The following is a 288,358-nucleotide window of genomic DNA, read 5'->3' as shown; positions in this document are numbered from 1 at the left end:
TGATGTTCAAGCACCAAGGTACATGTTTATTGGAGGATCGAATGGCAGAGTCCCATGTATGACGCATGTTCTAGGAGCTAAGGTTTTGTCACTATAATATTTGTCTGTCAATGGTTAAATTATTGAAGAAGCCCTGGTACGGTACAGTAACATGTGCCCATCAAAGTTATGTGGGATTAAATAATCAAAAATCATTCTTCTTATTTTAAATAATTTATTTAAAAAACCAATACAGAAACTCCGAATTCCTTCTTGGGTCCAAATATGGGCTATCTTTAAGATGAAGGAAAATAACGTAAAAAGTAGGTTGAAGTACAGGTTTATTTGCAGTAATCACGAGTATAAACTCCATTGTCTAGTGTTGCACATTCAATATGCGCCCACATGTGGCACCGGGTACACTGAATCCAAATTTCTCCGTTGGTGTCCGCTGAAATGGGCTGTCGCACAATATGCACAACACATCTGCCCCAGAAGGTGTGCGATCTTCAGAAAGCTCGAAATCACTTTCCTCGTCGTCTAGGATGGGCTCACACTCATTAGATAATTCGTCAGACGAAGATAGGTCTACTTTCTTTTTCTTTCGTAGATTTTTGTTTCTTTTTCTAGCCTTCTATATTTGATTTTTGAGCCGCGAGGTGTAGCCGCGCGGTCCTGGGCGCCTTGCCACGGTTCGCGCGGCTCCCTCTTCGGAGGTTCGAGTCCTCCCTCGGGTATGGGTGTGTGTGTTGTCTTTAGTGTAAGTTAGTTTAATTTAAATTAAGTAGTGTATAAGCCTAGGGACCGATGACCTCAGCAGTTTGGTCCCATAGGAATTTACCACAAATTTCCGATTTGATTTTTGAATCTGCTTCAAGTTTTGGTCAGGAAAAGTTGCCTATTCCTCTACAGTGACTTGTCCAAGCAAGTTATGAGTTCTTTCTTGTACAGTGATTCTGTAATCAAGCAAGCTTTTGCAAATTTCGGACCTCTATTGCTTGCTTTCTTTGGAATCGTAGGTGATGGGAAAATATCAAAACGGCTAACAGGAGTCGAAGTTTCTAGTTGTGCATGTGGTGAGGAAGGAATGAGCAGAGGAACGGCTAACAGGAGTCCAAGTTTCTGGTTGTGCAAGTGGCGAGGAAGGAATGAGTAGAGGAAATTTAGAAAATGCTCCTGCCTGAGGAGAGGATAACCTGAATTTGTTGGTAAGTTTACCGTTGGAGGTTCTGTGTTATCCGTTCGCGACGATCCTGGCTGAGGGTCGATCGATAGGCGAGATGAATAACGATTCAGGAAAAGATCTGCCCAGCTTTTACCAGCTGCGTTAGTGGTGAAAGGTATGTTAATGCCATTCCTCTCCGCTAAAACAAACGCCATTTGTTTCAAATCAGATAAAGTATAACCAAAACACCTTTGTTCCATAGTGGACAAGTAAGAAATAAGTCAAGCTCTTCTTCCAGACGTGGTCCTAAAACAGAAGGCCTACCTAGCTTAGTACTGGTAGCAGCAGTTGGGAGTAAAATCCGTTTTCTTACTTAAAGGCTGCAGGGTAGAGCGATATACATCATATACTTCTGCAGCCTGTAGCGCTACAATTTTCTTCGCCCTCACAGCAGTGATGGCTTCAACAATCTTCAAAGGGTCCGACGTCTTCATTATGGCCTTTGATTCGTATTTAGACTTGTTACGAGGCATTCTGAAAAACAAATCTTGAGTAGATTTCAACTAAAATTATAGGAATATAAACTGGTCCAAAAATGGGCTAACCCATAATTAAACCCTTCAGGTAGCGCATATTTTGACCACACTATGGTTCCTATAAAATGGCCCTAACGGTCATTACGAAATACAGACGGAACAATAAAAACTGGGAAACAGATACTTTCAAATGGCTCTGAGCACTATGGGACTCAACTTCTGAGGTCATTAGTCCCCTAGAACTTAGAACTAGTTAAACCTAACTAACCTAAGGACATCACAAACATCCATGCCCGAGGCAGGATTCGAACCTGCGACCGTAGCGGTCTTGCGGTTCCAGACTACAGCGCCTTTAACCGCACGGCCACTTCGGCCGGCGCAGATACTTTAACGTATCAATAATACAATTCTTCGAACAAACTACATGCAGAGGTGAGTCAAACTTTAAAGAAAATGGTTAAGGGCATACCTGTCGATAGAGTGTAGTCCACAGAACCAAGCTTTTTCACGCGCAAAATCTCACTGCAGCCAAACAATGCCACGTGGCAGCACTTTATGCATCCTAGGCCTCCAAGTCAATATTTAGACCATTGGCCATATTTGGACCTTCTCTTCTATGTTTGGTAAACACTGATTGTTCCGAAGCTGTATAAATGTGATATAAAGTCATGCGGGAGGCAGGCGACCATTATTATAGTAATCAGTAACTCTGCATTCAAGCTGACTGGGTCGCAATGCTAGAAGTCAAGCATCAGGCAAGGAATGACTTTATTGTTCATATGATGCGTTTCGGAATTTTTCTATCTCTAGGTATCCAGTAGCGACTGCCACACTTAGATATAGAGTCTCCAGTTGCATGCGAAACAAACATTGCAGACTAAAGCAATAAAGTCGTTCCTTGCGTGGTGCTTGACTTACACCATTGCGATCCAGTTAGCCTTAATGCAGAACTACTAATCATTTCTGAAGTTGGTCTGCACCAACTTCTTATCGTGTTTACGTATCATGATTTTAAAGCTGATTTGTGTTTTAGTTAATTCGATTCCTCAGGAAATAACTGACTGTTGTAACAACGTTTCTTCTGCTATAGTATCTATATCAAACATTTGATCGTTAAACTCAGTATAGTTTGAAATTGCTTGAACTAATTGCTCTATTTGTGCTTGTGATTATTTTATTATTGTACTAAATTCATTTAAATTTTATTGGTTTTGAGTTTTTATTGATATTTGATTGCTGTGCTAAATTACGAATTAAATTGTTACGTTGTCAAAAAATGTTCTACTGATAACGCACACTCGTTCAATATGTTCCACCCTTTTATTGTAAGGGCACTAGCAGCAGGCAGTGTTACGTGGTCGACGTTGCTGTGTCACAAGTCACAATGGAGCAACATCTGTCAGTCAAATGTTGAAGACATTCTCCAGAATGTTTTCAAGAAGAGAAAAGTGTGTGCAAAGCTTGTCCCACACGCCTCGACTCCCGAAGAAAAACAACGTATATGGAGACCTGCCGCTACTTGATTGAAAATCGAAAAGCGAACAGTTATTTTCTGAGAAAAATCCTCTCGGGTGGCGAGTCTTGGTATTATCAATGTAGACCTACCGCAAAATGATGAAGTGCCGAAATTCACATAAAGGGTCAACGCTTTGACGATATACCTGACGCGCGATTTGAATAACACAAAGGACTTTTACGAAAGTTTCACATGGTATTATGAACGTTCCGTGGATTGCACTCAAGTGGGGAGACTACGTAGAACACGTGAAGCATAAAAGCCGCCATCTTAACTTTCCTCTATCTTCCATTAATCCCGTCTCGTAACTTTTTGGACTGACCGCCCGAATAGTTGAGACTGAAATTATGATGTTTAAAGACAAGCTATGTACATAAGGTATGTAAATGCAGGCGTAAGCTAATGTAGTACTCAAAGAGATCTTCTTATGATAAAAAGTAGAAAAATGTGCTTCCTTCCCTAGATCGTAATCCTTTCACTGAAGAGTTCGGTCATATATCAGTTGTGTAAACTGAGAGATAACAAACTGTGGTTGATGAAAGCAACAGACTAGCTGCAGTGAACTTCTTTCTGTTTTATAAACTGCGTGTCCTAATGTCTGTAATTCGTTTGTGACTTTCTTTCTGACAAGGGAATCTCCCCATCACAGAAGCATGAAAACATGAAGAAGGTGTACTTAACTGTGAAAAGAGAAGCAAAATAGGAACAGTGAACGGTCCAATCTCAGGATATGCATCATCGAGCGAATTTCGAGAATCACGGGGTCGTGGTTGTATTGGACTGCAAAGCGAGAGGTATGTGTTCAAATCTCTCTCGTGCCCCATCTTATTATTATTTTTTCACAAAATTACGAACTTTCCGTCCGGTCATTGATTTGTATGTTCTCCTTATGTAGTCTTCGCAGTTGTCATACTATACATTGGTTATAGCAGATGAGTCATGTGATAAGTATATATTATCGTGGCAAGTGAATGTGATGAATAGTGAGAGCATACGAGATGCCTCATAAGCGTTTCACAGAAATAAAGCAACAAATAAACGGTGTAAACTATGTTACAACGAATTCAAGAGTCAAAACTTCCAAAACGGAACATAAGAGTCGTAACATGCGGTACGTGGGTAAGAACAAATAGGAGGAATGTACATCTTACACCTCGCTGTTCCTAAAGGACATTACACCACGACACACACAAATTTTGATACAGCGAACAGAAACGTCAGTTACCTGACAGACAGTTGATAGTATAGTGAGGAAAAAAAAAAAAGAAAACAATTGACACAAGGAAGATTAGAACATGGAACTCCGGCATGGTAGTCCAATCCAGTCACCACATAACCACAGGCCGGCCGGAGTGGCCGTGCGGTTCTAGGCGCTACAGTCCGGAGCCGAGCGACCGCTACGGTCGCAGGTTCGAATCCTGCCTTGGGCATGGATGTGTGTGATGTCCTTAGGTTAGTTAGGTTTAATTAGTTCTAAGTTCTAGGCGACTGATGACCTCAGAAGTTAAGTCGCGTAGTGCTCAGAGCCATTTGAACCAACATAAACACAACGCCTCGGGTATTTTTGGTCGCTCAACGTTGCACATCTTGAAATTGGACCTTCACGGTTTCGATTTTGCTTCTTTTTTCACATTTCAGTACACCTTTTTTCCTTTTTCATTCTCGATCTATGTTAAATTTTTGACGAGCTATCCACTGCGCCGTCTTACCACCAGATGTGAGAGGGGTGCGATGGGGAGTTTGCCTTGTGAGAGTCACCTGACTCAAAGTTTCGTACTCAGGCAAGAAATCTCATGTGCTTGTAATATTTATGGCGTGTTTGTTTCAGTTATTACATTTTAGCACAGAGCACTTTATATTCTAAGAAGCGGGCACTGGACAGCGACAGATTTAAGAGGACACCTCCGTGGGGGACTGTAACAACATTCATCGCATAGCATTGTAATGTGGGTGCTAAAGACCTTAATATGTATGTCCATTCAAAAACTGATTATTACGTTCTTCATTCAGTCTGGTAACGCATCTTCTTGCATTGCTTGTTTACTACTGTACATCATCAGAATACGTAGAGTATAGGAAATTTTTAACTATTCAGTATGCAAACAGTGATGTTGATGAACTGCAACGTATTGCATAGGATGGTATGCGGAACAGATTTAGGGTGTCATTGACATCACCAAAGACATGTAAATAAAACCCTTTTAGAAGACTACAAACTTGGCATAATTTGTTAGAGTAAACTAGTGGACTGAGATGGATAATTCGTGTAGTATGCTAAGCAGCGCTTTAGACACTTACGCGACAACACTTTCATGCCTTCTGGACTTTTAACTGCAGAACAACAGGATCTCTGAAGTGCACATGTTATGAGGAAAAGCGGCAGAAGTGATATAGGAATAACGCAGCCATCAAGCCATGGGTTGGTTTGAGCACCACAGCGCTTTACTAGGCATTGTCCTATTGGAGGTGGTAACCCCTATCTTCCGTCGACCTTTGAACTAACTTACTTGGTTTGTTTATAGGGGATCTACAGTTTAATGTGGACTCCTGACTACAGTGCGACTCACGTACACTAATTATGCCAATGATGACAGAAGCGATAATCCTTGGACAGAGTAAGGATCAAACCCCAGAATTATGGATTTAAGGTCTGACACTTACCCACGACCCAACGAGCCACATGAAAAGGGGAGAAATGATCATGCTGCTTTTCACATTTTTGATCCTGTGTTTATGATTAGGTGTCCGCTACACTATTCATCAGTCTCTGGTTAAAACTGTCAGTTTCAGAGCCTGTTACAATGATGTCAAATTTCTCTCACTCTGTATACACAGCAAAATTTGAAGCGGATGTTTTAGAGGGAATTATTTCTACAGCCTTACACAATAGCTCACACAGTGGCATCACTCTGTAAAGCGAATATTTGATATTGTGATGAGCAGTGTATGAACAGGACAAGCAACCATTCGATTTCCAAAATAAAGACGAGAGTATCCTCCTATACGAGGAGTTTTGGCAGTGGTTTACACACTGTTATCCCAAACAGAAATATCCTCCCCCTCCCCTGCATCTTGCACCTCGCTGAGGTAGGGTGGCTTGCATGCCTCAACACTACAGATAGCCATACCGTAGATGTAACTAAAACAGACAGATATCATATTTTAATATGACGAATAGTCAGCCTGTTCAATAGTTCCAGAGACAACAGTATGGATGATTGACTGCGACAGACGTAGAAGTATCTTTGGGTGTGCCCCATGGAAGTGTGTTGGCACTCTTGCTGTTCATGTTATATATCATTGACATTGCAGACAATAGAAATAATGAGCTCCGAATTTTCGCGTATGATGCACTTATCTATAATGAAACGCTGTCTGAGGCTGCACAAATATTCAGCCAGGTATTGACAAGGTTTCAAAGTGATGCAAAGATCGCGAACTTGCTTTAAAAGTTCGGAAATATAAAAATTTGCACTCCACAGAAAGAAAAAATATACACAAATGCCTGGGTGTAATAGTTTGCAGGTATATGAAATTCAACAATTACGTAGGCTGAGTCGTAGGATATCCTAATGACAGACTTCGATTCGTTCACGAAGCAGACTGCTTACAAATCACTCTCAAGTTTGCGAGACACATGCTAAGTACGACTAACAGGGGATATTGAACGTACACAGAGAAGAGCAGCATGGACGGTTACAGGTTTGTTTGAAATGTGGGAGATTATGACAGAGATGCTGGAGAATGTGAACTGGCAGACGCCTGAAGTTAGATGGGAACTGCCCCGAAAAAGCCTACCTGTGGAGTTCCAAGACCCACCTTTAAACAGTGAATCTGGAAATATGAGGTGCGACAATAAAGTAATGAGTCTGATTTTCTTTGCAAGATGTGGCAACCCTGCAGGCTTGCATAGGTACAATATCTTTGACTTTGGTCTATAAGCTGATTCTTGTCCAAGGGGCACATCGATGTAACTGCTCAGTCGTGAGCTGTGCTGTAATAAATTAACATGTGTTTGTGTCTCACGGAAATGGAACTGCATAATATTGTGCAACGGTATGCCATTTCTTTTTGCATTAAATTGGGTGTAAACGCGACGACAACTTATGGTAAGCTTCAGAAGGCTTTTGGAGATGAGGTTATGTCAAGCGTTCAAGTTTTTCGTTGGCATAAAATGTTTAGTGAAGGCAGAACGAATGTTGAAGAAGAAGACCGCAGTGGACGACCATCAACCTCATGGACGGATATGAAGTTGGCCAGGGTGTGTGAACTCGTACGATCTGATCGAAGACTATCCATAAAAATGATTTCAGAAGAACTGAAATTTTAGAAAGACTTCGTAAAACAGTACTTCGTGTCCGTGCCAACAATGCTAATAATTGGATTCTGCATCACGATAATGCGCCATCCCATACTGCTCTATCAGTACAGCAATTTTTAACCTCAAAACAAATTTCTGTACTACCACAGCCACCTTATTCACCAGATATCGCTCCGTGCGACTTTTTTCTATTTTCAAGAGTCAAAACGGCGGTCAAGGGACACCATTTTCAAACAACACAAGATATCCAAAGAGCTGTGACGAGGGTCTTGGAGGATATTACAGAAGATGAGTTCCAGAAATGTTGCCATTAATGGAAGAAGCGCTGGAAAAAGTTTGTGCAATAAGAAGGGAACTACTTTGAAGGAGACAACATTAAACTTGACTAAAACGGTAAGCAACATTTTTTTTCACATCAGTCTCATTACTTTACTGTCGCACCTCGTATACTACAACGCCCTACGTATAGTTCCTCTACGGATTGTGAGGACAAGATTTGGTTAATTAAAGCACGCAGAGAAGCATTTAAACAGTCATTTGTCCTGCGCTCTGCACGTTAATGGAATGGGAAAAAGTTCCAATAACTAGTACAGTGGGAAATACCCTCTGCAATGCACTTCACAATGGTTTGAAGAGTGCGGATGTAGATGTAGACCTGCTCTTGTAACATAGGTAATACAGCCTTGCTGTGTTAGTACTGCGAACAGCTGAAGTCCAGGGGAAACTACTTCCGTTATTTTTCCCGAAGGCGTGCAGCACTACTGTATAGCTTAATGATGATGAGATCCTATCTGGCAAAAAGTTTCGGAGATAATATAATGCCACATCTGGATCTCAGATTGGAGATTACTCAGGAGGATGTTTTCATCGCGAAAAACAAAACTAGCGTTCTACAGATCGGAGCATGCTAAGTTAGATCCCGCAATTGGGGAGGTAGGTTAGAGAATTTTAAAAGAGAAATGGATAGGTTGAAGTCGGATATAGTGTGAATCACTGAAGCGTGGTGGCAGAAAGAACAGGTCATTTGAGTACAGGGTTACAAATATGAAATCAAATAAGGGTATTTCAGGAGTATTTCTAATCTGTATCCATACTAATATTATAAATGCGAAAGTAACTCTGTGTGTCAGATTTTCACAGCTAAACTGCTGAACTGAGTTAAATGAAATTTAGTATGGAGATAGCTTGAACGCTAAGGAAGAACATAGGCTAGTGTATAAAGTGTGTAATACAAGGTATTTATTGATCTGAAGACTATAACGCAAAACGTGAAAGAATTATTAACTTACTCTTTGAAAAAGATTTTTACCCGTTACCATTGAAACTTTATGCTATTTGTGAAAATGCATTTATCGCTTTTTGTGTTCCACATAACACGATTCAACGTAATGAATATAATCCTTATAGAATCACCACGTTCTACCATACCAGTACGTCATAAGACCGTCGAATTTTAGTCACTGAGCTTTACGTCTCTCTGTAGCTTCTAAGACGTATGAAGACTCGCAACGACGACGTCATTACATTAGTGTTCGACAGACAGAGATACAGGGTGTTTCAAAAATGACCGGTATATTTGAAACGGCAATAAAAACTAAACGAGCAGCGATAGAAATACACCGTTTGTTGCAATATGCTTGGGACAACAGTACATTTTCAGGCGGACAAACTTTCGAAATTACAGTAGTTACAATTTTCAACAACAGATGGCGCTGCAAGTGATGTGAAAGATATAGAAGACAACGCAGTCTGTGGGTGCGCCATTCTGTGCGTCGTCTTTCTGCTGTAAGCGTGTGCTGTTCACAACGTGCAAGTGTGCTGTAGACAACATGGTTTATTCCTTAGAACAGAGGATTTTTCTGGTGTTGGAATTCCACCGCCTAGAACACAGTGTTGTTGCAACAAGATGAAGTTTTCAACAGGGGTTTAATGTAACCAATGGACCGAAAAGCGATACAATAAAGGATCTGTTTGAAAAATTTCAACGGACTGGGAACGTGATGGATGAACGTGCTGGAAAGGTAGGGCGACCGCGTATGGCAACCACAGAGGGCAACGCACAGCTAGTGCAGCAGGTGATCCAACAGCGGCCTCGGGTTTCCGTTCGCCGTGTTGCAGCTGCGGTCCAAATGACTCCAATGTCCACGTATCATCTCATGCGCCAGAGTTTACACCTCTATCCATACAAAATTCAAACGCGGCAACCCCTCAGCGCCGCTACCATTGCTGCACGAGAGACATTCGCTAACGATATAGTGCACAGGATTGATGACGGCGATATGCATGTGGGCAGCATTTGGTTTACTGACGAAGCTTATTTTTACCTGGACGGCTTCGTCAATAAACAGAATTGGCGCACATGGGGAACCGAAAAGCCCCATGTTGCAGTCCCATCGTCCCTGCATCCTCAAAAAGTACTGGTCTGGGCCGCCATTTCTTCCAGAGGAATCATTGGCCCATTTTTCAGACCCGAAATGATTACTGCATCACGCTATCTGGACATTCTTCGTGAATTTGTGGCGGTACATACTGCCTTAGACGACACTGCGAACACCTCGTGGTTTATGCAAGATGGTGCTCGGCCACATCGCACGGCCGACGTCTTTAATTTCCTGAATGAATATTTCGATGATCGTGTGATTGCTTTGGGCTATCCGAAACATACAGGAGGCGGCGTGGATTGGCCTCCCTATTCGCCAGACATGAACCCCTGTGACTTCTTTCTGTGGGGACACTTGAAAGGCCAGGTGTACCGCCAGAATCCAGAAACAATTGAACAGCTGAAGCAGTACATCTCATCTGCATGTGAAGCCATTCCGCCAGACACGTTGTCAAAGGTTTCGGGTAATTTCATTCAGAGACTACGCCATATTATTGCTACGCATGGTGGATATGTGGAAAATATCGTACTATAGAGTTTCCCAGACCGCAGCGCCATCTGTTGTTGAAAATTGTAACTACTGTAATTTCGAAAGTTTGTCCGCCTGAAAATGTACTGTTGTCCCAAGCATATTGCAACAAACGGTGTATTTCTATCGCTGCTCGTTTAGTTTTTATTGCCGGTTCAAATATACCGGTCATTTTTGAAACACCCTGTATATCGTGCCTTATCATGTAGAATGTGGTAGGCTTTTAGTGAGGCTGCATTTGGTTATGATACGCAAGTAGTGCAACGGGTAATAGGCAGACCTAGGAGGACATATGACGTTTTTGTACATACAAATATTATAAAATCTACGCTACACCGAACTAAAAATTATTTATTTTCTTTCTTCCTCAATTTAATGCTGCTTAATAAATTTAAAAAGTCCACATTTTATTTTATTACTGTCAGCGTCACTCATCATAATAAAATTATTGATATAGGTTAACAGCTTGTGGTCTTGTGGTTAGCATTGCTGACCTTGGATCACAGGGTCCCGGGTTCCTTTCCTGAGCGGGTTGTCTTTTCTCCAGTCTGGTATGGGTGCGTGTGTTACTCTCATTATCATTTTATCATCAGCAACATGCAAGTCGCTGAAGTGCCATCAAATAAAAAGACCTGCACGAAGCGGCCAAACGTCCTGACCGGGGTCTCCCATCCAATAAAGCAATATATGCATTACATGTCATTTTACTGATATACGACGCAGCCACGGGTAACAAACAGCCAGAAAACAAGTCTTGATGTGCTTAATCCACGATAACATTATTAAATGCGAAAGTAGATCAGTCGGTTACATTTTCACGATTAAACTACTACACCAATGTCGATCCCCTGTCCGCAGCTCGTGGTCTAAAGTCTAGCGTTGCTGCCTCTGGATCACAGGGTCTCGGGTCCGATTCCCGGCTGGGTTGGGGATTTTCTCTGCGCGGGGATTGGGTGTTTGTGTTGTTCTCATCACTTCATCATATCATCATTCGTGACAATTTCTAGATTGGGTGGTAAAAAAAATGGACTGTGTTGGTGTCTCGACCAGAAACTGTCCGCTTTCGCGTCTGCCCCAGCACTGTCTCTCCTCCCGTCTCTGCCCGCGTTTCCCGCCGAATATCGTCGTTCAACTGTCTAGGGCAGTTTCCTTTCCTGAAGCCGTCCATCTGATTGGCTACAGCTTATTCTATATTATTTTACATTTCAACATATTTAAATAATCAAAGCTTGACCACTTTCACGTTCTAAATAAAGTAACAATAATATCCATTACATCATAAACGTTAAATTCTTTTACATAAAACCAATACAGTTTCCTTCGTCACTTTGAATGTCACGGCCTTGCAACAATGTGCTTTTTGATAAATAAATAAAGAACAAAAGTAACTATTGCACTAAACTTTACAACAAATATTCTATTACGTAATGATTCAATAAGGTGACATGCTATCGTTCAATGTGTTTTGTGTGGAGGAAATGATTATCTGATGCTTAACTGAAAAAGCTAACAATTTAAATTTACTATATCTTTTAAACACATGAAGTTACAGTGTTGATATTTACAACGTTTGCCATTTTAATAACACTCTTCTATATGTAATATCGATCGTTAAGATCGACCAAAGTGTACAGACTTAGTATTCAGGGCTTTGTTACAAAACTTGTTAATTTCACTTTTAACAGTAAATCCTAAACTATTATAGATACGATCAATATTCAAGTTTTGTTGGGATCACCTTGGAAATTTATGGACGATGGCAGATTAAAATTACTGTGGCTTGATTCCCTGCAGTACTACAGAATTAAATGGTTTTTATAAATGTTTCCCTTTATGGCCGATCTTAGATCCCCCATATTTAACACTGCTACGTCTCCTCGGCCACAAAAGCCTTCTACTGGGTTTCCCTATGACGTAGGTTCTCGTCTGTCTCACTCGCACACTACAGCGCTTAGGCCTCAACAGACAACAGACGCCTGTGAATTTCCCCATCTCGTGGTAAATCTGCGCACTTTGTGGCACGCGGTCCTGGATGACAGGGTTCGTTTCACAATTTCTGTAGGCTGACTCTTTCGGCCATGTATTTAAATGAGAGCGCAATGCTCGTTAACTTCCACTATCGGTAGTTCCAGGTGGTCGTCTAGAGTCCGGTCTTCTTGCGACCGCACATTCCTGTGACCACCGCTGCCACCAACCATGTACAGTGGTTACATTCCTGCCAAATATTTCTGCGATACCGCTGAAGGAAAATCAAGTTTCTCGTAACCCTATTACGCGACCTCGTTCAAACTCAGTGAGGTACTGATAATGGCTTCTTCGTCGCCTTAGAGGCATTCTTGACTAACATCAACTCACCACGCTAATATCAAAGGCAACTAACGATAAAAACCGTTACAGTTTGTACTTGAAGGAAACCTGATTTGCTACCAGCGCCACTGTGATGCGACTGGTGCGAAATTTGAACAGACATTAACTTTCAGATGTAGAAATACGGCTACCAACTTTCCTTATATTGATGTTGTGTGTATTGATTAACGTCATTTCTTAATATCAGTAATTCTCTTTTTTTTAAAAGAAAACTTTGAATGTCTAGCGTGCAAAACTAGGATCGTAAACAACCTGTACGATGAAACTTCCTGGCAGATTAAAACTGTGTGCCCGACCGAGACTCGAACTCGGGAGCTTTGCCATTCGCGGGCAAGTGCTCTACCATCTGAGCTACCGAAGCACGACTCACGACCGGTCCTCACAGCTTTACTTCTGCCAGTATCTCGTCTCCTACCTTCCAAACTTTGCAGAAGCTCTCCTGCGAAACTTGCAGAACTAGCACTCCTGAAAGAAAGGATACTGCGGAGACATGGCTTAGCCACAGCCTGGGGGATGTTTCCAGAATGATATTTTCACTCTGCAGCGGAGTGTGCGCTGATATGAAACTTCCTGGCAGATTAAAACTGTGTGCCCGACCGAGACTCGAACTCGGGACCTTTGCCATTCGCGGGCAAGTGCTCTACCATCTGAGCTACCGAAGCACGACTCACGACCGGTCCTCACAGCTTTACTTCTGCCAGTATCTCGTCTCCTACCTTCCAAACTTTACAGAAGCTCTCCTGCGAACCTTCCAGAACTAGCACTCCTGAAAGAAAGGATACTGCGGAGACATGGCTTAGCCACAGCCTGGGGAATGTTTCCAGAATTAGATTTTCACTCTGCAGCGGAGTGTGCGCTGATATGAAACTTCCTGGCAGATTAAAACTGTGTGCCCGACCGAGACTCGAACTCGGGACCTTTGCCTTTTGCGAGCAAGTGCTCTACCATCTGAGCTACCGAAGCACGAATCACGCTCGGTCCTCACAGCTTTACTTCTGCCAGTATCTCGTCTCCTACCTTCCAAACTTTACAGAAGCTCTCCTGCGAACCTTCCAGAACTAGCACTCCTGAAAGAAAGGATACTGCAGAGACATGGCTTAGCCACAGCCTGGGGGATGTTTCCAGAATGATATTTTCACTCTGCAGCGGAGTGTGCGCTGATATGAAACTTCCTGGCAGATTAAAACTGTGTGCCCGACTGAGACTCGAACTCCGGACCTTTGCCTTTCGCGGGCAAGTGCTCTACCATCTGAGCTACCGAAGCACGACTCACATGGTAGAGCACTTGCCCGCGAAAGGCAAAGGTCCCGAGTTCGAGTCCCGATCGGGCACACAGTTTTAATCTGCCAGGAAGTTTCATATCAGCGCACACTCCGCTGCAGAGTGAAAATCTCATTCTGGAAACCTGTACGATGTCTTCAACGAGTTAGCATGAGTACAGAAAGGATGATGACGATGATGATTTGCGGTTTAGGGCGCTAAATAGCGACGTCAGCAACTCAGTCAGATACACACAAGTGTTCAGCTTCGTGTCAGAGCATAAATTAATGTAGCGCAGATAATATGGTAGAGTTTACGACCGAATGAAAGAGCTGTCTGTTGGGCAACTCCTTTCATTCCTCCGGCCGGAGTGGCCGAGCGGTTCTAGGCGCTACAGCCTGGAACCGCGCGACCGCTACGGTCGACGGTTCGAATCCTGCCTCGGGCATGGATGTGTGTGATGTTCTTATGTTAGTTAGGTTTAAGTGGTTCTAAGTCCTTGGGGACTGATGACCTCAGAAGTTAAGTCCCATACTGCTCAGAGCCATTTGAACCATTTGAACCTTTCATTCTACTAACGTTGGACAGCATACCGTAAAAGCGGCGAGAAAGTGTGTTGACTGTAAGACATTGTGGAGAGTTAGAACAGTATACCCAAGGTATTAGGAGTCCATTTCCATGTTTACCTTCCTCACACTGGCCACAGTCACTACTCTTGTTCTTATACCACCGCAGACACCAGACGGCATGCACAAGATGGCTGATGCAGGAGACAGTTGTAACGGCTATGACTAACATTAGCATTACAGTCAGTGGAGTAAGTACAGAACAAACAAAACCATTGAGAAACGAGTAGTCAACTTCAGTAGGAAGACGGCCGTCAGTTCTCAGAATGGCACATTCTCAACAGGAGGCAAATGGTTCATAAAAAAAAAAAGAAATCTATGAGTCCCTGCAAAGATAAACATCTTAATGAAAGTATGGAGTCCCTCCCGTGCCTTTTCAATAGAGAACTAAGTGTCATAGTGAAATGTTTTCACAATGCTCCTAATCCACATACAAACCGAGCGAGGTAGTGAAGTGCTTAGCACACTGGACTCTCATTCGGGAGACGACGGTTCAGATCAGGGTCCTGATTTATGTTGTCCGTGATTTCCCCAAATCCCTTCAGGCAAATGCCGGGATGGTTTCTTTGAAAGGCCACGGCCGACTTCCTTCACCATCCTTCCCTAGTCCAATGAAGACCTCCACACACAACTTGAGTTCACACTTACAATAATCGTTCGCAGCGTTATCTAACGCGCTCACACATTTTTGTGTAGCATTATTTTGTCGCAAAAGAGGCTGAGTAGCATCGTGGTGTAGTGGTTATGATACTAAACTGTTGCCTGGATACCGGCACGGTAGCTCAGCGTGCTCGGTCAGAGGGTTAGCTACTCTCTGTAATAAAAAACTGAGTGAACGGATCAACGAACAACCTGAAGGGGTGTCATCGGACGCCCGCCCCGAACAAATTCAACGAACAATGTAGAACAAAATGAGATAAAAAAATAGAATGTTGAGAGTTCAAAACTCACTGGAAGTGTACAATTTTAATTTCTATATTCGGTTCGAGTACATTCTAGATGTATCCACAAATGTCAAGCATCATTGTACCGGAATGTCCTGCAGCTGTATATATACTGTATGTGTTCTGGCCGTTCGCTCCGCGCTCTTGTATGTGCAAGTGTTGAATAAACATTCGTTAGGTGAAGTGTGTTCGTCATTCATCTAATTACATCTTCTTCTACGTGACAATATCGTTTAATGTTTGTATCTATAAACTACACATTGTGATGTTTTCATGAAAAACTCTCTTTTACGAAAAAGTACTATGGAGTACTCAACACTGCACAGCAAAAACATCTACTGATTTTGTGTATACAAGCGGAGACACAAAAGGACTCTTTGAAGATAAATCAGGTTCTCCCAAATTTAATAGCTGTCCACTTTTAATCTCGCCTTCTCCATACGAACTAAATTGGCAAAAAAAAAAAAAAAAAAAAAAAATGCACTACTTATCGAGTGCCCTTCATGTAAATACCGGGTGATCAAAAAGTCAGTATAAATTTGAAAACGTAATAAACCACGGAATAATGTAAATAGAAAGGTAAAAATTGACATACATGCTTGGAATGACATGGGATTTTATTAGAACAAAAAAACCAAAGTTCACAAAATGGCCGACAGAGGGTGCTGGACAGCATAACGTCAGTGACTGCTCATGAGAATCGTGTATAAAAGGAGCTGTAATGAGAGAGAATCAGATGTGCCAGCAGTCGCAACATGTTGACGTTACCTGAAAAGGCACTTTTAGTGAAGCTGTATTATCAGAATGGGGAATGTGCTAGGTCAGCGTTACGATCCTATCCGCATAGGAAGGGGATTCGAACGCGTTAAGGTCCGTTGACAAATGAAGCTGTTGCGAGAATGATTTCAAAGTTCGAAGCCACGGGTTGTTTAGACGATAGACCCCGTAGTGGCCGACCGAGCACAAGGCGTAATTCTGCTGAGACAGTTCAGGAAGAAATGGAGACTGTAGCGGGTTCGTCTATGCACGGGGAAGTCAGCGCTCGTGCAGTCGCACGGCACACCGGCATTCCATACACTATTGTTTGAATGGCACTCAGGCGTACCCTCCGATGCTATCCGTACAAAATCCATCGGCATCATGAACTGTTACCTGGCGATTTATTGTAGCGGAGGGCATTTGCGGTGTGGGCGTTTCTAAAGATGGCGGAAGATGACGATTGGTTGAGTAACGTGTTGTGGACCGACGAAGCTCATTTCACACTCCGAGGGTCTGTCAACCCCCACAACTGCAGAAATTGGGCTACCGAAAATCCTAGAACTGTCGTGGAAACTCCGTTGCACGACGAGAAAGTCACGGTATGGGTTGGATTTACCGTTAACGGGCCTTTTTTCTTCGAGGAAATGCGTGATTCTGGTTTTGTAACTGCTACCGTGACGAGTGAGAGGTACGCAGATATGTTACAGAATCGCATCATCCCCAGCCTGGCTGATAAACAGTAGCTGGAACGTGCGATGTTTATGCAGGATGGCGCTCCACCCCATATTGCTAGACGCGTGAAAGATCTCTTGCGCGCGTCGTTTGGTGATGATCGTGTGCTCAGCCGCCACTTTCGTCATGCTTGGCCTCCCAGGTCCCCAGACCTCAGTCCGTGCGATTATTGGCTTTGGGGTTACCTGAAGTCGCACGTGTATCGTGATCGACCGACATCTCTAGGGATGCTGAAAGACAGCATCCGACGCCAATGCCTCACCATAACTCCGGACATGCTTTACAGTGCTGTTCACAACATTATTCCTCGACTACAGCTATTGTTGAGGAATGATGGTGGACATATTGAACATTTCCTGTAAAGAACATCGTCTTTGCTTTGTCTTATTTTGTTATGCTAATTATTGCTATTCTGATCAGATGATATTTTTTGAACGTTTGTATTTTTTTTTTTTTTTGGTTCTAATAAAACCCCATGTCATTCCATGCATGTGTGGCAATTTGTACCTCTCTATCTACATTAGTCCGTGATTTATTCAGTTTTCAAATTTATACTGACTTTTTGATCACCCGGTATTTACCTTCGATAAATCATTTCCCGGTCTTTTTAACAATACAAACTATTAAATAGCTAATACGAGTAGTACTTTACTAATAAGACATTCTCTATAGCAAAATGATCACCAATTCAATATGCAGAACTTATTCGAGCACGTTTTTCCACTCAAGCGATAAAATCATTTGCCACCCTTCTTCGTATACTTCTACCCGTATCTGTTCTCACTTCTAAGTGTGATACATCCTGTATAAAAATTTTGCGCTTGGTCGTCTGTGACACCCCTATCAGCTCATCACCCGGAGTGACCGCTTGTGTCCCTTGGGCCTTAAACCGGCTCTGTCAGAAGATAACTTGCCTGAAACATTAGTGACCCTTACAAGCACCTTGTGTTATGATATCCCACTTTGCGATCAAACAAATGAAGCGACTTTACCAATCGTACTGAGTCTCATCATATTCATGGAACCTTAATTGAATGGTAGCCTTCATCGTCTACATTACGAAAGTCGACACTTTCAAATGAATTGCTGCAGTGCAACAACGCCGCGAATTTCCTGTCAGGTACACGTTCCTTTGTAATGTGGAACCCCTTATTTATGGATGTTTGTTTGTGAACAGTCCTTAAAAACACATTTTACGGAGCGTAATCTTCTGCTCGCACTCCTGACTGTATTATTAAAAGTAAAAGACTTGCAGCGTTACGTTTATATTCTAATAGCAGCTGCGGGGCCGGAGGTCGTTAAAGTCGTTATGAAATAACGGATGGATTTAACATGCAAATGGAGCGGCCATAATTTCATGGATATGAAAATGGCGTCCCCTGCAGCCGACACCATCTTGCAAGAACAGATGAGAATCAAGTGGTCTGGAGCGCGGCGGCGCTGCAGGCGTCGGAGGGCGGCCGAGGGGAGGGGGTGCTCGACGCCCGAGCGGCGGAGGGGTGTGGGAGAGGGGGGGGGGGAGGGAAAGGGAGCAGCCAGTCCTCGTTCCCTCTGTAACTGCTGCGCGTATAAAATACTAATGAACGCCAAATTTATTCTCTCTCCCAACTAATACGCATCAGGCGTCTCCTGCTCCCCTGTATCGAAGTAGTCGTTTTATATCCGAGGAGGAACTTTCTTCAGAAACCCTTAGCAGACACAACAGCTCTGTATTCTTATCTAATACTACCAGTGTACGACGGAAATGGAAATTTTGTGTTTAGTATCTTCCAGAAACGAACTGTAGGCCGTTCGTCAGTTTGTTTCTTAAAACAAAAATCACTATTGAACTTTGCATCCTTATGAATCGATTGCTAGCGCAGGAAAAGAACTTTCCTTTCCTGTCTGACTACCACGATGTATCTTATGCTCATTTTATGCTGTGGTTATGAAGGTATATACAAACTGATTCTTGTGACGTTGATGGAACTATAGAGATACTCGAGTTCTTTAACCCGTACATTACTATGTGGTAAATCATATAAATGCCCACCGCGTCACTTTTAGCATTCATAATTCTTGTAACACTTTTTTTCAAGTTTTCAAAGACATGAAGCGGTCAGTGTAATGTGTTGCATGGAAGATGGAGTAAAATGTATTTTACACAACTGTTAAACATTTTTTATTTGAAGTGTACAACTGCGCTGGTTAACTGAATGTAATGAAGATCATGCGAACTCTGCACAAGCACCGACGACTGTTTGTTTATGTGTTAACGAGTGTGGCGGGCGCCGTGGTGTAGCGGTTCTAGGCGCTCAGCCCGGAGCCGCGCGACTGCTACGGTCGCAGGTTCGAATCCTGCCTCGGGCATGGATGTGTGTGATGTCCTTAGGTTAGTTAGGTTTAAGTAGTTCTAAGTTCTAGGGGACTGATGACCATAGATGTTAAGTCCCATAGTGCTCAGAGCCATTTTGTTAACGAGTGTAAACTTAGCCGGGGGAACATAGATGTTGAGGAGTGCTCCAGCATACGGGGTGTCAAGCCTGATTCCAAAATTAAATACATCTAAAGCTAAGATCGATAGACGAGTGCAACTAAAGGTATGTTTATTGTGAAAATTGTAAGGATTTTATACCAAAGTTATAATGAAATTTCGAAATAGTTCGAAAAGCTGCTAGTAGATGGCCCTCTACGTTGTGCATCACGTACAGTATCAGCGTCCATAATTAAACTTGGTCTCTGCAAGCAATTTTTCCAGTCACATCACAGCCTATTTGATACTGAAGTGGCGCAAAAGAATGATGTAATTTGCTATCGCATCTTGTAGAGTCTTAACGGAAGTGGATTCAGATCTCAGACACATAGCCGATTCAAACTCGTTCAGCGTGGTGCTGTGGTCGGGTAGACAGTATCTTTCAGTGTGCCCCATATAAAGTTGTCACAAGGAGTCAGATCGAGCGAATATAGAGGCCAACCCATCTCTTCGCCATTAAATTTACAATAATCCAACACAGTGCTTCTATTCCCGAAGTATTCTTCAAGAAACACGCATCACCTGTTCGGTGCGATGTTTGGCCGCATCGTGCATGAACCACTTCGTGATTGGTCGGTCCCCAGCGCTAGCTGTGTGGCGACAAATTGTACCAAAATTGCAACGTAACTTTGACTAGTGATCATTTGTCCCACAAAGTTGGACCAGTACTGTCTCTGCTGCACATTGCAGCCCAAATAGTACCTCTGGGAGAATACAGTGGTTTAGCTTTACAGAAACGAGGATTTCTGGAACCCGCACAAGCACCAGTTTTGTTCATCAGCGTTTTCATTCAAGTGGAAGTGTGCTTCATCTGTAAAACAGTTGCACCCAACATCAGATCCTTCATTATCAGTCTTTGTGAGAATCTGGTTTGCAAAGTCACCTCTCTTTCCCACAGTTAGACAGGTGGCTTTGGACTTTGAATGGAAACGTGCGTAGGCTCTGTCTCAGCATTTTCAGTGTACTGGAACTAATACTTCAAATCTGTCTCTGCTACCATTCTTCGGACTGATTTCCTTGGACTTTGCTGAATAATTCCAGAAACGGTGGCGATATTTGTCAGGAGTAGCTACCTTCCGAACTAGATCATCAGCCGTGCTGCCTGTCCGTTGGAATTTGGTGAAGACCTTCAGAATCGTTTTCTCATCAGGTCCTTCAGGAATATAAAGTCATGCTTGGAAACTGCATCTTGTAGCTGTAGAGCTGTGTTCTAACCTGTAGTATTGTATGTGGTGTTCAATGGAAAACCTGATTTAAACTTCTTCCTTCAGTACGTTAACCTCCATCGACATTTCAAAAGTGGGGCTAATCGCTCTGAGCCGTGGTGTACTATTTATAGGCCCTACGTACTGCGATTACAGCGCTATCTTGTAGCAGCTTTTCGTACTATTACAAAACCTTTGCATAACTTTTGTATAAAATTCTTACAGCTTTCATAACACACATACCGTTCGTTGCACTTATCTATCGGTCTTGTGTGTGTTGTGTATTGAACCGGGGACCCAGAAACGACGGAGAGGCTTCAACTCGTCATAGCCCTCAGTGGTCCACAACCCCACAACAGGCCACAGCAGTCCAACCGCGCCACCGCCACATCACACCGAATCCAGGGTTACTGTGCGGTTCGGCCCCCAATGGATTCAATGATTTTGAGAGAAGGTTTCCACTAAATCTTTATTTTAGACAATCGAGTGAGGTAAACTCAGGCAGTGTGTGTTGAATTTCACCTTTTACAGGGTCATAATGGAATAGTTGTCGTCACATCGTTGGAGCTGCGGGGATTTACCCTAAACACGTGCGGGTATTTGCCCCATTTCACCATTTTCTGAAAAATCCTCTATTTTGATTTTGGGGATCATCTGAAACAATTACTTTCACGCGAAAGTGAAGCTTAAACGCAGTAGAGTCAGTAAGTAATTTATTGATTCTTCATTTCAATCACCATATTACTTAATGTTCAAGTAAAACATCAGAAAAGTTACTTGTAAGCAGAAAAAAACCTTACCTTGTTTCCTCACCTCTGTACCGACCTGCCGGAACGGAATTACATGAAACAGTAACTCCTGAATGGACTACAGTCAATTCAAAAACTGGGGAACATGTTTTTATCCCATACGTGGAGTTCACTCTACCTACCCTAATATTGTCCTAGTTAGTGTTAACGCAGCTATTTTAAATGTGCACTTAGCCATTCAGTCCTCTTCATTGGACTTACATTTCGCCTACGGTCCACTGTTGGAGAATGCTACACTGGCGCATTTTTCTGCTTATGGAAGACATTTAACGCGCCAATATAATCTAAGATGGATAGGTCAAGCGGAGCCGATGCCTTGGCCCCTAAGATCATCTGACTTCAATCCATTCGACGTTTCTGTCTGGTGTTATATCTAAAGTGAAGGGTAAAGCACCTGCGTTGATAAGGTTGAAGAAACTGCAACGGCGATGTGTACAGCTTTGCTAATATTTACGAGATGATCCGTGTGCGTTTGAAAAACTCCTAACTCACTGCTGAGACGAGTGCATGTGGTATTATACCTTGCCCGCCCATCGCTTCGTCTAACGCGATCCTTTTTTGCAGGCGTGAATCAGTCACTTTCAAAATGGAGCAATCGCAGCTAATCATGGGGATGTAGGTGAACAGTGCATTCATAACAACGGGAAGAGTCCAAATTCGAATCCATAATTGAATGGGAATATCGAAAAACCCCACATGCCCATTTTTTGACAAAACTGAGCTACCTGTTATTTTGCACATTTAACATACAGGCTGATCATGATATAGAGGAACACCATATGTTCTGGCAATTTCTTTGTTGTTATGCAGCCATTGTATCTCTTAAATCGTAGAGAAACCCCTACGTGTGCAAAAGATACGGATTCTAAAAGTTTTATGTTGTCAGCACTGTTTTAAACAGAGAGAACATTCGATATGTGCCTGCAGACGAAAAAAAAGAGAGTTCTACGATTTCTACAAAAAAAAAAAGAAGTTATCCTGAACTTCTGCAGTGACATTTGTAGTTGGTCAACATACGTCGAAGAGTGAACCATGTATGGAGTGATATCAAAGAGAATGGAAAATAGGCATGATTTGTTTGATTTTTGTCCATATTAGCAATCAAGTAGACTAATGATTTATACTTATTTATTACAAAATATTGAGAAAGTCCACATGTTCACTAAATAAATAAATAAATTTTAACTTAATAAATTTTAACTTAACGTCAAGAAAACTTATAATGATTACCTACAGTCACCGGAATTCTTCCTTCTAAAATCATTGTAACAAAAATGAGAAGATAACTGGAATTTTGGCATGATTTTAAGATTTGGAATGTTTCTTACCTCCTGAAAAGTTTAGTGTTTCGGACCTGTGGGGTTCCTCAGTATTCCCATTCTAGTGAGATAGCCTGTACACAGCATTTCAGATTTTTAAGGTAACATTTTAATAATATTAGTCACAGGAACAGGGAGGAATGAGTGTTCAGTATCAAGTATTCGATAACAAGCTCACGTGCTATCGAGCATCAGTTAGAATCAAAGTTCACAACTGCAATCATTGAAACTCCTAGACTAGTGGGAGACAAGAATGCTAGCAGTGAGCAGCGAGGGTGACGCATGATGGCGTCTTACCTAGCCTGTAGACTTCATCATCTCACCGTGTTGTGGCGACGGCAGCGGGCTTTCGTCTACAGCGTCATCCATGATCAACACGCACGCAACGTATTGACTGCTCCAGGACACCGACCACTGTGAGTCCGAGTGAACCAGATGGGTTCTATTTAAAAACCCGGTGTCAGGAAAAAGGTAGGCACTATTTTCTATTGCCACCTAAATGGCCGTTCGAACAAAAGTCTGTGTGTCTTTTCAGCGAGTTCTGAGGGAAATTATCAGATCTGTTATGTTGCCTTTAAATTTAAAGAAAGCATTACGCAGTATGCTTGCCTTTTGTCTAAAGCACTCGAACCTTTAGAAAGTCTCTAAACTGCCTTTATGAGTTATTCTTGGTGCGTTCAAAAATTATTGGCACTAAAATTTTGTTTGTTCACCGGAACCAGTCACTGAACAAACGAATACAGATTATGTTATAGCCTCTGTGCTCTTTTGCCATCGTTCTGGCAGCTTCCGTATATACTCGTACGTAAGAAAACCTTCTTTGCGGGTATCGGCCCTATTCTGGAGTATTGCTGTGTGATGTGGGATCCGCATCAGATGGGCTGACGGATGACATCGAAAAGGTACAAAGAAGGGGAGCTCGTTTTGTATTATCGCGAAGTAGGGGATATAGTGCCACAGACATGGGACGTGAATTAGAGTGACAATCATTAAAACAAAGGCGGTTTTCGTTGCGACGGGATCTTCTCATGAAATTTCAATCACCAGTTTTCTCCTCCGATTGCGAAAACATTCTGTTGGCACCCACCTAGATAGGGAGAAAAGTTAATCACGATAAAATCTGGGCTCGCACAGAAAAATTTAAGTGCTCGATTTTCCCGCGCGCCGTTCGAGGGTGGAACGGTAGAGAGACAGCTTTAGGTGGTTCATTGAACCCTCTGCCAGGCACTTTATTGTGAATAGTAAAGTAATCACGTAGATTTAGATGTAGATGTATCCCGGCGCCACTGGTGGACAGCTACATGAATTCGTCATTTGTGGCGAACATCTTACCCCTTTGGCGCAGTGGTTAGCACACTGGACTCGCATTCGGGAGGACGACGGTTCAATCCCGCGTCCGGCCATCCTGATTTAGGTCTTCCGCGATTTCCCTAAATCGTTCCAGGCTAATGCCGGGATGGTTCCTTTGAAAGGGCACGACCGACTTCCTTCCCCGTCCTTCCCTCATTAGATGAGACCGTTGACCTTACTGTTTGGTCTCCTCCCCCAACACCAACCCAACTCTTTGAGTCGTAAAGGCATAGCCGCTAGGTGCCAGATCCGAGGATATGGACGATGTGGCAGCATAACAGAACATAGCTCACGCGCCGTGGCAATGGTCTGGCGACTGGCATATGGCCCCTCATTGTGCTGTTGGAGCGGAACACCTCGGCTCAATTTTCTGTGGAGACATATATAAACCTGGCAGTGACTTCTTGAGACGAGGGCTCCCAGTACCTTTCCATTCCACTGACTGGCATTTCTTTTCTGGAGTATCGTGGAAGAACCATGATTCGTCGACAGTGACCAGACTCTCAGTAAACTCCGCTGGATCTTCACTGTACTGTTGCACCAACTGTTGGTATATCTCCACGTGCTTCTGATTCTACGCAGTGGTGAAGGAATGGAGCACCCATTGTGTACACACCTTCTTCATTTCAAATCCACGTGGATGATGGTGTGGAGGGTTCCCCGTGATAGACATATTGCTTTCTCTAGTTCATCAAACGTGATTTGTCAGTGCCCCATTATCAACTCATTGACACGCTGGGCATCTTTTGGGCGGCATGCAGTTGCTGGACGCCAAGTGGTTCTGCGTTTTTCAGTGTCCACCGTCTATGAACTCTGACAGGCAACGAAGTATGGATCTGCGGCTTCCCATCGTGTGTTTCCCACACATGGCTACTAACCTCTTGTGGACGTCTGACGCAGTTACTCCTTCCCTCCAGTGAAACCACAATGTCCACCGTTGTCTATGCTTGTCTGCTTCCTATAATGCGCCACCTATGGGAAACAGCGACACCAAATGGTTCAAATAGCTCTAAGCACTATAGGACTTAACATCTAAGGTCATCAGTCCCCTAGACTTAGAAACTTCTTAAACCTAACTAACCTAAGGACATCACAAACATCTATGCCCGAGGCAGGATTCGAACCTGCGACCGTAGCAGCAGCGCGTTTCCGGACTGAAGTGCTCAGAACCGCTCGGCCACAGCGGCCGGCTGCAACGACACCATCTGGTGGTGGTATACGCTACTATAGTCTGTCTTCACGCATGCATCGACAAATATTTGAAACTGATACTTTGCAGGAATTATAGAGGGAGTGCCAATCAGTACTGAACGAACCAAAGAGTTTAGTTTCAAAAGGTCTTCTTCTGACGTAACATGTCGGTTTGCACAAGGCAATAGGAGTCTGTGGAACCTTAATCTTGTAAGGACATGTTTAAGAATTTCTATTACTAGAGACAGAATTAGTGATGTAGAACTGCTGCCTAGAGAGAGGTACCTATTTGAAATCTTGTCAGATGTAATAACTGACGAATTGGCGGATAAGAAAGCAAGAGTGATCAAGTTTTAAATTTGTGGTTGCATAAGTACTACAGTCACAGATTTTCGCACTGTTTGTTTTTGAATGCAACTTTAAAGATATGAGAGTACATCGTATTTCATACAGTACTGAAACGTATTAAAATGTTACACCCACACACAATGAAAAGAACACTCCCGAACAGCGTATTTCATTATTTCTACCTGATCGTCGTTGGAAGCGACAGCATATCTTGTGTGGTACACAGGCGACTGATGTCCAGAACCGACAATGGTGGGCACCAATAGAAACAAGTTCCTGATGCTAGTTGTTAAGGTTGCGAACAGTTAAACAGAGGCAGAACGTTCTGTGAAAGTTTGTGATTTAATCCACATACTGCAAAATTACCTTACCGTACCACATGCATCGTTTTCCGTTGCAAAGTGAAGCTGTAAATTAAAGTACACTGTTTAATTTTCGTGTCCCGATGTTCATTTGTACCGTTTAATACTTCACATAATAATATCATGTTTTGTGGTTGTGACTGGTCCCTGACGACACATTTTAATTTTCAGCGATACGCCGAGGTCACTGTGGCTCAGGAATCCTCTGTGGCCTATACCTAGAACGCAAAATTTTTTGTTGCCTAGCTATTTTGTGTGTTAATTGTTTATTTTTACTTGGCATTTAGACCGTTCTCCACTGTTAATCTTAATAAGTATCGTACACTTTTACACGTTCTGTTACATATTCGTTTTTAATGCAGTCCACATGATGACGTTTATATGTAAGTTCCTCTCCAGGCAGTGCTTGTTCATATTCGATAGACGAGAAGCATTTCGTGAGCATATAACATCGTCCATGGGTGGAACGTCTGTCTGCTGGCACTGGGTCGTTACTCCGAATAGATAGGAGATATGAGAGGGCAAACGCACTGGTACACACAAACATTGATTGGGAAAGAATTCATGGAGGTAAACACAGTTAAATTAACAATTTATTCGAGCTGGAAGTGAGACACTCCAGATAGCTCAGAATGGTAATTAGCTTAGAGAAATGCTGTCAGAGAACCAAGTGACTCAAATCCGAAGCCATTATTGTCAACGATATGAGCAGCATAAGGTCACAGAAAATCAGCCAAACGATACCAAGTTTTGGTATGGAACGTTCAAAGTACTCTGCCCGGAACAAAAAAATGATTCAAATGGCTCTGAGCACTATGGGACTTAACATCCGTGGTCATCCGTCCCCTAGAACTTAGAACTACTTAAACCTAACTAACCTAAGGACATCACACACATCCATGCCCGAGGCAGGATTCGAACCTGCGACCGTAGCGGTGACGCGGTTCCAGACTGAAGCGCCTAGAACCGCACGGCCACAAGGGCCGGCCTGCCCGGAACATGTTACACATCTTTTAATGTATTTCATTTCTTTTCGGAATGGTAGGGTGCGATGTCTGTAATTCGATCCATAAGACGAATCTCAATGAGCTGGGTATGGTGCGGAGAAGTCGCCAGCTAGAATTATTTAGGAGGGTATTACCAGTTCCGAGAGAAACCTTCGGAAAGCATGGTCGAAACCTGGTGGTGCTGGAGATATTTCTAATTTTTGTTATCAGAGTTTTTCCCGCATAATAAGTACTTTAAAAGTTCTCGTGACCAGAGTCGGATGGTACAGTGGATTTCACCGAAGCAGCTGCTCGTATCACCTTGCTATGGGGGGTACGATAAAATTTATAAATCTGAAGCCCTATGGCTTGTTGTGCGTCCTGTCTGAAAAAATGCAAGTAGCGCTGTCCACCAACTCCCAGGAATTGGTGTCAGACGCGACGACATACGCAGATGAAGCGTAAGTAGACCTCCGGGGTCACTATCTAATTATTGTTGTGTATAACGAATTCTCGCTCTTACAAGTACCTTTGAATTTATTGTTTCTCTTGGCGGCCACAGAGACTACGTAAGGGGTAAATCTGGTGAATGTTGGTGTAACCTGCTGGTCCCAAAATCTTAATCCGAAGGCTACTTTTTTTTCAACCTCAGATCAGTCATAAAATGGAAACCACAGTGAAAATAAAAACAAAAATGTTTTACTTGCAACATTTAACTATTATATTGTATGTATTGTATGTTAATGGGGGCCTAGAAACAATGGAGAGGCTCCGTCCCCGCCGCGGCCGCTGTGGTCCATAACCACACGACGACTATCGCAGTCCGCTTCACCCCTCCGTCGCTCCACACCGAACCACTCTTTCAGGGTTATTGTGTGGTCCGGCCCCCGGTGGATCCACCCCCCTCCCCCCCGCCCCCCACGGAACGTCTCACACCAGGTGAGTGTAACTCCTATGTTTGCGTGGTAGAGTAATGGTGGTGTACGCATACGTGGAGAACTTGCTTGCGCAACAATCTCTGACATAGTGTAGTTGAGTCAGAATAAGGGGAACCAGCCCGCATTCGCCGAGGCAGATGGAAAACCGCCTAAAAATCATGCACAGAGTGGTCGGCTCGCCAGACATCGACACAAGTGTGCCGGGCGGATTCATACCAGGGACCAGGCGCTCCTTCCCAATCCGGAAAGCCGCGCGTTAGACTGCACGACTAACCGGGCGGGTAACCTTTAACTATACTTTCCAGCTAATTCTCTGCGTAGTCCATGCTCCAGTTGAGACATCTGTTTTATATTGCTACTAACTTTCCAATATCCTCGGCGAAGAAGTCAGCCACCTATCTCTTCCGCCAATTCCCTATGCTCGTCTGCAACTCCCTGTCTGTGCCAAAATACTCTCCTGATAGCCAGCGGTTCATGTGAGCGAAGAGATGAAAATCAGAGGGAGTCAAGTTCGGACTCCATGGTGGGTGATCAGACACTTCGCGTCGAAAACGCTGCAGGGGCGTCTTCATTGCCCCTGCAAAGTGCGATCGAGCATCGTCACGAAGAAGGAAGGTCATGGCAGTTACGTTGTGTGGGCTGCATGAAATCAGGCGAAACTCCTCAGGTGACACTTCACACATTTTGGGAGACTATCGTTCTAGGCATCTTTACATCGTCACTGTGTGCTCAGAACTAAAAAATGCGATACGGCGCAATCGATGGGTATACCAGAGACATTGCGCAAAAAGTCTGCACAAAGCTTAGTCGTATTTTCACTGTCGTTTTAATTTCGCGACCAATTGGAGGTTAAAAAAATTGCCCTTACAAAAATATATGTGTGTGTGTGTATTCGTAAGGGACTAAACTGCTTAGGTCATCGGTCCCTAGACTTAAACACTACTTAAACTAACTTATGCTAAGAACAAAACACGCACCCATACCCGAGGGAGGACTCGAACCTCCGGCGGGAGGGGCCGTTATAAAAATACTTCTCTACTTTTCTTCTTAGGAAATTTATCCAACTCATGTACGCTTCGGACCACTTCCTGCCAGCAAATGTACAAGGCGCACTGTCTAACATAATCCCTATGTAATAAATGGTTGACAAATTGTCAGGCGTTGACTGTTGTGGAAACTACATGATTGTTTCAACGAGGCCGCTACCTCTTTGAAAAACTGTGTAGTTCCCAAGACAGCATCTAACACTACACCTGAGAACTAATGAAGCTATTTTTTAAATTTACTTCTGGAACAATATAAAGGCCTAGTCTGTATTATGTACAGGATCTGATCCAGAGTATTCAGACGCTTACTAGTTGGCATTAATGTGGAGCGTGTCCACCTTTCGCCTTTATGACAGCTTGAAACCCGCTGGGGTCACTTTCAACGAGATGTCTCAATGTCTGTGGAGAAATGGCAGCCACTTCTTCCCCAAGAGCCGAAACCAGATAAAGTTGTGATGTTGTAAGCTGGGGTTTGCTGGAGCGAAGTAGACTTTCTAACTCATCCCAAAGATGTTCCATTGGATTCGGGTGGGGGACGAATGTTATGGCTCACACACAATTTCCATAAAAATGCTACTTTACAGAGTGCATTGTGATGCTGATACATACAGTCGTCATCTCCGAACTGTTCCTCTACTGGACGCGCTACACACACTGACTGTGAAAAACACTCCAACACCGTAGCACCATCTGCTCCATACTAAACTGTTGCCACTACTCATGATGGCAAGTAACGCTCTTCAAGCATTCGCCAAGCCCAAACTCTTCCATCGCACTGCCACAGGGTTTAGCGTGATTCATCACTCGTCACCAGTTATTCGCAGTCCTCTGACGCCGATCTTTACACCACCTCAAGCATCGCTTAGCACTGACTACAGAAATATGTGGCTTATGAAGACATGTTCGACCGTTGTACTCCATTCTTTTTAAGTTTCTAAGAACAGTGACTGCAGTAGTTGGACTACAGTTAGCAGTTTGGAATTCGCGGGTGATTTCTCCCACTGATGTGAGATTTTTTACAATCATACTCCACAGTGTTCGACAGTCCCTGTTCGTCAGTAGATGCGGACTGCTTGGTCTGGGCTTAGCTGGGGTAATTCTTTCGCGTTCCCGGTTCACCAACAGTGGCCCAGGCCGCTTTAGAAGGACTAAAATATCTCTAAGGGCTTCGTTACTCGGGCTACACCCAATGGCTAGTCTATTTTCGAAGTCATAGCTCTCCTGGCCAACCCATTCCACTGTTACTGCTTCTCTGCTGACAACACAATACTCCCCACCTTCTTTTGTACTGACTGGCCAGCCTCTCGTGACATCTAGTGGTCAATTCCGCATCACATAGGGGTGTCCGGATAATTTTAATCAGACAATATATGCGTATCTGGGCAATAAACAGTCTTACACGAAGGGTACTGCTATGAGTGCGTGGTCTAGAGGTTGACTGTGGAATTCTCTGTTTTTCTGAAGAGGTACGGCTGCATGTTTCAGGGTAAGTGAATTCACAAATGTCGTGCGCTGTTAGTGCAACACGAAGTAGTCGACCAATCTTTTCCCGTCAAACCGTAACTTTTGACACGTTTTCGAATGTTATATTGTCTTTCTTTCTGAATCAGTATAGTTCGGTAGGAGTCCGTCGACTTTGGTATCCAACACTGACAACTTCAGAAACTTACGTTGTTGCCATTGCGAAGTACGAGGACTGTTCAGAAAGTTTCGGTTGCGAAATGAAAACCACAGTGAAAATCAAAAATCTTTTGTTCGCAACAGTTAAATGGTTCACATAGCTCTAAGCACTATGGCACTAAACATCTGAGGATATCAGCCCCTAGACTTAGAACTACTTAAATCTAACTAACCTAAGGACATCACACACATCCATGCCCGAGGCAGGATTCGAACCTGTGACTGGAGCAGCAGCGCAGTTCCGGACTGAAGCGCCTAGAATCGCTCGGTCACATCGCTCGGCCGCAACAGTTAGCCACACCTTCCAGCTACCTCTCTAAATAGTCGCTGCTCCAACTTAGACATTTGCCGTAGCGTTGCACAAACTTTCCAATACCCTCGTCACAGAATGCAGCCGCCTGTGCTTTCCATTAATTCTCTACGCTGGTCTCCCTTTCGTTGTTTGTGCCAAAATGTTGTCTTCGCAGCCAGAGGTTCATGTGAGCAGAGATGAACAATGGAGGGAGCCAGTTAAGGGCTATATTGTGGGTGATCAAACACTTCCTATCGAAAACGCTGCAGGGGCGTTTTCATTGCCCCTGCAGACTGCGGCTGAAAATTCTCTTGAAGAAAGAAACGCATGACTTTTATGTTATGTGGGCTGCATAGCTTCAGGCGAAATCTCTCACCAGATCCACACTTACTTGGCGGGAGACACTGTTGTTTTAGGCATTTCTACGTGATCATTTTGCGCACTGAACTGAAAAGAGCGACGTGAAACGATCGACATTAAAGACACTGTCCAACACATCTATGCAAAGTTCCATCGGATTTTCACAGTGGTTTCCATTTCGCGCCTAATCGGACATTACTTGCAGAATATGCCTCGTAATTGGCGCGCTTTGTTCATTTTATTGTCAGACTGAAAGTTCTAGTACCATTTTTTATTTTATTTTATTTTTTTTAGATGTCAGATTTTTTGTGAGAACTGGTATGGAATTAAGAGCAAGAAGTAGCACCACCCAGAGCCACTCGGAACATAAATATTTACCAGTGAGTGTGAGCAAGTAATGCTAGTATTGTGTGACGTAAGCGCGGCTTATTCTCCCCTCACCGCTCCGGATTCGTCGACAGTCAATGTGATGAGAGTCGTTGAGCGGAGCTTGCTACCTCTGCCCATCGAACCTCCGTCAGAATTCATCTTATTGAACAAACTATACGTGATACACCCTATAAACGGGGAGGACAAACATATGAAAACTCCAGAAACATAACACAACACCCCACCTAACATGGTGTGCGGAAACTGTTGGCTTTCAAAACAGCTATCAGTCATGTCCAGTATGGTTTTCAAGTTAATCTAATACCACTCTTCCCGCTAAGTCGCGGTAAGTTCAGGTAACGATGCTGGAGGTCTATAACGACCAGGCACCTGCCTGTCCAAATGAGAACATAAGGGCTCAAAACATTTATATCTGGTGACTGTAGTGGCCAGGGGGGACGCGAGACTTCGTCCTCGCGCTCACAAAATCAGTCCTGGACGATGCGAACTTTGTGTACAGGGGGGTTCTGTAGTTCAAAAATGGTTCAAATGGCTCTGAGCACTATGGGACTTAACATCTATGGTCATCAGTCCCCTAGAACTTAGAACTACTTAAACCTAACTAACCTAAGGACAGCACACAACACCCAGCCATCACGAGGCAGAGAAAATCCCTGACCCCGCCGGGAATCGAACCCGGGACCCCGGGCGTGGGAAGCGAGAACGCTACCGCACGACCACGAGATGCGGGCGGTTCTGTAGTGTTGGAACACAGCATCACCATTGCAGAACAAATGTACCATGAGATGGACCTGATCAGCGAAAATGGTCACATAATCCTTGGCAATAAGACGACCTTGTGGAATAACCATGTGGTCAATGGAATACCACGATATGGCTATCCAAATCATCGCTGAAACCTCATCATATGTAACTCTTGGCAGAAAGCAGTCTGAATCGTAGGCTTGAGACAGCGTACACCACACGTAAACTCGGCCAGAAGTGGGCAACAGTGTGAAAAAAGACGCATACGACGAAAGGACTTTCTTCCATTCCTCCGTAGTCCTGATTTTATGTCTTCGGCCGCGCGGTCTGTGGCCGCTTGTCACTGTTCGTGAGGTTGCCCCCGACGGAGGTTCGAGTCCTCCCTCGGTCATAGGTGTGTGTGTTGTCCATAGCATAAGTTAATTTAAGTTAGATTAAGTAGTGTGTAGGCTTAGCGGCCGATGACCTCAGCTGTTTGGTTCCGTAAGACCTTACCACAAATTTCCAAATTTTTATGTCTTCGGCACCGTGTTTTCCTGTTACCGGCATTTGCGTCACTGGTATGGGTTTTTAGGAATTCACATTCGCCCTGCAATTCCCATATTACAGAACTCCCTTCACGTTGTTTTTGGATGTGACAGGAGTCCAGTGTGTGACGTTCAGTTCTGCAGCGACTTTCGCAGCTGTCGTCCTCTTACTTTTCGTCACACTCCACTTAAATGACCATCTGTCACGATCACTCAACACACACATTCCGCCCGCGTTGTGAGTTAGTGAATGATGTTTTCCCACCTTTCCCGTGTGTAGCATAAGTCTTCAATTCAATGGCTCTTGAAACACCAAACACTTCGGTTACCTTGATTACGGAGACACCTCCATAGGAGCACTGTCAATTTGCTCATATTCTAATTCACTTAGCTCCGACGAAATCGGTTCTAACCATGACTGGCACTTGTCACGTTTTGAGGACACTGCACAGGTGTCGTTCGTGCTCAAATACAAGAGCGCCACCTGCAGGCTTGATTAACATTTGCATTACGTTCAAGCATGCATTTCTTGCCGTATTTCCATATTTTTGTCCAACGCCTGTAACTGATACATCGATACATCGATACATCGATACATCGTATTCGTATGCATACAAAAATCATATTCCGGTTTAACAATCCTCTATCAAGCGGAATCGTTTGATGTACTCCACGATAACATTGTGTCTGAATTTCATTTTGGCATTTTTCTAGTGACTTTTATTTTTGTGTGTTTTTAGCCCTTCCACCCTGCTTCAGTCAAGACATTATAAACACAGTTTGTAAGTGAGTAGACTCAAAAATTTGTGAGAGACTCCCAATGTTATTTGGATGCACTGAATTACCTACATAGTTGTCCACAAACATAGCTTAAAATTAAATGACACTTAATTTCATTCATAAGAGACATAAATTATTCTGACCTAGGGCTAATCTGACACCATTGGAATGATGTCGCAAGCGTCTAAGAATATAAGCATGCAACTTAGTAGCAATTGAGTGAACAGTCTTCGCACCTTGTGGTGAGTGTACCAGGCAGAAGCTTTGACAGACAGAGATGTGTTTTTGTTTTCAAGATTGCGCTGTATTACTTTTGCTTAGCACGAACGTAGGAACTCTGATGCTGGGAGATAGCTGAGTGCATCTCACTAGTGTTGTTGTTTCTGCTTCTTAGACAAGTAAAGAAACATTATCAGAAGTTTTTCTTCATTATTTATAAAGTTAAAAAACCGTCAATCTGCATATGAAGCCGCGGACCTGCAACACTGGACAACAAACGACTACAAGATAAGGATAACGACGAGAGTTGTGGGTTTGGGATACTGCATTATCGGTGTGGGCTACCATTAATGCCATTCCTAATAAACTATTAACGTGTAGAGTGGGCTAGCTAACTGATCTAAATGCCAAATTTGGAAAGTAGCTTGTTTTACTTCAATAGTTATCTCTCACCGACGCCTATATAGAACTACACTGCGCAACGGAATTAAAGGATCACTTGTTCCAAACCCTGTAATCGCTCCACACCTTCCTGTATAATGGTGCAAAAGCGTGGCGATCTGCAACCACTCCCCTGGCTCCACTAAGCTTCAAACACCAAGATTTCTGTACATGCGAGAAAAGGTCTAAGCTCCGAATTAACGTGGCGTGTAAAGTGGGTCGGTGATGTCACATTGACACCAAATTTTACCACGATTTTGCCCAACGCCACCACACTGTGGTAAGGTCGTCACAGCCCCACTTACCGACATTTCATCCCTTATTTTGACACCCCTGCAATGGAGGACAGAACAGCGACCCCAAGTGTTGAAATCTTGCGGTTTTCTTATGACTGCCCGAGAAAAGCATTCCAGACACAGTGTCACTCATAATTTGTAAGAAAAGGCCCGAGGGTTGGCACAAAGAAGGTTGCCAATGAAACCACTCTCTCCCTAGGACGCTGATTCTCACACATTTCGCTGTCGACAACGACAGTTCGTAGTGCGACGGGCAATGGGGAAGACGTCCTTGACATCCTTTGGCATTGCTGACACACTCGGACGTTTCAGTTCTTCTCTAAGGAGACTGTGGGGTTGCATCCCCATTAAAACTGATCGTAGCCCTTTGGAGTGCAGCGCGACCATAATTTTTGCTCTCAAGTAAGGGTTGGGGCACCACTAGGTACCATTCAAAATCATTCGACGAAATTTCAGCGTGATGCTTATGACTTTCCAACCCTCCTGATCCGCTTCCATCTGTGACGTGATTACGGAAGTGTGCAAGTGTGCAGCATTGACACATGCGTGACTAAAAGTCAAAACGATCCCTCTAACACCCCTCTCCCCTCCCAATCAGTTCAGCAAAACCCTCGGTGACAGGCGCCCACGATTACTGAGAAGCTTAAAAATGAATGTGTGCGGAGATAGCCTGTTAACTAGTCCGAGGTGATTGCAGGCAGGGAACTGGAGTAGCAGAGATGTCAAGGGGTTGCCTACATGCAGGCGCATCGGACTATTTTACAGATTGTTCTACACTTTCATTGTTAAAATTCTCAATAAAGGAGGGCGGCTACCATCGGAGATTTTGACAAAACTGGGGTGTCTTAAACAAAGACCCTCTGCCATTTCATTCACGCATTTGTCAATATCGCATCTTTCTGTGATCACGCCACAGCAGGACACGAAATAGGATGACTGAAAAAGAATAAACTCCTTTTGCTTTTTCAGATCACGTTCAAATTTCGTCGAATGGTTTTGAACGATCCCTAGTGATTCCAGACTGTGCACAAGAGTAAAAATTGGAGCCGTGCTGCACTCCAAAGGGGTGTGACCAAATTCAAAGGGGATGCAGCTCCACAAAGTCCTTAGAGAAGAGTTGAAAGTGCGAGTGTTTCAGCAGTGTCAAAGGATGCCAAGAACGACTTCCCTGTTGTCCATCGCACTGAGAACTGTCATTTTCGAGCATGAAATGTGTATGAATCAAAGCCCCAGGAAACAGGTGGTTTAACAGAAACCCTTTATGTCAATCCCCGCAGCCTTTTCGACCCCATTCCGAGCGGCAGTAGGTTTGGAATGCTTTCTTCTGCCACTCATAAAGAAATCGCGTGATTTCAACGCTGAGCGTCGCTGTTCTGTACCCCAACGCGGAGGTGCCAAAAGAAGGAGATAAATGTGGATTGCAGGGGCTGTGATGTCCTTCCCATCGTGTGACACGCTCACGGTGGCGTTGGGCAGAATTGTGGTGAAATTTGGTGCCAGTGTGTCATCACTAATCCACCTTACACGTGACATGAACTTCTCAGCTGTGACTTTTTTTTCGCTTGTGTCGACACTTTGGTGTTTGAAGCGTCATCGAGCGTCGGATGACTTCGCAGACCTCTACGCTTTTGCACCGTTGCAGAAGAAGGTTGTACGCACCGTTGAGCCCAATTTCAAACTTTTGCTTTGCAATGCGGGGCAATTACGGGGTTTCGAAAAAGTGAGTCTGTAATTCTGTTGAACAGCGTGTATGATTCAAGTGGGAAGTCGTATCCTTTGGAGACAACACATGTTGTCACCGCTAAGTTCCGCAGTAACTGCAGAGTGAACAGATCTGCCAGGGAAGGGTGCTCAACTGCTGTCACACACATCTTGAATCTATTTAGTGAACTGAACAGCCAATATCGAAATATGAGTACCATACAAATTACAACTGCTACGAACAAGAAACATAGGAGCTACTATCGGCTAGATATACACTAGGAGTACATATAAAGACAGGGATCCTCGTGCATATTAGTGTAAATGTGGCTGAATATTGTAGATGGACGAGAACTGCATTCAGTGACGTTTAAATAGTGGAAATAAACTACATTACGCACCCATGGTAGTTCAGGTACAGTAGACAGGAAGGTAGATAAGTAATCTGTGATCAAGAAATAAACATCGTTCAAAGTGGGCGCATCGAATGAGGCCAAGCTGAACCGCAGTCATCTTTGAAACATCATTCTTCTAAACTACACTCGAAACAGTATTCAGAAGTTGTCTGGAATGGTTCTGGATGTTCATCGGTGTAACCACATTCGAAGAAAGGAAATCGCATGATTTGTTTGCATCTATTTGTCGAAAATTGGAAGTGCACGAGTACTTAATGCGAAGAAATTGTTCTCTTTGCCACGCTTTAACTGTGGATGATACAGCCACTGTACATGCGATGAACCGTACCATACTTCTGAATGGACAGAAAAAGCAAGCGTCTGCTGGTGTGCACCAATCCAGCATATATTTGCAGGGATCAGCTTTATGTGAAATTCAACGTCTGCAGCAACTGTTTCGTTGTACAGACTACCATCTTTATTTGCTGTCCAAGAATCAACCAGAAGAATTCGATCTCTGCTGTGCAAATCCGGCCGTAACATCTGTTCGCCATGTTTGGTGATTTGCTGGTATATCCTCTCACATTGGGCGATTCAAGTGCGATGCTTGCTGGAAATTTCGCTGGGTTCCGAGATATGAACATAGGTGTCTGGAACAAAGATGCCATCCATTACAATAACATGCGTTATCATGTATGAACGTGTGGTTATTGCAGCGGAATCCACGGCACAGTAAATCGTCTTTGCTCCCCTACCGGCAAGAATTCTCTCAGACCGTAACTCTTCAGTAAATCTTGAATTACCTGCATTAATTATCTGCTCTGGTGGAAAATTATACTTTTCGGTAAAACGCCTTACTCTGCTAACAAACTGATCACTTTTCGTTTCTATATCAGCGGCATCACTATCAAACCTGCTCTGCCAACTTAATGCGTGATAATAGGAGAAACAATCTTGTTTTTTCTTTTGATGCGCTACGGTCATGTTTTGGAACCTTCGAATGTTAAGGTGTTGTTTGGATAAATTTTTGGTTTAATAGCCATCGCTCAGATTCATACGTTCTGTCGTGTATATTTCCACGTTATTTTCGCATTGGGATGAAATGATCACGTACATTGTTATTTTTCATTCTTGTAACACTTTCCTGTTGCTAGCATGTCTTCTCAGCGACTTTTCGAAGTTTTTCAAAACTGTTTTCTTTTTATTTAGGTAGGTAGCGAACTTGACTCTAGGTGAAATGTCTAGTACTACTCCAAGAGGGCACCATTGTGGAGGATCATTTCGTCTTAGCTGCTTCGCCTAGATTTTGTATTCATCAGTCAAGTAACCTGGAGGAAATTTTGTTCTTTTCTTTTTTTGGAGGTGATGGATAATATGAAGAACCACAGCTCTCGCCATTGTCACGTCACAATGGACCACCTGCTGATGTCGGTTCATTTTCTAGCTGTGCCGCTGGGTCATCGCCATAATGACTTTCGATATACTACTTGGCCTTTCCTCCGAAATATCGAAGAAATCCACTAACAACTTACCGACCAGATTTGTTTCGCTGTGTAACAGCGTATGCATACACCACGTCGCATTCACCTTTTTAATACGTAACTAGCAGATCGATTCTTCTCCTTTCTTTGCGCTCGAAACTCCCTTCCTACCGCTTCTAGCTGTCCATAGCACATCAGATTGAACCAGATGCCTTTCTTGTGTTCTGAAACTTAAATAAACTGGCCGCGTTCAAACGTCAGCGGCTACGTTTCCTTGTGAGTTGCGCGGCATTTTCGTCAGCTTGTGTATGCTGATCAAGGAACCACTGCTACGCCATCAAGATCTGATTAGGTACCAGATACGGCAGAACAAAAATCTTTCGATTCTGACTACACTTCAAGAAAATACACAGACACTCGAAGGGTAACGGTAAGGCTTCGTGGCTGCTGATCACAAAAGAGTAGCCAGGAGTCGTTCATTACAACAAAAGCTACAGTAACCTCCTTCAGTAGGACGAAAAGTTTATGCTCAAACTCACTATATATCACGAGAGAGCAGCATAACTCTGGTACTTACCTTCTGTAGCACCCTAGAGTGAAACAAAGTAAAACGACAGTCCTGCTACACTCTAATTTCTAAAAAAAAAAAACTTGGCGTTCAGTTGAAACTGTCTGTTCGCTTTAGGCATGAACTGTAATACTTTTCTTAAGCATATGTGTTTCAAGTTCGATCTACTACTTTTGTTAAGTCTTTATGTTTCAGTAATGATATTTACCTTCTATCAACGGATTTGGGCACCAGATTTTTGCAAGGCATCTAGAAACTGGGTCCTCCACTGACGCGTCTTTAAGAAAATGGTGGCCTCCCACAACTCCCATGAAGAATATGTTAAGTATAAGTTAAAGTTCATGGCAACCCGTTGCAAACTTCATCATTTTAAAATTCGTGAAATGCACAGTATTATTAAGAACAGCAACTTTTTGTTTAGTGGTGTGGTCGGTAACACTCATAAAGGATCTAAAACCTTCAGCGTCCATTTTACAGACTGGAATGCTGAGACCATGGAACCCGTGAGGGTATGGGGCGCATTCCTTCAAGAGCTTCCAGCTTTTATGAACAAACGGGCGTCAACATAGCCAGTGAGCATTTCTACAGCAATGAAAATTTGAGCTTTGGGCTCCTATTAAAGTGAAAATCAGAGAAATCGATGAGACAGCTTTCCTCAAATGTTCGTATATACAGCATAGGGGTATAACGCTGATAAGGCTGTTTCACCGTAAGATCAACAGATATCAGGAGCATGCATACAGCCTACTGTCTCAAAATCGACGAAGATGTGCTTTGGGCCCTTACGGTTCTCAGCGCCTGAATTAGTGTTTCTCCACTGTACCTGTCCCAGAGGGACCAGTTGAGTTAGGTGTAGCGCTCGAGGCCTTGACTTTCAACATTTCTCACCATTGACTCGATTCTTCCCTGGAGCCGGACAAGGATGTAATAGTCATGCATCTCGTCGAATGAATTAAATTCATTGAAATTAATTGTATGGAAGCAACTGGATTGAAATTAATAAAAGACTACGACCACAAACGATATCCGCGAAATTTTTTCCGAAATAATGAACCTACATTGTAAGGAATACGTCATGAGGAATGAAAATCCATGCCAAAGGGAAACATCAGTGACATTAAAGAGTCCTAAATAGCTACTGTGACTACACACGGTATCCATGCGATGCAGGCTCGTATGAGACCCAGCGTGTGTTTTTGTGTGTCACAACATACCACTACCCATAAAAGGCATATGATTATAGGGGTAATGTATAAGGTGTTAGGGGTATAGATGCAGATATTGTGATTAATAGCATATATCCACTTCAGTGTGTTAGTTGTTTTTCTCTCTGCGTCTAACAGTCTTCAAGCAAGAACATAATAAATTTTACTAAAAAAAAAGGTTCATATGGCTCTGAGCACTATGGGACTTAACATCTGAGGTCATCAGTCCCATAGACTTAGACCTACTTAAAACTAACTAACCTAAGGACAGCACACACATCCATGACCGAGGCAGGATTCGAACCTGCGACCGTAGCAGCAGCGCGGTTCCCGACTGAAGCGCCTAGAACCGCTCGGTCACAAAGGTCACAAAGGCCGGCATAAATTTTACTACCTGATGTTTTCTGCACAGTCGTAATTGCGGCAGGAAGTGGACTAAATCTGTCAGTATACACTATCCGTTTTTTATTAATGCGTCCACACATCAGTATCTGCCCAGAGAAAGTAAATATCAATGGCTGGCTTGTGCCACTAGTACTTGGAGGTACTGACCAACTTAAAAACATATTAATTGTCTTAGCTACAATTGTTACTCTGCAAATGGAGTAAATACTGATGAAATGTTGTTCAGTATACTGTCCTCAGTCATCAATAGGAGAATCTGCTCTTACACCCCTGACACACTGTATATCCACAATCATGCCACACAGGCAAAGATTAATTTAAAACGGCGACTTGACGAATATGTGACGTAAGGAAACTGGTAACACACTTTCATATATTAAGACGCATTGGAATATTGGTTTTGGAAATGTTATTTAGTAAACTGAAGCCCCTCCATGCCATTTATTTCTGTGTTTTTTTTTCTCTTTGATTGTTCTTCCAATTGCTGTCGTAACACAAAATCTCATCAACAGGTTCTATGAATTCATTATTAATTTGTGTTGTTTTCTTTAACGCATGTTCACTGTGACGCTTTTACCCTTATTGGAATTTAATTTTAGGCCTACTGTCCTTTGTTTAGCTGTTCTGTTAGTTGCTGAAGTTTATGTGAACTTGAAAGAGACAGTACAATATCATGAGGAGAACGACGGTGGCATCGACATGTTACATTGACACATACCATACACAGGGTGATTTTTTCCACCGAGTACAAACTCTAGGGATTGATTGATGAGAGGCCACGGAACAGAAAAGGTCTAATGAACTTATGTCCATAAATGCACAGTTTCCATGATAGATACCATTTATTCAGTGATACGTTGTTACAGAGACTGCGGTCTAATACGCGTTGTAACATGCACCCACAGTTACATTATGTGCTGAAAATGGTTCCCATGTGCCTCAACGCAGGCGTGTACGCGCCGTAGCATCTTCTGTCTCACACGTTCACATCGGCCAGGCTGCATCCGAACGGTGTCAAAGGCAGTGTGAACACGCTGCTCAAGTGTCTCCACTCCGCATACACGATACTTCTGAGATGGCCCCATAACCAGAAATCTTACGGGTTGTGATCCGGTAAATGAGCAGGTCATGCAACTGGTCCCCCCCGTCCGTCCGTCGACCAGGGAAGATGCGCCAGACATTGACGGTGTAGTGGGCTGGAGCACCATCATGTAGCAGCCACATAACCCTTCGAATCATGAATAGCATTTCTTTCAGCAGGGGAGGCAAAGTCACCGCAAGAAACGCCTATAGTTCCGGCATATTAGGTGTCGTGGGAGTACGACTGTTTCAAAATACGGTCGTCAATTATCCCGGCGCACACATTCCACCTGCACCGATGCTGATCATTCGCTATAGCTGGGCGGTCTGCATACTGTCCCACAGATGACTGTTACGAAAGTTGAAGATACCACTCCGCACAAATGTGTCCTCATCTGTGCGTAGGATGGTTGCCTGGTGAAGAAACCAGTGACTAAACTACTCCCGATGTGGAAAGTATGTCTCTAGTAAGGCCTGCACGTGCTGTAGCTGATAAGGCTAGTAAGGAGGAGGAGGAGGAGATTAGTGTTTAACGTCCCGTCGACAACGAGGTCATTAGAGACGGAGCGCAAGCTCGGGTGAGGGAAGGATGGGGAAGGAAATCGGCCGTGCCCTTTCAAAGGAACGATCCCGGCATTTGCCTGAAGCGATTTAGGGAAATCACGGAAAACCTAAATCAGGATGGCCGGAGACGGGATTGAACCGTCGTCCTCCCGAATGCGAGTCCAGTGTGCCAACCACTGCGCCACCTCGCTCGGTAAAGGCTAGTAACAGTTGTCTTGGAGAACGTGCCCACGGTCATCTGGCTTACCCTGTACTGGCGGGCCAACTATCTGGTACTAACATGGCAGTCGCCTTCTACAGTGTTAATCACATTTTCCACCAAGTCTTGGAAATTTGTGGTAAGTTGTTGTGGGACCAAACTGCTGAGGTCATCGGTCCCTAGGCTTACACGCTACTTAATCTAACTTAAACTAACTTACGCTAAGGACAACACGTACACCGGTGCCCGATGGAGAACTCGAACCTCCGACGGAGGGAGCCGGGGAAGGCAAGGCGCCTTAAACAGCGAGGGGTTACCGAAATTCTCCCATCGCCTCAAAATATGGTGTTTTCTCTTTTTTCCGCGTGGTTTTCTGGACCGCAAATGGCGCCTACGAGTGGACAGTGAGTTTCAGCATTAACATTTCTTTATACGCTGAAGAGCCAGAGAAACTGATACAACTGCCTAATAACGCGTAGGGCCCCCGCGAACAAGCGGAAGTGTTGCGCCGGCCGGTGTGGCCGAGCCGTTCTAGGCGCTAAAGTCTGGAACCGCGGGACCACTACGGTCGCAGGTTGGAATCCTGCCTCGGGCATGGATGTGTGTGGTGTCCTTAGGTTAGTTACGTTTAAGTAGTTCTAAGTTCTAGGGGACTGATGACCTTAGAAGTTAAGTTCCGTAGTGCCCAGAGCCATTTGAACCATTTTTAGAAGTGCCGCAACATGATGTGGCATAGATTCGACTAATGTCTGAAGTACTTCTGGAAAGAACTGACGCTATGAATCCTGCAGGGCTATCCATAAATCCGTAAGAGTACGAGCGGATGGAGATCTCTTCTGAACAGCACGTTGCAAGGTATCTCAGATTTGCTCAATAATGTTCATGCCTGGGGAGTTTGGTGGCCGACGGAAGTGTTTAAACTCAAAAGAGTGTTTCTGGAGCCACTCTGTAGCAATTCTGGACGTGGCGGGTGTCGCATTGTCCTGCTGGAATTGCTCAACTCCGTCGTAATGCACAATGGACATAAATGGATGCAGGTGATCAGACATGATACTTACGTACGTGTTACCTGTCAGATTCGTAACTAGACGTATCAGGGGTCCCATATCACTCCAGCTGCACACATCCCACACCATTAGAGAGCCTCCACCAGCTTGAACAGTTCCCTGCTGACATGCAAGGTCCATGGACTCATGAGGTTGTCTGCCTGCCCGTAGATGTCCATCCGCTCGATACAATTTTGAACGAGATTCACCCGACCAGGCAACATATTTCCAGTCATCCACAGTCCAATGTCGGTGTTGACGGGCCCAGGCAAGGCGTAAAGCTTTGTGTCGTGTAGTATGAAGGGTATGAGAGTGTTCCTTCGGCACCGAAAATTCGTATCGATGACGTTTCGTTGAATGGTTCGCCCGCTGACACTTGTTGATGGCTCAGCATTGAAATCCGCGGAAGGGTTGCAGTTCTGTCACGTTGAACGATTCTCTTCAGTCGTCGTTGGTCCCTTTCTTGTTGGATCTTTTTCCTGTGGCAGCGATGTGTATGAGTGAATTTCTAAGGGACCAAACTGCTGATGTCATCGGTCCCTAGACTTACACACTACTTAGACTAACTTACGCTAAGAACAACACACATCCATGCCCGAGGGAGGACCCGAACCTCCGACGGGAGTGGCCGCACAGTCAGTGACATGGCGCCTCTAACCGCTCGGCCACTCTGCGCGGCCGCAGCGAAGTCGGAGACTTGATGTTCTACCTGTTCCTGACATTCACGATACACTCGTGAAATGGTCGTACGGGAAAATCCCCACTTCATTGCTTACCTCGGAGATGCTGTGTCCCATTGCTCGTGCGCCGTCTATAACACCACGTTCAAATTCACTTAAATCTTGAGAACCTGCCGGTGTAGCAGCAGTATCCGATCTAACAACTGCGCCAGGCACTTGTTACCTGATGTAGGCGTTGCCGACCGCAGCGCCCCATTGTGCCTGTTTAAAAATGTCTGTATTCGAATACGCATGCATGTACCAATTTCTTTGGCGCTTCAGTGTAAACAGCTGTTTAACCGGGGGCAATGTGTGCAGAAATCACGAGCTTTATATAACACATTCCAGTCTCAATATCAGCTGCTATGCCACCCGTGAATACCTTTGGCTGAAATATAAAGCAAAGAGAGATAGTAATCGCGGGAAAAAATTTAAATTACGGTAATGGGTGGATAGAGGGAGGAAACAATGATGTAACAGTAAGGATACTACAAATCGGTGTGGACTATAATTTATTTTTGCGTAAATATACAACACAAGATTAGATTACACTCTGTAACGACAGTACATCAGCGGCTTTGACAGTGTTTTGCAAGACGATCTTCAGCGTATGTATCGCCGAATAGTCGGACCAGTGTCCACGGCCACTACTCGAGGAAGCCTGGATGGCATGCGTAACATTAATACGAGCGCAGGCTTACCTTCATAGTTTATATCCAGTTGTACTGGACTTGAAAGCCGGAATAAGGTCGAACTGTAACACAGCAGCTTCTATTATTGCACTTGGTTGTCAGAAGAAGATGACAATGGCGTCATTTTCTTGTATTCATCAATAGACAACTGTTGATAGAAGCATTTGTGTGCTTGTAGTATAATATGTGGGACGGACATTTTAGGGTTTGGTAAAATGTGTCTCTTGGCTACTACGTTTAATAGGTCATTGATACGGTACTCTACTCATAGGTAGTTTCGATGCTGCAGTTTTAAAGCACGGAGATACTGGGACGTATACTGAAATACAGCATCTGGCAGAATTAAAACTCTGAGCCAAAAGTTCCTGGAAATGATTGTATTTGAAAGGTTTAAGCTCCGGATACTCAGTTTCATCGCGATGTGGCCTCCCAATTGTGTTACTGAAGCACATATCGCATGTCGACTAAAAAGAACAGCTTACGATAACTCTCTGTTTATTCCTTCCAAACTCAACTTAGCTTCTCCCACGAGGCTGTGGGGCTAACATACAAGTATATTGTAAAGAGTAGGATAGTCCCATTTGAGTAACATTTTTGGAAATGATTATCTGTAAGACAGAGCGAGCCGCTCTTCATTTAATGCATTGGATACGTCCTTTTGATTCAGTGACTGTTGCGAGTACTTAAAATCAGTTGAATAAATGAGACATTCCAGAGTTTCTATTATAAATTAGGAGTGTCGGTACATAATGAGAAATCTGACCCGTACATCACATATGTTAGTACCTATAACAAAAATATGCTTATCACCGAAAATATAAACAGCGTTAAATGATTTATTAACCTACCGGAAGGATCAGGTACAAAAATCAGTAGTATTGGTTCACAGAATTACAAAGAAAGAGTCAATTATCCAATAAATAGTATGAAACAGTCTTTCATTTACTCCTATTTTTGGAAAAAAATGGATTTACAGACAACCGAATTTAATCTAAAACACGGAAATTAGTGATTTGTTTCTTTAAAGAGGCAACCGCCTTTCAACATCCGGGAACACGTGGCCACTTTGTCGCAGAAGATATTTTCAGTACTTTTTCAGGCACACCATTGATTCTGCGAGTCTTAAGAACTTGATCCGTATCGCATCTCCCGGTAAAAAAGTCACTGGTATCGAAGGGGTAATGTCAACCTGAAGCGAAGCACTTGTTTTCAACATTCTATCTGATTGTCCCACTAACGATATTGTGTTAGGAAGCCAGTCTGAAAATAGCACTCGCACAGTAACAACTGTTAAATTTCTTCTGTGGCGCTGAATGACGTCAGCAATGGAGTCTTGCGAATGTGGGAAGTGTGGGTCGCGCTCGAGGCCTGCGTGTAAACAAAAGAGAACCATCTACAGTCAACAAATTTGCGTTTGCTCCTGTACGCAGCAACAGTTGCTCCAAAAGGAAAAGTGAACATGAGGAGGATTTCTGGCCTTGTTTCCCTCACGACTCGCTATCTCACTAACAGAACAGTTTCACGTGGATCACGTAGCTTACATATACTGAAAGCTGACCAAGTGTCTATAGCAAGGTGAAACATAGCTTTCAGATCATTTATATATTGTTTCCTCTGGCTTATGTACGTGTCCCTTGGTGATGTGAATGGTTGACACCAGCCTGAACCAGGTCGGGCGAGTGACGTCTATTTTTTTCTGTATTCCACTGCGAGACCTGTACAGTTCTCGGGTGAACGTGTGCTCGTCTGCAGTCTCGTCAACAGCGCTAATACGTCGATTTCAGGAAAATTGAGATACTAACAGCGTTTTTATTGAGGGCGAGGTGTGTCCGATAGCGCCTCTAGGGCGTTTTGGTGCGCGTGCTGTCTGTGGCGGGCTAAGTTGACGCTCGCTCTTGTCACGTGACGTTGATTTCCTCGTCGTCATCGTCGTCTTCCGGGGGCGTGAGTTCCTCGTCCGGGAGCGGCCTGCTGGCCCCCGGCTGCTGCTGTTGCTGCTGCTGCTGCTGCGGGGGCGGCGGGGGCGGCGACAGGTCGAGGCGGGGGCGGTCGGCCTCGGCGTCACTGAGGTCGGGGTGCGGGTTGTTCTTGTTGGGCAGCGTCTGCTCGCGGGAGCCTCCGCTCGCCAGCAGCTCGCGCTCCTTGGAGTTGCGCCACTTCATGCGCCTGTTCTGGAACCAGATCTTCACCTGCAACACAGCACGGCGCGCGCCCCGCCTCAGTTCTCGTTCCTACGTCTCGAGCGTGGCTCGACTTGAAGGGGGGAGGGGGGGTGTTTAAAAAGGGCAGCTGCCAGCATCCATCAAGCATGACACAAAACAAATTTATTATTACACGTCGGTTCTTAAAACGAGTAAAACGTGGTAAACAGTCACTATTAACCATTCTATTTATTATAGCCAAACAAAGCTGCTACCGGTTTTTAACTCCCTGGTTCTTCATCTCATAGTTCTTCTCTTTTACAATTTAATTTTGCTTACGTTGAATGCAATATAAAATTTATAGGTCATACAGCCATGATCGTTTTATTGTTATTCGAAACATCTTACATGTTTTAGCTGAAAGCTGATGTCACACAAAACAACTGATGGGTATTTCCGACCAAGGATAGTTGCCACTTGTAGGTTTGGACGCAGCATTACAGTTCGGTGACCTCCTCCTTTAAGCCAATGAGGAAACAGTGGACCATACTATCCCCTGATTGGCTTATAGAGTACGGCTTGTGCGACAAAACATGTAACTTCAATTAAATTTATTAATAATCCTTTTCCCAGAGACTTAGCCCACATATGCATTTTGACACTTACATTGCATACACCTCCTACTCCCATCACACTTGGTCCATCTCCTCATCCCCCTTCCCCTCTGGCCATCTCCTTTTGCCCTCTGTATGCAAAATTCCTCCTTCTCCCTATGTCTCTCCATTTGCTCCTCTCACTATCTCCTCTTCCCATCTCCTCTGGCCCTCTTCTCATCCCATCTTCTACTCCCTTGTCGCTGTCCCTCTCTTCTTCCCCACTCTCTGCCTATCTCCTTCTAACCCAATGTCTGTCAATCTCCTCCTCTCCCCTGTCTGACCATCTGTTTATTTGTTCATTTCTTCCTACCTTTCTCTGTCCATCTACTTCTACCCCCTCTCAGTATACATCTCCTTCTGCCCCCCTCTCCACGTCCATCACCTTCTCCTCTCCTTCTTCCTGACCATTTCCCTGATTGGTTACTGGAGCATTAGCTCCTGTGCAAAAGGTTTATGGAGCAGGTCAATACTATCTCCACAACATGACTGTTGTGCAGGGTAGCCTATACATCAGGGAACTGAAAACTGTTTTTTAATCTTGACTTGTAGCCTGCCCTGCAAAGCCAGTCAATAAGTCATGCCAATACATCTGTTGTGCAGGACTGTATACATCTCTGGCCTGGGAGACCGTTTGTTGCCGGTCGCTGTGGCACTTCAGTCTGGAACCACGCAATTGCTACGGTTGCAGGTCCGAATCCTGCCTTGGGAATGGATGTGTGTGATGTCCTTAGGTTAGTTAGGTTTAAGTAGTTCTACGTTCTAGGGGACGGATGACCTAAGATGTTAAGTCCCATAGTGCTCAGAGCCATTTGAGCCAAACTGTTTGTTGTGCACTGACATGTAGGCTGCCCTTCAGAGCAGGTCGATACACAGGACGATACTACTATCCCAGAAACACATCTGTCATGCAGGACAACTCATATGGCAGGGGCAGAACAACATGTTTTCCCACATCTCCTTTCTTATTGAAGCGACCAGGGCCCCAAAATGCTGATTCTCATGAGGTTTACTGTTTGTATGCCTGATTTTGTTGTGACCAATCCAGTGGTTTTAGGGGAGATCTCGACATACATACATATACACATACATGCATACAGTCTGCGATATCAAATAAGAATGTGGAAAAGAGTAAAAAGTCTTTCTTAAATGAACTCATTGGAGTGTACTTATTAAAAAAATCTACGTATAACTTTTGTAAAATAAGAAAAGATATGAACAGCCTAAATCACTTCGTGCATTGGTTGTCGCAAACAATGCCCCAGGAAGTGGTACACCATGGCAGTAAGTCCAATTAGTCATGGGGTGAGCACCTTATCAGATGCAATGTAGTTGCATGTTAGCATGAGTTTGCAAGCAATGCAGATTAATTACTCAGTAGCAAAGTGATTTATTTTCTCATTGTGGATGAATTGTTTGCAGCGAAGTCCGGACATGCAGCCTCTTCTGATAATGTGGCCCTGTTGTTGCGTAATGATCTTAGCGTAGGTGACATATATAACTTACATTCTGACGTTCCTTCGTAATTCAGTCACCAAACAAGTATGTTACAACACTGGTTCGACGCATTCTTCATTATTGGTCGTCAGTGTAGGATTCTCAACATACAAATAGAAAAAAAAAGAGCTGCGGATTTCGTCACAGCTTCGCTTAGTATGCGCGAGAGCGTAGCAAACACGCTCGTCAAACTGAGAGGCAGGCGAGAGGCGTTGTAAGTCGGGGAGAGGTTTAAGGACAAAATGTCGAGACTGTACGTTCAAGAAGAAGGCAATGTGCTACTTCCTCCCACCTATATCTCAGGAAATGAAAACGACGAGAAATTTCATAAATTACAACACATACAGAGGGATGCCGGTAGTCGACCTTGCCAAGCACCATTAGGGAATGGAGCAGGAAGAGGGATTTGAGGATGATAGTGGTAGCGGAAATACACTGCGCCACACACCATAAGGTGCTTCCGGAGTACAGATGTCGATATTTCATGGTCAGTTAAAATTTAGTGGTAAGTTCCTATGGGACCAAACTGCTGAGGTCATCGGTCCCTAGGCTTACACACTACTTAATCTAACTTGTACTACGTTACGCTAAGGAGAAAACACACAACCATGCCCGAGGGAAGACTCGAACTTCCATCAGGGAGAACCGCGCAAACCGTGGCAAGGCGCCTCTGACGGCGCGGTGCCGGATTGGGGCTCGAATCTGGAACCTTGTATTTTACGTGCAGTGCTCTTATCGAATGAGATATCGAGGCAAGACACACGGTCCTTCCCCAGCTCCAGAGTCCTACCGAGGGCTTGACGAATTCACGTCACGCGTCATCACCAGCGTACTGCGCTCCAAAAATGAACCATCAAGATCTTAAAACAGGCCGCCATAATGTTTTGAGTCATCAGAGCACGTCAGCTCTCTGTGGGATCTTGCGGCTAGGAGGCCGCTGCCCGCAGAGCACTTGCCAGTGCGACAGTCAGGTACGAAACGGCACGCCGCAGAAGGTGTCGACCCCGCCTTGATTGATGGGGCCGTGTCGGGAGGGAAGTTGGTGGGTTCCGTCGCCCCCACCTTCTGCCTACTTCGCTGCGAGCGCAGGCCGCTATTGACGTGCGTAGAGGCGCTGCCACACCTGCGCCGTAATACCCCTCCACCTCAACTCAGCTCACCTCACCTCACCTTCAGTCACAACGTATGGTTTCGCAACCCCCAACGCCTCCCCTTCCCCTTTCCAACACCCGTCCGCTCCCCGTAACTCTCGCTCTCACTAGACGTATTCCGCACTACTTGCCACAGCAGCTACGATGCCACCGAGTACTCTAAACCGGGAGTTTCTTTCCTTTTTAAGTAAAACGTCTTTTCACACTGAGGTGAAAAAAGTCATGGGATGGCAATATACACATATACATATGGCGGTTGTGTCGCATACACGAGGTATAAAAGAGCAGTGCATTGGTAGAGCTGAATTTGTACTCAGATGATTCATGTGAAACGGTTTCCGACATGATTATGCTGCACGACAGGAATTAACAGACTTTGAACGCGGAATCGTAGTTGGAGCTAGACGCTGGGACATTTCATTTCGGCATCGTTAGGGAATTCAATATTCCGAAATCCACAGTGTCAAAGAGTATGCCGAGAATATTTCGGTATTACGTCTCATCACGGACAACGGCCGGCTGCGGTGGTCTCGCGGTTCTAGGCGCTCAGTCCGGAACCGCGCGAGTGCTACGGTCGCAGGTTCGAATCCTGCCTCAGGCATGGATGTGTGTGATGTCCTTAGGTTAGTTAGGTTTAAGTAGTTCTAAGTTCTAGGGGACTGATGACCACAGATGTTAAGTCCCATAGTGCTCAGAGCCATTTGAACCATTTTTGAACGGACAACGCCGTGGCTGACGGCCTTCACTCAACAACCGATAGCAGTGGTCTTTGAGTAGAGTTGTGAATGCTTGCAGACTGCTTGAAATAACCGCAGAAATCAATGTGGGACGTACGACGAATGTATCCGTTAGGACAGTGTGGAGAAATTTGGTGATAATGAACTATGCCAGCAGACGACCGACGCGAGTGCCTTTGCTAAAAGCACGGCAACGCCTGCAGCGCCTATCCTGAACTCGTCACCAAATCGGTTGGACCCTAGACGACTGCAAAACCGTGGCCTGGCCACATGAGTCCCGATTTCAGTTGGCAAGAGTCGATGGTGGGGTTCGAGTGTGGTGCGCACCCCACGAAGTCATGTACCCAAGTTGTCAACAAGGCAACTTGCAAACTGGTGGTGGTTCCGTAATGGTGTGAGCTATGTTTACATGGAATGGAAACTGTTATGTTCCGCTACTTGGAGACCATTTGCAGCCACTCATGGACTTCATGTTCGCAAGCAAAGATGGAATTTTTATGGATGACCATGTGCCATGTCACCAGGCCACAATTGGCTTGTCTGAAGAACACTCTGGACAATTCGATGAATTCTTATCGTTAGATGTCCGTAAACAGGGTAAACCTGATATCCACCGACAAAATTTCAGGCGTTGTTCAGGGATATTTTCAGAGTACTTTGGTGTATAGTGGTAGCCGTTGTTGGCTCATAGGTTTCACTGAACCCACTGGAAGAGCTGCCCAATGACGATATGTTCGGCTGTTACGGTAACGACGGCAATCAAATCACAGTAATTTTGCATATGTATATAGGCTATGTTTTTTATTGTTGTATATTATAGGGTTTTCGTTGTTATGAAGGTATTTTCGCAGTAACAAAGGTAACTGGGGTAACATACCGCGTAAATCGTAATTATAATTACCTTATTACTCAGTAATGACCGACTGGAGACTACTGGTGCGTTGTACGAAAATAGTCAGCAAATACCCTTAACACTACGAAATTTTGTCGTCGGAATGTGGGTCCACCCTGAAAATATCGTAATTAATCGAAATTCGCATACGTGATCCAAACGAAAATGGCATTCAAGGATTCCTGTTATGCTGTAATCTTTAAGGTTACGAGTAATATGTCCGCCCCCGGTAGCTGAGTGGTCAGCGCGACAGACTGTCAATCCTAAGGGCCCGCGTTCGAATCCCGGCTGGGTCGGAGATTTTCTCCGCTCAGGGAATGGGTGTTGTGTTGTCCTAATCATCATCATTTCATCCCCATCGACGCGCAAGCCGCCGAAGTGGCGTCAATTCGGAAGACTTGCACCAGGCGAACGGTCTACCCGACGGGAGGCCCTCGTCACACGACATTTCATTACCAGTAATATGTATGTTGTTACGAATTATGTACTGGTCTCTAATGGCTCCGTTTACTGCCTGAATGAGACATTTTTGTTACTCATTTGGGAAGTAATTAACTACACCACGCAATAGAATTAGAGGGTCACTTTTCGAAAGCGTGCAATTATCTTTCGTTGCGATGCATAAGTTTGAAATTTGGCTCAAAGTTACGTATAACCTGCATGTGTAATGGTGCTCAAGTGTGATGCTCTGCGACGGCACCATCGGGCTCGACGACGCTTGAAGCAGGAAGGTGTCGAGACATGTGAAAAAAGGCCAGATCTCAGAGGCTCACGTGTCGTGAAAGAGGGTTAATGATGCCCAATTGGCACCTAATTTCGCCATCACTACTCTGCCCAATGCCGCTATGGGCGTATTACACGATGGGAAGGACGTCATATCCAGTTTTAGATACATTTCACCCCTTTTTTTGGAGCCTCTGCAGTGGAGATCAGAACCACGAGTTGGAGTCTCAGTCCAGCACGCAGTTTTAATCCGTTCCATATCAGCGCTCACTCTGCTGCATAGTGAAAATTTCATTCAGGAAGGCATGTGTTTCCTTAGTTCAGTTTTTATCTGATGGACAAAATTGAGGACACAATATGTTTCGAACAGTTTCCACGTTGCAGCAATTTGACTGAATTGTAGCTCAGATGGTAGAGCACGTGCCCGCGAAAGGGAAAGGACCTGAGCTCGAGTATCGGTCCGGCACACAGTTTTAATCTGCCAGGAAGTTTTTCATGACTACCTACTTGGTTGTTGCCGGCTGTAGGGCTGTCGTCACGTACGATGGCCAGCCATTCACCTGTTCAGTTTGTGGCCGGAAAGGTCATGTCCGCTCTGAATGCCTCCGGCGTAGAATGGTTCAGACACCGATCGGAGACGTCGCTTTTCCTGTGGCACCCACTGTGCTACCTCTGTCTTACACGTCTGCGCCGGTGCTGCCTGCTGCGCCCCCTCTGAATCAGTTGGTACCGGCGTCGACTCCTCTCGACGACGTGATGGACGTTTTTCCTGTCTCTCTTACACCCCTATCGGAGGCAATAAAAATGAACGATGACCGTCATCAGGCACAAACTATCTGTCGGACCACATGGTTGTTGATCATGGAGCTATACCGACCTCCGCTTTTCTGCCACCTGGCCACATGTTGGACGATAGCCGCCCGCCATCCGACACGGAACAGCATGTTAGAAAGCAACGGACGCGCGTGTACACAGGATGACGACCCTGCTATGGTGGTGCTCTGTCCTCTGACGCCCTGACACCTGAAGACGCGGTGACCTTTCCCGGCTACATCTCCAGTCAGTGTCCACCTCCGCCCGCGTCTGATGCGGTTGCCTCCGCTTCCGTGTCTGATGTTACCTGTGGGCGCACCTCTGATAGTGTTCCACTGAAACGGCCTGGTGAGACGTCTGTCTCCTGGGCGGATGACGTCGATGCTATGGGTGGACATTCTGGAGATGTGGAGGGAGATGTACCCTCCTTGGTGGTGTTGGCTCCCTCCCCGTCACAGTGATGTGCCCTTCGACGGGAGCCTAACAGGGAGTTCTCTGTGCTTGCCCCATGTTAAAATCGCCCATCCTCCTGGCGGTTACAGCTTTCCATATCTATCGCATAGCCACGGTCAATGTCAATACCATTCGTGTATGACACAAGCTGTCTTGATTGCATGACATGCTGTATGCTTTGGACGTTGACTTTTCTCTCTCCAGCAGGTGCACTCCCCATGGTTTTATGGCACATGTCTCTCATACTTCCCCTACTGGTAGTGGGGTGGCGATCCTCTTGCATGACAGTATCCTAACTAATGCAGTTGCCTGATGCCAGAGGTATGGCTCTCACGTTTAGTTGCGTCAGGATCGTCAATGTCTGTATGCCATCTGTTTCGGTTCAGCGCCGTGAATATTCTACCTTCTTCTCAGAGACATTTATGCCTCTTTTCATGGGTCGGCAGGATGCATTGACCATGGGAGTCGATTTCATCAGCACCTAAGCACCCAGAGGCCAAATACCATGTCACTCTCTGTGTCCGGCGGTAGCGACAATTCTCCAGCCCATCAAACTTATGGATTCTTGGGAGCATGTTCATGGCTATAATCTGGGGTTTACGCATTTCACTAGCCAGTCTTCCATCCGCCTCGACCGAGTTTACATCTCCCGGAATATTGTCACTGGGGTGTCGGCTGCTGAAGTCTGGCCCACTGTGTTCTCTGCCCAAGACGTATATATCCGCGCCGTCTATCTCTGTCACCAAAGGATGTGGCGTAGCTGTGGACAATGGAAACTGAACACGATCCACCTTACTTCACCCGACCGCTGGCAGCTCATCGAGACCACGTGGACAGCTTGCCGACGGCTCCGTGGTGCCTATCAGTCTGCGCTGTCTTGGTGGGTGCTCTGTGCAAAGCCTGCCCTCCGCAAGGCTATGATTGGTTACGGAAGGGAGGTTTCGGCGTGGCGGCGAAGGACTCAGGAATTCTATTTAACCATTCTCGATGAATCTACCATGATGCTGCATTTACCAGAGCGCCAGGCGACGGTGAATCGTGCCAAGGCACAGCTCACATCCCTCTCTCGCCGCCACCTTAAAGAAGCTATGGCCAGGGCACACACACTCAACAGATTAGAGCAGGAGCGCCCATCTTTGTATCATGTCATGGCGGAATGATGCCACCGTTGGAAGTCTTTGACTAAAGTTCTTACAACCGATGATGGTCGGAATTTTTATACCCAACGGGAGATCGCGTGCCCTCCATACACACTATGTTATGCTGTACTCTGATAAACGTCACCACCCTGCCAAAATTATGGCCATATCCAGACTTTCCTCTGGCTCAGGTCCCTTGGATGCGACCATAGATCTGCTAGCTAACGTCACAGAGGATGGGTTCCACGAACAGGTCGCCTGGCCTTGATGGTCTCCCACTGGAGTTTTATCCGACATTTCGTCACCTTCTGGCGCCAGTGTGGACAGAAATTTGTCAGGACCTTATATCACCTTTCGTATCGATTCCAGACGGTTTCCTCGATGGCTTCCTCATTCGCATCCACAAGCCTCGGGGTAAATCACGGATTTGCGAGTACCGCCCCTTGACGTTACTCAAGAGTGGCACAAAGATCTTTAGCCGGCTGTTGGCTACACAGTTTAAACAGACGGCTTGGTACGTGGTTTCAGACTTCTTTGGGAGGTGCCAGTAATATCCACACTCCCTTCTGTCGCTATCGAACATAATCGCTCTTGCTCACGCTCGTCGTACGCCTGACGTTTGGCAGCTCTTGATTTCAGCCGAACATTCGATCGGGTCGATCATGACTACCTGAAAGAAGTGCTCTGCAATATAGAAAGCCCTGATACTACGGTTGACATCGTGATCCGCCTCCTTCGTAGAGGTACGTCCCTTATACACTACAATGTCCATCTCACTTCTCCCATCTCGATCCGTCGATCAGTGCGTCAACGCTGCCCGCTCTTGCAGTGTTGTGTGCTTTCGCTATGGAACCGTTGCTCTGCGCCTCCATCAGCGCCTCTCTGGGATTTCTGTCGGTGATCACGTATTCAGCTGCACTGCTTATGCAGACGATCTCGTCATCGTTCTTCCCAGCGGTGCTGAGTTCACTGGCATGGGTTACCACCTACGGCGAAGCTTCTGGTAGCTGCCTTAACGTCTGCCATGGCTATAGGTGCGGGTCTTCCTGCGGAAAGCGCTGCTCCTTTGCATATAGCTGATACTATCCAATGCTTATAACTTGATTTTGCAAGTGATCTGCGGCACGATTGCCTTCAACTGCCGGCGCCTACTTTCCCAACTACGAGCTGGGCTCTTAGATCACCGTTTACGAGCACTCGATCTTCTGCAGCGGACGCAATATGTAAATATATATTTCGCGTCACATATCCCCCACTAAGCACAGACGCTTCTTGTTCCATCGGCCATGGTCCGCCGCATGCTAGCGGCATTGAGTTCATTTGTTTTCCACGGCTTGCTGTTCAAGACAAAGTACAAGGCCCTCACCCTCCGGCGGTGCAGGGGCGGATTAGGTTTGTATCATGTTCCTGACAGACCGCTAACTCTTTTCGTCGGCTCTCACATGGAGTTGTGGCGCCCTTATCCAACGTGCCTTAAAAGCCTACTGCTGGAGGCCCTTGCACCACACTCTGCCTCAGCACCTATCCCGCTTTCGGACCTCCAGCCGCCTTTCTTTTCCTTCCGCCACTCTTCCCTCGACCAGAGCTACGTCCATACTGCGATAATGCCAGCGCACTTGACACCCACGAAAGCGATCTATGTTGTTGTTGTTTTTATTTATGTATAGCAGCGCAGGGCGCAGGTCACCGAATGTGGTGAAGGGGAAGCACCCCAACGTCGACTGGTGCGCCGTTTGGCGATCGGTGTACGCTCCTTATCTTAACACTGACGTCGAGTCTGCATGGTACCTTACTGTCAACGGGAAGCAAGTATGCCGGTCACGCCTTCACGGGATTCATCTCGCAGACACCCCGCTGTGTGTCGCCTGTGATGTCGTGGACACGGACGAGCATCCCCTGGTATGCAGACCAGCAAGAGGTGTTTGGTTATTGGTGCGACAGATGTTGTCCCTAATTACCCATACGACTCCTCATCAGATACCTACTCAACTGCTCCTCTTTCCGGACTTGGAATACTTCCTGCAAAGCGAACTCTGTGAAGTGGATTTGTGGACTCACAGCTCACTACTTATTTGCTGGTGGCGAGAAAACTGTCGTTGATTTTTGGCAATTCCTTAATGAACGCCATTGTGCAGTTGTCCGCAATCCAAAGTACAGACAATTTTTATCCAATTACCTTTGCAGTGTCTTCCATAACACACCCCATAGCGGGGATGCTTGTGTCATGAAGAGTTGATGCCCGCCCCTTTCATACTTAGAATCGATATATTCTGTGGTCGTCGGAATGTTCTTTTCGGAAAAACTAAACGTTGATGAGTCTGACGTCTTGCTGCGCCCTCCTCCTCGCGACGCCAATTTCCTGTTTTCTCGGTGGTATTGACATGAGGGAGGTTTGAACACGGGTCACCCGCTTGGCAGTCAAACACCGTAAGAGATATATTGGTTACGGTGTTGGATTGCCGTGTTCAAACCTTCCTCATGTCAATTTTTTTTTCTCCGCTGTTCGCTGTATTCAAATTTGTGTCTGAGTCGTGGTGTAACGTCCGTTTGTAACAATGAGGTGTAAGGTAGGGACCTATAATGATTGCAGACTCCACACAGCTACTCTGTTGCCAGCCGAAGCATAGTGGCTTTCGAATGGGAACCGCAAACGTTTGATGACAGGGTGACAAGTCAACAGAATACTCCTTCCGAAAACACGTCTGGTGTCTCATACACGGCGTTCGTGACAGTACGTGTGTCATATGATAGGAATCTCTTATCAAAATACCTAATTTTTACGCCTAATAAGTGAGTGAGATATGCCTCCTTGCCCGATTTCGGTGTTCGTATGAATGTGAATGTGATCATTCGCAAGGAAATGATGAAAATGTAGCAGTTTGTCAGATAAGCTGCAACAAACGAACGCAACGGTTTCACAATCACACAGTTCCCCTGTGCTCTGCCAAAAATAAATGAATAAATAACGTTTTTGAAGTTACGCACCGTTTTAGTAATTCTGACTCTTGAATTCTTTTGTTGCAACATAGTTCACACTCGTTTCTTTGTTGTTTTCATTTCTGTGAGATGTCTTTGTGGTATATCACCTACTCTCACTATTCGTCACATTCACTTGCTACAACAACATGTTCTTACCACACGACTCATGTTCTATAACCAATGTGTAGTATAACAACTGCCAAGACTACAGAAACAGAACAAACATTTCAATGGCCGCACGGACAGTTCATGATGTCGTGGAAATAAATAAATAAATAAATTGCACGACAGAGTGTTGAACACGGCTCGTCCGGTTCACAGTCCAACACCGAGATTACTTAATCACGTCACCGCTGCTCTTAAATACCTCTCGATGTCGTACTTTTTAAGCCTGGACCGTTCACTGTTTCTATCTCGCTTCCTTTTTCACAGCTCAGCACACTTTTTTCCTATTTTCATGCTTGATCTGTATTCAGTTTTTGACGGGATATCTGCTGGGCCATTTAAACACTAAATCTATTTTGGATGCGATTGGGAGTTTGATAGAGGCTTATTGACCCAAGAACGCCGGAAACGGAATATAATAGACCACGACCTAACACAGAAATCTGTGAATATGTAGAGAACATAGTACACACAATCCACAAAACAAAAATGTGGCTCTTCGCAAAGTGACCTCGAAGAAGCAAACATCAACATACTAGCGACACATAACAGGAATTTGTCTAATAACAAAATTCACAAAGTGATCATCAGGGACGGACAAGAAGGAAAAAGAAAGCCCTATAATATCGAACATCTCTGGAGCAGAGTTCAGAACTTACCCAACGACTGTCGACGAGGAGCGAAAATACATGCAGCCAAGTGACCTCGAAGAAGCAAACATCAACATACTAGCGACACATAACAGGAATTTGTCTAATGACAAAATTCACAAAGTGATCATCAGGGACGGACAAGAAGGAAAAAGAAAGCCCTATAATATCGAACATCTCTGGAGCAGAGTTCAGAACTTACCTAACGACTGTCGACGAGGAGCGAAAATACATGCAGCAGGAACTGAAATATTGATTTAACGTGCTCCGTATAAGCGCTGTTCGAATAAATAAGAAAATAAATAAATAACGTAATACAATAAATTACTGTTTTATTCAAAACTTTACATCTCCAAGTACGTGGTTTTTCGTGAAACGGTTCAATGATGAGATGTGGCGTCAAATTAAAAGAAAAGTAGAAAGAAAAGAAAGAGAACGAAATCAGAGGGAAGCTACTCCCTTGCCACAACTTCTCCCTTCGTGCCTCCCGCAGACATGGAAGTAATTTTCATCGTCGTTTCGCCAGCGTGACATCTCAATGGCAAATATTTCCGCATCTCCCAGCAGGGATATTTCATTCCCTGCGAACTGCCGCCAGGGAGGAGTTGCAGGGTATAGGGGAATCAATTTTATGGTAACGACTTTTCTATTGAAAAAAATGAAAAAATTAAATATATATTCCACGAGATTGAGTGGGTGGTGAGAGAATGAGGGGCGAGAGGAGAGGGGTACGGGTGGGGGAGCTCATGTTTAATGCATGCGTCTCGATTCAGCCCCCCATCCGCGGATAATACGATTGTCTATTCATGGTGGACTAATACTGGAGCGCCATCTTGACGCGAAAAAGAATCAAATAAAGAAAAGGGGAGCCCAGCAGGAGGAAGTCGTGGGCGGGCGCGAATCAAAATGAGGAAACTTACACAGTCGGCTCCTCCGCGTATAATTAAATTTTATTCGGCGCTGGGTGCAGTCGACAGCCGAGATAGGCGGCGGCGGCGGCGGCTCTGGGGAGACGGAGACTCGGGTGGGGCCTGGCGCCGGGCTATCGATGAAAGCTGCCGCCTTGCGGAAGGCCGGGCTGCCAGCCATATTGAAAGCCGCGAGCAGGGAGGAAGGCCGGGCGGCTAGCTGCTCCTGCCCTGCTCCTTGCCTGCCACTCGAAGTACAAACTACTCCCCTCCAATGGGCACCTTCTTTTGCACCGTTGGGACTGCGCAGTTGCCTCTTCCGCCTTCAGAATATATACAAGATCCTTTTTCCCATTTCTTCGCTCAGATGTGTATTCGATACATAATTAAACACGCCTCCTTCTCCTCATCTCCGAAAAGACAAACCTCCTTCGAATCTTCATACTACAAAATAATGTTCTTGTTGTTGAGGTCTTCAGTCCTGAGACTGATTTGATGCAGCTCTCCATGCTACTCTATCCTGCGCAAGCTTCTTCATTTCCCAGTACCTACTGCAGACTACATCCTTCTGAATCTGCTTAGTGTATTCATCTCTTGGTCTCCCTCTACGATTTTTACCCTCCACGCTGCCCTCCAATACTAAATGGGTGATCCCTCGATGTCTCAGAACGTGTCCTACCAACCGATCCCTTCTTCTAGTCAAGTTGTGCCACAAGCTCCTCTTCTCCCCAATTCTATTCAATAATTCCTCATTAGTTATGTGATCTACCCATCTAATCTTCAGCATTCTTCTGTAGCACCACATTTAGAAAGCTTCTATTCTCTTCTTGTCTAAACTATTTATCGTCCACGTTTCACTTCCATACATGGCCACACTCCATACAAATACTTTCAGAAACGACACTTAAATCTACACTCGATGTTAACAAATTTCTCTTGTTCAGAAACGCTTTCCTTGACATTGCCAGTCTACATTTTATATCCTCTCTACTTCGACCATCATCAGTTATTTTGCTCCCCAAATAGCAAAACTCCTTTACTACTTTAGGTGTCTCATTTCCTAATCTAATTCCCTCAGCATCACCCAACTTCATTCGACTACATTCCATTATCCTCGTTTTGCTTTTGTTGATGTTCATCTTATACCCGCCTTTCAAGACACTGTCCATTCCGTTCAACTGCTCTTCCAAGTCCCTTGCTGTCTCTGACAGAATTACAATGTCATCAGCGAACCTCAAAGTTTTAATTTCTTCTCCATGGATTTTAATACCTACTCCGAACTTTTCTTTTGTTTCCTTTATTGCTTGCTCAATATACAGATTGAATAACATCGGGGATAGGCTACAACCCTGTCTCACTCCCTTCCCAACCAGTGCTTCCCTTTCATACCCCTCGACTCTTATAACTGCCATCTGGTTTCTGTACAAATTGTAAATAGCCTTTCGCTCTCTGTATTTTACCCCTGCCACCTTCAGAATTTGAAAGAGAGTATTCCATTCAAAACAATAATAATAACAATAATAATCAGAGCAGTGACAGGAACTAATAGTAGACATTCATGCAAACCACTATTCGAAAGCCTGGACTTCATGACAATCCCTTCCATCTTCATACATGAAATACTTCTCTTTGAACAGAAGAACTCGCATCTGTTTGAAGGAAATACATTCACAAATGCCTATGAAACTAGACATAAATTGAAATACATGCTACCTTGTCACAGACTCACACTATATGAGAATACTCCATATTACATGGCTCTGAAGATCAGAAATAAGATAAGGCCAATATTTGGGGAATCCACATTGGAGACCATTGGCATATTCCTAAAACGCGAATGTTATTATAGTCTAGAAGAATTTCTAAATGAATAAAAAGCAAATTTTATAGTTTAGAAGAATTTAAAAATAGGAATAGGGAGTACGGATAGAAGTACAAATGGTATCCTCTCGAAGCCATATAGATACAAAGTATACACGTGCACTGTATATTCATGTTTATATATAGAATCATAGTTTGAATGGCGGTTTGTATTCCGTTCAGTACATCCATACTTCATGTAGGTGTATGAAGCCTATGGTAATGATTCGATGAGTTACGAAAAGATTTAAAATATAATGTTGTATTTTTATTAAAATAAGCAATGTATGTATTGCGTATTTCCTGTAGTATATAAAATACTATAACAACTCAGGTTAAAGACTGACAAGTCACCAATGTTCTCAATCGAATGATTGTATAAAAACATGTTATGTGACAATGCAGTATCTTATCTTATCTTATCACATTGTCCTTCCTCTATCTGTCCACCTCATCCTTCCATCTCTATGCGTCTATTTTCTTCTCCCCACTCTCTCTGTCTCTTCGTCTCCTCCTCCCCTTTTCTTCATCCATTTCATCCTCCCATTTTCTCTATATATTCCTCTTCCCTCCCTCTGACCATATCCTCAACCCCCTCCCCCTCTTTTCCATCTCCACTTCCCCTCTTCCTTTTCCATCTGCCACTACCCCTGTTCATATTCAGCCTCCCTCTCTCAGTCCATTTCCTCCTCCCCCTCACTCTATCCATCCCTTGCTCTGTCCATCTCAACATTTACTCAGGCATGCACATCAGGATGTGTAGCTTCTACAATACAGTTCAATAAAACAGATCAATACTACACCCACAACACACCTCTCACGAAGGGTAAGCTAGACTTCAGGGGCATAGAAATAATTTATTTGCCCCTGAAGTACAGGTTTCCATTCCAAGCAGAACGATTAAGTAGCTGATACTGCTCCAACACAACACATCTGTCATACAGGCCAGTCTTTGTTTCAGGGCCTGGAAAACTGTTTCTTGTCCATGACATGTAGACCACCCCGCAAAGCATTTTACTTGGCAGGCTGATACTGTTCCCACACAACATGCCTGCTCTGCAGGTAGCCTATACGCCAAGGGCTGAAAAAATATGTCTTTGCCCGTATCTCCACTACTACTGGAGATAGGAGGTTATAGATCTATGTGCTGATAATCGTGAAGCCTGCTGTTTCTGTGTCAAATTTGGTTAAAACCAATTCAGGGGTTTGGGAGGAGATCCAGAACATACACATATACTGGGTAGTCCATTGATCGTGATGGGGACTAATATCTCACGAAATAAGCGTCAAACGAAAAAACTACAAAGAACGAAACTTGTTTAGTTTGAAGGGGGAAACCAGATGGAGCTATGGTTGGCCCACTATATGGCGCTGCCATAGGTCAAACGTATATCAACTGCGTTTTTTTAAATAGTAACCCCTATTTTTTATTACATGTCCATGTAGTACATAAAGAAATATGAATGTTGTAGTTGGACCACTTGAACAGTTGGTAACAGGTAGGTTTTTTAAATTAAAATACAGAACGTAGGTACGTTTGAACATTTTATTTCGGTTGTCCCATTGTGATACACGTAACTCTGTGAACTTATCATTTCCGAGAACGCTTGCTGTTACAGCATGATTACCTGTAAATACCACATTAATGCAATAAATGCTCAAAATGATGTCCGTCAACCTCAATGTATTTGGCAGTACGTGTAACGACATTACTCTCAACAGCATGTAGTTCGCCTTGCGTAATGTTCGCACATGCATTGACAATGCGCTGACGCATGTTGTCAGGCGTTGTCGGTGGATCTCGATAGCAAATATCTTTCAATTTTCCCCACAGAAACAAATCCAAGGATGTCGGATCCGGTGAACGCGCAGATCATGGTATGGTGCTTCGACGACCAAACCACCTGTCATGAAATATGCTATTCAATACCGCTTCAATCGCACGCGAACTATGTGCCAGACATCCATCATGTTGGAAGTGCATCGCCATTCTGTCATGCAGTGAAACATCTTGTAGTAACATCGGTAGAACATTACGTAAGAAATCAGCATACATTGCACCATTTAGATTACCATCGATAAAATTGGGGTCAATTATCCTTCCCCCCATAATGTCGCACAATACATTAAACTGCAAAGGTCGCTGATGTTCCACTTGTCGCAGCTATCGTGGATTTTCCGTTGTCCAACAGTGCATATTATGCCGGTTTACGTTACCGCTGTTGGTGAATGACGCTTCGTCGCTAAATAGCACACGTGCAAAAAATCTGTCATCGTCCCGTAATTTTTCTTGTGCCCAGTGGCAGAACTGTACACGACGTCCAAAGTCGTCGCCATGCAATTCCTGGTGCATAGAAATATCGTACGGGTGCAATAGATGTTGATGTAGCATTCTCAACACCAAAGTTTTTGAGATTCCCGATTCTCGCGCAGTTTGTCTGCTACTGGCGTGCGGAGTAGCCGCGACAGCAGCTAAAACACCTACTTGGGCATCATCATTTGTTGCAAGTCGTGGTTGACATTTCACACGTGGCTGAATACTTCCTGTTTTCTTAAGTAACGTAACTATCCGGCGAACGGTGCGGACACTTGAATGAACTCGTCCAGGATACGGAGCAGCATACACAGCACACGCCCGTTGGGCATTTTGATCACAATATCCATACATCAACACGATATCGACCTTTTTCGCTGGGGGAATGTTACGTGATACCACGTACTTATACCGTTGTGGTTATTACAGCGCCATCTATCAAAAAAGTGGTCCAACTAAAACATTCATATTTCTTTACGTACTACACCAATATGTAATTAAAAATGGGGTTTACTATTTAAAAAACAACGCCGTTGATATCCCTTTGACCTATGGCAGCGCCATCTAGCGGGCCAACCATAGCGCAATCTGGTTTTCCCCTTCAAGCTAGACGAGTTTCGTTCCTTGTAGTTTTTTCGTTTGACGTTTATTTCGTGAGACATTTGGCCCTATCAGTATCAGTTGACGACCCTGTATATTCTGCTTTGGTGGGATCAAATGCAATGGGATTTTTTTTTTAATTTTGTGAGCTTTATACATCCGATTTTCAATTCTTTTTATCCTGCTGGTACACATGTTCCTGATGCATGTTTCTATTTTTAGCTATTTTGAATATTTAGTTTATTGTTGACAGTCGAAAAGATTATACATACTTTTATTTTCGAGTGATCAGCAAATTTTTATTTTCGAAAAAGATGGATCAAAGAATTTGCATCAAATTTTGCTTGAAAAACTGAATAAAGTGCAGCACTGCATTCTAAATCTTGACTGAGGCTTTTGGCGAATTTAGTAACAGTAAGACAAGATTTTAGACTGTAAGAAACATATTAAAGGGGGTGGATAAGACGTTGAAAACGGCGACTGCTCTGGTAGCCCTAGCACATCAAGTACTGATGACAATGTGGAAGAAGTAAGAAAATGGTTCTGTAAAATCGCCGAATCACCATCTCGACATATCTTTTGGCTCATACCAAACAACTTTTTTATGTTTTGGGTATGAAACGTGTAGCAGCAAAGTTTTTTCCGAAGTTGCTGAATTTCGACCAAGAACAAAGTCGCGTACAAACTGCTGAATGACAACAATAAAAAACTTCTAAACAAGGTTATATCAGGTGACGAAACATGGGTGTAAGGGTGTGACGCCGAAACCAAGGCCCAGTCGCCCCAATGGAAACTACCGGGAGAACCAAGACCGAAAAAGTTCTACAAGTTTGATCACATGTGAAGGTCCTTCCCACTGTTTTCTTTGATTACAATGGCATAGTGCATCATGAGTTCCTGACTTTTCTTCGTGCAGTTAGTATGGATTACACCTGGAAGTTATGCGCCGGCGATCCAGAAGAACAAAGATAACCACAGCAGTTACGAAAAGACTAAGTAACATCAGTATGACCTTATTGTAATGTTGTTTTTGTAATGCCATTTAGCCTGAAGATGTGGTATAACCCTCGATACATGTCGCAAAATAAATAAGTAATACAATAGTTGACAAAGTTTGTGACTGGTAGCGGCAATTTTTTTAAAAAAAAACCTTTACATATTTCTTGAGACAGTCACGGTCGAAAAATAGTCAAAATGGCTTCAAATTCTATGGTACCAATTGATGCTGCCTTATGAGAGATTATAGCTGAGGACGCAAATATGTCTTACGTACCATTGACCTTCAAGAATCAATAGCAGAGGTGATCTGAGGTCATACGCAATGGCTTCTTATATCATAAGATTAGGAGTAACAGCGCATGCTGCCTGTAACTTGACAGGATATGTCCCCTCCCCCGCGAGCGACCACTCCCACATGGACGGTCGGGCAGAACCGAGACTCATCACTGAAAATTCTGTGGCACTACTCGTCAGCCGCCTACGCGTCCCAGATAAGACACCGTTGTAAACGCAACCGTCTGTACCATGATGTTAACGACAAGCCACACAAGGAACGGCGATTCAGTAACACGCCTGCTGTTAGTCTCCAACTGGTGCGGGACGAAACGTACTGTTGTACAGAGTCCATCACTAATGCGCAGATGGTAGTTGGAGATATGAAGCAGCTGTGACGTGTTCAGTGTACAATAGAATTAACCTTCCTTGGTGTTCATTTAAGAAAGAAATTGGCGAAACAGCCGTGCAGGTCGAGAAGTTCTTTTATTTTCTTTTTGCTATCAGTTTCGGCAATCCATTATGCCATCTTCAGGTGCCTTCATAATGAAAAGAATATTCATATAGTGCATATCAAGGTGTACCAGGGAAAGCTTTACAGAAAGTGAAGGGTAGTAATGAAAGTACTTAAAAGCTATGAAATGCAAGCAGCATGGTCAAGACAAATCACTGTGTACATAGAGCACTACAGAGTAGAGTGTGTGTGTCGATTTGTTAGAGCTGAAACTATTTTAACATCACAAATGTGTAAGAGAACATGCCAAAAATAAAAAAAGACCAAACATAGGCAATATACAGTCAGAAGCTCCGCCGAACAAAGCTTGCCAATTTTTTTCCTTTTTTAAATATAAAAATCTAAATAATTCTTTAAGATGAAAAAAACCCTAGTCATAATCGGACCTAACCCCATAGAAAATAAAACGTCACACTATAATCTATGAAGAACACAATAATGCCCTTATCTACGGCCTAAGAATTATGATTACTGATGAAATATCATAATTATTCTCAATTTTCACCGCTGTTTGGCCAATTTCTTTGTTCTATATTTGACCGGCCGCTGTTCCACATCCACAATGGATCAACAGAGACTTTGTGGTCAGAATTGGCTTACTGGTACCTTAACGATGCAAGTGACTCCTCTCACTTTCGCATTCACTGAATATTGCGCGATTCGACCAGTTGTTTACTGCAGATCACCGATGTGGACATTTTCAAAGTCTAATCAAGTGATGGCATCGTTCTCTCAAACAGGCAATTACTTAACTGTAATCACTAAGCATTTGACATTGCTTACATGCCTTATATGAGATCTCAGACATGATAACACGATCGTGTACACTATACCCAGGTATTTAGAGATCGAGACTGTTTACTTGCTGCCACAATCAGCAGAACCACATATGCACAGCATGTAGCGAGCACACCGCAATCGGCTGGACATGCGCCATCCTTCACCACGTCACTTCCCATGGCACGGGGCCAGTGAGTTATATGAACAATGTGGCGTGCGTCGTAGCACGTGGTTCTACAGGTCTTAGGACTTATAGCGACGGTTTCACACCACTTTGATACCGGATGGTTATAATTAAACTGAGTGCCGCAGTGGGGACTGTATACACCGGAGGATGCTGAAACTTTGCAGATATGTTCATTAATCGATGCGCTCACAGAGTATCCTGAAAAAAATAATAGTTCCACTTCCCTCCACCAGGTGAAAATATGGCGCTGTTAGCACTCATAATGTGAAATGTTTCCTGTTTTGATGTCCGTATGCTGTTCGTTACCAGCTGACACGTGTTGATTTATTTTGTGAAGTGAATATAGGTGTAAAATGCTAACAAGGTTGAAGATATCCATACGAAACGCAATGGCTATTGAAAAGAGAGACCATGCACTGCTGGTAAAAGTGTTTGATCACAACAGCGGTAATAGCAGAGCTTACTTGCAGGAACATCGCCAACAGAAATAGCTGGGAGAGGACCAATGTCAATAAATGTGATAAGGAATAGGATCAATAAACTTGAAGACACACGAATTAGGTGTTGCAGCAGGGAGAAGGAGGCGGCCGATTCCCATGGCAGTTCCTGATGAGGTTACTGTAACTATAGCCGACCGTGCAGCACATGCTTCATATTTTGCAACCAGTGCTTAGTAGGTGTCACGGGAATTGTCCCACGGCCCTGGTCAATTGTATAGAAGATTTTGTGGCGCATTTTTCACTGGTATCCCTACAACATTCAAAATGTGCACCAAATGAAGCCCCAAGACAGGCTACAACACCGTGACCTGACCATTCCTTTTACGGCATGCATGGATCTGGATGACATGTGGCCGTGGAATATCCCTTGGACAGATGAACCATATTTTACTCTGCACAGTGCCGTGTATGCACAAAACCGTCACATATGGGGTTCTACTCCGCCGTGTTTTGTGCAAAAACATCCACTGCAGTCAGGTTATGTGACTGTGTGGTTTGGTTCCACAAGTTTCCTCATTCTCGGTCCATTTTTCTTCTAGGAGATGACACCTCGCGAGCCCGCTAGGTGTACAGTGACATCTGCACGTTGTAAGGGCCTCCTTGTGGAACACTTGATTCCAGATTTACAAGAATACAAACCGAGCGAGGTGGCGCAGAGGTTAGCACACTGGACTCGTATTCGTGAGGACGACGGTTCAAACCCGCGTCCGCTCATCCTGGTTAAGGTTTTCCGTGATTTCCGTAAATAGCTTCAGCAAAATGCCGGGATGGTTTCTTTAAAAGGGCACGGCCGACTTTCTTCCCTAATCCGACGGGACCAATGACCTCGCAGTTTGGTCCCTTCCTCAAAAACGACCAACCAGCAAAGAATACAACTGTGTTCACTTCACTATTTTCGTGCAAGATGGGACGACACCAGATGTCACTTGGCAGGTGAAAGATTTGCTTCAACAAGCCTTTGGCAATGACCTCATCATCTGCAGTCAACTTCAAGATGTTTGGCCTTCCAGAGCATCTGACCTGAATCCATGTGCCTTCTGGTTGTGAGGATACCGAAAGGGATAATAGAACATATGATCTGAAGGATAGCTTACTTCGGATATTCTGTGAGCATCTGGCAACCATGTAGCATGCTCTTAAGTCGGGAGACCATATTGAACATACGTTGTAACTTGTGACCATATCCTAATGAATGTGCATCACCCACCGTCATCGTGTGGTTGATCGTTCCTCCACTTTTCCTGCACCTAATTCTGATTACTTAAAAAAAATGGTTCAAATGGCTCTGAGCACTATGGGACTTAACATCTATGGTCATCAGTCCCCTAGAACTTAGAACTACTTAAACCTAACTAACCTAAGGACATCACACAACACCCAGCCATCACGAGGCAGAGAAAATCCCTGACCCCGCCGGGAATCGAACCCGGGAACCCGGGTGTGGGAAGCGATAACGCTACCGCACGACCACGAGATGCGGGCTGATTACTTACAGTGCCGTATTTTCACCTGTTGGGCAGAAAGTGGAAGATTTATTTTTTTGATCATACTCAGCAAGAGCACCGATTAATGAACGTAGCTAAGATGCTTCAGGGTCAAAAAAATGGTTCAAATGGCTCTGAGCACTACGGGACTTAATATCTGTGGTCATCAGTCCCCTAGAACTTAGAACTACTTAAACCTAACTACCCTAATGACATCACACACATCCATGCCCGAGGCAGGATTCGAACCTGCGACCGTAGCGGTCACGCGGTTCCAGACTAAAGCGCCTAGAACCGCACGGCCACACAGGCCGGCGATGTCTCAGGGTCCTGCGATATATACAGCCCACACTGCAGCACTCGCAACACCGTCGCTTCTGACTTTCCACCTGGCCCCGGATGTAGACGAGCGTTCACAACGTATGTATGCAAAGACAATTAGTTTCACGTCAGAAGTACGTTGCGCTGCCCGTAATTCTCGTGGGCCTCGACATGGCATGATCCGCGGACAGCAGGAATACAGGCCCCACAGCGAATTTGTGACGTCACACTAGCTGCCTTCCCTGACATACATCGCTAGTGCTCAGCTGCATCCGAGCCCACTGGAAGTGACATGTCAGTGAAAAGGTGCCCGTTTTGTCATCTGTTATTGAGGGTTTGGATGTATTTAAATGTGCATTTACGAATGATTTATGTCGTCTGAAGTAACAACTCGCTTCCCGCTGGAGATGGGCACAGTAACTTGTAAGACATGTAGAGTGACGTGCTGTGACGTGTGCAACAGGGCCCGAACATCTCGTTGGCCACAGCGTAACCCCGTGTTCTCCGGACCGAGCTAAAGCTGGCCACACTGTGACATGAGCCAGACTCGTATTTAGTCTACATGCCTACAACATATGCAGCTGTTGTCACCTTTTTGAGGAGCTATGCAGAAAACCTTGGACGATATCTGATGATCGACTCTGTGCGGCTGGTCCCGGCGAAGGTTCGAGTCCTCCCTCGGGCATGGGTGTGTGTGTTTCTCCTTAGGATAATGTAGGTTAAGTAGTGTGTAAGCTTAGGGACTGATGACCTTAGCAGTTAAGTACCATAAGATTTCACACACATTTTTGAACATTTTTTGTAAATACCAGGATTGGAAAAACACATCTTTGAGCTGGGTGCTACACTATACGGCAACCAACTCAAGCTGGCGGTAATGAGGTATGTCAGCGTTCTAGAGGGAGAACGGCCTGACGAATAAATCACAATCAGTTTTCAGTCGTGCCATGTATTAGAATGTCTTTGAGAACTCTTGATGAAATATTTCAATTGCTCCAACACAGTCAATCATTTCTGGTGTACAAATGACTGCCTTGACTTCCGGGAAATGTTTCGCTTTCAAACAAAACACACTCCATATCAGTATCCTCACTACAACTCGTACGCCAGCTACGTCAAATGCGGGAGGTTTTATTGCTGGACCCAGTAAAAAAACTTTACATACAGGCACTGAACATTAAGTTGTAATGTTTATATACTGATATTTCAATTTTAGAATAAGTAATATATATGGAACTGTGGTTCGTGATACAGTCAAGCGCATGGACTTACGCATATTACAATCTGTTAAATCCAGCCGTTCGCGGGACTTTGTCAGTTTCATAGCACAATAAAAATGTTCGCATCCATGTTTTGAACCTAACATTGAAATAGTTCTAGCGGCTTCTTTGTGCAGTTGAGGATGCTGATTTTGGGGTGACATTTTACAAAATTCTTGTAAATACCAGGGCCACGCGGGGTTAGCCGAGCGGTCTGGGGGCTGCAGTCATGGACAGTGCGGCTGGTCCCGGCGGAGGTTCGAGTCCTCCCTCGGGCATGGGTGTGTGTGTTTGCCCTTAGGACAATTTAGGTTAAGTAGTGTGTAAGCTTAGGGACCGATGACCTTAGCAGTTAAGTCCCATAAGATTTCACACACATTTGAACATTTTTTATGATTGACTGTGGCTGAATTTTTGAAATAAACACAGTGGAGTCTCAGTTTTTGACAGTGTTTATTTGTTCCGTAACTGCAGCGAATCACGAGTCTGAGTTGTGCACCGAACTTTCAACCTGGACCGAACTCGTAGCTAGTGATTTTATTGAAATAAAGGGAACAGAAGCTCCGCTTCAACAGCGTGGTGACTGTAATAATGCACTCTAATGGTCGTTGTAGTCGCCACAGTTCACTGTGCTGACGGTATGTTCGTATAGGAGATTATGTCGACAGCGGACCGTTTCTTTCAGGAAGTGAATTTTTATTGGCAGTCAGTGTTCGTGAAGATGGTTGGAACCTTAAGTTTTGAGCCTTTCTGCCTATGCCAGGTTTGACGACACTATCAACGTATTTGCCCAGTTCCTGAACCTCTGTCCCACCTCGCCTGGTATGGTTTTGAGTGACAATGGCAGAGAATACCGTCCTTTAATTTAGCAGCTTCACGCTGGATTAAACAACAAAGAATAACTAGTTACTAATCAGTATTGCAACCGGTATACTTTTTTTAATAAAGCCATCACCGGGAATAACAGGGATACCGCTACGCCTGGACTCACATGAAAATAGAGCAGGGACCGAGGGAGGCAAACAGGGAGGGAGAGGAGGGTGGGTGGGGGGGGGGGGGGGGGGAAGACTATGTTTAGTCAATTGAAGATAACGAGCGCCGGCGGTTGTGTTGTTTGTGGCCCTGAAATCACATGAGGCTAATCTTGGTGCTGCCACCCCCACCCCGCCCCTTTTTTTTATTTTATTATGCCGGAGCGGCGCTGTTTTATTATCGTACTTGACAGAGGCGTTCTCTCTCGCTCACGCTGTCGGCTGAGCGAGTGCAAATGAAACCCAAAAAAGAAGCTGATATATATTTTTTGGCGGACTAAGCTTTGATACGGCTGCCCGGCGGAGCGAGGCTAACGCGCGCGCGCACGCCCAGAGCCGGGCGCTTTTTCTCTTCCGCGACGTGTCATTTCCATACGGCGGCCCGCGCTGCCTTCCGCAAGCCCTCCTCCCTCCCTCCCACCCCCTCTCACTATTAAAAGGAAGCCCGGACCGCGCCCTCGCCGCGCCTCGCAGCTTGTTTTTTGGAAAAAATTATTTTATCATTCCTCTCGCTTTTTTAAAAAAGGGCTCAAATTGTGTCCGTTCCGCTAGACGTATTACACTGCAAAGACCTGAAACGAGCCCGGTATTTTTCCGCATGGCGTACTCACCGACGTAATTCCGAGATGGGCTTTTCAACAGTGGCGGCAGCGTGCGAGCAGAAGCGAGCGGGCAGAAATAAAAGCGTAGAGAGAGAGAGAGAGAGAGGAAAAAAATAGAGAGAGAGAGAGAGAGGAGCCGGGCATGCACCAAAAAGAGCAGAAGCTATGATATATAAATGCATTTCACTTTAATAAAGTTAACTACACGTGTCATTTTATCCTCTGATAAAATTAATTATCTTTATTTGTTGCGTATCCGTTATCCTTTATTTTGCAGCGATGTCATGCCGTTTCGCGTTGAGGTCGTGCAAAAGAGGAGGGACCAGAAGAGGTGTTCTGTCATTAAAAAAAAATTCTGTCGGCCACGTACGCTTTTATTTAATGAGATAAGTTTGACTCGTATTTTATGACCCGACTTTCGCATTAGGGAGGAGGCGGCGTCATGCGAGACTTCTGCAGAGAAGGGAACATTAATTTTATTCAGATTTATGTTCCTTCACCACCCAACCGTCCCCGAGAGATAACCGCACTAATTATGCTCCATTTTCATTTGTTTTGTTTACTCGGACCGTTGTTCTTGCTTTCAGTTTGTAGTACCCTCAAAATAACACCCTATGTCTCGATTGCTGCACAACATTGTTCTTCCGCTTTGCTATTAGCAGGTTGCCCCAAATTTTTGGGCCACGTTGACGATAGTTCTTTAAAATGTGAACTTCCAAGTCACTCATTCTTACTCGTGTTCTAAGTAGCAAAGCTGTTGCAAAGGCATTCTGTACCCGGATTATCGACTCCTAAACGTACTAGCCTGGTACAATCAATCATTCCTTGACACTCCGTACATGAGCTCGTCTTGATGAGTAGTGCTCACACAAAACTTGTTCATACACAGCTCACTCACACAGTGCGTCTTATAATTGGTGCCATCTGACCTACACCTACTTTCTGGCTACCCATATTGAGACATGTTCCACCTCCATCTCGGCAGCGAGAAAGTGTATTTGTACGGGTGTAGAAAAAACTACAGAAAAACCCTAACCTTCCTCTTCACGAAGACATTTCAAGCATCAGTACAGGTAGGCTTCGAACTCGTTACACACCGCCGGAAATCGGCAGAACGTTACCTGGAAGGAGTTTTAATATTGATAACTGCTGGAAACAGACGCGGCAGATTAATGCTACGACGGAACAACTTTAGATGCCATGCATGTTGACCGCCCCACCTGACTTTGAATTGCCACGCAAGATCTGGTCGGTTCTCAACCAAATGAGAAGCAACACGGGAAGGTATGCCGACTCTCTGTACAAGCCGAAGAAAATAACTTCTCGTAGCTGTCTGTGACTGTAGCGCTGACAAGCAGGCTGTTCGCTACGTAATTCAAGAATGTCCTCTGAAAGCCTTCCCTGGCGATCCAATAGTGTTCCTGGTGATGACGGAGTGAGGACTGGAAAGTATTCGTGGCCTGGATATTAGTTTGTAGTTAGATACAATGGTAATATTATTGTGAGACCCTAACTTTTTCCGGCGAATTGAATGTTCAAATAATTTACGGGTTTGCTGCCGGTTGATGTCCTCGATCACCGCCGATATTTCGACAGGAGCACACCCTGCCATTCAAATGGCTCTGAGCACTATGGGACTTAACGTCTATGGTCATCAGTCCCCTAGAACTTAGAACTACTTAAACCTAACTAACCTAAGGACATCACACAACACTCAGTCATCACGAGGCAGAGAAAATCCCTGACCCCGCCGGGAATCGAATCCGGGAACCCGGGCATGGGAAGCGAGAACGCTACCGCATGACCACGAGCTGTGCTCCTATCGAAATATCGGCGGTGCTCGACGACGTCACCCGGCAGCAAATCCGTAAGTTATTTGAACAGTAAAATTATTATTTGTGATGTAGCCATAGGCTAAATAAAAAATAAATAAAATCTTAGCATGTATACTATGACACATCCTTTCTTCTACACACGTTCTGCCATAAAGCTCTTTCATCACCAAGTCGATGCAATACCTCATCATTACTTATTCCATCCACCCACATAATCTTTAGAAATTCTTCTGTAGCACAACATTTCAAAAGTTTCTACTCTCTTTTTATCTGAACTGTGTGTCTTCCACGTTTAAGTTCTGTACAATATTATGCTCCAGAAAATTTCTTTCAAAAAAACACTTTGTAACAAATAAATTTATGTACCGTATTAACAATTTCTCGTTTTAAGAAATGCTTTTCACTAAATCGACTGTATTTTACATCCTCATTACTTCCCCGGTCGTCAGTTATTTTGCTGCCCAAGTAGAATTAGTAGACTACTTTTATGGTCTCATTTGCTAATGTAGTAAGTCCTCAGCATCATCTCATTTAATTCGATCGTGCTCCATTACCGGTAATTTGCTTTTACTGATGTTCGCCTGACAACAGCTTTTCAAAACACTATCCGTTCCATTCAACTGATCTTCCAAGTCCTTTGCCGCCTGTTACAAATGTTCAAAGACATCCTCCAACATTAAAATTTAATTTCTACTCGGCCAACTTTAATTCCCTTTTAAATTGCTCCTTGGCTTCCCTCACAGCTTCCACAACGTACTACTTGAATAACGTCTGGGATAGAGTACGCCCCCGTCACACCCCCTTCTCGATTACTGTGTTCCTTTCACGTCCACTGAGCCTCATAATGCTTGGCTGGCTGTGATGACACACACTCATCGGACAGAAAACCCTTGTTATCACATCAAAATTAGATTAGTTAGGGATTAACAAGCCTTCGAAGTTAGCCATTATATTAATTCATTTTGACTAAGATTTGATTTGTGATTTTGTGTTGCGAGCTAGAATGACAGCTCCAAACAGAAAGTGATGATGCTTTGGTTAAGAGTATTACCCATTATTTGTGTTGGTCGTCATAAGCAATTAATTCAAAAGATAGCAGTTTTTGGCAATATCTCATTTCTCGTTGTAAGAGAACGCTATGTGCCAAGTTTGAGCGGTCCTTCGCATATGAATACACTAGGGAGGGACCAGACAAGCGTTTCTGGCCGTTAGAAGAAGTCAGTGTCTGCAAAGTTAACGCAACTGATCAGTCTGCCCAAAAATGTGCAAGCCAACCTGACTGTGAGAATACTTAGGTTGGCTATGAAAGAGTAATGTTCCCTGCGGGCGTTGACATTTTCTTCGAAACGCGAGGTTTTAAGTAAGCCTCACAGTAAAGGTTCTGCTTCACTATGACCCGAGTTGGTCTGCCCTCAAGGCCCGTTTCCGTGGCTGGTACAGTCAGTATCCAGACCACATGGTACGTTTTAGGAATCACACAGAGCCATTTCAACTGACTGCTGCAGACACCAAATGGTCCATAAAAGATTGCCGTCAATCAGAGAAAAGTTAATGATCTTGTTCATCACTAGTTGCGACAGTCACCGGTGCCCGCATACCACCGCTAAGGCAATCTGCCACGTTCTACCACCATGTGCAGTCATTATACTGTGTCACTCTCGCTCACCCTCAATTAGGTATTTTATTTCTTGATTTTGCACGTGTCCTCAGATTTCTGAGGTGTGTGATTTTTCTCGATTGACTGAGCGTTGTCTGCCAATCTATTAATAGCTCTTCTGAATTCAGACATCTTTGCCCTTTATTTTAGTGTCTTTTTATCTTCTTCAGTCGTGTGAGCTTCAATATACGAGGGGGTACTAATTAGTAATTCTTAAAACTTTTTAAATAAAGCAAACGTTATTAACATTCTACATCTTTATTCTTCATGCCAACACATTTATTTCTCAACATAGTCACCCTGGCGGCGAAAGCATTTCTCCCAGCGAGAGACCAGTTTGTTGATACTATCTATCACTGTAGAATGTTTGACTTTGTTGACGAAGCCACAACCTCATTTCTGCTTGCACAGCTTTATCATTATGAAAGTGAAGTTCTCGAAGATGTTCTTTAGGTTTTGGGAACAGGTGAAAATCGGATGGGGCCAAGTCCGGACTGCATGGAGCATGACCAATGACAGTGAACCCAAGGCGTCGGATGGTTTCAGATGTAGCAGCGCCCTTGTGTGGTCTGCCATGATCGTGCTGAAGGGGAGGATACCCCGTTTGTGGACGTTTTCTGCGGTTATAAGCTCGATTACAGCACCCTGTTTCTGACACACCGACATAATTACGTTACATACCGCCTTGTTACACGCAGAAATTCGGAGCCATCTAGCGGCAGGGGGTGGCAACTCGCATCGGCGAAGCAGAAAAGTCGACCGACTAATTTGCACAACATGTAATACCTCAACTGATATTGAGAACAGAACAAAAAATTCAGAGGCATTATTCTTCAGTGCGCCAACATATCTGTAGGTCTTTATCAACAAAGTTGTGCTATCCCCTACACTCTTTGTGGTGAAACAAGAGCTGTATCATTTGAGAGATTGGGGGACGAGCGAGTGTGCCGGGACTCGCCCCGGTTCACTGCCACTAGCGCCACGTCATCATAATGCGGCTGTGCGTAACATACAAGTATTGCGCCGTAATTTAAGAATGAAATTAAAAAGTAAAATAACTTTCGCAATTTTTTTCAACATATCCTTTAGTATATAAATTTAAATTATATATTAATTGTATATTGATGTTTAAATTGTCATTGTCAGAGTGATCAGATGAATATCGTTCCCTAAATACATGGTTTTAAATAAAAATCAAGTGGCACTAAATAATAAAGCAGAAAGCCAAAAAGTGGTCAGAATGTGCAAATGTATGTCAAAATCAACTGTTACAAGTTTCAACTTGATCGGAACAAAATTTTCGTCAGAATCCACGCTTTTTATGAAAAATAAGTGGCGTTAAATAATAAATCTAGAAAGCCAAAAATGTGTGTGAAGCCTCAGTTTGATATAAAAGCAATAATTATGTGACCCCATTAAGCTACCTCTAATAGTATTCGAGTAATTTACTAAAAACTAGATTTGGAACAAAAACGTCGTTATTTGTAATAGATTAAATATCAGTAATATTAATGATAGAAAGTTTTGATTTCAGCACCTGATGAAATGCATTGAATAATAGAGCTATAAAAAGTTTCAAGACTTTGATGCACATACCAAACAATACAATGTCTCACAAAGACGTAGTTCAGAGGTCATGTTCTACTGTCAGTTCAGTTCTAAAAATTCTAGACGGCAAAGTTTAAATGCACGCGAGCTAAATCTTTTTCTGTGATTATAGCCAACTTAATTACATTCATACAAAAAGTACGAAGCTTCTAAATTAAAATGCAACATTGTTATAAAATATTATGTGACCTAGAAAATAGCCATTTAGATGCTGCTACTTTGGGATAGAGCGGATGACGGCAGATGTTCCCTTGGCCGTCCGCTGCTCACGTACATAAATACGCATGGAGAGGCAGTGAAAGAAATTCACTTCGGATCCAACTACCGTACGGTCTGAATCAGTCAAACGCCGGTGTACGCGCTGCCTCGGGTGACGTCACAGCCACGCTTCAGCTAAAGGCATGATTATGGTACAAATAGGAAGTGAACTTGCGAGGATTGAACACCGTCCTGGATCGCTTAGATTTCGTGGAAGTAACTTTTTCTGTGCCGTCCCCCGTAATGATAACAAAACCGCGTGGCAAGTGGTGACTGTATTTTGCACTTCTGTGGCGAGCAATTAACTTTAATTATCAGAACTCATGCCGAAAGACCATTTAATGGGATCTTACCGTAGAGGTTGCCTCTGAACTATTCATAGTGCTGATTACGATAGAGATATCATTTTATTATTATTACTGTCATTATTATTATCAGGAATATTACTATGTTGTGTGTGTGAAGGTTTATCAAATATATCTATCAATTAGAATTCAAAATCTTCATTTATAATCATAGCTCCTGGTCCCGCTGAGTAGAGAATAGAAATATTTCTTTCAGTGGGCTAGACAAGAATGTGAACTTTCAGACTGGAAACTATGGTCAGTATGTTCTCCATCCCTGTCTGGCTGACCACAGAAATAGTTTTCATGCTCTCGTAAAGGACGGCGCATTGTGATGAGATTGTCAAATCACGCCTGTAGCAGGAGATCGGTTCGATGCTTCTTGCACGGTCACGGCGGGGAGTGGCATAGTGTGTGCTCGTTTCCTTTTCCACAACTGGAAACGCAGTTCCGACTTTTAATACAGTTTCTGTAGAGATCGTACTTTCTTCCATTTGATGTTGGATTAAGATCGCTTTATGTGGAAGGTACGAGGTATGGTGTTATGGCTTTCTGTATCTATACTGCTGTCTGCATCTCTCTCTTTTTTTTAAGGCATGATAACTTCAGAACGTAAAAGAGTCAACACTCTCATCTCAGCTTTTCTTAAAATCTACCAATGTTATAAATGTGAGTTGGCTTACGTTTCTTCTAAGCTTCGTCATAACGTGTGAATTGCTCCGCGTGTTCCTACCTTACTTCAGAACGTTGTCTGATCTTCACCCATGTCAGTTTGTACCATTCTTTCCACTCTTCTGCCTGCAATTGGTATTAGTGTTTTAGGAACGTGACTTATAAAACTGAAGGTCAGGGTCTACCTATCCTTGGTACTGGGTATGTTACATTCCTCTAGAAGTATTCGAGCATTTCGCCTGTCTTATTTATCCCGCATGACTAATCGAGGTGTTTTGACGTGGTTGGTTGTTTGAAGAATTTTGATAATTCTGTTCATGCATGAAACCTAAGGAATAGGAGAGGGCCCCAAAGAGATATCATAGAAGCTCAACCCTAAAGGCATTCTTCCATTTGATTCTGGATTAAGATCGCTTTCTGTGGAACGTACGAGGTATGGTGTTACTGTTGTCTGCATCTACGCTGCTCGAACCAACTTGCGTTTTGGTGGAGGGTGTCTCCTGTACTACTGTCACTTACGCTCTTGCCTATTCCAGGCTCGAATGCGACAGCTATTGGGAAGCCTGAATTTGAGTTGAAATTTCTCCAATTTTACCATAACGGTCTTTTCGTGAGATGTATGTAGCAGGAAGCAAAATAGAGGTTGGCGAGGAACGTACGCAATCGGAATGTTAGCCGCACACACATCGTCATGCGCAACGTCTGTTGGTTGGTTGGTTGTTTTGGGGAAGGAGACCAGACAGCGAGGTCATCGGTCTCATCGGATTAGGGAAGGACGAGGAAGGAAGTCGGCCGTGCCCTTTGAAAGGAACCATCCCGGCATTTGCCTGGAGCGATTTAGGGAAATCACGGAAAACCTAAATCAGGATGGCCGGACGCGGGATTGAACCCTCGTCCTCCCGAATGCGAGTCCAGTGTCTAACCACTGCGCCACCTCGCTCGGTGCAACGTCTGTCTTGGAGCGTTTGCCACTGGAATTGGAGTCTTTATTTAGCACAGACATGGGTTACCACCTATATCGAAGCTTCTGGTAGCTGCCTTAACGTTCGCAAATCTAGCGCTATGGCTATAGATGTGGGGCTTCCTGTGGACAGCGCTGATCCATTGCGTGTATCTGCTACTATCCGATGCTTAGGGCACTATTTCGCAAGTGATCTGCGGCGTACGATTGCCCTCAACTGCCTGGTGCACGCTGTCCCAACAAGGAGCTGATCTGCTGTGATCACCGGCCGGTGTGGCCGAGCGGTTCTAGGCGCTACAGTCTGGAACCGCGCGACCGCTACGGTTGCAGGTTCGAATCCTGCCTCGGAGATGGCTGTGCGTGATGTCCTTAGGTTAGTTAGGTTTAAGTAGTTCTAAGTTCTAGGGGACTGATGACCTCAGTAGTTAAGTCCCATAGTGCTCAGAGCCATTTGAACCATCTTCTGTGATCACCATTTATGAGCAGTCGATCTTCTGCAATGGACTTAATATGTAAATGTATATTTGACGTCACGAATCCCCCACATGGCACAGATATTTCTTATTACGCCGTCCCGCCACATTCTAGCAGCATTGGGTTCATACAGTGATCAGCCAGAACATTATGACCACCGACCTACTAGCGATATAAACCTGTCCAGGCGATAGCAGCGTCACCTGTCGAGGAATGACAGCTAATCCGAGTGCCCCGTTCATCAAAAAACAAAATTTTTGGATACGTTTATTAGTTTCAGAAATATAGACTTGCCAATTCGGATGATTCTTTTTGATACACCCTGTAGTATCAGTTAGATTGCTGCCCATGTGTAAAATGGGGAAGGCACGCAATCTATCTGAGTTTGACCAAGAGCAGATTGTGAAGGTCCAGAGGATCGACACGAGCATTTCGGAAACTTCACAACTTGTTGGGTGTTCGAGGAGTGCTGTGGTGAGTGTCTTCAACACCTGACGAAACCAAGGCGAAACCACATCTAGAAGTTGTGGGGTTGGGCGGCAACCCGTCATCGCAGATGTCGGACGTTGTAGGCAGGGCAGAATGGTAAAACAGGACAATCGGTGAACTGTGGTGGAACTATAATGCTGGGTAGAATATATGTTTGTGAACACACAGTTCACTAAACACTGCTAACAATGAGTCCCCGCAGTCAACGACCCATGAATGTGCAAATGCAACTATGACTGAAATGGGCACGTGATCATTGGAACTGGATGTTGGCGCAGTGGCAGAGGGCTACATGGTCTGATGACTCCAGATATCATCATGCCAATGGGAGAGCGCGAATCTGTGTCTTCCAGGGCTACCCTTCTTGACACCTGTTCTGCAGGATGTAGACAAGTTGGCGGCTGCTCCCTTATGCTCTGGGGAACATTCTCGTGGACATCCATGGGTCCAGCGGAGCTTGTGCAAGACACTATGATGGCCGAGAAGAATCTTACAGTGGTTTCAGACCACGTACAGCCCTTCATGACGATAATGTTTCCCAGTGACAGTGGCACTTTTCAACAAGATAATGCGCCATGCCACAAGGCTAGAAGTGTGATGGAGCAGTTCGATGAACACAGTGGAGAGTTCCACTTGATGTGCTGGTCTTCCAAGTCGCGAGATCTGAACCCGATCGAACAATTTGGGACGTGAGTGAACGCGGTATCAGATCTCATTATCCCCTTTCTCGGAATTTACGGGAATTAGGTGACTTGTGCGTTCAGATGTGGTACCATCTCCTTCCAGCTACCTAGCAGAGCCTCATTGCTTCCTTGGCGCAATGGGTCGCCGCTGTTAATCGTGCAAAAGGTGGATATACCGGCTGTTAGGTGGGTATGTATATATGCATTGAACCGAGGACCTAGAAACGACAGAGAGGCTTCGTCCCGCCGTAGCCCTCAGTGGTTCACAGCCCCACAACAGGTCACAGTAGTCCACCTATCCCACCGCCACCCCACATCGAACCCAGCGTTATTGTGCGGTTCGGCTCCCAGTGGACCCACCAGGGCCATACTAGACGAGTGAAACCGCAAATGTTTGCATGGTAGAGTAATTATGGTGTACGCATACGTGGAAAATGTGTTTGCGCAGCAATCGCCGACACAGTGTAACTGAGGCGGAGTAATGGGAACCAGCTTGCATTCGACGAGGTAGATGGAAAACCGCCTTAAAAACCATTCACAGGCTGACCGGCAGATAGGACCTCGGCGCAAACCCGCAGGGAGGATTCGTGCCAGTGAGCAGCACGCCTTCCCGCTCGGAAAGCAGCGCGTAGACCGCGCGGTTAGGTGGGCGGGCTGTTAGGTGGGTGGTCATAATGTTCTGGCTGATCAGTGTATGTTTGCCACGGCTTGTCGTTCAAGATAAGGTACGAGACCCTCATCCTCCCACGGTACAGTGGCGGTTTAGATATCTATCACGTCCCTGATAGAGTGATATCCCTTTTCAAAAATTGGTTCAAATGGTTCTGAGCACTATGGGACTTAACACCTGTGGTCATCAGTCCCCTATAACTTAGAACTACTTAAACCTAACTAACCTAAGGACATCACACACATCCATGCCAGAGGCAGGATTCGGACCTGCGACCGTAGCAGTCGCGCGGTTCCGGACTGAGCACCTAGAACCTTTCGGCCACCGTGGCCGGCTATCCCTTTTCATCAGCTCTCAAATGGTGCAGTGGTGCCATTGTCCTACGGCCCTTACCAGCTTGTTACTGGAGGCGCTTGATCTCTCTTAGCTCCTACACAGCTTTCGGACATCCCGGTGCCCTTCTTATACTTCCGCCATTTTTTCCTCGAACAGAGCTACGCCCGTACTCCGATATTGCCAACGCTCTTGCATCCGCAAAGGCGATCTACAGCTGTCTTCAGCAGCACAGGTCAGCAAATGTAGTTGAGGGGAAGTATCCTCACGGCGACTGGCGTGCCGTCTGGTGATCGTTAATTATCTTGCCACTGACTTCAAGTCTGCACGGTAACTTCCAGTCAATGCGAAGCATGTATATCGGTCACACTTTCTCGGGATTCGCCTCGCAGACACCCCGTTATGTATCGCCTCTCATGTTCTGGACACAGACGAGCATCGCCTGGTGTGCGGATCAGTGATAAGTATCTCATTCTTGGTGCGACAGATGCTAGTCTCAATTACCCGTACAACACCTCATCAGGTACCTCCTCAACTGCTCCTGTTTTTGGACTCGGGATACTTCCCTCAAGCGAAGAGGAGCTCCGTGAATTGGACTTGTGATCACAAAGTTCCCTACTTGTTTGCTGACAGTGAGAAAACTGTCCTTAATTTTTGGAACTTCCTTAATGAACGCTTTTCTGCAGTTGTCCATAATCCCAAATACAGACTCATTTTCTCCAGTTTCCTTCGTAGTGTCTTTCTTAACATAAACGAACCAGTATATTCTCTGGTCATCGGAATGTTGTTCTCTGAAAAACTATGGATCGACAGCTTCAATGAGTCTGGTGACTCGCCGCCAACTCTTCCTCGCGATATCAGTTACCTGCTATTCTTGGTGGCATTAATAATAATTAAAAAGGAAATAAATAAACTATTGAAGTTCTTTGTACCTCTTATTCCACATTCCCTACCGCTTTCCTTGGTTCTTAGGGGGTGGGAACGGGTCATGGTGGGCAGGCCTCTGGTTGAACCCCTGCTCACTTTGCCCCAGCTCCTCTCTTTCGGCGCTGGAAGGTTTTTATGAGGAAAGAAAAAAAAGTTGTCAGAGGAACTGCGTAGGAGAGCACGGTTCGAATCGTGGTCTGGCACAAATTTCCAATTGCTTCCATTGACTGACATCGAGGCCAACTTGCAGCCAATGTCTGTAATTCATTAGTATCTTATCTCTGGAGAACAAACACTCTCTGCACTTACTCAGTTACAGAGCCAACAAATTGGATCATTGCTAGTAGTTTTTGGGAGACTGATCGAAGCACAACATTCTCAGCAAAGAAAGACGAGTGAAGCGCAGAATGCCAGTGGCAGATGCCGCCTTGTCCACCCTCCCGCTCTTTTGATGCAAAGCAAGAGGAATGGACAGAACACCGCCTGCAGCGAGAGCAACACTTCGCTGCGTACAACTTGTCAGGTGGATCACTACGCGCTTTCTTTCTTTCGTGGGTAGAAGCGTACATTTTCCGATTGCGTGGGAGTGTATGTTTTCCAATTGTGTCTCAAGCTGTTTCCTCCGTTAGAGCCCCATACCCCGCCTTATGAAGACATTATCTGAGCATTAAATGACTTGTTAGAAGCGCACATTGATTTAACTGCAGGTGGTTTAAAACTTTATCGTACCTGTCGTCATAATAACCAATCTTACAAGGCACTAATTGTTGAACTCAAGGGCCGGCCGCGGTGGCCGAGCGGTTCTAGACGCTACAGTCTGGAACCGCGCGACCGCTACGGTTGCAGGTTCGAATCCTGCCTCGGGCATGGATGTGTGTGATGTCCTTAGGTTAGTTAGGTTTAAGTAGTTCTATGTCTAGGGGACTGATGACCCCAGAAGTTAAGTCCCATAGTGCTCAGAGCCATTTGAACCAGTTTTTTAAACTCAAGGCATGACTAGGAGCTGTAAATTTCACAGCTCTTATGGAGCCTTATTTTCAGAGGAAATGCTTGACGATGCTGTTACTCAGAACGTTGTTGATAACAGGATACGGGCTGAGATTCTGTACCAGGCCTGACCAAGCAGCGGTCGTCGAGCGCGGACGTTCCGGCCGCGCTCCTGCATAGCGCTCTGAGCGCAGCGGCGAGCGGGACTGAAGGGCGGAGAGGAACTGGAGCAGGCTGCAGATGGAGCGAGGCAACCGGCGTCGCACAGTCCGCCAACATACCAAGTGTGTTAAATTAGATTTACGTCCTGGAACAGGAGTATCATTTGGTCGATGCACTTATCCAAAAAAAGAAAAAGTGGAGAACACACATCATACAATGGTGAACTGGATTTCTTTACTTTGCATATAGTTTGAATGGCATGCAAAGTGCTTGATAAACTATTGCACAACTATGAGCTGTAAAAACATTCACTGGAACATCATTAGGAAACCAGCCACGAAGACGATATGATGCACTTGTCTTCTGACAAACGAGAGTGTATGCTGGCTGAACTTGTGGCGGTCATTAGGTAAAAAAAAGTTATGGGCAAATAGAGCAGTCAGATAATCTTTTATAGCGTACGTCACCTATTGTTTGATTACATTAAGTCTTGTAACGCAAGGGGAGAATCATCAGATATGATGGTAAAGATTCATGTTATCAAATACAAATTACTTCTACGGAAACATCACCATCAGCTTCATGACCTGAAGAATTTACCGGAATTTAACGCAGTCATTTGTATACCAGACATGACTGAATATGTTACAATAGCTGAAACATTTTATCGCGAGTTTTCAGAGAGGTTCCAAGACTTTGCACGCTGAAGACTGATTTCGATTTATTTGTCAAATACTGGTTCAAATGGTTGAAATGGCTCTGAGCACTATGGGACTTAACTTCTGAGGTCGTCAGTCCCCTAGAACTTAGAACTACTGAAACCTAACTGACCTAAGGACATCACACACATCCATGCCCGAGGCAGGATTCGAACCTGCGACCGTAGCGGTTCCGTGGTTCCACATTGAAGCGCCTAGAACCACTCGGCCACTCCGGCCGGCTCACGATAGTTCAGTCACGTTCTAGTCTCAATATTTTGGCATGGATACTTTTCATTTATTTAGTTTAGATATTCAGGAAAGTGAATATGCGGATGTTGCACAGTTTTTCCATGCCGGTATTCAGCAGCTGACTGAAAAATATGGGCATTTGTTCAATAGCATACTGGGACAGGCGAAGAATTTTCCTACCCTTAGCACGAGCAAAGACAATGAAAAACTAAGTTTTACCGTGCCCGTCCGGTGTCCAATGCCATTCGCGATGAAGCTGCATCCGAACTCAACAGATTATACCAAATCGGTTTTGAAACCCATTCCTATAGGTCAGTGGGCTTCTCCAACTGCCATCACAAGAAAAGCGAACAGGAAGATGAGACTTCGTGCCGACTTTCAAGCTACGGTTGCCACTCAAACAGTGATTGGTTTCCACTTCTACGTATTGACGAGCTAATGGATCGCCTAGCAACTGGATCATTCTTTGTAGAAGTTGATTAATCCGATGCTTATGTTCAACTCCCTTGCATGAGGACAGAAATACATTTATGGTGTTTAACACGCACACCCGGCGTGTATCAACATCAGCGCCTAGGCGACAGCGCTTCTGGCTCGGAGCTGTCCTTGAAGTAATCGATTTGTACCAGTTCGTTGTGTCACTGTTGTGCTACCTGCAGCTCAAATTGCAGATACATACGCCAGACTGATACGCCCGACACGATGGCCTCCCTTTCCAGTAGTACCACATGGCCCTCCAGAACTCGGTCTTCTTTCGACTGTACATTCACGTGACCACCGCTTCTAGCAATCATTCCCGCCAAGTCTTTCTGCAATATCGCAGAACGAACATCCAGCTTCTGATAGCCCTATTACACTATCTCGTTCAAACTCAGTGAGGTGATGATAATGGCGTCTTTGTGGCCTTATAGGCATTCTTGATTAACATCGACTAACTGCGTCCAGTTTGAAAGGTAATTAACGCTCAAAATTGTTACAGTGCGTATTTAAAGCAAACCTTATTTCCATCCTTGTAGTGGCCGTGCTTTTGCGAATGGTGCGAAATTTTACTAGACATCATTTCTCAGATGTAGAAACATGCCTACCTATTTTCGCTTATGTTATACAACTCCTTTTTATCTGTCAGTTCATATCCTCACTCAGTTTCTAGACAGTTCATCGCTTCCGCTTTCTAGGGGAATCTAATAAGAGGCTGATCGCTTACGTAAGCAAAACGATCGAGATCAGGTAACGCCCGGAAGGTATGCAACACACCTAACGTTCACGTAATACGGGTACGGCCTTAACTGACCAAATCTACTAGGAAACGTTTCGTAGTGTATGCTTACTTACGATTGTCTACGGTAGCCTACGGTAGTTTTACAAAGCTAATCCCACCACAAAGCTGATCTGATATTCATTAGGTCGTACTGTCCTCATTAGGTGACAGTGCAGACTGCACAGAACGCCTTTCTGAAGTAAGGGAGCGCGGTAGCTACCTGGGTGCCAGTATATTCCGCTCTTACACTGGGGAGGTGATAGAAAGCCTACGCGCTGGCGCGGCGTCGCAGACTCGCAAACAACACGCTGTCTGCCGGATATTAATTACAAACACTCGACGCCGCCGCTGGGGTGCGACGACGGTTGAGGGTGTAGGAGGCCGGGCTAGCCCCATAAATTGGGCCCAAACGCCGCCGGCGGGAGCTGACGGCCGTCCCGAGACAAATGAAAAGCGGGAAGGCTTCGCGCCGCTCCGCACCGCAGAATGCCGGCATATGCTTTGGCCCTCCCCTCCCTCCCGTGATAATTGCGTTATGAGCGTAAGCGCCGGGGCAGCCCCCTCGTTCCCCCGCCCTCCCTTGATAGCTGCGTCCCCCGCGCGGACCCGGCCGGCTGGGTGAGGAGGAATTAGTCGAGCCTGGCCGCACTCTCGGCGGGCTCTAAAAACAAATCGCCGTCCCCTTCTCAGTGGCACAAAGCCGGCGCGGGGGGCCCGGCTAATTCAGGCGCGCCTTCCCACAGATAACACTCATTAGCCCCCGGTGGGCGCCGCCCGAATGGGGACACGCTATCGTCCAACTTGTGGACGTCTGACCTATTGTGACGCACAAATACGAGTTCCAATCGTGGTCAGTAAACGTCTGAACAAACTGGTGGGAATTTAACGCGGCCATCATTACAACACTATTCAAGATTCTGTATTGGCTGAGGTTGTGATATTCAGAGAGTAAGCTGTGATGATGATTCGTACTTTCTGGTGAAGGTATCAATATGAGAACGATGAAAGTTGGCTATGTTGCGTGAATTTACTGTAATAAACATTCATCGCCCTAACTTTCATCAACTATAAGTAGACGAAATCTTTGTTGAAGCGAAGAGACTCTCGTAGGATCGATATTTTTGAAGTAGGAAACTCTTTGGGCCCAAGTTGGTCAGAGAATGTAACGGAAGTTCGCGATTGCGCTGAAGTCTATACAGATGATAAAAATGGATGTACATACGTATGTATTTTCCACGTCTCTTCCTGAACCACTGGACCGATTTCAATCTAGCTTGGTACCTCTTATCATTTACTGTCTGGAGAGGGTCACTGTGGGAGTAAGACCCACCTTCCTATCAAAGAGGTGGAGGTGAAAACGCAGCGTAGCCCACGACACGACGATACCCGTACTTCAGTCATCCAGTACTTAAAAATGAGATCACTTAGAGACTTGCAACAAACTTTACACATAATTTCAAATTTTTAAAGCACTTTCTCTCACTGACGACCTCCACAAAATGATCAAAGGAAAAAAATTATCGTTTACTGCATTTTCGCTACTCATGCAGTAAAGCTGTCACATGAAGCATGACATTTTAATTTATTATTCCTTTGCTACTAGCTCTGTTCACAACAAATTTCGTAGACAATAGAAACATAAGCCACTGGATGTACCTGCAAAAGTGTATCATTATACAGTATGAGGTTCAGGAGACATGACGTCATAAACATTGTGGTAGGTGAAAACGAAACTGCAGAGCGAAATTCGCTAGACATGTAGGTGAAATATGTGTACCAACCGGTGTGAAATATGTTAAATACGTGTGAAATGTATTTAAAATGTGTGTATATGAGCAAAACCACAGGTAAAAACCGCACCTAAACCCCAGAAAGATTACATTGAAATTTCGTACATGTATATAAAAAAATACTGTATTGGGGTGAATGTGAGGACGTGGAGAGAGATAGACAAATAGTGAGGGAAGGAGGAAACAGGCACAGGTAGAAGAACGAGAAGTAGATGGAGAGAGATAAGAGGGATAGGCAGAGAGAGAGGACAGGAGACGGACAGAGAAAGAAAAGAGCACATGGAGAGAGAAAGGGGGGGGGGGAAGAGATATGCAGAGTGATGGGAGAGGGGAAGATGAACAGACAGAGGGGGAGGAAGAAATACACAGAGAGGAGGGTGAGGAGGAAATAGACAGAGAGAAAAGTAGGAAGAGATGGTCAGAGAATGGGGGATGGAGGATGTGGACAGATAGAAGGGTGGTGGATACGGGCAGAGAGAGGGCGAAGGAAGAGCTGAACCAATAGAAGAATGGAGTGAATACATGCATGGAGAAGTCTGGGTACACAGCCAGTGCAAATATAACTTTCTGTGTGGCCTCGTACTTCCTTGGAGACGGAGTTACAAGAGTGGAGCTATCCCGAACGGGCTATGGTGCAACGAAACCTCTATTGTTCTTATTCATGTTTCTCGAAAGTCTTTTGATCATTTCTATAATTTGTGCAACCCATTGAAATCAAGGCCATATTCTGAACGTATTGTGGTCGTAAAATCTCGATTAGCTGGTTCGCGACAGTATGCTGACTGACAGCATTTTTATAGACAATGGTCAAATAGAAACAATTAGCGTGTACCCTGTTGCTATGGACTATCTGATCACGATGCACAATTAAGGGAATTCACAATATGGAACCTTACAGCCCTGAGGCAGATTCATAAAAAGAATTGAGGCTTATTAATGAGAACAGGATACAATGTTTTTAAGAGTAAGTTAAAAGATGTGGTGTGGCATGAGGTGTATGTAGAAAGAGATGCTAATGTCAAATTCAATCCATTCCATAGTAAATTTGTGTCTATATTTGAAAGCTGATTCCCTAAATCTTATCCAGAAGACCTACAAAAAAAAAAAAACGAAAATAAAGGAACTGAAATTTCATGTAAGAGGAAGAGGGAAATTTATACAAAGGCCAAAATAAGCCAAGAGCTGACATTATATCCATACTACCAAAAAATACTATAAAGTTTAAGGAAATTCATTGAAAAGTCCAGAAGTATGCACCTCCTGACAGAAATAAGTAATGGCAGATAATAAAGTTAAAACTTAATGCTATATTGTCAAATAGGAGACAGGAGAGCCAGTTAGTGCACAGCATACCATAACAATTAAACTAAATGATAATGTTATGACTGATAATTCACAAGATGTGAGTACTTTTAACAGTCACTTTCTAAATGTAGCAGCACAAAAGGATTCAATTGTTCAGTTTAAGAGGCAAAAGAATATGTTAAAAATGCCATTTGACAAAACTCTAATCAACTAGAAGTAGCACCATCATCCTTTACTGGTATTAAGAGAAGTATAAAAATTATAAGAAACAAAAGCTCATATAATGTTGATGAAATTTCGGACAGAATTCTGAAGAGTTGTCTCAACTTAAGTATTTTTCTTAGTGATGTATGCAATGCATCACTGACACAGGGAACTTTACCAGGAAGGTTAAAATACGCAATTGTTAATCCTCTTCATAAGGAAGGTGACAAGAGAGACTTAAACAATTGTTGCCCGGTTTCCTTAATGACATATTTTTTTTCCAAGATAATCGAAGAAGTTACGTACTCAAGAGTAAACTCACACTTAAGTAGAAACAGTTTGCTTAGCATATTAAGCTTAGATTCCAGAATGGTCATTCGATCGAGAATGCTGCGTATACTTTCACTCAACAAATAGTAAAAGCTTTAAATAATAAAATATCGTCAGTTCGTATTTTTTTTATCTTTCCACGGCGTTCGATTATGTAGATCATGGTACTCTCGTAGAAAAATTCAATCTTTATGGAACTGTCATTTTTACACTCAGCTGGTTTGAATCATACTTAACAAACAGAATGCAAAAGGGCGTGCAGGGTAATTCAAACCATTTCTAAAGCGTAAAAATTTTAATGACTGGGAAGTAACCATAAAGGGAGTCCCACAGGGTTCATTTTTGGGTCCACTCCTATTCCTTATATACGTAAATGGCCTGCCACTTAAGAATCAACAAGGAGAATTAGTACTTTTTGCGGATGATTCTAGTGTTATGATAAATCGCAACACAGAGAAAGCAACAGAAGAGCTTATAAATAATGTTTTCCAAAGAATTATTAAGTGGGTCTCAGCAAATTTTGAAAAAAACACACTACATTCCGTTCTGTACAACCAACAGAGTCATATCAACAACTGATGCAGCAAATAAGCAGGAATCAGAAAGAAGGGCAGAATCTCCAAATTTTTGGGTGGGCGTATTGATGAAAATTTGAAGTGGAAGAAGTGTATTACTGAGCTTCTCAAATAATCAAGTTCAGCTACTTTTGCTCTTTGTATAATTCCTAATCTTGGAAACAAACGAATTAAGCTCGTGACATTTTTGCATATTTCCACTCAATAATGTCATAAGGAATAATTTTCTGGGGCAACGCATCACTTAGAAAGAAGGTATTGATTGCACAAAAGCGAGCAGCGAGAGTAACATGTGGTGTTCATCCACTATAGCCACGTTTGTACCTCTTCAAGGAGCTACGCATTTTAAATGCACCGTCACAATACAAGTATTCGCTAAAGAAATTCGTTGTAAATAATCCGTCACAACTTGAGAAGAACAGTTATGTCCATAACCATAACACTAAAGGGAAAAATGACATTTATTACCCAACACTTAAGCTGTCAGTGGCTCATACAGGAGTTCAAAACGCGGCAACAAAAATTTTTAATTATTTCTCCAGTACCATAAAATGTCTGACACGTAGCAAAACAAGTTTTAAATATAACTCAAAATCATTTTTCCTGGACAACTCCTTCTAGACCACTGATCAGATTCTGTTTTTATGTAAAAAGAGAACATTGGTTTTAGGTGTAGTTGCATGAAAAAAAATTATGTTCACTGATGTTAACACTAATCACACTTCCATATCCTGTAAACTGTCTAGTTCCACATCATTTCGGTATAAGAAACGTTCAAATTATCTATGGTGCATACTCGTACAACTAATTCTTAACGAGCATACCGATCAACCGGTAATTCGACACGTATTCTGGCCCACATGGGTGTTCTTGCTTTCCATATTCTTTATTTGTATTCTCTTATGTCCATTCTCAGTGTCTTTTTACAACCATAATTATTATAAGAGTTCGTAAGGTTTGCACTTTCGTTAACAAGCGGTCACACATTATATGCTTTCAGTATTTGTCCTGTGTATGCTTACACTGTGATGGAACCCGCATTGTTTTCGTTGTTTTGTATAACAACCACACCAGTATATTCATTGCTTAATGAAATATGTTGCAAGCAATATATCTCTGTTTCCAAGCATTAGCTCAATACATAGTATCAATACTACCAATAAGAACAATACACATAAAGACCTAAAATCACTTGACTTAGTCCAAAAAGGGGTCCAATATTCATGAACACACATTTTCAATAAACTGCCAGCAACCATTAGAAATTTGGTTTCAGATAATGTACGGTTTAAACAGAGTTTGGAAGACTTTTCGATAGGCAAATCCTTCTACTCTATAGATGAATATCTTAACAGAGACTGTTAGCCAGCTTAAGTAAAAATGTCTCTTACATTTCAATTTCGACAGCACTTTGTCATAACAATCAAGATAGGTGTTTTGTGTATGATAAATTTATTAATAGTGCATAACAAATGTTTCATTCTGACAGCGTATTAATTCCGTAAATATTAGCTGTTCCAGTTTACTGTATTGTATTCACCTATTTTGACAATCTTCTTACAAATGATCAGGGTAGTAAGTATTATATTCAAATGTTTTATGTTTTTTTATGTTATACTTGCTGACGTGCTACACACCCACGAGAATCATCTAATTTTATGTGTCTATGGAACGAAAACTGAATCTAATCTAATCTAATCTCTGTTCGACTCAATAGAGATTTAAGCGAAACTGTTGTTACTGACTAAACACATCCTCTACCTAATCTTCCGTAATCCACGGCCTGCCTTTTCCATGGTCACAATTCCACATTTTATAGCAGACTGAGCAATGTACATTACACCCAGGAAGATGAATGTTCTCTTTCTGCTTATGTTTGATGTTGAGATGAGACCTGGACACTTTGAAAGAACCTGAGGTTGTCGAGAGTTTCTGAGGTAGCATTAGGCAACGATTGACAAGAACAGAGGAATAGAAGATGAAAAGGAAGATCAGAGAGATAAAGCAGTGAAGGCAGCAGAGAATCAAAAAGGTTAAAAGACAAGACCTAATAGAAATCCTTGGATAACATAGAAGGTATTGAATTTAACTGACAAAAGAAGAAAATATGAAAATGCAACGAATGAAGCAGGCGGAAGGGAATACAAAAGTCTATAGACGTGACCGACGGGAAGTGTAAAATGACTCAGCAGGAATGGCTAGGGGACAAATGAAAGGATTTAGAAGCATATATCACCAAGGGAAACATAGATACCGCCTACAGGAAAGTTAAAGAGGCCTTTGGTGAAAAGAGAAGCAGCTATGTGAGTATCAAGACCCTGACCAGTCCTAAGCAAAAAAGAGAAAGCTGAAAGTTGGAAGGAGGATATAGAAGCCCTATACAACGGAGATTTGCTTGAAGGTTATATTATAAAAATGGTAGAGAGCGTAGATGAACATGAGATGGAACGTAGGGTACTGAGAGAAGAATTTGACAGGACACTGAAGTCCTAACTCGAAATAAGCCTCCGCGAGTAGACGGCATTCCGTCAGAGCTACTAATAGCCACTGGAGGGCCAGTTACGACAAAACTCTTCCATCTGGTGAGCAAGATGTATGAGACAGGCGAAATACCCTCGTACATTGAAAAGAGTATAATAATTCCGATTCTAAAGATAGCAGGTGCTGACAGGGATGAAGATTACTCAACTATCAGTTTAATAAGTCATGGATGAAAAATGCTAACACGAATTTTATACAGAAGAATGGAAAGACTGATGGAAGCCGAATTCGGGGACCAGCAGTTCGGATTACGGAGAATTGTAGGAACACGCGGGGCAATACTGGCTCCACGATATCTCTTAAATGATGGGTTAAGAGAAGGCAAACCTACATTTACAGCATTTGTAGACTTAGGGAAAGCTTTTGAAAATGCTGACTGGAATACTCTCTAGCAGAGGAAAAAAAAAAAAAAAAAAAAAAAAAAAGCAGGGGACAAAGGCTATTTAGAACTTGTGCAGAAACCAGACGGAAGTTATAAGAGTCGAGCGGCATGAAACGGAAACAGTGGTCGAGAAGTGAGTAAGAGAGGGTTCTATCTTATATCCGATGTTATTCAGACTGTACACTTAGCAAGCAGTAAAGCATACCAAAGAAAAATATGGATTATAAATTAAAGTTCAGTTGAGATTTCAAATGTTCAAATGTATGTGAACTCCTAAGGGACCAAACTGCTTAGGTCATGGTCCCTAGACTTATACACTACTTAAACTAACCTATGCTAAGAACAACACACACACCCATGCCCGAGGGAGGACTCGAACCTACGGCGGGAGGGGCTGCGCAATCCGTGACATGGCGCCTCTATCCGCGCGGCCACTCCACGCGGCCCAGTTAAATGTTAGGAAGTCTTTTCTGAATCTGTTTGTCAGGAGAGTAGCCATGTATGGAAGGGATACATGGATGATAGCCGGCCGAAGTGGCCGTGCGGTTAAAGGCGCTGCAGTCTGGAACCGCAAGACCGCTACGGTCGCAGGTTCGAATCCTGCCTCGGGCATGGATGTCTGTGATGTCCTTAGGTTAGTTAGGTTTAACTAGTTCTAAGTTCTAGGGGACTAATGACCTCAGCAGTTGAGTCCCATAGTGCTCAGAGCCATTTGAACCATTTTGAACATGGATGATAAACAGTTTAGACAAGGAGAGAATAGAGGCTGTTGAAATTTGGTGCCACAGAAGAATATTGAAATTTGGATGAGTAGATCACGTGAGTAATGAGGAAATACTGAACAGAATTGGGCAGACAAGAAATTTCTGGCACAATCTGACTAGAAAAAGGGATCGGTTGATAGAACACATTCTGAGACATCAACGGATCACCAGTTTAGTATCAGAGGGCAGTATGGGGGAGGGAGAGGGGGTAAAAGTCGTTGAGAGAGACCAGGAGATGAATACACTAAGCTGATTCGGATGGATGTAGGTTGCTGTACTTATTAGGAGGTACAGAGGTTTATACGCGATAGAGTAGCATGGTGAGCTGCAGCAACCAGTCCACGAACTGAAGACCACAACAGTAACAACTAAAGACGGTCCAAACGATTCTTTAAAAGACCGCAGCAACAACAACAACAACAACAACAAAAGATGGTCCAAGCGATTTTCTAAAAGAATGTTTATAATTGTTATACACTGCTAAATACAAACAAAGCAGGAAACTCGAACGTAAAAAGTAGTGTTACTTCGCCATCCTCCACTTAAGCCACGCGACGAGAAACTAATAAACACGTAATTTTGAAAGAATCTGTGATTATAAATCAAAAGAATTTGATAAGTTGGTTTGTGAAATGGTTGCCATTCAACGCCTCTTGTTCAATCTCGTGGACGGACTCGGATTTCAACTCTTAATGCAATTTTTATGCCTGATCATCAGTTAACGGGACGCCTTTTCTTTTTCTTTTCAATGTGCGTATTTGCATTACATTTTGTAGTCATTACTTACGTAAGACGTTTGCGATAAATTAATTTTGTTATATACCTAAATAAACTGAATATCTGAATAGCTCTGTTGATATGCAGAAAGGATTATTACGTAAATGCTACGCTCGCCTCCGAATCCGACTCCGGCAGAACGACTCATGATCGGGAGGGTGGTGGTTCAGATCCCCGTCGGGAAATCCAGGCTTAAGTTTTCCGTGATTTCCCCAAAATCGCTTAAGACAAATTCCGGAAATATTTGTCTTCGGATGCCGAAGCCTCCACTAGAGGTTGTGTGTGAACTGTTAGCTGTTTGCACGTTCCAGTTAGGTGATGGAATCACAGAATTTTTCTGGAAGTGGTATAGCAGCAGTGACAATTTTTGGCCCGTCTCATAGGTCAACCACATTTAAAGTGTTTTTAAAAGTGTAGAAAATTAAAGCAGACCCGCTACAGCTGTTTCTGAGTAAATCTCCGAAATGTACGTCACGCTCAGGTGTTGGACAAAAATATGGAAAGACCGTGAGAAATTGCATGCTTGAACATACGGGGAGATGCTACGCCAGCCTGCAGATCGTGCTGTTGTATTTGACCACGAACGGCACTTGTGCAGTGCCCTCAATACGGTCTAAGTGTCGGTTGTGGTCAGAACAGTGCTCTGTGTAGTTTTGAGTTCATTACGTCGTAGCTAAGTGACAACATGGGAAAATTGTTGGCGGGCGTGCGGTGGGTGTTTAATGTAATCAAGGTAGTAGAGGCGTCTGGTGTTTAATGAGGCACCGTATCAAAGATTTATATCACATATAGGGGAAGCTAAGTCGCAACGCAGACCAAAGGGCTTGTTGAGTGATGTTCAAATGTGTGTGAATTACTAAGGGACCAAACTGCTGAGGTCATCGCTCCCTAGACTTACACACTACTTAAACTAACTTATGCTAAGAACAACACACACACCCATGCCCGAGGGAGGACTCGAACCTCCGGCGGGAGGGGCCGCGCAATCAGTGACATGGCGTCGTATTGAGTGATCGTGACACACGATCTTGGAAGAGGACAGTGACGAGCGATTACAGGACGACAGCTGCAAAAGTCAGTGCATAACTGAATGTCCCCCTCACTCGCCACTATTTTGCAGGAAGTATGGTACGAGACTCCTTATCAAATCACATAGGGCTTGTATTTATCCATTCCGCAACGACTGGAAGCCCTTTTGAATGCCAACCGCTTTCGTCCACCGTATTAAGCGTGGTACTATGTTGTGTTTGTGATGTTCACATACTTTTGTAAACTGCCTGTTTAAGGGATAGTTTTCTCACGTTAGAGCAAGTTAGGTTTGGTTTGCATTTGTATAACGATTTCTATAAAGAACACGCACCTAACAAAGGCCGCGCGGGGTAGCCGCCTGGTCAGGGACGCCTTGCCACTGTTCGCACGACTCCCCCGTCGGAGGCTCGAGTCCTCCCTCGGCCATGGGTGTGTGTGTTGTCCTGAGCGTAAGTTAGTTTACGTTAGATTAAGTGGTGTGTAAGCCTAGGGACCGATGACCTCAGCAGTTTGGTCCCACAAGCGCTTGTAAACAAAGTCCTCACAGAAAGTCACAGATACTTACGTCGGCCCAGTACATAGGATTTGGACACAACCCGTAGAATGATTAGGCAGGTCGCTCATCTCATAGTTTGATAAAAGCCCTGTACGCCAGATACCGGAAACCAATTCTGGCGACCAGAATAGCCAACAGGAGGAGCCTGAGGATACAGCCAGAAATGATATTTTATTCGGCGTACCTTGGAAACACAAAAAAGACTTACTGGAAGAACCCAGAAGAGATGGCTTGATGATATCCAGGGAACTGCTGGAACACGGCGATACCTGATGACAGAAGCCGGAGTTTAGTCGAAGAATAGTGATGAGCCGCTCACTCAGCAGTGTACGGACAGTGTCTAAAGGAGCAGGAGAGAACTATTGATGAAGCACAGAAAACGCTGTGTTAGTGCTCTCCCAAGGGTCAACATGCCCGGAATGACAGTAGGATGAGTGAGGGCCTGGCAAGCGGCGGAGCACGTGCTGCGAGGAGCCGGCGTGACAGCCGCCGGCGGTGTTTGCCCCCGAGGGCCGCCTGCGACCGCTCAGCTGCGGCCAGGCAGCTGCCCCCGGCCGGCCCTTGTGTACCTCCGCTAATTCGCCGCCCGCCTGACGCCGCAGCGGCAAACACTGCACGGGCCCCTATCCAATTTCCGCAAACGGTTAGAGACTGGCGGAGTCGTCCACTTCTTTCCACCGCTTACCGTGGCCGGGCACCGCGGGGAGGGGCAGGGAGTACCAAAAGAACTGTATTAACTACTCATTATTATGATTATAGTAAAACACTATCGAACCCGACAACGATTCGAAATTGTTAAATATATATGGAAATTGGATATTCATCCTAATCTCCTCCTCCCTCCTCTCTCTGAACTTGATGAAGATGAGGTCCCATACTCAGAGGACCGTAGGGAACGATGTGGGAGACCCACTCCGCCGACTAGGCAAGGTCGTAGCGGAGGTGGTTTGCCACTGCCTTCCTCCGACCGTAATGAATGATGACGATGAAGACAACACAAAAACACCCAGTCATCTCGAAGCGGGGAAAATCCCTGACACCGCCGGGAATAGAATCCGGGACCCCGTGCGCAGGAAACGAGAACGCTTCCGCAAGACCACGAGCTGCGGACTCTCTGAACTTGAGCCTCACTACTTATTTTTATTGCTTCGTATTCCATAGTACCATTCTGATCATAAGCCATGCACACAACCATTCCGGTTTTTTTTCTTTCTTTCTTTCTTTTTTTTTTTTTTTTTTTTTTTTTTGAGAAACCAACTATAAGTTAAGAAAATTGCACATGTTGTGTACACAATTTTTTAATATGTATGTATGTAATGAGAAAGAATATATGTGGGAGAAACAATCTGTAAGAAAGAAAACAAAACCTCACATTTTCACAACAGAACACAATACAGGATTTTCGTTCTCGGAGTCAGTTTCAACATAAAACGTGCACACTATTTTTCAGAAATATTTAGCCCACGTCCGTCCGAACGTCTATCAGAATACCGTGTAAAAGTTTAAAGCAAAGCGGTCAATAACTTTTCGAGAATTTTCGCAACAACGTTTCCTGCTTATCTACTACATATTCACGGCGAACATCAATAAAACCGACTAACTGCAGGGACCAACTCCTCACTGCAAATGGAGGAAGAAAGCTCCTATGAACACGTGTCTGCAGACGGATCGTTGCCAAGGTAGAGGGAGCTAACGAATGAAAGTTTCTCTGACCATCTGACGTGTGTTCCTTGTGCTTAAGGCTGTGTGATTGACGCAGCGTGCTGTAAGTAGGAGAATGGTCCGGTATTCGCATAGGGAACAAGCCGAGACGGTGTCAGAATGAGATTCTCACTCTGCAGTGAAGTGTGCGCTGACATGAAACTTCCTGGCAGATTAAAACTGCGTGGCGGGCCGAGACTCGAACTCGGAACCTCTACCTTTCTCGGGAAAGTGCTCTAACACCTGAGCTACCCAAACACGACTCACGTCCCTTCCTCACATCTAATTCTGGAAACATCCCCCAGACTGTGGCTAAGCCATGTCTCCGCAATATCCTTTCTTTCAGGAGTGCTAGTTCTGCAAGGTTCGCAGGAGAGCTTCTGTAAAGTTTGAAAGGTAGGAGACGAGGTACTGGCAGAAGTAAAGCTGTGAGGACGGGGTGTGAGTCGTGCTTGGGTAGCTCAGTTGGTAGAGCACTTGCTCGCGAAAGGCAAACGTCCCGAGTTCGAGTCTCAGTCCGACACACAGTTTTAATCTGCCAGGAAGTTTCATACGAGACGGTGTCCGTTTACGGCCAAGCAGATGGAAACGGTCGAGAGGCAGCACGGTTATACCAAAACAAGTCTGTCCACAGTCACCAACCGCATCACACAACATTTCAAGCCCTTTCCGAGCCTTTTTTAGGTCATGGGTCCTTGCAGACAGACGAACGTGCAGGCGCGCGGCAATACGACAGGTTATGTGCTGTCTGCATGATGGAGCACCACCCCAATTCTGCATTACAGTTTGCCGACACCTCGATGTCTTCCCCAGGACTCGCACGCTGGGTAGGACGCGGAAGCCTTGTAGCATGGGCTGTTACATCATCGGACTTAAACCCTTTGGATTTTTACCTCTGGGGGCATCTAAAAAGCACTGTGCATGCTGATGTGCAGACCCTTCAACACGATGCTTCTGACGCTATTCGGAAACCGGCAGAACATGCGAAAGAGTGCGGAAATCCATGATGCGAGTGTGAAAGGATGCATTACATCCCACAGGGGCCACTTTGAACATATGTTGTGACATGGATGAGCTGCACCTTTGTACTGTTTTCCGATGCGATTTGTTGTCGTTGCAAGCACACCATCCATTTCCGGACACATGTTCATAGGACTATTTTTCCTCCATTTCCAATCAGGAACCCGTCCCTGAGGTTTGTCGATTTTATTAATGTCCATCCTGTATATTCATATACCAAAAATATGTAGCCTACATCCATCCGATTGTAAATTACAGAATTGTGTAAAAATTTGATGTAAATCGGTCAGAACTTTTCAAGACTTTCGGCAACGAAGTTTCTCCTTTATATACTACATGTGCGTTTATGTATTAAATAAATGTAGACTATGTCTGACCAAATGTTCATTACATTATCCTGTTAAAAACTGAACTAAATTGGCCAAGGAGTTTTCAAGATTTTTGGCAACAACTTTTGCCCTTTGTATATTACGTATATATTAATATATTATATGTATTAAAAATATATGTTCTATGTCAGTATGAATATGTATTGGAGTTCCGTGTAAAAATATGAAGTACATCAGCCAAGTAGTTTTCGTGATTTTTGGTAATATATCTCCTTTATATATTGCATACACAGTTACATATTAAAAGATATATAGCCCATATCCGTCCGAACGTTCAGTAGAGTATCACTTACAAATTTGAAATAAAAAAGTCAAAAACTTTTCGAGATTTTTGAGAACTATATTCTCCCTTTATACATTACACGTAGATTTATATATTAGAAATACATAGCCTGTGTCTCTCTGTATGTTCATTAGAATATCGTGAAACAATATGAAGTAAATCGATCAAGAAATTTTCGAGGTTTTTGGCGATAGCTTTGCCCCTTTTTATACTGCATGTGCTTATATAACATATAAATTAAAAATTTTGTGGTATGTGTCTGTGTGATTGCTTTTTAAAGTAGAGCGCAAAAACTTGAATAAATTGGTGAAGAACTCTGGAGACTTTTTGTAACAATCTTTTCCATTTACGTATTATATATACACTGTATATATTTTAGAAAAGTGCAGCCTATGCCTGTCTGCACGTTTATAGAGAATCGTGTAAACATTTGAAGCAGATCGATCTAGAACATGTATTTAAAAAATGTAGCCTATGTCTGTGCGAAGGTTTATTAGAGGATCGTGTGAAAATTTGATTGAAATAAATCGATCAAGAACTTTCCGAGGTTTTTGTTGAAACCTCTGCCCTTATATGTATATAACCTATGATTGACGGAGCGTTCTGGAGACTTTTGGTAAAAACGTTAAACTAGACTTTCCTTTGCATAGTAGTTGTTGTTGTTTGTTGTGGTCTTCAGTCCTGAGACTGGTTTGATGCAGCTCTCCATGCTACTCTATCCTGTGCAAGCTTTTTCATCTCCCAGTACCTACTGCAACCTACATCCTTCTGAATCAACCTATCCATTTCCCTTTTTAAATTTTCTAACCTACCTGCCCGATTAAGGGATCTGACATTCCACGCTCCGATCCGTAGAACGCCAGTTTTCTTTCTCCTGATAACGACATCCTCTTGAGTAGTCCCCGCCCGGAGATCCGAATGGGGGACTATTTTACCTCCGGAATATTTTACCCAAGAGGACGCCATCATCATGTAATCATACAGTAAAGCTGCATGCCCTCGGGAAAAATTACGGCATAGTAGTATAGATTTTAAATATTTTATTTTTATTGTGTTTAAAATACTAGTCATTTACAGCATCCACTACGGTCGCAGGTTCGAATCCTGCCTCGGGCATGGATGTGTGTGATGTCCTTAGGTTAGTTAGGTTAAAGTAGTTCTAAGTTCTAGGGAACTGATGACCTCAGAAGTTAAGTCCCATAGTGATCAGAGCCATTTGAACCATTTACAGCATGTTGAAGGAGATGTAAGTTATACGTAAAAGACAGTGATCCTCCTCTGCCACAACCAAACTCTGGATCTGCGCCTGACCTTGCCCCACTGAGCATTGCAGACGTAAAAATCGTATGGTCGTTTCATTTCCTACTAGTGCCACGCTGAGACGAGTCATAAGGTTGACGGGACCCTTTAGCATATTGGCGAGGAAAACTTAAGAGTGAAAGTAAGTTTCATATCATCTGTCACTGCCAAGTAGCATAGATGGATGGAACTTGGAGCATACACAGAAAAACTGCTACAGTGTAGTGCAGAAGGTAACAGAAGGAATGACACCATAATACCTGGACCACGAAAATGATTATACTTGATAATTCTGGACGTATCGTCACATGACGACAGACGGGAACGCGTAATGCACATAAGAACAGTGTCGAACATAATCTAAAAACATGCAACAGTCTAGATCTCATAAAATGAGGCGGGAGCTGTCATCTTCAGGTCTTAAAAATGTTTTTGTTGTGAAACATGTTCATTGTACGTTGGACCTCACAACCAAGTTGTCATGTAGATAAAAATTAGGTCCAACGTAAAATGATCACGTTTCACAAAAAAAGGTTTTTAAGGCCTGAAGTCTGTTGAAACCGTTGTCTTAAATAAAGAAATATTTTATGCAATCTAGGCTGTAGTATTTTTTAGTAAGCAAAAGACGTCGCTCCTTCAGTATTCTGAAAAGGAGAAAATTCAATCGAACGTAAATGTTTTGGTCGTCCAGGTATGTGCATTGGGAGGCCTAACGTTGCAGGTGGCTACTTACCTCCAAATCTTTGAACACGGCAGAGCCTGCGGTCGATGTTATTGTGACACTGTACCTCTTCTTCGGGCTTCAAGTTTATGGAGGACAATGTGCGATCGTATAGGACAGTGCAGATTTTGAAGCTCTTGCAACGAGAGTATATTCGGATAATGAACCGGCCTGCCCGTTCCCCGATTTAAATCCCATCGAGCGTTGGTGGGATTCGTTGGGGAGACACATCGCACAACGTCCACATGTAGCAACGGCCAACCAGCACTTGCTAACTACGCTGGTAGAGGAACGGATCGCCCTACCACAAGAACTCCTTACCGACCTTGGGGCTAAGATGGAAGCACGTTGCAGAGTATGCAACGCCGTGCGGCGTGGCCACACATCCTATTAAGAACCTTTCCCGCCTCATTTAATGTCCAGGGCACCATCATAAATGGCGGTGACTTCAGCGTAATTTTTGTCTTTGAGTGAAAATGTCATTTATCTTCTCGTTGCGTATTTCTTCCGTTTACCTTCTACATGCTTCACAATTCTCTATAATTCCAATCATGCAGAGCGTGCGGAAGGAACGAACACCTGTATCTTTCCGTACGAGCTCTGATTTCCCTTATTTTATCGTGGTGATCGTTTCTTCCTATGTAGGTGATTGGAATTTTGTGGCACGATTCCTCTGAAACGAAAAACGCCTTTGTTTTAATGATGTCCTACCCAAATCCTGTATCACTTCAGTGACACTCTCTCCCCTGTATCGCGAAAATACAAAACGTGCTGCCCTTCATTGAACTTTTTCGATGTACTTCGTCAGTCCTATCTGGTAACGATCCCACACCGCGTAGCACTATTCTAAAAGAGGACAGACAAGCGTAGTGCAGGCAGTCTCTTCAGTAGGTCTGTTAAATTTTCGGAGTGTCGTGCCAATAAAACGCAGTCTTTGGGTAGCCTTTCCCACAACATTTTCTATGTGTTCCTTCCAATTTAAGTAGTTCGTAATTGTAATACCTACGTATTTAGTTGAATGTACGCCCTTTAGATTTGACTGATTTACCGTGTAACCGAAGTTTGACGGGTTTCTTTTAGCGCTCATGTGGATGACCTCACACTTTTCGTTATTTTGGGTCAACTGCCAATTTTCGCACCATACATATATTTTTTCTAAATCGTTTTGCAATTTGTTTTGATCTTCTGATGACTTTACTAGTCGATAAACGACAGCGTCATCTGCAAACAACCTAAGACAGCTGCTCAGATTGTCTCCCAAACCGTTTGTATAGATAAGATACAGCAAAGGCCGTATAACACTATCTTACGGAACTCCATAAATCGCTTCTGTTTTAGTCTATGAGTTTCCGTCAGTTACTACGAACTGTGACCTCTCTGATAGGAAATTACAAATCCAGTCACATAACTGGGACGATATTCCACAAGTACGCAATTTCGCTACAAGACTCTTGTTTGGTACAGTGTCAAAAGCCTTTCGGAGATCCAGGAATTTGGAATCAATTTGAGATGCCTTGTCAGTAGCATTCAACACTTCATGCGAGGACAGAGCTAGTTGTGTTTCACAAGAACGATGTTTTCTAAATTTGTGTTGACTGTGTATTAATAGACCGTTTTCTTCGAGATAATTCATAATGTTCGAACACAATATATATTCCAAAATCCTGCTGCGTATCGACGTTAATGATACGGGCCTGTAATTTAGTTGATTACTCTTACTACCTTTCTTGAATATTGGTGTGACCTGTGCCACTTTCCAGTCTTTGGGTATGCATCTTTCGTCGAGCGAACGGTTGAATATGATTGCTAAGTACGGAGTTAATGCATCAGCATACTCCGAAAGGTACCTAATTGGTACACAGTCTGGATCAGAAGACTTGCTTTTATTAAGTATTTAAGTTGCTTCACTACTCCGAGTATATCAACTTCTACGTTACTCATTTTGGCAGCTATTTTTTATTCGAATTCTGGTGTATTTACTGCGTCTTCTTTTGTGAAGACGTTTCGGAAGGCTGTGTTCAGTAACTCTGCTTTGGCAGCACTGTCTTTGACACTATCTCCATTGCTATCGCGCAGAGAAGGCATTGATTGTGTCTCACCGCTAGCATACTCCACATACGACCAGAATCTCTTTGTATTTTCTGTCAGGTTTCGAGACAAAGTTTCGTTGTGCAAACTATTATAAGCATCTCGCACCGAAGTCCGCGCTAAATTTCGAGCTTCTATAAAAGATCGCCAATCTTGGGAATTTTTCGTCCTTTTAAATTTGGTGTGTTTTCTTCGTTGTTTCTGCAACAGTCTTCTAACCCGTTTTGTGTACCAATTTATTTGGTATAAATCTCTCAATTGCTGCCGATATTAATTCTTGTCTGCTGTATTGTTGTAGTTTTTCTGCGTATGGTTCAAGTTTCAGCGAGTTATTGGTAGGGGCAACTTGTTCTGAAGGTACTTTAGTTCCTAAGTACTCCACGCCAGTGTACTACACAAGCAGAGGCTTCTTTTAACATGCAGGTTAGAACAGTGGTCGACAAAATCAGTGACCTTAACTAGACACTACTCTGATACCGAGTAACAAACCCTGTCACCTTGATAATGGCCTCACTAAGCAAAGGAAGAGCGCCCACACGTCTCTTCGCATATGCCGCTCAACGGTGATCAGATCCCGTAGATATACAAAAATGCGGAGATGTTGTTCACTACGATTCACCCGCTGTTCCACATACTCTCAGACATGTTCCAGGCCCTATGGGATAAAGGTCGGGTAATTTGAGCAATGAATAATACGTTGGTCCACGTGTGCATCTTATGTAAGCAGTTATTCGGCTTGGCATTGATTAATAGACTTGTTGGATGTCATCTTGAGGGATATCGTGTCAAGTTCTGTCCAGTTGGCACGTTACATCGTCAAAATCCCGAGCTGGTCGGAGGGCCCTGCGCATAATGTCCCAAACATTCTCAATTGTGGAGAGATGCGGCGGCCTTGCTGGCCAAGGTACGATTTGGCAAGCACGAATATAAGCAGTAAAAACTCTAGCCGTGTGCGGGAGGGTATTATCTTGCTGAAATACAAGCCCATGATGGCTTGCTATAAAGGTAACAAAAGGGAGCGTACAATATCGTTGACATACTGCTGTGCTGTAAGAGTGCTAAAAACTAAACTCCTCCCGAACGGGTCCATGAAGGCCCAAAGGTACCGACCGGCCGCCGTGTCATCCTCACCCATTGGCGTCACTGGATGCGGATATAGAACGGCATGTGGTCAGCACTCCGCTCTCCCGGCCGTATGTCAGTTCCCGGGACCGGAGCCGCTACTTCTCAATCAAGTAGCTCCTCAGTTTGCCTCACACGGGTTGAGTGCACCCCGCTTGTCAACAGCGCTCGGCAGACCGGATAGCCACCCATCCAAGTGGCTGTAAGAGTGCTGCAGATGACAAGCAAAGGGGTGCTGCTATGAAAGAAATGGCATCACAGCCCCTCACTCCTCGTTATCGAGTCGTATGGTGGGCAATAATCAGGTTGACACTCCACCGCTGTTTGGGGCGAGTCCAGATACGTCTTCGCTGCTCATCAGAGCTCAGTTCGAAGCGGGCCTCATCACTGAAGTTAATTCTACTGACTGTCACCGGCCATGCGGCCTGAAAACCAGCAGTTATGATTTCTGGTGCCATTTCATTTCGCGGCACCCTTCGGCACAGGGCTACGCCGACCATATTGTACGCCCCGTTTTGTTGCCCTTCATAGCAAGCCAACCTGGGCGTACCCGCACACGGTGAGAGTTTCTAACGCTTGTCTTCATGCTTCTCAAACGGTAACTTGACCCGCAAGCTCGCCGGAACTGTCCCCAACTGAGAACATCAAGAGCATTATGGCCAGGGCTCCGCAATTAGTTCAGAATCTTGACTATCCAACGCACCAATAGAACAGAATTTGGTACGATATTCCCTCTGGAGGACACTCAACAACTCTACAAATTAATATCATGCCGAATAACTGCTTTCAGAAAGGAGGTGAACACACAGATTATTGGTTTGCTCAGTTCGTGGCGCTCTTTCTCTTGAGCGAATCATCAAACTTTCTGCAGATTTTATCACTTGTTTGTCTGCTGTACATGTACATCACAAATACCGAGTTCCGACCCATTCTGATAATTTCTTCGTGGTGCGTGTTTTTTTTCTGATTGTATATTCAATTTAAAAGCACCTACCACACCACCCCAACAACTTAGACAGTTCCAGTTTGCAGCAGTTCCAAAATGCTACACCAGGCGGGTGTAAAATGAATGTGGGCAACGGAAAATATTGAACGCGAAAATCAAGATTTGGCCTTGTCTGACAACCCCCTGAAGCAGACCTTAGGATCTCTTAATTGTGATATTATTTCCTCCTTCTTCTCTTTAACATATAAATTACAACCTAAACATAAATGAATGATTAAGGGAACTAGTAACTACTAAATGATAAATGTTGTTTTTGCTTATACATTTATTGTAGATTAAAACTCCTCTATATATTACAAATTTTTATATTTGTAAATAATAGATTTCAGCTATCAGTCGTCCTTTTTAAATTTTATCTACATTTCGGCTAGAAACTAGCCACTCTCAATGCACTATCATTTTCGATCAATGCATGTAATGCTTGTTGGTCGGGGTTCGTCCACAGTTCATCGAATACTGTTATTTGCTAGCATTCAATGAACTGTGAACGAAGCCCGACCAACAGGCGTTACATGCATTGATCAAAAATTATAGTGCATTGAGAATGGCTAGTTTCTAGCTGAAATCTAGACCTGCCAATAAAATTTAAAAAGAACGACTAATAGTTGAAATCTATTACTTACAAGTCAGAAAACAGTCGCTGTATGCAACAGCCTTCTGAATGGAAGGTAACCTGACGAAAATTTTTATATATCGATGTCCAATGAGCATAAAGAGATACAAATGAATTTCCTAATTAATCTTACTGATCGATTGCCCAAATCTGCCCCTTTTTATGGCTACGTGATCTAATATAAATAACGCGAGATGACTGACATCATCTGCGTACCAAACATTACAAGACACTATTTTCAAAGATGATCTACAGTGGTGTGCAACTTCAGTGGAAATAAAAGTTACGTGATCGCAGCTGTTTACCTTTATAGCGCTATACGCAGAAGCAATTAGCAATATCACCTTATGAATTGCGTCCGGTGCGTTGGAGTGATGGTTCTCGTACACGCCTGCGACGACGAACGAACTCCAGCCACAAAATATAAAAACATCTCATTCAAACACTAGTACGGCAGAATGTGGTCCTCTGACTAGTGTAATCTAATGCTGTGTTCTCCTCTCTATGTTCTATAGACAAGAAACGCGAACTCTCAGCCACAAGGACGGAATTCAGATAACGTCTCAACGTGAGTATAGACAGAAGAAGTGCTCTCAATCACTGAACGCTGCACACTCAACGACGACTCCCTAGCCAGAGGCGAAGTCCAGATTCGTATAAGTTCGCAACAGTAGAATGCCTAACCGTTCTAACTATAAAATCACCTGAGAACAAAGACCGCAAGTCCGTCTGTCCAACAAAAGCTGATACTGAGCGACCGTCAAACTCGCGCCGCTCAAAACGGAAGACCACATCTTCTCCAACGCTGGCTTCCCAGCAAATCTCAGCTCCCCTCCCTAGTAACTGCAGACGGCGAATCATATTCACGAAATCACAAAATACTCTTCCTCTCCACAGATTCTTCCGACCAAGCATATTTTAGTCTTTCGTCGTCCAGCGCGGAAAGTTTGCGAGGAAATACCTATCCCCATTAATTAGGAATTCATACAATGGTACGCTTCTCAGAGTAAAAATCCTTGGAAATAACCCAGCCTGCGTGATTTCTGAGGTAACGCTTCCTTGTTGCTCTCTGCTGCGTCCAAGATTTTCAGAGTTTTCGATTATGCTTCCTGCCTAGCTACAATACCGGCCAGCCGCCACCCTATTGTGCTTCAGCGCTCAGGTGCCCCGACCGTCCGGCTAGGGCTACTTCCTGTGTTAAGCAGGACTAACACACCTGTGCGGGCCTTTCCATCCATGGCTTAAGTTACGCCTGCCGTTTCATTTCCACTGACTTTCCAACCTCTACTAGCATAAGCAATCATTCATTACGCCGCCGGACACTGAGGACGAACGGTTCTAGGCGCTTCAGTCCAGAACCGCGCTGCTGCTACGGTCACAGGTTCGAATCCTACGTCGGGCATCGATGTGTGTGATGTCCTTAGGTTAGTTAAGTTTAAGTAGTTCTAAGTCTAGGGGACTGATGACCTCAGATGTTAAGCCCCATAGTTCTCACAGCCATTTGAACCATTTGCACCATTCATTACGCCGTTTTGATGGTAAAGACAGTCCATCATCACTTTTCATGCAATCAGCGTTAACAAATATTTACAAGGTGTACGTGACAATGTCAGTCTTCTTTAAATATTCATATATGGGATATACAATCTATCAAATGGTAGCTAATTCCGGTTGTAAATCACGGCAAAGTGTGCAGATGAGTGCTTGTAAGTTGCGAAATTATAACCACCTTACACAGTATACAGTAAATGACACAATGAAAAGCCCCAGCTGCATCACAACTACAGTGATGCACAGAAGATATGCACTACTGGCCATTAAAAGTGTTACACCACGAAGATGATGTACTTCAGACGCGAAATTTAACCGATAGGAAGAAGATGCTGTGATAGGCAAATTATTAGCTTTTCAGAGCATTCACACAAAATTGGCGCCGGTGGCGACAGCTACAACGTGCTGACATGAGGAAAGTTTCCAACCGATTTCTCACACACACACACAGCAGTTCACCGGCGTTGCCTGGTGAAAAGTTGTTGTGATGCCTCGTGTAAGGAGGAGAAATACGTACCATCACGTTTCCGACTTTGATAAAGGTCGAAATGTAGCCTATCGCGATTGCGGTTTATCGTATCACGTTGGTCAAGCTCCAATGACTGTTAGCAGAATACGGAATCGGTGCGTTCAGGAAGATAATAGGGAACGCCGTGCTGGATCCCAACGGCCTCGTGTCAGTAGCAGTCGAGATGACAGACATCTTATCCGCATGGCTGTAATGGATCGTGCAGCCACGTCTCGATCTCTGAGTCAACATGTGGGGACGTTTTCAAGACAACAAGCATCGGCACGAACATTTCGACGGCGCTTGCAGCGGCATGGACTATCAGCTCGGAGACGATGGCTGCGGTTACCCTTGACGCTGCATAACAGACAGGAGCGCCTGCGATGGTGTACTCAACGACGAACCTGGGTGCACGAATGGCAAAACGTCATTTTTTCGGTTGAATCCAGGTTCTGTTTACAGCATCATGATGGTCGCATCCGTGTTTGGCGACATCGCGATGAACTCACATTGGAAGCGTGTATTCGTCATCGCCATATTGGCGTATCACTCGGCGTGATGGTATGGGGTGCCATTGGTTACACGTCTCGGTCACCTCTTGTTCGCATTGACGGCATTTTGAACAGTGGACGTTACATTTCAGATATGTTACGACCCGTGGCTCTACCCTTCATTCGATCCCTGTGAAACCTTACATTTCAGCAGGATAATGCACGACCGCATGTTGCAGGTCCTGTACGAGCCTTTCTGGATACAGAAAATGTTCGACTGCTGCCCTGGCCAGCACATTCTCCAGATCTCTCACCAACTGAAAACGTCTGGTCAATGGTGGCCGAGCAACTGGCTCGTCACAATGCTCCAGTCACTACTCTTGATGAACTGTGGTATCGTGTTGAAGCTGCATGGGCAGCTGTACCTGTACATGGCATCCAAGCTCTGTTTGACTCAATGCCCAAGCGTATCAAGGCCGTTATTACGGCCAGAGGTGGTTGTTCTGGGTACTGATTTCTCAGGATCTATGCACCCAAACTGCGTGAAGATGTAATCAAATGTCAGTTCTAGTATAATACATATGTCCAATGAATATCCGTTTATCATCTGCATTCTGCATTTCTTCTTGGTGTAGCAATTTTAATGGCCAGTAGTGTATCTGGATAACTCGTAGCACACGAGTAGGCGTGTGTTCGAAGACGGTGCGCACACATTCATGGGGGAAGGAAGTGGCTCGTCAAGTCGCGCGGCGGCTGATGCGGACGTCGGAGGGAGAGAGGAGGCGGCAGGAGCCCCAGACAGACGGCGGGGGAGGCCCTGCGCCCCCGGATTATCGGCCGCGGCAGCGGGCACGCGCCATCAATTGCAGAAATTGGCTTCCGGCCTGTGGCGGGACTTGCCGACCTATCAACAGCAGCAGGCGGCCGTCGCCCGGCCCGACTGAATAATAAAAGCGGGCCCCGCAGCGCGGCGTAGGCGCTACCCTCGCGTTTTACGATCCCAGGCGAGTGCTCCGTGGAACTGCGGGGACGCGGCGTGATGATCAGGCGCTGTAAGCCGCAAGAGCACGACGCTGAGGTTGGTGGTCAATATTAACTAACAGCTGACGTCCTTCTACTGCTTCGCAAAACGCACCGCCGACTATTCCTCTTTTGCTACTCGCATATCGGCAACACGCAATGCGAGTGGGCATCGATTTAATTCAATGGACGAAGTTGAAAATATGTGCCGTACTGGGATTCGAACCAGGTTCTCCTGCTTACTAGGCAGATGCGTTGACCACTACGCCATACAGACATACTGGTCACCACAACCGCAATGACCACCCTAGCACGCCTCCCGTTAGACCCAACTTCTCAACTTACACCCCTGCTCATTAGCCTCATTATTCGCGGCATTTCAATTCACATAAGAGATCGAACTTGGTGTTCATCTGCACTGAATGGATCATTGGCTGTCATCACCCTCATTTTATATATGGTGTCTGTTCTTTCGGACACGTCTTACGGACATAAAATGCTAGGACCAACGCCGGGCCGGCCGGTGTGACCGAGCGGTTCTAGGCGCTTCAGTCTGGAACCGCGTGACCGCTACGGTCGCAGGTTCGAATTCTGCCTCGGGCGTGGATGTCAGTGATGTCCTTAGGGTAGTTGGGTTTAAGTAGTTCTAAGTCTAGGTGACTGATGACCTCAGATGTTTAGTCCCATAGTGCTTAGGGACATTTGAACCATTTTTGCTAGGACCAAAACCGAAAACGGCAGCACCGTTACGTAAAATACTCTCCATGTCCTAATCCCATCAACTATGCATTAATGCTCAGTGTATCGTGGATTACCGTCGGGCTTCCACTGGCTGAGCACATCTGACCTCTGCGCTGTATTCCTCAGAATCCCTTTTGTCAGTATCATTTCCGCTTCTTCCCATCACCTTATCACACCGCAGGAAGTACGCGAGAAGGAAGTGACCGAATTCCTGTCATCTAAGTATCACGGCCACTAAGCGATATACACTATGTGATCAAAAGTTTGCGAACACCGTTATGTAATGTGAAATTGACCGCTAGATGTAATGAGAGGCAGACCCGTCAGTATAAATGAGGCGGGAACGTTACATTGTCAGTAGAGTAGCAGTAACGGCAGAATGGGTCGGTTAGGAGAGCTCGGTGCAGTAGTCACTGTACGTTACGTACGTAACAGATTCACCAGGAACATTTCAACCCTTCTAAAGCTGCCTAAGTCGATTGTTGTTGATGTGGTCGTGAAGTGGAAATGAGAAAAGCAACAACCAGACACACCTCATGTTATGATGGACAGGAACCGTCGAGTGTTGCAGAGGGTGGCTGTAAAAATTCGTAGGAAATCTGCGGAAGAAGTCACTCACGAGTTACAAAGCGCTACCAGTAGTTGGGCCAGCACAATGAGTGCGCATAGGGAGTTAAAAATAATGGGATACAATGGTGGAGGGGCTCTTCATAAGCGACAAATTTCTGCAGTCAGTGCTAAGCGACGCTTGAGCTGATCAACAGAACGACGCCTCTGCGCCATGGGTGATTGAAAACGAGTGATTTGGAGTGACGAACCTTGTAGTAATCCGACAGATGTGTGTGTGTTTGGCGAATGCCTGGAGAACGCTATCTGCCACCTTTTATAGAGCCAAAAGTGAAGAATGGAGGAGGTAGTGCCACAGTATGGGAGCGTTTTCCGTCGTTAGGGTGTGATCCCCTCAACGCAATTAATAAAATGCGGAAGAATATGAACAAATTTTTCAGTATTGTACACCGTGTGTAATGGAGGAATAGTTCGGAGATGTGGACAATTTATATTACCACGACAATGCACCCTGTCACAAAGCAGCATCTCTAAGGCAATGTTTTGTGGACGATAAAATTCCTGAAGTGGACTGGCCTGTCCAGAATCCCGATCTGAACCCAATGGAACACCTTTGGGATGTGTTACAACGTCGACTTGGCTCTACGCCGCAGCATCCAGCATCACTACCTTCTCTAGAGCGGCGCTTGACGAAGAAGGGGCTGGCATTGCTCCACAGACATTCAGACACTTCATACAAAGGACCCCTTTGCCGTCATGTAAGCCGAGGATGCATTAACAGAAGCAGGAGCTTATTTATAGCATTTCTAGTGCGTAAAAAAGCCGTTCCTACGGACGTAGAATGGTGTGACTGTACAATGGCTGATTGGGGTGTCTAACAGTAACGGGATCTTTCAACTGGAGATGGCAACACAGCGTGCCTAGATGACATGCACTTCCAGCTTATCGTCATCTTCCTGACTTCGAGGAACGTCGAAACAATGGCATGACGCACATGGGAGCAGCTTACCGGCAGATCACACAGTTCGTTGTAGTGCACTGGCTGTAGAATGAGTAGTGACGTGAAGAACTCAAGACTATAACGTGGGCAGAATAATACGAACGGGCCGTTGCAGAACGACTTCACCGCGAAAAGATCGTGGTGTTCTTCGACGACTAGATGGGCAACGACAGCTAAACATCTAGCAGAGGATACTGGAAAAACGTCTCCACCAACTGTCAGGAACACACACTATCTGTTCAAAGTATCTGGACACCTATTAGATGGAATTAATGACGGATGACCCCACTCTTCACCTTTGTGACGGCTTGGATTGTGCTGAGGATACTCTCCATGAGGTATCTGAGCGTCTGTGGATGAATTGCAGGCCATTCTTCCTCGGGAGTGCGAACCAGAGAACTTAATGATGTTGGAAGCTGGGGTTCGGAGCGATCTCCCAACAGTGAGACGATGTGTGAGGACATTCAAATCATTTTACAGTAGTTCGATTACCTCAAGCTTCATTCTAAAAATATGTATTTTAGCGCCAATAAACAGCCTGCTTTCAACTCCATCCACAAACGAGACGTATTCCCTTCTGTAGTACTATCTGTTTTCAGTTAACAAAACGACCATCACTGGGCACTTCCTGATTGAAATTAATTCACTTCTCGATTATTAGCATCCTCCACCACCTCCCACCCCCTGTCCCCACCCGCCTCCATCGACCGCTACGTCAGATATGACAAGGCTTCACTGTATTAATGTTTCCAATGTCTGTCATTTGTTTTGTCACACATTTTATCGAAATAAATCAAAGTAATCGTGACTTGTGTCTCATTTGCTAGTCTTAAGTTTCCTCAGTCATTATTTTGGAGGGCACCCCGATGTTACTGCGACAACTGTGAGACTTAACTTGCAGTTTTAAAAACGAAACTACTTAGCACTCACACCTGACTCCAGACGGACCGTACATCTGCCTTTCAGCCTTATACAGTTTGACAGGGTTACAACTGAACCAATAGGAGCATCATGGCGTATACAGTGGTTAGTGACCAGACGGTCGTTATAGTAAGACTGAATATCGTAACATCCAAATCAACCAAAAATAAAAGCAAAGCATATGTATTTAGAAAGCAGATAAAAAATTCGCTTCACGCCTTTCTAAGAGACAGCATCCACTTCCTCCAAACTATGTAACCATATGCTAGATGTGGCTTAAAATCAAAGAAATTGTTTCATCGGCAGTTGAGAGGTTTATAGCAAATAAATTAATAAAAGTCGGAACTGATCCCCCATGTTATACAAAACAGGTCAGAACATTATTGCAGATAAAAAAAAAACCACGCCAAATTGAAAAGAATGCAAGATCTCCAAGACTGACGATGTTTTATTGAAGCTCGAACTTTAGCGCGGACTTCAATGCGAGGTTATTTTAATAGTATCAATAACGAAACTCTGTCTCGATATATGGCAGATGATCCAAAGAGATTGTGATTGTCTGGAAAGTACAACAGTGGCAAGAAACACTACTATCTTCACTGTGCGATGGCAATGGTAATGTTACCGTTGACAGCACCACTAAAATGGAATTACTAAACAAGATTTTCCGAAATTAGTTCACCAAAGAAGACGAAGTAAATATTCCACAATTCGGATCAAGAAGAACTGCAAACTTGAAAAACTTAGAAGTCGATATCATCCGTGAAAAGAAGGACCTTAAATCATTTAATAAAGGCAAGTCTTTCAGTCCAGATTCTATTCCAGATAGGTTCCTTTCAGAGTGTACTGATAAAATAGCTTCACAGTTATCAATCATACAGAACTGAACGGATACAGAAAATATCGTTCTTGTGAAACACAACTGTCTCTTTATTCACATTAAGTAATGAGTGCTATCGACAAGGAATCTCGAACTTATTCCATATTTTTAGATTTCCATACGGCGAGCCGGCCGGGGTGGCCGTGCGGTTCTAGGCGCTACAGTCTGGACCCGCGCGACCGCTACTGTCGCAGTTTCAAACGCTGCCTCGGGCATGGATGTGTGTGATGTCCTTAGGTTAGTTAGGTTTAAGTAGTTCTAAGTTCTAGGGAACTGATGACCTCAGAAGTTAAGTACCATAGTGCTCAGAGCGATTTGAACCACTTCCATAAGGCGTTTGACACCATTCCTCACAAGCAGCTTCAAATCGAATTGTTTACCTTTGGAGAATCTTCGCAGCTGTGCGACTGTATTCGTAATTTCCAGTCAGAAAGATCACAGTTCGTAGCAACTGGCGGAGGACTTCGAAAGATTTCAAAGATGGGCAGCTCGTTTTCTATTAGCGCGAAAAAAGAGGGAGAGAGTCACTGAATGATAAGCGAGATGGTGTGCCAGTCATTGAAACAAGGGGTTTTTCGTTGTGGCGAGATCTTTTTACGAAATTTCAATCACTATCTTTATCCTTCCGGTGCGAAAATAATTCATTTCGCCCACTTACATAGAGAGAAATGATGATCGTAAGAAAGTTAGAAAAATCAGAGCTCATACGGAAGATTTAAATGTTCGTTTCGCCCACGCACTCTTCGGGAGTGGGATGGTAGAGAAATTAGTTCGACTAAACCCTCGGCCAGGTAGTTAAGCGTGAATTGCAAAATAGTCTTACAGACGTAGATGTAGACAACAAAACAGTCCAACGCTTCTGGCATTAAAAATCAGAATTGAATCGTCACGCTTGCTTCTTGTCTAGATGTTCTGCTGTGCGCACAGCTCGTGGCTGGCAGAAAGTGCGATGAAACTAGAATTGGCGGGTGAGGATCTGAACCTGGGTCCTTGAAAATACGGCTCAGACCAGTTACGGCGTGCCTCGTCTGTTGATGTTTACGCCTCTGCGGGTAACCCACAGACACCGCAGACGCGTGTGCTGCTTGCTCAACACCAGCAGACACCCCCTCCCCCTCTCCACTCTCCCCCCCCCCCCCCCCGCACTTATATAGCCTCACCCTGCCAGAGCACTGGAGCGCTAATCCACTGTAGGCACGCGAGTGGTTTCCTTAATTGCACACACGACCAGCGCAGGGCTGTTAACGGTGAGCTCAAGCTTATGGTCAGCATCCGCTGAAGTCTGTATCCGGTTCCTCAGTCTCACACTTCTCATGAACGCTACACTTGGCGGATACTACGACATATGTAACATATTTACATCTATCTCGAACGATATTTCTTCATCTTATAAGCCATCACAGACTCTGGTAATAAAATCTGCTGTCTGAATACAAAATGTGTTTCACTATTAGTTCGTCTATTATTCACGGTCCATTCACATTAACGTGACTACCGCATATATTCGACGCCTACATCTACATGTACATGGTTACTCTGCAATTCACACTTAAGTGCCTGGCAGAGGCTTCATCGAACCATTTTCATACCACTTCTCTACCATTCCACTCTCGAATGGCGCGTGGGAAAAAGGAACTCCTAAATCTTTCCGTTCGAGCTCTGATTTCTCTTGTTTTATTATGATGATCATTTCTCCCTACGTAGGTGGGTGTCAACAAAATATTTTCTCATTCTGAAGAGAAAGCTGGTGATTGAAATTTCGTGAACAGATCTCGTCGCAAAGAAAACCGCCTTTGTGTCAGTGACTGCCACCCCAACTCGCGTATCATATCAGTGACACTCTCACCCTTACTGCGCGATAACCCGAAACGAGCTGCCCTTCTTTGCACTTTTTCGGTGTCCTCAGTCAATCCTACCTGGTAAGGATTCCACACCGCGCAGCAATATTCCAGCAGAGAAGTGTAATGTAGGCTGTCTCTTTAGTGGGCTTGTCGCATCTTCTAAGTGTTCTGGCCACAAAGCGCAGTCCTTGTTTCGCCTTCCCCACAATATTATCTATGTGGCCTTTCCAGTTTAAGTTGCTCGTAATTGTAATTCCTAGGTATTTAGTCGAATTGACAACCCTTAGATTTGTGCAATTATCATATGCCCAAAATTTATCGGATTTCTTTTCGTACCCATGTGGATGACCTCGCACTTTTCTTTGTTTAGTGCCAATTGCTACGTTTCGCACCATACAGAAATTCTCTCTAGATCATTTTGTAACTGGAATTGATCGTCTGATGATTTTACTAGACGGTAAATTACAGCGTCATCTGCAAACAATCTAAGGGGATTGCTCAGATTATCACCTAGATCATTTATGTAAATCAGGAACAGCAGACGGCGTATGATACTACCTTGCAGAACCCCAGATATCACTTCTGTTCTACTCGATGATTTACCGTCTATCACTACGAACTGTGATCTCTCTGAGAGGAAATTACGAATCCAGTCACACAACTGAGACGATACTCCACATGCACGCAATTTGATTAATAGTCACTCGTGAGGAACGGTGTCAAAAGCCTTCTGGAAATCTAGGAATAAGGAATCGATCTGAGATCCCTTGTCGACAGCACTCATTGCTTCATGGGAATAAAGAGCTAACTGTGTTGCACAATAACGATATTTTCTGAATCGTTGTTGGTTATGTATCAATAAGTCATTTTCTTCAAGGTGATTCATAATGTTCGAGTACAGTATGTGCTCCAAAATCCTACTGCAGATTGAGGTCACTGATATGGGTCTGTAATTCAATGGGTTACTCCTATTTCCTTTCTTGAATATTGTTGTGACCTGTGCTACTTTCCAGTCTTTAGGAACAGACCTTTCGTCAAGTGAGCGGTTGTATATGATTGCTAAGAAAGTCGCTATTGTGTCTTCATACTCTGAAAGGAACCTGACTGGTATACCATCTGGACCGGAGGACTTGCTTTTCTTCAGTGATTTGAGTTGTTTCGCAACACCTAAGGTATCTGCTTTTATGTCACTCGTGATAACAGCTGTTCTGGTTTAGAATTCTGGAATATTTACTTTGTCTTCTTTCGTGAAGGAATTACGGAAAATTGTATTTAGTAACTCCGCTTTAGCGGCACCGTCATGGGTAACATTTCCATCGCTATCGCGCAGCGACGATATTGATTCTTTTTTGCCACTGGTATACTTTACATACGACCTGAATCTGTTTGGGTTTTCTACCATATAACCACTCACAGACGGCAGGTGGCAGCGTAGGCAATGAAGGTTATATAAAGCGTGTCAGGGGGGCTCGGATAACAGTGCAGTCGTTGTCCCAATGCCGAAATGGAGCTATTAATCTGACGTGCAAAAAGGATTGACCATTGACTTTCGGGCCAAGGACGGAAGCATTTTCGAAACAGCTAAGTTTGTAAAATGTTCGCGCGCCGCCGTGGTTAAAATATACCGTGCATTCTAAAATGGCGCTATCCAAAACTAGCGCTGAGGCAACTGTGGTGCACCACAGGCCATAGGCAACATGGATGAACAACGGCTGTGGAGATGTGTAAGGACGAATCGACGTGCAACTGTTGAGCAGTTGACCGCTCGTATCAACCAACGAGCGACTAACAGTATCTCCTCAACAACTGTTTAGCGAACGTTGCATAATATGGGCGTCCACAGCAGGCACCTGGTTCGTGCACCAATGCTGACTGCTGATCATCGGCGGCGAAGGCTGGAATGTACATGCCAGTACCCCAACTGCTAGACGTCCACTGAGCGGCGACAGGCGGCCGTTCCAGATGACTCATATTTTATGCTCGATTGGATCTTGTTTGGGCCTGTTACAAGCGTCGGAAGGATCCAGACCGGAGAAGTGGGCGTTATGGTCTAGGGAACGTTTTCGTGGCATTCCTGGGTGGTCGTCATTCTGGAAGGCGCAAAAACATCAACAAAAATGTGCATCTACCGTTGAGAATTATGTCCACCAATACAGGCAATTAGTTATTTCCTCGGCACAGTGACATCTGCTAGCAGAACAATGTAAGGTGTCACAGAGCTCGCAGTGTCTGTGCGCGGTTCGAAAAGCACCAGGATGAGTTCACCGTGCTCAACTGTCCGCCCCAATAGCTGAGTGGCCAGCGTGACGGATTGCCGTCCAACGGACCCGGCTTCGATTGCCGGCTGGGTCGGCGACTTACCCCGCTCAGGGACTGGGTGTTGTGTTGTCTTCATCATCATTTCATCCCCATCCGGCGCGCCGGTCGCCCAATGTGGCGTCGAATGTAATAATGTAATAAGACCTGCACCAAGGCGGCCGGACGTGCCCCGTAAGAGGCCCCCCGGCCAATGACGCCAAACGCTCATTTCCATTTACCATACCCAACTGGAGCTCCCCGGATTTAAATCCAATCGAGACTATGTGGAACCATCTCGATCGGACTGTTCACGCCATGGATCCTCATCCTAGAAATCTGGCGCAGCTGGCCACAGCACTGGAGTCAGCGTGGCCCCACGTCCCTATCAGTACCTTCCAGTACCTCGCCGATTCTCTTTGAAAACGTCCGCGCTCCTAAAAGTGGTTATTCAGGCTTTTGACAGTGGTCACATTAATGGACTGGGCAGTGTAGATGCAAATGAAAAAGCCGAGCAGAGTACAATGAAACTTGCAAAAAATCCTAATAAACATAGGTCCGGAAACCAACGACTTCCCCTATACTGCGTATCACAACACAGTTATGTTATGTTAACCGGGGACCCAGAAACGACGGAGTGGCTCCGACTCCGCCGCAGCCGCAGTGGTCCGCAGCCCCACGACGACTACCGCAGTCCACTTCACTCCTCCGCCGCCCCACACCCAACCCAGGGTTATTGTGCGGTTCGGCCCCCGGTGGACCGCCCAGGGAACGTCTCATACCAGACGAGTGTAACCCCTATGTTTGCGTGATAGAGTAATGGTGGTGTACGCGTACGTGAAGAACTTGTTTGCGCAGCAATCGCCGACATAGTGTAGCTGAGGCGGAATAAGGGGAACCAGCCAGCATTTGCCGAGGCAGATGGAAAACCGCCTAAAAACCGGGCGGGCCTATCACAACACAGTACATGATCATGTTGCAACAGATTCTCCAAGGACTCAGACTGAAGATATGCATTTGTGAACAAACACATTATAGGAAGTGTTCCATGTGACCACTGTTCATGTGAAAGCAGTCTTCAACCCGACTCTTCGTCGACGCCCTTGCACGTTCAACAATCCCAGGCGTGTTCCGAATGCATTGACAACCATCCTCAATGTGTTCCCGGAGTTCATCGGCGCCAGCAAGAGGGCTAGAATGCACCAAAGATTTCAAATACCACCTTACAAAGAAAAAAAACCAACAATTTAAAAAAGGGGTATCTGGGAGGCCATTGTATTGGCGAGCCACGTCCGATATATATACTTGTTGTCAAAATGCTGCTTGCCAGAACTTATGTATCCACAAACATAATAAAATCAAAAGACGGCAGTTTATCACTTGGTAATTTACGTCTCACTCGCGGCGTCTCGAAATAAACGTGGCCTTATACATTAACAGCATTGTAACATTGCACACTAATTGTTATCGGGGAAACCATTGTTTTCCGGACCTGTGATTATTAGGACTATTTACGTGTTTCACTATTCGCTTCTCACCCTTTACGTTGTACCACAACAGTGAGACATCCTCTACAGGGTGGTTCACGAAGGTATGGAAATCTAAAGAAAAAAATCATCGCAAAACTGTACGAGGTTAAAGTAAAGCACGATTTCCATTTATTTTGTTGTTATGGGTCTGGTGAATCTAATAAAACATGTCCCAGACGTGTATCTGAAGTAGTTTTCCAGAACATCCAGAGAAGCAAATATTATTATACAAGTAAATTTGTTTGCTTTCCATTAAGAACGTAGAAACGTTTATGTCATTGTTGGCATAGTTAGTGACTTGTTTCAGTCGTTTCCTAACCTTGAAACGATTTAGTTTTCTGTATTGTTCAGTGAGAGAACATAATAACAACAGCTTCTTTAAGTCAAACCACATAGTAACTGTTGTAGTGTGCAAATTATTTATGAAATAGGGAGCCTTTCAAATTTACGACAGAGGAATACGCCGATATGGTGTTTATTTATCCCAAATGTGATGGTGATGCTACGACTGCAGTTAACGAATATTGCGTACGTTATGAAACTCGGAGAGCCGGCCGGTGTGGCCAAGCGGTTAAAGGCGCTTCAGTCTGGAACCGCGAGACCGATACGGTCGCAGGTTCGAATCCTGCCTCGGGCATGGAAGTGTGTGATGTCCTTAGGTTAGTTAGGCTTAAGTAGTTCTAAGTTCTAGGGGACTGATGACCTCGGATGTTTTGTCCCATAGTGCTCAGAGCCATTTGAACCAACTCGGAGGATTCCGAATGCACGAACCATTAGCGGAGTATTTCTAATGTTAGGGGAGGGGAGGTTCTCTACCTAGCGTCCATAATCAGTACGAGCGCTCGATACGTGAAGACGATGATGAGGATATTATGGATACTGTTCAACGTAGCCCGAGTACCAGTACACGACGTATCTCTCAACGATTAGGCGTTCCACAGCCTAAGTTATGGCGTACACGGAAGTACAATAATCTGCAACCTTGCGACAAACAAAAAGTGGGTCATTTACATACGGGAGATCCTGCTCTTCGCTTAGAGTTGTGCAACTGGTTAAATACTAATCGTCAGTTACACAAATACATTTTAATTACTCATGAGGCACAGTTTATTCAAGATGGTATAAACAATTTACACAACGAGCACGTATGGTCTGAAGCAAACCCACATGCAACAGCGCAGCGCAATTTCCAGCAGCGATTTACCATAAATGTGTGGTGTGGTATAATCAACACACACTTTATTGGACCATTCATTTTCCCAGGACGTCTAACTGGCGAGACGTACTTACAATTCCTTCAAGAAGAAATGCCCCGCTTTCTTGAAGATGCGATTCCAAATGTACTTTCAACATGACGGCGCGCCTCCACATTTCACCAGCGCGATTACTACACATTTAAATGAACATTTCCCCCACAAATGGAATGGTCGTGGTGCTACACGTCTGTGGCCACCCCGATCGCCCGATTTAACACCAATGAATTTTTGTGTATGGGGATGGATGACAGACATAGTTTATGATGACAGAGTCAATGCACGTGAGGATTTACTTGAGTGCATTATGAACGCAATAGACGAAATTAAGATGATGATGATGACGATATTTGGTTTGTGAGGCGCTCAATAGTGCGGTTATCAGCGCCAGTACAAATGCGCAATCTTTGCTCAGTCCAATCTCGCCACTTTCACAAATGATGATGAAATTATGAGGACAACACAAACACCCAGTTCCCGGACAGAGAAAATCCCCAACCCGGCGGGGAATCGAACCCAGGACTCCGTGATCCAAAGGCAGCAACGCTATCCACTAGAAACGAGCTGCAGACATGAAATTAAGAACAACGCTGTAAAACTGAAACGAGCAACAAAATCTGTTCATACACTTACAGCTAAATGCATTGAACTAGGTGGAGATATTTTTGTACATTTATTGTGAAAGTATGGTGAAATTGTAACTACACTGTACAACTTCATTAACACTGAGCTTTGTATTTGTCGGTTTAACATGAATTCACCTGTGCTATGGTATTAATAAAGGCAGATTATCTGACACAGTTAACGTTATTACCATCATTTTTCCAAAATTAAATTCTCTACAACTTCTGTTGAAAACTTTGTGCAGTTGTCTGGAATTTACAAAATGAACTGGGTCAAGTAGTTAATAAATTAATAATTTTATGAAATTACATCTTTGCTTCTCTGGATCTTCTGGAAATACTGCAGATACGCGTCTGGGACATGTTTTATTAGATTCACCAGACCAACAACAACAAAGTAAATGGAAATCGTGCTTTACTTTAACCTCTCATAGTTTTGCGATGGCTTCATAATAGGGAAGTTGCTAAATTTCAGGCAAATCTTTTATTAGCCATAACCCCGTGACTTAACATATGCGGACCTATGTTTGTACGAACTTTTTTCTTTAGTTTTACTTGTAGGATAACATATTAAAATATTTGCCTATCTTCCTGAATTACCCTTGATATGCGTATACCTACGTTGGTCCCTACGCGCAACACCCTATGTACGTGGAGATGGTGCTGACTGAAAATACGGTTACGTAATCTGCATACAGCTTCTTCACAGTTTTTATTACAAGCCTCTAAGGATTGAAAAGACACATAGTAGTTAAAGTTTTGATAAAGGACTTATGTCCGAAAATGCAGCGTTTGGATGTAAAATTGCTTTGAACATGTGATCACTTCCAAATCTCCCACTTCCAGATAAGAAGTGATGACACTTAATCACACAATGATTGAATTCGTCCTCGCATATTTCCAGAACCGTAGCAAATGTGGCAGCGTGCCGTTTTCCTAATCACTGGACAGTACTCCAAAGGATAATGAATATGTACAGTGAAAGGCGGCACGAATGGTCGCAGCTTTGTTTGACCCGTAGAAAAGTGTCATGTGTCACGAAGATGCAGAAAAAACTGAACTGGCAAACGCTTGAAGATAGGCGCAAACTATACTGAGGAAGCCTGCTAACAAATTTCCAAGAAGTAGCTTGAAATGACAAATCCAGCAGTATATCACAACTCCCTACTTATCACTCCCGTACGTATCGCGAGGACAAGGTTACATCGTTTATAGCGCGCACAGAAGCGTTTAAGCGGCCATTCTTCCCGCGCTGCATACATGAATGGAACAAGAAAAAGTCCTAATAACAGGTACAATAGGAAGTAACCCTCTGTCTTGCACTTCATAGTGGTTTACAGAGAATTTATGTGCCTGTAAATGCTGTTGTAAGCGATTTCTCTCCTGGATTTGATTGTTTAAACGAGAGGACAATAAAGGAGGTATAAGATATCTATGTTACTATAAACATGTTAACAGTCTTCGTGTCATCAACAGTGATATAAAGATCAAGGTACATACCGATTGAGATCGTGTAAGGGTTATGGCGCTGGATTCAGGTTAAAAGCAGTAGGTTTATCTCTGTGCAGCCAACCAAATATAGGGTTACCATTGCTTCCCTAAATCATTGGATAATTCTACGGTAGTTTCACTTAGGTCATGATCGATTAAAGATATCGAAGGGAAGTTAATCTGTAACCTCCCTTTTCCGTACACTCCTTATACCTGTAATGTACCTATCACAATTGCTCACACTCTGCATGTATCATTTGCACATTACGTACAGCATTATACGCGCCGATGAGCTTCCAAAACGCGTGAGCCACAAGTAACATTTATTCTCGGCTATTTAATTACTCTCAGGGACGTTCATGTTGCCCATGCTACACCAGGGGGAACAGTGAGCATAATTTGTACAGTAATGTTTAGCATAAACTCGCGTTATAACAATGTGACAGTGTCTGTTCCAATTGAATAGTTTCATTTGTCCAACTAATACAACTTCCTGCATGGTGCCTCATAATATGCCGAGCCTCATCGTCCATTCGATGCTAGCAGGAGATCGCATTTCGATTGCAATAAAGTTTATTACTCTCAGGGATGTCTGAGGCTATACTGAAATGTCAGATTACCGTTTTATGCGGTAATTTTTTTTAGCTTCTGCGGATGAGGTCTGACCTTTATAACTGTGTGATGTATTCATTTGATCACTGCATCACTCACTGTTGAATGTGCTATCTATAATTTCACGGATGGAGTGACTGATTCGGTGGGAATCGATAACCGATAGTCATATCTCTTTCGCCACACCCGTCTCTCGCCGTACGTCCATTTAGAGCGGTGTAGCCCGTAAACATTTCTGTTGGGCCCACCGGCCGGGAAGCTGAGTGACGCATGGGATCAGTCTGTTAGGCCTTCAGTGGAACTTCATAACATATTTGAATCTTAATATGGTATCGAAAATTCATTCTAAACTGTAGAAGCGACATAATGTAACATGCGGAGCTAATGAAAAATTTATTTTTAATTGTAAAACCGGTTTCTGTCAGAGAACTTTTCCCAGTACCTGTTGTACAACGTTACGGATGAAGGGAAAGTTGATTTGCATCTCTATAACATCTCTAATGCATTATCTTGTCGACTAGCAATACTTGGCCTTTGAAGAGCTTATTTTCTACATGGTCAAGAGAAAGTTGAGTAATGTTCCTGTAAGGTTACAGTCCGTGGTTAAGTCTTTAACTGGCAAGTAAATGTATTAGGGGCATTATTTAGATAACACGATTATTTTGTTCAATGCAACACTTCATCGGAAATTCAAAGAACTTCACAAAAACATACAATATATCACTGAATATGAAAAAGAGGAGAGCATTAACTTTTAAATGTCATTATCTACAATGTAAATGGAACTCATATTACATCTAATGTTTTCCGAAAACCAATCACGTTTAATGGGATAATTCATAATACTTATAATACTTCATGTCCTCCTACGACACATAAAAAAAGCGTTTTTTTTCATTCCATGACAGATAGAATAACCCGCTCATCACTATCTAATAAGAACACTGATATTAAGTTAAATAAATTGAAACACATAGCCACAGAAAGAGGATACAACCCTGATTCAATTAATAAAATCTATAGCAATAAGAAAAATAAGCGCTATAAGACAGCTAAGAGATATATAGCCTTAATAAATGAGGAGAAAAAACAGAAACAAAAATATGCAGTTTTTACAAATATCGGACAAATACCTGACAAAATTCGCTATATATTTCGTATAACAGGAATAAAAAATTGTTTTCGGACTGGTAATACAATGCAATCCAATATAGGGCAAAATTTTACTCCATACCCCATTGCGACCCATCTGACATATATAAAATACAGTGTAACAACTACAATAAATTTTACATTGGGCGAACAGGTAGAATAACATGTACACAATATAAATAATGTTGTAACACTGATAAAAGCAATCCATTGACCTACTCACACAAATGGAGGAAAAGGATGTAGCAGAGGAAACTGAAACCAGTGTTACTATTCTACACAAAATAGAGACAGATAGGTATATAAATGTCATGGAAGAGATTGGAATTTTTTCGCATTATGCTAAAGATTCCAACTTTATTTTAAATGAACAACTTGAATTGAAAAACAAACAAAAATGTCCAAACTTAATTTTAAGCGAACAACTTGAATCGATAAACAAAAAAAGTATTGAAAAATTTCGTCATATTGTACTACGAACAATAATACTACTAAAAAAGTATCGCGGTCCGGCACACAGTTTTAATCTGCCAGGAAGTTTCATATCAGCGCACACTCCGCTGCAGAGTGAAAATCTCATTCCGGAATAATACTATTCATAATAGCAATTCGTTGTCATTTCATTTGATGTATTCTCTGGATGGTTGTGTAATGGACACACTATGCATCTACCACTCCATTACAAAATATTATTTGCAAATGCTACATTCTGACAACTGTTTTATGGGATATATGTAACACCTGTTATTAACAAAGACTGTATATATTCTGTGTATCTTAGTATAGTGTTCAAGTATCTTTTGAGTACGATGCATGTTCTACTTTTCAGTATGCCAGTATGTGGTCATCCATAAAGTGAAAATGTTCTTGTATATAGTTGCGGCGAATCCAATAATCAGCATACACCTCACAACTGAAAGCACAGAAGGCTGTACTTCAGCCTACTATCAGCAATGAAGTCACGAGAGAAGTAGTTTAGATGCAAAAGGATATGCGCTATGAAAGGAATCACCCAGGCAGTCGCCTGGAGTGATTACCGAAAATCTAAATCAGGATTACTCATCAGGAATTTGAAACTCGCTCCTCCTGTATACGAAACGAAGATTTTAATCGCGGCACTATTTCGGACATCTCCAGAACCAACTGTGACCAACTGGTAGGAATGCCTTTAGGCGAAGTAGACTTCAATACCAGGAAAATTCTCTAGATACTGTAAGCAGTTTTCCTCTCTACAAAGGTGATCCACCGATAACTATTTCGCTTGTCCATGTTATTTTTATCTTCACATAACCGTGCCAACTTCTGTTTCTAGACGTCGCACACATTAAGAATTCAGTGGCCATAGCCTAGTCCGCCCAGAGTATTTGAAGAGAATATTCAATAGGGCCACGTTTTACATTTTCCCTTGTTATGAGACTATACATGGTGTTCCAGTCTTTGGATCAAACGTGTAGGGGTGACACATCATGTCATGGGAAACAACTTTCGTTTGAGACAAAATGTTCGCTGGCGCTTTCCGGAGGCGCCAGGCGGGCTTTAGTATTCGCCGGTCCAGGAAGACGAGATTTCACCGAAGTAGGAGGGTGTACTGACCAGATGTGCAGGATATTACCTATCTCAGTAGATTGAAAGAGTGATTGTTTAGCAAGGAAACATAACAACAAGTGTCTGTAAGAGGAGAAAGATATTTTAAAAGCGAATCAGGAACGTTAATTTTGCTATGGCTAGCCTCTTTCATATGGAGCATCTGACTGTATTATAGGCAACGCACAATGCATACGCACGTCGCAGAGCGCCTACACCTTGTCGTCCCTCAGGGGCATAACCAATGCAAAAGAACGCCTAACGTCGTTGGTAAGCGTCATCGAACAGTTTGCCTCTAACAAAATTTGCCCCATTGTCAATGTCAATGATATTCACTGACAGCTGTGTAACTTAAAATGTTATTTTATTTTGAAGTCTACCAGTTTCAGCATTTCACTATGCCATTTTCAGGTTCCTACAAAATGAAAGAGAAAATATGTAGTGTATACCAGGGTGTACAAAGCAAGTTTACAAAAAGTGACGGGTAATCATAACAGCGCTTAAAGCTACAATTGAAAGTAGTGGCGTTAAACCAAATTTCTGTGTACATCCAGCACAATAGACTAAAACATGTGTACACATTTGTTAGTCATAAAGCTATTGAACACCACAGATTTACAAGAGAACATGCAGAAACATTAAAAAGATTAGAACTATCAGGAGCTTCGTTGAAACAAAGCTTGTCTTTTCATAAAATTTTTGTCGACGAGAAAACGCCTAGTATATTTGAGGACCTATCTTCATTTAAAGTAAAATGTCACACAGTAATCTATGAAGGACAACAGTATGCATATTTACGGGTTAGGTACTATCACAACTGGTGATATAATTAGTTATCACAGCATCAAAAAACAACTTGACGCAAAACCCAGCGGCAGTCGACATATTAAGAGAAAAATATGTACACATGTTTTATTCTACTGCGTTGGATGTACGCAGAGATTTGGTTTAACGCCACTACTTTCATTTTTAAGCTTTAAGCGCTGTTGTAATTACCTGTCACTTTCTCTAAGCTTTCTTTGTACATCCTGACATACATTACATGTATACTCTTTCATTATGCAGCGGTCTGAAGATAGCATAGTGTACTGAAACTGGTAGCCTTCAAAATAAAATAAAATAACATCTTAAGTTAGGTGGCTGTTGGTGAATTTCATTAATATGCCCAAAATGTTCAAATGTGTGTGAAATCTAAGGGGTCTTAACTGCTAAGCTCATCAGTCCCTAAGCTTACACACTACTTAACCTAAAGTATCCTAAGGACAAACACACACACCCATGTCCGAGGGAGGACTCGAACCTCCACCGGGATCAGCCGCACAGTCCATGACTGCAGCGCCTTAGAGAGTGTCATTAATATTGACAATCACTTATCCAGTCGATGTCCCCGTCTATGACGAACCAACAGAGATTTTCCCCATGTCGTGACCTCTCACCCCTAGGTATTTGATGCAAAGTTTTTGAATCACCCTGTATGTCTTTTTAGGCGCTGTTACATACTCTGACAGCCACAACTGTATAAACCATATATTTTAAGGAGTCCAGACAGTTAACATTTATGTCGTCTAGAACGAGAATTTACTGACTGTCAGAACACAGTACTGAGCTGTAGTTTGCAATGACACAAAACTCCTATACAGCTATATAAACTACAGATGTAAGGAACTTGATTCTTTGCGTTAGGTTTGCTGTGCGCTGGCTAGGGCAGGAGGTGCGGGGGCGTGCCTACAGGACAAAACTATCATGTATACACTCTGAATTCACTGGAACGTGCCCCAGGAGATCTGAATTTTGGCACCGACGGGCATAGGTCAGTGGCTGTGACACTTTGTGGTGGTCCCACCCGTGGCTAGGCGAGAGTGCGCGCCAGATCACAAAAACAGATTTAATGAACCATACACTAATTATTACCTACAAAGCTTATGAGAGAAAATACACGCATAAGATCGGGAGAAACTTGTCTGACATAAGAAAACAGAAATTTAATATAAGTAAATAGTAAAAGTAGGTTTAGTGTAAGAGATATGTGTTATTACTAGCAACGTATTAAACATGTTGAAGTTGATAATACAGTTCAAATGTTCGCTAAAAGCATTAGCAAGGTTTTATTAATAACAGCAAATGTAATTAATCACTTGTTGACGTTGGAGTGTTCACACGCCTGCGACCCGATAATGATATACAGGGTGTTTAACAATTCCTATTACAGGCTTCTAAGGATACTAGCGGGGATTTAGTAGGTAAAGTTTTGACAAGGAAACCATGTTCGGAAATGCAAATTTTGTATGTAAAACAATTTTGATGAAAGCATAACTCTTAGTTTCTTACAATGACGTCCTAGCGAAAGCGCTTAAGAGTTACCGGCTCCTACTAGCGCAAGTTGACCTCATAAGCATACTTCTCTGTGCAGCTGCCCAGATCAGAGAGTGTGCGCGAGTCGTCCACCCAGGCTTCAGGTCTGGAGATTTCAGTTCGCCCTATGTCTTCGTGTCGAAGTCAGAGAAATTCGAAAGTGAGGTCTATCGTTGTTTACATTATGTTACTCTGGTATGTTGATAGTAATGTCCTTTGTGTTTGAAGCAGTGTGGTCGTTTCCTAACATGGAAAGTCGTGAAAGGAACACTATGGAGATACTCGCTGAACTTTATAAATCGGAAACCACTTTGTTGTTGTTGTTGTGGTCTTCAGTCCTGAGACTGGTTTGATGCAGCTCTCCATGCTACTCTATCCTGTGCAAGCTTCTTCATCTCCCAGTACCTACTGCAACCTACATCCTTCTGAATCTGCTTACTGTATTCATCTCTTGGTCTCCCTCTACGATTTTTACCCTCCACGCTGCCCTCCAATGCTAAATTTGTGATCCCTTGATGCCTCAAAACATGTCCTACCAACCAATCCCTTCTTCTAGTCAAGTTGTGCCATAAACTTCTCTTCTCCCCAGTCCTATTCAATACCTCCTCATTAGTTACGTGATCTACCCAACTTATCTTCAGCATTCTTCTGTAGCACCACATTTCGAAAGCTTCTATTCTCTTCTTGTCCAAACTGGTTATCATTCATGTTTCACTTCCATACATGGCTACACTCCATACAAATACTTTCAGAAACGACTTCCTGACACTTAAATCGATACTCGATGTTAACAAATTTCTCTTCTTCAGAAATGATTTCCTTGCCATTGCCAGTCTACATTTTATATCCTCTCTACTTCAACCACCATCAGTTATTTTACTCCCTAAATAGCAAAACTCCTTTACTACTTTAAGTGTCTCATTTCCTAATCTAATCCCCTCAGCATCACCCGATTTAATTTGACTACATTCCATTATCCTCGTTTTGCTTTTGTTGATGTTCATCTTATATCCTCCTTTCAAGACACTGTCCATTCCGTTCAACTGCTCTTCCAAGTCCTTTGCTGTCTCTGACAGAATTACAATGTCATCGGCAAACCTCAAAGTTTTTACTTCTTCTCCATGAATTTTAATACCTACTCCGAATTTTTCTTTTGTTTCCTTTACTGCTTGCTCAATATACAGATTGAATAACATTGGGGAGAGGCTACAACCCTGTCTCACTCCTTTCCCAACCACTGCTTCCCTTTCATGCCCCTCGACTCTTATAACTGCCATCTGGTTTCTGTACAAATTGTAAATAGCCTTTCGCTCCCTGTATTTTACCCCTGCCACCTTCAGAATTTGAAAGAGAGTATTCCAGTTAACGTTGTCAAAAGCTTTCTCTAAGTCTACAAATGCTAGAAACATTCCTACTACGGCCAATGCTTTTCCTTCAGTCGAAACCATTGTCAAGAGAGGTTGAATACATCACAGATGTGTCGTAGCGCCTGTCGGCTACTACATCTTTGCAGGAAAGCTTGATCGAGTGTGAGGTCTTTGACGGCCTTATGATCAGGACTCGTCCTCATTGCAGATCGCCGTGCCCCCATGAACCCAGCCCCTCCATCCCGAACGGTTACCGGTTTCTCTTAGAACCTACTGGAGAAGCAGACCGGAGATATTCTTCATTTGATCTACTCACATGCTCGCTATTCTTCCTCTCTGTCTCCTGACCTAGATCTTTCCATCCATGATTACATCCTCTAGGTTTCCTCCACTTCTTCCCACAGTATCGCCAAAGAACTAAAGAATTTTTTGATTGACACTAGAGACGAATGTGGATACTGAGTTGCTCAATAATGAACACGTTCTTCTTTCACTTCATTTTATGAGCAGCATCCTGCTCCAGCGCCATAGCTCAAACGCATCAGTACACTGCTTGTCTCTGGCTTTAAAGAACTACGTTTCGCAACCAAAAAGAAGAGGGAAAACACGACTGTTTGAAGAAGCCAAGTCTTTATGCTGCTCGTTATCCCTCTGTTCCACCAGATCTTGGTGAGCTTCTTCGCAGCCATTCGCCGTAACGTGATGTGTCTTCTTATCTCACCTTTGTAGATTCCCGTGTCACAGACAGTTGACCCAAGACAGATGAAAGAATGCACGATTTCGAGTTCCTCTAATCGACCCGCGCTTTGTGCTCCCCTGAACATATCAAGATTCTGGACTTGCTGAGATTGTTGTCTAATCCATCTAAATAATGCGGTGAGGACAGTGGCAGGAACTTTCACATCCATACCAGTACCTTGACTGTCAGTACTCGCCAATATTGCTCTCCAAATCTAAGATGACAATAAGCAGCAACACGTGAATGGATGAAACTCGATAAATCCAGAAATTTATCAATTCGTGAAACATCAAGCAACTTACCACGGATCCAACGAAAATCAAGACACCCACCTTGGGTAAACAATGGCCAACTCTCTGCACAAAGCTGTAATCTAAAAGAGGGATGGAGGACTTCCTTGCATGCTCATAAGAAGTTAGGTAAAATAGATCCGTCCATCCAACACCCGAGAGCGAACCAATCAAGAAAAACATGGGGCTGCCTCAACCGCATCAGAAATCGGCTCGCCATGACCAAAGCAACGCTGCACAAGTGGGGAATTACCGATGATGACCAACTCGTCTGCGGAACATCCGGACAAACACTGAAATAAATTTTGCACGAATGTCCAATGGGAAAATTCATGGGTACCTGGAAAAAATTTGTAGACGGAACACTTGCAGCACTTGACTTTGAATATCCAACTGTGATGGGAAATGGGTATCTCAACCTCTTTCAGCTACTGCCTGTTCTCCAGCTTTCATTACTATCTGATATATGCGTAAGGAATATATACACAGCCCAACAGAATTAAGGAATAACTTTTTCACACTGCGACACAGAAGCTTTAAATTTGGATCAGAAATGCCTACAACCTTCCTCTGTAATGATTTAAAAGCGTGACGCCCTGCGATGTCATCTTCAGGCTCGACGACGCTTCAAACACCAAGGTGCGAAAAAAAGGCCGGAGCTCAGAAGTTTGTGTGACGTCTAAAGTGGGTTAACGATGTCACATCGGCACCAGATTTCACAAAAAAAATCTGCCAAATCCCACCGTGGACGTGTAACACGATGGGAAGGTCGTCACAGTCTCTCTTACCCGTATTTCACCCATTCTTTTTATGCCTCTGCGATGGAGGTCAGAACCATGACGCATGGCATTGAAATCACGCAGTATTCTTGAGAGTAACAGAGGAAAACATTCCAAAGACGCCGCCACTCAGAATCTACACGGAAGCCCTCAGGAGGGGGCATAAAGGGCGTCTGTGGAACCACCCCTTTCCTTGGGACGTTGATTCTCAAATATTTAGCGTTCGAAAACGACAGTTTGCAGGGCGGCGAACCATAGGAAAAAGTTCTTGACACTCTTTGACACTGTTGACATCTCCCTGATGCGTCAACGCTTTCCTAAGGACATCGTGGGTTAGCAACACTATTGAACGTGATACAACCTCTTTGGAGTGTAGTGCGACCTCAATTTTTGCTCTGGCGTACATGGCAGAACCACTAGAGACCGTTCAAAACCATTCAACGAAATGCGGACGTGATTCGAAGCAGCGAGAGGTACTATGCTTCTTCAGTGCGCATGTGCCATGCCCACCCTTGGTGTGATCATGGTTGACGTGGCCGGATGTAGATGGTAATGCCAGTTGCGCAGGAAAATGATAGGTTTCTATTGCCTTCTAGAGCAATTTCAGTGTAGTAATCCATTCCAATATCAGAAAGCTCGCGGGGTTGAGGGGAACCACCCCTGTAGAATTTCGATGGCGATATTGCGAGATATCGGCGTCGAGAGAAAATAGTCCGAATTGTTTTTAACACTTTAGGTTAAGAAAAATATTTTTTAAATGTAATCTAAAGCACATTCCGGCATTCGGTTTAGTCATATTGGTTATCAGATGGAAGAAATCTCAGAGTAATAAACTGCTCCATCGACCCTTATAACTTTCAAGGGTAGTCCTAAGCACCTGTAGGCAGGTACACTATCTGATCAAAAGTATCCGGACACCTCCAAAAACATACGTTTTTCATATTAGGTGCGTTGTGCTGCCACCTACTGCCGGGTACTCCATATTACCGACCTCAGTAGTCATTAGACATTGTGGATGGGGCGCTCCACGGAACTCACAGACTTCGAACGTGGTCAGGTGATTGGGTGTCACTTTTGTCATACGTCTGTACGCGAGATTTGCACACTCCTAAACATCTCTAGGTCCACTGTTTCCGATATGATAGTGGAGTGGAAGCGTGAAGTGACAAGTACAGCACAAAAGCGTACAGGGCGACCTCGTCTGTTGACTGACAGAGACCGCCGACAGTTGAAGAGGGTTGTAATGTGTAATAGGCAGACATCTATCCAGATCATCACACAGGAACTCAAACCTGCATCGGGATCCACTGCAAATACTATGACAGTTAGGCAAGAGATGAGAAAACTTGGATTTCATGGCCGAGCGTCTGCCCATAAGCCGCACATCACGCCGGTAAATCGCTTGGTGTAAGGAGCATAAACATTGGACGATTGAACAGTGGGAAAACGTTATGTGGAGTGACGAATCACGGTACACAATGTGGCGATCCGATGTCAGGGTGTGAGTATGGCCAATGCCCGGTGATCGTCATCTGCCAGTGTGTGTAGTGCCGCAGGCTGGAGTGGCCAGCGGTTCTAGGCGCTACAGTCTGGAACCGCGCGACCGCTACGGTCGCAGGTTCGAATCCTGCCAAGGGCATGGACGTGTGTGATGTCCTTAGGTTAGTTAGGTTTAAGTAGTTCTAAGTTCTAGGGGACTGATGACCTCAGGTGTTAAGTCCCATAGTGCTCAGAGCCATTTGAACCATTTTTTGTGTAGTGCCAACAGTAAAATTCGGAGGCGGTGGTGTTATGGTGTGGTCGTGTTTTTCATGGAGGAGGCTTGCACCTCTTGTTGTTTTGCGTGGCACTATCACAGCACAGGCCTACATTGATGTTTCAAGGTGTAGGTGCTCAGTCCGGGACCGCGCGACTGCTACGGTCGCAGGTTCGAATCCTGCCTCGAGCATGGATGTGTGTGATGTCCTTAGGTTAGTTAGGTTTAAGTAGTTCTAAGTTCTAGGGGACTGATAACCACAGACGTTAAGTCCCATAGTGCTCAGAGCCATTTGAACCATTTTTTTAATGTTTCAAGCACTTTCTTGCTTCCCACTGTTGAAGAGAAATTCGGGGATGGCGATTGCATGTTTCAACACGGTCGAGAACCTGTTCATAATTCACGGCCTGTGGCGGAGTGGTTACACGATAATAACATCCCTGTAATGGACAAGCCTGCACAGATTCATGACCTGAATCCTATAGAACGTCTTTGGCATGTTTTGGAACACCGACTCCATGCCTGGCCTCACCGACCGACATCGATACCTCTCCTCAGTGCAGCACTCCGTGAAGAATGGGCTGTCATTCCCCAAGAAACCTTCCAGCACCTGACTGAAAGTATGTCTGCGAGAGTGGAAGATGTCATTAAGGCTAAGGGTGCGCCAAAACTATATTGAATACCAGCATTACCGATGGAGGGCGCCACGAACTTGTAAGTCATTTTCAGCCAGGTGTTCGGATACTTTTGATCACATAGTGTATCTGGTATCGGGAATGTGTCAAATGGCTGCTTACCTGCAGGCACCTAGGGCTGCTTCACATGTTTTCTATGTGCAGGCACACTTTTAAAATTCTGAATAAATGTAGGCAGGTGCCATCGAGGGTTTTGCCAAACTGGGGATCTTAGAGGGAACCTCTGTCGTTTTTCTCACAGTTACCTGTGTCAATGTCGCATCTGTCTATGACCGCGCCACAGGACGACGAGGCACAGAGCAGTGAAAAAACGTAAACAGCCTTTGTCGCTTCGAATAACGTTTAAATGGTTTGGAAACGATCCATAATTGTTCTATGCTCTACGCCAGGGCCAAAATCGAGGTCGCACTGCAGTCCAAATGAGTGAGCTCCATTCAAGGAGAGTTGCTAGCCTATGATGTCCTTAGAGAAGCGTTGGCGCATCAGGAAGATGTCAGCAGTATCAAAGATCGTCAGGTAAGTCTGTTGTTCAGCGTTCTGCAAACTGTCGTTTTCGACCGCGAAATGTGTAGGAATCAGTGTCCCAAGGAAAGTGGTGGTTTCAATAACAATAGTCCATCTCACACACGATTAGAGTAGGAATGGAGAGAAATATTGGGTCTCACGCAGTTTTTTTTAAATAATAATCTTTACTACAAATTTATAATAATTATACAGTCTTAACTCACTTAAATGATTAGTGGGTCCTAATTTCATCCAACATTAATTGCATCTAGATACAGATTTTATTAATTAGTGAGCTACAGCTAACTAGATAACAACTAGTTAAACTAATTTATTTGTTACTATTAATATTAACTTTATATGACCTATGTTTGACCGAACTCTACTGCCTGCAGCGTCACAGTTGTGTCAGTAGTTTATAAACCTACTTTTTAGAGCCTTGCTCATCGAGCTAATACCGGTGAGCGTGCCCCTGACACTGGGGAGGCCAAGGATGTTATTCGCTGCAGGTTCCTAAAGAAATAATTTCCTAAATAACTAATTTCCTAGTCTAACTAGTTCTAATCTAAGTCAAGTCCGGTGCTTTGTCCTGTATTGGTGGTGTCGTACCCCACTTCCCCTAGTCCTGTACGCGGCTGATTCCAGACTGGGAGGAAAGTCGGCCTGTCCACGCACAGGCGGTATGGGAATAGGGCGCTAGATTCAGTGTTTGGTGTGTCTCAATTGTTAATTTAATTTATTCTTTTAACACTTTTCATGATACCTCATCCGCCAATTGGTCAAGAGTTTTCGTCTAAGTGAGTGGTATGTGTCATGGTCAGGTAATTGGTCACGTAATGTGGATGCTACATCATTGAAAAGGGGGCACTCGTTGACCACATGATCGGGCGTACCCTCTGGTATACCTCATTCACACGCGGGTGTGGCCCTTTTCCCGAACCGACATAAATATGTTGGGTATGGCCCATGACCAGTGAGAAAATGGATCAGTCCTCGGGTAGGTTCAAAGTATTTCATGCCCAGTCCTTCCCTGACGTTAGGAAGAAGTTCAAATGTTCTGTGACCTGTTTCTTCTGCTTCCCATAATTCTTGCCACAATTGCTCGCCTCTTCACCTTATCTCACCCTCATCCTCAACCCCAATGCCTAATATATCTTCTATCTTCGCGGTATTCCTTTTTTTAGCCCAAAACCACGCAGCCTGTTCTCGAACTTTAATGTCCAGGGGGCAGAGCCCCATTATTACTAATAGGGCTCCCCTGGGGATGTTCTGTAGGCCCCAACAGATCTCAGTATCATGTTTCTCTGAACCCTTCTCACTGCCATGGCGGGCACAACCCTCGTGAGCCTGTGTGCCCAGACTCCCGAGCCGTAACATGGCTACTTACAGTGCGCCAGGCCTATAAAACTTTGTCCACACCATACACACCTGCACACCATACCGTTGCTCAGCTTCCTCTGGCACGGCTATTTCATAACCGGCAACGTGCGATGCAGCCGTATGGGATTCGCGCACAGGATTGCCTCGCTGCGATGTCTATGGCTGGTCTTCGTATTTTACGTCGCGGTTGGAGCAGATTTCCACCTTGGCTCCTCCGGAGACCCAAACTTATTTTAGATTTGACTACTTTTAAGAAAGATAGCACACCAGATTTTAGATTCCAATCTCTGTTTTTTAACATTTTAGATGTGCATCACGGTTTCACCGTCGTTTACACTGATGTCTCCAAAGAGGAGAATTTCCTTGGCTGTTCTGTGGTGTTCCCTGATCATGTTACCCGGCTTCGCCTCCCTGATGAATATACCGCTTTCGCAGCGGAGCTCCACGCGATCCTGAAGGCTCTGGAGCAGATGAATCGTATTCGGGGCAACCGATTTCTTCTCTGCTCCGAATGTCTTAGTGCCTTACAATCACTGCAGAATGTGTGCCCAACTGAGGAGATGGTCCAGCTGATATATGACCAACTGTACTTGATCCAACGGCGGGGTAAGGAGGTATCCTTCTGCTGGGTGCCTGGTCATGTCGGAATATGGGGCGATGAACAGGCCGATCGGGCTGCCAAGGGGCCTGCAGAGAGCAGGATGTGGTCCAGTGTCCTATTCCCTTGCAGTCTCTCATCTCTGCACTCCACAGGAAGTGCATGGAGTTGTGGGAGGAAGATTTGCTGGCGGTGACGGCCAATAAACTGCGGTTGGTGAAGTCCACAACTCGGCCATGGCGTTCCTCCTGCCGGTTGCTCAGGCGGGAAGAAGTGGCCCTCACACGTCTTCGGATCGGGCACTGTCCTCTCACACATAGCTTTTTATTACGGCGGGAGGATCCTCTGTTTTGTGATGCTTGTGGTGTGCACATCTCTGTCCGGCACATTTTAACAGACTGCATTTTATACCGCGACGCAAGGGCAGAAGCACGAGTTGATGGAGATCTGCCTTGTGTTTTAGCTAACGATGAGACGTGTGTGTCTAGGGCTTTAAAGTTTTGTGATGTGTCTGGGCTCTGGCCTAATCTTTTAGGCTGGAGGTTTTAGTGTATTGCAGAGTGGCTGACTCCTCTCTTTTTTCCTTGCGGTCAACCAGCCACTTCCATCTGCTACATTGTTTTAGCTTCCTCAACCACTTTCTTTCTGTGTTGTCCATGTTTTACTGCTGACGCCCTGCTTCATCTCACGCTTCGGTGTGGGTAGGCACATATTTTTCACAGCTTGTTACCTTTGTTTTATGTTCTGTTTTATATTACTGTTCTGAGTTTTCTTCTTGACACCCGTCTCACTATGTTACTGAGCGGGCGCTGAAGACCTTGCTGTCGTGCGCCCAAGAAAAACCCTCTACTACTACTACTACTACTACGGTTGATGTTAGGATACCGTTGTGATCCAGTTTTATGAGGTGAGGGGGAAGATGAAATACTTTATGTCCGATGGAGATGAGATTGTTTAGTGTTTGGAGGGCTTTCTGGGTTAAGGTGTCAATGTGTTTCCCGAAGTTCCACCTTTTGTCAATGATGATTCCCAGGTAGCGTGTCTCACGTCGCCGAAGAACCGGTGAGCCCTCGATTCTTACAGTTGGGTTTCTAATTAACTGTCCTTTTAGTAATAGGTATGTTGACACGTGAGGCAATACTGACCCTACGACTTATCTTAGAAGAAAGATTAAGGAAAGGCAAACCTACGTTTCTAGCATTTGTAGATTTAGAGAAAGCTTTTGACAATGTTGATTGGAATACTCTCTTTCAAATTCTGAAGGTGGCAGGGGTAAAATACAGGGAGCGAAACCAGACGGCAGTTATAAGAGTGGAGGGGTATGAAAGGGAAGAAGTGGTTGGGAGGGGAGTGAGACAGGGTTGTAGCCTATCCCCGATGTTATTCAATCTGTATATTGAGCAAGCAATAAAGGGAACAAAAGAAAAGTTCGGAGCAGGTATTAAAATCCACGGAGAAGAAATAAAAACTTTTAGGTTCGCCGATGACATTGTAATTCTGTCAGAGACAGCAAAGGACTTGGAAGAGCAGCTGAACGGAATGGACAGTGTCTTGAAAGGAGGGTATAAGATGAACATCAACAAAAGCAAAACGAGGATAATGGAATGTAGTCGAATTAAGTCGGCTGATGCTGAGGGAATTAGATTAGGAAATGAGACACTTAAAGTCGTAAAGGAGTTTTGCTATTTGGGGAGCAAAATAACTGATGACGGTCGAAGTAGAGAGGATATGGCTGGCTCTGAGCACTATGCGACTTAACTTCTGAGGTCATCAGTCGCCTAGAACTTATAACTAATTAAACCTAATTAACCTAAGGACATCGCACACATCCATGCCCAAGGCAGGATTCGAACCTGCGACCGTAGCGGTCGCTCGGCTCCAGACTGCAACGCCTAGAACCGCACGGCCACTCCGGCCGGCTGAGAGGATATAAAATGTAGAATGGCAATGGCAAGGAAAGCGTTTCTGAAGAGGAAATATTTGTTAACATCGAGTATAGATTTAAATGTCAGGAAGTCGTTTCTGAAAGTTCAAATGGTTCAAATGGCTCTGAGCACTATGCGACTTAACAGCTATGGTCATCAGTCCCCTAGAACTTAGAACTACTTAAACCAAGTAACCTAAGGACATCACACAACACCCAGTCATCAGGAGGCAGAGAAAATCCCTGACCCCGCCGGGAATCGAACCCAGGAACCCGGGCGCGGGAAGCGAGAACGCTACCGCACGACCACGAGTTGCGGAAGTTTCTGAAAGTATTTGTATGGAGTGTAGCCATGTATTGAAGTGAAGCGTGGACGATAAATAGTTTAGACAAGAATAGAAGCTTTCGAAATGTGGTGCTACAGAAGAATGCTGAAGATTAGATGGGTAGATCACATAACTAATGAGGAGGTATTGAATATAATTAGGGAGAAGAGGAGCTTGTGGCACATCTTGACTAGAAGAAGGGATGAGTTGGTAGGACATGTTCCGAGACATCGAGGGATCTCCGATTTAGTATTGGAGGGCAGCGTGGAGGGTAAAAATCGTAGAGGGAGACCAAGAGATGAATACACTAAGCAGATTCAGAAGGATGTAGGCTACAGTAGGTACTAAGAGATGAAGAAGCTTGCACAGGATAAAGTAGCATGGACAGTTGCATCAAACTAGTCTCAGGACTAAAGACCACAACAACAACAACAACATGTTGACTTACTTGGTGATATTTCCATTTTGGCGTTTTGGCACCATAGTTGCAATTTATTCATGGCCCTTTCTATTTTTGGCTCTATGTCCTCGCGACTACGCCCGCCAACCAACAGGAGGAGGTCATCTGCGTAGGCTATCACCTCTAACACTTCTTCACTTTTTATCTGTCTACGACATCGGCGTTCGACACCGACGTCCTGTAATTGTTTGGCGCCGGCGTGGCGCGGAGGAGTCGCAGAGGGAGGGCGCGGCGACTTGCGGGCCAGGCTGTGTCCAGATGTGGCGTGCGGGTGACAGCGCCGGCGTATCGGCGCCGGGAGCGGCCGCCGCCGTGAATCAGCGCCAGGCCGCGCCGGGCCGGGCCTTTGTGCGACGCCCCGGAAGGAAGGGCTGCCGGCCCCGGCCAGCCGCGGCCTCCAAGGCAGCCGCGCCCCGGGGGCGGGCATGACGCTACAGCACAAGCACGGCGGTAGTTGTCGCACGTCAACAGCCGTAGTAGTCGCCCTCTATCCGCAAACCGTTTTTCTGATCCATCCGGGACGAGTCTCAGTCAAGGAAAAAGAGGTCACTCCGGTATTCTTTCTCGTTCTCCTAAAGATGGTATTACAGAGCACACCTATAGTATACAAGTCAGCATCAGGCCCCGGGGGTATAATTTTGGATTTGGCAACTTTTTCGTCAGCGCTATAGGTAAGTATACGATCTAAAATACACTACTGGCCATTAAAATTGCTACACCAAGAAGAAATGAAGGTGATAAACGGGTATTCATTGGACAAATATATTATACTAGAACTGACATGTGATTACATTTTCACGCAATTTGGGTGCATAGATCCTGAGAAATCAGTACCCAGAATAACCACCTCTGGCCGTAATAACGACCTTGATACGCCTGGGCATTGAGTCAAACAGAGCTTGGATGGCGTGTACAGGTACAGCTGCCCATGCAGCTTCAACACGATGCCACAGTTCATCAAGAGCAGTGACTCACGTATTGCGACGAGCCAGTTGCTCAGCCACCATTGACCAGACGTTTTCAATTGGTGAGAGCATGTGCTGGCCAGGGCAGCAGCCGAACATTTTCTGTACCCAGAAAAGCCCGTACAGGACCTGCAACATGCGGTCGTGCATTACCCTGCTGAATTGTAGGGTTTCGCAGGGATCGAATGAAGGGTAGAGCCACGGGTCGTAAAACTTCTGAAATGTAACGTCCACTGTTCAAACTGCCGTCAATGCGAACAAGAGGTGACCGAGACGAGTAACCAATGCACCACATACCATCACGCCGGGTTATACGCCAGTATGGCGATGACGAATGCTTGCTTCCAATGTGCGTTCACCGCGATGTAGGCAAATACAGACGCGACCATCATGATGCTGTACACATATTCTGGATTCATCCGAAAAAAAGGCGTTTTGCCATTCGTGCACCCAGGTTGGTCGTTGAGTACACCATCGCAGGCCCTCCTGTCTGTGATGCAGCGTCAAGGGTAACCGCAGCCACTGTCTCCGAGGTGATAGTCCATGCTGCTGCAAACGTCGTCGAACTGTTGGTGCAGATGGTTGTTGTCTCGCAAACGTCCCCATCTGTTGACTCAGGGATCGAGACGTAGCTGCACGGTCCATTGCAGCCATGGGATAAGATGCCTGTCATCTCGACTGCTAGTGATACGAGGCCGTTGGGATCCAGCACGGGGTTCCGTATTACCCTCCTGAACCCACCGATTCCATTTTCTGCTAACAGTCATTGGATATCGACCTCCGCGAACAGCATTGTCGCAATGCGATAGACCGCAATTGCGATAGGCTACAATCCGACCTTTATCAAAGTCGGAAACGTGATGGTACGCATTTCTCCTCCTTACACGAGGCATCACAACAGCGTTTCACCAGGCAACGCCAGTCAACTGCTGCTTTTGTATGAGAAATCGGTTGGAAACTTTCCTCATGTCAGCACGTTGTAGGTGTCGACACCGGCGCCAACCTTGTGTGAATGCTCTGAAAACCTAATCATTTGCATATCACAGCATCTTCTTCTTTTCGGTTAAATTTCGCTTCTGTAGCACGTCATCTTCGTGGTGTAGCAATTTTAATGGCCAGTAGTGTATTCGAAAACGCCACTTGCAGAAACAGGACTCTTGCGGGGCTCATACCTCGAGCTCTAACGGTGATGAAAATGTAGGCTCGAATGTTTTAGATAGCTCTTGCGTAAGGGACCATACGCGTACCCAACAGAAGTATCGTCTTACTTTAACTATCCCACAGTACAGGGTCAAAGTTTGAATATTACACACTTGCTCCAGCTTAAGCAAATGGAGGAAGTCGGTTTGTTCTTTCTGCATTAGATTTGGTCCATGGTACGTCTAAAAATGCTTATGGAAACTGATTTAGTTCATGGTTTTTGGCTACCAAAACCGATCCGCGGATTCCAAGACGGCTGGGCACAGAAAATGGCTGTAATTTCTACGATATATTCCTAAGATGCTGATCTCGAACAACCTTGAAAATTTTCTTGATATCTTTATCAGTCTCTGAAGTACACAGGTTCAAATTTACCCTACGTGCACATGTAAAATACGCACGTAAAATCCAGTTTTGTGGGGTTCAAATTGGCTCTAAGCACTATCGGACTCAACATCTGAGGTCATCAGGCCCCTAGAACTTAGAACTACTTAAACCTAACCAATCTAAGGACATCCCACACATCCATGCCCGAGGCAGGATTCGAACCTCTGACTGAAGCAGTCGCGCGGTTCCGGACTGAAGCGCCTAGAACCGCTCGGCCACCGCGGCCGGCTTTTGTGGGGAAAACGTAGTTTATGAAGTGACCTAGCACGGAGAGGTATGCTGTGAAGGGTCCCCGTCGTAATCAGAAGGATTCTCGAAACCCCATGTTGTAGAACACTGAAGCAGATGCAATAATTTTGTGCACATAAAATCCGATTTGAGCTGTAAAATTAGTTTTGCATTACTTCAGTTCACATAAGGAAACTATCAAAATTTCCCTGACCCATAAAATTTCTTATCATAATGAGCGATATACCCTGCTGTAGCAGGGGAAAGAAGGCAACCAGTGGCAAAATGTTCCTGTCGCAGCAGAAGAAGGACTAATACGCTCCTGTTATAAAAGATTGACTGAAAAGTGGGATACCAGCTGCCACATTCTACTTACCTCAGCACCTCTAAAAACTTCACTATAAATTTTGCAATGCGAATATATTCGTGCGGTTTTAATGTGAGAACGAAGGAGGCAGTTAATTGCTGCCAGTGTTTCCTCTACAAATTCTTTCCAAGTAACCATGAATTTTCACTTTCGGCTGGGGTGCAAAATGTAGACCAGTGTTTGTCCCGAAAGAGACGGAAAATTAATAAATACTAGGAGACAGTATACCGTGATCGTGTTATAAAAATATAGAACGAGACAATGGCAGTGTGAGAGAAAGAGAGGTGTACAGTGGCAGTGGAACATAATTGACTGTGAGAGAACAGTACTAGGAAAAGAGACAAGTGCCAGTGGAAGAGAGCCAGGAGGAAGTGCGAGTGGGTGACAACCAGTGATAATGAAAGACAATGTCTATGACAATGACAACGAGGAAGAGAGATATAGCAACAGTGTGAGAAGACATCAGCATTGGGAGGGAATGAATGAGGAAATAGTTGTAAGACAGATCAAAGAGAGACATGAGAGTGAGAGGAAACAGTACTAGTAGGAGAGAGCAAAGGAAATTGTGGCTGTAAGACAGGGTACAATAACAGAAAGGCGCAAAGAGACAGTGATAATAAGTTGGCTACCCCGCGCGGCAATTACTTTCTTCCATTGCTCCAAAGTCCAGGTTTTATGGCATCGGCATCACGTTCTCCAGTTAATGGCATTTGCATCACTGCTGGGTGTTTTTGGAATTCCAGCTCGCCCTGCAATTCCCTGCTTCTGGAGCTTCCTTGGTGCTGTTTTGTTGGTGACATGGTTAGCGAGTGCGACATTCAGTTCTGCGATGACTTTTCCAGCTGTCATCCTCATATTTTACGTCACAATCGTCTTCAATGACCGTCTGTCGTGATCACTGACCACAAACTTCGGTCACATTGTGACGTAGTGGATGATATTTTTCCACTTTCTCTGTGTGCAGTATAAATCTCTGATGCGGTGCCTCTTGAAACACACACACACACAAAAAGAAAAACCTTCGGTAACCTTGTTCATGGAAAGAGCCCCCCATACAAGTACCAACAATTTGTTCGCGTTCGAATTCACTTACCTGCGACACGATGCACTCGTAACTAGGCATACCGAGCGAGGTGGCGCAGTGGCTAGCACACTTGACTCGCATTCGGGAGGACGATGGTTCAATCCCGCGTCCGGCCATCCTGATTTAGGTTTTCCTTGATTTCCCTAAATCGCTCCAGGCAAATGCTGGGATGGTTCCTTTGAAACGGCACGGCCAACTTCCTTCCCTATCCTTGTCTAATCTGATGAGACTCATGACCTCGCTGTTTGGTCTCCTCCCCCAAACAACCCAACCCAACTCATAACTACGCAGACCACTGCTCTGATCGCATACATTTCCGCTCGGGCCCATGGTTTTCGAGTTATTCAAGAAAAATTTTAGAAATTGGCCTTCAAACACACCTCCACCCATCCATATCCTTCAGCAATCAGTATTTCCAGTATGTTCTTCGTTGTACTCCCTGACTGGTGGGGACCAGGCGTGGAAATGAGGGTATGTTCGAAGCTTCTTTTGTACGTTTTTCCTGAATAACTCGAAAACTACGATCTCTATCGAAAACGTATATCAGAAGAAAATTTAAGCGCATTCAGCGTAAATATGTGAAGAGCACCGGACCATCAGTCTAATTTCTCATGCAGCTAAAGTCTTGCTGAGAGTGTTGAATAGAAGGTTATATGGCAAGCTGGATAGAGGGATTGCAGAGGAGCAGTTCGGAAAAGGAACAAGAGATGCTATTGGCCTGCTAAGAACTATAGGGGAAAGATATATGGAAAAGGGTAGAGAAATCTTGGCTGTTTTTTATAGATTTAGAAAAGGCTTTTGACAGAGTTCAGTGGAACAAGCTGATGGATATTTTGAAGAGGAAAGGAGTAGATTGGAAAGAGAGACGACTGATACAGAATCTATATTTACCCCAGAAAGTAAGGATAAGGATTGGAAATGAAATGTCAGAAGGAAGCAGCATTGGACGAGGTGTTAGACAAGGTTGTTACTTTCCCAACTGTTGTTTAACGTATACCTTGAAGAGATTATTGCGAAAAGCTTAGATGGGAAAAGAGGAATATGTATTGGTGGAAAGAGCATAGAATGTATAAAATTTGCTGATGACATGGTATTAGTGGCAGAAAGTGAGCGGACAGTGAATAACATGGTCAAAGATCTGAATGAAGCTTGTGCGGAATATGGGATGCAAATAAACACAGCAAAAACAAAGAGTATGGTCATAAGTACAAGACGCAGGTTGTCCAATATTAAAATAGGACAATCTACCATTAGCCAAGTAAGTGAATTTAAATATCTCGGAAGCACAATAACTGAAGACTTGAGATGTCACCAGGAGGTGAAAACTCGAACTGCCATAGCGAAGGAGGCATTCAACAGAAAGAGGAGAGTCTTATGTGGCAAATTAGATAAAAGACTAAGGAAAAGGCTTGGAAAATGTTTTGTTTGGAGTGTGGCAGTATATGGAGCAGCAACATGGGCGCTGAGACGAGAGGATGAATAAAGGTAGAAGCGTTTGAGATGTGGATGTGGAGAAGAATGGAGAGAATAAGCTGGATGGAAAAAGTGGGTAATGAAAGAGTATTGGAAAAGGTTGGTGAGAGAAGATGTCTGCTGAAGGTTGTGAGAGAAAGGAAAAAGAACTGGTTGGGACATTCATTGAGAAGGGAGTGCTTGCTAGTAGATGCTTTGGAAGGATTGGTTTGTGGGAGAAGACTGAGAGGAAGAAGGAGATACAAGGTGATAGACGACATAAAGGGAAGAGGAAATTATGCAGACCTGAAGAGGTTGGTAGTAGACCAGACAGCCTGGAGAACTACCTTGTGAAAACCTGCCTTTAGGCAGAACACTCATGATGATGAGCGTATTGAGGACACTGCACAGAAGCTGTTCATCGCCACATACAACAGCGCAACCTGCAGGTTTGGCTAGCATCTTCATTTATGTTCAAGCAAGCATTATTCGCCTTTTTTCCATATTTTTGTCCAACGCCTGCAAGATAAGCTGCGTGGTCCGTTGCATACTTCCATGGTATCACATAAAACTACGTTGCATAGCACTAACGGATTATTCTAGTCACTCGTCTCTATTCTTTCGTATGTACGGATCCAAAGCTGCTATGAATTTCTTGATAGAATTCAGTTTCTATCGTAGGGTCGTATCATTATGAAATAACCAATTGATGTAATATTTTTTCAATTAGCTAATTTTTGTGATGCTACATCGTGGTAAAAACAGTAGCAAAAGTTATAGTAGCTTCAAGAAGAAAACTAAATAAAAACAAAAGACACACTTATCAAAAATTACAGGCCTTTGTTACCTACAACACAATAAAAAAACATAATACATAGTGTGAATCAGCTACCCCTACCGATGTTGTTTCATGCAACCGTCAGTTCTATATCCAATCTTCGAAAACCATGTGCGAGATTTTCATACTCTCTCGCTAGCTACGCGAAAACTGTTAGCCCTACAGAAAAAATAAACAGAACCGTTTTGTAGAAATTTAATGTAATTACATTTTGTACTCGCATACATTTCCAGTCGAGCCCATGCTTTTCGAGTTATTCAAGAAAAATGTTGGAAACTGGCCGTCAAACACACCTCCACCCATCCATATCCTTCAGCAGTCAGTATTTCTAGTACGTTCTTCGTTGCACTCCCTGACTGGTGGGGACCAGGCGTGGAAATGAGGGTATGTTCGAAGCATTTTTTATACGTTTTTCCTGAATAACTCGAAAGCTACGACCTCTATCGAAAACGTATCTCAGAAGAAAATTTAAATTTGCTGCAATAAGATCCTGTTCATTTTTCTCTGTGGGGCGAATAGCTTGTCCGTAGCCTCCGAGAGAATATGAAAATATCGCGTGTGGTTTCTGAAGGCTAGATGTAGAACTGAGGGTCGCTTAAAATGACAGCTGTAGGAGCAGCTAAATCACCCTCGACAGCATATGTACCGATAAGCCAAAACATTATGACCACTGCCTACGGCAACGCTGGATGCTACTTGGTGCCGTTGCGGGCCCGTGATGCGATATTAAAAGTATGTAAGCTGAGCAGACACGGACGGGGATCACCCTCGCGAAGATATGGGCTGAAAGTGGATAAATCCATTGAGATAACCGACTTTGACAAAGGACAGATTATTATTATGCGGAGCCTTTGAACGAGTATCTCGAAAACACCGAATCTAGTCGAAAGTCACGTGCCACTGTCGTCAGCGTCTACGGAAAGATGCAGAAGGACAGTGAAACTACCAATAGGCGCTAAATGGTTGGACGTCCACGACTCTCCACAGAACTTCGGGCTTGGAGGTTTGTTTGCTCTATAAAGTAGGACTGATGGTAATGTGTGGCATCTCTGCCGAAAGAGCACAATGCTCGTGTACGCACAAGTGTTACGGAGCGGAGCACACCGTTCATCATACATTGTTGAACATGGAGCTCCGCACAGACGTCCCCCTACGTGTTTCCACGTTGACCCACCGACGTCGTCAGTTACGACTGCAATAGGTACGGGACCAGCGGAATCAGACCGTCGAACAATGGGAAGGTGTTGCCTCTTCGGGCGAATCACATTTTTGCTGCTTTAGGTCGATGGTCGTCTCCGCAAACGTTGTCACCGAGGTGAGCGGCGGATCAAAACGTTAAGCGCGCCTCAGACGCAAGATGTTGGGAGCAGCATTATGCTATGGGAGACATTCTCCTGCGCTTGTATGGGACCTGTATGGTAGTAATCGAAGACACAGTGACAGCTGCGAACCCCCTGCATTCGTTCGTGCTAGATCTCTTCCCCGACGGCGATGTCATCTTTAAGCAATATAATCGGCCGTGTGTCTGAGCCAGAACCGTACTAAAGTGGTTTGAGCCACATTATAATGAACTCACGTTGATGTCTCGTCGACCAAATTCACCTGATGTAAATCGTATGTAACCCATCTGGATCGATATCGGGCGCCATCGCAGCATACGTAAATCAGCGACCCGTTATTTACGCGAATTACATGAGCTGTTCGTCGACATCTAATGCCACATACCTCTACAAATCTACCAAAAATCTGTCGGGTACTTGATATGCATAGTCAATGATGTATTTCGTTCCAAAGATGGACTTAAAAGCCATTAAGCTGGTGGTCATAATGTTTTGGCTCACCAATGTAAAACCTGACGACCTTAACATTAGTAATAATGAATGTTTCTAAAACGTTTTCATGCTTAGTGTCACACAGTCTTCGTACTTCAAGGTTGCTCGTTTTCCATCGTGCAACAAAACCCCGGCCTTTGTAAATAGTTTTTATGTTGCTGAGCAACAGTTATACAATAATTTTTAAATGTACACACCGCCATTTGACTGTTTTGTCGTTTATTTAATTATGACCCAGGTTTCGACATTTTATGCCATTTTAAAGTGACTGAGTTTATGTTATTAACATATATTGCAGGACGTCAAGCTCATAAATGGGCATAAATTAGGAAAATAGTCACTCTCCACGAAATGTCAAATGTAAAATCAACATCTTGTAAAAACATCAGTAAATAATAGTGTAACATGCAGTCAATATGCATTCGCAGTCAATAGGAATTCGACAACGTTGGTTTTCTACATAATGGCCCACTTAACAATTCTAAATACACTGAAGAGCCAAAGAAACTGGTACACCTGCCTAATATCGTATAGAACCCCGGAAGCAGGCACAAGTGCATCAACACGACGTGCCATGGACACGATTAATGTCTGAAGTAGTCCTGGAGGGAACTGACACCATGAATCCTGCAGGGTTGTCCATAAATCCGTAAGAGAACGATTGGGTGGAGATCTCTTCCGAACAGCACGTTGCAAGGCATCCCAGCTATGCTCAATAATGAACGTGTCTGGGGAGTTTGGTGGCCAGTGGAGGTGTTTAGCCTCAGAAGAGTGTTCCTGGAGCCACTCTATAGCAATTCTGGATGTGTGAGATGTCGCATTGTCCTGCTGGAACTGCCCACGTCCGTCAGAATGCACAGTGTACATGAATGGATGCAGGAGATCGGACAGGATGCTTACGTAAGTGTCACCTGTCAGAGTCGTATCTAGATGTATCAGGGGTCCCATATCATTCGAACTGCACACGCCCCACATCGTTACAAAGCCTCCACCAGCTTGAACAGCGCTTGCTGACAAGCAGGGTCCATGGATTCATGAGGTTCTCTTCATACCTGTACTCGTCCATGCGCTCCATACAACTTGAAACGAGACTTTTCCTACCAGGCAACATGTTCTCAGTCACCAACAGTCCATTGTCGGTGTTGATATGCCCACACGAGGCGTAAAACTTTGTGTCATGTAGTCATCAAGGGTACACGAGTGGGCTTTCAGCTCGGGAAGGCCATATAGATGATATTTCGTTGAATGGTTTGCACGCTGACACTTGTTGATGTCCCAGCATCAAAATCGGTATGAATTTGCGGAATTGTTGCACTTCTGTCACGTTGAACGATTGTTTTCAGTCGTCGTTGGTTCCGTTCTTGCACAATTTTTTTCCGGCCGCAGCGATATCGGAGATTTGATATTTTACTGGATTCCTGATAGTCACGGTACACTCGTGACATGGTCGTACAGAAAAATCGCCACTTCGTCGCTACCTCGGAGATGCTGTGTTTCTTTGGCAGTTCAGTGTATTTGCTGTGTAGAATATAGTACTGTTATCGGAACGATTTCCGATTAGTTCCGGTGCAATGTAGATGTCCTGCACATAACCATTTACAGTGAAAGTGGTTACTGTCTTGTGGTGTATGAAGAATTTATGGATTTATCTGAGTGCATGTAATGTGCCCAAGAGTTAATTTTGTTGTTGTAGCAGGGAGTAACGGGTAGTTAGAGTTGTTAGTGAGTTACTTTGCACTAGTTGCTTTGACCCAGTAGTAGTGGAGATACATATAAAAATGTGGTCTTTTAAGTCCCTGGTATATATTCTGCCCTGCAGAACATACATATTGTGTGGGAACAGTATTGGCCCACCAACTCAAAATGGTTTGCAGAGCTGTCTACATACCAGGTGTAAGAAACAGTTTTCTGGGTCCTGACATGTTGGCTACCCTGTATGACAGGTGTGTTGTATTGGAGTAGTTGTCAGCCTGTTTTATCAACCTGCTTTGAATGGAGAGGCAAATAAATTGCTTTCAAGCTCCTGACGTGCAGTGTGCCCTGCATAATATGCGTGTTGTGGGAGTAGTGCCAACATGCTTTACTGAACTGTATTGCAGGCACTTCACATATTGATGAGTATGTATGGTGGCAGGTTGAGATGGAAAGAGGAGAGGATAGACAGAGGGAGGGAGAGGAGAAAGTCGACAGAGAGACGGGAGGAGGTGGAGTTGCATCAGGCAGGTGGAAGGTGTTGAGGGGTATTGGACATGTGGAGAAGGAGGATTGGAAGGTGGATATGGAAAGAGAGAGTGAGGGGATGGTATAGTCAGAGGGGGCGTTTGAGGAAATGGAATAAAGAGAGGGAAGGAGGAGATGAAGAGAAAGAGAGAGTTGAGATGAGTGGATAGACAGATGGCGGTGGCAGGATGAGGTGTACAGACAAAGGGAGGAAGTGTTTATCACAGAGAAGGGGCAGAAGAGGTAGATTCAGTAAATTTATCGAATGCACATGTGGGTGAAGCCACAGGTAAAATGTTAGTAATAATAATAAAATGGATTAACTATTTGGAAAAGTTGATTATAGTCAGAATATAACAAGCTACCTTGCGATTACCAGGACTGGCAGTTGTGTAGACAACTCCGTTAACAGAGGCAAGAAATTTTTTGCAGTTAAATACGAGTGGAAATGTTGAAAATCGAGTTTTTCGGTTATTTTTGATAAGTGCATCTTCTGGTTGTAGGAAACTTATGCCCGGGATCTGACTACGAGTTCCAGAAATATGAAGAAAATAGAGGAGGACCAGTGCATAAGTTCGCCTTTTAGGTATCAACTTGAACTCCATGATCGCAGCAAGCTTAGTGAGTCTGTCGCGCATGCGAGCGCGTGCAGAGAAGCAGGAGCAGTGTGCGTGCGCGACTGACCTGCGAGTCCTTGAGGCCGAGCTTCTCGGCGAGCTTCTTGCGGTCGGGCTTGGAGATGTACTTCTGGATCTGGAAGCGCTTCTCGAGGCCCTTGCGCTGCAGGTCGGAGAAGACGGCGCGCCGCATCATGCCGCGGCGCGGCTTGCCCCTGGAGCTGTTGGCCCAGGGGAAGGAGCCGGGCAGCGGGAAGACCGCGGTGGGCGCGCCGCCGCCGCCGCCCGCGCCCGCCCCGCCGGCCGTCGACACTGCGGCACACACGGACACACGTGCACTGCTGCTGCGGCCGTCCACACACCAGTCAAACGGGGCACTGGGTAACGAGGGAGCTCTGGGGCTGCCCGACTGCGTCCACGTTTGGATTCTCTTTTTGTTACACAATTCTACTACTCTAAGAGAGTTAAAAATTACTTCTATATCAAATAAGGTAGCAGGGGTAAAATACAGGGAGCGAAAGGCTATTTGCAATTTGTACAGAAAGCAGATGGCAGTTATAAGAGTCGAGGGGCATGAAAGGGAAGCAGTGGTTTGGAAGGGAGTGAGACGGGGTTGTAGCCTGTCCCCGATGTTATTCAATCTGTATATTGAGCAAGCAATAAAGCAAACAAAAGAAAAGTTCGGAGTAGGTATTAAAATCCATGGAGAAGAAATAAAAACTTTGAGGTTCGCCGATGACATTGTAATTCTGTCAGAGACAGCAAAGGACTTGGAAGAGCAGTTGAACGGAATGGAATGTGTTTTGAAAGGAGGATATAAGATGAACATCAACAAAAGCAAAACGAGGATAATTGAATGTAGTCGAATTAAGTCGGGTGATTCTGAGGCAATTAGATTAGGAAATGAGACATTTAAAGTAGTAAAGGAGTTTTGCTATTTGGGGAGCAAAATAACTGATGATGGTCGAAGCAGAGAGGATATAAAATGTAGACTGGCAATGCCAAGGGAAGCGTTTCTGAAGAAGAGAAATTTGTTAACATCGAGTATAGATTTACGTGTCTGGAAGTCGTTTCTGAAAGTATTTGTACGGAGTGTAGCCGTGTATGGAAGTGAAACATGGACGATAAATAGTTCGGACAAGAAGAGAATAGAAGACCAAGAGATGAATACACTAAACAGATTCAGAAGGATGTAGGTTGCAGTAGGTACTGGGAGATGAAGAAGCTTGCACGGGATAGAGTAGCATGGAGAGCTGCATCAAACCAGTCTCAGGACTGAAGACCACAACAACAACAACAAAAACAACAACAACAACATATTTTTATTTATTTATCTTTTTATTTGATGTTGTTGTTTTTATGGTCTTCAGTCCTGAGACTGGTTTGATGCAGCTCTCCATGCTACTCTATCCTGTGCAAGCTTCTTCATCTCCCAGTACATACTGCAACCTACATCCTTCTGAATCTGCTTAGTGTATTCATCTCTTGGTCTCCCTCTACGATTCTTACCCTCCACGCTACCCTCCAATACTAAATTTGTGATCCCTTGATGCCTCAGAACATGTCCTACCAACTGGTCCCTTCTTCTTGTCAAGCAGTGCCACAAACTCCTCTTCTCCCCAATTCTATTCAATCCCTCCTCATTAGTTGTGTGATCTACCCATCTAATCTTCAGCATTCATCTGTAGCACCACATTTCGAAAGCTTCTATTCTCTTCTTGTCCAAACTATTTATCGTCCGTGTTTCACTTCCATACATGGCTACACTCTATACAAATACTTTCAGAAACGACTTCCTGACACTTGAATCTATACTCGATGTTAACAAATTTCTCTTCTTCAGAAACGCTTTCCTTGCCATTGCCAGTCTACATTTTATATCCTCTCTACTTCGACCATCATCAGTTATTTTGCTTCCCAAATAGCAAAACTCATTTACTACTTTAAGTGTCTCATTTCCTAATCTAATGCCCGCAGTATCGCCCGATTTAGTTCGACTACATTCCATTAACCTCGTTTTGCTTTTGCTGATGTTCATCTTATATCCTCATTTCAAGACACTGTCCGTTCCGTTCAACTGCTCTTCCAAGTCCTATGCTGTCTGACAGAATTACAATGTCATCGGCGAACCTCAAAGTTTTTATTTCTTCTCTATGGATTTTAATACCCACTCCGAATTTTTCTTTTGTTTCCTTTACTGCTTGCTCAATATACAGATTGAATAATATCGGGAAGAGGCTACAACCCTGTCTCACTCCCTTCCCAACCACTGCTTCCCTTTCATGCCCCTCGACTCTCATAACTGCCATCTGGTTTCTGTACAAATTGTAAATAGCCTTTCGTTCCCTGTATTTTACCCCTGCCACCTTTAGAATTTGAAAGAGAGTATTCCAGTCAACATTGTCAAAAGTTTTCTTTAAGTCTACAAATGATAGAAACGTAGGTTTGCCTTTCCTTAATCTTTGTATAGTAAACATTTTACACACCTGTAGTGGGTAAGTATGGTATGCCAGATTGGATGTGTGCTTTGCGCACTGTATTCACAAGGGGCATAAATTTGTCATCGCCGAAACAGGGGCAAAAGAAAACGGGAAGAGGGACGCCGAAGTAAGAGGGGGAAAAAGAGCTAGAAATAGACAAAGACAATTGTTTGCAAATGAAACTGTCGTTTACTGCCTCATAAAGTCAACACAAAATAAAATCGATTGACAGCATATTTGGGGGGGGGGGGTTACATTTTTCTTTACTGTCTGAATCGTCGTGTTTAACTGGCATTTCTACAACTGGTTCTCCTAACTCTTCTTGTAGGTATGATGGTTCAAACGAGAAGACAACTGTGTTCTTAGCATTGTGGAGCACCTGTACAGTTTTCACTAGAAGTGACAGGTTTCTGGAAGACTAGGCACTCAGGACCGTCGATAGGAACTAACGGACATGTGAACTGCCCTGCAAAATCACCCAAACTCAAGTCTCTTCAAATTTATCTCTGTGGGTTCATGAAGCATCAGGAAATCATTTACAGAGAGGAATAACTCTAAACTATTCTAGCCAAGATCAAGCAACTTTATCAACGCGTAGCGGTCCATGATTCGACGGTTTCAGGTCAGCAGTCAAGTCAACGACGTACACGACGACAATTTATTACAACTGAAAGTCAAGTGGAACCAATCTAATCACATATTAAATAGTTTATAATCGTTATACGCGTATTCCCCAAGCGGGAAGATTCCTTTCGACACCGACCTGCATCCTATGAGTCGAAGATTCCATAATCTTAATGTAATTTTAATTTGCCGGATATAGACTGGTAGACTCAAACGTTCATAACGGGTGGCAGGGACAAAGAATCCAGTGAAATTTTTTTAAGTGCTTTATCTGAAAACTAACTTGAGCAGTTAAACAGAGAACCGACTCGTGGCGATAACATATTAGACCTTCTGGTAACAAACAAACCCGAACTATTTGAAACAGTTAACGCAGAACAGGGAATCAGCGATCATAAAGCGGTTACGGCATCGATGATTTCAGCCGTAAATAGAAATATTAAAAAAGGTAGGATGATTTTTCTGTTTAGCAAAAGTGACAAAAAGCAGATTACAGAGTACCTGACGGCTCATCACAAAAGTTTTGTCTCGAGTACAGATAGTGTTGAGGATCAGTGGACAAAGTTCAAAACCATCGTACAATATGCGTTAGATGAGTATGTGCCAAGCAAGATCGTAAGAGATGGAAAAGAGCCACCGTGGTACAACAACCGAGTTAGAAAACTGCTGCGGAAGCAAAGGGAACTTCACAGCAAACGTAAACATAGCCAAAGTCTTGCAGACAAACAAAAATTACGCGAAGCGAAACGTAGTGTGAGGAGGGCTATGCGAGAGACGTTCAATGAATTCGAAAGTAAAGTTCTTTGTAATGACTTGGCAGACAATCCTAAGAAATTTTGGTATTATGTTAAAGCGGTAGGTGGATCAAAACAAAATGTCCAGACACTCTGTCACCAAAATGGTACTGAAACAGAGGATGACAGACTAAAGGCCAAAATACTAAATGTCGTTTTCCAAAGTTGTTTCACAGAGGAAGACTGCACTGTAGTTCCTTCTCTAGATTGTCGTACAGGTCACAAAATGGTAGATATCGAAATAGACGACAGAGGGATAGAGAAACAATTAAAATCGCTCAAAAGAGGAAAGGTCGCTGGACCTGATGGGATACCAGTTCGATTTTACACAGAGTACGCGAAGGAACTCGCCCCCCCTTCTTGCAGCGGTGTACCGTAGGTCTCTAGAAGAGCGTAGCGTTCCAAAGGATTGGAAAATGGTACAGGTCGTCCCCGTTTCAAGAAGGGACGTCGAACAGATGTGCAGAACTATAGACCTATATCTCTAACGTCGATCAGTTGTAGAATTTTGGAACACGTATTATGTTCGAGTATAATGACTTTTCTGGAGACTAGAAATCTACTCTGTAGGAATCAGCATGGGTTTCGAAAAAGACGGTCGTGTGAAACCCAGTTCGCGCTATTCGTCCACGAGACTCAGAGTGCCATAGACAAGGGTTCACAGGTAGATGCCGTGTTTCTTGACTTCCGCAAGGCGTTCGATACAGTTCCCCACAGTCGTTTAATGAACAAAGTAAGAGCATATGGACTATCAGACCAATTGTGTGATTGGATTGAAGAGTTCCTAGATAACAGAAGCAGCATGTCATTCTCAATGGAGAGAAGTCTTCCGAAGTAAGAGTGATTTCAGGTGTGCCGCAGGGGAGTGTCATAGGACCGTTGCTATTCACAATATACATAAATGACCTTGCGCATTACATCGGAAGTTCTCTGAGACTTTTTGCAGATGACGCTGTGGTGTATCGAGAGGTTGTAACAATGGAAAATTGTACTGAAATGCAAGAGGATCTGCAGCCAATTGACGCATGGTGCAGGGAATGGCAATTGAATCTCAATGTAGACAAGTGTAATGTGCTGCGAATACGTAGAAAGATAGATCCCTTATCATTTAGCTACAAAATAGCAGGTCAGCAATTGGAAGCAGTTAATTCCATAAATTATCTGGGAGTACGCATTAGGAGTGATTTAAAATGGAATGATCATATAAAGTTGATGGTCGGTAAAGCAGATGCCAGACTGAGATTCATTGGAAGAATCCTCAGGAAATGCAATCCGAAAACAAAGGAAGTAGGTTACAGTACGCTTGTTCGCCCACTGCTTGAATACTGCTCAGCAGTGTGGGATCTGTACCAGATAGTGTTGATAGAAGAGATAGAGTAGATCCAACGGAGAGTAGCGCGCTTCGTTACAGGATCATTTAGTAATCGCGAAAGCGTTACGGAGATGATAGATAAACTCCAGAGGAAGACTCTGCAGGAGAGACGCTCAGTAGCTCGGTACGGGTGTTTGTTGAAGTTTCGAGAACATAGCTTCACCGAAGAGTCAAGCAGTATATTGCTCCCTCCTACGTATATCTCGCGAAGAGACCATGAGGATAAAATCAGAGAGATTAGAGCCCACACAGAGGCATACCGACAATCCTTCTTTCCACGAACAATACGAGACTGGAATAGAAGGGAGAACCGATAGAGGTACTCAGGGTACCCTCCGCCACACACCGTCAGGTGGCTTGCGGAGTATGGATGTAGATGTAGATGTACATGTACTTTAAACTATCGTCTAAGCGTGATACATCCCCCATCCAAAATTTTGTACCTGATTCTGCAGTACACTGTATAGTTCTACCTTCTGGTCTGTGGCGTCAGCAGCCAATGCCCATCTTACCAGATTCTGGCTGATGCGTTGCGGCATGTAGGCGGTGTGGAAACGGCTCAGTTCGGCACAGGGTGTGGGGTGGCTTCTATATATCCTGCAACTAGCCGGTGGCTGTTGATCGTACGGCTTCTCATCAGTTGCTGCCTTCCAGCACTCAAATACCAGTGGCTTGCTGCAATGTGCCCCGTCTGTCCCCTGTTGCGACCATTGTCATCAACACGTTGTTTCCCACTCCGGTCGACTGTGGTGGTGGTTGTTTTACTCACATGGAAGTACCAATAATATATTCTTGCTAAGATGGGACGAGAAAGATTCAAATGTAGTTGTTAATGAATAACAGAAACATATTTTGTATAAGTTCCACGAAGTACTGAAGCGATGTTTGATATATTTTGTTTTGCCTTTTTTTGTTTTACTTTTTAATGGAGACATTGTGTTTTCTAGCATTCTGTGATAAATCTGTATTGTTTTATTCATATTTACCACAACATCCCTCTGTTTCACGTTGCAGATCAACAATTTTCGAATATAGCCTGAATTAAACATTGACTATTACAATTTTGCAATAAATCCTGCTTACTTTTAAGTAACACGCAGGAGGATAACTCTGTAGATCAAAAATGTTCTGTAGGATACTCTACCAGTTACACTGAGGCGAGAGAAGGCATGGGATGGCGGCAGTATCGTGAACACGAGGTATGAGAGGGCAGTGCATTGGCGTAGCTGTCATTTGTACTCCGGTGATTCCTGTGCATGGGTTACTGACGTCATTATGATCGCACGACGGGAATTAAAAGACTTTGAACGCGGAATGGTAGTTGGAAATGAACGTCTGGAACATTCCATTTCGGAAACCGTTAGAGGATTCAAAATACTGCTACATCCACAGTGTCAAGAGTGTGCTGAGAACACCAAATTTTAGGAATTACCTCTCACCACGGAGAACGCAGAGGTGACTGGAAAACCATAGCCTGATCAAATGAGCCCCGATTTCAGCTGGTAAGAGCTGATGGTAGGGTTCGAGTGTGGTGCATACCCCACAAAACTATGGACCAATATCATGATCAAGGGACTATACCAGCTGGTGGTAGCTCCATGATGGTGTGGACTGTTTTTATGTGGAATGGACTGGGTCCTCTGGTCCAAATGAACCGCTCGTTGACAGAAAATGGTTATTTTCAGCTACTTGGAGACCTATTGCAGCCATTCATGAACTTCATGTTCCCAAACAACGATGGGATTTTTATCAATGAAAATGCATCACATAACCGGATCGCAGCTATCTGTGATTATTTTGGAGAACATGCTAGACAATTCGAGTGCATGATTTGATCACCCTAATCGCCCGAAATGAATTCCATCGTAATAGGACTTAATCGAAAGGTCAGACCATACACAAATTCCTGCACCGGCCATACTTTCGCAATTATGGACGGCTATAGATGCAGCATGGCTCAATATTTCTGCTCTTGTCGAGTCCATACAACCGCCGAATTGCTTCACTACACGGAGCATAAGGTGTTCTGAGATGGTATTAGGAGGCATCCCACAACTTTTGTCACTTCAGTGCACATATCCTCTCTCAGTGTCTACACAGTCCACCGCTTCCGATTTTTACGGGTATCTAGTAAGACTCTTATCGCATATGTAAAGAAAGTGATCGTTATGAGGTAACGCCTGATAGGTATGCAGCACAACTAACAGACCAAAGCTTCTAGGTCAACTACGGTGGTCTACGCTTACTCGTGATAAGCCTGCGGCGGCTACAGTAGTTTTACAACTCTAGTATGGGGACACCTCAGTCACATAAGACATCAAATTATTCCATTCGTTGTGACGACTAGAGTGCTGTGTCTCAAATACTAATACTCTCACTGCACAAAATATTGGTCACCGCATTAAATAAGCACATTAGTAGCTGTAGAGCGCTGTGGATTGTGTAAAACTGTTACCAACACCTCATGTGACCCCCTACAGTTGAAGCAAGTCATTGAGATGAAATGGTGTAAGTTATACGTGCAAGTCGGTCTATGGAATCAGCGCACTAAGATGGATCGACGTACAGACCTGGCAGAATAGCAGAGGGGAAATATCCAGTATGGTTGTCCATGACCGCACCGTAAAGTTGCCTGATTTGTTGGTGTATGAATGTGTGTTTAAGGATTGGTGTACCATTATACACGGCGTAAGAACAGTGACGTAAAATGGTGTAGTAGTTTAGGATCGGAGACAAGCATTTCTTTCAAATCCGGTAGGAATCGCTCTGTCCCTGAATGCAGATCCATCTAGCACAGTTTATGAATGATCGTTCCGAAGTGAACTGCAGGCAGTGGACATTTGAGAGGGGTACTTCGCAGAAGAGGATCGTTCACAGCAGCACATCAAGTTGTACGTCTTCAGTGGGCCAAACTACACAGAAACTATGCAATAGCTGGCTGGAGACGTTTAGCGTGGCCCGAAGTGTCTCTTTTCAAACTATGCACGGCGTCGAATACACAGACAGTCCAATGAGGCGCTAAGTCAGCGGTATGTAGAAGATGTAGTCCAGACTGGAAGTGCTCCTGTAAAGTTTTGGGTTTTTCTTTTCCGTACCACAGCTTGGGTCCACACATTCAGGTTATCGTGTTCATTGTCACTCCTATATGTTCATATGCCGCGCGGAGTAGCCGTGCGCTCTAGGGCGCCAGTCGCGCGGGATTAGCCGAGCGGTCTAAGCGCTGCAGTCATGGACTGTGCGGCTGGTCCCGGCGGAGGTTCGAGTTCTCCCTCGGGCATGGGTGTGTGTGTTTGTCCTTAGGATAATTTAGGTTAAGTAGTGTGTAAGCTTAGGGACTGATGACCTTAGCAGTTAAGTCCCATAAGATTTCACACACATTTGAACATTTTTTTCTAGGGCGCCTTGCCACGGTTCGCGCAGTTACCCCCGTCGGAGGTTCGAGTCCTCCCTCGGGCATGTGTGTGTGTGTTGTCCTTAGCGTAAGTTAGTTCAAGTTCCATTAAGTAGTGTATAAGCCTAGGGACCGATGACCTTAGCAGTTTACTCCCACAGGAACTTACCACTATTTTCCAACTTTCTATATGTTCACGATAAGTATGCCGTGATCACACCTGTCTTAAAAAACGGCAACAGCTGTATTCACGGCGATGGACACGCATGTTCCTGGTTTAACGTATACTCAGACATCTTATCTAGCCATATGTGGCGCACTACTTCCCGTGATCTTAACTCCATAGAAAATGTGTGGCGTCGTTTAGAACAGCGGGTGAAACGTATCAGTCACCACTACCGCGCTTCGCTTCCTCTACTGGATTTAATCATCAATGAGTTACTCCTTACCTCCTTTATGACGTCAGCAGGGCCAACAAATATTGCCTTCCTAATTGCCATCTGGTTTAAATACGGAAGTTCCATGCTACTTGGAATTTGTAAAATTCACGAGTGCTCGCAAATGCGTATATGTACCAGATATCTGTATATAAGTATATTTCCCTACATATTGCACTCTAATAGTTGTAGACGCAAGACGAATCATGTCACCATGTCTGAATGGTACGTTTAATCTACGCTAATATATGTTGGTTTTTAATAGCATTAACAACATGTTATATACATAAAATGTGTATGAATGCCCTTATAAGTGACAATTATAATTCTAGTATTTAATTTTACAATGTCTTTTCTAAATTATTTTAATAACCAGTTATGTTTTTCAGACTCGTATGCGTGAACGCCCGAAAAAAGCGGCGGATATTTGGCCATAGTTTAGTGACATCAGTGTTTTTTGTATTAGATTGTTTTACATTAGCCTTCATGAAGTAGTTTCAGTTACAGCGCATATCCACAGGGCTTTGACTCGCTCAACAAGAAATGATATAGGTCTTACTGTTTAATCTTAGAATGTACCTGACCATAGAGTTACGTTAACTGTACACAAGCAACTTACTCCATTTTATATATGACGGCGGCGCTATACACTGCCTGATATTACTAACGTGTGGCCCGCTACTACGTACAGTAGTTTAAGTTGTCACATTGTAAGTTGAATCTGTGAATTCATATCATTGTATTTTCACAGTTGGGAAGATGCTCGAGCTGTTCGAGTGATACAGGGACAAAATTTAAATTCGACTTCTCACTGCTTTACAGTTTTAATCCCTAATAGTCGCTGTTACGCTGCAGGCAAATTCTTGCACTCGCTAGAGTTAGTTTTCATTTTACTTCTTCTACTGCCTATGTTTATTTGAATTACATATTATGTACAGGTTGTTGTGTGACCGAGGGCCTTTTTGTAAACACATGTAAAGCTAGAATTAAGCTTACCCTGTAATTTAAATTATCCACACAATACTCTCATAATTACCAGTGCTATGTAAACATCTAGATATTGGTAATGAGTGTTTGTTAAGATATGGAAGTGATACTTTCAAAATCACGATGCTCTAGTGTGAGAGTGGATAGTGTGACGCACAGACAACTGGCCAGTGTCACTCTTTACTTCTGCGTCTAGTTATCGCGTCAACGTATCACTCGGGCTCCCAGGAAGTTCCTGTTGCCATATTATTCTCTCACCTGCTCCTTCGCTTCCTTCTTCTCCCCTTCCGCAGCCCCCCCCCCCCCCAAATCACCCCCTCCCTCATCCCGTCCCGCACCCCTTCCCAGCACCGCCTTCTCCCTTACTCTCGCCGCAGCACTGGTTCGATAAGGCTGCCAGCTCAAGTTCTGCCGCGTTCTGCGTTTCCTTTCCAAACCCGTCCTCCATATAAGCCGTCATTGGTTCCCGGTTACTCCATTTCTACTGTCCGACATAAGACCACCCCTTTCATACGCAATACAAAATTAAACCACTTATATCTAATCACTTAAACCTTTACCCTGAATTCACGAAGTGAAGGAGATCAGTCAGTTCTTGGTATGAACTCTAGTACTCTAAAAATGTAATTCAGAGTATCAGTTTTCATAGTTTAGTTAGGTAAAAGAACACAACCTGCCCATTGTCAGTCACACCTCCCCGAACAGTCAATGCTGCCGGCATGTGTTGATATCACTATGTGAGCGCTTGTTAGTTTTTTATTTACTGGCTCTGGATGATACTGTACGCATTTTGTACAGTTTAATTTGTGATTCTCAAAACGCGACATATGCTATAGTTAACCCAAGTGACCAAGTATTGTTCGGAGACACGTGCGTCACACCCACATACAAACATTGTATCCAAATTGAGTGTTTTTCATTATCTTCCACAAATGTAAACAAAACATCGGAGAGGCGATGCCAGTTAGAGCAGTCTCTTCAAAATACTCCTACGTCAGCTTTTCTTGACGCGGAGTAGTTGTCAGTCAAATGTCATACGTTTTTGCTGTATACGAGTTTCAGTCTCTCTCTCTCTCTCTCTCTCTCTCTCTCTCTCTCTCTCTCTCTGTCGGACGCTAGTTTTGATGTAACGTGATTAATTCAATTACGGTGGAGCAGAAAAAATTTCATATTTCAACTGAAAATGTCTTTTCATACTATTTTGTGTAGCGTCTCGTTGAGCAGTGCCGTGCAACATGAAGGTATCGTCATCTTTAACAGTACATAACGAGTAAACTGACGTTTAAAAACATGCTACCAAATGAAAACTATATTACCTAGGTCAGCTAGGAAGGAGAAAAGAATTTAATTTTACAAATTATTGGCTGCATAAGTTTTGATCTACGTCTGAAAACATGGGTAACGTATACTTAACTCGTTAGTATAGATCAAACATTGGAAACGAGATTCCTCAGTTGCATGAAGGACTGCGCAAACCCGCTTCATTTTTAAAAATGGCCATGGGTGCAAGAAAAGAATATTTTTAAAACAGAAGACAGAAGCAAAGAAAGTTAAGACAGATGGCTCTCTCACGCCAGAACAGAATGTAAGAAGGGGGGGATACCAAAAGAGGTTTGGGTGTGCGGTAGATGTTATATCAGAAGACCGATGAAACAATAGTTAGGCCGGCCGTTGTGGCCGAGCGGTTCTAGGCGCTTCAGTCCGGAACCGCAGCTGCTACGGTTGCAGGTTCGAGGTTCGAATCCTGCCTCGGGCATGGATGTGTGTGATGTCCTTAGGTTAGTTACATTTAAGCAGTTCTAAGTTCTAGGGCACTGATGACCTCAGAAGTTAAGTCCCATTGTGCTCAGAGGCATTTGAGACAATGGAACTGATCACATTAAGACGCTTCACGTCATCACCATAAGGACCCGCCCTATACTTCAAACTAGGTTTGCTGTTCGATACACAACACGATCATGTCTGATTCGCGTAACCAGTATTTTGGACAATAAAGGTTACTTTTCTCACATTTCATGGCTTGTGGCTGCACCCTAGTTTCGAAGTCTACCTTTCCTTATTTTTAACAACATAACCGAAACACCGCATGTTGCTCCTCCTGTACAAAGAATCTCGATACAGAGGATGTTCGACTGTTGTCTTGGTAAACTCGTTCTTCACGTTTCTCAACCACAAAAAAACACTTGGGTGTAGGCTGCTGTGACACTGTGAAAACCCACTAGGTATCCGCTATGTTCGACGAAATCTGGTATAAAAGTCAAGGCAGCATGAAATACGCAGTCGTATCTGCGACCAAGGCTCAGCGGCTCGACGCCCAGCCGGGTTGTAACCATTGTTGCTGCCAGAAGTGACAGCTGTGTGTACCAAATTTCGCAGCCTCATACCCCCAAATAAACTGCAAATTTAATAGTGGATTATTGCCAATACACTGTATACCTACAACAAGTAAACTTTCGCCATCTGTCCTCGCTCCTGGTGCCACACTTGTAATAGCTAGCCTGTGAGATAATCTGTTCCGCCCATTTGAGACGATACACTCGACCTCCACGGTGTACCTGCAGCGGCGGCTGTCGTTTTGCGTTGAGCAGTTGGAGGCGCGCGGCATTTGACAGCCAGACAGCGCGGACCGCGCAGATCCGCAAGGGAATGCGGCGCGCCCGATGCCGGCAGGGCTGTTTGTCGGCGCGGCCCGGCTCGGGCGCCCGGGGCGGTTTTTCCGCTGGTTTTGCCGCGTTTGCCGTCCCTCTCCCCCGACTGCCCATTTCACGCCACGCTGCCGCCGAGGGGCCGGTAACGCGCCGGCACGCTCCTCTTAAATAGCGGCCTGCCCTACCCTGCGCTGTCCGCGCCTCTTCCGTCAAATGCCCCACATTCCTCTCCGGCAGTGCGAGCGGCCGCACGCTGATGCCTCTACTACGCCATCAGCAGCTGACGGCTAGTAATTCATCACGCTCGCTCAGCTGCGGATCCATTGTTCGGTTCTGGTTGGGCGGTTGGTTTGGGAGGACGGGACCAAACAGCGAGGTTATCGGTCCCATCGGGTTAGGGAAAGATGGGGAAGGAAATCGGCCGAGCCCTTTCAAAGGAACCATCCCGGCATTTGCCTGAAGCGATTTAGGGAAATCACGGAAAATATAAATAAGGATGGCCGGACGCGGGTTTCAACAGTAGTGCTCCCGAACGAGAGTCCAGTGAGCTAACCACTGCGCCACCGCTCTCGGTCGATTCTGGGGAAGGTCACAGTTCGTTAGTTTGTCACCTGCATCCCCACCGAGTGAGCAGCGTAGCTGTTAGCACATTGGAATACGACCGTTCAAATCGCCGTCCGGCCATCGTGATTTGGGTTTTCTGTAATAAATCGCTTACAGAAAATGGTTTCCTTGAAAAGGCACGGGCGATTTCTTTCTCCGTCCTTCCTTAATCCAAGTTTGTGCTCCGTCTCTAATGATCATGTTGTCAGTGGGACGTAAGAACAGCAATCTTCTTCGTGTATTTAATTCTTTTTAGTTTTGTTTTACTCAGCCCTTTCTCACGGAACCTAAGTTCTTATCACGCCAACGTTTACAGTTGCAGAAATAGATACCATTTTAATATTAATAACAATAAGATATATAATATGGTTCAATGTAACAATAATAAATTCTTTATTTACAGTAAATACATAATGCTGTTGTTGTTGTGGTCTTCAGTCGTGAGACTGGTTTGATGCAGCTCTCCATGCTACTCTATCCTGTGCAAGTTTCTTCATCTCCCAGTACCGACTGCAACCTACATCCTTCTGATCTGCTTACTGTATTCATCTCTTGGTCTCCCTCCACGATTTTTACCCTCCACGCTGCCCTCCAATGCTAAATTTGTGATCCCTTGATGCCTCAGAACATGTCCTACCAACCGGTCACTTCTTCTCGTCAAGTTGTGCCACAAACTCCTCTTCTCCCCAATTCTATTCAATACCTCCTCATTAGTTATGTGATCTACCCATCTAATCTTCAGCATTCTTCTGTAGCACCACATTTCGAAAGCTTCTATTCTCTTCCTGTGCAAACTATTTATCGTCCATGTTTCACTTCCACACATGGCTACACTCTACACAAATACTTTCAGAAACGACTTCCTGACACTTAAGTCTATACTCGATGTTAACAAATTTCTCTTCTTCAGAAACGCTTTCCCTGCCATTGCCAGTCTACATTTTATATCCTCGCTACTTCGACCATCATCAGTTATTTTGCTCCCCAAATAGCAAAACTCCTTTACAACTTTAAGTGTCTCATTTCCTAATCTAATTCCCTCAGCATCACCCGACTTAATTCGACTACATTCCATTATCCTCGTTTAGCTTTTGTTAATGTTGATCTTATATCCTCCTTTCAAGACACTGTCCTTTCCGTTCAACTGCTCTTCCAAGTCCTTTGCTGTCTCTGACAGAATTGCAATGTCATCGGCGAACCTCAAAGTTGTTATTTCTTCTCCATGGATTTTAACGCCTACTCCGAATTTTTCTATTGTTTCCTTTACTGCTTGCTCAATATATTTTTTTTTTTGGTCATCAGTCTACTGACTGGTTTGATTCGGCCCGTCACGAGTTCCTTTCCTGTGCTAACCTCTTCATCTCAGAGTAGCACTTGCAACCTACGTCCTCAATTATTTGCTTGACGTATTCCAATCTCGGTCTTCCTCTACAGTTTTTGCCCTCTACAGCTCCCTCTAGTACCATGGAAGTCATTCCCTCAGGTCTTAGCAGATGTCCTATCATCCTCTCCCTTCTCCTTATCAGTGTTTTCCACATATTCCTTTCCTCTCCGATTCTGCGTAGAACCTCCTCATTCCTTACCTTATCAGTCCACCTAATTTTCAACATTCGTCTATAGCACCACATCTCAAATGCTTCGATTCTCTTCTGTTCCGGTTTTCCCACAGTCCGTGTTTCACTAGCATACAATGCTGTACTCCAGACGTACATCCTCAGAAATTTCTTCCTCAAATTAAGGCCGGTATTTGATATTAGTAGACTTCTCTTGGCCAGAAATGCCTTTTTTGCCATAGCGAGTCTGCTTTTGATGTCCTCCTTGCTGTTCCGTCCGTCATTGGTTATTTTACTGCCTAGATAGCAGAATTCCTTAACTTCATTGACTTCGTGACCATCAATCCTGATGTTATGTTTCTCGCTCTCTCATTTCTACTACTTCTCATTACCTTCGTCTTTCTCCGATTTACTCTCAAACCATACTGTGTACTCATTAGACTGTTCATTCCGTTCAGCAGATCATTTAATTCTTCTTCACTTTCACTCAGGAAAGCAATGTCATCAGCGAATCGTATCATTGATATCCTTTCACCTTGTATTTTAATTCCACCCCTGAACCTTTCTTTTATTTCCATCATTGCTTCCTCGATGTACAGATTGAAGAGTAGGGGCGAAAGGCTATAGCCTTGTCTTACACCCTTCTTAATACCAGCACTTCGTTCTTGATCGTCCACTCTTATTATTCCCTCTTGGTTGTTGTACATATTGTATATGACCCGTCTCTCCCTATAGCTTACCCCTACTTTTTTTCAGAATCTCGAACAGCTTGCACCATTTTATATTGTCGAACGCTTTTTCCAGGTCGACAAATCCTATGAAAGTGTCTTGATTTTTCTTTAGCTTTGCTTCCATTATTAGCCGTAACGTCAGAATTGCCTCTCTCATGCCTTTACTTTTCCTAAAGCCAAACTGATCGTCACCTAGCGCATTATCAATTGTCTTTTCCATTCTTCTGTATATTATTATTGTAAGCAGCTTCGATGCATGAGCTGTTAAGCTGATTGTGCGATAATTCTCGCACTTGTCAGCTCTTGCTGTCTTCGGAATTGTGTGGATGATGCTTTTCCGAAAATCAAATGGTATATCGCCAGACTCATATATTCTACATACCAACGTGAATAGTCGTTTTGTTGCCACTTCCCCCAATGATTTTAGAAATTCTGATGGAATGTTATCTATCCCTTCTGCCTTATTTGACGGTAAGTCCTCCAAAGCTCTTTTAAATTCCGATTCTAATACTGGAACCCCTATCTCTTCTAAATCGACTCCTGTTTCTTCTTCTATCACAGCAGACAAATCTTCACCCTCATAGAGGCTTTCAATGTATACTTTCCACCTATCTGCTCTCTCCTCTGCATTTAACAATGGAATTCCCGTTGCACTCTTAATGTTACCACCGTTGCTGCTCCTAGGTACGCCTTACAATCCAGTATCTGATTTCGGAATCTCTGTCTGACCACGATGTAATCTAATTGAAATCTTCCCGTATCTCCCAGCCTTTTCCAAGTATACCTCCTCCTCTTGTGATTCTTGAACAGGGTATTCGCTATTACTAGCTGAAACTTGTTATAGAACTCAATTAGTCTTTCTCCTCTTTCATTCCTTGTCCCAAGCCCATATTCTCCTGTAACCTTTTCTTCTACTCCTTCCCCTACAACTGCATTCCAGTCGCCCATGACTATTACATTTTCGTCTCCCTTTACATACTGCATTACCCTTTCAATATCCGCATACACTTTCTCTATCTGTTCATCTTCAGCTTGCGACGTCGGCATGTATACCTGAACTATCGTTGTCGGTGTTGGTCTGCTGTCGATTCTGATTAGAACAACCCGGTCACTGAACTGTTCACAGTAACACACCCTCTGCCCTACCTTCCTATTCATAACGAATCCTACACCTGTTATACCATTTTCTGCTGCTGTTGATATTACCCGATACTCATCTGACCAGAAATCCTTGTCTTCCTTCCACTTCACTTCACTGACCCCTACTATATCTAGATTGAGCCTTTGCATTTCCCTTTTCAGATTTTCTAGTTTCCCTACCACGTTCAAGCTTCTGACATTCCACGCCCCGACTCGTAGAACGTTATCCTGTCGTTGATTATTCAATCTTTTTCTCATGGTAACCTCCCCCTTGGCAGTCCCCTCCCGGAGATCCGAATGGGGGACTATTCCGGAATCTTTTGCCAATGTAGAGATCATCATGACACTTCTTCAATTACAGGCCACATGTCCTGTGGATACACGTTACGTGTCTTTAATGCAGTGGTTTCCATTGCCTTCTGCATCCTCATGTCGTTGATCATTGCTGATTCTTCCGCCTTTAGGGGCAATTACCCACCCCTAGGACAAGAGAGTGCCCTGATCCTCTATCCGCTCCTCCGCCCTCTTTGACAAGGCCGTTGGCAGAATGAGGCTGACTTCTTATGCCGGAAGTCTTCGGCCGCCAATGCTGATTATTTATCAAAATTTAGACAGTGACGGGGATCGAACCCGGGACCGAAAACGTTTTTGATTACGAATCAAAGACGCTACCCCTGGACCACAGATTGAATAACATTGGGGAGAGGCTACATCCCTGTCTCACTCCCTTCCCAACCACTGCTTCCCTTTCATACCCCTCGACTCTTATAGCTGCCACCTTGTTTCTGTACAAATTGTAAATAGCCTATCGCTCCCTGTATTTTACCCCTGCCACCTTTACAATTTGAAAGAAAGTATTCCAGTCAACATCGTCAAAAGCTTTCTCTAAGTCTACAAATGCTAGAAACGTAGGTTTGCCTTCTTAATCTTTCTTCTAAGATAAGTCGTAAGGTCAGTATTGCCTCACGTATTCCAATATTTCTACGGAATCTTCCCCGAGGTCGGCTTCTACCAGTTTTTCCATTCGTCTGTAAAGAATTTGCGTTAGTATTTTGCAGCTGTGACTTATTAAACCTGTAGTTCGGTAATTTCCACATCTGTCAACACCTGCTTTCTTTGGGATTGGAATTATTATATTCTTCTTGAAGTTTGAGGGTACTTCACCTGTCTCATACATCTTGCTCACCAGATGGTAGAGTTTTGTCAGGACTGGCTCTATCAAGACCGTCAGTAGATCTAATGGAATGCTGTCTACTCTAGGGGCCTTGTTTCGGCTCAGGTCTTTCGGTGCTCTGTCAAACTCTTCACGCAGTATCGTATCTCCCATTTCATCTTCATCTACATTCTCTTCCATTTCTATAATATTGTCCTCAAGTACATCGCCCTTGTATAGACCCTCTATATACTCCTTCCACCTTTCTGCTTTCCCTTCTTTGGTTAGGACTGGGTTTCCATCTGAGCTCTTGATATTCATACAAGTGGTTCTCTTTTCTCCAAAGGTCTCTTTAATTTTCCTGTAGGCAGTATCTATCTTACCCCTAGTGAGATAAGCCTCTACATCCTTGCATTTGTCCTCTAGCCATCCCTGCTTAGCCATTTTGCACTTCCTGTCGATCTCATTTTTGAGACGTTTGTATTCCTCTTTGCCTGCATCATTTACTGCATTTTTGTATTTTCTCCTTTCATCAATTAAATTCAATATTTCTTCTGTTACCCAAGGATTTCTACTAGCCCTCATCTTTTTACCTACTTGATCCTCTGCTGCCTTCACTACTTCAACCCTCAGAGCTACCCATTTTTCTTCTACTGTACTTCTTTCCCCCACTGCTGCCAATTGTTCCCTTATGCTCTCCCTGAAATTCTGTACAACATCTGGTTTAGTCAGTTTATCCAGGTCCCATCTCCTTAAATTTCCATCTTTTTGCAGTTTCTTCAATTTTAATCTGCAGTTCATAACCAATAGATTGTGGTCAGAGTCCACATCTCCCCCTGGAAATGTCTTACAATTTAAAACCTGGTTCCTAAATCTCTGTCTTATCATTATATAATCTATCTGATACCTTTTAGTATCTCCGGGATTCTTCCATGTATACAGCCTTCTATGTTTTAATAAATAGTAACTATAATTTGTTTCCTTCAGTCCTTATTACATTGCTTTAGTGGCCGATTTAGCAACTATAACGGTAACAAACTTGAACATCTTTGGTAACTTCGTAGTTTACATAAATTCAGTCCACAATCCCTAACGGTAACATCAGTACCGATCGACTGCCACGTCTTCCTCCGCCAGTGGCATCATTGGATGCCGTATGCAGAGGCGGAGGATTCAACATACGCTTTCCCTGTCGTTGTTAGCTTTCGTGACCTCGAACCGCTACTGATCGGTCAAGCAGTTCCTCAGCTGCCATCACGAAAATGATTGCACCCCGTTCCAGTCCTCCTACCGCAGAATAATCCCTGGTAGTACCAGGAATCGAACCCGGGTCCTCCACATGGTGCTGACGACTCAGCTACGGAGGCGACACGTCATTGTGTACACAATGTAAAACCGCTGTGTGCACTGAAGATTATCAATTTTTCACTCAGCATTACGACTGTGAAGACAGCCCTGCAGACTACGGTTACGCGAGCGTGAAAATGAGCGAATGCTGTTTCTTTCGGTCGCTTTCATGTGTATTTGGGTTTTTTGTTACTCTTAGCGGAGGGTCTTTCTCTCCATTCCTTGCTTAACTGAACTTCCTGCGGTTTGCCATTTCTGCTTGTGCGTGCACTCACGATTTGCTGTGGATTTGCCTCTGAATGGGCGCCTATCGCTGTCCTCTGGTCAGGCCAGAAATCCACCCACGTGGGCAGGCCCCCATGCAAGCAACAGCTAATAATCGAGATAGCTTATAATTGCAACAATTCCTCACCGTTTTAGAGGTTATTATCTTTCATGTTACATTACTCACCGAAAGTTAACAGAGAAATTTCGAAATTTGAATATGTAAAAATGCATATGCTTTTACTTCTTTGCCTGCCATCGGGACATGCGAGTCCCAAGATAGACTATGAGAGAACCGTGGGGATTTGCTGCATTTTATTGATATGTATTAATATCCTTACTGGTAAAGAGAAACCTACTAATCGTTTGCAAAATTCTTATAGTTACAGACTGCACTTGCAGGATGTGTTGTCTCAGCCCAGTGGACAGATTTGTAAAGCGGGCTGCTGCTTTGTCTCCTCGGACAGTTTGTGTCAAGGATAGCCCGTACGTACTGTGTATCTGTTTTCTCTGTTTCATGACCGAGCGAGGTGGCGCAGTGGTTAGACACTGGACTCGCATTCGGGAGGACGACGGTTCAATCCCGCGTCCGGCCATCCTGATTTAGGTTTTCCGTGATATCCCTAAATCGCTCCAGGCAAATGCCGGGATGGTTCCTTTCAAAGGGCACGGCCGACTTCCTTCCCCGTCCTTCCCTAATCCGATGAGACCGATGACCTCGCTGTCTGGTCTCCTTCCCCGAAAACAACCAACCAATCTGTTTCATGCAGTTTTGGTGAAGTCGGCTTTTGAAACCGTGGAAGTACTTACGAATAACTATGTTTGTCGCATCACACCACGAGATGGAAAATAAAACAATGGGAAACTTTTTTTTTTCAAATTATTACCTCTGACTACGACAATAATTGAAACAACAATAAATTAATGCCTTTCATTCTGAAAATAATTGGTAGCCCTCTGCCCCTCCTTTGGATATTGGTAATCGCTATTTCCACAGGCAAAAACATCATGTTATTGTCCATATGACATTTCTCGAATTTTGTATCCTGCATGTCATTACGGAGTTTGCAGCAGAGAGACTTCTTGCGTTTGCACCATATATCGGGGTTTCTTCTCGTTCCACACTCAGATGGAGCGCAGGAACAATGACTGCTCGTAGACCTCTGAGAGAGACAATATTTGTCTATATGGTTGTGCAGGCTTTCGTGGGCGTTGTAACTGTATGTATTATCCTATGGCTGATTAAACTGCGTATATTTCTCAACTTGTTTTCCAAACTCGATGTTTCATCCGCTCTGCTGGTACCTTCTAATTATATATTCATGATCTCTAATGGTCCGACATGCAAGCGGCTACAGATTGAATGTTTCCTGTTGCTTCGACTTGATACGCATACCACTCACCTCAACAGTATTCCATTACAGGCTTTAAAACATTTTGTATACAATTTCTTTTTTAGACAAACAGTAGTTTCCCTGTATGTTACCAATGAATCGATGACGACAACTGAGTCCTTGAGATAGATCTACGGAACTATCATGCGTGCGTGTGTGTGTGTGTGTGTGTGTGTGTGTGTGTGTATTTGTGGGTCGGGGCGCTCAACGACGAGGTTATCAGCGGCCATGCGAAATTATTAGATACAAATGCGGTAAAATCGGAGAAAATGCGATAAAAGAGAGAAAAAGCAATCTGAGGTAAAACCGTATTCACTCTACGTAACTATCTCTTCCCATTGTTACTCAAGTTATTTGTATAACATGACTCATACTAGTCGTGACTTAATAATCGTAAAGTCTAATGCTAAATCATTTTCACGTATAATGACGTGCGCACCTTAGCTTTTTTCTTTTTAATTGTGAAGGAAATGAAGTAAGAGTCGAGTTCAGCGTCCCGTCAATGCTGATGTCATCAGGGCCGATGCAAAACCTAAAATTTACGAAGGAAATTATCCATTCCCCTTCAGAGGGACCATCAGACTATTCGCGTAAAATGATTTAGGGAAATCTGGACGCTGTAACCAGGATATGAACCACCATCCTCCTGAGTACGAGTACAGAGTCTCAACACTGCTCACCACGCTCTGTTATATTTAAAGAGCCAGGTGCTACTCTCTGCACCAAGCTGATACTTTGTCAACATCTGACTGACTCTTGAAACAACGAAGTGTGCGGCGTTGGGTCTTTTAAGAAATTTTCAATCGCGTCATAAACCTGACCAAGCATGACGTACAAACTTGTTCTCTGTAGTAGACGCAGTCGTAGAACCGAACTGAATGCGTTACTATAAACACCGCAACCAACTTGTTATCTTTGTCAGTAGCGAGTACACATAGTAGTGTACAATGACTGGTCCAAACATAAAGACTCCACTGATGGCTGCACTGTGTTACCTGGATATGTACACAATATTCATATAACAAAGGAGTAGGCAGAGCTGGTTATCATCCAGAAGGCACTGGAACAGACTGACTACATTCTGCGAAGAAATTCTTCGTCCATTTTGCTCCCAGAGGAACCTTCTACATCTAGGTCTACATGGATGCTCTGCAAATCACATTTAAGTGCCTGGAAGAGGGTTCATCGAACCACCTGCATAATTCTCTATTATTGCAATCTCGTATAGCGCGTGGAAAGAACGAACACCCATATCTTTCCGTACGAGATGAGTTCCCTTATGTTATCGTGGTGAGCGTTTCTCCCTGTGTAGGTCATTTAATTTCAAGTAACGCTGAAAACCAGCAGGTTACTTGGTATAATTTACCTAGGGCAATTTTTGTAGCATCAATTGAAGTTCTTTCATCGTTTAATATGTGTTTTTAATTTGAATAAATTAATATGTTGTTTAAAACATGTTCCATTAATATCAAACTTAATACTGTGCTATTTTCCACTTTAGGTTTCACAGCTAGGAACATAAATTCTTCACTTTAGTCATTCCATTGTGCACAAAAATTTCGGTTTGTGTCTTAACGGCGTTTTAAACATGCACGGGGTTTTTCGCAGTGGTCATAATCTTCTTGCTCATCAGATTATACATAAGTATATATTTCGGTAAGTGCCTAAACACTTGCAAGTAGCACGCTGAACAATTATTTCTTGCCATGCAACTGACTGTGAAGTTTCATAAGACGACCAACGACCCACTATTGCCTCTCTGAACTGATGAGTTCATTGAATCTGATTTAGGTATTCTATGTACTCATATATTTGACACCAGCCTCACTGCCAAATAAAAGAAAGTTTTGCTGCATCCTGCTAACAGCCACTGTGATAAATTATAGCGTACTATTTTCGTTTCTGTTCCAAGTTCGAACCAAAAGGGTTAAAAAGTAAGACTTAGGTTGTTCATAAGGCTCGTTTTTGCCAGCTGACCTTTCACACTGCGTGGTGCTTTACACAGTTTTTACCCTTATTGGTGCACTTGTTTTTTCGCGTTTCAACAAGCGCCTTATACAGTTGTTCTATAGTTTATGTTTAATTTTCCATTACTTGGTCATTATTGATGCTGCGCTGCTAGCGACATCACTGTCGTGCTCTCTAAGCAAAACTACACGATCATCAACGGCGTTATCAAGGTAATAGGTTGAAATGGCGCCCCGTTGAGCTTGCTTTCATAAGTGGAAGCACATTACACGAGGCTGCAGCGGCGTATCGCTTGATGGCTTCGATAAACAAACCGGTTAGTGAGCGGGGAGCGGTACACAAAGCGGCGGCGGTGATTTCGCGGGCGCGCGCAATAAACACGCTGCCACTCGGCGGCAGTTATTGTGTCGACGTGAGCTATGACGTCATCTGTCAGCGGCGGCACTCCACGTCACGTCAGGCGGCACCGGCGGCGCAAATTGGCTGCCCGCCGCGTTGTCAACAGGGGCTTCAGCCGCGGCTACAGCTGCGGCGGGCGCTTTCCTACCACTTGGTGTCTGATTCCTTACGCCGAGACAGCCAGTACTACAGTAGCCTCATCAGGAAAAGTCGCTACGTAATACATCACAGATACAAAACGTACGTTTACACAGGGTCCAGTGACAGTACTGTGACGACCGCCATATTCGAGTTCAAGACTCACAGACGGCAGATGGCAGCACTAGCAGAGGAGGGTATTTAAAGCTTATGGAGGGACGCAGGTAACAATGCAGCCGATGTTGTAATGAGGAAACGGAGTGATTCATCTGACATCCAAAAGGGCATGCTCACTGACTTTCGAAATGGCTAAGACTGTAGACCGTTCATGTGATGCCATGGTTAAAGTACATGGCAAAATAGCGCTATCGAATACCAGCACCGAAGCATCTATGGTGCACCACTGGCCATAAAAGGCAGGCTTGAACGGCGGCTGTGGAGGTGTGAATGTGCGAGTAGACGTGCAATTGTTGAGCAACCGACCGCTCAGAAGAACCAGGAGGCTACCAAGTGTCTCCTCAGCAATCTTTCAGCGAACGTTGCTGCGTATCGGCCTTCGCAGCAGGTACCTGGTTCATGCACCCACGCTGACTACTGTTCATCGGCGACGAAGACTGGAATTTACGCGCAGCTGTAACTGAGCGTCCACTGAGTGGCGACAACTATTGGCCTTTTCAGATGATCACGTTTTATGCTCCATCAAAGAGTTCGCCGTCGGCGTGGACGGCCCTGCATCAATCGTCGGAAGGGTCCAGGCTGGAGAAGAGAGCGTCATGGTCTGGGGAATGTTTTCGTGGCTTTCTGTGGAAGGCACATTGGATCAACACAAGGAGTCATTTGTCCTTCTGGACCATGTCCACCCCATGAATGCAGTTCATTTTTCCTCGGTATCTGCCAGCAGGAGAATCCGACGTGCTACACAGCTCGCAGTGCACGTGCGTTGCTCGAAGAGCAACAGGATGAGGTTACCATATTCCCGTGGCCACCAGATCTACCGGATATGTACCAAATCGAGAATCTGTGGCACCCTGTCTATGGGGCTGTTCGCTCAGACGTGAAATCTAGAGCAGCTGGCCACTACACATCCCTGTCAGTACGGTCCAGAATCTTACTGACTCTCTTCCTGCACGCCCGTGCTGCTAAAGTTGGTTATTCAGGCTTTTGGCGGGTGTTGACTTTAATGTGACTCGACAGTGTTTAAGCACTTTTAGTGTAACTCTACGTATGACGAAACCTCTCAAAACCACCACGTGCGATAACGCCCGACCCCACTCTGCTAATCGGACAAAGTGGTGGTGGTGGTGGTTAGTGTTTAACGTCCCGTCGACAACGAGGTCATTAGAGACGGAGCGCAAGCTCGGGTTAGGGAAGGATTGGGAAGGAAATCGGTCGTGCCCTTTCAAAGGAACCATCCCGGCATTTGCCTGAAACGATTTAGGGAAATCACGGAAAACCTAAATCTGGATGGCCGGAGACGGGATTGAACCGTCGCCCTCCCGAATGCGAGTCCAGTGTGCTAACCACTGCGACACCTCGCTCGGTCTCGGACAAAGGCTATGCTTCAACGATTTGGCTGGGAAACGCTGCAACAGCCTCTGTACAGCACAGATCTTTCATCGTGTGATTTTCATATCTCCGGCGTCCTGTAGAAAGACATTCATAAACATCACTTTCAGTCGGACGACTAAGTGGAAGAGCAGGTGTGGTTGTAAATCCGTCAGCGACCAACAGCTTTCTACGGAACGGGAGTTGATCTCGTCTCCCAGTGTAAATGCCCTAAGGCGTACGGTGATTATTTTTGAATGGGACCATTGCATGGTCCGGTTGTGGCGAGTGTGCGGTCTCCATTTGACTGACCCTTCATTTTCGGCACTACACATTATGGCGGGTAACGTAATGCAGGCATTCACCAAACCCAAACCCTTCCAGCAATTTGTCACAAGGCATAGAGTGATTCATCACTCCAAACTCGTTCCCAGTCACCCACAGTCCAGGGGCGTTCTGAACACTACCTCAAGCGCCACATAGTACTGATGCGCCATAGGGGGAGCTCAGCAACCATTGTACGCCATTCTTTCTGACCCTCTAAACACAGTCAATGTGTTATCAGGACTGTTGGTATTACTTCGGAACTCAAAACTGAGTCTTTCCGCTGATTTCACATGATTTGTTACGACCACTCTCCAGAGAGCACGATGATCTCTGTCAGTCATTACATGAGACCTGCCTGGTCTTGGTTCAATTGTGGTTGTCCCTTCGGGTTTCCACTCCTAAAATGGTCCAAATGGCCCTGAGCACTATGAGACTTAACATCTGAGGTCATCAGACTTAGAACTACTTAAACCTAACTAACCTAAGGACATCACACACATCATGCCCGAGGCAGGATTCGAACCTGCGACTGTAGCAGCAGCGCAGTTCCAGACTGAAGAGCCTAGAACCGCTCGGCCACATCGGCCGTTTTTTCACTCATCATTCGCATCACCAGCAGCCGATCTTGACAGCTTCAGAAGCTTTGCAATCTGCTGATGTATTTGTTACTAGGGTGGCATCCAATGGCTGGATCACATTCGAAGTTACTGAGCTCTTCTGACCGAACTATTCTGTTGTTACTGCTCCTCTACTTGAAACGTCCCCTTTGAACAATTATACAAGACTGTGCTTAAACTGACACACAATATTTTGTTAGCGCAACGCAATCTGACTTTGAAAATTCCCTACAAAAGAATGGCCCTGACTAACATTAAACTATACCTTTCACAAATCACTTACCTCACAAAAATCTTCGCTGCTCAAGCTACTGCAATACAGTGAGCGCCACTACTGCCAGCTAAATAAAAGATTCAAACTATGGAAGGCACTAACTACTGATAGGGATAGTTAGCAAATGAAAGATATTAATAGAGAACGAACAATGTATTTACCTTGATATCATCATATATAAATATAGCACTTCATGACAAATTACAAAACTCCGCCATCTCTCTCCCCACATCCACCACTGCTGGCGGCTCACCTCCAACTGCGCAACGCTACGCGCTGTTCACAGCCAGCTGCCTAACACTACAATGGCGAGTATTACAACAATGCAAAGCAGCCACAGACTGCACACAGCACAGCCAGTAATTTTCATACAGAGGTGGCGTTACCAATAAAAAAACCTAAACAGCCTACTTACATAGAGAAAACATAAACAGCCTACTTACATACTTCCCTGTTTCATTTTATATTGGCCTCTCTTCAGATCTAACGGTCAATTCCGCATTACCTAGGGATGTCCGGAGAGTATTGATCAGACAGTGTATGAAAATCTACGAACTGAGAACAAGAAGATGCACAAAGGACGAGAAGAAAGAAGCCTATTACCGAGAAGAGAGAGAAGACGTTGATGTTGTGGCTTACCGGTGAGGTAGGGGTGCCGGCAGGCGAGCAGCGTGTGGAGGTGGGGGCTGAAGACGGCGGCGGCGGCGGCTGCGGCGGTGGCGGGCCTCGCGATCGGCTTGGCGATGCCGTGCGAGCCCGACAGCCCGTAGCCGAACAGCGGCGGGCCCGCCTGCAGCGACGACTCTGCGCAACACACCACACCACGCCGTCACACGGCTGCCGCGCGGCGCATCTACCTACCTTAGGCTATGTACACATGATAGCGTTGCATCGCGCGTTGCAACCAAAGAGTAAATATCTCTGGATTGAGCACTCACATGCGCAGAACAGATTTTGTGTTGTCAACATACACTGCCGGCCTGGTCACGTGATCTCGGGACATCGTGTGTATAGCGCCCTGTATATTTAGAATGTCACTACATCCCTAGTACAGACGGATTCTTTTCGTACGTGTCGTGGATTATTTATATATGGTGCGCAGACATTTTAACAGTATCCATTTGATACCGGGAATAAACCAGCTACGTAACTTCTAAGGGCAAGTGATATTACATTCAGCTTCTTTGCGATAGGTGTCATAGTTCAGATGCACTCGATTTTTGGTAGTTTTTGGTATGATACCGCACTTTATAGTATTACAGAGCCTGAAGTACATTTTTGCAGTGATAGTCCTGCAAAACGACTTGACAGTACGTTAGTACTTTCGCAAGTGTCCGGAAAACACCGAATTTACCACACATTAGCGATTATATCCCTGCTAATTCCTCCTTTCTTCTTGTATTTCTGCGTATTTATTTTCTCGTTTTTGCGACCTAAAGCACAAATTTTCTTACTGGTGGCACTTTGAGGTATTTATTTAACCCATTTTAAGTACTTGCTCCCAGTTCATTAAATAAATAGTAGACGGAGTAATCTATATACATAATTGACAAGTCACTGATAAATGCATGGAGGATAGTATTTACTGAAACAACTAACCTTTCCCTTTCCTGTTCCACTAGCAAATTTACGAGAGGAAGAGATTGTTTGTAAGCTTTTGTACGAGTCGTAATATCTATTATATAGTCATAAAATCGTAGAAAAATAGGTCTACAGAATCAAGTCTTAATTATAATGCGTCTCGAAATTTTTAAACGTATACAGTGTCCCTTACTAAAATGAAAACTATAATTAGAGCTATATGGAATGTACCCATGAAAAGTTACTATCCCTCCTTTCACATATTTTTCTTTGCATCCGTAGCAACAACGTAATTCACTATCGCTATTACACTATCAATAAACGGTGAAACACAACAAAAACTTTTGGTATTATAAACTTCAAACGCTGCAGGAAGCACACAGGCACAGCGAAGTCCCGAGATCACGTGACAATCCTGGTTTAATGTTGACAACATGCGCAGAACGCAATGCTCACTCCAGAGATATTTACTCTATGGTTGCAACGTGCGTCAGAGAAAGTGGCGTGTACACACGTACGGCGTTGACGCCGCGTTGAACCGCATAACGCTCGTTGCAACGCTATCATGTGTACAAGGCCTCACACGTTATGGCGCTGCGCTAAAGAGTCTTTCCCAGGGCGAGGAAAAGACTACACACCAAGGTCTACGATCCATTTTCTTACACAACAACACATCATCTGCTAGGATATTGCCCCAATTTAATTCTCGCACCGGTGCAAAAATGAGTGATACGCAGGATATTCCAGAAACGATGCGACACACTTCGAGAGACGGTCTTGAGGAATAGTTAGAGGATACGAATTCATGTCCATCAAACAACGCTACAGAGTGTTGAAGTTACACTGCGCTGGTTCCTGCCAAGAGGCCACTCCTTCGGCAGCAAACGTGACTTTGTACGCTGATGGAGCATAGGCGGAACATTTCGCAATGTGTTTGTTATTCAGTGATCGCTACTGATTGCCGCGATTGCCAGTGGAGAAGATGGGAAGATAGCTGCCGCGTAGACAGGCCTTGTCTCGTATGAATGCGATGCTCTCTTGCCTTGGTGGATAACGGTTTCACACATGGCTTTCCATCTGATGTTCATTTTTTTCCTATATACTGAAAAACAGTGGGGATTTTAGAGGGTTCCAGGAGAAACATAAACTGCGGATAGAAACCTATGTCTGAAACCGTCACCCTCCGAGGCAATAGAGCATCGCATTCATAGGAGACAAGGCCTTTCTGTGCAGCAGCAAGCTCCATCTTCTCCACTAGCGACCGTGGCAATCATTCGCGACCACTGAATAACAAACAAGCTTGCAAGACGTTCTGCCTATGGACCCTGAGAGCACCAAGTCACGATTCCTACCGAAGGGCGGCCTATTGGCAGGCCAGAGTCTGTAAATTCGAACACGGGTTCTTATCCTCGACTTTTTGCTTAAGACATCCTCTACAACCCTTCGAAGTCCGTCGCAACATTTCTGGGACACCCTGTAGATATTAGTGTCATTGATATTGAGAAACAACTAAAATCGCTAAAATCGAGCAAACACCAGGACCCGATAGAATCCCTGTCAGATCCTATACCGAACTTACGGCTTTTAACCATACTCTACAGTAGATTACTAGAACAAAAATCCGTCCCCAGTAATTGGAAGAAAGCATAGATCACATTTGTCTACAAGATGTGTAACAGAAGTGATTCACAAAACTACCGTACCACTGACATCAGTTCGTTGTACAATCTTAAAACATATTTTGATCTCGTAATTCGGAACATCGAACAGAATGACCTGCTCCATGTCAGGTAGCACATATCCCGCAATCATCGGTCATGTGTAATTCAAATCCCATTTTTTTCAGATGATATGGATGAAGCAGTCAAGTGGGTATAGTATCTCTTGATTTCCGAAAATCATTTAACTGAGTAGCACATGTACACTTGCTATCGAAAGAAATATCGTATGCGGTATCAAGCGCAATTTTTGATTGGATTTGGAATTTCGTGCTGTTGTTGTACGTGGGGCTATTCGAAAAGTAAGAAACCATCGGTCGCGAAATGGAAACGACAGGGAAAATCCGATGATGCTTTGGATAGGATGTGTTGGGCAGTATCCCTAGTACGCATGTAGATCTCGTTACGTCGCCCTTCTCAGTTATGAGCGCACGGTGAGCGCATAACGATGGCTAGAAAGTAGTGTCTTCCACCCGGTTCCAGTGTCTGCCAGGAGATTTCGCCTGATTTCATAAAACCACACACAACGTAACTGTCATGCGTTTCCTTCTTCATGACAATTGTCGGCCACATTCTGCAGAGGCAATGAGGACCCATCTGCAGCGTTTTCGATGGGAAGTGTTTCGTTACCCACCATACTGTCCCGACTTGGCTCCCTTCGATTTTCATCTCTGCTCACATGAACCGCTGGCTAGGAAGACAACATTTTGGCACAGACAACAAACTGCAGTCCAGCGGGAAACGCAGGAGACTGCCTTCTATGACGAGTGTATTGGAAATATGGTACAACGCTACAAGGGACATCTAAGTCGGAGCGGCGACTATGTAGAGGCGTAGCTGGAAGATGTAGCTAACTATTGCAGATAGAACAATTTTGATTTTCACTGTGGTTTCCATTTCGCGACCGACCGCTCCCTACTTTCCGGATAGCCCTCATATATTAAATGCCTTGCAGATAATATTAATAACAAAGTCAGACTCTTCACTGAGTATGTTGTTATCTATGATGAATCTTTGCTTGAAAAAAGCTGCAGTTTAAGAAGATTTCTGTGTAGCGCAAAAAAAAGGCAACTTGCTTTGAACCTTATGAAGCAGGAAATTCTGCACTTCACAAACCGAAAAAGACATAGTATCCTATGAGACACAATTGGAATCGTTCAACTGGGTATAGTAATTTGTAAGAATACGGAATGGAACGCTGACATAGGCTCAGTCTTAGCAGTTGGCAGACTTGAGTACATCCACAAGATGAAATGCAGGCTGTCTTCAAACGAGGTTGCTTACAAATCACTCGTGCGAACTGTCTCAAAATATTGCTCAATTTTGTGGGCCCCTACCGGATAAGACTAATAGGGAAGTATTGAACTTGTACAGAGATGGGCAGCACACATGGTCACTGGTTTGTTTGAATCGTGAGAGCGTCACAGAAAAGCTCTAGGAACAGAACTAGAAGCATTTTAAGATAAATGTAAATTATTCCGGAAAAGCCCACCTACAAAGTTTCAAGAACCAGCTGTAAGTGATGAATATAGAAATATAGGAGAACCAACAACCTATCGCATCTGTAAGAATCATGAGGACAAGGTTAATTACAAGGTGCACAGAGACGTTTAAGTAAAAATTCTTCCCACGCTCCATACGTGAATTGAGCTGGAAGCTCTAACAACTGTTATAATGGGAAGTGTCCTCTACTATGCATTTCAAATTGATTTGCAGAGAGCGGATATAGACGTAGATTTTATGGCCGAGCTCGTTCTAAAAATGGTTCAAATGGCTCTGAGCACTATGCGACTTAACTTCTGAGGTCATCAGTCGCCTAGAACTTAGAACTAATTAAACCTAACTAACCTAAGGACATCACACACATCCATGCCCGAGGCAGGATTCGAACCTGCGACCGTAGCGGTCACGCGGTTCCAGACTGAAGCGCCTTTAACCGCACGGCCACACCGGCCGGCTGAGCTCGTTCTATACACTGTTGTGGACACCAGGTCCAGTTTCCGGTAGCAAAGGTAAGAGGGTGTGATCCAGCCCACTTTTCCCCAATCCTCCTAAATGGGTGGTAGTCTGAGCATACTTGGACGATTTCAAGGGCGAGTGATTGTCCCGCGATGACCGATTTTTCCTGCACGCGATGGAAACAAATTTCTGTAACTGTTCTCACTAACCAGTATCTTCCAGAGAAGTCCTGTTAGTGGCCCACATTCTGTCCTGAATACTGATTGGCTCACAGCCCTGAATGTTACAACAGTTTCGTTTGGAGATCGGGAAATCGAGGCAGTTGATAGGCAGCATTTCTAGGTGTTGGAGTCTTGGGCTCTCCGGAGTGAAAGTGCTAATTCAGAAGAATTACTAGTTTTTGAGTTCAGAGATTTATTGATGCACTGTGAACCACGAAGTATTTCTTCCGATACCGAAAAGTGAAAGATTTGGTAGATGCGTTTTCCTTGCATGTGTGCGAAGTGCTTAGCGGTATTCCGGTTTTCGAGAGCAAGGGTGCGGTTCGTGAGGCGCGCACATAGTTGGTAGGAAGAGGCCGGTGTAAAAGTACGTGGAGTCATTAGATAGCTAAAGGTAAGATTTGATGCAACAGAATACTTCATGGGATTGTTGTTTTATCTTTGTGAAGATCATTGGTGGAAATTGCTAGGAGCCAAAAGAAGGCGATGTTAGAACTGTTAGCGGTGTACATATTCCAGTCCAGTGGTCGAATATCGGGATTTTTCTGAGAGTATTTAGGTAGTCGTAGTAGCAGGGTTTAACTGCCGACGCTGTTTGCTACCCTGTCTACACTGATTTTATAAGTACAGCGGTACAAGGAATTGATCTGTGCCCGAATAAACCACTGATGCGGTTTCTTGGCGCGGGAAAATTACCGCGGCGGTAGCCGTGCGGTTTCATCAAGGACCCCACACTGCAGCGAAATTTTGGAGGAGATACCAGAACATGAAGACTCGTGCATGCCATTGCGAAAGATCTTTTGCAATAAATCGTAATCATACGTCACCTGACAAATGCCAAACTCTTCTATTAAATTGGCCAACAGCATTTTTGTCACAAAGAGCACAAATGAATTTTTGGTGCACCTGTTAGGCCTGTATTCAAACACAAAATCAGTTTCTATTTATCGATCTAACCTGTCTTGTGACACATTACCTCTATCTATAAAAATCCATTCAAACACTATGCTCTGAGTATCCTGTTAGGGCTTAGTTGAATAATTTCTGCAGGTGTAGCGCTTGAGAGAAATTGGGTTACGTATTACGAATTCTCATGCTCAGTTTGTAAATCCATCTCTGCAAAATGGTGGAGGAACTTCATTTGGAGTGTTAGTCTGAAAACCAGGAGAAGAAATGGTCTACCAACTAAGCTGTTTCACATGTGCTAGATTACTGACAGGCGCGTTAAAAGGATAATTTCTCCCATCATTTCCTGTTTTCATGGATCGTCCAACATGTTTTTGCTTTTTGATTTATGGAAATAGTTGGAATCGACTCAAAAACAAAACAAAAACGTGTAATGTCCCAATTTCCCATGCGCTATAAAATCTGTTCGTCATAATGAATAATTGCCGGTACCAATGACTCCTAGGAATATAACAGTAACTGATGATGAATACGGTGAAGAACACGCAGAAGGCAGATACGGATATATACATGTTCACCCAAAATACCGAAACCACTGCTGTCCACTGATACGTACGGCGCCACAAATATAGGCAAAAATGGCAGACTAGGAGTGAACTAACGTCGTTTCACAAGAATTAATATAATTAACTGTAGTTAATACTGAAGGAAAGAATTTGGATGGACCTATTAATAATGGAGATGTTTCAGTCTCAGGTCAGAAACAGAAGCCGCTAACTTCAAAGTTTTCCAATTAATGCTAAAGATTTTCAGAAGGATGGCTGGCTCTGAGCACTATGGGACTCAACTGCTGAGGTCATTAGTCCCCTAGAACTTAGAACTAGTTAAACCTAACTAACCTAAGGACATCACAAACATCCATGCCCGAGGCAGGATTCGAACCTGCGACCGTAGCGGTCTTGCGGTTCCAGACTGCAGCGCCTTTAACCGCACGGCCACTTCGGCCGGCTCAGAAGGATAAACTGATGGGTGTCTGACATGTGGAAATATATCAGTACAAAAAAGTACATTCACAGAGCTTGTTTATCCAGATTAGAAATAGTTTTATATATACTCCAGAATAAATTTCCATGAACTTAATCGAAAGATGAATTGATCTTATGTAAGCGACGTTATAAAATAAGAAAACTGTCCCACACGTTCCTATACTTTAAAATCGCCTTTCCCTTTTAAATTAGGCTGCGCTTATACGCTTATATGTAACACTTTTAAACTCGTATGTACTTATTCCTCTTTTTACTACCAGTAGTAATTACTAGTTGTTGTTTTGTGAACAAAGCGCTGCAGACAATAAAATAGAGTACCTTCCCTGTAAATACCACCATGCAAATCACAACCAGTCTCTGTAGCCTCGAGTGCAGTGCGAAGTTTCTTATCTACATTATTTAAAATTTATTTAACTCTGATTGGAAATAGATATGACTCTCCTTTCAGCACGGGCACAGAAAAAAGAGACAATTTAGGCAAATAGCAAAAGTTTTTGACTAACTACAATGATTTTCTTCTTTCGCACACATTGGCACCTTTCTCTAACGAAGTACTTTTTTTTTTTTTTGTTAAGTGCACTTATTTGATGTAGATAACTGTGATGGGGGCTATGTAGTCTATACTTGTTTGTGTTTTTAAAGACAAAGGAAGGTGTAGTCAAGTTCCGGCGCATAACCTATGGCTGCCCAACAATAAGTCACTCTGACTGTAGAAATTCCCTCATTTGCAACCAAATAATGCCATCTGCTCACTGCTAATGTAGTAGAGCAACTAGATGCAGGCCACCACTACAGGAAGATATATGCATTATATAATATGGCACGAATAGTCATCATTGCTATGTACACTGAGGTGACAAAAATCATGGAATTATCTTAATATTGCGTCGGATCCCCTTATGCGTGCGGAACGATTTGAAGTGGAATGATCATATAAAATTAATTGTTGGTAAGGCGGGTACCAGGTTGAGATTCATTGGGAGAGTGCTTAGAAAATGTAGTCCATCAACAAAGGAGGTGGCTTACAAAACACTCGTTCGACCTATACTTGAGTATTGCTCATCAGTGTGGGATCCGTACCAGATCGGTCTGACGGAGGAGATAGAGAAGATCCAAAGAAGAGCGGAGCGTTTCGTCACAGGGTTATTTGGTAACCGTGATAGCGTTACGGAGATGTTTAATAAACTCAAGTGGCAGACTCTGCAAGAGAGGCGCTCTGCATCGCGGTGTAGCTTGCTCGCCAGGTTTCGAGAGGGTGCGTTTCTGGATGAGGTATCGAATATATTGCTTCCCCCTACTTATACCTCCCGAGGAGATCACGAAAGTAAAATTAGAGAGATTAGAGCGCGCACGGAGGCTTTCAGACAGTCGTTCTTCCCGCGAACCATACGCGACTGGAACAGGAAAGGGAGGTAATGACAGTGGCACGTAAAGTGCCCTCCGCCACACACCGTTGGGTGGCTTGCGGAGTATCAATGTAGATGTAGATGTAGATGTAGATGTACATCTGCGTAGTGCGGCAACTCGATGCGGAATTGACTCAATGAGCCTTTGGATGTCCTCTGCAGAGATGATGAGCCATAGCCGTCCATAATTGCGAAGGTGTTGCCGGTACAGGCTGTCGTACTCGAACTAATATCTCGATTATGCCCCATAAACGTTCGATGGGATTCACGTCTCGCGATCTGGCTGGCCAAATAATTCGCTCAAATTTTCCTGACAGTTATCCAAACCAGCCGCGAACAATAGTGGCCAGGTGACATGACTTCGCTGTTTGCGTACAAATGGTTCAAATGGCTCTAAGCACTATGGGACTTCTGAGGTCATCAATCCCCTATACTTAAACCTAACTAACCTAAGGACATCACACTGATGCATGCCCGAGGCAGGCTCGAACCTGCGACCGTAGCAGCTGCGCGGTTCCGGACTGAAGCGCCTAGAACCGCTTGGCCACAGCGGCCGGCTCGCTGTTTGGGAACATGAAGTCCATGATCGCCCCACACCATTATGGGTCCACCATCAGGTTGCCCAGTGCCTTATTCACAACTTCGGTCCATGGCTTCGTAGGATCTGCGCCACACTCGAACACTACCATCAGCTCTTACCAACTGAAATTGGGATTCATCTGACCAGGTCACATTTTTCCAGTCGTCTAGGGTCCAACCAACATGGTCATGGTCCCAGGAGAGGCACTGCAGGTGATGTCGTGGTGTTAGCAAGGGCACTTGAGTCGGTCACTGCTGCCATAGCCCATTAACGCCATATTTCGCTGCACTGTCCTGATAATTTCGTCGTACTCCCCAAACTGATTTCTGCGGTTATTTCACGCAGTGTTGCTTGTCTGTTAGCTTTGACAACTCTATGCTTCTCTCGGTCGTAAACTGAAGGCTGTGGTCCACTTCGTTGCCCGTGGTGAGAAGTAATGCCTGAAATATGGTAATCTCGACACACCTTTGACACTATGGATCTCGGAATATTGAATTCCGTAATTATTTCCGAAATGTAATGTGCCACACGTTTAGCTCTAAGTACCATTCCGCGTTCAAAGTCAGTTACTTCCAGTCGCGTGACCATAATCACCGGAAACCTTTTCACATGAATAACCTGAGTACAAGTAACGGTTCCGTCAATGCACTGCCCTTTTATACCTTCTGTACGATGTGCTGCTGCCGTATGTACACGTGCATATCGCTATACCAGGACTTTTCTCACCTCAGTATACCTTCGTAGTGCACATAGCCACTGTGTTAGTTACCTCGTCGTAACTGTAAACTGCCACCAATAGCGAAAAAGAGTTTTTCACGCTAGTTACTGGAGGTTCGAAACAGCTCGTATTCCGAAGTGGATCCTGATTCCAGTCATTACCTCTCGGGTCCCTCTAAATTCAATAAGATTTAGGCAAGTAATTACGAAACGGCCTGTATAAACCCATTCTATGTGTATATCACTTTATATTTCGTCCGCCCACTCGAATTAGGGTTGAAGCAACTGTTCACGAGAACCATAAGGATGTTTTTTGATTGTTGTAGTTTTATATAACTACGCAGGCTCATAATGTGTGTAGTAGTTCTAGACCAGACTGCAAGTCTTGTCTTAATGCAATGTGTATATGCGTACCTGCTTGTGTGTGGACGCGCGTGCGCGCACCTGTGTGTGTGTGTGTGTGTGACCGCGTACCGGATCAGAGAAAAAAATCCAGGAAAGGGTCATCAAAATAAAATTTGGCCATCAAGGAAACAGATTAAAACTGGTGAGCTAAATAATTTGAACGCAAAATATCATCGTTGAGAGCAGAATTAGTAATGTAGTGTCAAGAGTAACGTTTTTTTCTTTCGTTTTATGAAGTTCGCATCATTTATTTCACTTTGTGAGTTCTGACGTCTGTCTATACATCATCTCTCTCTACAAATTATTTTCGAAAGTTCACATACATTTTCTTTTAATTGTTTTACCAATGGAATTACACACACCCAATGAAACAACTACGGAAGAATTATGGAGAATATAAATCACTGAGTGAAAAACAGTACTGTTACATCTTTCAGCTAGCAGGGCAATTTTGTTTCAGTTATGCTTTTATTTTTCATATTTTATTCCACATATCACGAGAAAACAAAATATTACTACCTTAACATTCGACAGTTCTCTCCAATAACTGACATTCAAATGAATATATGCGTAGTTGTTGATCAGTGTGCACTCGTTTTGTTCGTCTGACGTTTACCAAATATAATAAAATATTTCAGCCGAAGGCAGTATAAATGTGCCCTTGCTCTATTCGTCTTAACGTTACCTAACGTAACAAAATATTTTAACCAGAGATAGTACAAGTGCAAAGATTCGATTTACAATATTTCTGTGTTCAGAAAAAATACAGTTTCAAAATTTGTAGTTGTGGGCGTGCTGGATATGAGGTTCTCAAACTGCAGACGCATGCATAGGTGTGTGATAGCATTATTAATTGTTATCTTCTGTTCTATGATTAATTCTTTATTTATCTTTTACTACCCTCTTTTCCTGTGCAATGACTTCGTTACCGGGAGTACATTAGTTGGAAATATATTCCGAACGCTACGGTTGTTGCTTTTTGTTTAACACCTTCCGCGTTCTTCCACTGCACACTGTGGGTAGATATTTTCCATTTGTCGTTCCAAAACGTTAATCTCAAGCACATAAGAGAACTGTTAAGAAGCCGAGCCATGAATAGTCGTTTGTATATGAGTTATTAATCGTTTGTGGCGTAGACAGATTGATATTTAATAAATACTGCAAAAACGTTACAGTTTATAACCTAATGGAGGTCTGTACTAGACAACATAGTTTTTGTGTTTAAAACAGTAGTACTCCATTCGTTACAGGGTTGAAGAATAAGCGTTAACTACTTCCTTCAGACCAACCTAGTATAATTTCCATGGACTAGTTAATTTGGAGGGACTTCGCTGCAGGCCATCACTTCCTACCGTAAGTTTTTGAAAGGAAATTCCCAATAAGCAGAAAATAGCATGTCGTATAAGTGGAACAAAATGTCAAAGAGTACACTTTCGTGGGACTGTGAATACTTATGCTGGTAAAACGAAGCAACGCCACTTACATAATCTAGTAAATGACTACGATAAAGAGCACAGTGCTAAAACATAAATAAAGAATCAACCATAGAACAGAGGCTGTCAGTCAATAACCACAGATCTGTGCTTCCATCTGCAGTCTGATGGGCCTCATATAGAGGTGCAATAATATGCTTTTCAATAGCTGATAACTATTCGAAGCAGCGTAGCATTGTCAGTCGTATCTTTGCATGTCTAATATCTCTAGTGGATATCTAAGGTATATAAATTATTACAGAACAGAAGACTGTATGTAGCTCCTTATACGCTTCTCCTCTCCATGATAATTACGGTTTTTTCCCGAAAACTGAGAATAAAGTACACAGCGATTACATGGTGAAACAAAGACCAATAGCGTTTAGGACTGCAGGAAATATGAACGCTAAAAATGATGAAATAACTTGACTGTCTAGTTCCTACGTAAAAATTGAACGGCTGCTCTTTAACAGTTTTTACATAAGTCTAGTTTAGTTCATTGTTGTGAGCTACACACGAAGCTTCGCCGCTGATACAACACTTGGAAAAAAGTGAGCGCCTATAAGCAAGTAAATCAGCGCGTACTCTTTGTTGTATTTAACTTGGTATTACCAGAAATTCTAAATGCACAGCATACAGAAAGAAAACACTTACGCGTTTTGTAACAAGAACTAACTAAAAAATAGTAACAGAATGTAATTGTCACTATTAGAAAAAACGTTAACACAACAGATACGAAAAAGAACTTCGTAAGCGTGTATTTGGTTAGATGGAAAATAAGTTTACAAGTTGTCCAACAAGATTTAGTAACATGTGATGATTTTTACCTGTTCGATATATTCCAAAGGAGTAAACGAAATTTCAGTGACTGTTTTAACTACACCGCAGCATTCTGAAAGAACAACACAGATTTCGCACAAGAAAGTTCTTAGGATAAACATTTTTATAAGGATTTACTGGAAATGTTTATTATACCGGTCGTGAGTGCGTGGAAAAAGTGAAAACCACACAATGCAGTTCAGTGAATCAAAAATCCGCTATCACGGCAATATTACCAGATTCACGAAAAGCTCTTACATTCACTGAGAATATAATCGATGAGCCCATGAAAAAAGGCAACTTTTTTTAGTGTCAGATATTTTAGCTTGTTGTTATTCGAGTGCTTACAAACAAAAGACCATTATCAAAACATCTGGAGTCTGGGCTAAGTACCGCCCACACACTTACAAAAGTGTCGGAAAATGTTATTTCAAAAAACTATCTTACACTAGCTAAAACGTCTTTTACGCATTATTAGCAATACAAATTATTGACAGAAAAAGTCAGCAAGCACCTAGTTGGAACTAACGCCGTCAGCAACGTTCCAAAGGTGTAAAAAAATGTATTTTGTAATTTTTTAGTAACGGTGTGGTGTGAAACGAAGCAAAAGACAAAGGTTTCAAACAGCATAAAATGGTTTCATCATATACAATTTTTTACACATTTGGAAAGTTGCTGACTGCATTAATCGTAGCTAGGTGCTCGCTGTTTTTTTCTATAAACAATTTATATTGCTCATGGTGCATAAAAGAAGTTTTATCTAGTGTAAGATAGTTTCTGGAAATTACGTTTTACGACGGGTTTGAAAGCGCATGTGCGTCGCATGTCCTAGAATCCAAACTTTTTGTTAAGTCTTCAGTAAGGACAGATTAAAGCATCAGGCAGTATAAAATAAATGCAATTTTTTTTGTCACGGGCTACCGGACTATATAAGACGCAAGTGTGAGACGAAACCCGTATTCGGTAGCGAATGTTACGACTGTCACTTTGCTGACGCCACAGGCCGTAGCTCCTTCTCTGGAGCTGCGGGCCAAACTTCTTGCACAGTGTCTCATGGATTCCCTCGGGATACATAAAAGAGGCATCTCCTTAGCGTCTGATGCCGTGTCGTCCCACGCGGCAGATGCAGCAACTTTGCCCATCGACACAACATAAATAAAACAAAACGGTCCGCCGCTTGCAGCGCCAGGTGTAACGCAGACCTCTCCAGTAATGGGAAAAGTTGCTAGCGAACGCGCCTTCTCAAAATTCTCCTTCCGCTCTGCCACAAGAAAAGCAAGTGGTTTTCCTCAAGGCTACAGTCTCCGTCATACGAGTCACACGTTCAACCTCAAGGTCTGGATTTTACGAATGCAGTGACCTTGGCAAGCAAATCAAGGTGATGATAACGGACTAACGAAAGCCGGGAAAAGAAAGAAATTCCTGTTCACGGTAACGGTATAGTCATGTGACTCCCATTGTCCTTACAAATCAATACCAAAACAAAATGACGATAAACGGTGGACGTTGTAATGTAAATATTTTAGGTTATGGCGGCAAAATATACTTCTTCCTAGAGCAACAGAAGTATTGCATACTTGAAAAAGGTCTAACTGAAATTTCCTACGAGACCATTGTCACTGTGTCAGTAATGATCGAATTTTTTAAGTGACAGAAAGCGACAGAGTGCTGGGAAACCAAGTAATATTACCCTCTTTTGTAGCTTTTATATCGTCTAAGATCTAAGTCCAGGGTTACGAGTAAAATATCTATTCATCTACTTGAGTACTCCAGAGGGCGCAGAATGAAGTAGTGTCACTTTGTCTCTTACTTTTTTATTCGTGGGACAGGACTAACGGTATACCTCCGTACAAACCCTAATGCCTCCAAAGTGAGGAACGAAGAACGCTTGGGTTTAACATCCTATCAGCGAAGAGATAATTTCAGAAGATGCAGAAGCTCCGAATTGAGGAGAAACTTCGCCGTCTCGTTTGCTAGAATACAATCCCGGAATTTCTCATACTCGATTTATCAAACCTTGGTAAACTTAATCGTGGATAGGCGAACGGGTAATCGGAGCCCAGTTTTTCCGTGTGCGAGTCTGGTGTCTTTATGCACTGGGCCATCTGATTCGGTCTAAATCTTCTATTTTACTCAAAATGATTCTTGAAGGGTCTCAAAGGTACATTATCGGCACTTTAAATCCTCATCAAGTTTTCTAGTGGAGTAACTACGCTTCTGTTACTGTCTAGCGCTGAGAAATTCGAGAAAATTTACTCTGACTCTTCTCTGTCCCAACGGCCAACAGAGCTTAATAAAAAATGCACTTTATGTCTAAAGGCTCAGAGCAACATTCGAGGTAATAAGGAGGTAGAAAAAGTAGAAAGTAATCGGTGTAATAAGGGCAAGAGCGTGATAATAAAATCCCGAACGTCGTCTTTATTTCGCAATTAAAACAAAAACCCAAAGAGACGTGGTCAGTGGAATGGAAAACTTATACTGTAGATAATGGACAGCATTAGAGATGTGTACAACGACATATCCGGCGATAGCAATGATATTTAGCAACTAAATGCCTCAGACAATTTTGTGCAACTACTAAGAGACTGAAATTTAACCACGATTGCTATTACAAAAATTTGCTACGAATAGGCGTGGTGGATATACCACCTTTTCCTACGGGGAAGAGAAATCTACAAATCACGTACAGTTCGGAAATAAAATGTTTGTGAACGGAAAATAGCGGATTTATAAAATCGCTAATCAGCTTCAAATGTGAACTATGAACTTGCCCAACGACAGTGTTGACTTCTCGACGCGTAAAACTTTACAAAACAATATGAAAGTACGGTTCACTGTAACATTGCCGTCACACGACGGTGATCACTGGGTAGCAGTCGGCCGAAAGCTCGTAGGTTTTTAACAAGGTGACGCAATTGGAAGCACTAGAAAATTTAATCTATCTGAAATTATTTGAGTAACCCTGGAATTAACCTACTATGGAGGCCACTCTTCGTTATAACTTGCCTATAATGAAGCAGTGTAATCACGTAATCTGACTGAAACACACAAGAAAATTATATTTTGACTAAAGTTCAGTCTTGAGCACACCATTTATGTTTCAATGACATAGGTAACCGGTTTCGTTTATTTTTACATAACCATCATCAGACCCATGGCTCCCTTAGGATGGTAGGCGGAGCTCTCTTCAGCTGCTACGAAGTCAATTCGTAGCAGCTGAGGAGAGCTCCGCCTACCATCCTAAGGGAGCCATGGGTCTGATGATGGTTATGCAAAAATAACCGAAACCGGTTACCTATGTCATTGAAACATAAATGGTGTGATCAAGACTGAACTTTAGTCAAAATATAATAATCTGTTGATCACTGTATTCCAAAAATGTTTACAAAAATTACACAAGAAAATAATGCACGCTCAGTGGAACATCAGCAAAAGAGTGCGCATGTGTGTGACGGTGTTGGAAGTATTAACAATAACAGTTTTAAGCAATCTCAGGGATGTGTGAAGTTGGTTTCCAATGCTAAATAAACACAAAAATTCAAGAACAGACTTTGTACGATACCATCTTAGTAAATGAATTCCTTAACAATTTTCTAGTGAATGGGAATGTCAAATCTGTCTCTCCTACAAGCATTTGTATTCCGTTGTTCTTCCTTAGATTACACTGGACTCGCATTCGGAAGGACGACGATTCAATCCCGCGTCCGTCCATCCCGATTTAGGTTTTCCGCGCTTTCCCTAAATCGCTCCAGGCAAATGCCGGGATGGTTCCTTTGAAAGAGCACGGCCGACTTACTTCGCCATCCTTCCCTAATCCGATGAGACCGATGACCTCGCTGTTTTCTCCCCTCCTTCCAAACAACCCAACCCCCCCCCCCCCCCCCCCTCTTCCTTAGATTATTCCGACGAATGTCCAAATATTTTAAAACTGACTTTTCAGCGTAATATAAAACAGTATTGTGTTTTTTCGACTATTTACATGCATTATACCACATTTCTTCTTGTTAGAGCAACCTATCAGTCTTCTATCAAGCGTTGATCACGTCCAGGTCTTCTTACATTTCACAACAGCTCTATAAGGAGGCAACTTCCGAGTTCATCAATAAATATTACGGCAACAGCGTCATAGGTCTATCTACCACCCAGTTATACTCGTACGCAGTGTGCCCTAAACTTAATCACAGAAAATATGTGGGTCAAACAGTCCCACTAGTGTTAGGATCCACCCTTCAGTGATCCGAAAAGAGTTTGTTTGATGGCCATTGTTAAACCTATGCATAGTCTTACGTTAATAAGAGAATGCAAAATTCCCAAGGAAAACATTCATGCCGGCCGAAGTGGCCGTGCGGTTAAAGGCGCTGCAGTCTGGAACCGCAAGACCGCTACGGTCGCAGGTTCGAATCCTGCCTCGGGCATGGATGTTTGTGATGTCCTTAGGTTAGTTAGGTTTAACTAGTTCTAAGTTCTAGGGGACTAATGACCTCAGCAGTTGAGTCCCATAGTGCTCAGAGCCATTTGAACCATTTGAAAACATTCATGGTATGTGGCATGATCGCACGTTTCATCAGGAAGCAATATGGAGAAACGCTTGCGGTTGGGGATCCCACAGAGTCTGATCACATAACAAAGCTGTGTCATTTGAGTCATCGATTGAAAGATTATTCTAAGCAGAAAAGTATGACCTACATCGCAACATAATGAAGCCCATCACCCAGTTTAGCTGCGCATACGCTATGCTTTCTGGAACAGTTACACCATATTAAACTCACATTTCTTCCTCTAATTTGTGGTGATCTGCCAGTCTCTGGAGATAATCCACCCTAGAAACCGCGTTATCGCTCCCAGCATAATGTGTTCTTGGAATTTCCGCATTGTGTTACAAGAAATAAGAGGAAGACGTAACATCAGAATTTCCAGCCGCTTCTGTGCATTCTAACCACTCAAATGTGAAAAATTTTAGGATGACTTATAACAAAAAGATCAGCGGTAATAAGAATGAACAGCACACGAAGCAGTCAATTGTTCAGCACAGATAAGCATACTTACAATATTTCTAATAGTTGTTATCATAATGGGTAAGTGGTTGTGTGGAATAATTATCAGTGCTATCAGTCACACTTATAATTATTTTCTGTTTAACTTAACATAACGCTACTCATTTCGTGCTTCTCTTCAGACATGCATACATTATCTGATCAAAAGTAAGCGGACACACCAATGTAATGCAGAACTGGCCGCTAGATGTCAGGGGCGCACCAGTATTAAACGAGGAAGCAGAAATAGCAGAATGGATCGATTAGGAGAGAGATCAGTAGTGACTTCGAAAGTGGACCAGTTATTTGATGTCATCAGAGTAACGAAACCACCAGAGGTATTTCAACCCTTGTAAAGCACCCAAATTTACTGCTGGTGATGTGATTATGAAATGGATACGCGAAGGAACAACCACGGCTACACCAAGACCAGAGAGGTCACACGTACTGAACGAAAGGCACCGTAGAACATTGCGGAGCGTGATTGTAAAAATAACCACATGAAACCAGCCGAAGGAATCACCTATGAGTCCCAAAGCGCTACCTGCAGCCCAGCTAACACAATGGCTACGTTAAGAGAGTTAATAAGTATGAGGGTACAATGACTGGGCTCAGATCACCAAAGTTAAGGTACTGTTGGGCTGGGCTAACACTTGCATGGCTGACCATCCGGTGTGCCGAGTGCTGTTGGCAAGCGGGGTGCACTCAGCCCTTGTGAGGCCAATTGAGGAGCTACTTGACTGGGAAGTAGCGGCTCCGGTCACGAAAACTGACAATGGCCAGAAGAGCAGTGTGCCGATCACATGCCCCTCCACGTCCGCATCCAGTGATGCCTGTGGGCTGAGGAAGACAGCGGCATGGCGGTACCATTAGGGTTAGGGCTTCACGGCCTGTTCGGAAGGGGTTTAGTTTAGCGTTTTTACAATGACTGAGCAGTTCCTGACGAGCCACACATTTTTGTAGTCGAAACTAAGCGACACTTGTGGAAGTGTACAGAGCGACGAGAAGTTGATGTCCAGTGGTTATTATATTGATGTGTAGTTCTGCAAGATGTATCATATTGTCTGTTGGGTTGGAAATACAGCCTGTGTGGGATGAATGCAGCTAACTTAGCATCACTTGCTATGGTGCATTACTGGTGTGATAAAACAAGCTGTGCATATTGTAAGGCGTCCGGATTTTACGGACCTTACATGAGCTCGGTCCATAACGACAGTACGATACAGTATGAGATCCTCAGAAAACTATATTATCAGCAAAAAGCAATTGCAGTAATCTCATGTACCGAAAACTAACAAAACAACATCTACCAATATAAGGACAGGGACATGCATAAATAAGTTAAAGTGAAACGCATTTTGGAGAAGAACTGAAGAGGTGGTTAATGGCATTCGAAAATCCCACTTAACAAGAGAACGCTGAGCTTCAGCGCAGAGAGGGATAAGGCCAGAACAATACATTATTCCTTTTAATGCAAATACCCCCGGGACCGAGGGTAAGTGCCTGTATGGCTTTAACAGGGCTAGCGGCGACCCAGCAAGAAAAATAAAATTCACTTCTAACGACGCAAACGCGACATGGTGGGGAGATCTCCACTACATAAAAGCATTTTGAGAACTAAGAATTTCTAGATCTCTCTCGTCTCGCGGCGGACCGCTCAAGTGTATGGAAAATAGCGAGGGCATTTAGAGCTTTGCATCTGCGAAGTGTGGACGATATGCTTCACTTATCGTGGTAACAGATAGCAAAGAGGTAGTTAATTATTCCTGCGGGAATTTTTGTGGGCAACGAAATTGTGCACGTTACTTCAACCCTTAGCGAGTGTGCAATAGCCATTATTTCGACTAGGGAAACATTAACGTTCTACGGAACACATGAAAGTTGGCACTGACTGAATTCAGTCATGGCCAGAGTACGGAATTAGCGTTTCAGATCCAGCACAGAGACAACGCCGTTGCAGATCCCGATGATAAAGTACTATCGCGCATTAGGCCACAGTAAATGTTGAGTCGAGATTTTGCCCATGCCACCCCTTGTACGCTTTGACCATTGAATATCAAAAGCTAGGATGCTAGCCTGCCCTCACATTGAGTACATGAGAGTTTTTTCATAGGTTTAAAAGGTAAATTTATTCCCACCAACTTAGTGCACTGACCAGCTACGATATCATAGAAGTAAATTTAATAGATGAAGATTTTTGATCATTCTTGTCTGTGATAACATTTTCATTTGTAGAGATAACGATTTAATAATTGCCAATTCAACATGTCCAAGAGTTAAATATTTTGTTATTGAGTGTTGAAAGTAATTGAACATTACCGTTGTATATCACTTGACCCCTGGCAGCACAGCTGATAAATTATATGTAGAATGAAAAAGGTAACAGCTGTTTTGTCTTTCTAGAATATATCCCAAATTTTCACTTTTATTAATTCATGCATTCTAGTTACGCGACAGCAGCATTTATAATTAATTTGTTTCGATCCGCACCTAATATTAGCTACCTTACAGGGCCAGATTCACATTTATGTAGAATGACTGTTTAACACCCTGGGCTTGAGAAGACAGTTCAGATGTTTTATCCACTTGCGCGCGTATCTTCGAATATTTCTATCAGAGTGTAACGCTTACTTCCAACTAAAAACAATATATGCTGCGAAATACACCCAACGCAGTGTCAGTACAAGAGTGTAATGTTACACAACAGTATCGCTTTAATTCCAGAAGAAAATACATGGTGAATGAAGCTATAGGACGCCGAACTCGTAAGTGAACAACTGTTAAAATTGAGTCACACATGCAATGCACCATAGCAACAGATGCAAAACTATCTGCATGCATCCCACACAGGCTGCGTTTTCCAACTCTACAGACGACATGCGTCTTGCTCAGATCCATATCAAAGTTATAACTGCAACATGTAACACTGGACACAGATATCTGCCCCCACCCCATCCCCTCAAACCCCCTCCCGATTATCCCAAAACAGTCACTTTATCTGCAGAAGAGTGCATAAATTGTAGCCCTAACATTTGTGTGTCGGTTTAATTAAAACATTTTATCATTAAGCAACACATATTTCTGTTCGTACACACGTCTGAAAATTAGCGGAACATGTTCGAAACACATAGCTTTGTAGATAGCTAAAAATAAAATAAAAATATATATGTGACGTGTAGCAGCATAACACAAATCATCAGTATTTCTAAATGGAACTACGCCGAGAATCTACATCTCACATTGTAAACCTGTATTCTAAAATTACTTTCTTTCGTTAATATTGCCCACCTGTTTATTTAAATTGCATTTATGGTATTATCAGGCTCGAGGTAATTATTTGAAAAAATTGTTTATTTTTGTTCTTTGAAATACACGTTCTACAAGACTCCCAAATTGCCGGAACGTTTACTATTTCCCGTAATCATGTTCACATGCGCTCCTGCGAGACATCACATTTTTCGTTCTCTTGTAGACAAATTTTATCCATAAATAAATAAATAAATTACAGTTTACTTTTGAATAAGCTCCCGGGTGGCAGAGACCTAATGCCGCCTTCACGGAAATTTAAATATGACCGGTACATATGATGTGGTGTTAGCAGTAAGGTGAACGACTGCATGTCTCCAGCCCTTGCCTACTGTACTTGCCTGCTTGTGAACTGTGGACGTCAGACCATAACGACCTCCCAGCTTCTCGGCACAGGATGATACTCCCCCACTGCTTTCGGAGTGCCGTACCCGCTTCTACACAGAAAAATAGAGCGTCGTAACTGAAGGGGCGCTGTTTGCTACGTCTTGTAAGGTTGCACAGAAACAAATAGAAATTGTCATTATTATTTATCTATAAATTAAAAAATAAAGTAGAAAATATTTCCAAAGCACTTTATATTCGTTATAAGGCGTTGAATGTTTAGCACATTCCTTCAATAACTTTGAAGTTTAGTAATCATTTGATGTCAATGCCTTACGATAGAGTTGATAGAACATAAATGATGCTCTCACAAACACATTAGCACCCTTGTTACTTCAACAAAGTAAACAAGTGATATTCAGTAGGTGCAGTGTCAAGACGCACAAAATGTTCTCACCACGAAGACTACAATAGACATCGTTTTCCACGAGCGATGCACGGATAGGTTTATCTTGTGCGTAAGTTCGTAGCGTTTTTCCATAAGTTTAACAAACACAACAGATACACATAGCAGAGACACATACAATATATTCTCCTTCGCTCTTTACAACAGTCTGCCAACGCCACGGTAACTTTTAGATTCCGCGACTGTAGAAATCACGTAGTTTTGAGACGGAGCGCATTTTCATCCGGAAAGGAACCTCCTTGAAGGCTGTTCGATAGAGAGCGGAAGAGATGAAAATCTGAGGGCGCAGGATCAAGTGAACAATGCGGGAGTGGTATGATTTCCGAAGGCAAGTCCTGCATAGCGCTTTTTGTCTGTCCAGCAGAATGCGGCAGCGGGCGTTATCATGGAGTAACATCACTTAGCGCAGTCTTCCTCGTCGTTGTTCTTTGATTCCGTCGCCAAAGCGTCTCAGTTGTTATCAATAAAAGTTAGTAGTGATGATTACACCTCGGAGAAGAAATTCGTAGCACATCACAACGTCGTTGTTCCACCGGATTCATAACATTATCTTTTCCGGATGCGCACAAATCTCTGTACGGGGATTTGTGGCTTTTTCTTGCGGTTAGCAATTCCTTTCTTTTCCTTATGTTAGCATAAAGCAACATTTCTCGTCACCAGTATCTATATAAGATAGGAATGTTCATTGTTGTCACAAGCCAATGGATAACGAGTAAGCAGAGACGCACTTTTGGCCAGCGGCTGATTTTAGAGACTTTAGTTTAGAGCATGCTGTACTCATACACCCGGCATTTGAACCTTTCGCATTGCATGGAAACGCCGCACAATGCTGGAATGATCACAGTTCATCACATTTGTCAGTTCTCAAATACACTAACATGAATCATTGTGGATGAATGGATTTAAACGAAATTCTTCAAACACGGAAGGTATTGCTGAACATAGACAGTCACTAATATCAAAACGAACCCCTTAAAACGAGAAAACCATTTTCACGTCGTGCTTTGTCCAATGGCATCATCACCATACACGCGCAAAGGCTTCTGGCTGGCTCCGCTGCTGTCACCTTTCTACGGAACTCAAACAGAAGGATATGTCGGAAATGTCCCGATTTCAGCACCACGCAGTCCATTTTCTAACGTCCATAGCTCCACTCACTACCTCCAGATGGCAATATGTTTACTCAAATAGCAAAAGTGAACTACACTACTGACTATTAAAATTGCTACACCAAGAAGAAATGCATATGATAAACGGGTATTCATTGGACAGATGTATTATACTAGAACTGACATGTGATTACATTTTCACGCAGTTTGGGTGCATAGATCCTGAGAAATCAGAACCCAAAACAACCACCTCTGGCCGTAATAACGGCCTTGATACGCCTGGGCATTGAGTCAAACAGAGTTTGGATGCCGTGTACAGGTACAGCTGCCCATGCAGCTTCAACACGATACCACAGTTCATCAAGAGTAGTGACTGGCGTATTGTGACGAGCCAGTTGCTCGGCCACCACTGACCAGACGTTTTCAGTTGGTGAGAAATCTGGAGAATGTGCTGGCCAGGACAGCAGTCAAACATTTTCTGTATCCAGAAAGGCAAGTACAGGACCTGCAACATGCGGTCGTGCATTATTCTGCAGAAATGTAGGGTTTCGCAGGGATCGAATTACGGGTAGAGCACGGGTCGTAACACATCTGAAATGTAATGTCCACTGTTCAAAGTGCCGTCAATGCGAACAAGAGGTGACCGAGACGAGTAGCCAATGGCACCCCATACCCTCACGCCGGGTGATACGCCAGTATGGCGATGACGAATACATGCTTCCAATGTGCGTTCACCTGATGCGACCGTCCTGATGCTGTAAACAGAACCTGGATTCATCAAAAAAAAAAAAAAAAAAATGACGTTTCGCCATTCGTGCACCCAGGCTCGTCGTCCAGTACATAATCGCAGGCGCTCCTATCTGTGATGCAGCGTCAAGGGTAACCGCAGCCATGGTCTCCGAGCTGATAGTCCATGCTGCTGCATACGTCGTCGAACTGTTCGTGCAGACGGTTGTTGCCTTGCAAAGGTCCCCATCTGTTGACTCAGGGATCGAGACGTGGCTGCACGATCCGTTACAGCCATGCGGAGAAATTGCCTGTCATCTCGACTGCTAGTGACACGAGGCCGTGGGGAGCCAGCACGGCGTTCCGTGTTACCCTCTTGAACCCACCTATCCCATATTCGGCTAACAGTCATTGGATCTAGGCCAACGCGACCAGCAATGCCGCGATACGATAAACCGCAATCGCGGTAGGCTACAATCCGACCCTTATCAATGTCGGAAACGTGATGGTACGCATGTCTCCTCCTTACACGATGCATCACAACAACGATTCACTAGGCAACGCCGGTCAACTGCTGTTTGTGTATGAGAAATCGGTTGGAAACTTCCCTCATGTCAGCACGTTGTAGGTGTCGCCACCGGCGCCAGCCTTGTGTAAATGCTCTGAAAAGCTAATCATTTGCATATCACAGCATCTTCTTCCTATCGGTTAAATTTTGCGTCTGTAGCACGTCATCTTCATGGTGTAGCAATTTTAATGGCCAGGAGTGTACAAATGAAAAACGACAATCGAAAAATAAATCTATAGTAACCGAAAAACCAACATGATCAACAAAAATGCTACAAACTTATGCACCAGGTAGGTACTTACTAGCTGGTCTTATAACTTAGGTAGCAATGAAATTAAGTGAATCATTTGTCCACGTTATTGTCATTTCGTCCTTCGTTGTTGTGAAGTTTCAAAATTCACATACAGAACCTACAACCAAGCAGAGATGCAGCAGCTTTCACTGCTTTGCCTGACACAATGTTGACAGCGTCTCACAGTAAACATCAGAAACAGAATACGAAATTTAAAAACTATTACTATTTTATTCGAACTTGAATCTTTTCTGCTCATATATATGATTCAGTCTTTTGAACGATCACCGGTGACAATGTACGGCCTTCTACGCCTTCTCTCATCACGAACAGCACTTCGAATCCCTCGATGACGAGGCCAAATAGCCCATTTTGCCTACATGACGGAATCGTCAGTAAATGCGGAGTTACCACAAAGGAATATAGTTCATCCAAGAAAGAGGCTGTTTTCCATTTAGTAAAAATAGTTCGTGAGTCTAGGAGCCGTGCGAAGTTTCATGAACAGAAGAGGAACATACAAGTCACAGAAGAACTGTCAGAATTTTGTTCAGTCAGCACAAAAGCTTTTCAGGAATGCTCAATAGTCGTCTATGGGAGATATTACAGGAAACGCACACAGAAGAGACAAAACATTATGACTACGATTAATGGCGTGTTGGTTCATCTGTGGAACGTACCATAGCAACAATTCTACGTGAGATGGATTCACCAAGTCCGTGGTACGTTCGTGGAGGTATGTGGCACCAGATATCTATGGGCAAGTCATAAAATCCCCTCAAGTTATGGGACTGTTGTTTGTCAGCGTGAACCTAGCGCCCCTTACCGTCGCAGATGTGTTCCGTCGGGTTCAGAGCAGGCGAATTTGGTAGCCAAGACATCACCGTGTATTCACTACTACTCAGATCATAGCAGCACGATACGGTCAGTTATCCTGCTGGAAAATGACATCATCGCCAGGGAGGAAATGAAGTGTGAAGGTGGTCAGCAATAATGATCACGTAGACCATAGTTGTTTTTGGAAATTTGTGGTAAGGTCTCATGGGACCAAACTGCTAAGGTCATCGGTCCCTAAGCCTACACATTAGCTATGAACAACACACACAACCATGCCCGAGGGAGGACTCGAACCTCCACCGAGCGCAGCCGAACGGACCGTGAAAAGGCGCCCTAGCTGTCATGATGCCTTCGATTACTACCACCGGCCCCATGGAAGCCCAGGTGAATGCCTGCCATAGCATTATACTGCCCCCGCCGGCACATGTCCAAGGCGCGCTGCAACTATATCCCTGGATGACGGTGTATATGGGCAGGACCATAAACCTGGTGTAACAAGAAAGTGTTTCATCCGACCAGGTTACACGTTTTCAATCTCGATAATGCGGTAATAGTAACTGACGGTGTTGCGTCAACATGCAGAGCCTCTTATTCAACAATGTTTGCAGAGTAATGTGCTACGTTACACTTGTTGCGTCAACATGCAGAGCCTCTTATTCAACAATGTTTGCAGAGTAATGTGCTACGTTACACTTGTGCCTACACCGGCACTGCACTCTGTTGTCAGATCTGCCACAAAATGCCGCCTGTCCTTAGTAAAGCGGGCAAGTATCCGGTCTGCACGTCCTTTCAACTATCTTCCGTGGATACTCGCGAGAATAGCACGAGAACATCCAGCCAGTTGTGCCGTGTAGATACGCTCGTTGCTATGCACTGGGCCGTAATAATCTGCCCTTTGTGAAAGCTGTTTATGTCAGTTAATTTCGCCATTTGCGGACCGTATCGTTGCTAGAAAAACTCCCCAATCCTCTTTGCTCCAGTTGTGAACTTTTCTTCCACGTTACGACACCTTAACGTCACCAAGCCGCCTTAGAATCGCAATCTGCGGTGGTCATAATGTTTTTGAAGAATCTGTGCACTGTGCGTCGTGTAAGAAAATATTCTTGAAATTCGTAGAGGACACTCTATAAGTCGAGTGAACAATATATTTTACTTCTTGTTAATGATATTCTCGCGTAATGAACACTTTGGAAAAATTAGAAAAATTGGATTTAGATGGAGGCGTAGCGATAATCATTTTGGCCCAAACTAGAGGAAACTGATACTTCTGCGCCATGTACTCTCCGCTACATATTATATTGGCGGCTTACGGAGGAACAGAGGCTTACGGAGGAGTAGAAGCGGACCTCGTGGAAGATCAGTTTGGATTCCGTAGAAATGTTGGAACACGTGAGGTAATACTAACCTTACGACTTATCTTAGAAGAAAGATTAAGAAAAGGCAAACCTACGTTTCTAGCATTTGTAGACTTAGAGAAAGCTTTTGACAACGTTAACTGGAATACTCTCTTTCAAATTCTGAAGGTGGCAGGGGTAAAATACAGGGAGCGAAAGGCTATTTACAATTTGTACAGAAACCAGATGGCAGTTATAAGAGTCGAGGGGCATGAAAGGGAAGCAGTAGTTGGGAAAGGAGTGAGACAGGGTTGTAGCCTCTCCCCGATGCTATTCAATCTGTATATTGAGCAAGCAGTAAAGGAAACAAAAGAAAAATTCGGAGTAGGTATTAAAATTCATGGAGAAGAAGTAAAAACTTTGAGATTCGCCAATGACATTGTAATTCTGTCAGAGACAGCAAAGGACTTGGAAGAGCAATTGAACGGAATGGAGAGTGTCTTGAAAGGAGGATATAAGATGAACATCAACAAAAGCAAAACGAGGATAATGGAATGTAGTCAAATTAAATCGGGTGATGCTGAGGGGATTAAATTAGGAAATGAGACACTTAAAGTAGTAAAGGAGTTTTGCTATTTAGGGAGTTAAATAACTGATGATGGTCGACGTAGAGAGGATATAAAATGTAGACTGACAATGGCAAGGAAAGCGTTTCTGAAGAAGAGAAATTTGTTAACATCGAGTATAGACTTAAGTGTCAGGAAGTCGTTTCTGAAAGTATTTGTATGGAGTGTAGCCATGTATGGAAGTGAAACATGGACGATAACCAGTTTGGACAAGAAGAGAATAGAAGCTTTCGAAATGTGATGCTACAGAAGAATGCTGAAGATAAGGTGGGTAGATCACGTAACTAATGAGGAGGTATTGAATAGGATTGGGGAGAAGAGAAGTTTGAAACAAACTTGATTAGAAGAAGGGATCGGTTGGTAGGACACGTTTTGAGGCATCAAGGGATCACAAATTTAGCATTGGAGGGGAGCGTGGAGGGTAAAAATCGTAGAGGGAGACCAAGAGCTGAATACACTAAACTGATTCAGAAGGATGTAGGTTGCAGTAGGTACTGGGAGATGAAGAAGCTTGCACAGGATAGAGTAGCATGGAGAGCTGCATCAAACCAGTCTCAGGACTGAAGACCACAACAACAACAACACCAACGGAGGAACAAATACAGATGTATTCGACTGTTCGAGCCAAACGAACCAGCTCTGGATACATCTAAAAGGAGCCCTCAAACAGCTGGTTGAGCTTTTGAAACTGCTCCGCAGAACATTAAATAGAAGCATAACATTTCCCACCAGTAATAAAGATGATCTGATAGACTTTTGCAACGGTTTCCAACTTAGTGTACAGAACATTACTTGCTTAAATAACTTCGTGCTTTGCTGGATATGGTATCCGAAAGCCATTTGGACCACGTTTTTCGCATACAAGTGATGTATGATGAATTGTGATACGTCCTGCATGCCAAAGAAGGAACGGATATGCTCCCAACTGTAAAGAAATACGAGGGCGTGCTAAAAAGTAATGCCTGGGAATATTTTATGTGAAAACCCTTAAAGCCTTTTCAAACGAAACAAACGTTATTAAAGTTCCATATCTTTATTCTTCATGTGTAAATATTTATTTCTAAACATAGTCATACTGGCGACGAACAAATTTCTCCCAACGAGAGGCCAGTTTGTTGATGCTATCACTGTAGAATGTTTGCCTTTCTTGACGCAGCCACAATTTTACATTTGCTTGCATCGCTTCATCGCTGTCAGCCACTATTGATACTGCTATTTATTTAGGTAAATAGCGTCGTTACTGGTTTAGAACCGGCAAAATTCATCATCAGACACCTGTTCACACGATTTACAAGATACACTTTACATTATCGTCAGTATTCGATTTTTATTCTTCCACTGCGGCGAAATATTTTTGGTGTGTTGGTGCTGTCGAAAATTCCGCGCGATTTTGTTGCGAAGTTTCAGGATTGTATTTTTCGAATATTCCAAAATATAAAAGCACCACACACACACACACACACACACACACACACACACACACACATGCGTGTGTGTGTGGTGCTTTGTACAGTATGGTGATGTACAAATTACATCAGTGCTGGATATATTTTGGAATATTCGAAAAATACAATCCTGCAACTTCGCAACAAAATCGCACGGAGTTTTCGACGGCACTAAGACACCAAAAATATTTCGCCGCGGTGGATGAATAAAAATCGAAAACTGACGATAATGTAAAGTGTATCTTGTAAATCGTGTGAACAGCTGTCTGATGATGAACTTGCCGGTTCTAAACCAGTAACGGCGCTATTTACCTAAATAAATAGCAGTATTAATAGTGGCTGGTTGCTGTCTTCTTCTTTGTAAGAATTAACCTACATTAATTGTACACAGCCACGGTTTCACCATGTCAGTTTTAGACAAAATAGCAACTAGTACCAAACTGATTTAAACTGCAGATTCGTTTTGATGAGTGGCAGTTTACTATAGATCTGTACAAATGTATTATCAGTTGCAAGGTCTGTAAGACAATCACTGACGCAAGTAATGCGTCTAGGTAAACCATACGCCAGCTCATCAAGGATTAGTAACAGGCGCAGTACACATCAAGAGTCTGACCCCTAGACACAATCTGCAAAATGAAAAAGCTTACCGTCTACGACTGCACCAACCACAGTAGCTGGTGAGTAGGGCAATAAGATGACAGTGTTGGCTCAGTTTACACGTCAGTTATTGAGCTTAGTATTGCAATTTTCAGTTTTCGTCCAATGTGGTCCGATGCGCAACCTATATTTTATTTCATTAGGTAACGCTGCAGCTATCGGCTGAGTTGTTTACAGATTGTTTGCACGACCACCAAAGGGATCCACGTGGAGACTTCAATGCTCGGGTGGGAAAGCAGCTGACGCAAGTAACGTGCCAACGCGCAAATGTGCATCAGCAAGGACACTGAACAGTTTTTCAGGAAAATTGGCTACATGATTGAATATTTTTATCTGTCTGCGATAACATATGTGTTTAGAATTAGCGGGCTACTCGTATATTGCGGAGAAAGCTATGACACTGCGGCCTGACTGATGAGATCGATGAATTCAAATGCATGTGGGCATATTTCACCCAGAAGAAAAATAGCGTCACCCTTTTTCCGAGGCTGGCAGAACGTGTTGATATCCAGTATTGACTATCAAAAAAGTGGTGCGTGCGGCGATGTGTTGCAAGGCTTCACACAACGAGCAAAGCTTTTTGCTTCTCGAGTGGTCACAATTTCCAGAGCTGCACAACGTAATAAATGCTGCGATAATAAAGAACAAACTCTGTTTGGGCGGCGGATATCTTACGTAAGATTGATGTTCCGTTGTATTCAGCAATGTCTTTTCCAGACGATATTTTATAAGTGAAAACCAGTGATGCATATCTATCAGTTTAAAATTCATGGAATTCTTCGTTGATATAACAGTAGGTAATCCAATTTTTAGATGTTTTTACGTACGGTATGATATGTAAGGTGCAGAACGGAATAAAATGTATGAAGCAAATACTTAAATATTACTTTCTGACAGTAGTATATGTAATAATATGTGTGAGCAACGTCAACGCGAAAGTGGCATTCATTCAAAAATTAACGGCTAGGTAATTTCGTTTAATGTGTGAGACAGAGCCTTCAGTTGTATTACATTATGTATTAACATCGTTACTCAGTACTGGTATTTTGTGAAATGTAAAGGCTAATAAAATACACTGGAAAACTGATACATTTTTAGTAACAATATTAAAACACTGAGTCACTCGATGTTATGAGACTGAAACAGGGGAAGTGCCCAATTCAGTTGCATAGGACCGACTTCTAGCGCCCTTTTTCTTTAAATTCGAAAACAGCATGTTTGAGAGTCCATGGCAGTGGCGAGAAACTTTCGAAACAGCGTTAATTTAGAAAGGTTATGGAAGGGTTAAGACGAGGACTATATAGGTGTGTACATACCGTTCCTCAGGAAATACTGAGGAAGCTTAACCTAATTAAATATTTCCGAAACTGTCACATTCTGAAAGAGGACAGTTTATGTATTGCACATTCGCTACTCAACCAACACGAGCTAAAATCTCATTGTTAACAGCTTCAGTGGCAGTTTGCCTCGGGAACGGCAGGGTATTAAGTCAGTCGAAAAACTGCTTGCGGATGATGATAAGGTGCTCCGCTGAATTCTCAATAGCTTCATTTTTTTTTTAAGCAGGAGATTCTCAAACAGTGCATGACAGTTGATTCCACTGCCACGAAAATATTTTTCTTTATGAAGTAAATTGCTGGCAATCGAGGGCACTGTGAAACGAGATGTCTGGAAGTGTTCTGCAGAATAAAGTGCAAACTGCAGCATTCAGGAGGGCGGAACTGTTGGGTTGTGCGTGCTATGTGTGTGGACTAACATTCGCAAAAGTCTTGCGTCTCTACAAAAGCGCCGAAGACGTTCCACGGGGGGAACTGATGGAAACGTACCACGCAGAAGATATACCGAGACAGCCACAAAAACCTGGGAGGACCGTGCAGCAGGAAAAGAGAGAAATAAAGCGGCCGATTGGAGCGTTAAGCCGCGTGCGGGCAAATGTTTGCTCAGCGACCGCAGCGGCGGCCGCCCGGTCTATAGCACAGAGCGGGGAGTTTATTATACGGGTTTGCGCAAAGTCTAATCCGGCCCGCGCCCCCAGGGGCGTGTTGGCCGCGTTTAACTGGCTACTTTACCTGTGTCGCGGCTGAATAGGGCCGGCCCATTCAACGCCGGCTCAGGGCCCTCGCAACAACAACAGACGCGCTCAGGGTGTCGGCCCCCCGGCCTCAGTGAGGCAGCATCGACCTCGGTATGCGTCCGCCTCGAGCCTGAGAAAGGGCAGTCTGTTTGCAGGACAGACTGGCTTGCCGCGGCGCGCGTTCACGGCTCGTGCCTCGCAAGCGTGGCCCTTCTCTGTAAACGTCTTGCCTGAATACTGCCTGAACTCATTCTAAACATGAAACGTCGTTCAGGCATAAACATTATTCCTTCTGTGACCGTAGCTGTAAAAATGTGAAGAATGTGCTTACAGACGCCACCCTTGGTCATAAATTAGTAACATTATTTTACGATATCCACAATGGCGTTTCGAACTCTTCGCGTTCATCTTCATATGCTACGATGCTTGAAGTACCCAAACATGTTTTTCGTAATCGTCTCCATTCTTGCATAGCAAACTGCTCAAGAACCACAGGTGATAATATTTCAGGAAATAAATCTTCTGCAGCTACAACTGACTTCTTCATTTATTTCGTCATAAGAACTTTGAGGCTAAAGCTTCATTATCAACTGTTCTTGATCACAGTCTCAATAACTGTAAAGAGGTCACAAAATACGAAAAGAAATGCGGAACTCTTAGACCTGCATGAAGATGAACTTTCCATAGCGAGGCTTCAGCCACTAAACTGAAGAAGTCAGCTGGTACTGAAGAAGTCAGTTGGTATATGGAAGTTTTATTCTGCGAAATAGCCGAACATGTGTTGTTAGGCTCTGTAGCTGCAGAACGTTGACTGATAGCGTGTGAAATGCGATTATGCATTATTTACAGTAAAGACGTGTTCTGGATTTTATGAAGGTTATTCAAACTTTTTTTGTCATCAGTTTTCTGACTGGTTTCATGCAATCGCCACGAATTCCTCTGCTGTGCCAACCTATTCGTCTAGCAGTAGCACTTGCGACCTATCTCCTCAATTATTAGCTTGGTGTATTCCAATCTCTTTCTTCCCCTACAGTTTTCACTCTCTGCAGCTCCCTCTAGTACCATAAGGTTATTCACTAATGTCGTAACAGATGTCCTACCCTGACCCTTTAAAAAAAAAAAAAAATAAAATAAAAAAAAAAATGCTCTGAGCACTATGGGACTTAAAATCTGAGGTCATCAGTCCCCTAGAACTTAGAACTACTTAAACCTAACTAACCTAAGGACATTACACACATCCATGCCAGAGGCAGGATTCGACCGTAGCGGTCGCGCGGTTCCAGACTAAAGCGCCTAGAACCTCGCGGCCACTCGGGCCGGCTGTCCCTTCTTCTTCTTGGTTTTTTCCACATGTTCCTTTCCTCGCCGATTTTGCAGAGAACTTCCTCATTCTTTACCTTATCAGTCCATCTAATTTTCAACATTACTCTGTAGCACCACATCTCAAATGCTTTGATTCTCTTCTTTTCTTGTTTTACCACAGTCCAAATTTCACTAGCATACAATACTGTGCTCCAAATTTACATTCTCAGAAATTTCTTCCTCAGTTTAATACCTATGTTTGAAACTAGTAGACTCCTCTTGGTCCGAAATGTCCTTTTCCAGTGCTAGTCTGCTTTTTACGTCCTGCTTGCTGCGTCCGTCTTTGGTTATTTTGCTCCCTTGCTAGCAGACTTCCTTAACTTCATCTACTTCGTGATCACCAATACTGATGTTAAGTTTCTCGTTGCTCACATTTCTGCTACCTCTCATTACTTTCGTCTCTCTTCGACTTACTCTCAATCCATATTTTGTACTCATTAGCCTGTTCATTCCATTCAGAAGATTCTGTAATTCCTCTTCACTTTCACTGAGGATAGCAATGTCATCAAAGAATCTTATTATTGATACCCTACACCTTGAATTTTAATTCCAGTCTTGAACTTTTCTTTTATTGCCCTCATTGCTTCTTCGATGTATAGATTGAACAGTAGTGGTGGAAGACACACCCCTGTCTTACACCCTTTTTAATCCCAGAACTTTGTTCTTGGTCTTCCACTTTTACTGTTCCCTCTTGGTTCTAGTACATATTATATATTACCCGTTACTTCCTACAGCTTACCCCTATTTTTCTTCAAAATTTCGAACATCCTGCACCATTTGATATTGTCGAACGCTTATTCCAGGTCGACGAGTCCTATGAAGGTGTCTCGGTTTTTATTTAATCTTGCTTCGATTACCAGCCGCAATGTCAGAATTGCCTCCCTGCTTCCTTGACCTTTCCTAAGCCAAACTGATCGTTGCCTAACAGATCCTTGATTTTCTTCTCCATTCCTCTGTATATTATTCTTGTCAGCAACTTGGATGCGTGAGCTGTTAAGATAATTGTGCAATAATTTTCGCACTTGTCGGCTCTTGCTATATTCGGAACTGTGTGGAAGATGTTGTTCCGTAAGTCAAATAATATGTCGCCAGATTCATACATTCTACACACCAATGAGAATAGTCGTTTTGTTGCCACTTACACCAATGATTTTAAAAATTCAGATGAAATATTATCTACCCATCTTGCCTTATTTAATTTTAAGTCTTCCAGTGTTTTCTAAAGTTCTGTTTCTAATACTGGATCCCCTAGCTCTTCTATACCGACTACTTTTCGCATTCAACCAGTGTCATGTGATATAGTGAGTTGAACTGTAACAGGCGTCTAGTAAATGATGTTGCAGTGTCATTTTCGGGGAAAGACGTAATTCTAAACTCATTACAGAAAATAATGGAACATAAAATTGAGAATCCAAAACTTATGCCACACAGGAAATATTACGTTTCTGTCTGCAGGAAAAATGGTGAAACATGTACCTGTGGGGAATTGGCATGACAGAGTCTCTTTTCAGCGATTTCTGTGCAGCGTACCCCAGAGAAGTTGCGACAGACTTCTAGAGGTTGTAGGACGTCTTCAGGAAAAAATCGTGGATAGGAGCCCATGTCCAGAAACGTCACCCAACGACACTCTAAAGCGTCGAAATTATAGGCTCCAGCGCCTGTCTCTAGACCACTCTTCTGGTGGCGGTCGTGGCTATACTCTAATGGACCATAGGCGGAACGTCTCGCCCTGTTTATTATTATTCAGTAATAGAGACTGATTTTCACGATCGCCTATGGAGAAGATGGAGCTAGCTGTTGCGTAGAAAGGCAAATTCTCCAATGAATCCTATGCACTGTTGCCCCAGTGGATGACAGTTTGGGACACAGGTTTCCATCTGCAGTTTATTTTTCTCCTGTAACCCTCTAAAGTCTCCAATGTTTTTCGGCATAACCAGCAGCGATAGTAACAATCAGTCGTGATCACTCAACAAACAACATCCCGAGACATACCGTCTACGATCAGTGAACTTACAGTGTACGTTTGCTGGCAAAGGGGTAGCCTTGCAGCAGGTGCCAGAGCCTATAACTTCGAAGCTCTGTAGCGTCGTTGGGTGATGTTTCCAGACAAGGGTTCCCGTCCTATATTTGTTCCTCAGGACACCCTCTAATGGCCTTCGAAGTTTGTTGCAACATTTCTGGGACAACTTGTATATTTCACAGTCTTATAGATTCATGAAACTTTAAGATGTAGGAAACGATTGCAGGAAGTTTAAAGTGCAAGAATGGAACACAAGGAGAATGAAGGTACAAAATTCGAGTTATAATTATTGAGGAACTAGCCAGAAATATTTCCTTTGTGTATAAGGCCCCCTTTACTCCAAAATGAACACAAGTTAACGCGCATTTGCAAACAATGCACAGTGGATTCGCTAGTGCACACAATCATTGGCTTGAACTTGCGAATAAATATTTATACTGAAGACAACGGAAGAGTTCGCAAGGGAACAAACATCCAAGCATGCGCAGTGTATTGCTTCTTTCTTTCTTTTTTTTTGCGCTACCTTTGTCGCGGTAAAGGTGCTAGGGGTATATTCCGCATCACGCTTTATATCGCGTTGGAGAACAGAAACGAAGGAAACGAGGCATCTAGGTGGCTAAATTTCTACGTAAAAATGAAACGCATCGAGGTGCTGCTCTCATCGCTCAATTACAGCTCCAGCTTTCCTTAACATCAGTCCAAATCTTAGCACATATGTAAGCAGAACTTTAATTACCGACAACAAACGTAACTAGAAGAAAGGCTAGCAATTGCACTGTGGTTACTAGCAACTAGAGACATTTATGAGGGGCGTACAATAAGTAATACAACACTTTTTTTGTGAAAGCAGGTTGGTTTCATTTAGGATTCCTTTACACTATATTATTCCTCACTAGTCTGGCTATAAAACCCTGTTTTCAACATAATCGCCGTTCAATGCGACGGCCTTATGCCACTTTACTGGGAGGGCCTGTATACTGTCATGATACTACTCTGCTGGTCGTTGTCGGAGGTAATGTCTTACTGTGACGACGTTCGACAAAAGATTGGCACGACCAGACTCGTAACGCGCAAGCAACTACGCACAGATGGTCCTTCGTTACGCTTTATGCTCTTCTGTTAGGCTGCGGGGAAGGCTTAGTGCTGCCACCTATCGGAAGTTCATGGAACTATAGAGGGGGGGGGGGGGGGGGAGGGTGAAGCAGGAATATTCCACGATGTCCCAAAACAAATTTCTCATTCTTTCAACCGAAACTGGCCGAGAAAAAAACGTGTTGCATTACTAATTGAACGACCCTCATACGTTATTCATTGTTTCAAATTTAAATGGGGGCTCTGTATCATAGAGTTTCTGATGTCTGCAGTGACACATTCGAAGCAAGAACTTTCAGCACAGCAGCGCTTCAGCAATCGCAAGTAACGAAATAATTATAAAAATCCGCCTCGATTGCACAAAGTACGTGGTGTTTACCTAGGTTTCAGCGTGGGTAATCACGCCTTCTTCCGAACAATTTTATAAAACAGCTTGCCTAAATGGGCATAGTCAAAGGCTAAAATAAACACCTACAGGGGGAAGACCCCATAAATTTTTTTTAACAAATACACGGTACGTATGTACCAAGTCAATAATATTACTTATCTCTGTGTGTGCTGCTTCGCCCCAGCCAACGTACGATGGTCACAGGCTCTCCACCGAACTCAATGGGGTCCCATTATGGGGTCTTGCCCCTATAGGTGTTTATTTCAGCCTTTGACTATGACCATTTAGGCAAGCTGTTTTATAAAATTGTTCTGAAGAAGGCGCCGTTACCCACGCTGAAACCTAGGTAAACACCAGGTACTTTGTGCAATCGAGGCGGATTTTTATAATTATTACATTCGAAGCACTTCAAAAACTTCGTTACACTACGTATAAGGAAGATAATGTGAATAGAATCAGTAACGTGATTACATGCACTGTGTCACCGTGAACAGTCAGGAACAGAACAGTTGTGACTTCGAATTGTCATGCGTCATTATCACTGACAACATATCACAGCCGTCATTTGCAAGGTGTAGGGCCAGTCAACTAGGACGTTCAGAGGCATTCCATGTTGGTCCTTCTGATCTGTTAGGTTTTGTTGCCCTGATTAATTAATGGTGTGATTTCAGGTATACAGCCAAGTTGTTGACTTCATTTTATGTAATAGTATCTCGACGATCGTCAAGTCATCTCTTTCAACTGCTGTGACTTGTACTCGCTGCCTTCTCTCCATCCAGACAGTTAGGATGCATAACAGCACAGCTCGCTGCATTTGAGCAAAGTCGGTCATCGAAGCTGCGTGTATGAGAATGGAATCAGCAACTGGGTTCAACACCCAACGGCACACCATTAGCTTCGCTTCTGTTTGTGGTGGTCAGATCTACGCCGACATGTACATAGACGGCCTGGGGGAAGGCACAGAAGGTAACACAGACTTCTGCTCCTGGAATAAATCGGCGGGGAGCCACTGGATATGACAGCAGAGCTTATTTGGTAATTGTAGAGGGGATGCTACGTGGTCGGCAATACGTGGCGGGTATGGTAAACTCTGTTGCCGTACTCTTCATGACCAGAGTACCAAACAGCACATTCCAACAGCATAATCCTAGATCCCACACCACAGTTCACAGAACAGACGCCTTGAAGAATGTAAGGACCGTTGACTGATCTGTCCGGTCCCCTGATTTGTTGTCTATAGAGCAAATCTCGGAATTGATAAGAAGATGTATCACATTCATACCCGCTTCCAGCCACCCATTTCTATGGAATGACGAACCGTATCTACATCTACATACATTTCAGCAATTGCGAGAAATGCTTCAAGATGACATTCAGAGCCTGTTTGCTTCCCGTAACAAATATAAGGGTGCTTTCGTGTCCGTGTGTGTAACACCACATACTAATGTTGGTAATTGGTATCGGTCACAATAGAATGACATTTTAATCATTTAATACCCATCATGTGAGGAACATCTTCACGAATTTTGATAAATTTAGGACTGCTACTTCATGATGTAACACTTCCCATTTCCGTAATCATGCCGATATTCGTTTAAATTTTTTGAAATTGTCGTTCCACAGACTAAGTGAATACACTCGATTTTTTGGTTGACTGACCTATGCAGTTGAAATGGGCGGCCTCTGCATCTTCAGCTCACCTGAACTATTTGGTTGCAAATGTGCGTATAAAATCAGCTTGTTGCGATAGTGACTTTCCTACATCTGTTATTGTGCGTACGCAATGCTGTGCCAAATGCTTCTGTAAACATCCCATAATCAGCGACACATTCTAAACTGAAAATGTTACACGTTACATTTCGATCTGCTCAACTATCCATTAATGTTTTCCCACCACTGCATGTAACCAAAGATTTTGTCATTTTGTAAGAAATCATACTGGGTCACATATATAGGCTCATCCATTTGTCTATTGCGGACGCTGGAGCCATTTTATGAAATCTGGGGGATGGGGCTTTGTCCAGCCTGGAGAAGATGGAAAGTTCTTACTGTAATCCTTCAAAATTGGATGTGGTCAGGACCTGTGACGCTGGTCTTCTCTTTCGCATGAGAGCGGGTGTTTTCCAGCACCTGCTAGAAATAAACTTACGAAAAACCCTACCAAGATCTATGCGACCGTTTTTCCAAACTGTCCCTTGGCTGGCACAAAACCCGAAATAAAAATACAAATCAAATCGGAACAATTAGTCCCCACCGATAAATGAAATGTCCATCAATCTACTAATGCAGATTACATTTCCATACTGAATTACATGTTCACCTGATTAAGAGACCACTATGAAAGCGTCTTGCAATGGGCTACGAGCGAGCGGACGTGCAGTAGGCCATCACAGCCGACACGGGGACTGCGTGAGGAGAATCCGCAGAAGGGACTCTTGGACACCTGCAAAAGCCAGTCAAACTGGCCTGTGCTTTGAGGAAACAAAAAAAAGGCTGACCTCTCTCCTTGCTGACACACCAGAGTCTTTAACGAGCTGTGTCTGGTAGGAGTGTAGGAGTTATATGCCATTTTTGGCAAAGACATGAAAGAGCACTTCTGTGGACAGATCAGTAGAAAGCTGGACTTCGTCGAAATGCACAGACCTCTTTAGATAACATCATAAAAAGAAATGGGAAACAGCACAGATTATGACACCTAAGTCGTGGCAGAGGTTCTCCGAGCGTAGACCCTGCAATATAATTTAATACGAGGTGTGTTTTCTAAGTACCGTTTTGAAATTAAAAAAGACGTGCTAAGATATCTCAATATATTATTTTTACATGAAAGCCTGTACCTTAATCTACGCACTGACGCCATTACAGTCTGATTCTTCCTTGTTTACGTTGTGTACTGGGTGTTTAAGAAGCCTCCGATAATCGTGAGTCCCGCCGACTGTGAAGTACGGGCTGTTATAAGATTTCTTAGTGCTAAAGTCCCAAAAGCCGTCGATATTCATCGTGAGATCTGTGCAGTTTACGGAGAAAACTTTATGAGTGTGGAATGGTAAGAAAGTGGATGAGAGCATTTAAAGGTGGCCGCACAAATGTGTATGATGAACAACGGAGTGGGCGTCCTTCGGTCGTTAATGAAAGTTTGGTGCAGGAAGTGGACAATAAGGTGAGAGAAAAAGGACACTTTACGATTTCCTCCTTGCTGGATGCCTTTCCTAATGTTTCTCGTAGTGTTTTGTATGGCATTGTGACCGAGCACGTGAATTACCGAAAATTGTGCGGACGTTGGGTACCGAAAATGTTGACGGATGTGCACAAAACCAAACGCTTAGACAGTGCACTGACTTTCCTTAAGCGGTGGTGATTTCTTAAGCCACATTGTTACGGGCGATGAAACATGGGTAGCCTACGTCTCACCAGAATCAAAGCAACAGTCCATGGAAGTTGAGCAAGGGCATCGTTTTGCTGCAAGACAATGCCCGTCCGCACGTGGCGAATCAGACCAAAGATCTCATCACATCTTTTCGATGGGAAACTCTAGATCATCCTCCGTACAGCCCCGATCTTTTGCCCAGTGACTACCATCTGTTCCTGCACGTGAAGAAACACCTGGGCGGTCAGCGTCTTCAAGACGATGTCAAAACAGTGGTGATGCAGTGGTTAACAAGTCAGGCGGCAGGCTTCTATGAGGAGGGTATTCAAAAACTGATACAACGTTATGACAAGTGCCTCAATATTGACGGAAATTATGTAGAAAAGTAGATTAAGGTACAGGCTTTCATGTAAAAATAAAATTATTGAGATATCTTAGCACGTCTTTTTTTAATCTCAAAACGGTACTTACTTAAAAAAACACGCCTCGTACGATATAAAAACCACTAGGATTGGGTAACGGAAATAGTTTAGAAATGAGAGAGAGAAACACGGCTGTCTTTACAGATGTCCATCCTCACTGATCATAGACAGGGACAGAAAGAGAATAGGACAACGTTTTTCAGGGCCAAGTGTTAGGTAGCATGTTAGTGGTTGAAGATCTGAAATTAGAGTAAGGTAAGGAGACCAGCGTCTTTTAAGACAACCTTTCAGTGATCGGCACTCGGAACATCCATAGTTCAGCCAATCAGAGTGGTGTGAGAACAGAAAAACGGAGAGACACGAGCCTATCTTGTAAGAAGCAGATGGCACGAAATTACTCTGCAGCCAGGAGTCATCATGGAACGATCTCTATAGACGAGCGCCTCTCCAACCACGAGCCTCTTTGAGCAGACCTGATGAGCTGGCGACTTTGGCATTTTTCCGGATCATTTGAACTTAGGCGCAGATGCAAGTTGTTGCTACGAAAGAAACGAAAGTTTTCATAGCCACTTCAGCCTCTGTCTTCAGACTAACCTGGCGAGATCTAGCAGCAACAGCGAGATGAACTATAGGGAAAATCGAGTCATTTTTAATGGAATTCAATAATTTCAAGAAAGTGCGCATTTCGTCACCAAACGCGTTTCGTTTTATTGATATGAAACATCATCTCCAGTGGTACTTTATGTCCGATTTTTGCTCACATCAGGCAGTGTCGTTTGCTAGCATATTTTTGAGGCATTAATTCCTTTTGCATTGCTACTTTTTGTCTAATTCCATAGTCATTTGCAGAACAACACATTTATTGATGTGAAACACGAGTCGATGTAGCACTACTATAATTCTTTTTGCATACTTCTGGCTGAAAAGCAACTACGGACAGTTTGGTAACAGAAGTGTAGCTGGTTATGTATTTATGCCTTTGAAACGGATATCAATAGTTGTACCGCAACTTTTGTCCTGATCTTCATCACAATTATTAGCATCCGATTTTCAGTGCTGGTTAATTCCAACCTTCCATTATGTGGTGGTCGCCTCGGTCTTTTGTGTTCTTTTGGAATCCAGCAAAGAACATCTTTGATCTATCTACAGTCCACTTGTCTGGCTAACTCTCATGTCCAATGACGACCAATCCACCTGTCATGAAATATGCCATTCAATACCGCTTCAAACGCACGCGAACTGTGCCGGACGTCCATCATGTTGGAAGTACATCGCCATTCTGTCATACAGTGAAACATCTTGTAGTAACATCGGTAGAACATTACGTCGGAAATCAGCATACATCGCACAATTTAGATTGCCATCGATAAAATGGGGGCCAATTATCCTTCCTCCCATAATTCCGCACCGCACATTAACACGCGAGTGTCGCTGATATTCCACTTGTCGCAGCCATCGTGGATTTTTCGTTGCCCAATAGTGCATATTATGCCGGTTTACTTTACCGCTGTTGGTGAATGACGCTTCGTCGCTAAATAGAACGCGTGCAAAAAATCTGTCATCGTCCCGTAATTGCTCTTGTGCCCAGTGGCAGAACTGTACACGACGTTCAAAGTCGTCGCCATGCAATTCCTGGTGCATAGAAATACGGTACGGGTGCAATCGATGTTGATGTAGCATTCTCATCACCGACGTTTTTGACATTCCCGATTCGCGCGCAGTATCTCTGCTACTGATGTGCGGATTACCCGCGACAGCAGCTAAAACATCTACTTGAGCATCATCATTTGTTGCGGGTCGTGGTTGACGTTTCAAATGTGCCTGAACACTTCCTGTTTCCTTAAATGATGTAACTATCCGGCAACGGTACGGACACTTGGATGATGTCGTCCAGGATACCGAGCAGCACCCGCCCGTTGGGCATTTTGATCACATAAGCCATACATCAACACGATATCGATCTTTTCCGCAATTGGTAAACGGTCCATTTTAGCACGGGTAATGTATCCCGAGGCAAATATCGTCCGCAATTGCGGAATGTTACGTGATACCACGTACTTATACGTTTGTGACTATTATAGCGCCATCTATCACAAAGCGAAAAAAGTGGTCCAACTAAAACATTCGTATTTCTTTACGTACTACACGAACATGTAATAAAAATGGGCGTTCCTGTTTAAAAAAATCGCAGTTGATATAAGTTTGACCTATGGCAGCGCCATCTAGTGGGCCAACCATAGCGCTATCTGGTTTCTTCCTTCAAGCTAGACGAGTTTCGTATATATATATATATATATATATATATATATATATATATATATATATGTGTGTGTGTGTGTGTGTGTGTGTGTGTGTGTGTGTGTGTGTCCGAGATTTGGAAAGGTCTCTGGAATCTATATATATATATGTATATATATATATATATATATATATATATATATATATATATATATATATGTGTGTGTGTGTGTGTGTGTGTGTGTCCGAGATTTGGAAAGGTCTCTGGAATCATATAATTACATCAGCCACTCCAGTCAGTTCCCTGATCCTTTTGTCTCTTTTGCTGTCTTTCACTGCAGTTCTCAAAATAAATCTCTCTACTGTTCGATATGCCTGCTTCAAGTTTTCAAATGTCCATACCTCACTGCCATAAATAAAGACTGTTAAAACCTTTCCTTTTCAGAGACAGTGGACGTCTGGTTTCGAAGACCGTTTTCAGTTCACCAAAACAACTCCATGTCACTTTTACTGTTCTGTTTGTTTCATTCCCGATCCATCCAGTCCTTGCCTTCAACAGGCCTCAGTACAAAAGCTCATCAAATGCTTCTATGAATTCTCTTTGCTTTACAAGTTCGTTTTCACTGAACTGTTAGACATTATTTTAGCGCTATTAGCACTGATTTTCACGCTTTATTAAAAATTCACTCTGTGAAGTATTACATTAATTAATACAGTATATCAACTCGATGCAAACTTTAGAATATAATGAGCAAAATGAAAGTGATTCATATGTCTTCAGTCAATATGTATTCTTGTTCGTTTTTGCAGTTTAGAGACCTGAAAACTTAACGTATGGTTACAGAGAATAATTTCAGTGGTATTAAATCTCTTTATGTAACTCTTCCTTCAATTATGGATATCCCACTTACACTATAAAGTCCAACGACGCAACAGCATTGAGACACATATGTTTCTGCATAATCTAGCAATCCCACACAAAGCAATAATTAATATTCTATCATTAATAGGCGCTGCAGGACTGACACAATTTTTTTATGGATAGCCTAGTAATCCCAATAATTAATATTCTACAATTTAGTCCATTTTGCTATATCATTGTCTAGGCAGCTTGTTCTTCTCTTGGTCAAAATGCAGCGTTTTTTTCTAAAGGGCTGGTGGTAATTTTAGTAAATATTATGGACATTACAGAAAGAAAGCTAGTAGGTTTAAAGTATTTTTAAATCCCTTAGCTTCTCTTCGATCGGAGATATTCTAATTTTTATTTGACAATTTTCTGAAAAAAAAAAAAAAACTGACTGCATGCGTATTCCAGCCATTTTGTACAACTATGATGGGCTCATAGCAGACGACTGTATTTAAACTATTTATTACTATAATAAGCTAAACTTGCAACGTATTCAAATTCAATAAGTTTTATTTCAGGTTCTCCTTCGGCCTTTGGCGAGTCTATACGATCGGTCGAAGACTTGTGATGAATGTTTGCCCCGTCCCATCATGCAGTGACAGCCGCTATAAGACTGCATCCACGGCTGAACTGATAGTCGCCAGAGGTGTTACGCTATGTCAGTAGTTTAGTCTCACCATACACATCGGCACATTCGCTCGATTTCCGAGCTTATTAGGGTACAGCCGTTTCTCTTCGGCTCACGTCTCTGCCACGCACGTCGCAGTTACAGTACCCACCGCACCTTCACGATAGAAAAACTGCATTCATGGAAACGAACGATTCCCAACCGTGCCCGTTCAAAGGAATCATCTTGGCATTTGCGTGAAGCGATTTAGGGAAATCACGGAAAACCTAAATGAGGATGACCAGAAGTGGGTTTGAACCTACGTCTTCACGAAAGCGAGTCCAGTGTGCTAACCTGTGCTCCATCTCGCGCTGTAGTTAGGAGGTGAACTGTCCATGCATCAGTTATATATTACATGCGTTCCAAGTTTTTCGTCTTAAATTCATAAGTATTTTCATAGCTATTAAAAATTCACAAGAACAAATTTTCAGAACTATGTGTATAGGGTTTAGGAATATGTATGGGACTAGGAGGAATTATTTTATACTTCCGTTTTAAATACGTGTTATATTGAAAATATATTTAAATAATTTTTTCTGGTTTTTAGTCTCGTGTGTGTAAAATTTTCAATCGCTTTCAAACATGTTGATGAGATTACAACAGAGACGTGTGGTAAGTGTCAGGATTGTTTAAATTTTTGTTCCACTGAGTCAGCCAGTACATTGCTTCCTCCTACGATTATCTCACTAAAAGACCTCGAAGTAAAAACATAAAGCGAATCTAACTCACAGGGAGATTTGCCAGCAACCGTTCTTACCACGAAATATTCGCAGCTGCAACAGGAAAAGGGGGAAATAGCAGTGGTACACAGAGTACCCTCCGCCACACACTAGACACGAAGCGGATTAATATTGCATGCTCATCGACTTCCTAGCTATGTTGAAAGTTTCAAGTATGTAACTCATTGGAAAACGATAGTCGTAAAGAAAGTACCCTCCACGACTCAACAGACAAGAAAGCGAGTCAGTATTGAATTGTCATCCAGTTCTGAGTTATATTGAAAGTCTTAAGTATCTAACTCATCAGGAAGTTTACTTAAAATAACTGCAAATTTGTGCCGAACCAACAGACAAGAAACCGACCTAATAAAAACGTGTAAAAAACACGCTCCTCTTTACCTGTTTCGACAGATAAGATGTTTTGCCTCTGAGATATGATACTTTTATGGACACATATCGATCCGCTAAACAGAAATCCGTGGGTTCATTTCGTGAGAACGTAGTCGACAACGTCTGGCAGCCAAGAATATCGCTGTGGTAGTGGCACAAACATTTATCCTTAAAGACCAAGATGGTAGTCATATACCTATTTTTAATCAAATGAGTGACGTTTGGAACTGGTTCGAGAGAAGCTGTCGCACAGTTGCCAAATCTCCTCAGAAGCGGCATCGATTGTTATGACGTTTTACGTTGAAAGATGTACCAATATGAAAACACAGCTAAGCGTATATGGTGGACAAGTAAAACAGCAGGGAAACTTGGCTCAACAGTTCTTCTTCCCCCACAGTGATAGCGGCGAGTTGCACAACTACGAGTAAAGTAGTAAATACCACAACCGCAATTTCCCTGTGACATATCTGTTTTACGCCCTATTATTTAAGACCTTATATGAATGTGACGTGGAGTAGGAAGTGGTACATGAGAAAAGATGTGAGCTGTTGAATAGGAGTTGCAGCGCTGTGTTTTAGCGTGAAAAGTAGCGACGCGCCACCCTGTGAACTGGCTGCAGCGGCGGTGTCTGGAACCGCACCGCTGCAACACGCAATACTCAGAGGGGAGTGCTCAGCAGCTGCCAGCCCGTGAAGCTGCAACTGGCTCTCCCGTACGCAATAGGCAGCTGGCTGGTTGCTCAGTACTCGTTTTGAACTTACCAATCAGCGGTCATCTTGCCTCTCCGGTGGCGCCGAGTCTCCGTTGGAGTGCGTTGCTCTTTTACACCGTGTCCCGGCATCTCAGTGATGCCCAAACTGCGGGTAATTACCTCCTCAGGGGTAAAATGATATTTTCTGAGGGGTAAAAACTAAACGATTCGCTACTGTTTCGGTCACGAAACTAAATTATTTTGAAAAGATCATTACTACTGTCACAGTTCGGTAAGACTGTAATATCGATTACCTAAGTTATCAATAATTATTTTTTCTCAATTAGTAGCATTAACGCGATGGAGGTTACAGGTTCCTCACATAGTTCACCCACTACACACATATAATGTGCTTTGTCCCTACATCACTGATGTGAGACATATACTTAATAAATGATAAGTATCTCAAGAAAATGTCTTCTGGAGATTATTGATAGCCCCTGCAGTAGTCCAGTAATTGCTTCATTACTCGCTTCGAAACAGATAAAAGAATTAATTGACAGTGCGACACAGCAGTAACTGCACAATCAGTGTAATCTCCGATTTGTGACAGCGACGACGAGTCTGGATCCACCTCCCCATTTCATCAGAAACGGAACAATGTGAAATGTATGACTGTACAAATGCTCTTGAATGACGGAGGAACTGAAATAGAGGGTAGTAAAGCAAAATCAGAAAACTTAAATTCAGTTTTCAAATGACCCTGCTCCCATACGACTGTCACTGTCTCAGTGTTTGGTTGTGTCGTTCATGTGTAACAGTAGACACGTAGTCTGTCTTATCAATGAGAGTACTTGTCGCCCTACAATTTCCTGCTTCTGGATCTCCCTTCGTGTTGTTTTGGCGCTGACAAGGTTCGCAGGTGCGACATTCAGCTCTGCAGTGACTTACGCAAGTGCCGTCCGCTTACTTTTTGTCACTATTCTCTTCAATTGGCGTCTGTCACGATCACTCAGTGACTCAACACATAATTTCATCTGCGTTGTCACTTAGCGGACGACGTTTCTCCGCCTTCCCTGCTCGCGGTATAAATCTGCGATACGGTACCTCTTGAAACACACCTAACACTTTTAGCTACCTTGGTTATGGAAGCAGTCACTATAAGAGCACCAACAATTTGCCCACGCTCGAATTCTCTTAGCTCTGACATAATTCACTCATAATGACACAGAACATTGTTATGACCACGTCTGACATTTGTAATGCATTGAGGACTTTGCACAGGGGCTGTTCGTCTTCAAATACAACTGCGGAACCTACAGGCTTGGCTGACATCTCCATTAACGTTCAAGCATGCATTTCTCGCGGTGTTTTCATATTTATGTTCAATCCCTGTGTAGGCTTGTAACAGTTTTTGCGGATATGAAATGTAAACATAGGATCAGACGTAGGTAAAGCACGTGGAAGACTTCGGTTCATTGGTTCAAATGGCTCTGAGCACTATGGGACTCAACTTCTAAGGTCATCAGTCCCCTAGAACTTAGAACTACTTAAACCCAACTAACCTAAGGACATCACACACATTCATGCCCGAGGCAGGATTCGAACCTGCGACCATAGCGGTCGCGCGGTTGCAGACTGAAGCGCCTAGAACCGCTCGGCCACACCATCCGGCTCGGTTCATTGGTAGGAGACGGAAAAACGGAATCAGTCTACAATGGGGATTGCTTACAAAACTGTCGTGCAGCCCATCCTAGAACGTTGAGTGTGAGACCCATACGAAACAGCAGTAACAAGGTATACTGAACGCACAGAAACAACTGCAACAAGGATGACCATGAGTTTGTCTGACCCACGGGACAGCCTAACAGAAATACCGTAAAAGCTGAACTGGCAGGTGCTTTAGAACTGACGCAACAATCGGGCAAAAGCCTGTGTACAAAATTTCGAGTACTGTTATAAAGTGTTGACTCTAGGACTACACAACAGACTCTCCCATAATCACCGTGAAGACAAGATTAGGTTTACTACAGCGTGCACAGAGACGTTTAAGTAATCATTCTTCCTGCGGGCTGTACGCGAATGAGCCGGGAAGAAATCTTTGTACATCCATGGAATTCGCTGTGGTGTGATGAATGTGGATGTAGCTGAACATATAGAAATATTGCGTGGAAGTGGGGAAACTGCTTACGGAAACGCTTTAAGTAAGTTTAAGGAGATAATGGAGTAGATCGGACGCAGCATGATTTTTTGAGATTCAGTTGCGTTCGTCTGTCAATGAAGATGACCCTCAACAAGGTAGGCCTTCGACTTCAAGCAGTGTCGTTCATTCTCGCAACATCAAGAACGTCGTCTGCATTAACCATCACCTTCCAAAGAAAAACCAGAAGACACTGAAATCTCAGTTGGTTTGCGTCAAAAGATTTTAGGTTATAAACTGAACATGCATCGATTTGTTAAAAAGTCTGATACTCGTATAACAATCGAACAAAAGTGGAACAGGGACAATGGAGTGTAGTCGATGTAAATCAGTCGTTGCCGAGAAAGTTCCATTAGGGAATGATACATAAAATGTAGGATATGAGTTTTGCTATTTGGGCAGCAAAATAACTGATGATGACCGAAGTGGAGAGGATATAAAATGCAGTTTGACAGTAGAAAGCGGTTCTAAAAAAGAGAAACCTGTTAACAGTGAATATAAATTTAAACGTTAGGAAGTCTGTGATGAAGGTATCTGACCGCAAAGTACGCAACTGAAACGGACGATAAGCAGTTCAAGCAAGAAGAAAATATAAGCTTTTAAAATGTGGTGCTACAAAATATCGCTGAAAATTCCACGCGTAGATCGATTAACTAATGAAGAAGTATTGATCGAATTAGATGAAGAAAGTTATTTGTAGCACAACTAGGCTGAAAGAATGGATCGGTTGATAGAACACATCCTGAGGTATCAAGGAACCGTCATTTTAGTACTGAAGGGAAGCATGCAACAGTTATGTAGGAAGAACTGGGGTGAATACAGTAAGCAAATTGAAATGGATGGGGGTTGCGTTAGTTATCACAGATGAACAGGTTTGCACAGGATAGACTAGCGTAAAGGGCTGTATCATACCAGTCTTCGGACTGAAGGCCACAACAATAACAGCAAGAATGACAACGTAGCCTGAAGAATGTGGCTGATGGTTCCATGCTTATTACGTTTCAAGATACAGTGTTTTCCTGGTACTGGGATGGATCGAGGTGGTGCGATATATACCGCGCTGGACTCGCACTCGGGAGAACGACGGTTCAAATGCCGGTCCAGTCATCCATAGTTAAGTATTTTCTTGACTTCCCTAAAGCGCTGAGGGCAAATGCTCGGATGGTTCTTTTCAAAAGGGCACGGGTGATTACCTTCTCCATCCTTCCCTAAACCGAGCGTATTCAAAATGGCTCTGAGCACAATGCGACTTAAACTTCTGAGGTCATCAGTCGCCTAGAACTTAGAACTAATTAAACCTAACTAACCTAAGGACATGACACACATCCATGCCCGAGGCAGGATTCGAACCTCCGACCGTAGCGGTCGCTCGGTTCCAGACTGTAGCGCCTAGAACCGCTCGGCCACTCCGGCTGGCAGACCGAGCGTGTGTTCCGTCTCTAGTGGCCTCGTTGCTGACGAGACATTGAAGTCCATGACATTCCTTCTTTCTTTCTGGTACTGGGATAATTTCCGTAGTCAGGAAATCTTCTGATCATTCTTTAGGGTCAACAAAAGTTTTGCTCGGACGCAGTCTTGAAACACTCGTGGCTTTCCATCGATGAGATCAATAAGCCAAACCTGGTCCAAATTGTCTCACTCTTCAATGACGATTACGCGTAAGTCGCGCAGAGTGCGTGTTCGTTATCGACGTCCAAAAATAGCTCGTGGGGATCGATTCCACATATCTTCGACTGGGCTCTTGTCCGGGGAACAGGCGGTCCACTCCATTCCGGATATCTTAGCTCGTCGAAGGAATGTGTTCGCGAGCACAGCACAATGAGCCATCGCCACGATATTTTCACTAAAATACTGTTAAATAAATAAATGTCGTGTGTCTAGGGCCTCCCGTCGGGTAGACCGTTCGCCGGACGCAAGTCTTTCGATTTGACGCCACTTCGGCGACTTGCGCGTCAATGGGGATGAAATGATGATGATTAGGACAACACAACGCCCAGTCCCTGCTCGGAGAAAATCTCCTGCCCAACCGCGAATCGAACCCGGGCCCTTAGGATTGACGTTCTGTCGCGCTGACCAATCAGCTACCGGGGGCGGACAAAATGTTGTTGATACTGACCCATTATTGGTTGAAGAACTTCGACCTTGTACTGTAGAACAGTGAGCATTGAGACTCCGCTCACCAACCACGAGAGGTGTGAGGTGGTCCCATGTAATGCCATACCAGAACATCACTCCTCCACCACCTTGATGCCTTCATGCGGGGCGCAGTGTTGGAGGCGTGCGATATTATCTGAATGTCTACAAACACTTTGTATGCGATTATTAGGGGACAAACAGATCTGACGCCGATCCTGTAGCATCCATTCTGTATGATGTCTTGCCCATCTGTAAGAGAGTCCACGGTGTTGTGACGTACGACGAGGTGTTCGTTATGGTCGTCTGGAATGGGGATTCGCATCACTTGTTTGATGCGATACATGGCGTCCTGTAGTCTCTTCGAAGGCCGAATTCAATTCTGGACCACACAGCACACGGTTCCTTGGACTTAAAAGTCATACATATCGATTATCCTGTGTACCTGTAGAACGTAGACGGCCCGTGCGGGGTAAGTCTTCAGCATCACATGTCAAATGAAACCGATTTCATGGCAGCATCATATCACTTTGGATTGGATTCACATGTCGAGCAACTTCCCTGGTGCACAAGCCTTCTATGCGCAACATGATGATGCGGACACGATCATTGGTCGTGATTCTACTTCGTCGCATGGTGGATGTTCACCCTGTTCCACAGACGTCTCTAATGCGTGCCCGTTGGTGTTCCCCTTTCAAGTGAAATGCTACAAGCCATTCAAGTGCATCATTCGGCCGTAGGAAGTGCTCATGGTAAACGTGTGTATGTTTGCAAGCAACGTTAGCGGTGATATTCTGACTGGTGGAGGAACAGTCACAGTAGGAGTAGCGGCTCATCCAAAATTTTATATAAAAAAAGGAACTCCAACTGAACAGGCCATGAGGGCCCAACGGTAGCAACCTTCCGCAGTGACATCTTCAGCCCACAGTCATCACTGGATGCGAATATGGAGCGGCAAGCGGTCAGCACACCGCTCTCCCGGCCGTATGTCAGTTTATGAGACCGGAGCCGCTACTTCTCAATCAAGTAGCTCCTCAGTTTGCCGCACAAGGGCTGAGTGCACCCCGCTTGCCAACAGTGCTTAGCAGGACGGATGGTCACCCATCCAAGTGCTAGCACAGTCTGTCAGCGCTTAACTTTAGTGATCTGACGGGACCCGGTATTGCCACTACGACAAGGCTGTTGGCTCCAAAATTTTATCAGTGTGGGTAAATGTGGTAGCCAAAGTCTTTTCACTTACAACTAAACTGAATAGATTACTGTTACACATATGAACTGAACTGTTGAAACATCATTAAACTTTGTAATTAATCATTTAAGACTACGAGGAATAAAATAAAACGAAGAAAATTATGGCTGCTGTGGAAATTGAGATAGAGTCAACAAATTGCTATTCCATGCACTTAACCAGTAGGCTATGGAACTGATATGTGTACTGCTACTCGAAAATCTCTCATATTCTCTGCTTGGAGTACGTAACCACTACTGGCTTGTTCATGGATCCAGTTCCACTGACTCTCTCATCGCTGCAGACGTGTCACTTCCATTCTTAGTGAATAAAAAAGTTTCAAGTTCTTATCATGAAGTATACGTGCCTCTTTGGGTGCTATCATTTGCAAAATAGCACGTTTCGGTATCTCGAATGGTTTATGAAATATGACGATTACTGTGACCACATAGTTCCCAGTGCGCAGGGACAGAAATGGGCGTATCGTGTGCGACTGTCTGACGGATATAAAAATCAAAAACTCGAGAAAGAAATGATATATCGTTCTGCTCTCAATTTTAAAAAAAATTTCAAAATCTCATCTACATTTCATACATAGAAATGTATGAGGTATTATCAACCATACGCAAAGTATAAACAGTGTATTTCTACCTCTGCAAACTCTTCAAAATTTCATGCTAAGCTTTACTTAATGTGATGCAGCACCGTAACTGTAACGAATAACGAATAGAAAATCAGTTCTTTATCGAACGAAGATATCAAACTGTAAGACGTATAAAAATCAAATTTCTTCACTGAATAGTTTTCTTAAAATCGGATGATAAGGTTTTCATGGCGGCCAGAATGCCGTTTGTCAGTACAGATAGGAGGAGCATGAGGCGAGTAGCTCAGAGGCAACGAAGCTGCTCTCAGCACAAAATATAAGGAGCAAGTCTGTAGCAGGCAAAGGATTAAGTTTTATAATACATAGGTTAACATAGACAGGAAGAAAATAAAATGAAAAATGGCATAATTTTAGTGCGATATTTACAGTGTGCTGTAGCATATTAATACGTGATCACTGGCCGCCACAACAGTACAGGAAAGTACCTGCACGACATATCAATGTGATGCAACACAGTCAGGTGATAAAAGCCATCGTGTCGAACCTCCTTTTTCCCGGCGTAGTGCAGCAGCTCGACACGGCATGGACTCAACAACTCGTTGGAAGCCCCTGCAAAATACTGACCCATGCTGTCTCTATAGACGTCCATAAAGGCGACAGTATTGCCAGTGCAGGATTTTGTTCACGAACTGACCAGTCGATTAAGTTCCGTAGATGTCGAATGAAATGGTTCAAATGGCTCTAAGCACTATGGGATTTAACATCTGAGGTCATCGGTCCCCTAGACTTAGAACTACTTAAGCCTAACTAACCGAAGGACGTCACACACATCCATGCCCGAGGCAAGATTCGAACCTGCAACCGTAGCAACAGCGCGGTTCAAGACTGAAGCGCCTAGAACCGCTCGGCCACAGCGGACGGCTGATGTCGAATGAGGTGCACGTCCGGCCACCTAGGTGGCCAATCATTTGCTGGAACTGTCCAGAATATTCTTCAAACTAATGCCGGGCGCGGTGGTCTCGCGGTTAAGGCGCTCAGTCCGGAACCGCGCTACTGCTACGGTCGCAGGTTCGAATCCTGCCTCGGGCATGGATGTGTGTGATGTCCTTAGGTTAGTTAGGTTTAAGTAGTTCTAAGTTCTAGGGGACTGATGACCATAGAAGTTAAGTCCCATAGTGCTCAGAGCCATTTGAACCATTTTTTCAAACTAATCACGAACAATTGTGGGCCGGTGACATGACGCATCGACACCCATAAAAATTGCATCGTTGTTTGAAAACATGAAGTCCTTGAATGGCTGCGAAATGGTGTCCCAAGTAACTGAACATAACCATTTCCAGTCAAGGATCGGTTCAGGTGGACCTGAGGACGCAGTTCGTCAGATGTAAACACAGCCCACACCATTATGGACCAACCATGAGCATGCACAATGTCTTGTTGACAAGTTGGGCACATGACTCCGCGGCACTCTCGAAATCTACCCTCAGACCTCACCAACTGTAATCGGGACTCACGGTTTTCCAGTCGTCTAGGGTCCAAGCTTTATGGTCACGAGCGCAGGAGAGGCGCTGCAGGCAATGGCGTGTGTTAGCAAAGCCACTCGTGTAGGTCGTCTGCTGCCATGGCTCATCGACATCAGATTTCGCCGCACTGTCCTAACAGATAAGTTCGTCGTACGTCCCAAATTGATTTCTTCGATTATTTCACGCTGTGTTGCTTGTCTGTTAGCACTTCTAACTCTACACAAAAACCGCTTCTCTCGGTCGTTGAGTGAAAGCCATCGGCCACTGCATTGTCCGTGGTGAGAGGCAATACCCGAAATTTTGAATTGTCGGAAGTCTTTACACTGTGGATCTCGGAGTGCCGAATTGCTAACGATATCGAAATAAAATTTCCCATACGTTTAGATCCAAGTACCATTCTTTGTGCTAAGTCTGTTTATTCCCGTAGTGTGGCATACTCACTTCGTAAACCTATTCACATCAGTAAAAATAACGGTTCTGCTCCGATACTAGCGCCATCTGTATAGGTGCATATCGCCATCCCGTGACTTTGCCACTTGAGTGTACGTTTGATGATGTGTGTACACTACAAGCCATTAAAATTGCTACACCAAGAAGAAATGCAGATGATAAACGGGTATTCATTGGACAAATTATTATACTAGAACTGACATGTGATTACATTTTCACGCAATTTGGTTGCATAGATCCTGAGAAATCAGTACCCAGAATAACCACCTCTGGCCGTAATAACGGCCTTGATACGCCTGAGCATTGAGTCAAACAGAGCTTGTATGGCGTGTACAGGTACAACTGCCCATGCACCTTTAACGCGATATCACAGTTCATCAAGAGTAGTGACTGGCGTATTGTGACGAGCCAGTTGCTCGGACACCATTTACCAGACGTTTTCAATTGGTGAGACATCTGGCGAATGTGCTGGCCAGGGCAGCAGTCGAACATTTTCTGTATACAGAAAGGCCCGGACAGGACCTGCAACATGCGGTCTTGCATTGTCCTGCTGAAATGTAGGGTTTCCCAGGGATCGAATTGAGGTTAGAGCCACGGGTCGTAACACATCTGAAACGTAACGTCCACTGTTCAAAGTTCCGTCAATGTGAACAAGAGGTGACCGAGACGTGTAACCAATGGCACCCCATACCCTCACGCCGGGTGATGCGCCAGTATGGCGATGACGAATACACGCTTAGAATGTGCGTTCACCGCGGTGTCGCCAAACACGGATGCGACCATCATGACGCTGTAAACAGAAACTGGATTCATCCGAAAAGACGACTTTTGCCATTCGTGCACCCAGGTTCGTCGGTGAGTACACCATCGCAGGCACTCCTGTCTGTGATGCAGCGTCAAGGGTAACCGCAGGCATGGTCTCCGAGCTGATAGTCCGTGCTGCTGCAAACGTCGCCGAAGTGTTCGTGCAGATGGTTGTTGTCTTAAAAACGTCCCCATCTCTTGACTCAGGGATCGAGACGTGGCTGCACGATCCGTTACAGCCATGCGGATAAGATGCCTGTCATCTGGACTGCTAGTGATACGAGGCCGTTGGGATCCAGCACGGCGTTCCGTATTGCCCTCCTGAACACGCCGATTCCATATTCTGCTAACAGTCATTGGATCTCGACCAACGCGAGCACCAATGTCGGGATACGATAAACCGCAATCGCGATAGGCTACAATCCGACCTTTATCAATGTCGGAAACGTGATGGTACGCATTTCTCCTCCTTACACGAGGCATCGCAACAACGTTTGACCAGGCAACGCCGGCCAACAGCAGTTTGTGTATGAGAAATCGTTTGGAAACTTTCCTCATGCCAGCACGTTGTAGGTGTCGCCACAGGTGCCAACCTTCTGTGAATGCTCTGAAAAGCTAATGGTTTTCATATCAGAGCATCTTCCTCCTGTCGGCTAAATTTCGCGTTTTTAGCACGTCATCTTCGTGGTAGCAATTTTAATGGCCAGTAGTGTATTTCAGTGCTTAGTCGCACAATTTCACTTGCATTCCATTGCAATAATGACCCTGCGCGACGCATGTTTACGCGCGGAACGCCCAGCACGCAACGTCCTGCCATTGTTACTGAGAATGAGCTCCGGTAGGCGATGTATTCAGAAGTTCGTTCCGCGCACGCGGTCGGCCTGGGCGCAGGAAGCGCCCTCTTATTGTCGGCCGCCGCTGCGGGCGGGACTTGGCGGGCAGGGTGTGGGTGCAAATTGCCGTGTAGTTTGCTAAATCAATTCAGGGGGCGGCCGGCCGGCCTCAAGGCGGCGCGTCAGCTGCGGCGCCACTTAGCTGACCCTCCACCAGAGCCGGCCGCGCGTGAACGAGAACGCGTGCGTGTGCGTGTGCGTGTGCCGGGGTGCGTGTGGCTGAATGCGTGCCGCCACCGCCGCCTCCGCCGCCCCCTCAGTCGGCCAGCGCGCACTTGCCTACCCAAAAGTTGCACGGGGACCGGCTGCTGCTGCTACAGTGTGTCACCACAGCGGCCCGCTTCCAACACGCTGTCCGCATTAGCGGCCGCAGCTCACGATTACGTATTCTCTCGGGGCGTAACCTGTGCCCTTACGACATCTTCGTAAGCAGTGGAAAACAGGGAGGTCGTTATCGATTCGTACTTATCAACCACGCTATTGGCAGCTATCTGCCCCTTTCTTACTTCTAACCAGACATCGCAAGTAGTTCAACAGCGTAATACAGTAACAGTCGCGTAAAACGTAACACCTCTCTTATGTCGCGAACGATTCAAGAGATCGGGACGTCGTTTTCGGCAAATGATAGTACACAACGCTCTGCTGTTTGTATGTTGAATCCTCTTTTTTAAAAACTTAATTACTGAATCACAATTTCTTTTTAATGGAAGATACATTTTTAACGAAAGGCTCTTGAAAAAATGAGAGCTCTTGTTAATAGTGACATAAAACTTTTCGCAAAAGCATCAGAGAAACGTGATAAAACTGACAGGAAAATGAGACCGGAATATGATGTTGTGCTTGTAGGAGAAACTCCTTCAAGCTCATCCTCTTACAGTTACACCTACTGCAGTGACTATAGTTGATTCGCTCTGTTTCCTTTCAGTGATCCATCTTCGGATCGGACAATCACGAGGCCAAGTTAGTTGATAAAGGCTTAGTTATAAGTGAAACACAAATCAATGAAAAACACAACATGACACGTATAAAAATACATCCTAATTGTTGGTAAGATTATTAAAGTGGAGAGAAGCTACACTGTCTGTATCCAAACACCAATTTGTGGACTTTAAATGGGGTGTGTCATCCTTAACCATTAAGACGGCTCGAACTCCGCTTGGGACACTTTCAATCAGGTAAATGAATGTCTCTGGGGAATGTCAGACCATTCCTCATCAACAGCTTCAAAATGTTCTAATGTGTGTGAAATCTTATGGGACTTAACTGCTAAGGTCAACAGTCCCTAAGCTTACACACAACTTAACGTAAATTAACCTAAGGACAAACACACACAACCATGCCCGAGGGAGGACTCGAACCTCCGCCGGGACCAGCCGCACAGTCCATGACTGCAGCGCCCTGGACCGCTCGGTTAATCCCGCGCGGCTCATCAACAGCCGAAAGAAGTAAACGAAATGATGTTGGGCGTTGTCTCTTAAGCGAAGTCAGCGTTATAACTTATCCCAAACGTGTTCCGTTCGGCTCACGTTGGGATTCCAGGCAGACCAATATATTTCGACAATGTCATTGTCCACAAACAATTGTCTCACAAATGCTGCTTTACACTGAGGCTCCAGAATTCATGCAATAGCGACGTGCACATATGCAGATAGCGCTAGCATCGAGTCTCCTAGGTATAAAAGGACAATACATTGGCAGAGCTGCCATTTGCGCTGGGGTGATTCACCTGAAAAGGTTTCCGACGTGATTATGGGCGAACGACGGGAAATAACAGACTCTGAAAGCAAATGGTAGTTGGAGCTAAGCGCATGGGACATTCCGTTTCGGAAATTGTTACGGAATTCAGTATTTCCAGATCCACAGTGTGAAGAATGTGTGATAATACCAAATTTCACGCATTACCTCTCACATTGACAACGCAGTGGCCGACGGCCTTCACTTAACGTCCCAGAGCGGCGGCATTTGCGTAAGTTGTCAGTGCTAGCAGGCAAGCACCACTGCGTGAAATAAACCGCAGAAGTCAATGTGGGACGTGTGGCTAACGAGTCCGTGCGATATTTGGGCCATGGCAGGAGACGACCGACGCAAGTGCAATTCCTCTACTGAGCTCGTGACCATATCGGCAGGATCACAGTAACAGGAAAACAGTGGCCTGGTCAGATATGTCCTGACTTAAGTTGGTAATGGCGCAGACCTCAGGTTGTGAACGAAGACCTGTGCAAGCTGGTGGTGTCTCCATAATGCTGTGGGTTATGTTTACATGGAATGAAATGGGGTCCTCTGGTCCAACTGAACCGAGCATTAACTGGAAATAGTTATGTTTATCTAGCTGGAGACCATTTGCAGCAATTCGTGGACTTCATATTCCCAAACAATGCTAAAAAATTTATGCGCCATGTCACCATGCTACAACTGTTCGCGATTGGTCTGAAGAACGTTCCGGAAAATTCGACCGAATGATTTGGCCACCTAGATTTCCCGACATGGATTTCATCGAATATTTATGGGACGTAATCGAGAGGTCAGTTCGTGCATAATATCATGTGTTGCCAACACGTTTGCAATTATGGACAACAGTAAATGCAGCATGGGTCAATATTTCTACAAGGTACTTCCTACGACATATTGAGTCCATGCTACATCGAGCTGCTCCACTATGCAGCGCAAAAGGAGGTCCGATACGATATTAGGAGGTATCCCGTGAGTTATGTCACCTCAGTGTGCGATAGGGTGCAGAGTCATGATGATACAATCATTACGAGGTGCATTCAAGTTCTAAGGCCTTCGATTTTCTTTTTCTCCGGACTGGAAAGAGATAGAAACATGCGCATTGTTTTAAAATGAGGCCGCGTTCATTGTCAATAGGTCCCAGAGATGGCAGCACCGTACGGCAGAAGGAATTTTACCGCCAGCGGCGAGAATGAGAACTGTTTTAAATACTTAAAATAGCGACGTTTTCCTTACTGGAACAGCGTGCAATCATTCGTTTTCTGAATTTGCGTGGTGTGAAACCAATTGAAATTCATCGACAGTTGAAGGAGACTTGTGGTGATGGAGTTATGGATGTGTCGAAAGTGCGTTCGTGGGTGCGACAGTTTAATGAAGACAGAACATCGTGTGACAACAAACCGAAACAACCTCGGGCTCGCACAAGCCGGTGTGACGACATGATCGAGAAAGTGGAGAGAATTTTTTGGGGGATCGCCGAATGACTGTTGAAAAAATGGTTCAAATGGCTCTGAGCACTATGGGACTTAACATCTATGGTCATCAGTCCCCTAGAACTTAGAACTACTTAAATCTAACTAACCTATGGACAGCACACAACACCCAGCCACCACGAGGCAGAGAAAATCCCTGACCCCGCCGGGAATCGAACCCGGGAACCCGGGCGTGGGAAGCGAGAACGCTACCGCACGACCACGAGATGCGGGCTGACTGTTGAACAGATCGCCTCCAGAGTTGGCATTTCTGTGGGTTCTGTGCACACAGTCCCGCATGACGACCTGAAAATGCGAAAAGTGTCATCCAGGTGGGTGCCACGAATGCTGACGGACGACCACAGGGCTGCCCGTGTGGCATGTTGCCAAGCAATGTTGACGCGCAACGACAGCATGAATGGGACTTTCTTTTCGTCGGTTGTGACAATGGATGAGACGTGGATGCCATTTTTCAATCCAGAAACAAAGCGCCAGTCAGCTCAATGGAAGCACACAGATTCACCGCCACCAAAAAAATTTCGGGTAACTGCCAGTGCTGAAAAAATGATGGTGTAAATGTTCTGGGACAGCGAGGGCGTAATCCTTACCCATTGCGTTCCAAAGGGCACTACGGAAATAGGTGCATCCTACGAAAATGTTTTGAAGAACAAATTCCTTCCTGCACTGCAACAAAAACGTCCGGGAAGGGCTGCGCGTGTGCTGTTTCACCAAGACAACAAAAATGGTTCAAATGGCTCTGAGCACTATGGGACTTAACATCTGTGGTCATCAGTCCCCTAGAACTGAGAACTACTTAAACCTACCTAACCTACGGACATCACACACACCCATGCCCGAGGCAGGATTCGAACCTGCGGCCGTAGCGGTCACGAGGTTCCAGACTGAAGCGCCTAGAACCGCACGGCCAGACCGGCACATCGAGCTAACGTTACACAACAGTTTCTTCGTGATAACAACTTTGAAGTGATTCCTCATACTCCCTACTCACCTGACCTGCCTCCTAGTGACTTTTGGCTTTTTCCAACAATGAAAGACACTCTCCGTGGCCGCACATTCACCAGCCGTGCTGCTATTGCCTCAGCGATTTTCCAGTGGTCAAAACAGACTCCTAAAGAATCCTTCGCCGCTGCCATGGAATCATGGCGTCAGCGTTGTGAAAAATGTGTACGTCTGCAGGGCGATTACGTCGAGAAGTAACGCCAGTTTCATCGATTTCGGGTGAGTAGTTAATTAGAAAAAAAATCGGCCTTAGAACTTGAATGCACCTCGTATCTCCGAACTGTCTCTGTACTGTACGCAGTACTCAGTGCTGCGAAACACGTGCATATCCTTCGGCATACAGCGCTTGCTTAAGCGTCATAAGCGGAATTCACCCAAAGTGATACACCCCCATACTGTATTAACAGCTGTTCCGTACTTCACTGTTGGCACTACACCTGAAGGTAGATAATGTTCTCCAGGCATCCGTCAAACCCAATCCCTTCCATCGGAATGCCTCAGGGTGCAGCGTGATTCATCAGTCCATATCCCTCGTTTACTGTCATCTTCTGTCCAGTGCCATCGCTCTTTATACCAGCTTGAGAGTCGCTTAGCGTTCAGTGCGGTGTGTGTGAGCCAGAGGAAGTACTGTGCCACTGTTCAACATTCTTTTCTTAATTCCCTACGCGCAGCCGCAATGCTAGTTGGATTTCCGTTAGCACTACGTGTCTGCAGCGGGGCGAAGCGAGTGACACACAACCAGTGCGTACGAAGTTTAAAAACTGTACGTTCAGAAGGCCATAACTGCCTACTATCAGAATTATGGTCAAATTTTCGAGCGAGATTGTTTGTTTTTTCTCCTTAATATGTGACATCAAGTTAGTGATGTTTCCTTCTCAGAGTTTCACTAATAGTTTGAATGCTGATTACCCCCCCCCCCCCCCCTATTACCAGGATTGTTTTCTCTTAGTGAGTATCACTAGGGTCATGCAGACTGTTGTGGGTTGGCAGGAGAGCCAACACCGGTTTTGAGAGGAAGCCGAAAGGCACGCGTTTTAGCTCACGCAGGCTGGCGTGAGGTCTGGAACAGGACAAGGAAATTAGACTTTAGCAAAAAACGTACGTAGCTGCTGGAAAACTTAACTTTAATCCATAAATGGTGAACTTCACTCTTGAGGGTACATTATTCATAATCTCAATAGTAACTGGTAATGGCGCCTTGTTAGGTCGTAGCAAATGACATAGCTGAAGGCTATGCTAACTATCGTCTCGGCAAATGAGGGCGTACTTTGTCAGTGAACCATCGCTAGCAAAGTCGGTTGTACCACTGGGGCGAGTGCTAGGAAGTCTCTCTAGACCTGCCGTGTGGCGGCGCTCGGTCTGCAATCACTGACAGTGGCGACACGCGGGTCTGACGTATACTAACGGACCGCGGCCGATTTAAAGGCTACCACCTAGCAAGTGTGGTGTCTGGCGGTGACACCACACAGACCACAATGGATAAATTGGCAACACTTTAATGAACTAATACGGACATCAAAAAAAAATTTGCATCACCTCGGTTCCGAGAGTTTCGGGACCTGTACAGAAAATTGGAACAGAGACCAACATAAGCATTATCTTCGCCCTTTTTATTGCTCATGAAAACCACACATTGCATTTGTACCACAATACAGCGAGACCTTCAGAGGTGGTGGTCCAGATTGCTGTACACACCGGTACCTCTAATTGCTAGTAGCACGTCCTCTTGCATTGATGCATACCTGTATTCGTTGTGGCATACTACCCAGAAGTTCATCAAGGCACGTTTGGTCCAGATTGTCCCACCCCTCAACGGTGATTCGGCGTATATCCCTCAGAGTGGTTGATGGGTCACGTCGTTTTCAGTCAATCCCAGGCATGTTCGATAGGTTTCGTGTCTGGAGAACATGTTGGCCACTTTAGTCGAGCGATGTCGTTATCCTGAAGGAAATCATTCACAAGATGTGCACGATGGGAGCGCGAATGGCTCATCAGTACGCTGCCTATATGGTTGCATTATAGGTCGAAGGATGGCATTCTCGTATCGTACAGCCGTTAAGGCGCCTTCTGTGACAGCCAGCGGCGTACATCGGCCCCACATAATGCCACCTCAACACAGCAGGGAACCTCTATCTTGCTATACTCGCTGGACAGTGTGTCTAAGGCATTCAGCCTGACAAGGTTGCCTCCAAACACATCTCCGACAATTCTCTGGTTGAAAGCATATGCGACACTCATCGGTGAAGTGAACGTGATGCCAATCCTGAGCCGTCCATTCGACATGTTGTTGGGTCCATCTGTACCGCACTGCTTGGTTTCGTGGTTGCAAAGATGGACTTCGCCATGGACGACGGGAGTGAACTTGCGCATCATGCAACCTATTGCGCAAAATTTGAGTCGTAACACGACGTCCTGTGGCTGCACGAAAAGCATTATTCAGCATGATGGCGTTGCTGTCAGGGTTCCTCCGAGTCATAATCCATAGGTATCGGTCATCCATTGCAGTAGCAGCCCTTGGGGGCGGCCTGAGCGAGGCATGTCATCGACTGATCCTGTCTAACTGTATCTCCTCCATGTAGGAACAACATCGCTTTGGCTCCTCCGAGACGCCTGGACACTTCACTTGTTGAGAGACCCTCCTGGCACAAAGTAACAATGTGGACGCGATCGAACCGCGGTATTGACCGCCTAGGCATGGTTGAACTGCAGACAACACGAGCCGTGTGCCTTCTTCCTGGTGGAATGGCTGGAGCTCATCGGCTGTTGGACCACCTCCGTCTAATAGGCGCTGCTCATGCATGGTTGTTTACATCTTTGGGCAGGTTTAGTGACAACTCTGAACAGTCAAAGGGACTGTGTCTGTGATACAATATTCACAGTCAACGTCTATGTTCCGGAGTTCTGGGAACCGGAGTGATGCAAAACTTTTTTTGATGTGTCTATAAAGAAATACTACAGTTTTTCAATGTAACAGTAATGATTCTCTTTTCATAGCTATTAATTTAATGATTCAAGAAACAAAATAAAATTTAAACTGAGGTAACATTGACACTAGTGGTACAAGGAGGCTTAAGGGCCAAAATACCGCATTATGGATTTTCCTACTCCATTTACTTAAGTCGTAAGCCGACTTTCGGCTAAAAATATTTCTTCTGTTATAACATAAACTCTCATTATCGAATGAAGCATATTGTAGAAGAACATACGCTTCATGTATTCGTCGTCATGTATGAATTCCGTTTGCCAACAACGGCAGACACATTAGACTGATATGCATGTCTTTATGTTCCTCTGGCCCGAGATCGAGATGAAGTTTTCTAATCGTTTTGATTAAGGTAATGTACGGTTTATGGCACTTGACTCGTATAAGGAGGTAAGGGAGTCAAATAGACACCCGAACACTCTGATTACGACGTTTCCAAGTCACATAGCAAATTATTGGGTCCTTCAAGAAACGCACAGCCCATTTCCTCGGCAATACCTGCCGACCCTAATTACATGGTTGCCCTCAGGAAAATAAAATGTAACTCTTCTTGAAAGATTGTGATTGCGTGATCAAAGCGGACGACAGAAAAGTCAGAGAAAAAATATTGCAGTAAATGCTGTACAATTACGGGCTGACGAAAAAAAACTGAACGAAGAACACGACGTTGAGCACAAAACTTAAAGCCTAGTGCTTGAAACTAGCAGATACGGTATAAAGTACACCGCATGGAACAGTAATACAGCTGTGAAAAACTCGATAGCGGAGGACGTAACGACCCTTGCACGTAAATTAATCATGGACGATAAACAGTTCAGGCAAGAAGAGAGTAAAATCCTTTGAAAAGTAATGTTACGGAAGAATGCTAAAATTAAATGAGTTGATGGAATAACTAATGAGGAGATACTGAATCAAAATGAGGAAAAAGAAATTTGTGCCACAAGATGACTAAAAAAGAGATCAGTTATAGAACACACATCCTGAGGCATCAAGGAAATCCGCTAATGAAGGGAAGAGTATGCATGGGGTTAGAGTTAAGGGTCGTGGAAGCTACAAACTGTAGAGGAGACCAAACCTGAATAAAGTAAGCAGGTTCAAATGGATATAGGCTGAAGTAGTTACGCCGAGATGGAGGGGCTACCACAGGGTGGTAAAGGCTGGAAATCGGCGTCGGATCAGTCTTTGGACTGAAGACCACGACCACAACAACAACAACGATGACAAATCGCTGCCAGTATCTGTTACATGAGATGGAAGAAACAGGCACGTGGAATAGGATTTCATGAGCAGACGTCGCACACAGAAGAATATCACTTTGCAAGAGTTAAAGCTACTGCTGACAGCGAAAAGAAGAAGCTATGAAGTTGTCATTAGGTGGGCTTTTTCTCACGCAACCTAGCGCCTGAGTGATATTCAGTAAAACAGTTTCGATACTGCAGATGTGGCGAGGGCAACACTCAAGGATAGAGACTCTACTTCTATGCTTAGCGGGCTACTGTCACCTCCCTCATTTCCAGTTCCAGTCAGAATTTATCCGCGGGGAAAAACGACTGTAGGTAAGCCTCCCTGTGATCTCGAATCTCTCTGATTTTACCTTCAGTGTCTTCTAATTGGAGAAAGAAACAAATTGTTTGACATTTCTAGGAACGTAGGCACTTGGAATTTTAAGAGTAATGGACAATGTCTCTCTGTAGCGTCTGCCATTGAAGCTGGTTGAACATTTCCGTGATTTTGTGCGCTTACTAAATGAACCTCTAAGAAACGCGCTGCTCTTCTTTGGATCTTGCGTATTTTCTCCATCAGTCCTACCTGGTACGTTTTCCAAGCTGATGATCAATATTCAAGTGCTGATCGAACGAGGGTTTTGTATGTTGTTTCCTTTTTGGGTATATGGTGACGAAGACGCTGCAGCAGTAGTATAACATCCGTATGGACTCCGTCCTGTTCGCTCCTGTACAGTAGCTTACCTGCTCTTCGTGGAGAGCATTTTGAGTCTCCAAAGAGGCCCTCCTGCATATCCTTTACAGTTTGTCTAACTGGAGTGTTTTGTGTTGGCTCCTAGGGCGTGTGTAAGTGGCATTCGTCATACAGCTTTCCGTACTGAAGTCGAAAACTCGAATGCGAGTTCGCGTCAAACATATATTCCATTTCTATGGTGAATGCTAGCGCCACCCACCGTCCTTCGTTTACTTCTCGGATAGCCTTTCGCCACGGACAGCCCGGCCTCGACTCTCCCCGAACAGATAACGGCACAGCAACAGACACCTCCATGAGATGATATCTGCATTATACTCAGTCCATGCTCTCACCTTCGAGAGCCTCTTAGTAAAGTCCGATCCAAATGCAAGTACGATACTAAATACAAAAATTGAAAATTCTGTACAAAGATCACCACTGTGCAATCGTAGGTCAATATACATCTTTGCACATTTTATCCACAGCTTCTGCTTGGTAACGAAATATATGAAGTGCGCAAAGCCCAATAAGGAATAGTGTAATCAAGATCCCCCTCGTAGATTCAAGTTGTACCAAACCTGAATGGTCCTACGCCTCTACCATGTATGTATTTCTCGACCAAGTAACAGGACATTGCTATGCTTGGTGAAAGTGAAGAATAATTACAGCGCCTTTTGAATGGAATACACAGTCTTAGTGTAGAATATGGTGTGAGATTAAATCTAAGAAATGCGAAAGTAATGAGAAGTACCAGAAATGAGAACTATACTAACCGATCAAAGGTATGCAGATTCTTATTAGTGAATATTAATATGCAGTGTGTCCACCCTTCGTCTATATGGCAGCTTGAACGACGCTGGGATATTTGAATGGGGTGTATAAATGTGTGGGGAGGAGTGGCCGCCCGTTGTACCTCAATAGCCGAAGGCAGAGAGGGTACTGAAGTTGGACGCTAGGGTCTGTAGCGCCGTCAACAATTCTACTCATCTCAAACGTGTTCCATTTGGTTTGGGTCGGAACTCTGGCAAGGACAGACCATTCCAGGAATGTTATTGTCCACAGACCAGTAGTCTCGTAGACACTGCTTTGTGACAATGTGCACTGTCATGATGATACAATCAATCATCGTCTCCAAACAGTTCCTTCTCTGCATCTTCCCGCATTTAGAGTTTTCTTGGGCGCAGTAAGGGGAAAACATCCTAACCACGAAATACACTCTCGTACTGTAACACCACCTCCTGTGTACTTCATTATTTTGGCAATACACGAGACGGCAGGTTATGTTCTCCAGGCATTCGCCAAACCCAAACACTTCATCGGATTTCATCAGTACAAGTCAATCATGTCCAGTCATTCACTATCCAGTAGCGTCGCCCTGCACACCTCCTCAAGTCTCGCTAGGCACTGACTGTACAAATGTGTCGTTTACGAGGAACTGCTAGACCACTGTACCTCGTTGTTTTTGAGTACCTGCGCACAGATATTGTCGTATCTGGACTGCTGGTAGCACTCTGAAACTGACGTTCGTTTCCTTTCGCTCATTCACGCAATTTTTTACAGTGACCGTCTACAATACACGACGCTCCCTGTCCGTCAGTACGTGAGGCCTGCCTAGTCTCGATATGGCTTTTGATGTTGCTGGTTTCATTTCACAGTCACATCACTGACAGTCGACATGAGCAGCTTTAGAAGTGTTGAAATATTCGTGATGGATTCGTCACTCAGCTGATACCCAATGATTAATCTGCGTTCGCCGGCCGGAGTGGCCGTGCGGTTCTGGGCGCTACAATCTGGAACCGAGCGACCGCTACGGTCGCAGGTTCGAATCCTGCCTCGGGCATGGATGTGTGTGATGTCCTTAGGTTAGTTAGGTTTAATTAGTTCTAAGTTCTAGGCGACTGCTGACCTCAGAAGTTAAGTCGCATAGTGCTCAGAGCCATAAATCTGCGTTCGAAGTCACTGAGCTGTCCTTACCGGCACACTTTGCTGTTACTGCTTCTATACTGACTCTCCACCTCCTTTTATACTGATGGGCCCGTCTATTGTGGCATCTACACGGTCAGTTTCGTATTACATAGTGATGTCTAAATACTTTCGAACATACAGTGTACAAATTTTAATTTGGGAGCGAAGTTCAGAGTTTCTGTTACTGTTTCCGTTGTTTCAGGAAGTCTTCATGTAACAAGAGGCACCATCCTATTAGACCCGGTACCTTTTCGAAAACTCTGGACGCGCAAGGGTCGAGGTGGTGGAGAAACTCGATACTCAGACCGTCTCGCTGGAGCTCGGTGCTTGGCGGTGCGTGCTGCGGTCAGGCAGTCAGTCAGTGTGGGCGTCCGGGGGAGGGGACAACCTCGCTTCCCACGCCAGCGCTAATGGAGCGTCTCCTGGGGTGAGGTGGGCCACCCCACACTCACTGCTGATACGGCACTGGTGTGGGGCCGCGGTATTGTGCCGCGCGTGGCGTCTGGACCGAGGGTGGTATGATTTTGTAGTTAATTTTCCATACACTGGAGACGGAGACGCTGACAGCTCCAGCTACCATTTGTGAGCTGTAGCATAGGGAAAAAGAAGCATTTCTCTGAAACATACGCCAATAGCCTTGCCTCGTTGAGTACACCGGAGTTGATCTTTTATTTAGCGTATGGCTAATACAGACATATCATAAAATTAAATTACATATACAGGGTGAAAAGTATTTAAACCGACAAACTCTGGGAGGTTGTAGGGGACATCAAAACAAATATTTTTCCCTAATGTCATTTTTTACTATGAGTATTTAAACCGGTAGAGGAAGATTTCTCTGGTCGCAAATTAATTAAACCAACAAACACGTTTCCATTTTTTTATGACCAAGAGACAACACATTAACACAACCCAATTTCAATTACATTAGATTTTCAGAAATGCCTCCATTGACACGTAAACAAAGGTTACACCGTCGGATCATGTTCTGTCTGACGCGGGCAGAAACCCCAGGAGTATCCTGAATTGTTCCTGCTGCTGCTACTATCCGGGCAACCAGATCCTCTTCTGATGCAACAGGAGTTGAGTAAACAGGATTACGCATATAGCCCCACAGAAAGAAGTTCAGAGGGGACATATCTGGGGATCGAGCAGGCCATTGTACCACCTCTGCCAATCCACGTTTCTGGGAACCGTCGGTCCAGGAATCGACGCAGACGGCGACCGAAATGTGCCGGCGTCCCCTCATGTTGGAACCACATGCGTTGTCTTGTAGGGAGCGGCAATTCTGGCAATGCTCTGGCGAGAAAATTGTAATAGTGCCTGCCATTTAATGGCCTAGGTAGGAGATACGGCCAAATTAAACAGTCCCCAACAACACCGATCCACACATTAATGAAGAACCGCACTGATTGAAGAATCCCGCTCCACATGCTGCAAGACAGTTTCCCCAAATTGCAGCGTTCTTACCGAACGACGGCGTCCCTGTCCAGGTAATCTGCTAAATGACCCGGTCTCACGTAGACGTTAGCACACAGCAGCAAAGGTCGTATGATGCGGGATACGGCGATTAGGATATTGTTGTTGATAAACTCGCTGCGCAGCTCGTCCGTTGTGGTGCGTTACGTAGTACGCACCAACCATATCAGTGTACTCACTCCAGGTGTATCGCTCCATTAGTAGACAGAGACAATGCACTACTACACTTGTGGACAGCAGTTGCCTACAACTGAAGAGCGTAATACACCCTCTAACAAATGAAGATCGTAATACGGCCTCTAACAACTGATGAGCGTAATACGGCCTCCACCGGTTTAAATAATCCTCATAGGCAAAAATTACATTAGGGAAAAATGTTTGTTTTGATGTCCCCTACAACCTCCCAGAGTTTGTCGGTTTAAATACTTTTCACCCTGTGCATACGTACATATTGACACACAAGAAACGTAAGTTTGTCCTTACAACTGAATATCCAATCCTTCAATCCAGCGCACTGCATCTGGAGTTGTTAGCAGGAAGTCCTCTTCGGCACCGTGACAGGCTCGAATACTGCATACACTGACAATGTGTTGAACAGTCTGGTATGGAGCCCCGCAATCACAGGCTGGATTAGGCAGCTTCTCCTACTTAAAGACAGCATCCCTGCAGTGGCCGCGGCCGGTACGTATTCCGTTGAGAGTAGTCCAGGTCTTGCGTGGTAGGTCGAATCCACTTGGAAGTTTAGCACCTGAGAAGGTCTTATGCAGGCGCACATCTGTCACTGCTTCCAAGTGACCTTTCCATTCTTCATGGGGTTTGAAATCCTTAGCAACCATGTCAGCAGCATAGTACAGAGTTGGATGACGTGATTTCAGTCTCTTACGATTTAAAAGTGGCAGGTCGCTATGCACGGGTAGGTTAGAATTCCTGGAGATCTTATGGAATTCTCTCGTAAGGGCAGTACATCTGCGTAGATCAAGAGGCATTATACCGGATAACAGTGGAAGTCAAGAAACTGGAGTAGATCTGATTGCGCCAGATATTATGCGCATTGTCGTATTCAGCTGGGTGTCAACAAGCCTTGTATGATGACTGTTCATCCAAACAGGTGCACAATACTCAGCACTTGAGTACACCAAGCCCAGAGCTGAAGATCGCCCAGGGTGGTTGCTGAAGATCCCCAGGTAGTTCCGCATAGCGTATGGAGGATGTTGTTTCGAGTTCTCAACTTTTAAGCTAAGTTAAGAAGGTATTGTTTGAAGCATAGTGTACAGTTCAGGATGACACCAAGGTATTTTGGGTTCCAATTATGACGAAGAATTCTGCCTCTGAAACTTACTTCCAGTTTTACGTTCGCCAACCGATCATTTAAATGGAAGCAACACACTTCTGTTTTACTCTCACTAGGTTGAAGTCTCCAGACTCTGAAGTAATTATTTAATGCAGACAGGTTATTAGTTAGACTCTCTTCTGTTGTCTTCGTTTCCTGGTGTCGTACAGCTAAAGCCAGGTCATCGGCATAGCAGTATTTTCTGGATGAAGTGTGAGGTAGATCTGATAGATATAGGTTGTACAGTAATGGTGAGGGAACTGATCCTTGAGACAATCCGTTGTTCAGCTTACTCTCCTTACTTATGTTGCTTCCAGTGATTACCTGGAACTTCCGATCTCTTAGCATGCTGTTAATCAGTCGAGCCATTGTTCTGCAGGGTATGATGCGGAGAAATTTGTAGATAAGGCCTTCCCTCCACATAGTGTCGAAGGCGGCAGTTAGATCAACAAACGCCACAGATGTCTTCTGCTTCATTTGGTATCCTGACTCTATGAAGGATGTGAGAGACAATACCTGATCTTGATGTCGTTTGGTGGAACGAAGAAATAGAGCTTGAGGTTTAATATTCCATTGGTAATAAGATCATTAATGCAGAGGAAGAAAGATTTGGGTTCAAAGTCCCATTGGCAACGATTTATTTAATAAGGACGAAGGGAGGAAGTAAGGAGTATTAGGGTTTAACGTCCTATCGATGATGGGGTCATTAGTACGAAGGAAGGAATGGAAAATTAAAGTTCTGTTGGCTATGTTTTCATCACAGACGAAGCACAAGCTTCGGAAGGACTACCGTGAGGAAAGCTATCAGCTACATTATTTTCGAATATTAATTCCTTCTTGGATTTGTGGGACTCTGGTCGAAATTGCGCGTCTGGTTGATAAGCTCGCCGAATAAATTATGTCACCCACTCAAAAAGCACATTTGTTGCTTTCGATGGTGTAGAACAGGTCGCAGGCAGTCATGTGGCTCTCCGTCGCTGGTTTAAGTCAGAGCAGCAAAGTTGACTGTCCGACGTGCCTGCAAAGAATAGTGTACCACTCCAACACGCGTAACACGTTGTAAGAAAAGTGGTTGTAAAAACATCCTAACTGACAAGCACTGGAAACGAGTGTCACACTATATCAGCAACAGTCGTGTAAAGCCACATAGGCATTGCTGCTGTCAGTTAGTGCAAGTCCACTTGAACCAGTTTCGAACTAAAACTGCTGATGTAACTGCACGTAATGGATATCTGGAGTCGAGTACTTCTGACGAGATAATGTTCACAGCAGCACCCCTAAAGCTGCACGTAGTCAATGAAGCAAATAATATTGAAACTGGATAGTAGCTGACTGGTGACTGAAGATGCATAGCGTAATCCGACGAGTCGTGAGTGAACCTACGATCCAGTGAGGAGAGGGTGTAATTCAAACCAGATGTGGTTCTATAATTTTTTGTACGTTTTTCTCGCACCATGTCTTACGCCTACTCGTTCTGGTTGTTGTGAACATGAACCAGCATGTTTCAACAAGCTCGGTAATCAAGTGTTGTCCTCTCTTCTACATCTTCATAAGGAGTATGCTGCGAACAATCACTCTTCTAACAGGACAACAGCCGTTTCCACAAGGCTGCATGTATACGTTCCTGCTTTATCGAAAACTCGCGAATCCTACCGCAACTCGATCGGCTCATCAAATCTCCTAGGAGTGGCCAATTTTCCGTCTGTTGTACGAATTCACGTTCTTGTGCCCGTTGGGTCGGCATCAACGTTAAGTTCACATATCTTTGTGTACTGGTAAAAGTGGGGCATTGGTTATGACACTAGATTCGTATTCAGGAGGGAAGGGTTTCAAATCCCTTTTCAGTGAGCGTGATTTAGATTTCAGTGGTGTAAATATATCACCCCAACGAGTAAAATTTATATTTTCAACAATGTTATGACCAATTTCCTTACTAGTGCTTACCGATCCGTGGTAATGTCTCGTCTCTCATTATCTCGTTGCTGACTGGTCGTTAAACTCTAACCTTTCATCGTGGCACAGAACAAAATCGCTAGAGAATAAATATCGCAGAAAATGCTGTAAAATACTGATATTATCCTACGAGGGAGTGCTACCTGTCCTCCTCTGTTAACTAGATTCTTGGCTAGAATACTGAGTACATCTCGTCAAGTATATATCTTACTATAACTGTGTAGATGGGCTCTGACAATCGCTTTGCTGAATCTAGGCGTGATACTGAAGTGGCCTACTTAACTTCCTAAACTATGCTACAATTACAAAGCGTGTGAACCATTTTCGCTTCGGCCACGAAATGATCTAAGCTAAGCTGCTTCTATTCCCGAAGCACAGCTCCTTTTGTGTCGCTTATTTGTCATTCCTCCGCAATCGCGTTTCCTCTTTCTTTTCTCTCACTTTAGCATTCCTTCCGCCAAAGTTCCTTTATTTCCTTCCCTTTCTGTGGTTGCATCACGTTCTTAATTATCTCTTCCCTGTATAGCTCACTTTAGCATTTTTGGCACGCAAAAATATACATACCACATACTTCCTCATTTTTCTTGAAAGAGTAAATAACGCCCGGCAACTCAGACACTCTGCCGATTCACGAATTATCTGGCAATCACAGTTCTTTTTTAGTTTTAATTTTCTTTTAATAGACATCAAGTTTAATCATTTCAACGTTCTTTCGTTATCTTTTTGTTTACAATCGTTCTACCTTCGCTCGAATATTACGAAAGTCCACAGTAACTGCTGTAATTCTTCTTTTAACCACCGTAAGAAATTAAAGTTTTGACTATGTTAAAAGGACTACCAGTATTTTAATTTCATTATTCTTATTCAGTTATTATCGATCAAATTTTTAAATATTAGCGTCTACTAATATTTCCAGTGTAATATTGTTTGTAGAGAAGATAATAATGAACAGATGCTTGGATGTAAAAGAGAACATGTAGGACTGAATTAAATTATCACACCATATAACATGAATAATGTGAATGGACAGTTGTTGGCTAATTGTGTTTCAGATTAGCATAACAAAGTCTTAAGTAAGAAACGACGCTGCATTATGCTGATCAGTGAAGAAAACCGGAGAATAAGAATCGTCAATGTGTCAATAGATACAATAAGAGATATTTTCTTAAGCAAAAGTAATCAGAACATCCGAGAAGAAGCTTTATTTATGCGCCTTCTTATAGCATACTGTTCAGTCTCTTGGCACATAGCTTCCTGCCGAGTCGTGAAGACCTACAACAGCTTCCAGTTCATTATGTTTCACATGACTATATTTGATTTTGTGATGTAAGAGCTATTGATAATTTTCATGTCTTGTTCATGTTTATTCTTTATTTCAATTGGTGCTGTCTTTATTTTGAAACAATTGAAAGAAATGGCTCAGTAGCAGTTTAGTTTTGTGTGAGTGTGTGTGTGGGGGGGGGGGGGGGGGGGGAAGTGGGAGTGAGTCTTAGTGAGTGAGTGAGTGCTCGAATATTTTACCTATTTCGTGTACAGAATACATTTTTGTAATCCAATTTCAACCGTCGTATAATATTTCAGAATGACTATAAATGATACCTTCACTTGCCCTTAACATTAAAATTCATCAACTGGTTTTAAATCTGTAGAATATTATTTTCTACGTGTTGATTACAGATTATGTATTGTTACAAGGGGTGTTCCGCAAGTAGTTAAAGAAAAAATGGTTCAAATGGCTCTGAGCACTATGGGACTTAACTTCTGAGGTCATCAGTCCCCTAGAACTTACATCCATGCACGAGGGAGGATTCGAACCTGCAACCGTAGCGGTCTCGCGGTTCCCGACTGTAGCGCCTAGAACCGCACGGCCACTCCGGCCGGCGTTCCGCAAGTAGTGCAACACTTATTTTTCTGAAGGTAGGTTGGTTTTATCCAGGATTCCTACACATGTTATTATTCCCCACTCTTTTGGCTACAAAACCCTGGATTTCAACATAATCTCCGTTCGATGCGATGGACTTACGTCACCGTACTGGGAGGGCCTGTATGCCGACTCTACAGGTCGACGTCGGAAGCAACGTGTTGCTGCGTCAGTATCCTCCCCATCATCCAAGTACTGGTTTCCGCGGAGTGCATCTTTCATTGGACCAGACACATTGAGATCGGTAGGTGTGAAATCTGAGATGTAGGGTGAATGAGGAAGAACAGTCCAGAGAAGTTTTTGAGCTCCTCTCGTGTGCGCAGACTTGTCTGAGGCCTTGCGTTGTTATGGAAAAGGAGAAGCTCGTTTGCATTTTCGTGGCGACAACTACACTGAAGTTTTTCTTTTTTTTTTTATTTCCTGGCGTAGTACATTACGCTTCACGGTTGATCGTTGCACCGTCAGGGAGGACATCAAACAGGATAATATTCCTTCGCATGATATTTCCCACATCTCCAACAGAGAAAATAGCACTACCACGATAACGCCAAATCCAAGTGTAGAACTGCTACTGCACATCTACCTTATCAACATACACTGTTGCGACTTTGTCTTCAACTAATGATTTTAGGAACTTTCAGCGCTGTTGCAGAAGTCTCCTAGATCATTCTTCTCTTTTTCTTTAAAGTCTAAAGTAATTCTATCAAATGGACCATTGAAAGCGTATATTGTTCAAATGGTTCAAATGGCTCTGAGCACGATAGGACTTAACATCTATGGTCATCAGTCCCCTACAACGTAGAACTACTTAAACCTAACCAACCTAAGGGCATCACACAACACCCAGTCATCACGAGGCAGAGAAAATCCCTGAGACTGCCGGGAATCGAACCCGGGAACCCGGGCGCGGAAAGCGAGAACGCTACCGCACGACCACGAGCTGCGGACGCGTATATTGTTAATAGGCTGGATGAAATATCAAATTACAGAACGGACTGCATTTTTAGGGCGTTATAGTAATCTATTGATAACAACCAGTAACCCCTATATCCCCGATTCCCTAAATGATCAAACTGCCATGTATATGACTTATACCTCCTGAACTATGTATCGTACGTGATATAATTCCCCAGGTACGTTCAGTAGTACAATGGATACTGTCTGCAAAACATGTTGCGTACAGAGTTAGTAGTCAAGAAGCAATGAATTAAAACGCCATACCTGATCCTGAAGTTTTATTGTATGAAGAGGGAAAACGTAGTAAGCGATAAACTTTTTTTTCCTTTTATTGTTTTGCTGGGCGTGTCAGCGACAAAAAGTTTCATACAGGTGTGAAATTATGGGTAAAGTTCGTTGGAAGTCGTTAAGTCATTGAATGAATGTAGTCCGGGTAATATGTTCGTCGTAAATTACATTGCCTCAAAGCATAGACACAGTTCCTAGATTCAAAACGAGGTCCTCCTGCATTAGCTGAAAGCCCAAGGGATGTGAACCGGTCGCCATGTCATCCTGTGCCACGCGGTGCTATGCGCGTGGTGGGCATATCGTCAGCACATCACTCTCCCGATCCTTTTGCCAAATTTCCAGAGCTTGCAGCCGCGACTTCTCAATGAAGTAGATCCTCAGCTGGGATCCTGAGGCTGACTGCACCCTGTACTGGTCCTCCCACAACGAACATTCCCTGGCAATACCGGAAATCGAACCCATGTCCTCTGCGTGGCAGCATGTACACTGATTGCTCAGCTACGGACACAGACTTTTTAACTGTAGCACATGTGTTACTGCTTTAAATCTTTAACATAAGATTTTAAATTTTTACATTCGGTCAGTAATTATACTAAACACTGACAATCAAGGTTTTATTCTATTTTGCCTAAAACTGACATGGTGAGATCGTGGCTGTGTACAATTAATGTAGGTTAATTCTTACAAAGAAGAAGACAGCAACCAGCCACTATTAATACTGCTATTTATTTAGGTAAATAGCGCCGTTACCGGTTTCCAACTGGCAAGTTCACCATCAGACGGCTGTTCACATGATTTTCAACATAGACTTAAATACATTATCGTCCGTTTTCGATTTTTATTATTCCACTGTGGCAAAGTATTTTTGGTATGGTTTTACCCTGCGGTATTTTCCCATAGGGCGCTTCTAACACTGTTTCTCTACCGTAGGGCAACAACACACCAAAAATACTTCGCCACAGTGGAATAATAAAAATCGAAAACGGAAGATAATGTATTTAAGTGTATCTTGAAAATCATGTGAACAGCCGTCTGATGATGAACTTGCCAGTTCGAGACCGGTTATGGCGCTATTTACCTAAATAAATAGCAGTATGAATAGTGGCTGGTTGCTGTTTTCTTCTTTGTAAAAATTAACCAACATTAAACTTTTATTCTCTGTGGAAGCCATTAGACAGGCAACCTGCAATTGGAACTTTGTGACTGGTTGTTCAATTTATGCATGTGCTAGGCCAACAATCAATCTGCACGAGTTAGTTGATGGGTGTGGCTTCCCACTGTAATGTTGGTCTGTGTGTGATACAAAGTAGAACAAGAAAATTTATTTTCTTCATTAATGAAGCACAGTAGGCTGCAGATCAATTTCATACGCCTCACCTCCAATAAAGACACCAAAAAGCTATGTGTATTGTCTTCTGGTAATTTGGATGACACCCCACGTGCTTTTGAATGCGCTGAGGCTGACCCTAGAAACGTGCTCAACGTTAAAACAACGATAGTAATAGAAAGGAAAGTGTGGAACCAGACGTGGCCAAACAGCACTCTGCGAGCGCGATCGCTCCGGCCGCACTCCTGGCTAGCGCAGTGGCGAACTGGACTGAGGGTTGAGGAGGGGTGAGGAGAGAGGAACAGGGAAGCCGCAGTCGGACGCCGCTAGGGTAACGCAGTTGCCTCGTCAGACGCCAAGCACTTTGCTGGCAATACTACTTGCGTCAAATTAGATTTACGTTCTGCATTAGGAGTACTATAGCGTCCTTGCACTTGTCCAAAAAAGATAAAGTGGAGATGCCACATCGTTTAGTGCCGGAGATGAATTGCTTTACGTTCCGTATCCTCCGAAGGCCATGCAAAGCATTTAATACGCCATCGCACTATTATGAGCATCAGAAGACATGTACTAGAAAGTCATTACAACAACAGCCACAAGGACGTTATGATGCACTTGTCCTCTGATATACGACATTGAATGCAGGCTGAACGGAGAGAACTTAGTTACAAGTAAGTAGAGAGGTGAAAAAAATCTTTTATGGTCAACATTACTAATTATTTGAATTAATTGCCTTAATGCAAGGCGAAGATATCTGATAACAAATATGTTGGACCAGGCAACGGCCTTGCCGCAGTGGATACACCGTTACACATATAGCGCATATCCAGGTAGCGTTCATACAAATGTGCGAAACATCACTCGCTACGCTGAAGATGACTATGTGAGTGGACTAACAAAAGAAACATCTCTCTGCAATTCCTATTTAATCATGTTAAGCGTACCTAGAATATGTTTGTCCACTTATAGAATTATTCTTTAATTATGTCTCAAATGTGTTCCATATCGCCCTCTCACTCTACTTCTCTCTCTCTCTCTCTCTCTCTCTCTCTCTCTCTCTCTCTCTCTCTCTCTCTCTCCCTCTCTCGCTCTCTTCCCCTCAACCACCATCTCGTGGACACCTCGCTATATATATATATATATATATATATATATATATATATATATATATATATATATATATATAATATTCATTCATACATATTTGTCATTGTCCTTTGTCTCCTAGATGTAAGCCTTAGCCAATAAGACAACTCTAATAATAGTTACATACCACATAATGGCACCAGACCAATAACTCTACCTAAAGGCAAGAACTTAGAAGTGTATGAATCAACAACCCATAAAATTAACAAAAATGCAAACTAAACTGAAAAATGAAATATTTTTGTCCCACTGAATTACAAATCAGTGCAACAGTGTAAATCAACCTGCAAACGTACAACATACAACGAAACAGACAATTGCAACAAAGTTACATATCAGAAAAGAAAAGAAAAAGACTCGATAACTAACAGAAATAGAAATTGAAAGTACCTTCGAATATCATCATTGTATTTGTTTATTTTGTAAATAAAAGTTTATTACGTTAAAAAGAAAAATTCCCGTGAGATCACCGAAGTTAAGCGCTGTCGGGTGTGGCCGGCACTTGGATGGGTGACCATCCAGCCGCCATGCACTGTTGCCATTTTTCGGGGTGCACTCAGCCTCGTGATGCCAATTGAGGAGCTACTCGACCGAATAGTAGCGGCTCCGGTCAAAGAAAACCATCATAATGACCGGGAGAGCGGTGTGCTGACCACACGCCCCTCCTATCCGCATCCTCAGCTGGGGATGACATGGCGGTCAGATGGTCCCGATGGGCCACTTGTGGCCTGAAGACGGAGTGCTTAAATATGTTGGACCAGATTGACGCAATCAGTCAAAAATTAATCATATAGAGAAACTAGCAGCAAGATCGTGGTACGGAACGTTTCCCGGAAGTCAAGGCAGTCATTTGTATACCAGAAATGACTGACTGTGTTGGAGCAACTGACATATTTCATGAAGAGTTCTCAAAGATATTCTAATACATGGCACGACTGAAAACTGACTGTGATTTATTTGTCAGGACGTTCTCCCTCTAGAATGCTGACTTACCTCATTACCTCATTGGAGCAGGGACATAGACTACTTTGGAAATAGAGTGCTCCTGTCATCGCAGATAATGGAATAGCCTAACACATCACGAATGTGATTGTCATGTAGCGAGTTTCTCACTGATCACCTGAATGACACAGGACGAGCAACGCAGTTGGTTGCCGTATAGCTCAAAAATGTGATTTTCCAATCCTGCTATTTACTGCACAGAGAAGCCGCTAAAATTGTTTTAATGTTAGGTTCAAAACATGTATGAGAACATTTTTATTGTGCTATGGAACTGACAAAGTCCCGCGAACGGTGGGGTTTAACAGATTGTAATATGCGTAAGTCCCTGCGCTTGACTGTATCACGAAACACGGTTCCAGACATATTACTTATTCTAAAATTGAAATATGAATATGTAAATACCACAACTTAGTGTTCAGTGCCTGTATGTAAAGTTTTCTTACAGGATCTGGCAATAAAACCTCCCGCATTTGACGTAGCCGGCGTACTAATTGCAGTGAGGATACTGATATGGAGTGTGTTTTGTTTGAAAGCGGTGTACGTGCCATTTTTAGTGTACGCCATGGCGTGGCTTGGTGAGCATCGTGCGTTTGTTGTGGAGGAATGTAATCGTAATGGTGGTTCTGTAATTAATTCTCAGCGAGTGCTTCGAGACGATACGAAATTGGCTGACATGATCGTGTCCCGATAGAAAAACTATTCAACTTTGGGTATCAAACTTTGTAAAGACAGGTTCAGCGCTGAAAAGAAAACATACTTGCCGTCTTCGGTCTGCTAAAACACTGTAAAATGTGGCGTGTGTCAGTGTGTCTGTGCAACAAACACCAATACGTTCAGCACTTAAACGTGCAGCTGCCCTGGGATTGTCTGATAGGAGTGTAAGAATAATTCTTCGTAGAGAACTTCATATGCACTCCTTCAGAATGATGATTACCTAGGAATTAAGTGAAAGAGATTTTGAAACTCGCAGAGCTGCATGTGAGGAAATTCTTCAAAACACTCCACCTGGCGCTTTGTTTATTTCTTCGGATGAGCCCATTTCCATTTATTAGGAACTGTAAATAGAAATTCCCCTATAGGGCTGCGGTGAACCCGCGTGAAGTTCGTCAGCGACCACTACACAGCCCTCATGTGACAGTTTAGTGCGCCGTCGCAGAATTTTTTGTGTGGGGGCCGTATTTTTTCGAAGAAGGTGTCCATATGGTAACGGTTAATTCAAACCGTTATTGTCACACGCTAGAGACCTTCCTCCATTCTATGCTAATTCAGTTTACTGCAGATAATGAAGATCAAGAAGCGTGGTTCCAGCAAGACGAACAACATCCTACACCTCTCGGCGTTCTATGGAAATGTTGCGCGAGTTGGTTCCTGGTCATCACCCTGTGATTTTTTTTTCTTTGGGGACACTTAAAGGCTGTAGTGTACAAACATCGTCCGACACCACTGCAAGCACTTAAAGAGGCCATTACCCAAGAAGTGGCAGCCATTCCAAGAGAAATGACACGAAGATGTATGGAGGACTTTCGGAATAGACTTCGTCATTGTGTCAACACTGGAGGACGTCATTTAGCAAATATAATTTTTAAAACCAAATAATGCAAAATGGCAGACTATGTATTTTTCATAAATAAAAGTAGTTTTTCTCTATCATATTTAATTTTTCTGTGACAAGCTATTACAATGAGAGAGGTTTTATTGCCGGACCCCGTAGTTCTGCTCACCGTATTACCACTGTCTAATCTACTTATTAAATAATAAACGTTATTGCGTTGGCTGAAACATAAAAATTTTAAAATTGAAACATGTCATAAAATCCTGCTTATGAAAGTGCGCCGCAAGATTCGCCTCTTAGAAGTAGTCGCACTGCGTCGCAAACACGTCTTCGTAAGTCTCCCGCACGTGAAGCCTTCAGCATAAGCCGTCTCTCACACACCTTGTCGGAATATGCTGTGGAGGGGGAAACGGGCGCCCTGAGCAAACTCGACTGCGCGGACTCTTTTAGTTTACGCGACGACACTAGGTTGCAGGCAACTGCGCTACAGGCCACTGCGCATGCGCGCCGCACGTTTGCTCAGCTCGTCCGTGAAACTAAACACTTTCGGCGTGTTCCAACTTTGGCGACACTAGTTGCATGAGTTTTGAGGTTATGTGCGTTCGTAGAGTGTAAGCCAATTGAAATATGCTGTGAGGAACGGAGAATAATGTTCGCTTTTTGGATATCTATGCTTTGCATAGGTGTTTGTGGGATTTCAGTGATGCTAATTACAAAAATAACCAATAGATTGCTGTTCCTGAGACCTTCACGTGCGATCAGAACACAGATAGTTTGACAACATCTCAGCTGCAAGGCAAAATTTATTGAATTACAAGCACATATACAACTGAATTAAGAAAAATAGAAGCAAACGTAATTCTAGCTGTGGAAATGCTTAAAATGGTTCAAATGGCTCTGAGCACTATGGGACTTCTAAGGTCATCAGTCCCCTAGACTTAGAACTACTTAAACCTAGCTAACCTAAGGACATCACACACATCCATGCCCGAGGCAGGATTCGAACCTGCGACCGTAGCGGTCACGCGGTTCCAGACTGTACCGCCTAGAACCGCTGGCCACTCAGGCCGGCTGTGGAAATGCTCTCGTCTACAAGACTAAAATCCCGTCGTTCGAGCTGGCCGATTCTTTTTTTTTTTAAGGATTATTGTTGACAGGAGGGAAGGCTACACATATCAAGAAGCTGCATTTTTTATTCAATATTCATCTATTTAAAACGTCGCAGCAGTGCTCGCCATTCACATATCTTTGAATTTTGAAATATTGCCACTGTACAGATGTTTCTTAACCATTCTCTTCTTAATGCGGCCTGATTCGAATAATTACTCCTGTTAATGTTAATAATTATTACTGTTGATGTTAATAATTATTGGTGTTAATGAAAAAGCGTCATTACCAACTAAATCCGCATCTTATAGTATGCCGAGTGTTCTCGATTGTAATGCACGCAATGTGATATGTAATTTCAGTTCCGGCGACAGTGCTTCATGCAGTACAGTACCTTTATCCCTTATCGCATAGTGAACTCTATTTCGAAGAAATGTGAACAGTTCTGGTGACATTCTAAGGTAATTAAAAGAACTTCCTCGGTCTTCTTTTACAAATTATTTCAGCAAGGATGCTGGGCAACCGAGCTGACGTATTTTCTTCATCAAGTCACGAATCGAAACACGTTTCTTATTTTTTTCTTATGCAGCGATTCCACGCAGCAAGCTTTAACTCCATGACAACTCGTGCGACGTGCAGCTGCCAAAGCTTTCATTTCAGACACGACTCAGGAACCCACAAAACGACGAAACTGGAGTGTATAAATGGTTTCTCCGTGTCTAGAGTCAAATATGAAACCATTTGCGTGCAACTCATTCGACGCAGCGAGTGGCGCAACCCAATGTCGTCGTGTAAACTAGGCTTTTAGGTCGGCAGTGTACCTCTGCTATGTGGCAGGCGTACCACGTTGGCGCTAGGGCGCTCCCGGCGACAAGTTGTTTACGCCCGCGCGTCACACCGTGTGGGGTGACGTCGCAGCGCGGGGTGTGCCGGCTGGCCGCGAGAACGCTTCGCCCCGGGCGGGACACGGGCTATTTGTGGGCAGCGGCCGCGAATGCCTGGCTGTGGGAGGCCAGCACTGCAAGGGTGTGCATCGTATGCGGCGTCACCGTGAGATGTCAGGCACTTCGACTGTACACCAGAGATCAGAAATTACCTCCGTATACTCGATTTAAACTCGCCACCGGTTCCTATGACGTCATCTCGGAAACCGCGTGGCCTACGAGAAAGACAGGCCGCGGCGCTTGGGTCACTGGGGTAGGTCTGAGCTCAGCAGACGAAATGCGTTTCTGATAGAGTTAACTCGTAACTGAACGTTTGCGCACTAACGAGCATTGCATATTGTACTGAAATCTGCTTTTATAGAGTCTTACTGATTACTAGTACTAACTAAAACACACAGCTGTGCAGTAGTTGTAACTTAAGATCTATGCTCTGCATAAATGGTATAACAGCTTGTTCATAGCATTTAGTCTCTACTGCTTAAAAGTCCTCATTTCATACAAGACGTAGTGCCTCATCGAAACGATGAAACTTTATTGTAGCCATGTAAGCGTGTTGTCATGTCGCTGGCTTAGTTGTGGAGTATCTTTGCGGGCAACCGCGCCTGTAGTGAGTCGAGCGCGGGACACGGAACTGTTATGTTGTGTAGTGTGTAGCTCTGAATGTGAGAGGCATTGTGACTATGGAAATTGAAGTGTTGCTACAAGTGCTATGATAGTAAAGTGATAAAATAAGTAAATGACTCAGAGGAAAGTGCGTCAAGAAGTAATTTAAAAAATGAGCAGTGCTGCTGATAACGTATTTGTGTATCCTCTCGTTGCTTGTCGTACCTTACAGTATCAATCATCCGCGCCGTGTTCGGTCTCCAAGAATGAACTAATGTGAATCAGTAATACTATTTACCATAAACGAGTGCAGTCAAGTGCCAGTGTCTTGTATCGAGCGTGAGGACGTGCGTTCGATCATCGCGTTTCCGCATCATCAACAATCAGCCGCGCCGCGACGGTTACGCGCACGCTCGTACAAGTGAGAACTGAGAACTGAAAAATTAACTTTACGAACAGTGTTATATCATTACTAGTGACAAGGAGGACTGTTACCAGGTATCTGTATGTGTGACGAGCGTAAGAACTTTCGTTCGATCATTCGGCTTCCGCATCATCAACAATCACCCGCGTCGTGTCGGTTACGCGTAGGCTCGTCCGAATGATATTTTGGACAGTTAATTATCAAGATTGTTAATAACATTTACGATTTAGAGTGTAAACAGTGCAACCTGTGGTTTCCATATCATTTCAGAATACAGATGTTCATACCAGACATAGGACAGTGTTGTGTTTTAACGTTGAGTGGCTCCCCTAAACCCGCTTGCATATTTCGATAGATAATTTCAGGCAAGCCAGCAGCAGTGTGGAGCAGAACAGCACGAGCGCCGCGGGATTACCAGGTACGTGGTGTGGACAGGGCGCACGGTCACGAAACGACAAACAGTTTAAAAAGGTACTCCCTCCCCCTCCCATTCGTACTCCCGGGCGTGTTACAGCCAGTACAATCGTAACAAATTTTTACTAGGCATTTGGACTTTCGCTGGTTGTAGGACTAATAAACAATAAGACTCTATAATAGCGGATACCAGTACTCCCTCTCCCGCACAGGCCATGAAGACCCAAAGGTACCGACTGCCCGCCGTGTCATCCTCAACCCACACGCGTCACAGGATGCGGATATGGAGGGGTATGTGGTCAGCACACCGCTCTCCCGGCCGTATGTCAGTTTCCGAGACCGGAGCCGCTACTTCTCAATCAAGTAGCTCCTCAGTTTGCCTCACAAGGGCAGATCGAATGGTCACCCATTCAAGTGCTAGCCCAGCCCGACAGTGCTTAACTTCGGTGATCTGACGGGAACCGGTGTTACCACTGCGGAAAGCCCGTTGGCGGATTCCGTTAGAAGATGCAATTCTCATTTGTACGTAAACGCGAAATTACCTGTTAACAGGTACAGAAGCGTAGCTTGTCTGCTGAGCTAAGCGAACGAGTCTGGCCTATCTTCGTGACGCATGCGCCGCCGTCTGTCTTTCTCGTGGGCCTCGCGAAACCGCCTCTTCTGTACGCTCGGTGTATCGACTCACTTGTCTCCACTTCTGCCAATTTAACCGACAACTCGTTGTTGAAGTCTGTTTGATGACACAAGTGGACTATACCTGCTTAGAAAGGTGAGCGAGTACACTAATTCGCAAATGCAACAGAGAAGTCGCTTAATTGCCACTGCATACAGAACTCTTGTGTATGACTATTATTTACCAATACATTAACCAATCGTTTAGAAGTGACTATAGTACTATTTATATATGCGTGTATATATATCTGTATCTATGTATATATGTATCTGTATCTATGTATATATGTATAAGTATCTATGTATTGCGTGCATTTTATGTATGTAACTATGTTTATTTGTATATGTACATGCATATATCTACGTATGTGTATGTATAGATGTATACACAGGGTGGGCCATTAAGTCAGTTGTCAGTTGATATCCTTGGCGTAGCTTAGCGGTTGTTAATTGCGAACTTGACCAGTGCGTAGTACCCATAAGTCAGCTGACGCGAGCAGTTTGAGGCTTGTTGTTTGCTATTACTTAAGAAAAAAAGAATAGAATGTTAACTACAGAACTGCGTGTGTCTCTTGGGGAACATACTGGAATAGCGACCATAATTACAGCGATATTTGTGAAACGTTTTCCAAATATCCATCCTCCGTATCCACGACGTATTCGCAAATTAAAGATTTGAGGAAACAGAGTTGCCTGCCGAACTTCCTCGTTCAGCTAATCCAAAGTCTGTTACTAAGCCCTAATCTTGTCGCGCAATGTTTTGTGCAATCACCGACTAAATTTCAAACGAAAGTATCCAAGGAGAATGTCATAGTCAGAACAAGCCTGTGGTGGATTCAGAAAAAGCTAGAATCGAGATCGTATACGCCTACTTTACTTCAAGGCAAATGTAAAGATCCTGACAGCATCCCCACAACTATTGTCCATGATGCATGTCATTAATAAGCGATAGAATGTGAAAGGAAAAACAACAGAAGAGTCTCTTAAATCATTATAGCTCTTTCGCGCAGTTATACAGTTGTATGCGGAGAATCAGAAGGAAAAATTCGTCTACAATCGTGAAATTCCTTGTCGTGATGCCGCTATTTCTGGAAATTAAATCTATAGGTCAGTGAATATATTACTTGTTTTCCATCGGTTAAGCTCATGCATCCTTATAAAATGCTTCTTAGACAAATAAAATACGTACTTTTTTTCAAATGTTACTCAGGAAGAATGATTATCGGTAAGCCTCCTCATGAGCTCGAATTTTGCTAGTTATATCGTCGTGGTCATTTCGCGGGACGTATGTGAGAGGAAGTAAATGTTTCCTTCCCCTTCTTGGAACGTACCTTCTCAGAACTGTAATTTTCTCCTTGAGGACTGCAATTGGAGTTTGATAAGCGTCTCCGTGACGCTCTCGCGCTTACTAAAGGAACCTGTGGCGTAAGGCGCCGGCGCTTCTTTGGATCTTCTCTATTTTTTCTATCAGTCCTACGTGGTAAGGGTCCCCCACTGGCGACCAATACTCAAAATACCTCGGCACAAAAGTTTTGTAAACTTCTTCTTATTTCTTTCGTCGATGGATCACATTTTCCTAAGATTCTTCGAATGGAATTCAGCCTGACATCTAAATTACCTACAAAGAGATTTAGATGGTTCTTCCACTTTAGGTAGTCTGAACTATTATCTCAAGTATTTTACAGTTGTTTCTGTTTTCACTGATTAATCACCAACAGCGTAATAGAAAGGTAACGGATTTATTCGCATGTATACGCACAATGCGTTCATTTATTTAAGTTAAGATTCGACTGTCCGTCCTCGGAACAAACATAAAACCTCTGCTGACCTTTCTACAGATGCCGCAGTTGTCCGCTATTACAACTTTCCATTGTTGATTCAGCCCTTTTGCCCATATGGACCGGTGAGAAGCGGGGTGGTGGGGTCGGTCTGTCAATCAACCCGATTTCAGCCAAAGGATGTGTAACATACGGGGTGTCTATAATTAAATTTCAGTTTCAAAACGCTATAAAAGTAGAACTACTGCTCAGAATGATGTAGCATTTGAAAAGCGTTTTATTGACGCAGGGGGAAACGTCTAAAAAAAAAGAAATCAATTTGACCAATAGGTGGCGCTGTAAGTGTTAGAATATAATCACCAATAGACGCACGGCACACGGATGTGCCTCAGTTTGCGTCAGAGAAGCTCAACATGACTGTCTCCGTGAAAGATCGAGCGCTGCTGGTAAGGCTCTTTTCCAAGAACGGTGACTTGCGCCAGTAGCCCTGCCGAAGTTCCGGACACTCAAGACTATAAAAAATAGGCGATGTTACGATGTCTGCTAAGGGTCTGGAGAAAATGATTACTAAATCCTAAAAGACAGATTCTTTTGAAGTGCAATGTGGCAGAGGGAGGAAAGTAGTTTTTCCGACGTATGTCGAAGATGTGGCCACAGCATTGCAGGAGAAGTCAAACGGTGATGTGCAAACAAGCAGTGCATGGGCAATTGCCCGAACGTTGGACAAGCCAAGAAACACGGTGCATAAAACACTATGAAACATCCTGCACTGCTATCCATGCGAAATCAGCCATGTTTAAGAGTTGCTTCCTGCTGATCTGCCAGCAACCGAAACATTCGCTCTGAAATTTCTTGCTCGCATGAAAGCGGAAAATGAATGGTCGTCGAACATTCTGTGGACAGACGAAGCCGATTTCCATCTCCAAGGACAAGACAACACGCAGAATTGCAGAATGTGGACAGCGAAAAACCCGTACTCGTCAATCCATCCACTTCACTCTGCAAAGATGAGTGTGTGTGCGGGTCGACGGCTTCGTTTATCTTGGGCCGTATTTTGTCGACGAGATGAGTCCTGGGGGGTCCTGTTACCTGTACCATAATCGGTAAACGCTATGAAAGTCTTTTGTGCACCAACGCCATTCCAACAAGTGTGGGTGGTAACCATTTTACCCAAGATGACACTCCTCCGTACATTGCACAGCCAGTAAAGCGGCTGTTGCAGAGACATTTCGGAAATGCTGGAATTATTAGCCATCATTTCCCTACAGCCCTGCCATCCAGATCACCTAATCTTAATCCATGTCACTTCTGGGTGTGGGGTTATATGAAAGACTTCGTATTCAGTGCTTCAATTACAAACGTAGCTGAAGTCACGCATTGCGCTATGCTTTCTGAACGTGACTCCTGAGACACTCCGACCTCTTGTGGAAGGTGCTGTTTCTCGATTTCAAATTGTGGCAGAAAACGGTGGATAGCATAGCGAATATATCTTGCGCCAGTCTCATGTCAATTAGAAGCCCATGTTATTTTGCTTCTTGTGTGATTTTGGCCCCGGGACAATACAAAGCGATGTCATTTTCCATTTTATGTGTTTCGGTGTCAGGAGAATTGAAAATCGATTTTTCCCATCAATTGTGGTACATCGTTGCTGTTGTGAATGGGTTTACGTTGCTAACAGTGCCACAACTGTTTACTGTCGAACTTTTGCAGTCTTGCGCACTGAACAGTACGTACGGTGTAATGTTGTATTGTGATTCACCTGTCATTTGTTGTCGACCCTGCTTACGTTAATACGCTTACAGCGCCAACTATTGTTAAAGTTTTCGTTAAACTGGTTTTGTTCCATGACGTTTCCCTCTCCGTCAATAATAAACTGTACAAATTTGACGTCATCTTGAGCAGTGATTCTGTTTCTACAGCGCTTTGAAACGTGAACCTTAACTGTGGACACCACGTACATAAAGACGAAAAATAAAGGTCTTACGAGATGAGATGCTTACAAATGATTTTAAAACTGCCAAAGATTAATTCAGTGGAAGTTTTATGTAAAAGAAATTTTATTTCTTCATTTTTTTGAAACTGAAAGTAGGAACACTAAAACATAAAACAAAAACAAGCAGAGTGTATTTAAAACACGGTGAAAAAACTATGCTCATAAAAATGAAGTTCTGTAGGATCACGAAATGTTGAATGATCTGCCCTGGAAAAAATGCTTTTTTGTTGGAGAAGAAAAGATTAGGTGTTTAGTAGGCTAGGATGGCGTGTGTTCAAGTATGGGGGACTGGCGTGTAGCATCGATGGGGAAGGAATGGATGTTCGGTAGGAAGGGAAGAATCGCTGAAGGTGTCGGTGAGGGGGTAAAAGCGTTAGGGAAGGATGGGAGGGGTAGAAGAGTAGGGAAAATGGGGAGGGCAAGGGAAAGAGAAGAGTTCTAAAGAGTTGGAATGAAGGTGTGGAATTATAGTTTGTAGGATGGGTAAATGTCAGGATTGGTTTCGTTGTCTGGAGAAAGAATACGTTTGAAATTTCGTTGGGAGAGGACGTGGAGAAAGTGCAGAGTAACGTTGGTCGAATGTGTGAGCATAGGCGCGGCAGCCTACTAGGAATAGAGATTAGAATGCAGAAATTGGAATTATTGAAGTCGAATTGCGGATCGTGTACAGCATTCGAAGGTGTTCAGCGTGAGCGAGGTTAGGTGAGAGTTCGAGAAGGTGAAGGATCCGTGAGGGGGGAGGTAAACTGATGCGGAAAGCAAGGAGGAGTCCGTTATGTTCAAGGATTTGTAGGGAATGATAGAACTTAGATGGAGTGGGTATCTATGCAACATTTTGATGTGAGAGGATGGTTCGGGAAAATGTTTCCTAGGTGTGGAGGATAATAAAGGGGTATAACCCCAAGTTCGGCCAGCTAGCAAATTTTTGGAATGTTTCCAGAATGAGAATTTCACTCTGCAGCGGAGTGTGCGCTCATATGAAACTTCCTGGCAGATTAAAACTGTGTGCCCGACCGAGACTCGAACTCGGGACCTTTGCCTTCCGCAGGAGAGCTTCTGTAAAGTTTGGAAGGTAGGAGACGAGATACTGGCAGAAGTAAAGCTGTGAGTACCGGGCGGGAGTCGTGCTTGGGTAGCTCTGATGGTAGAGCACTTGCCCGCGAAAGGCAAAGGTCCCGAGTTCGAGTCTCGGTCGGGCAAACAGTTTTAATCTGCCAGGAAGTTTCAAATTTTTGGAAACTTGTGGTATGTTCTTATGGGACCAAACTGCTGAGATCGTCGGTCCCTACGCCTACACACTACTTAAACTAACTTACAGTAACTTACGCTATGGACTACACACACACTCATGCCCGAGGGAGGACTCGAGCCTCCGACGGACGCAGCCGCACGGACCGTGGCAAGGCGTCCCATACCGCGCGGCCCAGCTAGTAGTTTTAGTAGTTATTGTGAGCTTTGTTTTGGATGGGCCCCATGTTTCCATGCTAACTGCTGGATCAGACAAATGTTAAACACGAGTTACCTTTTATCTTGTGGAAAATGATGGTATGGTGACAGAAATGGCACCTATCCAAGAAAATAATAATTTTCAAAACTAAACATACGAACGACCATAATATGGCATGTTCGTGATCGAGAATAACGCCAGAGATAGAAAGAGAGAGAGAGAGAGAGAGAGAGAGAGAGAGAGAGAGAGCGCTCTAACACTTCGAGTTTTATGTTAATTTTTTCATCTCTCATCATTAGCCGCTAGGCATTATTAACATCAGCCATCAGATTTAAACTGTCGTGTTCATCACCGGTTTTTCTTCTGTTTCGCGGAGATATCGAAATACGACGGCACAATCTCACGGAGATATATTCGAACCTCCCATTTGTTTGGCATTATTAGTTCGTTCGTAACGGAATAAAGACGATGCTGTATGATCTCATCCATACGAATCCCGGCGAAAATGTTCACCATGCAGTCGGCATCATTGTGGTTTTTCACAACTGTACAGACAAGTCATCACTACCCTGTACCGTGTGTACATTTACAAGAGATAATGCGATTCTTCAGTTCGGAGAGGACTGGAGATAACGTCTGGAAGTTAAGCAAATGCTGGTCGTGTTGGGAGAAAGCAGAATTTGAGTGTATCGTATGGGGTGGATTGTTGTGCGTAATTGAATTTGTTTCCAATATCGTCAACGCCGTCAGCAATTATTTGCAGGCCATTCACACAAGGGGAATCGGTAATTCTCGCAGAGAGCTGTCGATACTCCATGCAGAACTATGTAGAAAACGCATTAAATCTTCATACGTCACGTCCATCTCGTAACTAAGATCTGTTGATGTTAGATGTACGGTCATGTCAATATGAAACTGCAATATAATAAATAAAACATACATTTATTTAGAAGGCTAAGTTAGTATAAACCCATTCAATAAACTGTATAAGCCAAGGCTTTTGTTTTCATCAGAAATTTGTATTAGGTTGTTCGTTCTCCTAAATTTTGTCTTGGATTTAGAAAATGATTCATGTATTTATTTCATTCACGATTTTTTTACACTTCAAACATTTTCGCACTTACCTCCAGTGCTGTCATAGAGTAGTTTTCCAATGTTTTTTCTGATAAAACTATGCTATCATCGACCTAGTTTCCACACTGGCAGTTTAATTTTACTCTAATCAATAATTCTGATTAATAAGTTTGTTGCATATACTAATGAACAGTCTGCTGTGCCGAATAAACTTGCAGGGGAACTGCCAGGAAATTGGATAATTGTTTTAGACCAAGACTTCGTCAAGAAATTCAACAAAAATAACCTTTGACGACAAGGAGACTGTGTATGGCACAACCCTAAATGTTATCAATTTTACGACATAAGACGAGCATCGGAAATAATAGCGTCTTATACCACTAAAATCATTTCAGTAACTTTTGTTTCTAGGGCAAATAAAGCTCCGGTGCACACCTCAGTATCATAAACAAAGCACAGATGTGTAACCTGTAGGTCTTTTTAAGTAGAGTTGCACAAAAAGCACCAGAAAAAGGGATTTATTTCTTTGTACGCAAGGTAAAATATTATAAAGAGAGAAGTGGTATATACAACTACTCAAAGAACTTACTCTTGGAAAAAGTAATAGGCAGTGAGAAAAAATGAAACGGCGTCTCTAGAAGTAAGATACTTCCAGTGGATAGTTTATCACACTGTAATCGAATAAGGAAAAAAATTTTTTTAGGTCTGACTGTTGATATACAGAATTAAATTTACAAATGAATCCCGCCTGCTTTTAACTGGCGTCAGTCGCTGGTGGCTACAGGATCACACTGGGTGCAAAAACACCGGATTTCATTCGAGGTAGGTTAGCAAAAGTCTTGCTTCCGTGTGCTAGTGGTGTATGTGTAACCCACAGAGAAAAATGTAGCAACATATTGATTTGAATTTATAATTTATAATGGTCTCTGTTGAAAGTGCTTGAAATCTATTCTACATATTAAATTATTTCATTGTGCCCGTAGATGACGTTAAAACAGAGGTAATCAGTAAAAAACACTGACGGCCGTCTGATCTTCGAACATCAATTAATAGGGCAATGCACGTGCACACCTTTGTGAACATTTTATAGTAATTTCTTTGCAAAGATTTCCATTACAACTATTGCACCTGGTCTGTGCCGGCAGTTTCCAGTAGCTGTAATAAACGAAAACCAAATGTTTATTCTAACTGTGAAGATTTCGCGTTTATAAGAACATAAGTGTTCAGTTTTCCTCGGCCTACTGAATAATTGTTTGAATTACGTTTCTTAAAGAAAATATTAGTCTCTTCCCACTAATATTTCGGCTGCGTACGGTGCAGCCATCATCCGAATGAATTTGAGAGCATGTTAGTCCTTCGCAATGGTTACAACTCAACGTCGAGTAAAACGTACAATGATCAAACCTAAATGTCATCTGCCTATATCTAGTACCCATAACGTTCATCCGTGGCCGTCAGCTTACAGATGGTGATGAAAACGTAACTGATACAGAAATAACGTAACACCTACTCTCACATAAAACAATAAAGGTACACCCAAATAACTGCAGTCAGGTTTCTCCCAATCACGACCCATACCCAAAACTCATCGAATCTGAGAAAGTTCTCGACTCACTTTCAACTACATATATACTAAAAGCCCTTCATAACAAAGTATTGATTCATACCATGTTAGTAAACGGAAGAATATATAGCCAATGCTAGATCTTCCATTAAGTCTCACCAGGAAATTGAGAAATCTCGAATTGAAAGAGGAGTCGGCTAGAATATTCCATATGACCAAAACTATTGTCAGCAGCTGTGGTGGAAGTTTCCAAAGTCCCGAACTGGGAAAACGGAGAAGTGATACGAGTCACCAGATCATTTCTAAAGCTTCTTCATTTTGGTAAAAATATTGTTTGCCTATAGTGCCATGTAAAGAACTTAACAGGGTAAACTTGAAACTAGACATGGAAATCAACCATACTAAGACTGAAATAATGTGGAATGAAGCCACCGGAGATAAAATAGTACACATTAACTTCGAGGTCATAGAACCGATTGATGAGTTTTGTATCTAGAGCTTTTGAATATTGGGAATGGATGAACAGGAAAAGAAATAAAAAGTGTAACAACATATTACGTTGCTTTTTTGAATGAAATAGTGTTTCCAAAACTACGCTTCAAGTGTGTTTGAAAAGCGTTTTTCTTATCGCCGTGAACCATATGAATGAATCACGGAGGGGGCTGGGATGGAAGACGTAATTATGAACGTAATGAAAATTAAGTGTAATTATGATCGTAATGAAAATTAAGTGGAAAAGGACGGATCGTGAAGCCAGGAGAATGGATGGTAGACGTATCAGTGACGCTATTTATTGGATTCCAAGAGATAGAAGCCGTAAGGTAGATGGCGTCAGAAAATATACAACAGCAATGTGGGCGCGTGTAACTGAAGATGGTATCGCAAATCTAAAGGAGGCGTTTATCCAGCAGTGAATGTGAAATTGCTGCTGCTGATGATGACGACGACTTTATGATGATGTAGAATTGAGTTACTTTTGTATTGTTTGCTTATTCTGTAACTATACGCACAGATTTCATTTGAAAATCTTTTTGCTGTTATATAGTCAATTAGGCACGCACAGTTGCAAGCTAATTGGGTGTAACATCTCAGATCTGATAAACTAAGGTTAGTTATTAGCTTTTAGACCAAAAGGCTAACAATTATGTATTTTATTATTTGATTAAGATAGTTACTTCTCTATAGTGTTAGTGCATGCTTCTCCTAGAGAGTACGAATTTAGATATCAGTTCACACCGTCAGCCCGTCAGAGTGTAAGCGGCCATGGACCGTGCGCTCCAGATCCCTCATATTTACATCAGCACACACTGTCAGCCGCACAGGACAACAAGAGAAGTCATTCTGCTAGTGTCAGGCCTCGCACGTTTCGGGGCCTGCGGCTATTACCGGATTCTGCGTCATTAACATTCCAAACACAAGCTGCGCTGCGCTCCACGAGGGGGAGATAACAAACAAACGTACACGAATTTACCAGATTATTAACACCGCATTCAAATCGGCGATATTTCACAGCAGCCATATGGTACTGAACTAGAGCACCGAAAATCAATTTGGGGGGAGAGGAAGACGTCACTCATCAGTGCTCATCAGAAAGCTTAAAAATCCAGTCACAGAACAAAAGTTTTCAGTTTATAAGTCCTTTCTTCCCTTCTATGTCTACTGTCATTCCACATGAAGGATCAAAAGCTGGAATTAAAATCTGTGGTAAATCATACAAATTAACACTGAAATGAAAAAGAAAAAAAAAACAAGCAATGAGACAAAAGAGTAGATGTAAATAGAGTCAAAGGCGCGGGAACATTGATTTCGACGTTTCTGGAATCCTTGATATTCCAACTTCTCCTTTTCTAAAAAGCAGTGCATAATAGCTATAGTATGTTAGTGTATATGCATTACAGCATAATGACATGGTATAATAAGATCATGAAACAATATATGAAAAGTTATGTGCTGTTACAGTAATAAATCCAAGATTTGTTCTCTATGTTCAAGAAGGAAACAAGAGAAATGTAACCGAAAAGCAGAAAATGGTAATTTTTCACAAACAATTTATGTTTCATGTTACTGAATTTCACAACAGACAACGACAGCGAATATGATAATACAACAGTGGTATTTATACCGGAAAAAAATTCTTCATTCATTTTCCCAATTGTAAAAACTAATATCTTTACATCGAAAAGCGTATATAATAAGACTTCTCTGGCGATCAGCTTCGAGTAACAGTTGTCGACTTTCTTAAACGATGTTCACTAACGACGAAGTTCGAAGTGAATTCAGTGGATAACAAATCGTTTCATATGTGCAGAAGCCTGGATAATTCCCAATGTTAATCTTTTTTCCGTTCTTTTGCTTTTCCTAGTAAGATCTCCGCACTCAAAGGAAACGTTCGATTCCCGATGACAATATCATCGTTTAACAGTTTTGTTTAGCTGAGAAGACAAATAAAAGGAAAGTAAATCAAACAGAGACGAAAGTGACAAACCAATGCCAAGTCTGTGTCATTTAGAACATTTTCTCGGAGTAGATGACGTAAATTAGTGATGCAGACTTGCAATTCATGCTAAGTGTTAATTAATGGAAATCTTTCTAGTCATTTACAAATGTTCGCGTAATTTACTGCTGCGTATTCATTTTTATGATTGTTGTTTTTGGATACACTAATTTAGTTTACCGGTTGATAATATAAAATATCCGTAATTTACTCTATGAGGTCAAAATCTTATCCATAAAGTATCTTATGAGGTCTTTTTTTACAATTATGAATAATTTAATTACTATTTAAGTAACTGAAAATTTGTAAATATTTCATTTTTATAAAAAAAATAAACGCTTGTTTCTGGAACCTGTGACAAATTTGAAGATAAACTGTACCTTTCGCAACCTTCAGTGATTCGATTAATCACCTGTTATTACAAGAAAAGAGAGTATGAAATGTATTGTGTGAGCATTTGGAGAACTCTGTGCATTATTTATATGCAATTGCTTAGTTTTTTTCTAAATTCAACTGAGAATTTAACTTAGCAATTTATAGAGCGTATAAATCCGTGTGATTTAGATAACTAATGAAGATTATACGTGTTGCTACGGCCTTACACTCACCAGCAGAACGGAAACGGGGTTAAAAAATGTCACCCAGGTCGTATGATGCATTTCACGGTAGCTGGATATACTACGAAGAAAAAGCAGAAAATGTCGCTTTATTCGTTGTGCAACAGAGCCATAAAACTGAAGGTGCGTTGCGTATCATACCTTTAATTTGGCCGCGTCGTCGCCTGCAGAATTTTCTGAAGCAACCCGCGCAACAGCCTCGTGCTATGCCACCCGCGAAACACGGTCCACACTAAACGCACCGTGTTCACAAACTGCGCCGTTGAACAAACATTGTCGCATAACTGAATCTGTGACGATTTTCTATGTAAATGCAAAAGCGCGAGCAGTCACAGCACATCGTAATTGTTGTTACGTATCTCCTCATGTTCGATAGTAGTTTCTGAATCAAGACTTCAGCTGATGGAACAGAACAGCGTTTCACAAGACGATCGTTTCACTGGAAAAGAAATTGTGGTTCACTTGAAAATAGAGTTTGAAAGTGAAGCGTCAGACAGCTTCCGACGCTCCAGTTACGCGGTTTTTACACTTTTCTTTTGCATTCCTTGATTTACGCGGTATTCTTTTAGCTTCATTTTCATTGTAAAAAATCGAAAAAATGTCATTCTTGTTGTAACAGCGTGTGCGTTGGTATAAGTATGCTATCTTCCCGACATTCCTAAAATCGTAAGAGTCACTTATGCGGTATCGTTTCTTCAGCGACGATAAGTGTCCCATCAATCGCAGACTTAATGATATTACAAAACGCGAAAGAATACACGTTACTTGAGATAAAGTTTTGTTTTCTGTTGTGCTTACGTGAAAGAAGAGAAGTTTTCAACAATGATTTAGTTACTGTTACATCGAATTGATGGATTTATAGAAGATCGTACACATACAGACGTATTAGTGGCATATTAAAACAATGCTTCGAAATGGGATTCTGACCAGGAAGCCATTTTTCAGATCCAGTCCCATTCGCAACTGTCAGAGATCGATTCCAGTTTCAGGTTTGAGAGTTTGTAAATTCAAATGAGAAGCGTGGTAGGCTGGAAGCCCTTAGATTGTTGCTTGAGCCGCGATCAAATGACTACATTTAGAGAACAGTACATCGCTGTCAGCTGTAGGGAAGAGGAACAATCTGACTGTTAACCCAATGCATTTTGTCACTACCTTTTATAGCAGACAATTTCTGTTTCTTCCATTTTATAATTTGTCAGAGCGAGGAAACGCTTTTCTGTCTTTTACGCCGAAGCATCGAAACCTCTGGTATGTTTACAACAAAAACTGGAGATTTTTAATGTCCAAACTTTTACACCGTCGATTTAAGTTTAGAGAGGTAAATGGTCTGGATAACTAAAGGAAACAAGAGTTACGAACAAAATAGCTTTACTCGCCCTCTACATCTACATCTATCTATATAGTATGCAAGTCACCGTACGGTGCTTGGCGGAGGATAACCTGCAGCACTACTAGACGATTCCTTTCTTGTTCCATGCGCAGATTAGAGCGAGGGAAAAAAACGACTGTGTATATGCCTCCATATGAGCCCTAATTTCTTGTACTTTATCTTCGTGGCCCCTATGTGAAACGTATGTTGGCGGCACTAAAATCGTTCTGCAGTCAGGTTCAAATGCCGGTTTTGTAAAGTTTCTAGTAGTGGCCCCCGAAAAGAACGTACCATTCCTTCCAGGGATTCCCATTTGAGTTCCCGATACATTTCCGTAACTCCTGCGCGTTGTTCATACCCACTGATAACAAATCTAGCAGCCTGCCTCTGAATTGCTTCGATGTATTCCTTTAATCCGAAATGGCGCGGATCCCAAACAGTGGACCAGCACTAGCGTCTTCTATGCGGTCCCCTTTACAGGTGAGTAACACTTTCCTCAACTTCTCTGAGTAATTCGAAGTCGACCATTCGTCTTCCCGACCACAATCCTGATATGCTCGTTCCAGTTCTTATTTCTTGGCAACGTTACGCTCAAATATTTAAACGACGTGACTCCGTCAGGTAGGGCTTTACTAATGCTGTATCCGAACATTACAGGTTTGTTTTTCCTTCTCATCCGCGTTAACTTACATTTTTCTGAATTTAGAGCAAGCTGCCATTCATCACACCGACTAGGAATTTTGCCTAAGTCATCTTGTATCATCCTACAGTCACTTATCTTCAATATACGAGATGCGACAATAAAGGAATGAGGCTGATTTTCTTTGCAAGATGTGGCAACCCTGCAAGCTTACGTAGGCACAATATCTTTGATCTTTGTCTATAAGCTGCTTCTAGTCAATCGGCACATCGATGCAACTGCTCAGCCGTGAGTTGCGCTGTAATAAGTTAACACGTGTTTGTGTCTCTCGTCACGGAAATGGAACCGCATAACGTTGCGCAACGGTATGCCATTTATTTTTGTGTTGAATTGGGTGAAAACGCGACGACAACTTATGGTAAGTTTCAGAAGGCTTTTGGAGAGGAGGTTATGCCAAGAGCCCAAGTTTTTCGTTGGCATAAAATGTTTAGTGAAGGCAGAACGAATGTTGAAGATGAAGACCGCAGTGGACTGCCATCAACCTCACGGACGGATGTCAACTTGGCCAGGGTGTGTGAACTCGTACGATCTGATCGAAGATTATCCGTGAAAATGATTGCAGAAGAACTGAACATCAATCGAGAAACGGTTCGTCTAATAATAACTGAAGATCTTGGTATGAGAAAGATTTGTGCAAAACTGTTCCCCAAAAATCTCACACCACGACCAGCGAGAAACATAGAAAAATGTGGCAGCCGATCTGTTACAGCAAACGGAAATCAATCCAGAATTGTTGAGCCGTGTTATCACTGGTGATGAAAGTTGGTTTTTTCAGTACGATCCAGAGACAAAACGCCAAAGTTCTCAATGGTGCTCAAAGGGATCACCCAGACCAAAAACCCTCGCATGTCGAAGTCAAAAGTGAAATGCATGCTTGTGTGCTTCTTTGATTCCAAGGGAGTTCTTCATATAGAGTGGGTGCCTCCTGGACAAACAGGTAACCAATATTACTACAAAGAAATTTTAGAAAGACTTCGTAAAAGAGTTCTTCGTGTCCGTGCCAACATTGCTGATAATTGGATTTTACATCACGATAATGCGCCATCTCATACTGCTCTGTCAGTACAGCAATTTTTAGCCTCAGAACAAATTTCAGTACTACCACAGCCACTTTATTCACCAGATATCGCTCCGTGCGACTTTTTTCAATTTCCATGAGTCAAAACGGCGGTCAAGGGACACCATTTTCAAACAACACAAAATGTCCAAAAAGCTGTGACGAGTGTCTTGGAGGATATTACAGAAGATGAGTTCCAGAAATGTTACCATCAATGGCAGAAGCGCTGAAAAAAGTGTGTGCAATCAGAAGGGAATTACTTTGAAGGAGACAACACTAAACTTGACTAAAACGGTAACCAACATTTTTTTTCACATCAGTCTCATTACTTTATTGTCGCACCTCGTATTCACGTATACCACAGCATCATCAGCAATCAACTGCACATTGCTGCCCACCTTGACCGCCTGCTCATTTGCATATGTATAAATAATAGCTGTTCTGTCACACTTCCTTGGGGCACTCCTGACAATACCCTAACCTTTGATGAACGCACGCTGTAGAGAACAACATACTACATTCTCAGTGGTCACCATTAACTACAGAACACTTCTGACATCGGTTGTAGAGCAGTTGAAAGCTGTTAGCAAACGCTTCTTGTAGAAATACCGTGGTTACGCGTTGTTGGATTTCCGCAACGTCAGCGGATGTTCGTGAACAATAGTGCTTACTCTGCCTTTGCCTACGTTCAACCCTTCTTGCTATCATTTCCTCACAAGCGACTTCTAATCAAGCTGCGAGCCTATGGGGTATCGCCTCAGTTGTGCCACTGGATTCGTGATTTCCTGTCAGGAAGATCGCCGTTCGTAGTAACAGACGGCAAATCATCGAGTAAAATTGAAGAGATATCAGATGTTCCCCAGGGAAGCGTCCTGGGACCTCTGCTGTTCCTGATCTATATAAATGACGTGGGTGACAATCTGAGCAGTTCTCTTAGGTTGTTCTCAAATGATGCTGTAATTTACCGTCTAGTAAGGTCATCCGAAGACCTGTATCAGTTGCAAAGCGATTTAGAAAAGATTGCTGTATGGTGTGGCAGGTGGCAGTTAACGCTAAATGACGAAAAGTGTGAGGTGATTTACATGAGTTCCAAGAGAAATCCGTTGGAATTAGATTACACGATAAATAGTACAATTCTGAAGTCTGTCAATTCAACTAAGTACCTGGGTGTAAAAATTACGAACAACTTCAGTTGGAAAGACCACATAGATAATATTGTGGGGAAGGCGAGCCAAAGGTTGCGTTTCATTGGCATTACACTTAGAAGATGCAACAAGTCCACTAAAGAGACAGCTTACACTACACTCGTTCGTCCTCTGTTAGAACATTGCTACGCGGCGTGGGATCCATACCAGGTGGGATTGACGGAGGACACCGAAAGGGTGCAAAAAAGGGCAGCTCGTTTTGTATTATCACGTAATAGGGGAGAGAGTGTGGCAGATATGATACGCGAGTTGGGATGGAAGTCATTAAAGCAAAGACGTTTTTCGTCGCGGCGAGATCTATTTACGAAATGTCAGTCACCAACTTTCTCTTCCGAATGCGAAAATATTTTGTTGAGCCCAACCTACATAGGTAGGAATGATCGTCAAAATAAAATAAGAGGTCGAACAGAAAGGTTTAGGTGTTCGTTTCTCCCGCGCGCTGTTCGGGAGTGGAATGGTTGGTTCAAATGGCTCTGAGCACTATGGGACTCAACTGCTGTGGTCATCAGTCCCCTAGAACTTAGAACTACTTAAACCTAACTAACCTAAGGACATCACACACACCCATGCCCGAGGCAGGATTCGAACCTGCGACCGTAGCAGCAGCGCGGCTCCGGACTGGAGCGCCTAGAACCGCACGGCCACCGCGGCCGGCAGTGGAATGGTAGAGAGATAGTATGATTGTGGTTCGATGAACCCTCTGCCAAGCACTTAAATGTGAATTGCAGAGTAATCATGTAGATGTAGATGTAGATGTAGACAACCGCCGATCATCCGCCAGCACCCGTCGCACTCGTGTCACTTCTGATATGAAGTGTTGCTTCAAATTAGAGAAAATGGCAACGAAGACCCGTGGAATATTACTGCAAGTGTACAGTGTTGAAGCAGTGAGTAACAAGGGTGTGTCTGAGTGGGGCAAACGATTCACAGACGGAAACACCTGCGTCAAGAGTGAACCGCGTTCGGGTCAACTCGCACAATGTTAGACAGCACTGAACGAGTGCGACAGCTGCGTAAGGATCATCGGCAGCTTTCTTTGAAAATGAGAGCAGAAGAGCTGAAGATAAGCAAAGACAGTGTAAGCATTCTCATTCACAATCATTCACAGACGTTGCGGATATCCGACAAAGCGCGACCACGGCGCTTCGTGCGATTCCACAAGAAGCGTTTCCTGACAGCTTGACAACCAATGTCAGAAGAGCTTTGGAACCAAGGTTGATTACTATGAGGGCCACTAAAGGCATTTTATTTGTAACGCTTGTTTCCTTTATTTTCTGAGGCCATTCACCGACCTTTTCAGGTGCAGCTTGCATATTTGCGCACTTTTTATAACGCTTGGCAGGTCATTGTTTCAAGAAATATGTTTGTTTTTATTTTGCCTGTTACCTGCAGTATCAGTTTTATTTATAGTACAGTATGAGAAATCTACCGCATTCATGGACACGGCAGTAAACAGTTTTCACACTCGTGCTGGATGATAATGAAAAACAACAATTGTACGAGAATGAGATTTTCACTCTGCAGCGGAATGTGCCAGGAAGTTTTAACAATTGTACGTCTGACTATTATATTCCATTCGATTTTGGTCATTTTAGAAAAAAAATGATTTGCTTATGGATTTATTCACAGGGAGAAAATTACACGAATAAACTAAAAAAAAAAAGACCTTTGATGATGTTTAGAAGTTGTTCAGTGTTTGAGAAATTGATGTGACAAATAGTACCTGAGTATGTAACGGCGTTTTAAAATTGACATGACGTATGTTAACAAGGCATTAAACTAGTTTTAAGATGTTTCCAAGGCTGAAATTTGTGTTTGTCACCACAAGATTGACTGATATAGCCTATACAACTGTAGACATGTATATAACGCCAGAAGGACACGAACACACAAAGTCATGTCGTGTAAGGATTCCTCACAAATTTTGGGCGGTGATCACGACTTGTTTGGACATATTATGACTGTTTTAACTCGAACGTTTACACTGAATGGGATCTAAATATTTGAAACAGTCATCTGTAAGAATATTGTGTACTATTACAGGGAGCTTCTTCAATTCCTGTAACAAAACTTATCTGACTACTGATATCATTATCACACAGAAATTTTCTCAACGTTCTGAGACAAACGGCTCACCGACAGGATAAGAAACCAGTTACGGTTTCTTCCTAGGAAGTCTCAATAGCAAGCTAAAACCCTGTTCCAAGGAGACAAATATTCGCTCTTAACTCTAATTAATTTAACACCTCATTATTTCTTGTGAAGGTGCGTCCATTACACATAATTCTCGTTCGCATTTATGTTGCCAATCACTGTTTGATACAGCTTAATGTCGGCGGTGATAAGTAAGCGATAATAAAGAAGCCAGAGAAATTCCTATCAGCCGTCTTGATATCTCAGATCTGTCACGGGGAATTACGAGACGGTATGTTCAGCAAAGCCGCAGCCAATTTCCTATAATCTTGTCTCGTGAGCTGAACCCTGCTTCTAATGATAGCGATGCTGGCGAATAATATTTTATAATATTCCTCATTTATGATGCGTTTCGACAACATCCTCAGACGCCGCCATTTTCTTCTTTATTTTACATACTAGCAGGACTTACTTTCAACTGGTCATAGAATGCTCTCCAAAACATACTGCAATTATATTATAGTCCGTGTAAGTGGTGCATTTGTAGCACAGAAATGAAAGGAAATCCCGCCCAGATTCAATATTCGCCCTTTGTTACCGCATTTTCATCGTTGTGAAATCATTCGAGAAACACGGCGGTATTCAAAAGAATTATCAGAAAGTACCATAAAAGCAATCGAGAACACAATCTTTCAGATTTTATCAGCATATTTCATGCGCGCTATCAGGTTAGCAATATAATTTTAAACGCATAGATGTTTTTCTGATGCCTTCTTTTTCAGAAGTTCTCTCTGAAAAGTGATTTATCATTCGTTCGGCCTACTAGACGAGACATTCATGAATCGTGCAGATATTACTGAATTTTTCAATCTCTACAACCACTACCAGTTAGCAGCAGCAGTCTCAAAAACAACTACACTGACAGTGAGTTGCAACAAAGCGTTGCACTGTATTTATTCCGTAAGTAATTTATGTTGTTCAAAAACCTACCCATTAACGGTCGTCTGGAGTTTGGTTTTCCTGTTTCAAGATTAGCGACGTTTTACATCATTTCGGATGGGTACACCGAGAGATAATAAGGCTGATGCCACTGACTACTTCTTTTCCATGCTTTATGGTACTCTCCTTTATCTTACATATTCGTAACGTTCCCTGTTGCCAGTGACGCGTACTTTCTTCTTCCAGTTTTTTTAATTTATATATCTCACGAGTAATTCTATTTTTCAAAAATAATTAAGATACGTACTGACACTCATATGTAGTTAGAGGCGGGAAAAAAATCGATGTTATTTTTTGCCGATTTCGACGTTATTTTTTCCGACTTTCAGTTTTTATGTATTTTATGTTGGTTTATATTCTCTATCTTGTTCTTAATTTTTGTCGTATTGAGTCGTTCTATGATGATGTGTTCACACTGGAAATTAAATGTAACATTTGCATGATACATACGGGGCAGCATGCACATATTTGTTTGTGTTAAGAAATAAGCAATTAATTTAGTAAGGCTAAACGATATGTCTCCGTATCATTTGACGTGTTTGAGGCCGGCCGCGGTGGCCGAGCGGTTCTAGGCGCTTCAGTCCGGAACCACGCGACTGCTACGGTCGCAGGTTCGAATCCTGCCTCGGGCATGGACGTGTGTGATGTGCTTAGGTTAGTTAGGTTAAGTAGTTCTAAGTTCTAGGGGACTGATAACCTCAGACGTTATGTCCCATAGTGCTCAGAGCCATCTGACCATCTGAAAGTGCTTGAGTTTGACGTTTCGTTCCGTTGACGGCGTCACAACTCAAACTGCAGAGGAGGACCTTTGACGTTGTCATTACGTTCGTATGAAATGTCGCTCAATGTGAACCGACGTTCACACCTTCTTATCGATCGCAAAGAACAATCTAAGATACAACACAGTCGACTGCGATCGCTGGTAGAGTGGTTTCATCTTCTGAATAAAAAATTTTCACCTGATCTATTTGTTCTCACAGATTGTTTTCCAACATTAACAGTTTCGTTGCACACCTCTTCCTACATCAGATACCAATTAAATTCAACATTGCTTTTGAGGTATCGTGAGAAGCAATGAATGGGTACTTACGCAAAGCATTCGGGTAATATTCATCAATAGCTGGGATACCATTTACGACGTTTTTATTGGGAAACAGGGAATATGTCCAGTTTTAAGATATTTCTTCAGAAACTTTCCACTTCGCGTTATGTTGTTAAAAACCCTTGTTCTCACTAATTTCATTCAAACGAAATTTTCGTCTCCTTAGACAGAGTAAATCTGGCTACTGAAATATTCTGGGAATTTAGTTTTGATTCACTTACGTAACGAGAAGCTGAGCAGAAGAATCAGTTTACAGTGGTGAAGTTACTTGTGACATTCCATTATACGATGAGGAGAAAAGGAAAACATCAACTTGCCCCAGTTTTTTAAGGTTTCTGACATAATTTCCATATAAAGATTCTGCATTTGCTTTTAAAGGTAGTATGCACCGTGCTTAAGACTTCCTAATCAATTTAAAAGAAAAAAGAAAAAAAACACTTTTATTACCTTTTGGCTTGGTAGGTAAGCAGAGTAGAAAATGTAGAGTTCTGGCAATGGCTGTGTCGAGACAATTAAGATCATTTGGTTAAGATGTTGGTGTTATAAGTAGAAGAGACTTCGTGGAATCCAGCACTGTCAGACTCGCCAACATTTTATGCCACCATGGATCCCGTAGTACTTACGAAGACAACGAATCTGCCGTCACTAAATGCCGAAATTCTACTCCAGTCACTCACCAAGAACAGACAATCAGATAACTTTACGAAACAATATCTGATAGGTCTCTAGTGTGTAAGACGAACAGTGACCGAAATACGCTTCGATTAAGATGTGTCATCCAATACTTCGAGAGAAAAGGTAATAAAATTCAGTAGTTCATGGGATTTGAGATCAGCGGTCCTCTACGGAGCAGTGTTGAAACCTGACAGAAAAACAAAAAAGAAGAATCCACACAGTTATTTTAGGACACACAGGAATAGATCACGTTCTTAATTAAGGTGGAAAACTCATATGAGACGTAATGAATATATTGGAAGAAATCCAAACAATTCATATAAAATGGCTAAATAACGTTCGAAGATTAAACTGTAATAGAATCCAAAATTAATGATACAGTCGTAATAGTCATCACATGCGCTGATAAGGCTCCTTTTCTACTGGGCGTTCTATCTAATAAAAGTCTGTATATATCGATCATGTAACAGAAACTGAATGCTGGCTACGGTTTCTGATAAAGACGTGGCTACAAAATATGAGAAATGAAGTGCGAATAGTTAGGATGTGTGCTCCAACGTCAACTATGCGTACACGAATCCGCTAGTTGTGTCGTCTACACAAAATATACGCTAGCCTCTGACTGAGAATACTTCCACAGCAATTCCCAGTAAGAATAATTTTTTACAAATAGAAGCCTTTGCACGTGTAATTATACTAGTTTCACAGCATCGGTTGACTCTGGGATCCAGTAACAGTAAGAAAAGAGTATCATATGGTAATTGCGGGCTATGGAATGAACTGGAATTGCCATTAGCTGGAACAGAACGATCTTTTCCACAGCAACCAACCTGGTACCAAAAAATGCGCTCTTTATGCCCTTTATTCTAAACGTCACGCATAGAGGTAAGCAGCTGGATTCGGTGTCTCCATGTTTTCAGAACAGTTTCTGTGCAGTTTTGCAAGGGAGCATGCAAAGGATTACAAGTTTAAATGCTATATCTAGAAAGGTTTAGGTCCACTCTGAGACAGGACGCATCACATTGTCGTGGACAAGAGATGATCAGTAGGGATAGAGGCAATTTGCAATGTGTGACAAGGGTTAGTACTGTTAACGTTTTGTGCCACTGATTTAGCGGAAAACGTTAGTAGAACCTTCTAATCCTTAGGAGATATTATCCGATAAAAATGTAGAAATATATTATAGGTGCCGGCCGGGTTGGCCGAGCGGTTCTAGGCGCTACAGTCTACAACCGCGCGACCACTACGGTCGCAGGTTCGAATCCTGCCTCGGGCATGGATGCGTGTGATGTCCTTAGGTTAGTTAGATTTAAGTAGTTCTAAGTTCTATGGTACTGATGACCTCGGAAGCTAAGTCCCACAGCGCTCAGAACCATTTTTTTTTATTGTAGGTTCTTAACAAAATATCAGTCAAGTGCATATATCAATCTAAGGCGGTGTTCGGGAAACGTAAAAAGCATGACAACCTTTGATTGCACATTTAATTTATCAGCTGTGGTACAAATATATGGGAGCAATAAGATACGGGAACTTGAGAAGTGGAACGATAAGTTTTACGCGAAAAGGGAAATATTCTAATTAAACGGTAGGATTTTAAGAAACTGCAGTCCGCCTATGCGACAGACTGCTTATAAAACTAATTTACGCTTGTACCTGCTTTATATGTACGATCCACATAGGGTTTGGATAAAAGGGTACTGCTGGTGTTTACAAATAAGAGAAATGTGAACGGGTATATGGTTAATCGACACGCGAGATACAGGCACAGAAAAACTGCGAGATTTAAACTTGCAGGCGTTTGATCAAAAACGATTAATATTTTCCGAAAACCGGCTCAGTCTAAATATATATTTGTAGCTTGCGCATTGAAAACACGGCATTAATCATTGTTATTACTGTATAATTACTATCTACGCTTTACCTGCTCTATCTTATCTCTCGTAGTGGTACATTTAAAGGCTTTCCAGCATCCTGGCAGCTCCATCAAGTCGCAATGGCTTTACCAACTGACAGGCATACTACCTAATGGGGGCACTCCATTTGCCACTTCCTTTCCAAGAAAACAAAACTGGTCATTCACCAAAGAAAAGACCTGCCTAAGTGAGCTTCTTGGCTAAGATGACTCAAATAACGTGAACTGGAAATGAGCACAGCATCTTACGCTGCGATTATGTATGCTGCGCTGCGTGTAAATGAATGCATCGGGACATCTCCATAGTGTACCAAGTGGCATATGACAATATATGAGACGTCACATTCACATTACATGATTCAATATGTGTCTAAAGAAGTTTCTGCTACAAGATTCAACATTATCACTCTTATTTGGAAGTACACGGCGCAATTCTGTGTTCCCAGTTTTCTTTCTTTATTTCGTCCACAAAGGACTGTATAGTGAGCACTGCCACTGATAATTAAATATAAATGGAAATAATGTTCTTACACAGTCCCTTGTTTATTGTACCAACACGCGTTTCTTTGTTCACACCATCTTCAGAAGAGGAATTACTAAGTTACATTCTTGACCTTTACACAGAGCATTTTCGCAGAGCAGAGCAAGTGAGAAACAGGTTATGTTTCGTCTTATTGAGATCAAGTAGAACCAAACAGATTCTGCCCAGTACTATTTGTTGTGTGTATTCTTCTCTGTGCATAAGGTATTCTTTGTGTGCAACAACTATTTGCTTCTACTTTACCTCAAAAGACTAAACGTAATCTTTCCCTCAGATGCTCTCCAGCTGTGAAAAGCCGTCTGCACTCTGCAGTAACGCCTAGAATGTACCTACATCGACTTCTACATCTGCACGATTACTCTGCAGTTCACGCTAAAGTACTTCGTATAGAGTGCGCAAAACGACAATCAGACTATTTCTCTAATGTTCCACCACTGAATACCGCGTGAGAAAAATGAACACCTGTCCGTGCGAGCTATGATTTGTTTTATGACTATGCCCGTAGCTCTCCACATAGTTCGGAGTAAAAAAAAAATATTTTGGCATTCGGAGGAGAAATTTTGATTGAAAATTCTTGAAATAACCTCGCCACAATGAAAATATCCTTCGTTTTAATGACTGACATTCTAATACCATATCCGCTATACTCTTGACCCTATTTCGTAATAATACAGAGCGAACTCCGCTCCTCTGAACTTCAACATTATATTGTTCAGGGTAAATTGTCTTTAATCACAGCACGCAGATATTTTGCGTAAATCATTTTGTAAGCGACAGAATCATCTGCAGGCAATCTAAGAAGGCTGCTAAGATTGTCTGCTAAATCATTTATATACATTTAAAAGAGCAGGAGGCCTGTAATGAATCCTTGGTGAGCACTTCGATTTCACTATATCACTTGTTTCAGTTACTACGAGCTTTGACCTTTCTGACATGAAATCACGAGTCCACTCACACAACTGATACGATACTCCACAAGCAGTTTGGTTAGAAGCCACTTGTCAGGAATGGTGTCAAGAGGCTTCTGGAAATCTATAACTGTGGAATAACTTGAGATCCCTTGTCGATAAGGGCGATAGTGCCTGAATCCGCGATCGTATTTTTCCATCTGAATATGATACTGTGAACCATGCAAATGGGATGTGGTACAATGAAGGAGATACTGATACAGGAAACTGTATTATTTATATTTATTTCTCTACTAACCCTTTGATGGTTTATGGGACATATTGTACCACCAAGGAAATGCGCAGATCTGAGCGTTGACACGTTTGTGTCCCAGATACGTCTGCTGCTACTATTAGCGAGAAGCTTTCAGAATCTAGAGAAAAATGCGATAGATTCGTTGAAGACTGAGAGTTATAAAGTGACATGGGATGTGTTTATAGGTGAAACAGCGCATTTGTTTTATAAATATCAAATCACTTCACTATCTTCCCCTGTTTCAAGGTAGTCTGAAGTCATTTAATGTTTTCCGTTATACATTATAGGCATCCCTTCGAAACATTACTGCATTTGTCAGTAATTCTATTAGTTTGTCAATGTAGATAGTGCAGTGTACATGGTACGTCGAATCACCCATGAAACTTCGGTTTGAAAATTTCTGATTCACACTCTGTCAGTTTTTTCAGTGAGATCAGTGTAAATGTGTTTTGACACGGACTTTTCTCGTAATCGGTATAAAGTTCCTGTACAAAAAATAGAGACTGAGCTTTGAAAATCCTAGCTTCAACGAAAACTTGCGTCTAGTTAGACTTGTGGGTCCCATGTGTCCTATCTCCCTGACTTTCAGTTCGGTCAACCCAATTTTTTTGGCAGTGAAAGTGCAGTATTGGCCATGAATGAAGACCATTTTTGAGCTACTAGTTTTCAAATGTCAGTAAATTGAATTGTAACCCCGAAAGGGTTAAGTAAACGGACTTAATACTTCTGGCAATGCCAAGCAGTGATGTAATTGTGGCAGAGGTGATGCTGTTACCTGTGCACGGCGGCGGTTTGGCGTCTCCCAGTATGGCGCTGACGCTGAACTTGAGGATCGGCTTGGGCGACGGCGTGGTGTCGGAGGTTGAGATGAGGCTGGGGGCGGACACGGACGTCGGGGGTGGCGGGGGCGGCGTCTCAAGGCGCGCGTCGTCCAGCTCCGGAGGGCAGCAGGCGGCGTCCCGGGCGACCGACGGGTAGCGGCCGTGCGGCTGGTGGGGGTCACCGCCGGGGCACGAACCCGGGGCCGCGGGCGCGGCGCCGCGGCGCGCCTCCGCCACAATCGAGTAGGACGCCGTGATGCCCACGGTGAGCGTGCCTTCAGCGGGGGCGGTGCTCGCCCCTGGCGGCGGCGGCGCGTGCGGGGGCGGCTGCAGCTGGCCGTAGGCGGCGCACTTGCCGTCACCCTTGCTCGACAGCAGGTTGTCCATCAGGAACGGCGAGCTCTTCAACATGCTCTGGTGGTGGTGGTGATGGTGGTGGTGGTGGTGATGGTGGTGGTAAAACGGCGACCCTAGCAAGTTCGGGTACATGTCTCCCTTCTCGCTCCGACGCCTTACCGGCAGACTAGCACTACATTACGAGCCAAGTCGACAAATTCCCAGTCTCTCGGCCGAAATTTTTCACTAGTGAAGTACCGCTGATTTATGACACAGGTCAAGTTCAAAAACAGTTTAAGCATCTCCGCGAGACGCAGATATTTTCTGGTGACTGACACGACACTAACAATCACTAGTACAGGGTAACACTGTTGGTAGCCCTGGTGCGGCGTCAGTACTTCCTAGCAGAAGATTAGCAGAGCGGAACTACCGTTAACGCTCGCCAAGTCCTAGCGACACGTGCGCGCTGCCGCCTGCCCACACAGCACTGCCAGCGCAGGTCCGCAGGCCACGTGGTCGAATGCGCCACTGCGAGAGCGGAGACTCGGCGGGCGCTCAGGACCGCCAACCTGCCCCCCACCCCTGGCTCGCGCCGCCGCTAATAATCATAATAATAACAATAAAAATCGCTCCTCCCTGCGCGACGAGAACAACTGGGGGCGGCCTCCCACCCGGCAGGCTACAGCGACCGGCCACCGCTACACCGCCGCTTCTTCCCTCCTCCGACGCCCGTAACCCCCGCCAGGCGCAGCTCGGCTTTTCAGATAATAACAAGCCAATACCGACTTGGCAGACTCTTAATGCCCTCTTCTTGCCCAGTTTCTACCGCCCGCCAGCGGCAACCGGTCCCACTTCCCTCCCTTCTCCCCGCCCCTCACCGTCGCGCCACAACGCAGTCGCTATGACTAGCGCGGAGAGAGTAAGCTAGCACGCGGAAAAAAAGAAGAAAGGAAGTGCACGTGCGAAAAGAAAAACGGGGTGCAGCGCGGCGGGCGGACGGTGGAAGATAGGATAGAGGGAGCGAGGAACGAGCGAGACAGCGCGACGAGTACTTCATAACGCCATATTGGGGAATGACTTACGCACATTCGAGTTAACCGCATAAAGATTATGGGGGATCGTGTCCGCGAATAAGGATCATTTTCGCGTAAAACTTTTCCGAGCGTTGCGGCAGGATGAGGAAGGGGTGAAACGATACGGAAGAGAAAGAGAATGGGGAGGGGGAAGGGGAGGGAGAGGGGGATAAAAGGAAAGAAACGTTCGATGCCTCTCAGGGGTCTCTCTCGGCGCACACACACATAAACGTAGAGAGCGGCCAGTACAGAGGGGAGAGGCGCGGAGGTGGTGGCTGCGAGCACTCATATATATTCAACCCCTTGCCTCTTCGCCGTGCAATCTCCCATTGAAAAGCTTGAT

At 43.8% G+C, this 288,358-nt stretch overlaps 2 protein-coding genes and 1 non-coding gene across 3 annotated transcripts; all 3 read right to left on the bottom strand.

Moving 5' to 3' along the window:
- Window positions 1-46,862: 46,862 nt before the first annotated feature.
- LOC124545705 (homeobox protein DBX2-like) lies at window positions 46,863-141,008 on the bottom strand. The gene is made up of 6 exons (XM_047124652.1): window positions 140,757-141,008; window positions 97,553-97,733; window positions 97,319-97,379; window positions 50,180-50,378; window positions 47,019-47,153; window positions 46,863-46,967 (listed from the first exon to the last, which is right to left on the bottom strand). The coding sequence occupies exons 1-6, from the start codon at window positions 141,006-141,008 to the stop codon at window positions 46,863-46,865; spliced, it is 933 nt and encodes a 310-aa protein (XP_046980608.1).
- Trnat-agu lies at window positions 111,127-111,199 on the bottom strand. The gene has a single exon. It is a non-coding gene; the product is annotated as a tRNA-Thr (tRNA).
- Window positions 141,009-147,087: 6,079 nt separating the features above from the next.
- Window positions 147,088-287,095, bottom strand: LOC124545704 (homeobox protein DBX1-B-like). Its single transcript, XM_047124651.1, has 4 exons — window positions 286,561-287,095; window positions 178,658-178,761; window positions 151,839-152,180; window positions 147,088-147,111 (listed from the first exon to the last, which is right to left on the bottom strand). The coding sequence occupies exons 1-4, from the start codon at window positions 287,093-287,095 to the stop codon at window positions 147,088-147,090; spliced, it is 1,005 nt and encodes a 334-aa protein (XP_046980607.1).
- Window positions 287,096-288,358: the final 1,263 nt, after the last annotated feature.

Source organism: Schistocerca americana, chromosome 8 (genome assembly GCF_021461395.2).
Source record: "Schistocerca americana isolate TAMUIC-IGC-003095 chromosome 8, iqSchAmer2.1, whole genome shotgun sequence".
Classification (NCBI taxonomy): Eukaryota; Metazoa; Arthropoda; class Insecta; order Orthoptera; family Acrididae; genus Schistocerca; species Schistocerca americana.
Note: the sequence above shows the minus strand (reverse complement) of the source record. Positions and strands in the feature narration are given on the sequence as shown.

Coding starts and splice junctions, on each gene's coding strand:
- LOC124545705 (XM_047124652.1), bottom strand. CDS start 141,008: ATGCCCGCCCCCGGGGCGCGGCTGCCTTGGAGGCCGCGGCTGGCCGGG. Junction 50,379..97,318: donor ATCTCTTCTGGGTTCTTCCA/GTAAGTCTTTTT, acceptor ATTACGGCGCAG/GTGTGGCAGCGCCTCTACGC. Junction 46,968..47,018: donor CCGACCTCAGTGACGCCGAG/GCCGACCGCCCC, acceptor CCCCCGCAGCAG/CAGCAGCAGCAACAGCAGCA.
- LOC124545704 (XM_047124651.1), bottom strand. CDS start 287,095: ATGTACCCGAACTTGCTAGGGTCGCCGTTTTACCACCACCATCACCAC. Junction 178,762..286,560: donor CAAACCGCCGCCGTGCACAG/GTAACAGCATCA, acceptor TGTGTTGCGCAG/AGTCGTCGCTGCAGGCGGGC. Junction 152,181..178,657: donor CCACCGCCGCAGCCGCCGCC/GCCGCCGTCTTC, acceptor ACGTGGACGCAG/TCGGGCAGCCCCAGAGCTCC.